This window comes from Cydia pomonella, chromosome 27 (genome assembly GCF_033807575.1).
Source record: "Cydia pomonella isolate Wapato2018A chromosome 27, ilCydPomo1, whole genome shotgun sequence".
NCBI lineage: Eukaryota > Metazoa > Arthropoda > Insecta > Lepidoptera > Tortricidae > Cydia > Cydia pomonella.
Genome location: NC_084729.1, coordinates 5,987,647 through 6,260,199, shown reverse-complemented (window position 1 = coordinate 6,260,199; position 272,553 = coordinate 5,987,647). Strand labels below are relative to the sequence as shown.

The window sequence follows — 272,553 nt, the reverse complement described above, 5'->3', positions numbered from 1 at the left end:
TTCATATCCATATCAGTAACTGATGGCGAATTATAATTTCCTGGTCATCACTCGGGTAAATATCATTGTGGTAAATAGTCTAACCGCTTATTATGAACTTAATACCGCAGCCTATCATAAAGAGGAGATGAAATTTCCTAGTTGAATTGATAATGTTTTATTATTGATCTCAGACTCAGCGGAAGAATCGGCAGCGCGTGCTTTGCATTGGGACGAGTAACTAGTCTGGTGTCGGATGAGGTCGCGCGCTCGTGTTATTTTGCCACGGTGCACTCACTGATCCAGTACGGTGCGGAGCTATGGGGACGCTGTGCCGAGTGGGAAAGGATATTCCGTCTCCAGAAGCGCGCGGTTAGGATAATCGCGCGGGTCCCGAACAACACCCCTGCACGATCCTATTTAAAAAAACTGAGGATACTGACTTTACCAGCAACAGTCATCTTGCAGGTGGCTGTGTATGTGAGGTCAAACCTAACAGCTTATATAATGCATAGCATGGTACATAAGTACAACACACGTAACGCCCACAAGCTCGTCGGCGTGGACTGTAAAATGGCCAAGTCCGCCAAGTTCACCGACATCATGGGGCCCGCCGTGTACAACAACCTGCCCGACAGCATCACCAGCGCCCAGAGCTTGGGCAGTTTTAAATGCCGCCTCAAACGCTGGCTTGTTGAGCACCCGTTTTATGATTATGATGAATACCTAAATGTTCACAAAAAGGATGTCAAGTAATTCTTATTTTTATATTATTAGAAAGAATGTGATATTATATGTATCTTTTTGTTTATTTGTTAACGGCATATTTAAATATGTTCCATTTTTTATAACGTGTAAATTAACTTTATGAATAAATGACTTATGACTTATTGTACGTTTACTGATAGTGATAATATGGTCTTTTACCAGAAATATTTTTTTTATGCGAAATACACGTAAATAACAACCGCGATATAAGCTATTCACAAAATAACTTATCTACTTATTAAAAATCCGTGATTTAAATTTTACGTGTATCGATTTTTCGACGAAATGAATTGTCGATGATTAAAAATATTTAAAACGTTGTCTTTGAAATAATATTCGATTAAATGTCTGTCGTCAATTCAAGGATAAACCCGAAAAATGGTTGTTGGAGACCCTTATGAGTTTTAAACGACCTATCCAACGATACCCATACTATTGGGTTACAGCGAAAATTGGGTTAAATAAAAAAAACATTTGGTATGGGAGTTACCCTAAACCATTTTTTTCTTTTAGTCTGTATTTTACCGTTCTGTCGCCATGCATGATTTATGTATCCATGCCACATTGCAGCTTTCTAGCACTAACGATCACGGAACAAAGCCGCGGACGGACAGACTGACAGACAGCGAAACTATAAGGAACAAAACGCCTATGCGTGCATTAACTGTAGGGGGCAGCACAGATGCCCCCTGATTATTGTCGCGAAGTGTAAATGTCAAGTTTAAGCTTCCAATGTAGCCCACAAGATGGCAGAACCTACAAAGTACAAGAAAACGTACGGAAACTGAAGGGCAGCACTTGCTTTGACGTGAATGTCAGTGTACAGTTTGTTTCCGATTAGGCTACAAGATGGCAGACCCTCCAACGCGTACGGCCCGGCCCCTATAGGATATTATGGATGCTTATCAATTTCAAGTAAATAACAACTTAATATTGCCCAACGCTGCCATGGGTACGGTACGGGAACTTACACATCGATGCATAAACAGACACAATCAATCAAACAAACAGTTATTCAGCAAATAGGCCACAGAGGCACCTTCACAAGTCTAATTTTTACATGCAATAAAAATAACTAAATACAATTACAAATATGGATTCAATGAAATATTAGATACTTTATTAGAGAAGTATACAGTCTCTAAATGTACACAAATAAACTATGATAAATAAAATACAACCAACGAATAAAATTCTTTGGAATGTTTAAGTTTCTAAGGGTCAGAGATAAAATACATATGATTAAAAAATACGATTATTAAATTATCCTTCGATGTTGTTGCGAATGCAACTTATTATTGTATAAAAATCAATGCAGTAGCTAAACGCAGCCGTCAGGCTCGGCTAGTATTCGGAGGCTTTTTAAAAGCACCAATAGGAGCGCTCCACATATTCTGTATCGCGGCCAATTAGAAGCATCTAAATATAAACTACTTTTTTGTACTGATCATATATTGCAAATCACTCTTTCATCATCCTCCATACTATCAACACCCACTTTTCTACATTGAACCGTTTTGGCAAGAACCCTTCTAAACCAGTACCTTTTGGAAGATTATACTTCACTTTATTATCAATCGAAGTTTTATTTGAGTCGTCGACATCCTGACCTGCACGGCGGCTACAGATGTAAAGGGTCTTCAAGACATGAATTCTTATATAGATAACACATTGTGTAAATTTATATAACAAACGATTTTTTATGGCATGTCCGCCGTGACTCTAGTCTAGACCAAAAACCCAGCTTGATTAATGTATTGTTTTCGAGTTTTTGCGAAAACAAAGTTTTCATTGGGCATTCAAAACAAGATGGAGTCGCGCGGGCGTATGACGCAGGTCCGGCATGCATATTGTATCCAGGACGATGCATGATTCAGGCGTTCGGATGCTTACGCACGGAATCCATTAATATAATCTAGTATCTCCTGGTATCCTCCTACGATGGCCCAGCGCTGGACGAGCGAGATATTAGCCATGCGATGGTTATAGCTCCTCTACACGATGGCTTAGCGCTGGCGAGATGGCCATGTGATGGTTGAGAGCACGCACTATGGAATGAGCCACGTGGCCGTGGCCATCTCATCGCCATCTCGCCGCGCCATAAGCCATCCGACACCACACGCTGGCCCATCTTAATGGGCCAGTATAATGGCCCATCGTGTAGAGGAGCCATAGGGGTTTTACCTCCAAACACCGAACTGCGCTCCAGGGCTATAACGGCGGGCATTTTTCTCTGTCACTCTAATTACGTTTTAGGGAGAGTAAATGAGAAAGATCCCCGCAATTTCGGTTTTTGCGGTAGGGCCCCTGGTATCGTATATGTGGGTTGGATGTGGGTCCGCTAAGCTCAACTGGGATTGGGCGGGACACGTCTGCTGTATGCACCCAGATTGCTGGGCAAATTCGCTACCGACTAGACACCGCAGGATAACCGCAGGGTAAAAAAGAGATGGCGGGATGACCTCGACACATTTTGCAGCGACTGGCGGGAGATGCACGAAACCATGAAAGGAAACATTCATTTTAGAATGGCAAATTTCGGTTCCTATGTAAGAATATGAGAAATTACCAAAATCTTACCATGTTCAGTCAAGGTATTACATATCGATACGGACAAAGTCCCAAAAATATGTATACACGACCTTATTGCCTATATGCTAAGGTAGTGTGTAGATATTTTTGTCACTTTGTCCGTATCGATATTTAATACCTTGACTGTACTGTACAATCTTGAAAGGCTTCCGATGGCACGTCAGTATGAACTGTAGCGGCGTTATTAAAGCGCCGTAATAGATCGTGTCATTCACGAAGACGCGTGTCTTAACCCGTAATGTCATGTTATTAAATGTTAGATTTGACAGATCTGCGCGTCATCGTGGAAGACACGAACTATTAATTTTGGCAGTTTCCGACCGTACCTGTGGTTGGTTACCAAATGGTGCACCTAGCGATGTGCCGTTCCCGAGAATAGAGAAATCTCTCGGAAACGTTCTCGGAAATTTCTTGGAAACGTTCTCTGAGAGTTTTACCCTTTCGTCGCAAAAGCCATGGGCGCCGGCAGCGGGGTGCAAGGGGGTACACTTGCATCTGCACCATTAATAGAGTTGGACCAATAGAAGTCTGCAATGATTTTGATAGCATAATTCGGAACTATATAACACCAAAAAAAACTGACTGCATCGATTCTTCTATTCCATTTATTATGCACCTCCCTGAAAGTAATCCTGGCGGCGCCCATGGCAAAAGCGATGAATTCTTTTGTTTAATCGCTTAGTGTAGGAGGTAACACAAATACCATGGAAGTTTAAAAGCAAATACTTGGCACCATTCATAGCAATATAAAAAAATAATACTTATTGATAAAAGACCTGAAAAACAACACACAATTTCCCATACCACTTATTTGAGACAAAATGTATAAACTTAAAAAAGTATACGTCTTTCAATAAAAAAAAATTAAGATTGTTCATAATCATAACTTATTTATAAATGCTAATAAAAGAACGTTCTCGAGAAAGTTGGAGATTTTCCAGAAACTTTCGGAAAGAAATTCTCAGAAACAAGAACGTTCATCAATTATTTTTTCAGAAGCAGAAACGTGTGCGAACGACGCTATTACGCTTAGAATAAATTTAAAATTGGAAAAGTGGCCTCTGGATCAATATTCCAGCTTTCTAAGAACTCATCCACTGGTTATGGTAGGGACCAAGGTCAAGGTGAACTTGTGCCGGTGGAAGTTTGGTTGCCAACCGCTGTCATATATGTGTAGTGGTCAAACGTCGTGGGTTCAAACCTCTGCTGGTGCTGTATAGACCAGAAAATATCGTTCTCAAGAAAAATGCAAATATGTTTTCAACAATAACAACAATAATTCATTATTGGTACAAGCTTTTATCGCTGACTGTACTTTTCTTTCCACAGGCTACTAATACTCATCGATCGCGTGTGATCATATATTACTGGTCAGTCAAGGTTTTCACAAGTCAGTTCAAAAATATATCATGTGGTATGTATAGTATCCGAACGCGGAAAATTCGAATAAATCCGTTATAATTTGAAAACAGTGTCAAAAGTTGTTTGTGTGGTTAGTTATGCATGGAAAAGACAGTTAGACTGACATGAATTATTGAACTCGAACACTTCCAGTACGGGTGTGTTCCAAATTGGATCATTTTTTGATTTCATACTTATGTTAGGATTTTGTATGGGTATGATAAGAATCATTCCGAATTTGTAGAATTTAATTTTGATTTTTTTAGTACGATTTTTTTGCTCTATTACTGCACAACCAAGGTTTGGATCCCACGTTTTTTATCCACTACACATGAAAGATTAAAAAAATCGGCCAAGTGAGAGTCGGACCCGCACAGGAAGGGTTCCGTACCATTATCTAAAAAAACGGTCACCCATCCAAGTACTGACCCCGCCCGACGTTGCTTAACTTGGGTGATTGGATGAGAACCTCGAGATTGGAAAGAAATATTTATTTAATTCTGTTTTTAGTATTTGTTGTTATAGCGGCAACAGAAATACATAATCTGTAGAAATTTCAACTGGCTAACTATCACAGTTCATGAGATACAGCCATGAAATACAGTTCATGAGGTACGGAACCCTAAAAATAATTGTCAAAGACACATTGGTACCATCGCCCACACTGTTAACTGTCCATCAGTGGACCTTATTACAAAAGGCATAAGGTCCACCGATGGACAGTTAAGAGTGTTGCTGTTTTAAGGCCTGAGTGGACGCTCGAAGCGGAGCGTTCGGCGGGGCGTGCAGCGTGGCGTCGGGCTCACAAGTGATGTGAGCAGCGTGCACTAAGGCCGCTCCTATACGTTTGCATTTGTTTAACATGCACCCTGCACGCCCCGCCCCGCTGTACGCCCAACTCGAGCGTCCACTCAGGCCTTACACTAAGTAATTTATTTTTTTATTATTCAAATTATTTAATTTTTTTTAAATTAATTATTGTTTTAAATTTGTTGTTTACCTCTTCTTTATGTGTTGTATTATTTGTACTGTTTCTGTATTGAGGTGTAAGGCAATAATAGTACATTACGATACAAGTGCGAAAAATAGGAAATTCGAAACGAGTGGCGATAAATTAAAACACGACCGAAGGGAGTGTTTTAAATCGACACGAGTTGCGAATTACCTATTCGCACATGTATCGTACAACGTTTTACAGTACATATGGCCCTTTAAATGTTCGACACAGTAACGTAATATGCTACTTCTCGCACTAGTGCTATAAAGTAGCCCCATATGTACTGTAAAGAGTATTTGTATTGTATTAGTTACATAGCATTACAGTATTACTACCAAGGCACTCCGAGCTACAAAACAAATAAAAATACAAAGATACGAGAAAACCAATAATAACAAAATACAATTAAACATTGGATTTGGGCGACGACGTAACAGCCTGTCTCCTCAGCGTCTGATTCGGCGTCTGATTCGGCAGGTTGCCCCGAAACCGCCGAAACACCACACTCTTTGGCCAGTGCAAGTGTTATTTTAAACGTCAAACTTTTATAAAATTATGACGTATAAATAACACTTGAACTGCGTGTACTATCAATCGTTGCAGACTTTTTTTTATACTACGTCAGTGGCAAACAAGCATACGGCCCGCCTGATGGTAAGCCGTCTCCGTAGCCTATGTACGCCTGCAACTCCAGAGGAGTTACATGCGCGTTGCCGACCCTAAACCCGCCCCCCTCGATGAGCTCTAGCAACCTTACTCACCGGCAGGAACATAACACTATGAGTAGGGTCTAGTGTTATTTGGCTGCTGTTTTCTGTAAGGTGGAGGTACTTCCCCAGTTGGGCTCTGCTCTAGATCCGGAATGACATCCACTGGCTGTGCCCTACCACACAAAGCCAGATGACATTCACAATGCCCATACCTCTCTAGACTCTAGACTTGTCTTGGTCTGACCTTATGTTCTTCGTCGGGCCTTAACCTATACCTATACACCATACCACATCTAAATCGGTTCAGAGAGAGGTAAAAAGGTTTTACTGTAATTTATCTATCTTTAATATGCCGTAGTTTTACGATTTCTATGTGGAGGACGTGACGTCCCGAAACTAGTAAATATATATTCATAAAAAAAGTTGTTTACTTTAAAATTTGCACATATTTATTATCCTATTCACACCCCTACGTCCCCTTACTTACCATCCGGGAATTTTAATAAATTATGAATCTCCAGACGAAGCACCAAAAAACTTCATTCGCATCCTGAAAGGTCAATTTTTAGGGATCTGTAGCGAACTGCTAAACATTTGTAGGGTAAAACGTGGATACAAGCCATACTTTTTGAAAAAAGCCTCATAACTTTTAACCTTTTGACCGCCAGAGACGTCATATGACGCGCGCCGCGACAGCCCAATATCAACCTTCATGCATACCGACAAGGTTCACGATTACACGCCGCGTACGATAGGCGTGGCGTTCAAAAGGTTAATCTTACGTGAATATTTTCAATTAAATTAGATAGTCTATTTTTTGTCTTACTCTGAGACTGTCTCTCCTGTTCTAATAACTAAACTTAATGCAAAATTTTCAATTTTCCAGAAGATGTTTTTGAGTTTAGGTGCCGTACACGTGTGGATAGATGCCTCGTCATGAAATTGGTGGTTGGTTGGATTTTTTTAAAGTGAGGCAACTATCCAACTAGGTATCTGGGTTTTACCCTACTCACTACGCAAAGAGAATGAAGAAGACCAAGTGCTCACTCTATACAACGGTTTTGTTACCAAAAATACTATTTTTTTTCGTAGTCTATATCTAGCGTCAAGTATTGGAACTCTCAGTAATGCTACTCGACAATAGATGTCGCGGCAACAAAAAATCTAATGCTCAACGATGTTCAATTAATATTATAACCAGAGTAAGCGTATGAGTTGAAAATTGAGTTCCGATTACTCTAGTTATAATAATAGCGGAAAATCGTTGAGCATTTTGTTTAACCGCGACATCTATTGTCGAGTAGCAGTACTGAGAGTTCCGCTACTTGACGCTAGATGTAGACTACGAAAAAAATGGTATTTTTGGTAACAAAACCGTTGTATGGAGTGAGCACTCTTGGTATTCTTTATTCTCTTTGGTATGGGCAATAAGGTCGTGTACACATATTTTTGGCCCTTTGTCCGTGTCGATAATTAATACCTTGACTGTACATAATATACCTACGGATTTTAGTACAGTCAGCATCAAAAGTAGTGGATCAAATAACGTTTCATAACTATCTACCATTCTGTAACAGCTTAACAAAAAGTGATGTCTTTAATATAGAACAACTAAGACTGTAAAAGATATACTTTTGAGTGCGAATTTTAAAAAATTATCTATATTTGGAAAAGTTATCTGGAATATCAGATAATTTTGACGCCTTATTTCATCCACTACTTTTGATGCTGACTGTACACGCGTCATCATATATATCGATGCTTTTTTCATATATTTGTAAACGCCTTGATCGCAACTCTATTTTCAACTCCTACGCTTACTCTGGTAATAATATTAGCGGAAAATTGTTGAGCATTAGACTTTTTGTTTGCCGCGATATCTATTGTCGAGTAGCAGTACTGAGAGTTCCGCTACTCGATGCTAGATGTCGACTGCGAAAATAATAAGCATTTTGGTACCAAAACTGATAAATAAATAAATAATAACTGATGTATAGTCACATTCTATGTTTTTTATTTATTAATATTATAATATTTTGTTATATTACAGAACCTTCAGTTCGTTAAAAAATAAGATTCGCAATTTATTTCATCCGTCTGCGGCAGAAGGTCGAGATTTAGCATGTATCCTTCCAAAAAAACCTATAAACTCTTGTCAATCCAGCCAAAACACGTCTTTATTCAAAGGAGCATATCATTGGAAATCGCGTGTGTTTTTGAGTAATATAAAGTATTTTTGGTGTTATTATGTATGGGTGGTGTTTCCGCGTGATATTTGGGAATAAATTGGGTCAGAGCAGGTCACTACGCAACAGAATTTGGCTTCCGGAGATTTCGTTGAATGAAATTTGGAACTAGAGGGCCCGTTTTTGTTACGTTTGGATACTATTTGCGTAATTAAAACAAGTAATATTACTTTGCTAATCCGCGAGAAAATAACGTGTTAGTCAATCAGTGCTAACCCGTTATACTTACTTGCGTATTTTTACATGCAATTAATGTTCCCACCCTCCCACCGCAAAAATAAATACGCAAATAAATATAACAACCCACCACCAAAAGTACAAAACTCGACACGTGTTTCGCCTCTCTACGAGGCATCCTCACGTTATTTTCTCGCGGATTAGCAAAGTAATATTACTTGTTTTAATTAGCATGGTTTTCCGCAAAGTAACGCCTGATTCTATTAACTATTTGCGTGTTTTGATGAGTTCCACATTCTGGGCGGAGTTAACGTCCCACTTCGTCGCTTGCCATAAGAACACTTTGACAGATTATTCATTTAAAGATACAAGCAAATCTTGTATTTATGCCAAGTGACAAAGTGGGACGTTTGCCGGACGCGGTCGCATATACAAAATTAAAACTTGCCCCGAAAAAAATGTACCTATGTAATTTTCCGTTGAAATCTTCAGATACGAAAATACCATACGTTTTTGTAATTCAGGGGAAGGTTTTTTTAGTAGAAACGGTGAAATTCAGCTTATACTTATTGTACAGAATAGCTAGGTAAGCTAGGGTATTCGAGCACAGAATAAGTAAAAGTACTACTACCGTTCAGAAAATAAACTTTTCCTTTATATTTATTAGTTAGAGCAAACATGTCATAATTTTATGACATGTCATAATTTTATGGTAGTGTAAATTAAGCGAAGTGTCAATATACTATGTAACCATTATATCAAGAATAACATTATATATGTAGTTGATTAGGTAATATAGAAGTATAACCATTTATGACATTTCAAATAACGGTATATCATAAATAATATACGAAAAGTAATTATAAAAAATTTTGTGCACCCATCGAGATATTAAATGTCATTTTAGTTTCATAGTTTGCTCATTTTAGCGTAGGTTTAATGTGTAAATTAACATTTAGGATATGTTATTGACAATTATTTTGGATAAAATTTTACTTACAAAGTAGATAAAAAAATAGGACTTACCACTTACTTATGACTGTAACCACTTGTTTCCATCACTACATTCCGAGACTAAGCACAAACTGATAAGTTTCCTACTTCCCAGTATACTAATATCCAATATTATTATTATACATAAGTAGTATTTTTCATGGTTTTTACTGCGTGTACCTAATGTACCAATTGACATTAATTATGTACCTAACTTTCCTCTTTGTGGTGAACATTGACGTAATGAACTTGTCAAATAATAAAATAACGCAGGGCAGCTGTGGCTAGCTGTTGGGGTGTAGCGACCTGACGTACCCGAGTACCTACTTACTCTTGGGGGATTTATGTCGGTAGGTGAGACAGGACCATCTGCCTCTAGCTTGCCTTAGCTAGCTGTCCAAAGAGGAGTAGCGAGAGCTGCGTTCTCGCGGGAAGATGTTGGCTATATGTCCAAGGTGGTTCGTCACGGTCAGCTAGGCACTAATACGCGTTGTTATTATTATTATTATTATTAAATCCTTTATTTCAGGCAAAAAACCCATAAAAGTGTTAGTATTACACAACATAACTTACAAGACTATTGTTAGTACATACAGAGATCACAAACACAGACATAACCGGATGAGCATAAAATAATAAAATGTCAATAACTTATCTCTACAATAATTTAAATTGTCCATTAAACAATATAACATAACAATTACAATTAAGATATTACAATTAAACGCATTAAATTAAATTTTGAAAATTATAAAATGTAGAGAATTAAAATTAAATTTCGTCAAATAATAATAATAATTAAAACATGTCACCAATCAAAATTTACAAAAGTAGTGTGAAGGCTGATCCATCTTTTTAACATGGGTGAGTCCCACCTGTCGGCAAACACCTTCAGAAGACTACTAGGGCTCCCCCGCATCCTTTCCCACAGTGCGGCGCAGCGCTTCCTCATGATCGCATGAAAACCATCAACCCCCGCCTCCGTAAACATGCCCGAAGCGCTGCACCTCCGATGAAGCCCCAGCAATGTTCTAAACGCGTTATTATATTGCACACGAAGTGCGCTGTACGTCCTCTGCGCATAATTGACCCAGAGATTGCAGGTGTAAAAGCACTGGCAGTATGCCCGAAAGAGCGTTAGCTTTACTTCTCTAGTACACTTTGCAAATCTCCGAGCCAACATATTGCAGCGGACGGACAGCGCCCTTCTCTCCCTATCTATATCCATGTTATCAGAGAGGTCTTCAGTGACCCAGTGGCCCAGATACTTAAAATGCTTAACTCGGCTTAAATGAGTGCCACATAGAGCAATTGGTGGCACAACCTCGTACGTCTTAGTACCGGCCTTGAAGATTAGGAATTCACTCTTCTTAGCATTATATCTGAGCCCATGGTCCACTGCATACCTCTCACAAACACCGAGCAAGTTTTGCAATGCGCCGAGAGATGGCGTGAGCAGCACCATGTCGTCTGCATAGCTGATATTGTTAATATAAACTCCATCCACCGAACACCCGACTTTGGTGCCGCTCAACTTCTCTATCAAACCGTTGATGTACAGGTTGAAAAGCCGGGGAGACGTAAGCCCCCCCTGTCTCACCCCGCACTCCAACCCGTACTCCTCCGAGAGAACACCCGCCCATCTCACACAGTTTCTCTGGCTATGGTACCAGTATTTCAGGAGAGAGATTACCTCTGACGGTAGCCCTGCTATTTCCTCAACTTTTTGCCATAGGATTTTATATGAAACGAGGTCGAAGGCCTTAGATAAGTCCAGGAAACATGCAAAGACTGGCGTTTTTCTAGATGTATAATATTGGACGGTACGCTTGAGACAGAGGATAGCACTCTCAGTTGAGAGGCCAGGCCTGAAGCCGAATTGAGCATCATGTAGACTTAGGTGCTTTTCCAGCTGTTGATCAAGCAGAGCGTCCAGTATTTTAGCAATAATGTTAGCCAGAGAGATGGGTCTGTAATTATTGATGTCTGATGGATCTCCAGTTTTGTTTTTGACTATCGGAACTACTACTGTGTATATTAGCTCATCCGGTAGGTAACTATGGCTAATGCATAGATTATAAAACACAGCCAACACCCTCGCGAGATGACTCCCCGCGTGCTTAAGGTGCTCTACACTTAAACCGTCAGCACCAGGGGACTTGCCTCTTACCATGTTTCTAATCACAGAGGACACATCTTCGGCAGAGAATTTAACGGAAATCCCCTCATTTGGACTCCTCTCCAGGAACACGGGCGTGGTCGGCCCAAGAGGCGACTCCACTTTAAAATTATGTTTGAAGGCATTGGCGATGTCATACGGGTCATGTAGGCCGTGGACACTCACAGGTTGGCCGGATTTAGGATTTAATTTATTTGTTGCCTTCCAAAATTTACCAAAATCTTTTTTTGTATGATGATCCGCAATTATGTCTAATTTAATTTGTTGTGCATTCTCTTGACAAAATTTTAATTTGGATTTAAAGAGTCTGCGAGATGAACACATACTGTTATAAATAGGTCCCCCACTAGGTTTCCCACAGGCGATCCAGTACAAAAAACAATCCCTAGCCTTCCTGTGAGCCTCCCCCACATGCCTATTCCAACCCGTTACATAATTGCGTTTCCTACGTTTAGGTTCTACATAACTAATCCTGGCACCTGTGCTCAGCACACTCACAATATCTTTATACATGTTTTTCAAAAGTAACTTATGATGTTCACAATTACAAAAGGAATGGGTGCAAGTATTTAACTCTAGCGGAAAAACAATTTTCTTAAGTTCTATATTACAGTATTCATAATATTTCTCGACTTGTACATAATCTCTTTCCCCCCATTTTATCTTATTTAATCCAATGTTACTTGGCACCGGCAACGATGGCTCAATGCGCCCAAGGTCACACTCGATTACCAGCGGGAAATGGTCCGACCAGTAAGTATTTCGTAACACGGCCACCCTGGCGACCGTATAATTATACGTATACGTACGTAAGTTATAATTTGACGTATTTAATTAATTTATGTATGATAATGTAAATATTCTTAAAAAGTAATATGTTTCACGGTAATAGTATGCTATTTCTTACGTGTTCAACTCAGTTTGAGGTGAGGTTTAGTATATAAAACAAGTTTATTTGTATAATTTAAAACGCAGCAGTGACAGCGAAGTATTCACATACACACTCAAAACGTTTTACCTATGACCAAAATAAAATTCGTGAAACGGAACGCAAACTTGTCATGATTGACAGATGTCAAAGTGAAATGCCCATGAAATGCCGGAATAAAGTTTCAACAAAATATGTTGTATATGTGCGAAATATTTAGTGCAGTGACACATCTCTACCAAAGAAGCCAAAGAGTATTTGAATTTGGCGGCATCTTTTCTAGCGATGATACCTTTGGCCTATACTCTAGTAGATGGCGCCACTTTTAGATATTGAACACATATCAGTGAAAGAATAAGGATCAAAGTCAAATAGCGTTCTAAAAGTTTCAATCATGTGTGTTAATTTACCGTGGCTATAAAACCAATTTTGACAATCTACCTCTATTTCAAATTCTCTTTGCCTCAGCCCTCACACCGGTGTTGCCCATGAGCCAGCCTAGATGTCGCTTTGTGTGGGGTCTATCTTGTGGGGGAGTCGCCGATTGCCAAAAATAAATGTGGATACCATTTAAAATCAATAGCCCAGTATTAAGCCCATGAAGGGCTCCGTACCATTTATGACGTATTAAAAAAAACTACTTATTCCACTTTGGAAGTGTCTCTCGCGCAAACTATTCAGTTTAGAAAAAAATGATATTAGAAACCTAAATATCATTTTTGAGGACCTATCCATAGATATCCCACACGTATGGGTTTGAAGAAAAATTTTTTTTTGAGTTTCAGTTCTTAGTAGGATGGGGAACCCCCAAAATTTATGGTTTTTTTTTTCTATTTTTGTGTAAAAATCTTAATGCGGTTCATAGTATTCTATCTATCATCTAATTACCAAGTTTGAACAGTATAGTTCTTATAGTTTCGGAAAAAAGTGGCTGTGACATAATCGGACAGACAGACGGACATGACGAATCTATAAGGGTTCCGTTTTTTTGCCATTCGGCTACGGAACCCTAAAAAGGTACGTAGCGAACGCTCCGTATCCAACGAAACGAACTGGCTCTGTCGCACTAATACGGAAGAGTGACAGAAAAAGACCACAGCTTAGTCAATTTAATGACCCCAATACAATAAATAATCATTTTCTTAATACTCCAAATACAAATGTCACAATTTCAGACCTAACATTTTATGAATACAACCGTTTTAACTCTTATAGTCTAAAGCTCGTGAATGAAAACATAGTGTCAAAAATTATTCTCAAAATTTCTTTTAACTCCCAGGGATCCGACGGCATCACGCGTGACATAATTCTATTGACGCTTCCACGAACCCATCAGATATTTTTTTCAGTCACCACACCGACAATCTTACACAAATAGGGTTGTTTCCAATTTTTGAAAAACGCTTGTATTGCGTTCTATATTAACTAAAAGTTGCCCTAAAATTCAACTTTTATACTAAAAACGGCTTTAAATATGTTAAATTAACAAAATATATTTTGACAGACGCTTTTGCGCCCAAAACGCTCTTTGAAAATTGTGTGACGTCACAGTTTACGGTTTGACACATGTAGAAGATACGAACTGTCAACTGACATTTGTCATTTGTTGTTTATCGCCTAACTGTCAACAGTGTCAATCCGAGAATTGTGATGTCATCAGAATCTTCAAAGACGTTTCGAGTTTGGTCACGTGACGTGTGCCAAAAGATATTTTAAATTCAATATTTACAAAAATATGGTCATTACAGGTCCCCTAAAAGTAATTTAACATGTTTTTATAATCCAAAAGAATTTATTGAGATACAATTCTGCCCTAAGATTTGTAGATGGAAACAACCCTATTGACCTAGCCCCAATGTAAACCCAAGAAGGCTTGTGTTGTAAGTATTAAACGATATATTTATATATTAGATACCTAGATACAGATCAATGCTCAAAAAGAAATCATCCGGCAAATATTATGTGATATACACACATACAATAGGGTTGTTTCCATCTAGAAATCTTAGGGCAGAATTGTATCCCAATAAATTCTTCTGGATTATAAGAACATGTTAAACTACTTTTAGGGGACCTTTAATGACCATATTTTTGTAAATATTGAATTTAAAATATCTTTTGGCACACGTCACGTGACGAAACTCGAAACGTCTTTGAAGATTGTGATGACAGTGCTGTCAACTCTCGGATTGACACTGTTGACAGTTAGGCGATAAACAACAAATGACAAATGTCAGTTGACAGTACGTATCTTCTACGTGTGTACGTAGTTATGTGTCAAACCGTAAACTGTGACGTCTCACAATTTTCAAAGAGCGTTTTGGGCGCGATAGCATATGTCAAAATATATTTTGTTAATTTAACATATTTAAAGCCGTTTTTAGTATAAAAGTTGAATTTTAGGGCAACTTTTAGTTAATATAGAGCGTAATACAAGCGTTTCAAAAAAATGGAAACAACCCTATTATGCCGTTACCAGGATTCCAACCCTCATTTCCCATAGGCCATAATTTTCACTCAACAGACTACTTATTTAGTACTTTATACTTACATAGATTCCATAAACTGTAAATAGTTCTTACACCCTGACGGGTGCTTTCTCTGCATGCGTCCCACGACACGGGCAAGCAGTGTTAGCTAAACGTTAATTAGATTTGACCTTTACCATTACAAATTGAACCGTAAACTCCAACCGTCTGTTACAGTTTACGGTTCAATTTGTAATGGTTATTGTTTCAATCTTATTAACGCTCGGCCAACACTGCGGGCTCTAAGAGCAACGCTCCACAAAAACAACATCAAATAATTCAAGTTTAATAGATGCTTGGAGGTAGTGTAAAGGAAAAGAGGTGTCATTGGGCTTTAAATATGTAGCCAAGTCGCTTGTTAAAAACCCTTCAAAATTCAAAAATTGATTCTGCAAGTAGGCCTAAAAGGCTCTTTTACAAGTCAATACAACATTTATACTAACATCATATAGTGACATGAAAAATACATAACAACATTTATAAATACAACAGCCAATACCTGGGTAAACATTACATTATAATAATCTTAAAATAAATAATTACTACAATACAATAGAGATGTATAGTCTCTATGGTTAAAAACACATTAAATCTGGAGATGTAAAAGGTCCCCAATGTCAGAGTACTAATACTAATAAAATTTGGAGGTGTAAAGTCTCTCCAAGTGTCAAAATAAAATTTATACTAAATCAATAAACCGCGTCTGGACTGTTAAACTAGCAGTCTCATATACTAATGCTACAGAATACATAACTACCTTCATACCTACTGAAGTCCATAGTGGATCCCATATACATATAATTGTATATGTTAATCATTGACATATATATCTAAGAAAGGGCCTTACGGGCACTAAGAATGGTCCTAGTTCAATGGTGTCACTCACGAATTCGACCCAATCGTGCAGCTTAACGCAACTAGTTGCGACCAATTGCGCACGTGATGCGAACTCATCAACCAACCGCGTTGTGGCGTTAGACTGCACGATTGACTCGAATTAGAGTGCGTGACACCGCTGCACTGACCCCATTCTAATTGCCCGTAAGGGGTCCTTAGATATATGTACCTACATTTGATCCTCTCAAAAAACCGGACTGGACCAACTAAAATTAGTCTTCATGCGAAAGTCTTTTACCTTTAAACAAAACAGTACTTTCACCATAACGAACATCAATAAGGATCTTCGGAGAAAATATTAAACGTATTTAGAACTAATTATTACTGTGAAAACATTCGCGTGCTATCAAAAATGCATAATAATGATTAAGTACATTTTATAATTTAAACTAATCAAACGAATTTTAGCTTTCAGGTGTGGTATTTAAGTTCAAAATCAAACAACTGACTGCTATCACTTAAATCTATTTAATATACGCTGATGTTTGTAAGAATGGCTTGTTATTCCATCAAATATGAGTCATAATGACCTGTTTTTAAAGTCCAAAGTCGAATGATAGCGTTGCACGTAGTAATTCATTTGATGTTGTTTTTGTTTTTCATTATTATGAAGAAATGCATATTTAACATAAGTCAGGTGGCGCCAAGGCAATCTTATTAAAACAATATCATGTCATAAATAGACCAGTATAAGATTGACCCTCTAAATACGCATAATTGTTAAGAACTGGAGGTCAAGATGGAGTGGTGATTTAGTTAGGTTAGGTTAGACCTGTAAAAACAGACGACTTTTTCATGAGAAGTTATGATAATTCTAATGTGGTGAATGAGATAAAAAAATGTGGTAATTATTTAGTCACTTGCAATTATTTATGGGCTGAATATATAGGTCATATTGAGCCACTTTTACTATGGGACCAATCCCAAAATCGCAAAAAATTTTTACTCTCCCATAGAAAATGTCACACAATTTTTTTTTACGATTTCTAGGTTGGTCCCATAGTAAAAGTTACTCAGTATGACCTATATATTCACCCCGTAAATTATTGCAGGGTTTTGCAGATGACTAAATAAACACCCTGTATGTTTTGGTCCTTAGGCTGCTGTGACCGCATTCCATTGGACATTAAACTTTTACAGCATAAAGCGGTAGAAGTTTTACAGATTTTCTTTTAAATGTCCCATGATTGGTGCCGTTAACATAGTTGAGCCTAAACCTCTTTTTACTCGGTCGACTGTCCTTGTTTTTTTTTTTAATCACAAACGAATACAACGGGACAAATTGTAAATAGGACAGACCAAAACCAAACCACTTCATTTCCTCTGTTATAGATTTTTTTTCCTGTTTTCATTTCCTGTTCCAGAAAGTATTTTTGGTTAAACCCATTTGCAATCGTATTTCACAGTCGGCATCAATAACAACGGACCGTGTCAACATGCCAATCGTTAACGCTCTGTAGCGAACGAAATACAACTGTCACTGTCGCACTAATATGGAAGAGTGATAGAGAGATGACTACGCTACGCTTCGGAGCGTTAACGATTGACATGTTGGCTACTCGGGCAGATGCGCTTCAAAAGTATCTACCATTCTCTAACAGCGTAAACCCAGGCTCGTACCAATGAGTTTTTCGGGACTTATGTACGAAATGTCATAGCTAGGTATATTATACTAAAATTATACAGCTATGGCACAGATCGGGTATAAATAAAATTAAATGAAAATTGGACATGTGTTCGTGATTTGCTTCAAGCCAATTTTCAATGAGCTCAACAAGGGGGGGCGGGTTTAGGGTCGGCAACGCGCATGTAACTCTTCTGGAGTTGCAGGCGTACATAGGCTACGGAGACTGCTTACCATCAGGCGGGCCGTATGCCTGTTTGCCACCGACGTAGTATTAAAAAAAAATTAACATTTTTAAGGTTTTTGTTGGAGTCTGCCCTTGTAAATATACCTAAGTTAGTCTAGTTTCGTGTGTGTTTTTTATGACAGTTGCCCATGATTAATACGTGTTAAAATTCAATACAAAACTACAATTTTGAGTTTGCCCCATATAAAGCTGTTTACTTGTTTTACGGTCGACATCCGGTGTTGCACATGTCTTTGTTTTTCTCACATACAAAATAGACTAACGTATGCGGCCTCGGCGAAAGTAGACCGGCATTATACGTGCCTTATGGGACCATACATTTTTATAGTATGTTGCACAAGTTTTGTTTCGGAAAACCTTTACAAAACACATCGCATTAAAGTAACAGTTTATCCTTTGATGACTCACGCTAGAACGGGTCGGATCCAGGCCCAATCAACATCAACATCATCTACATCAAACACTTATTCAGCCAGGCCACAGGGGCACTTTTGCATATCAAATGTTTACAAGCGATAAAACCAAAAATTACGAAATATAATTACAAAGTACCTGGGCGACCGAGCTTTGCTCGGTTATAACTATTTATTGTAATATGGTGGTGTATAGGTCATAATCTTAACTACATTTTTTTACTAAATTAAACTAGTCTAAAAACAATAAAATTTAAAAAAATTATATATAAACTTGAACATATAAAAAAAAACACGGGCGAGATTCGAACCCGTAACACTCGTTTCTCGCCGTCCGCATCTTAACCCGCTGGACCAGACGGATAGTGGCCGTCAAGACGAAATTAGCGACCATATTCTACAACTGCATGAAAACTAGAAAACACGCGTTTTCCCAAACATAAGACTAATCTAGATCGATTGTATACCCCCAAAAACCCCCATATACCAAATTTCAGCGAAATCGTTAGAGCCGTTTCCGAGATCACAGAAATATATATATATATATATATATATATATATATATACAAGAATTGCTCGTTTAAAGGTATAAGATATGGAATCAATGAAATATTAGATGCTTTATTAGAGATGTATACAGTCTCTAAATGTCGAATCCATACACAAAAAAACTATGATAAAATATCCAGAGGCTGAAAGGGGCCGCGACCCTCGCTCTAGTTCTTTCCTGATCCAACAGATATCACTGGCCATTCAGCGAGGCAATGCCGCCAGTATTTTTGCACTTTTGGTCCGGGCGAAAAACAGAGTGGTGGGTAGGTCTCTATTTGTTTATTGTTTTTTATTTTATAGATACTAGGTAGGCCGTTGACGAAACGTATTGTGGATATATATTTTGTAGGATAGGTGCATAATAAGATGACGAAGCGTGTTGTGGATGTTTTTTGCTTGTTTACCTAATATATTGACGAAGCCTGCGTCGTGGATCTTGCCTCTACCTTGACATAATTAATTGTGTTTTTAATAAATACAAACAAGTTTTTAAAAAATATAAAAAAATACAAACAACAAATATTTCAATTATTCAGATATGTAAAAGTAAAAAAAAGTCTAAGTGTCAGAGATAAAATGTAATTAAAACAAAACGATCATTAAATTATTCTTAGAGATGTAAAGGGTCTCCAAGATAAAGATTAGAGGTTAGAGATTCTTATATAAATAATAAGCAGCTGACGCTTCAGTTGCCTATAGAATCACGTGGTCGCCCGTCATAGAAAACGAAGTCTCGGATGCCTCGGCCCTGACCCGGACTGTTCTAGCATGAGTCATCTTTAATGCTACGGCAGTCGCCATCCGAATGTTACCTTTACTGTTTTTTTGCGAATGCACCTTTACTTTTGCAACGTTTGAGGTTTAAAATTGCCGCATAATTGTACAGTACCTGGGCGACCGAGCTTTGCTCGGTTATAACTATTTATTGTAATATGGTGGTCTATAGGTGATAATCTTAACTAAATTTTTTTACTAAATTAAACTTGTCCAAAACAATAAAAATTAAAAAATTATATATAAACTTGAACATATAAAAAAAAAACAAAAGTTAGTCACCGGGCGAGATTCGAACCCGTAACACTCGTTTAGCAGTCCGCGTCTTAACTAGGGCTCCTGATATCCGTGATACACGCCGATCCGTAGCTACGGGTTCTTAAGCCCGGCGGTACTAAGATCACGAATTTCACGAACACGGCAAGGTACGTACCTCGTACCTACGTTCGCGTCCGGATTCACGTGACACGCCGTGACCGTGACACGCCATGATACGTAGCCCGTACCTGCGTTCGTGTGCGGAGCTTCGGGCTCGGTTCTGTTGGATAGGTAGCGACCTGCTCGTTGCATTGCACTAATATAATAATAATAAATAAATATTATAGGACATTATTACACAAATTGACTAAGTCCCACAGTAAGCACAATAAGGCTTGTGTTGAGGGTACTTATACAACGATATATATAATATATAAATATTTATAAATACTTAAATACATAGAAAACACCCATGACTCAGAAACAAATATCCATGCTCATCACACAAATACATGCCCTTACCAGGATTTGAACCCGGGACCATCAGCTTCGTAGTAAGTATCATTATAATTATGAACTTAAGCAACGCTGTGCTACTGGTTGTCATTATTAAATCAAAAGAAGACATTTTATTCTGTTAAGTATTAATGAAATGAATGAAACATACTTGTAAAAGCTTGCTACTATCAAAGAATATAACGTAGCCTAAATATAAACAAGGCAATCCTAATTCAAAGAAACAAAAGGGTAAGTTTCTGCAAATCTTCGGTAGATATGATAAAGGTAATACAGGTAAACAAATTCAACAAAAACACATGTACGGGGCCACGGAAAAAAAAAGTACGCAGCTGCAGTTCTTATCAGTTTCGGACTTTCGGCACATTAGAGTACTGTTTATTTCTAGATTGAAGGTAATAATGACATATTATTGTTAGAGTGTTTTATTGTATGACTAACAAGCTAAGCCAACATACCGGGTTTTTTTTGTAGATAAGAAGTGCAGTTGCACGTGCAGACAAAATGAAACAAACAATATACATAAGTAGCTGTGGGCTTTACCTTTTGTTCGTGAAGTTGAAAGAAGTAACCGCGATGTTTTGTTTTACAATTCGTGGTATTTTTTATTTAATCCCGAGGGGGCAGTTTAGAATTTTGAACTCACATTCATTGTCATTAGTTACTCCTGACATCACAGTTGGTCTCCTGACACACAGTGTTGTGGTATTATTTTAGCAACCCGCTTATTAAAGTAGCTAGTACCTGGGCGAACTATTTATTGTAATATGGTGGTGTACAGGTGATAATCTTAACTACATTTTTTTACTTAATTAAACTTGTCTAGAACAATAAAAATTAAAAAATTATATATAAACTTGAACATATAAAAAAAAAACAAAAGTTAGTCACCGAGCGAGATTCGAACCCGTAACACTCGTTTAGCAGTCCGCGTCTTAACCCGCTGGACCAGACGGACAGTGGCCGGCAACACGAAATTAGCGACCATATTCTGCGTCGAAAGAAAAACGCATGAAAACTCGAAAACACGCGTTTTCCCAAACATAAAACTAATCTAGATAGATTGTGTACCCCCAAAAACCCCCATATACCAAATTTCAGCGAAATCGTTAGAGCCGTTTCCGAGATCACAGAAATATATACAAGAATTGCTCGTTTAAAGGTCTTATACCTTTAAACGAGCAATTCATTGTAATTAATGTTTTGTTCTATTCATTTATTACTCATTAATATTTAAAAGGACTTACTATTGGAAATACATTTTAATTCAAAAGTAATGAAACGGAATTAGAGCTATGAATAAAAAAATCACGATACATTTTTATTCGTAGCTCTTAGAGACCGCATCGTATCTTGACTCAACGTCGCGGGCGGACCGAACCGGCGTGTTCTTAAGATACGTGAAGCCGTGATCACGCCTACACGGATCTACACGGATTCACGTACCCTAATTTCACGTAGCCGAATTTCACGTGTGGAACGGACCAGAAAACCGTTGCCGTGAAACACGAAACCGGGCGCACGGCTACGGGTTCACGAATCACGGACACGACCGCGAGCCCTAGTCTTAACCCGCTGGAACAGACGGACAGTGGTCGGCAATACGAAATTAGCGACCATATTCTGCGTCGACAGGAAAACGCATGAAAACTCGAAAACACGCGTTTTCCCAAACATAAGACTAATCTAGATCGATTGTATACCCCCAAAAACCCCCATATACCAAATTTCAGCGAAATCGTTAGAGCCGTTTCCGAGATCACAGAAATATATATACATATATATATACAAGAATTGCTCGTTTAGAGGTATAAGATACTGTAAATTAATTACTGAATTGACCGCTAGATGTCGCTTTTTAAAATGCAAACTAGCTAACGAGGTGTATTCCTGAAACAATGGGTTGGTATTGTTTCCAAGCAGTCAGTAATCAAAAAATCAAGTAAAAGTGATACAGTGAAGTGTAGTGAAGTAAACTTTAATAAAGTGCAGTGAAGTGTTTAAGTGCGGAACAATGAGTTTTAGAACAGGCAGGTGCGAACAGTTTGCTGAGGCATTGACTCGGGCCATTTCACTGTCAAATTTCTTTGATTAATTGCGTTCGTGTCGTTGCCACTGATACACAATGATATTCCTTAAAGAAAATAGGAGTGTGCAAAAATGAAGCCATCACGTCTATATGAACATTTCATGAGGGCGAAAGAGGCAGACTTCAAATGAGCAAACGTGACCACTTCTGAGGCTCATAGCGGCCACTAGAATATACCAAAACGTAAGCAGACTGGAAAATACGACAGGGGATGATTAATTCATCTTGAAATATAAATAAATATTGTTACATAAGACGAGTTAATTGTTTTACAAGGAGACAAAGTTGTTGTTTAACCCCTCGTACTGATATTGGTACCCGAGCAAGCGAATGATTCCAAAATTGAACCATGAGCGTAGCGAGTGGTTCGAGAAATGGAAACTTGAGCGTTGCGAGCGAACAAACTTTGCCTCCGAGTGAACCACAATTTTTTTCACTGCACCAACGCGAGGAAACTATTAACTATAAAATACCAAAATATTCAAATTAAATCAAATCCAAATGTATGTAATAAAAAAATTTTCATTTAAAGTCAATTCTACTAGCTAACATAAGGAAACAACTCAAAATTTGTATCTGGTTACTTTTCCCACGTGTGGATAAAATGCAACTTTCTCATTAGATTTTTTAACAATCAAGAGGGCCTTTATCAGTTGGTGTGGTGAAAAATCATTTTCGCAATCACATATTATATATGAATTCAATACTTCCTATGACACCTGACACACGGCTCCGATTTTGGTCGCAGTTTTAATATTTGCGTATGCAATTATGCAGTAGCGTCATAGGCGCCAACCTGTCACTGTGCCTGGGGAAAAATAGGCCAAGTTCTATTTATAGACCATTCACAAATGTAGATCTGAATCCTTATTTCCATAGCTTGGACTTTGCTCTAGTTTCTCTTTTAGGATCCGTTATGACAGTTGAGAAAAAAATGAAATATACGAGTATTTATCTATAAAATGCATTATGACAAGATGAATTACACAGACTAGGTATCCTGCCCCCCCCCCCCCCCCCTTGTGGACGCATGGTTACTGTACAATTTTTTCGATGTCTAGATAAACCGCCAAAAAAAATACTCTGCCATAGAAAATGTCTAAATGTATGAAACAGCCAATTTTTTTTCGCAATTTCGGGTTTTTTATACTACGTCGGTGTGGCAAACAAGCATACGGCCCGCCTGATGGTAAGCAGTCTCCGTAGCCTATGTATGCCTGCAACTGCAGAGGAGTTACATGCGCGTTGCCGACCTTAAACCCGCCCCCCCTCGTTGAGCGCCTCGTTGGGTTGGTCCCATAGTACAAGTTACTCAATATGACGTATATATTCCCCCCGTAAATTATTGCCGATAACTAAATAAACAACCTGTATATGTATATCATATACATATCCAGCATGTTGTGTCAATCGAATCGTTTTTATGACATTGAGGTAGGTACAGGTTGATTCACAAGAGCTGGCACGAATGGAACGAAAGAGTGAATGAAAAAATCTATGTGTGTATGACATTAACCAATAAAATGGCGGCTCTGACTGTATACCGATACAGAAGTCACTCATCAATGAAAGTTTCGTTCAACCCATTCGTGCTAACTTCTGTGAATTCATTTAACAACCGACATTAAAGAGGAGGAGATAAATAAATAAATATTATCGGACATTATTACACAAATTGACTAAGTCCCACAGTAAGCTCAATAAGGCTTGTGTTGAGGGTACTTAGACAACGATATATATAATATATAAATATTTATAAATACTTAAATACATAGAAAACACCCATGACTCAGGAACAAATATCCATGCTCATCACACAAATAAATGCCCTTACCAGGATTTGAACCCGGGACCATCAGCTTCGTAGGCAGGGTCACTACCCACTAGGCCAAACCGGTCGTCGAGATATTTTACAAAATCAACCGTGGTGGGGTTAAAGATTTTATGTACTCGTAGGTAATGGTTGAATTAAGATGTCGTACACCAAACTGTAATTGCATAGGTACTATTAAATAATTGTTAAAAAATTTTTTTACTACGTCGGTGGCAAACAAGCATACGGCCCGCCTGATGGTAAGCAGTCTCCGTAGCCTATGTACGCCTGCAACTCCAGAGGAGTTACATGCGCGTTGCCGACCCTAAACCCACCCCTCCTCGTTGAGCTCTGGCAACCTTACTCACCGGCAGGAACACAACACTATGAGTAGGGTCTAGTTATTTGGCTGCTGTTTTCTGTAAGGTACTTCCCCAGTTGGGCTAAAAGCATTTGTTAGTATATATATATGTGTATATGCATCTATGTGTGTATATCACGTTTTTATTACTTATAGTGTAGTTAAATCGAGGTGGAGTGTTAATTAGTTACCTGCTTGATGAGTAAAAGTAACTTTTTATGTTGTATTTGCACAGTAATCAATACGTAATAGCTATAAAACCATGTTAAGAGCGCACCGCCAACAAACTGTTATGCAGTTTGGCGAAATTTTGATTGTTGTTCATGTATGTTTTTTTTTATAAACAATGAAAAAGAAATACTTTTCATGTACTTATGGGCTCCCAACTCAACTATAGTATTCGTTACGATACGCTGTAGTCAACTATAAAAAAATGTCAATGTCCAGAGAGGAAAATGAGACTACGTTTATATGAAAAGGCGGTTTCGGGGCGGCCGTGGCCCATCCTCCTAAGGCCAGAATCTGGTAATAGTAGCATCATTCTAGCACATGAATGAGCATGTATTAGTCATCAATTCTAGAAATGTGAAAAAATGCTGATGAAAACTTGACAATATTACGTAATAGATACATGAAATTAAGCGCTGTAACCTAAGAATGGGTCATACCAGACAATCCTAATTATGTAAATTTAAAAAAATACTTAAATTTTAAAACAATAAGTTGTCACTCTTTTTATTTGTATTTGTATTTATTGTACTTCTTTGATCAATAGCACAGAATAAGTAATAGTACCTACCAGGGATCGGAAACCGGTATTTTTTGTATGGGAACGAAAACGGTATTTTTACGTTCTTTGTTAATTACTTCTTTTCTAATTAGGCAATCTAATAATACGAAGTCGTTATCTGAAAACACAACTGAGTCCTACATTTAGAGTATAAAATAAACCGAAATATATGGTTATTTCGATGTTTTTGCAAAAAAACGGTTCCGATCCCTGGTACCTACTACCGTACAGAAAAGAAACTACAGCGATTCAGGGACAAGTCATGCTGTCTTACGTATGGTACTATCCCTTTCGGCTATTTAGGGTTGTCAAAATTCAAGTTATTGTCTTATAAGTTATTGTGCCAACCCTAATTGCTCGGAGCAATGCTGAGCCGAACGGAATCGAGAATGCCCGAAAGGAACAGTTTCGCCCCCCTGTCAATAGTAACAGCTTGGGAGCTATTAAGTAATTATTTAATAAAACAGATTAATCATTTTTATCAGACAGAGGTCCCTTTCAGTGGTCTACAATCACATCAAGCCGCAGCCTGGCCTGCTTTGCCTTCAGGACTTGTATAAGGTGCTCAGTTGCCTCAAAATACGCGATCCGGTAGGAATCCAGTAGGTACTAGATATGAATGAAAACGCGCGGACAAGAGTATCAGCAGCAACTGAACCAGCGCGTTATTTTTTCGAAGGTCTAAATCCTCGCCGACCGCCGAATGGAAGCCTTTCGAACTATTTGAAGTAAAGTCGGTTCCCGTTTGCAGAACTAGGTACGTCCTATTGTCAATAGGCTATTGATTAGGACTGTATCTAAATGTTTCTAAAGAGTTTTCTGTAGGTACTTTATATCACAAATATTCTGTTTAAATCTCACTCATAGCAACTCGTTGAATTAACAATATTGTAAATAACATTTATGTTATACGGTTTGCCTGTGCGCGCGTCATAGCGGGATTGAATTGCAAATGGCAGACAAAAACGGCTGCCATCTTGGCGCACGTGCTCGAGATGTTTATGCGAGTGCTTGAATATTTGCCTGTGGGCATGGTAATTGTTCTGAAGTCTGGTTGGCTAAATTTTTTCTGTAGGTACGTCAAGGAATTTACCCTGCCTATTTCCTTGAAATGTTAGACATTCGCAATGCATTAAGGTCAAAAATTGCGACATGTCAAAGCAACGTCTTGTTCTAGCTAGTTCTTATGGGTGGACCATTGGTGGGTTAGAAATGTAATTCTTTGGCTATACCTTAAGAAGTAGGTACATACCTATATATAGTAAGAGTAGACTATTGTACTAAAGTGAATGTGGAGAAGACCGGCTAAGATTATTGTACTACATACTACATTGAATGTGGAGAAGACCGCCGCAGGGCTTGCGCTTCATAAAGACAAAAAAGACACTGCCTACCCTACTATAATTCCTATACTTGATCGTACTGTCAGTAAGTACTTCATAAAAATAAACAAAAAATTCTAAAATCTAAAAACCGCTCGATCTATCGGTTAATGGTTGTAGTTATCTGTACAATATCGATCACGTTCGCACTTTGGCATCACGAGACACTAGCGCCACTGTGTAGCTAATACAGCAAAGACGGAAAACATTTCAGTCTAAGCTTTTCTATGTGTGCGCGTCTAGCGCGTCACAGCGTATTCAGTGTAATAAGCCGTCCTATAAATACGTGCACACAATGATACAAGTATACGCACACAAACAGAGGGAAAGACAGTGCCTATAGCGCGTCATAAATCCGAACCTGTCAAAGACGGCCGTAGGTTTCCAACTGGTTCTAACGCAACAAAAATTAGCTATATTTAAGGTAATAAGTGCAAAATCGAAACTATTTTTTTTTTTTGTTATCATTTTCTGTATTTGGGCAAATTTATTTACATTTTGTATTCATCCGCCATTGTTTATTTATTATGGTGTAATAACGATTGCCGGCATGTACGAAAAGGTTATAATTAGGGCTAATTCAGACGGCACGCGAACTCGTATGCGATTTTAGTTACATTGTTGCGGACTATTGAGGTTACAACCAATTCGGCCAACCAATCCAATACCGCAATGTAATGGACCTCGCATGCGAGTTCTAGCATCGTGTAATGAGCCCTTAGTGAAAAATAGATTTTGTAAGCTGTGAAAGTCATACGGTGGGTGTATGTGTGTACTACTGAAAGATGATTTTGATCAAAGCTTTCTTTTAGTAAACACACATCGGTATCATCTCATTATTAACCAACTTGAAAACGAAATAATCGAAATATGTAAGATCTTACAGCAATATTTTTGGTAAGTTAATAGCTTTCATTTATAATTTATTTTATCTACCCAGTCCCAAAACTCTGTGCACGCTATGACGCCACTGAAGACCGGCTAAGATTATTGTACTAAAGTGAATGTGGAATATTCATTTCTTGATTAAGGAGGTCGCCATAGGGCGAGATCTCGTGTATTTGAATTTGTATACGTACTTCGCTCAGACACAATCAGAAAAGAAGAGCTTCGCTCCTTCTTTACCAACCTGTAAGTCGAGTCTGTGTACAAAGTTACAAACGCAATAGTTAGAAGCGACGAAAGAGCTTGTAGACGGTCTTACCTGATAGACAGTCTTTTCCATATTTACATTAAACCGTGAAATAAAGTACATTTTTGCCGACGGATGGAAAGAAAGGCAAGCTCCGAGTCAGAAAATGCCTGTGTGCAGAAAATGTTTTTCTCAAATATGTGCGGATATACAATAAACACAGTATACAGGCTGTTTATTTAGTCACCTGCAATAATTTCCCTGTTGCTAGTGTGGATGAGGAGGAGTTCACACTGGTATCAAGAAAGAAGAAGGCGCGCACGGCGCCTCGTAAGACTCAGTGTGGTACTGTGGTACCGCCGAACCGGCTAATTCTGGCTTGCGGATTGCTACACCGAGTAAGGCGCTGTACGTATCGCGCTTGCATTACACCGCCACGGCTGCTGAAGTGGTGGAGTATGTACACCAGAAGACCGGCTACACGCTGAGGGTGTTCCAGCTTCGATCGCGCCACTACGTGCATTTCAACTCTTTTGTTGTGCGCGTGCCGCGACCGCTGCAGGGGACCATCGAATGCGCCGACTTCTGGCCGAAGGGTGTCGTGTCTCGGAGGTTCCGGGGCAAACTGCCGAATCCGACACAAGAGCAGCCCATTCAACGGAGCCACGCCGTTTTGTCGCCTAAATAGTGTTTAGTGTAATTTTACTAATTTTATAAAATGTATATGTATGTTAGTCTGTAAGGTATTTGTAATACGGGCCTTGTTGCCTGAATCAAATTTTAAATAAATGAATAAATAATTTACGGGATGAATATATAGGTCATACTGAGCAACTTTTACTTTGGGACCAACACCAAAATGCGCAAAAAAAATTTACTTACCCGTAGAAAATGACAAGGTCAGACAGCGAAAATGTATGAAACAGCCACTTTTTTTCGCGATTTCGGGGTTGGTACCGTCCAAAAGTTGCTGCGTGACCAAGTTGCGTGACCCAGGTGACTAAATAAACACCCTGTATGTTTACCGAATTTCGCATACGTTATATTCGACGTTCCTTTCGGACCCAGCTGCAGCAGCAATGTGCAAATTGCATGTTTACTCAAAATTTCCAAATTTTCTGGAAACATTCATGAGCAACTTCTCATGCAAGTTTCCACCTAGGAAATTTTTACTCAATTTTTTAACTGTTGATGACTGATTCATTTAACATTTACGTCTCTTTGGCGTCTATTTCAAGTATCATCGAAATCGAAACCGATTCGAAGAATGATTAAGACACGTTTAAGATCTTGGAAAGATCTTTAAAAGATCGATAACTAAACGACATGTCAATATTGACGTTTATTTCGATCCCAATAATATGTACGATATTTCTAACGTAAAAGTGTAATCGAGCTGCTCGACAAACGATATGTAAAACTTATCGTTATCGCATCTCATTCTTCTAATCGGGCCGTAACTGTATGAAGGCTTGGCAATAAACGAGCAGAAAAAATACCGAGAACATTTCATGAGAACTTTGCAATTTTTGATAATTATCTTTGGCACATGTGTAATTGCGCCGCGGAGCGCTCGGATGCCAGCGGCGCCAGCAGCGGATAATAAAACCGGCCAAGAGCATGTCGGGCCACGCTCAGTGTAGGGTTCCGTAGTTACTCTTCCGTCACAATAAGCTAAACTGGAGCTTAAAGTATAGTAAATTGTTACCAAGGGATGAAACGGTACCTTTCACCCGAGTTAAACAAATAGGCAAATTTACATAATCAGTACCTAATTAAAGTAAGTCTTTTTACTATGAAGGGAAAACTTTTTGCGACAACTCAAAAACAGCTAAACTGATCATGTCCGCTATAGTTTTTATTTAATGTCTTTCTTAAGCTCTACTTCCACGATTTTTTTCATACTTTTTGGACCTATGCTTCAAAAGTTAGAGGGCGGGGGACACATTTTTTTTTCTTTCGGAGCGATTATCTCCGAATATATACACTTTATCAAAAAATATTTGTTGAAGACCCCTATTAGTTTTGAAAGACCTTTCCAACGATACCCCACACTTTAGGGTTGAAGCGAAAAAAAAAATTCACCCCCACTTTACGTGTAGGGGAGGTACCCTAAAAAAAATTAAATTTTTAGATTTTATTGTACGACTTTGTCGGCTTTATTGATTTATATAACAATGCCAAATTTCAGCTTTCTAGCACTAACGACCACGGAGCAAAGCCTCGGACAGACAGACAGACAGACAGACAGACAGACAGATAGACGGACATGGCGAAACTATAAGGGTTCCTACGGAACCCTAAAAAAGGAATTTGTATGGGTTATTATATTTCTATGATTTTTCGTCCGTGACATGCCCGCGGTGGCGTGTGTTATCGATGGTGGGATAAAGATTGGGTACATTGCGTCTTCGATTCACTAACAAATTGCAGCCATTTCTGGCTCAGTCGGTAGTGATCCTGCCTATGAAGCCGATGGTCCTGGGTTTGAATCCGGGTAAGGACAATTATTTGTGTGATGAGCACAGTGTTTGTGTTTTTTTAGGTAAGTATTTTTTATGTTACCAGCACCAATCATGGAACATTTAAGAGAAAAAATGGAGTATTTTTGATATTTCACTGACATCTGTACAATTCCTACCGCTTTATGGTTTAAAAGTAAAATTTTCAATTCGTCCTCTATTTCTATTTGTTTATTTATTTAAGTTTTAACTTTTTGAACGCTTTAATGTCATAAACACAAACATCACTCAAACGCCAAGCTCCCGGGCGCAAGCGAGCTAATGTAAACCTTACTCCAAAGTGTGAAGGTTACTTTGACAGCGTCCGCCATAACACCTATAGTTGTCCTTGGCGCTGTGGGCATGACTAGCGTTGAAAATACCAGGAATGATACGGCAAAATTACTGAACGACTCGTTTTTTTTAAGTTTCTTTCGAAAAAAACAATGCACATTTCAGTTACAATACTTCCGATAAAAAAGAATAAATCCGAAAAAAACAAGTTGTTTAAACTTCTGTATTTTCCATATGAATTTAATTGGGAATTTAAACAGGAAGGTTAAGGTTGCACGTCTAATGTGCTAGTTTCTGGTATTTTATATATTTTGACACTGTCATCACTCAGTGGCATTGTGTATGGCGTATTTATTTTTTCTGAATAAAACAGGAATAAACAGGAATAAAACCTACCGGTAAGAGCGTGCGACTTGCAATCCGGAGGTCGCGGGTTCAAACCCCGGCTCGTACCAATGAGTTATTCGGAACTTATGTACGAAATATCATTTGATATTTACCAGTCGCTTTTCGGTGAAGGAAAACATCGTGAGGAAACCGGACTAATCCCAACAAGGCCTAGTTTATCCTCTGGGTTGGAAGGTCAGATGGCAGTCGCTTTCGTAAAAACTAGTGCCTACGCCAAATCTTGGGATTAGTTGTCAAGCGGACCCTAGGCTCCCATGAGCCGTGGCAAAATGCCGGGACAACGCGAGGAAGAAGAAACAGGAATAAAACCGAAAAAACGAAATTTGGTAAAATTCACGAAAAAAAACCATTTGATTTTCTCCGATAATTTCATCCCTAGGCATGACTAGTAACGACGACTTTTGGTGTTCTTGGCGTTCAAAAAGTTATTTAAGCAGTATATTTAGGCAGCATAAAGCATTCCCTAGTAGCAAATCGAGGAACTATCTACTCAATGGTGTCTTATTTGTTCGGGCTGTTGATATTGTTAATTTGTTATCTTTTAAGAAAACAAACGTCCCACTTAAAATATTTCATTCAATTGGCGGCCAAGAATTACTGGCTTTTGCTGTAAAAAAGAGTTTATGGAAATATAAATATAAATTATTGATTGTAAACAAATAAAATTATACACTTAAGTAACTTATAAAACTTAAAATCTAAATCTAAAAATAAATAAAACTTGTCTTAAAATAAATAATTAAAAACTATCCCCCTGCGGCATGGTGCCGTAGATGCAGGCAGCATTTCCTAGTTGTATTACAATACTTATTATTTGTGCGAGGAAGCTGTCTGCGCTACGATCACCGGTGGCGTCTGCTATTTTTTTAGCTAATTCCTTAAATAGGGTAGTCGCCTTCGAACCCCACGGGCCAAGGGTCTCGGCGCCAAAAGGTACGAAATACTTCTTTAATATATAAACAAGGTAGTGGTAAAATCATGAACCTAGAATACTAAGGACGTAGTTTCGCTAAAACACAAATAGGATTCCATCATCCACCAATTTACGCGTGACACACTCACATTGACAGTTATCTATATGGCCTCATCCACCAATCTGCCGTCAGTCGAATTGGAACGTCAGTGCATTAATTGATCGAAGAAAAAAAAAATTATACGCCGATTAAATATATATTTATATGCCTGGTCGAATGTTGCAAAAATTATACCGATCGAAAGAAAAAAAGAGGCATGATAAATTTTCATACATAAGTTAATCAATTAACACATTTTCTTTCGTAAAATACGATATTAATCTATGAAGTTGTACCTAAAGTGCAGGGCGCTCTCACTTTTTTTGGCATACTAAATTGAACCTTATCCCCGAGCTAGAAAGGTGTTCGTACCAAACTAGAGAAAATGTAATCAATCCGCCTAGGTATACATTCGTGACACGCACAAATTTGAATCCTTCAGCCATTGCAGTGTCACAGCTGGTCGTCAGTTGCGCGGCCTCTGTCAAATTGTTCCTCTATGGGTAAAATCTTGTATTTATGAAAAAGAGGCTTACAGGAGTCTTTTCGAGATGCACTACAGAGTGCTTACACATCGTTCGTGCTCACACAGCAAAAGCCAAGCCCCTTAACTGGCTTTACTAACAATACATCTTGCTTTCAAAACTATGGCTTGGCATTTCGGTTGGCATGTGGCATGTCCTCTTATATTTCAGGGCCCTCTCAAATTTCGCTCGCGGCCCACCAATGGGTCGCGAACCACAGTTTGGGAAATTCTGGGATAGAGTGTTCGTTATAAGTGTACACACTGTATCAAGTCTTTATAAAAGTGAATTTTGATCTAGTAATTTAATTGCCTTGAAGTTATTATATACGCGTGCTATTTCTATGACAAGGACAGCAAATTTTTGTTATTTAAAAACGAGGATTTTACATCCGTTTTAATAAGTCAGCATCATTGATGAGTTTATAGTACGATTGACCTGGATATTCTATTTATATATGAAAAATAGATACCGGTGCAAGAAACTCGGTTAGGTTATCACGTTTTAATAGTACATTGATATTTCTGATCATTGATGAATGATTCTGACACAGAGACCTTACATCTGTAAGTAAATTTAAGCTAGTAATGTTGTGTATTATGTGTACTGTCTTTTATATAACATACAAGCACAAAATGTTGTGTCTCACAGCTACATGTTATTACTATTTAAATATTAATATATATATAGCTTGAACATGTTATGCTCACTTAAGTCGTTGCTTACGGTGGCGTCGTTGATCGGGTCGCCACTTTCCCGAATGAAGGTTGAGGGAGGCGATGGCTGAGATACGGGCCATTCAGCAAATAGGCCACAAGGGCACTTTTACACGTCAACATGGAATTTACATACAAACAAAAACAAGCACATCAACAATTATAAAATACAATTCATTGAAAATATTAATGCAAACTAAAGTATTATTGCTTAAATAAAAAGTAAGTAAAATATTATTATTACTTAGAGATGTATAAAGTCTCTAAATGTCGAATTACAAAAAAAAAAAAAACAAAAATAGTAATTAAAAAACACAAAGTTATAAAAAAAATCTAAAATTATTTTAAGGTGGTAATCTCTAAATATCAGAACTAAATGGTTTTTATCAAATTATCCTTAGAGATGTATAGAGTCTCTAAGAGTCGCAATTCCTTTCTCTTACCGCTAAGTTACCAGCGCTTTTCATACAGGGTATTTATTTAGTCACCTGCAATAATTTACGGGCAGAATATATAGGCCATACTGAGCAACTTTTACTATGTGACCAACAACGAAAACGCGAATTTTTTTTTTCTGTTTCATACATTTTGGCTGTCTGACCTTGACATTGCAGGTGACTAAATAAACATCCTGTATAATTAATGAGTTTTCATTTTTTTTTTTATGCATTATGCCCAAAAAAAAATGTATACCAAAAATACTCCGACCATTTTGGAAAAGAGCAGATACTCTTCTCACCGTTGGGTCAACCATCATGGCAAAAAAAACCGTAAATCTGTCTGAGAGCTACAATGATCAACGAGGGTGCGGAGTGTTAGGGTTGGCAACGCGCATGTAACTCTTCTGGAGTTGCCGGCGTACAATCGCCTGCGCTCGCGGTGCTCCAGTTAAGAAAAAAATCCCTTAAAACCTGCCTACTGCCTACCTGCAAGGCGGTCAAGCGAATATCGCCCTAAGGGAAGAACACTGCGAGTGTAGACGATTGTACATAGGATACGGAGACTGCTTACCATCAGGAGGGCCGTATTCTTGTTTGCCACCGACGTAGTATAAAAAAGAATAGTTTACGAAGAAATAGACCGAGTAGAAGTTTTACATGACTGGTCCTGGCTTTATTTTCTTGGATTTATTTCAGATTTCGTTTAAAAATGGGAGCGTTATCTCGATTGTACGGAACGGTTTTTGAAAGCCAAAGGCCCTACCGCAAAAAACAAAAATCTAAATATCTTTATCTGTCTGTCTATCGCTCATGCATATTTGAGTGATAGGCAGATAACGAATTTTAGATTTTCACAGTAGACCCCCAAGTCGTCTTTTTAAAAATTCGACATAAACTTATTTAGGTACGTCGTTTTACAGTGTTTATATCAGGCTTTGTAGGTACATATTGATGAAGATTTTTGTTGTTTATTTGGAGAGGCACTGTATGTCAAGTTTAATTAAATTAAATATATTTTTACGGTTGCAAGTACGTCAAATAAACAACAAATTAATCTACCTATTGCTGTTTTCTATACAGATATGTATCAACAAAGATATTACGGAGCCAACGCTGAAATAATATTTTGGTTTGTGTTTGTCTGGCATTTTTTAAGAAATAAAACTATGTAAACGAATAATATGGCGTATAATGAATTTAAATGACATCCCAACTTTTATTGTTTTCGACGATATAAATCGGTTTACATAATTTTATTTCATGAGTAGGTAATATCGCGGTAACCGCGGACAATAAAAAATCCGGTTAGACACTTTAGATCAAAATTGCAGTACCTTTTTGAACCAGTATAGTTAGGTTTTGGCACGAAAGGTCGGTGCGAGGCAGCCGGCCATACCCTAAGGACCTACCTTTTACTCGATGATTGTGAAAATGTAGTCAAAATCGACGTTAAAACTGCTTTTAATTCGGTTAATAGGGACACTTTGCTGACATAAGTTAAGGACAAAATTCCGAAACCGTACAATAACCTTTTCTTTTGCTATTCAGCCTCATCTAAATTAATGTACAAGTCACATGAATTATCTTTTGAGGTTGGCTATCAGCAGGGTGACCCTCTCGGGCCAGCTATTTCTAGTTTGGCTATAAATCCAATTAATAAAAATTAAAAATCAAAATTCAACGTCTGGTACTTAGATGACGGAACCCTGGGAGGCGACGTGAATACTGTGATTTGTCTGATTTGTCTTTTATTCAGAGCAGTTTCGAAAATATTGGTTTAGAACTGAATTTCAGCAAATGCGAACTCTTTATTCAAAAATCTTCTTGTACAGTCAGCATCAAAAGTAGCGGATCAAATAACGTTTCATAAGTATCTACCATTCTGTAACAGCTTAACAAAAAGTGATGTCTTTAATATAGAACAACTAAGACTGTAAAAGATATACTTTTGAGCGCGAATTTTAGAAATTTATCTATATTTGGAAAAATTATCCGGAATATCAGATACTTTTGGCGCGTTGTTTCATCCGCTACTTTTGATGCTGACTATACTTTGACCGACATAAAATTCAAATTTGACGATCTGGCTCCCAATATAAAATTAGTAGACAAGGATTCTTTTTGCCTCCTGGGTTTTCCTTTATTGATGAATCTTTTCCCGGTTTTGTTTCTAACTCTATATCTAAATTGAAAAGTCACACGAATAGTTTACTCGAAATTAGCCCTCATTATGCTCCTGTGATTCTGAAATTCTGTCTTTTTGTCCCTAAATTTACATATGTGCTCCGCTGCTGTCCTTTTTGGAAACATCAAAATTTATTATCGCCTATAGACGATTTGATCAAAATTAGTTTAGAGACGAAACATTCAACTGAGTGAGCCTTCTTGGTCTCAAGCGTCCCTCCCTATTCGGTTCAGAGGTTTAGGAATTCTAAAAATTTCCAGTGTGGCTTCCCCAGCCTTTTTGGCATCCACTCACAGCACGTCTGGTCTCATAGGAAATATCTTAAGGGCTTTGCCCACAAATAGGGTTGTTTCCAATTTTTTGAAAAGCTTGTATTATGTATTACTAAAAGTTGCCCTAAAATTCAACTTTTATACTAAAAACGGCTTTAAATATGTTAAATTAACAAAATATATTTTGACAGATGCTTTCGCGCCCAAAACGCTCTTTGAAAATTGTGTGACGTCACAGTTTACGGTTTGACACATAACTACATATACACACGTAGAAGATACGAACTGTCAACTGACATTTGTCATTTGTTGTTTATCGCCTAACTGTCAACAGTGTCAATCCGAGAGTTGTGACGTTATCAGAATCTTCAATAACGTTTCGAGTTTGATCACGTGACGTGTGCCAAAAGATATTTTAAATTCAATATTTACAAAAATATGGTCATTACAGGGCCCCTAAAAGTAGTTTAACATGTTCTTATAATCCAAAAGAATTTATTGGGATACAATTCTGCCCTAAGATTTGTAGATGGAAACAACTCTATTGTGGAATTGCGGACTTTGAGGATGCTAAAAATGCTTTTAAAATTGCTTGCCCGGGCAAACAATTTCCAGACAACCCAAAATCACAAAGGAGCTGGGATAATATTTACTGTGATTTAACAATACTCTCCTAAACAACTATATAAGTCCAGATCACGCGAGGCTTTTGGCGGTCGGAGCCCGGGAAGCCTGCTACTGATGGCTACTTGCCCATCGTTCACCTAATACTGCTACTTTCTTGGATCCGACCTCCCTAAGACTGGCGACTGGTTTGCGACTTGGGGTTTCGGTATGTACGTCACATATATGCTCTTGTGGCGGACGTGGACCGACTGGGATACCATGGATTATCTTGTCAAAGAAGTACAGGTCGTTTTTCAAGACATGCGTCGCTTAATGACATAATCCGTCGATCTCTTGCCACCAATCAATGTGCCTGCTCTTCTTGAGCCGACTGGCATTATCAGGGATGATGGCAAGATGCCTGATGGGGTGTCCTTAGTTCCTTGGAGCTTGGGACGAATGCTAGTGTGGAATGCTACCTGCGTAGATACACTGGCACCGTCCCACCTCCAACGAACTAATGTAAAAGGGGGCGCAGCGGTGGAAAGCGCCGAAATTTTGAAACGTAATAAATATAAGAGCCTCGGTAAAGAGTACCATTCTGTACCATTTGGCGTTGAAGCTCTAGGTCCATGGGGTCCCAGTGCGTACAAGTTTGGAGAAATCGCAAAACGTCTGGTTGACGTCTGGTGATCGAAGAGCTAGCGGCTTCCTCGCACAACGTATCTGTATTGCGATGCAACGAGGAAATGCCGCCAGCAACCTTGGTACAATGCTTCAAGGGCCTATTTTAGATATAAGCGAATCATCTGTATATATCCATTATGTATATTGTTATTGTAAATAAAGAATATTTTCCTTTACAATATTATATTTTTTAAGAAATTAAAATGTAAAAAGCGCTTATCATTATAAAAAATAATATTTATTAATATTTTACACGCCTTATAAATCCATTTTTGCGAAAAAAAAAGTATGGAACCACCGGTACAGCATTTCTAGAGCTAGGCCAAACTATGTTGGCAGCGATTTTGATAGGCCAGATGGTGTAAATGTTATTTAAACTTCATAATCTCATAGAAGTTTTATATTTAAAATAACACTTGCACCGTCTGGACTATCAAAATCATTGCCAACTTAGCTTGGTCTAGCTGCAATCACTCTTGGCCGCCATTTAGTAGGTACCTTTATGAATAGGTACTTACTTTTTTGCAAACTCGTTAATTCTCATTACACTCATCAAATATGCGATATATAACCCTATTACGCATTGCTCCAATTTTTAAATGTTTTGATTACGTTTATATAGACAATCTTACAGTAGCTTCCACCCAGTCCACTACGCAACAGTACCAAAATCAAAAATTATTTAAAATAAAATTGTAATTCAAAGATTCTGGTTACTGGATCAAACAGAGAGCTTGATAAAATATAGTTCGGATTTTGTTACAACGTGATAAGTACTATTCTGCCTTGGAGCGGCGGACGCGAAAAAAAAAAGAAGACAATCGTTCGGAATAATTTGAGCCAAGTGTATAAAATGGCCGCTCGCCGCTGACACGGCGCAGTGGCTAGCGCGTTCCCGCCAAAACAACTGTCAAACCGGTGTGGTCACTCTAAAAATTTTCTATAAAAGAAAAAAATGAGTGCCCTACTCCTAATCGCCGTCGCTGTTCTCATTTTATACAAAGTTTATTCCCGTAAAACAGTCAGTATTAAACGGGAAAACAAATATGGGGAAGCTAAAGAGGTGGTTTTGAGCGAAGCACCGGGACCGGTACCTTTCCCGGTCGTTGGTAGTTTACATCTTTTGGGGAAACACGAATCTCCTTTCCAAGCGTTCACGGAGCTAGCCAAAGAGTACGGGGATATTTTTAGCATACAATTGGGCGGGTCAAAGTGTTTAGTAGTTAATAATCTGGAGCTGATCAGGGAAGTTTTGAACCAGAACGGGAAGTTCTTCGGCGGTCGACCGGACTTCGAGAGGTTTCATCGGCTGTTCGCTGGCGATAGAAACAACTGTAAGTAGCTTTTTTGCACTCTCTTTTTTTTAAATTTATTGTTCTTTATGACATATACACTATCTGTTTGTGCCGTGAGTAAAAGTTTGAAATATAGACTATATAAGGCCCGGCGTAGAGCTCTTATGTATGCTTAATGCAAAATTATGTAGCCGCCTCTACATTAAAAGGAAATTAATAGCTTTAAAAAGCTCGAATAGCTTTTCTTTTAACTTCGTTAATATTGAATTATCGTATTTTTTCTACGACCTGTTTAAATGTAAGTACAAGTATAGGACGGAAAAATTACGACATTCAACTTGTACATAAGATAGCATTTTAAATATTAACTTTACTAACTGGATTTTATATAACAAAATTGACTTCACAATATAATTTTCAACGGTCTATTCAACACCCAACAACACTATGTTAGAAATAGTCGAGAAAAAATCCTCAGTGTAAGCAGTATAGTCTGAAAATACAGCTTTTTAGTAATAAAAATATACTTAATTATTGTAGGCAATATTTTCCATAGCGGCAATACGGCCAAAATAGTTTCCGTTATGTACATTTTATCTGCTAATATTATTCTTTAACGTCTTTTAAAATAATACTGAAAATTTAAATTATATTGAACAGAGCCATCGGCGCGGTTTCCCTCGAATTTAATTTTGTTCGTCAAAGAGATAGGGCCTTCTAACATTTATTCGTAAAATACGTAATTTCCATAATCTCTCTAAGAGTCGGGTATCATGGGTTGGGTGTAAAATGCTATATAAAAAACTTTAGTAACTAATGGACTTAGGAAAATTTAAGGCATTTAAGTTAGGCACGCCTATAAGATTTTTAAATGCTTATTAGACGCACGTGTTTCATGTCCCTTTTATTTCACATATTTTATGATTTTCACGTGTTTATATTTGTAGAAAAAAAATTTACTGCTACCACTTACCCGTGATGTAAATTTACCGTCACATTATTTTAAAGAACGTAAAGTCTCTGCCCGCGGGGTGGCACTGATCATAAAATCAACCTTCTACCGGCGCGTACGCATGCGTGCGTTAAGCCAGCAAGGCTCTACGGTAGCCCGACTATATCTGCCATTTGATGCAAGTCGTAAGGGCGTGTACAGTCCACGTGAAAGATACGTGCACATTTTTAACGTATAAGCTGTATGGATTGTGGATTACAGCGCTACCTTAGCTATGGAACACATTAGATATTTGACAATTGACTTAAGTATGTCAAATTGTAGTCTTAATGATTTCTAGATATTCACTGCTAGCTTTTATTAATTAGTCGAAAAAATACAAACTATCATTATATTCAGTCATATTGATAGTAGTGCATATTTGGAAATTTGTTAAAACCGTGGTATCGCACTAAGGGCTCTATACTATTACGCAAAAAACGCCAAAAAATCACTTTTGTTTTGTTTTTTGTTTTGAGCCTCGCTCAAATATTTATTTTATTCTGTTCTCGCTCAAATATTTATTTAGTTTATTTAGTATTTGTTGTTATAGTGGCAACAGAAATACATCATGTGAAAATTTCAACTGTCTAGCTATCACGGTTCATGAGATACAGCCTGGTGACAGACAAACGAACAGACGGACAGTGGAGTCCTAGTAATAGAGGGTCCCGTTTTTACCCTATAGGTACGGAACCCTAAAAACTACGGTTACCATACACTTTATCGCGAACAAGGGCGAACAGCGAACATATCATATCATATCATATCATTTATTCCATTGAATCATGTTCATTACTACTCCAGTATTCTTTTGTACTCCAGTCAACCATCAATACTTGTAAAAAAACAAATGTTTTATATCGTTAATAAAGTTAAATTTGTAGTTCCGCTACAGTAACGCATATAACGCATGTTTGTCTGTAATATAATATATGTATTTGGCCAGCACATATTTTTAATATGCGTCGAATATATTTACCACTATTTTTATGATCCGACGTAATGAGACTTACAATACTTATTCTCCTCGGTGGCAAACAACATAGAACTCGCCTATTGGTAAATGGTTAACATACCTCATCTATTTTTTTTATATGAAAGAAAAAATGGACAAATTTACCACCTCCGCCAAGGCTCGGACTTGCGACCTCTTGGAACACCGGTCCAATCGCTGCTACCAACTGAGCAACGGAGACTTACCAGAAGTGTGCGAATCTCTCCATTCTTTCCCGTAATCGAAAACCAAGCAAGCAAAGAAGCAAGAATTTCGAGTCTTGCTGGAAGTGATGAAACTTTAATTTTCCCCCGTACTATAAAAAAGTTGTATCCCTCGCACGTCTCCTTGATAAAAATAAACATAACTTATCAGACGCTATATTAAATTCAAGCTAAACCTGTTAAAGTGTTTTCGGAAAGAAATTGCGCGAACACCACTCAGCGTGACCATTTGTATTCCAGTGTATAGTTAACACCCCTGCAATGGACATGGCACCAATAGTAAGACGTAGACCAGAAATTCTGTAAAATAATTATTTAATATCAGTGTTTAAACACTGGCAAAAATATTACCATAAAACATAGACATGGAGCTGCTTGAGTTTGAGCATTCAACATTTTACAGGTATCAGATAATTATCAAAAATACTTCATATTTTCTCTTAAATGTCTCATGATGGGTGCTGTTACAATATGGGGGATGAATGTTGGAAATATGTGTTGGTATTCTATAATAATAGTAACTTTACCTACAGATGCAACATATATTAAGTAATATTAACACATTCACTGCCAGTGACCCGCGAGGCGGGTTCTCTGTTCGTAGCCGGTTTCGCTATTAGGCAACGTGTTATTGGCTACGTTCACACGTTGGTCACATGAATACACTGTGTTTATTTGTTGTCGAGGGATATGCATTTTGTAGGTGCCTAAATCTGTAATAACATTGAATTTTCAACACCTGTCGTTGACGAGCATATGACCCTTCTGACCGAAGTGTCAAGCGCCTATAGGCTACGTTGTCCGCTTAGCAATAGACTGACAAGTCAAATGCTCGTTTGTCACCACTCATAAGCGAATTTAGTTATATAGGTTGCACTTGTATTATTTTTGAAGGAAACATTTCAATCTGAACTACTTATTGCGTATATACCTATGTATATTTTATGATTTTTACGAAAAATAAAGCTGAAATATGTTACATTTTGAAGAATCTCATCATATTCTGCATAATAATCGGTACAGACGTAGGCAATATTTCCCATTTTGGCAATATTTCCGTTACCTAACGCAGCGCACCTAATTATAAAATTGTAAGAGAAATGAGAGTCCAAAATTAGAGTCCCAGTGACCTCCATTAAAATTGTTATTTACCAAAGATTTGCACTAGATAGTACGTACCTTCACTATACTATTGTATGGTTTAGATTACAAGAAGTTTCAAGTTCGGTTAGTAGAAATGTGCATTCTTTGGAATTTTACTCTGGAGGGAAACTCAAGGTACATATTTGTAAGAACAAAATACACTTGTTTATATATACGCGAATGTACCTACCCTATATTATATAAAAACATAATTAGAGCTAAATTTACTATTGATACATTTGAATATTATAGTTATAGAGTCAGACCAAGATAAGTTGGCAGCGATTTTGATAGCCCAGATGGTGTAAGAGTCAAGTAAACGTCATAATTTCATAGACGTTTGAAATAAACCTGTGCACCGTCTGGGCTACAAAATCACATCCAATTTATCTTGTTTTGACTCTATTAAATTTAGCAATCTCATCTTTTTAAGTAACCTATAGCAACGTCGGCAATATTTCCCATTTTAGCAATATTTCCTATAAACCTAATATATGATAGAATTGCATAAGAAATGTGACCACCCAGTGACCTATTAATGCAAGGGACGAGTCCCAGTGACCTCCATAAAACTTAATTGTTTGTTACCAGAGATCTAGTGCGTGCCTATGTTATTGTAGCATGGTATATGTTACGAGCAGTCCAAAGTTCGTTTGTAACAACGTGCGTTATTTGCAATATCACCCCGGCGGGGAAAACACTCTTGTTTACTAGTAAAATACCCTGAATTTTAAATGCATACATTTACATTTATGAGAAACAAGTTCTGCCTGCGACTCCGTCCGCGTGGAATGGTAATGATAATGATGATTGATAAAAACTTTGCTATATCCTTCCCTGGGCCTCAAACTGTCTCCTAATAATTAAGTGGCTAAGCGGTTTATTTGTAAAACTGTAACTCAAAATGTTACTTGTCACTTTTTGACATCTATCAATAAGGATATTTATACGGAAGGTAGAGGCAAGGAACAGAATCTCAATATACCAAAAATATACAAAAAACCATAAATAGGTGCCGCTACAATACCTAGAATACTCGAGAAAAAAAATCTTATCATAGACAGCGCACTTCACTCCGTAAATAAATAAATAGGTTCTTAGCTATTCTAGCGCTACTCTGGAGATATTTGGAACTATTATTTATAGCTGACAGCTGGACACTTTTGCAACAGTTCTGCCTAAGGAGATACTGTTCCTTGCCTATACCTTCCATAGATATTTGGACTAGGTCCCATAGTGGCAACATTGCCATCAAAAAGGCGTTTTGCTCTGAGTAACAATAAAATGTTTTTTTTTGTAAGTGACTTTAACTTTGAAATTAGGCGAATTCCAAAAACGTTTATACTTAGGACATTTTAGTCTTTAAATATGATCAGGAACATACTGTTAAAATCTCTGGCATTGCTCACGGGCACCGTGTTAATAGATGATGATGTCCTCCCAGACGTATCCGTCGACGGCGACATCCTGACAAATAAAAGGGTCTTAACTATTACGTGCATGGGCGCGGACGTGACTTGCGAATCCAAATTTTGTTTTAAAAGTCCGGCAACACGAATCACAGTAGAGCTGCCCAGATGCGTTGTATGTGTAATGGTAGGAGGGCTTGGGCTGAGTTTTTCGGAGCTGGCGTTTGGCGTCAAGATCTTCAAGTCGGGTGTGCTCGAAGTTACTAAGACCTGTGTTGACAGCAGTTCGCCAGTCCGATCTCCGAGATGCAAGCTCCTCCCACGACTCGCATGATACGCCGGTGGCCGGAAGGTGGCGTTTTAAGACATCCTTGTAGCGTAGGTACTGCCCACCAGCCTTGCGTTTACCTGCAGCTAGCTCAGAGTAAAACACTACTTTAGGCAGTCTAGATGGTGCCATACGTACAAGGTACAAAATACTTGAAAACATTTTCCCATCTTTACTCAATTTTTGCACGCATATCGCTTGTAACTTACCCACATTTGAAACTTTAAACTTCAAAGTACGAACAATGACAGATTGAAATGCACATTATTAGTACTCACAACGTTCATAAGGACTACAAATGATTAGTTAGTGTCATCCACGACGCACAGATTTGACAAATCTCACCTTTAATAAGACGTTAATACGAGTCAAGACACACGTCTTCGTGAATGACACGATAGCAAACTGTGTTACTCTGTTACCAACGGCAATATCGCTAACTCACCATTGATGTACCTTATGTACTGGTAATAAGGCTTAAAAAGCTTCAATAGTGTACACCAGCGGGCTAAGCACGGTCGCATTTTTATCGCCCGTCACCATGCCTGTCACGTTCTAACAGGTATGTAAGTGCGAAAGTGACAGGCATAGTGACAAATGATAAAAATGTAACGATGCTGCCACCGCTGATTGTATGAACTTAATTACGTGGCGCCATTTAAACTTGACACTTCTGAATTGATGCCACGGGCGATGACGCCACCTGATATTAGGTTTTCATTTCTCACGCTCTGAAAGTGGGTAGTTGTTGTTCTAAAAAGTGTGCAGAAAATTATACGTTTCTACTCTAGAGCACTGTAACTTCTAAACACGTCCTTTCTCTTTTTAACACGCTTTTATTAGGTCGACCTGTATGTAACTGTCTAACTGTGTAATGGAATCTAAGGTAACTAATTTAACCATCTTCCAAGGATCGTAGCGTCATGAAAATTGGCAGCTGTATGTAGTTCTGATGACAACACAATAATATGGTACTGTCAAACTGATCTGATGATGGAGCCGGAAGATATGAACTAGACTTCATGATGGAACATATCGTTCGTATCGTGTATCAAGCTGTGTTTGGATTTGTTAGAAAAGTCTTGTAATGAACTTTGACCACGATTAGGTTTCAAGGTCTGATGATGAAGCCGGAAGATAGGCACTGGCCGAGAAGCTGGGACATTTTACCACTTTGCAAGTGTTTCTCGCGCAAACTATTCAGTTTAGAAATAAATGATATTAGAAACCTCAATATCATTTTTGAAGACCTATCCATAGATACCCCACACGTATATAAGTAGTAAATATGGAGAGCCCCCAAAATGTATTGTTTTTTTTTTTAAACTACTTACTAGATCTCGTTCAAACCAATTTTCGGTGGAAGTTTGATCATATTTTTTTTTTAGTTTTATCATTATCTTATTTTAGAATTTACAGGCGGGGGGGGGGGGGGGGGGCACACATTTTTACCACTTTGGAAGTGTCTCTCGCGCAAACTATTCAGTTTAGAAAAAAAATATATTAGAAATCTCAATATCATTTCTGAAGACCTATCCATAGATACCCCACACGTATGGGTTTGAGTTTCAGTTCTAAGTATGGGGAACCCCCAAAACTTATTGTTTTTAGGGTTCCGTACCCTAAGGGTTAAACGGGACCGTATAACTGAGACTCCGCTGTCCGTCCGTCTGTCACCAGGCTGTATCTCATGAACCGTGATAGTCAGCCAGTTGAAATTTCTACAGATTATGCATTTCTGTTGCCGCTATAACAACAAATACTAAAAACAGAATAAAATAAATATTTATTTCCAATCTCGAGGTTCTCATCCAATCACCGAAGTTAAGCAACGTCGGGCGGGGTCAGTACTTGGATGGGTTACCGTTTTTATAGATAATGGTACGGAACCCTTCCTGTGCGAGTCCGACTCGCACTTGGCCGGTTTTTTTTCTATTTTTGTGTGAAAATCTTAATGCGGTTCACAGAATACATCTACTTACTAAGTTTCAACAGTATAGTTCTTATAGTTTCGGAAAAAAGTGGCTGTGACATACGGACGGACAGACAGACAGACATGACGAATCCATAAGGGTTCCGTTTTTTGCCATTTGTCTACGGAACCCTAAATATGGCCTTTTCCTACAAAAGTTTATAGTGGAAATACAATACTTGTGACCGCGGCCGGCAAAACGTCCCACTGTGTCTCTTGCAATTAGGACGATATTTGCTTGCATCGTTAGACGAATAACCTGACAGGGCGTCCTATGGCAAGCGACAAAGTGGAACGTTTTGCCGGCCGCGGTCACAATTAGTCCTATTTTTATACCACGACGGTGGTAAGCAAGCATACGGCCCGTCTGATGGTAAGCAGTCACCGTAGCCTAAGGACACTTGCAACACAGAGGTGTTACATGCACATTGCCGACGCGTTAAAAATCTCGACACTCTCTGTAACCTCATACTGTAGACCCTCGAGAAAATCTCGGCAGGTAGCTCATTCCATAGCCGGAGCATCCGTGGGAGGAAGTTCCTCATAAACCGCACAGTGCGCGACCATTTATTTTCTAGGGTGTGGGATGAACACGGCGAGCGGAGCGATGATAGAAAGTCCTATATTTGTAAATTAATATATGTCATGGGAATATATACGTATGTGTTAAATGAAACCATATTTCATCTATCACTTAAAAACCTTCAACGTTAGTTGTTTACTTGAAATTGATATAGGCTCGATTGCCGACGAAACATTTCTGATTAAATGTGTTAATAGGCAAATTCATAAAAATAAAATACTTAAAACATATGTTGTACTACTGGTTTCTCTTTTTAGTTAGGTTTGAGAATTTTTATGCCAAGCGGATTACCTATTTACAGTTTATTGAAATGCATTTTTTTTATGTTAGGAACAGAATAAAGAAAGAATGAAAATGAGCTCGAAAAATAAGAAGGGGTTTAAAAACAGTACCTTGTTAGGGATAAAATTACTTTTTCTGCCCTCCGGGCGAAAAGCGGCAACTTAGCGTCACCTTTTCTCCCGCTGCGCTAAACGAAGTTGCCGCTTTCCGCCTCCGTCGAGCAGAAAAATAGTATGCGCACCACGGGAGGAAACGTAGGACATTCCATCCCGCATTTTCTCGGGTGACAATTTTACACGCGGCACGCATTGTTCTACTTTTCCTCCCTTGGGACACAAATAACTAATACGATTCCCTCGCTGATTTCCTATAATCTTCTAGTCTTCTTTTTCACAAATTAAGTCAGTCACAACAAAACAGAATGCAGAAGGAAGTCGGCACAACTTCCAAAGGAACTGGATACTTATTATGATCGAAATTCATAAGGATATATCGTTAATCAAAATTTGTATGAACTCCTGTTTTTCACTATTCATTTTTACAATTATCAAAAAATCTAAAAAAGTAAAACGTAGGAGCATAGCAATGATTAATACATATTCAAATTTTAAAAAAATATTTTCCTTAATATCAATATTCAGAGAGAAAAATGGTCGTAGTCCACGTTGGTATGGAAAAAACCGACGCCCCCTTTCCTTTTAAGGACAGACACACGTAAAATAATATTAGTATATGTTAGTATGTTAGAAACTAGTATTTTCTGCTTATACAATATAGTATTATATGACATAAGAGACGCTGACACCTCACTTCATATAGGAAATAGGCTTATGTTACATTTTTAAATATTTGGAAAACACGATACTTAAGGTCGTTCAATAATTACTTTAATTAGGTCACGGTTATATATACTTGTTTCTTTCATTCATACTATGAAATATAAGTAGGTAAAAATTGCTTCTTTAGTTTACATACATAATTTTTAGGGTTCCGTAGCCAAATGGCAAAAAACGGACCCCTTAAGGATTCATCATGTCTGTCTGTCTGTCCGTCCGTATGTCACAGCCACTTTTTTCCGAAACTATTTATAAGAACTATACTGTTGAAACTTGGTAAGTACATGTATTATGTAGGATGTAAGATTTTCACACAAAAATAGAAAAAAAAAAACAATAAGTTTTGGGGGTTCCCCATACTTAGAACTGAAACTCAAAAATATTTTTTTTCATCAAACCCATACGTGTAGGGTATCTATGGATAGGTCTTCAAAAATGATATTGAAGTTTCTAATATCATTCAAACAAGCATTTCGGCAATCCGTGGCGCTGGTTTTCAGTGGAGACCTGACTTAAAACTATGATAGTGCCGGCACATACGTCAACGAAACAGAAAACAGAAAAAAAAAACAGACATAAAAAGGAACACATAAAAAATTATACATACTAAAAAACATACTACCGAAAACATTATTCAGACTATCGTTTTATAGCGCGTGTAAGCTCGTATAGACTACCCCCTTATTCATAAACGTCTACTAAAGTTACGATGCCGCTAATAATCGTTTGTCCCTTTCCGACGTATTGGTATGACGGAAAGGGACAAACAATTATTAGCGGCATCGTAACTTTAGTAGACGTATATGAATAAGGGGGTAAATATAGGAAATGTAAGCTTATAAAAACCAAATGTAGGGAATTGTAACGCGCATGTAAGTTCGTACCGCAAAAATGAACGCAATGCCCGTGAAGTTGACCACCCCAAATCGTTTGCCCGCAAATGGCATTTCTATATCGTTTTTTCATCGTTAGTTCATGTTTATTCAGTAGGTCGTAAGGACCCGATTCTAACATGCATTTTTTTTTAACAAAATAGGTGGCTGTCTTCACGCTAGCCACCCTAAACCACTTTTTATATGTTTGTTTGTGATTTTTCAGGTATTAAAACGTAAGGACCCAATTCCTTAATTTTTTTTCAAGTGGGGTGGCTGTCTTCACGCTCTAGCCACCACAGAAAAATACGCTAGCAAACATTTTAAAAATTTCACAAGTAAAGATAATTTCATAATATGAATTAAGGAATTAGGAAATAACTTATTCCTACCGAACATTTTCGTTTAGTGTGTCTCGGTAGAATGCTACGCGATTGGTTGATGAGTTCGCATCACCCGCGCGATTGGTCGCAACTAGTTGCGTTGGACTGCACGCTAGGCTCGCGCTGGCACCATCCTTGGTGCCCGTAAGGACCGTCTTTACGAAGTAATATACAGGGTGTTTATCAGTGGCGGATCGTTCAAAGAACTCGATTCCCACCGGCTGTTGTCTAATTTCAGACCGTTGAGTACTTTCACGGTCGGATCATGGAGAAAAGGAAAGTAAAATTAGCTCCGGGTTCCCTACGAATATTTGTGACGCGCCGCCGCTGGTGTTTATAGTCACCTGCAGTAATTTACGGGGTGAATATATAGGTCATACTGAGCATCTTTTACATTGGGACGAACCCCAATTCGCGAAAAAAAAAATTACTCTCCCATAGAGAATGTTAAGGTTAGGCCAAAATGTATGAAACAACCAATTTTTTTCGAGATTTCGGGGTTGGTCACATAGTAAAAGTTGCTCAGTATGACCTATATATTCACCTCGTAAATTATTGCACGTGACTAAATAAACAGCCTGTATAAGTCAATGTACGCTAGTCTAAAACCGAGTTGAAGTGTGGACACGTCCACACTGTTTCACTGCAGTCTGTGCAGAGTTAACTAAGTCAGCTCTTAGTTGAAACTTTTTGTGTTGTTTTGATTGCCTCAACGCTCCAGTTCAAAGATTTTTTACTACAATAAATCAGAAACTCATTAAAATTAATGTTACACTTGCGTGTTGTTAGTTTCTCTATCCAAAAGAAAGTGACAGCGAATGTTATATAGGCTTGTTAATATTAAAGCTTTGTTTCTAAGAAAAAAGCTCAATTTCTAGGTCATTAAAATCATCAGACCATGGATAGATTTATAGGACAGAAGAATATTAGATGCGCATAACTTGCATAAAGATATGTGTAAACTTAACACCATAGTAGGGTACGGTGTTAGATTTCCGTAAGTCCTAAGTATTTTTATAGCAAGATGTATTTTTTCCACAAGGATGTCTAGAACTTTTTTGTGTAGAATTTAATAAGCTTTAATGTTGCCTTACACCATATTTTCATAAGGAACGTAGATTTTAGTAAAACGCTAATTTCTCCTGAATGGTACACATTTTCCAAGATGGCTGCGATTCCTCGAGGTCCCCAAATGTCAAATGTGGGCATGACAAAGGGGCCTTTAATTTATATACCTACATACCAAATTTCATGACTTTTTTATACTACGTCGGTGGCAAACAAGCACACGACCCGCCTGATGGTAAGCAGTCTCTGTAGCCTATGTACGCCTGCAACTACAGAGGAGTTACATGCGTGTAGCCGACCCCAACCCCCCCCCCCCTCGTTGAGTTCTGGCAACCTTACTCATCGACAGGAACACAACACTATGAGTAGGGTCTAGTGTTATTTGGCTGCTGTTTCTGTAAGGTGGAACTTCCCCAGTTGGGCTCTGCTCTAGATCTGGAATGACATCCACTGGCTGTGCCCTACCACACAAAGCGAGATGAAATTCACAATGCCCATACCTCTCTTTTGGACGTAGTTTAAGGACGTACCCGGGTCTAAACTGACTGTTCAAGAGATTTCGAGGTTAGTCCTAATCCGACTGTGCTAGAAATTCCATGGACGGTTAGCCGATAGGGGCTAAGCGAAAAGTGTATGTCACGGCCCTCTTTTGTTATTCTTAAATTCTTTTTCGAGAAAAAGTACCCGTATTTCACCGGCTTGCGTATATTCTATAGTGGCGCAGTTGGCAAACATCCTCTTGGGAACAGGCGGTAACAGCGATGATCCGGGCTCGATCCCCGGACTTGTAAGCAGTTATTACTTTTTGTATTTTTTTCCGAGTCCAAGTCCAAGGCCAAGACCAAGTCTCATTTTGGGTCGCTGAGCCAATGGAGTAAGTAAGTATTTTTTTGCACTTGAATTTCATAATTTTGTTTGACTAAACGAGTGTGAAGCTCGAGCTAACCGTGTCAGTTTCTGCTTGTACAAATATGTTTTCTTATGTTTAGTTATTCTCCCTGACTGTAAGTCGCATTTTTATTATGTCTTGTGAGCAGTTTCGATAATTACTACTACTATGTTTATCAATAATAATAATAACACTTTGTTCCAACTATTTTTTTATTTAAATTTTGTTACCATCTTTCATACATCTTTCATACATGTATGACAGGTACGGAACGGAAACAACTAAAATTGTAAGGATTTATTTATATTAAGGTCGGATGAACTCTTGATTCTGAGTAAAAATAATATGAGAGTATAGAAATAGGTACCATGGACATTCGCAAAAAAAGAAGTGTAGTGTACACGTAGGTACTTACAACTTTGAATTAAATGGCCTTCGTCTGTAACATTCGTTCGTGACAGGTCGAATTGTGCAGAACCTCTCTTTTAACTGTTTAAGATGCTTAACCTATTTCTGTGCGCATCCACATTGTAATGCGCATAGCATTATGTTCAGCTTTAATAGGTTAGGTAGGCACCTACTCTATAAATACATATATAAAAGAAAAAGTGATTTCTATATGTAGGGGGAGTCCGGGAGACTTGAACCTCTTTTTACTCAGAAGCCACTAGAGATTTATCCGTAAGTGTTAGCAACTCGATATTTCGTGTATAGATGACATATCTAAATAGGTATCTTTAGAGCATAGCAAAGTGCTGATAAAGTACAAAATGTAAGTTCTGCAAAAATATTTTTCTTAAACGGGGTATTGGCTCAAGTCTCCCCAACCTATGGGAGAGTTGACCAGGGGGTGTGGGAGATATGACTATACATATGTTAGGTAGGAAAAACAGTGAAAAAACTGCTGTTTAATCCAATATATTTATTAAAAAAGGAAAGTAGTTGTAACAAAGTATTTTTACCCATAAAACAAAATGTAAAATTTAATAAACTTTATAAAATTTAAAATCGGCAACCTTAACATGAAATTCAAGAGATCAATTATCTTTAAATTATTATTATTATGAATTATTTCTATCAGATCAATTCAGTCAACAAATTATCAAAGGCACATGCAAGGTCCTTTTCATTTTACATAACATAATTCTTCATGTCAAATAAAGTTGTCCACATTGTCAGTTAACCCATCGCAAACTTCGTGAATATACCTATCCTTTGCAGGAACCACACAGTCGAACATTTTTTATGCAACTTACGTCGGTGGCAAACAAGCATACGGCCCGTCTGATAGTAAGCAGTGACCGTTGCCTATGGACGCCTGCAACTCTAGAGGTGTTTTATACGCGTTGCCGACCCTAACACTCCGCACTCCGTACCCTCGTTGAGCTCTGGCAACCTTACTCACCGGTAGGAACACAACGCTTGTTTTTTATTTTATTTTTGGATTTTTTTCTCTTGTCGCTATCTTGCAACACCTTCCTCTTACCTCCTTTGACGTTTGGCCTGCATAAAACTAAAGCAAACCCTTATTTAAGCACAGTGTGGGAGAATTGAACCACTGATCATGTCTCCCTACCACCATGCGGCTCAACTCTCCCGCACCCCCCTTTACTTTATATAGATTATGTTTTCTTTATACTCTTACAATAAACATTCCAAATGATCACTGTTAGTAAAACTACATTAACCAACAAGTACAATAAGATAAAATAATACTACTCACCTGTTTAATTGTCAAAATAGTGTAAAAATATAAAATTGTAATTTTTTTCACTTCGCGACAGCGAAACCACGTTTACTCAAGTCATTTCCAAACCAGACTAATTGCGGCCAATATGGCGTCGCCAAAAGTTGCGCCTTCTGTTAAAGTACGACATGAGCTGTCAACGGCGACGGTGGCGCGAAATTTGAATTGAAATATTTGTCGTGGTTCAAGTCTCCCACCTGGTCATATCTCCCGGACTCCCCCTAGTATTTTTATATGTTTACACTCTACTTTTCCATATTTTTTATGGCTATTTCCTAAACAAATTTTCGATAATTAATAAAACGTCTGATTCTCTTTTTGCGTTTTCCGCGCCCCGTAGTCGAATATGTTGAGTATAACCGTACATTTTTACCTCTCTGGGTTTATTTAGTCAGGTAATAAATTTCCCTGTATAATAGTGTAGGTACTCGTATATCCCACTCAGTTCTTGTATCAATATTTAGGGTTAAAAGTTGCGATATGCCTAACTGATTCCCATCTCATAGCGTGTTACATGCTTAACAGATCAGTCACGCTCTGATACTTTATTGGCAGCGTTTTTACTTTTACAGTACCATCTAGTTCTAAGACTAACATATGCACATTATATCGTTATCGTGTTGTCTTGGTTGATATTATCTAATGTGTTTATATTTTGTTAGGTTTATTTAAATAAATGTACTTTACATTGAATTTAGATCTAAGATAAGTACCTCACCAAATATTGTACGCCTTTGTAAGGCAGGATATGGAGAACATGACTCATTTACCTAAGACCTTTGTAGAACCCATAACCATACAATAAAATATTTTTGATTTTTGATATAGCCACAGGGCAAACACTATGAGGAATTACCATCCAAGTTTCGGGTTCGGTTTCGGCAGGTTACGGCACAAAAATCATGTTTCGGCCGAAGACTCTGCTTTGGGCGAAACTAGAGCGAAGCCGAACCTTCTTTCGGTTTCGTTAAAAAATCGGTTAGGTACACACTCTGCATTTTGAACGTTCAGTCATCGAGTAAGCTGCCGACACGGGGTGAGGTAATTTCAAATCAAATTATAAGTAGGTATGTATTAACACTTTCGCGCGAGCACCCCACTTCACCAATAGTACTTGGAGTGCACAGTATTTTCCCATACAAAATAAACCAACGTTAATATACGTACTGCTTTTAACTTGTGAAACGATCTTTTGAAACGTGACACAAACGTTCAATGACGTCTACGGCTACAAACGTTCAGCCATATGTCACCAATTTCTGCTTATAAACAAGGAAACAACGTCTGATCACGTCAACGTCTATTAACGTTCCGCCTTATGCCATCGATGTATGTTCATATATAAGTACTCAACGTTGTATGACGTTAACGTTTATAAACGTTGCGTCGTATAAGAGCATGTCTACGTTTATATTTGTGTGACCAACGTGTAACGTCGTTAACGTTTAAAAACGTTCCGTCACATATTACTAACGTATTTGTTTGCACAGGGTTACAACGTCTTGTGACTTAGACGTTTATGTACATTCCTACCCATCATATTCATGATTCAAAAGTACATTCAACAACAACGTTATTATACGGTAATTATAACGAAGACATTTGACGACTGTAGCCCTCTGCAAACATCTAAATATTCGTAGGAAAAAAAAAGGAAATAATCAACATTATACTCTTGTGTTATTTTTAATATTTATTGTAGTAAATCAAAATCCGATAACATTTTTTGCCACATACAAACGTCAGTCGCATGACAATTTTTTCAGTCTTTTTCCCTTTTTCTACTTCTTCATCACTTCCTGTATACATGAAAATATTACGTATGAAACCATCAGAAGTAGTCAACTCGTAGAATTTTATCCCATAACGCGCATTCTTAGACTTGATATACTGCCAAAATGATAAACGCCTGTGAAACAAAAGTAACGATTCATCCAAAAAGAGTTATTTAGTAGGCTTGTAGTAATCACGGAATTTCTTAGCAATAGCATCTCTGAACCTTACGATTTTTTCTTTTCTTGGTGCGTTTAACTCAGATACACACAGGCATCGCAATATTTGTTCCAATCTGCGCCCAGACGTGATGGTAATTGATATACCCAAAAATCAAATGATAATAACGGAGAACACTGTAGGTGAAAAGTTTTCGTTTTTGAGGGTTTTTGTCCCATACAAAGACATAAACCCAAAAATTTCTGTATTTCTTTGCAGTCGGTATCTTTATCTATAACGACGCGAGTTTCTAGTAGAAGGCCTGTTTGTAGCGCAGAGAGCAAGACCGTTTTCATTTATTTTTGCTACTACAATGAAGAAGGACTGAAGTCAACAATGTGCTTAGGAAATAATTTATCAAAAACGTCTTGAAGCGTTTGGTCCTAAATCAGATTGAACACCTGCAGAAATAGTGTCTAAATCAAAAGTAGGTACTTAATTCGGCACTTGTATTTTCCCAAACATCGTCTCTAGGAGGAGTCCTTCACCTTGGACCTCGTCTACTTGTTGAGTACGGTTGCGAGAGACATGTGTTGATAACGGAGGAGTAGAAGGTTCATCAGGTCATGGATCACTCCTTACTCCCCTGGAATTAGGAAGCGTTGACGTGCCTGGTGAGTTGCCCTCATTGCCCATGACATTAGGAAGCGGTGTTGGGTTTTCTCCACGCGCTCAGGAGTTGGCGGTCCGTAAGATGAAATATAACCATTTATTCCTTCAAGATTAAGAGGAAGCGATGCGATAGTGGACGGGTTAATCTCTATCTCCGAGGGACTGGAAGGTGGTGAGAGGGTCGGTGATAGACGCCTCTCTATTTCCTAGGGATCGCGAGCTGGTAAGGCGTTCGGCGGCAAATTGCCCTCTATATGCTCGAGCACTTGAGGGAGTGCGGCGTTTGGGTGACCGGAGAGGGCGGAGCATGCATCTCAATAAATCAAGAGGTTGTAATTCGTGCGGTGATGAGTCTCTCTCCAACTTCACGGGGTCTGGAGGTGGCATCGCTGGTGGACATTAGCGTTTATCGCTATAGGAGGCGGCGAAGCGTGCGGTGGTAAGTTGTCCTCCATTTCCAGAGGATTAGGAGACAGCGTCGCGTGCTGGACGGCGTTAGCCTCTATTTCAGGACCGGGTTGCGGCGAGGCTTGAGGATTGTCCTCCATAGCCACGGGGTCGGGAAGTGGCGATGTCTCAAGTGTGTCCAATATGTAATTATGGATCGAAACTATTGAGATCGTATCAGCAATATCCATATCTACGCTTGAATTGTGTCTCAGTGGTTGTATTGTTTCAGCAAAAACACTTACGGAACTATCGCTACTGTTATGTTGCTCATCGACTGGATCGTAGTCCTTATCAGACCAAAACTCTCCATCATCCTCATATGGGTCTGCTGATGACTCCCGTGACGAAGATCATTCAAACATCTGCATAAATTTCTTGTGGTTTCTCTTATCCATCTACGTATAAGACGATTAAATTACTTTGATATACGTAGAAGATAACACTTACTGCCCATAACATATTGACCCGGGTGATCTGAGCTGGGTGAACAGAGTCAACTACAGGACTTTTGATTACAAACTTACACTCAAAATCGATAAAAAATGTACTTACATTGACACAGAACGGCCGTTGCGAATATAAAATCTCGGCCGCTACATAACCGCATGCGCGTTACCCTTTTCGCGTGCGCAGGCGAACCGAATGTACCGCGCATATAGGAACGGACGACGTCCATTGACGTTGTATGTGTGTGTGGGAACACTCGCATATGTGTGAGTAAGCCCTACAGAAAATAAATAAAATATCGACTTTGCGTGGCGCTAGGGATTTAAAATTGAGCCGTGTTGTGACGCAATGACGTAGCTATAGGAGTAAAGTAAGGGCAGCCGACGTTTACAAACGTTGTACCCTTAAAATGTATTGTTGTAAAGACGTGTTTAGACGTTGTGTCTCGATACATTGGTCAATTTTTGACGTCAAATGACGGTCCTCGCGCGAAAGTGTTAACATAAAATTTATGTAAAAAAGGGCCGTGTTGCTTTTTTAACATACGCCATGGAAAACCTGATGGAAAACGGTTCTAATTCCTGATAATTAAAGTAACTGGTAAACCCTATTTGAGAACTTTTAACGGGTTATTATGCTGACGTCATTTCTAATGTTAGGTATGGGATGCTTTTTTGGGGAAACTCTAGCACCCAATAAAGAGGTTTTTGGACTATATCCAACCTTTTTTTTTATATTAGAACGAATAGTATAAATTGCTAATCGTATTAAGCTGATTTTTTGCAACAACTAGCAAGTTATATCCATAATTATGTTGTTTGTCTGAACAGGAAATGTTAGGATCTAAAATATTCAAATTGGATTTAACGTAGCCGCAAATAGGTACTTATAATATTGGTACTTATTAGCAATGGGGAAATTAGCAAACAAAAACTTAATTTTATGTTTTAATTACTGTCAAATAAATATACTACATTTTGTTCCGGTTATCATTTTGCCTACATGATGTTATAGGTTATATAGAGATTAACTCGTTACCTTATAACCGGGGGCCTAGCCAAGTGACAATTGTTAAACGAAAACTCCAATTGAAACTTAAATAATTGAAATGATCCCTTCACTTTTCATTGCATTTGTCATCCAAATCCCGATACATTTCGATTGGCGTTAGTCGATAAACTATTGTGATGTTGGCTACACCCTCTGATGCGCCTACTTGCTATATATTTTAGAGCCCTACCCACTTTTGATCTTCTCTATAAGGAAAAGTCCGGTTACCCCATTGAAGCTTCAATTAACATTACTCAATAGTGATCTTTTTTATTTCCAGCCCTGGCGCTCTGCGACTGGTCGAACCTGCAACTGCGTAGACGCAACCTGGCGCGCCGGCACTGCGGGCCCAAGCAGCACACAGACAACTTCGCCCGCATCGGCAGCGTTGCCACCTTCGAGGCCATCGAGCTCGTCCAGACCCTGAAACATGTCACCAGGACCACCGAATCTGCCATCAACCTCAAGCCCCTTCTCATGTCCACAGCCATGAACATGTTCAGCCACTACATGTGCAATGTCAGATTTGATGAAGATGATGTTGAATTCCGCAAAATCGTTGACCATTTCGATGAGATCTTCTGGGAAATCAATCAAGGATACGCTGTTGATTTCCTCCCTTGGCTTTCACCGTTTTACAAGAAACATATGGATAAGTTATCCAACTGGTCCAAGGAGATCCGCAGCTTTATTCTATCCAGAATTGTGGAGCAGAGAGAAATGAATTTGGAAACTGATGGGCCGGAAAAGGATTTCCTTGACGGGCTCCTAAGGGTTTTACATGATGATCCGACCGTTGACCGAGATACGATTATTTTCATGCTTGAAGACTTCTTGGGCGGTCATTCGTCTGTTGGAAACCTAGTTATGCTTTGCTTAGCTGCTGTGGCGCGCGATCCTGAAGTAGGGAAGAAGATTCGTTCAGAAATCGAAGGTCTGACCAAAGGAAAACGCGCTATCAGCCTAGTCGATAGAAGCAACCTGCCGTATACTGAAGCGACTATCTTGGAAGTTTTGAGATACGCGTCTTCTCCGATAGTTCCTCATGTAGCTACAGAGAACGCTGAAGTAGCTGGATTTGGAGTTGAGAAAGGAACCACGATCTTTATAAACAACTACGAGTTGAACAAATCGGAGAAATACTGGAATGAGCCGGAAAAATTCGATCCCTCTCGATTCCTAGAGCGCAGTAAAGTGCGCGTCAGGAGGAACTCCCAATGTGATTCAGGTATGGAATCTGACAGCGAACGAACAGGGCCCTTAGATAAAACTACAGAGATGGAGAAAGAAGTAGTATCAGTTAAAAAGAACATCCCCCACTTCTTGCCGTTCAGCATCGGTAAAAGAACATGCATAGGACAGACGCTAGTGACGACAATGAGCTTCGTCATGTTTGCCAACATCATGCAAGAGTTTGACATCGGTGCTGAGCATCTAGAGGATTTAAGACAGAAACCGGCGTGCGTAGCTCTTCCTAAAGACACATTTAATCTGTACGTAGTACCCAGAAAGCACTGAATAATTTATTATTGTAGATAATCAATCTCCTCAGCCAATATTAAGGTTTTTTATAAATTAAATTACAGAAGCAGATTAGAGTTCATTAGAGTAGATATTTACTTAGTACATGAATAGTTACTGTAGTTTTTTTTTATAGAGAAGTATCTCAAATAGTCACCATAAAGGATTGTGTTAGTGCTGGTTGTAAAATTTTGGGGAAGTTTTTACTTCTCTTTAGATCTTTTAGTATTGCCAGTTTCAAGTAAAGCAAAAACTTACGACACTTTATTTTATTTTAAATCTTTATATTAATATTGAAAGTGGCAATACTGTAGTTTTTTAGATAAATTGTAACCAAATATGGCTGTGGAGAATCGCTCAAAACATTATTTATTTCTCGAAATAATATTTTAGGTTACATTTGGCTTTTCTGTCATAAACTGTATCTACTCGTCCCAAATTTAGAAAATGTGTGAATGAATGAGTGCGCTAGGATTTTTAAAGTAGTTAGCTTACTGGTCTAGATCTAGTATTTCTAGTAAGCACTAGGTCTTCACCAAGCTTAGTTCTTGAAATATTAACCCGACGACTTTCTTCTGTTTCGTGGATTTGATACTGTTTGTTATTTTAGCATTTTTTTTTGTAGTTTTGTAGCGCGGCAATATATTTTTTATTGAAATTTAGACGCATTTATTATTTAGAAGTAGTTTTAGGTAGTTTACCTATATCAGTCATTGAGCGTTCTGTGAATTTCTCTTGTAGTAGATTTTAGGACCGATTAAACTTAGTGTAGTGATCAGGCCTTAGTACACAAAAAATGGAACCCTGAGCCACTGTAGACACATGACTCACTGTTTAACAGTTAAAATAATTACAAAATATAATTTTAAAAAATAGCATATTAGCTGACATAGTGCCTCAGGATTCCAATAGACCGTATATGGAGCATTCCACTAAAATGTCGCTTAAATAACACTTTTCCTTAAGGCCCGTCCAGACGGGAAAAATTTGGCACAGTCTGATTAAATTGTCTAATCAAATCAGGTCGTGTGGACGCAAAAATATATTGACGCAAATTTCATCATCCTATTGGTCAATTTGATCCTCCTATCTGGACGGGTATACTTTGACAACTCCTAACCCTTTGACTGCCAACACATACACGCATGGTTACAATGTAATCTAGACCTAATTGCATTCTCATAAGGTTTACGATGATGCGTTATATGTGACACTCCATATCAAAAGGGACCTTATGACGGTCGCCGCTTATGTCGCGTAGTATTGGCGCGCCGCTAATAATGGCGTAAACGACGACCGCCATAAGGTCCCATTTGATTTTGATTGTCTCATATACAGGGTGACCTTATCCATTGGACAAACCCTGAAATCCCACGTAGGTTTACTACTCAGGAATGCTCTGACGTTAATATTTTTTTAATTAGAACAAAAGATAAAAAATTACATTTTTCGAACAAAAGTTATTTGCAATAATCGACAACAAAAAGAAACACTGTGTTAATTTTTGGCAGTGTTTTAGACAATTTTTTCGAAATATTTGATAATGATGACATTTTTCAAAAGTCAGAAGCTTATTAGTGTCATAAATAAAAATGATAATCAAAAAGGTCGAAGAAGTTTCCATACTATTCTTTGAGGATATTACCTTAGGAGCTACTAACACATACAGGCTGCTCCAAAGTAAAAAATGGTAATTTGTTAATTTCTTCGAAACCGCTACACCGGTTGTTATGATACTTTGTACATTGGTTCTAAATACCCTAATGCATATGTACATTTCGGCTTTGTCCAATGCCTAGGGACACACTGTATATTGGCGTTCAAAGGTTATGTATGTAGTGGTAGACGAGACAGTCCTTTTTTAAGGTAATTCCTTAAATATCATAAGTTCATAACCACCTTCTTAGCATTTAATCATTGGAAGGATACTATGTAATGCTCTATACTTAGTAATGTATCCGAGTAGACTTTGATCCCAACTGTAGTGTTTTTTATACTTTTTGTACGTAGTTTTATGTAGTTAACAGCAACATATTAGTTTTCTGTTTGTATTAGTCAGAAATGCTGTATTACGAGTAGATGTTTTGTAGTTTGATCCTCCAAGAAAAATTGTTTAGTGAAGAATATTTAAATTTTATTTTTTTATTAAAAAAATCTTCAGATAGTTACGTAAGGTGCATTGGGATAATTTAGACAGCGGGGTATTTTCGAAAATCGCTAATATCTACTAAACTAAATAACTAAATAGATGTTATTTTATTAGTTGCTGTTTTCTGAAATATTTTTCTCGCTGCACCCACGTTCGCGAATTTCTGTTTTGCCCTATGGTTGACTGGTAGAAAATGCCTTAAGATATTAAGTCCACCATTTGTACAGTCAGATCAGGATAAGTAAACAGCGATTTTGACAGCCCAGATAGTGCAAGTGTTATTTTAAATGTCTAACTTCTATGAAATAATGACATTTACTTAACACTTGCACAGGCTGGGCTATCAAAATCGTTGCCAACTTAGCTTGGTCTGAATCTACTTAATTTTACTGAGCAATAAAGTTTAAAATAAATAAATAAAGAAGCACTTTATAATTGACTGCTACTGCGACGGTTATAAAGGCATCATGCCTACTGATACAACAGAAAAAAATGCTTCTTGTTTAACGTCAAAATTAAGCCGCGTTCGATCTTAACCCAAAGCACCCTAACTGTAATCCCATTAACACATTAGTTGTAAAAGTAGCGCAGAATATGAACTCAATAGAAAACTTTGTATTCTTTTACACATATGTAATTATTTACCTATACAAATAAAAACTATAGTATGACAAATTAGCAGTATGAGTTGCCTTTGTAAAACGAATCTTAGTGCTTTGTAGTATGGTCCAAATTCACTTCAATACGAACGATTAGTGTATGATAGAAAAATTGTGATTTTGTAGAGTTTATGGTAGAATTTGAAATTATAGTACTTGCAAATTTACGTTTGTGTTTTAATTAATCCATCTGACATGCTATCTTATGGAATCAAATTGAAAACCAAAGAGTTGAGGAAGTATATATTGAAAACTAATTAGATATCTAGAAGGGTGTGCTAATTTACCTAATCTAATCACTATAACTAAATTATTATTATTTGAGAATGACGATCGAAAAGGCTTCATAATCCGAGCAACAGAAATTGGGACTTTCTTCATTTTCGATCTAATTACGACGAACCGAAAGGGCATTAAATAAAAATCCGTAGGTAATCTTAATTATGAAAAGTGGCCGTCGTCTCTAATTTCTTCATTTTTAGAATGAACGTGTTTAAAATTGATATTATGTCTTATGGGCCCAAAAGTCAATTAACAGATCAGTGGTGAGCGGTGGTGCCTTTGACTTAATACTTTTTGGTCTGACAAACCACCATGTTGAAAATTGAAATCTGAGTACCTAGTTATCCGAACTTCCCCTAATTATGGAATCATGGACAATATTATTAAAAAATGCAAGTAAAGTGAATACACAAGGTAAAATAGCACCCACTTTCAGACCACTGAATATATTTGAAGTAGAAATGACAATTGGCATGAGGCGAGTTTTTCACACATTCCTATGTTTTTCATGGCGGTGGCGAACCAATGTACGGCGTGTCTGATGGTAAGCAGAGACCGTAGATATTGGATACTACTTCAGAGGTGCCCCATGTACATTGTCAATCCGAAACCAATGAGAAATATATTCAAACTTTTCACTAAACAATAAACATCACATTTACGCCTTGCGCCAAAAATCTGACGGCTCCTGTGCTGCCTCCCTTATGCACGCTCCCTATCGTATTGTATTGTATATATATGTAACATCCGGACATACAAATGCAGTTTGCCTTCGCTAACGCTTTGGTCAACTATGGTAGACAACGCGGTCTTATTGCTAAAGAGCTATCTACTCCTACCACTTATCTACTTACTACTAATTATGTATTGATTTTCTTTTCCGCACCAATTGTAAGTTTCTGTTTGGCCCAATGGTTGACTGGTAGAGAATGCCTTAAGGCATTAAGTCCGCCATTTGTACTTTTTTTTGTATTGTGCAATAAAGGTTAAATAATAATAATAATATGTACAGTCAGCTTCAAATACTTTGTAGCAGTCAAAGTGGCCAAATAGTTCGGTACACCATACTAAATATATGGTGTACCGAACTATTTGGCCACTTTGGTTGCTACAAAGTATTTGACGCTGACTGTACCTTACAAAATATGTTTAGAAAACGCTGAAATCGGATTTTTAGTTCGCCTACAGCAATTCGGTCGGTAAGTGTTGTGCATAACTGCTCAGAAAAAACAATAGGCGCCTATATTAAAGACAAAATAAGGAAGTGATATTATAATCTCCATATTTTTATTAAATTAAATATTAAATAAGGCATGGCCACACTTAGAGTTATCTAGGTCCGGTTAACCGGTTAAACCTGGAGTTACTATGGTTACCAGTACATTTTGACACTGGGTTAACGGTTTAACTGGTTAACCCTAGATTAATGGTGCAAGTGGCACTAAGTATTTTTCTGTTACTCGTAGGTTACAGACTGTATTTATGGCGTTATTCGTACAACCTAAACTTTCAAGCTTCTTCTTTTAAAATATGGCCTCCATCAAATCTATGATGTTTTTGCCATTGTCAAGTTTCGTTATTCAGTGGTAACTTTTAAGTGTGTTCGACATTAATGAGCAAAACAAAAAAAAATCATTTTTTTTTTTTGTATTTTGCCCATTAATGTGGTTTAAAGTGTAATATTGATAGCTTATTATGCAGTGAACTATCGTGAAAGTGTGCAGCTAATGAAAAACTAATCTTGAAACGCGTTTAAGCATGTTTTAACCAACACCCGGCAATCCGTCGTGGCTTTTAGTAAAGTCCAGCTATCTCTTTACTAAAAGCAACTACTGAACAACGTCATGCTCTACGAGCACATTTAAAAGTTACTACTGAACAACGACTTGATTGACGATTTGATTATGGAGTGTGGAATTAAAAGGAGTGAAATCTCTTATGGTAGAATTGTTGCAAAAGTGTCCAGCTGTCAGCTATAAATAATAGTTCCAAATCTCACCAGATTAGCGCTAGAGTAGCTAAGTTTCTAGACGTTGTTGACTGAGTGAAGTGCGCTGTCTATGATTTGTTTTTTATTTAAGGTTTTTTGATGACACTTTTTGGTACATGGAGATTCCATTCCTTACCTCCACCTTCCATAGAATTGATGGAGGCCATATTTTAGAGCTCTCAAAGAAAATTTGATTTGCTCGCCTTTTTCTACTGACAAAGTGGGTTTGCCAGATAGATAATAGGTCATACTAAATAGGTTAGTAATTAAGTAAACACTTCTTATCGTTGCATAATGTTGTTATGTAGATATAGAGGACCTACTGACATTGATTGTAAATAAATAATATGTAGATAGGTACTTGCATATTACAGTACAGTCGCCATCAAATACATCGGAGCGGCCGAGGTGCTCACAAATATCTGAACACGCCTCTATTGTCATAATCCCGAGATGAAAATGGGGACTAGGTTTGTATCAAGGAGAAGCGATCATTCACGAATTTCACGATCCTCTTTAAAATCCGGCATTATTGCATTACTAAGAACGTTCGCGGTAAGCATACAAAAAGTATGTTATGTTTACAATATGAGGGTCAGACAAATCAGTTGAGAATGACCCCTGCTGGAGAGCGTACGTGTTTGAACGATTAAGATGTGATTACGTTGTATATATTGTTATAAAAATAAACACTATTTATACTAATAAACCTATTAAAATATCATTATAAAATCATCATCGAAAGTGACTTGTGAATTAAGTGAGTTTATATCGGAAAACGTAAGTATATTCATAAATCAAGGCTCATATCCCGGTCGATTTAAGTCTAGTATATTCATTTGTTTTCTTTTAGTTTAAGATTAGTTATTTAGTGAGCGGGTAAGTACAGTCGGCAACAGCCTGGTTCGTTTGATATTAAGCCTGTGAATGATTTTATTTTTGATTTTTGTATATTTGAGGATCTGTTTCAAATTGGTAAAAATAATAACGACTTTATGACAAAGATTTCTACTGGCCTCGGGGATTGATTTGGTTTTTAACTGAGAGTATCTTTGGTAAAAATGTAAATGTAATATCAAAAATAAATATAGTTAAAGGGATATTTCTAATGCTTTCACGTTTATCTAAATATAGAAAACATTTCCTTGAATAAATATATATCTACCCTCAAACTGAAAGAAAAGTAATACCTTCCCTTAGAAAAGAGCGTAAAAGTATGGACGATCCCATACAAAAAGAGAAAACGTTTTTCCACTTCAAAACATTTTCCATTCTCCATGATTTCTTGTATGTTATTGACACAATGAAAAAGTAGGGTTATGGGTTTTCCTTTTTTTCAAAATTTGGAAACAATTTTTTTTTTTATAAAGCGAACCGTAAAACTACACAACTATAGTCCAATACTGCAACTATGGTCCACAAGTTCGAAAGGCAATTTAGTATCTATACCAATGTTCCTTTTGGTTTACTCCTAGTTTTACCTTCCATTTATAAACATCCTTGCCTTAGAACTACAAAAATATAGTAAAATACACACCTGAACGAGAAAAATTGAGTTTATTTGTGGACCATAGTTGGGAGCTTTGGACTATAGTTGGGTGGTTTTACGGAACCTATAAACCTAAAATATATTATGCTGAAGCGATCGACATCAAAATCAAAGTGATTTGTTAGGATTTAGTCAGTGGAAACCGTTTTCGCACGAAATGGAATTTCACAGGAAAAGTACCATTATTTCGTTAGGATCGCAAAGCTATTCTTCCCTCTTAAAGGCTGGCAACGCACTTACAACCCCTCTGGTGTTGCAGGTGTCCATGGGCGGCAGTAACCGCTTACCATCAGGTGATCCGTCTGCTCGTTTGCCTACTATATCATAAACAAGCTATTATGTAACCTGTGTACCTACCATAGATGCAATAAATATATTGAATAGAATCGAAAGAACTAGAGGTGGCTCAGGACCGCTTCGTTCAATTCTTTTAACAAATCGTCCACAATGCCATGTCTTCAGCATTTTCTTCCACTGACTCCGGTCCTGGGCAGCTTGGGTAAACTCCTCCCACCCCATCCCCAATACACCCAACTCTTGCTCCGGAACGGCACCAAGTAGATTTAGGTCGATCATGTTTACGTTTTCCGGGCATCTTCCAGGTCTGGGCTACTTTGGATAGGTGGATGTCAGGCTTCCTGAGGATATGCCCAATCCAATGCCATTTGCGCGTTTGGATCTCCTTATGTAACGGTGCTTGTCCAGTTATTCTCCATAAGTGAGCGTTTCGCCAGCATACTATTCCTAAATCGTGATCCTTATTAGGTACTATTTTGACTACAGTCCTAGATCGTAATCGTATACATTCCTATTATGACCACAGTGCCAGCTGGTCAACATAATTGTGCTATCCATTATCCTGACTAAATAAGACAACATCGGCACTTTTAATTTACCTACCTACTATTGCATTTACCTCCATCAATGCACCATGGACCAAATAGGAATATGGAATGTTGAGAAATCAGAACAGTGAACCATATGACAATAATGTCAAGTTAAGAAGGCGACGAAATAGGATTGTTGAGCGGTCCAGCCCGCATGCCAATTGTTAACGCTCCGTAGCGAACGAAACGCAACAGTCACTGTCGCACATATATGGAAGAGTTATAGAGAGAGATGACTACGCTACGCCAAATAGAATTAAGAAGACCAAGAGTGCTCACTCCATACAACGGTTTTGTTACCATAAATACCTACTATTAATTTCGTAGTCTACATCTAGCGTCAAGGTGCGGAACTAGCTCTCAGTACTGCTACTCGTCAATAGATGTCGCGGCAAACAAAAAGACTAATAACGATTACGATACTTAACGATTTTCCGCTAATATTATAACTAGAGTAACCGGAACTCTATAAACTCCTACGCTTACTCTGGTTATAATATTAAATGAAAATCTTTGAGCATTAGACTTTTTGTTTGCCGCGACATCGGTTGCGTTGACGATTGGCATGTTGGCTACGCGGGCAGGACCCCTAGTGATTCTGAGTAGCAACTAAAAAAAAGTGTACAACTATTAAGTAATATAGCCTACGTGTTTTACATACTTGATAAGCTGCCTTAACATGTTGTGTGTAGGTATTGCACGCGGTCGTAATATTTAATCATGTTTATTTTAAGAATGCATCCTATTGGATATACACGGTGTTTTTATTGAATTACGTTAACGTCGGCGTAAGGCTAAGTACATTTAAAGAAAGTATAGACATAGTTTATTATTGTAAATGTGTATTTTTTTATAGTTTTTAAAGAAAATAGTGAGTGCTGCTTATAGCGTTATTGTAATACAGTCATTATATTTTAGTCAACCAAACAATTAAAAACCATGACAAGTATATCATTACCAAACTATATGATATACTAATTTAGTAGCAAATTTATGAACTTGTATTAAACATTAAATAGGGTCTTATCAGATAAAATTAAATTATTAGTTAACTTCAAAATGTAGTTAATTAGAATACTGGTGTCTTTAAGAACTCTACTTAATTGAAGCCCAGGAATATATCATAGAAATTAACGGAATTCAAAAGAACACCTGCAACACGGTAAGGTAGGTATATGTCCTAGAGTATGTCAAGTCAATTCCAATAGTTGACAGCCCTATTCGTCACCTCTATTGCTTGGGAATTGCTTTATTTTACAAGCTTTTATTAATCTTGCTATAGGTAGTATGTTTGGGTCTTGCAAGCTAAATTATACCTAGCTAAAACTTCACATATATATGTATGTAAGTTTGTTGACAATGCAATATTATATCATCGAGCTGATCTGATGATGGAGACAGGAGGTGGCCATAGGAACTCTGTGATAAAACAATGCAACCTAATTGTTATTAGGATTGTTAGAATCGTCTCGATTAGTGTTATTTGCCTGTTGAGAGAAAAATACAGTCGGCAATAAAAGCTTGTATCAAAAATGAACTTTTTGTGTCAAAAAACTTATTAAACAACAAATAAATAAATTTGTGTCTGGTACCTACTAGTTTCCACTGAAATTAATTTTGAGGTATTTAGTGAAAACTTTTTTTCACCCAAGCATTTTGCGAAAACTAGTTTTATTCCACTATTTTGTAACACAATTATGTATAATGAAATGAGGCCTTTAAATATACAATTACAATAATTAAAATTATACAAATAAAATACAATTAACTAAACTAAAACTACAATAAAACTAAAAATTTAAATCTAAAACAAGGGGCCCACGTGGCATGGTGCCGAGAATGCTGGCAGCATTTCCTCGCTGGATCGCTATTTATTATCGCGTTTTATTTAAAACATATGACTAGTGGAAATCAGTCAATGCATGAATGGAAATAAGCACTAAATAATTAAAATACATATAAACAATTTTTGATTTTTGACAGGCACTTTTGTAAATTTACAAAAGTGCCTGCCTGTCTTACTATTATTCCGTGTACTGGAAAAATGTGTAAAAAATCTTTCTATTTCAGATTCAGCCATAAAACATGCATAGGGCAATACTGCTTGCGTGCGCGGCACTCGCGGCACACGGTGCGCTCGCGCAGCAGGTGGAACGCCGGATTGGCAACTTCAGAGAAGTGTTCGCATGGAAGCAGATGACTTTCAACATCAACGGACAGACACGTGAGTCTTCATATATAACTACAATATTGTTTGCGTGCGCGGCGCACGGCGCGCACGCGCAGCAGGTCGAACGCCAGTTTGGTAATTTCAGAGAAGTGTTCGCTTGGAAGCAGATGACTTTCAACATCAACGACCAGACACGTGAGTCTTCATATATAACTACAATATTGTTTGCGTGCGCGGCGCACGGCGCGCACGCGCAGCAGGTCGAACGCCAGTTTGGTAATTTCAGAGAAGTGTTCGCTTGGAAGCAGATGACTTTCAACATCAACGGACAGACACGTGAGTCTTCATATATAACTACAATATTGCTTGGGTGCGCGGCGATCGCGGCGCACGGAATACACAAGGTATTTTTTAATTTATTTATAAAAGCGAAGTTACATCGGCTATGATCACTTATCTGCCAAACTGCATAGCAGTTTGTTGGCAGAAAACTTATTCTACCCTCCAACATTGTTAAGTAAGTTATTGCTTACTTGATTTATAGCTATATTTATAGTGCGAGTGCGATTTCTTACAAACAATTGTACTTAATAGCTTTAGATAGGCAGACTAGAAACATTAAGCGAACATAAACATTAGTAGCAATAACAGACTATCCAACTAGGTTTGTTTACCTATTTAGTCAGTCTGTTACTGCATTGTCATGGGAACAGTAGGTATAGGTGCTCGATTTCATTTCAACCAGATACTGGGAAACAACAAACACACGGAGTGAAGCTAAACACTCGCCGTATGAAATGAAATGGTATGAAATGGTAAGTCAGTTATCTATAAAATAACATAAACAGTGAAAACAAATATTCAATGATACGTCTAAAAACTAAAAATATCATGATTATAACTAACTAGTTTTTGTATACGACTTCGTCTACCTAGAATTAAAAGGGACTGCAGTAGGTACTTTCATAATAAATTCCACCCCCCTTTCCACCCTCATTTGGGATGATTTCCATAATAAAAACTTTCTTATGTCCTTCTCCAGGATTCAAACTATGTTCATACCAAATTTCATCTAAATCGGTTCAGTGGTATAGATGAAATTAAGTAAGGATATAGTTTGAGAGTTTGGAAGGTCAGATGGCAGTCGCTTTGCCTTTGCAAAACGCTAGCGGTTTTAAATGCATTGACCATTTAACAAACGGTAAAACCAGACGTGTCCTTTAAATGTATTACTGGGATCGGGGCATTGACCTTTTGCCAAACTTGCTTATTTGAAGATTGCCTGTGAACTCGTGTTTTACTGTTTTACATACCAACAAATTGGTGAATCAATTATTTCCTGTTGTTATTCGGCCGTAAATAGTAGCTTAGCACATCAGTTTGTTAGATGAAATTGTATAATAGCATATAATAATAATTAAGGATAAGGTTCTAACTCAATACATCAGGTTTCTGACCAAAACGCGAGTTATTTCGCAGTCGCCATCTAGCGTCAAATAGTGGATTTATCAGTACCACAACTTAACACCAGATGTCAGGAAGTGTCGCGACTGACAAAAATGTATTGCTAAAACAATTTGCAACTAATATTACAGTCAAGGTATTAAATATCGACACGGACAAAGTGCCAAAAATATGTACACACGACCTTATTGACTATACATTAAAGTAGTGTATACATATTTTTGGCATTTTGTCCGTGTCGATATTTAATACCTTGACTGTACAAGCAGGTCTTGAAAATAGAGTTCCGGTAAATCCAGTTATAATGGATATTAGCTGAAAATTGTTGAGCATTAGACTTTTCGTTCGCCAAGAAAAAAACTTGTCTGCCAATTCCTGTATGACTGACAGTTCTCGGCAGACTGTTTCAAAGGTAACCCCATTTACGTCGTTTGATACAAAGATAACCAGGATAGAAAATTACATTAGTCGCAAATGTTAGGTATTAATCCTATATTGAATGATGTACTGCCAAAGGTCGTCAGATGACGTTAGCGGATCTTGCGGTTGCCGCTCGCACTAATACAGCCTTCTACGAATACGCTTCGTAGAAACACTTTAAAGGAAAGGATACACTCCACAAGGTATCAAGACCCTTCTTCTCAGGAACGCGTGGAGGTATCAAGCTGGAATTTATATCAAATACTCAGGTCTACTGTCCCTTGGAGCTGTGAAAAAATTTAACTTCTAAGCCAACGCAATCAAAAGATACAGCCGTTTATATCGGCTAACTTTCGACACTCGCAAGGGAATCATCAAACCTAAAGGGTACTTCCCGTGAACTCAGAATCTTGGTACGAAGCAACGTCTTATAGCACTGATAAAGGAAAAATTGCAAAAACCGTAAATTTTTAGTTACATCATATAATAATATATACCTACAGTTTTGTACGGAATCCGCGGTGCGCGAATCCGACTCATGCACATGTATTTTACTTTCCTCGTATTCGAAATGAAAAGTAGAGTGCTTAAACAATTTTTACAGTTTTTTCAATTAGGTATTTATACAATTTTTCTGTTCGACGGAGCCGGCAAGCGGGAACTTCGTTTGGCGCAACGTGCTGAAAGTTGACGCCTTCCACACGGACAACAGAAAAATACAATTTGCTTATTCACCACATAAGTTGTTCGAGACATAAATGCACATCGTTTTTCGTATAGTACTTATGGGTAGTTCATTAGCGGTTTTGTACAAATAGGTTTATGGTCAACATACAATTATCACTAAGGTCACGGTCAATCACGACTCACGACTAGTGCATCTCAGAAATGTTTACGATCTTTTAACGTTTTCCTCATCGTAGACAGACATGTACATCGCTAGCAAGATGTGTGTAAAAAGAGCATTTGTGTCGTTTAAGACGAAAGTATTAGCGGTCCCGTGCGGAATCGCTTTTTCATACAAACGTAGTCCTCATTATAAAATATTTTAATAGATTTTCATTCAAAATTCATTCGTTTTAATTACGTCATTACACACTATTACTGGGTAGTGACCCTGTCTATGAGTATGAAGCCGATGGTCCTGGATTCGAATCCTGGTAAGAGCATTTATTTGTGTGATGAGCACAGATATTTGTTCTTTCATCTTGCGGCCTAAATCGGAAACATAAACATGTACATTGTACACAAACTTCACGCCAAAGCAAGTGGTGCCATCTACCATTCTCGTACATTTTCTTGTGCATAGTAGGGTTTGCCATCTTGTGGGCTACATTGGAAGCATAAACTTTACATTTACACCTCGCGCCAAAAATCTGACGTCTCCTGTTCTGCCCCCTACAGTTTATGCACGCTCCCTATTGGCGCTATCAAACTAGGGAGCGTGATTTTTTCTTAGATTGTACACATAAGGCCCATAAGGGGTGGTGGCCGAGTGGGTATGACGTCCGACTTGGAATCCGAAGGTCGCAGGTTCAAATCCTGACTCGTACCAATGAGTTTTTCGGAACTCATGTCCGAAATATCATTAGATATTTACCACTAGCTTTTCGGTGAAGAAAAACATCGTGAGCAAACCTGCTTACATCTGCGAAGTAATTCAAAGGTGTATGTGTAGTCCCTAATCCTCATTGGGCTAGCGTGGGGACTATAGCCCGAGCCCTCTCGCGCATGGGAGGAGGCCTGTGCCCAGCAGTGGGACGTATATAGGCTAAATTATTATTATTTATTATTTTACACATATCTTTCATAATCAATAAAAGCTTGGTATATAAGTACAATAACTTTAAGTGCATACTGTGCAAGATTATTAGCAACATTGCGCAATACATAAACAAATAATTCATGTTACCATCACAAAGTAACACATTTATGCTAATAATGTATTTAAATGAACTAATGTTTGAGTAAATTATCAGATTATATAATTCCAAGTAATCGATAGGTATCTGACGTCATTGTTTCGGGTTTTTTCCTTTTTTTAGACTTATCAGACCATAGAGTAATAAGTAAAGATAGTGCTAACTCCATACATCAGTTTTCTTACGCGGGTTATTTTCGTAGTCGACATCCAAGTAGTGGATATTATCAGTACCGCTACTTGACACCAGATGTCACGAGTGACGCGACTGACGAAAATTTTTATGTATGTACCAACATGAAATTCTTGAGTTAAGTATTAGGTATACACAAATAATACAATAACCGCCTATTTTCTTTACTTATTTTAAAACTATTGATAGTCTTTAGTCAGAGGCTCGAATCATTTTGATTCGGGTTTAGCTTAATAATAAGACCGGTCTGGCCTAGTGGGTAGTGACCCTGCCTATGAAGCCGATGGTCCTGGATTCGAATGCCGGTAAGGACATGCATTTGTATGATGATCACAGGTATTTATTCCTGAGTCATGGATATTTTCTATGTATTTAAATATGTATATATTATATATATCGTTGTCTAAGTACCCTCAACTCAAGCCTTTTTGGTTTATCGTGGGACTTAGTCAATTTGTGTAAGAATGTCGCAATAATACTTATTTATTTTTGGCATATAATGATAATGTTTAAAGCATTTGACTTTTCATTGCAGTTCTCCGCGACCGTTTCGACAGCGACGGGCTAGAAGAGGATAGCAGACTGAAGAGACAGGCCGATGAGGTGTTCTTTAACAACCACGAGGTAGAACCCGAGAGGAACTGGAACCAGAGTAAGTATAAGTGTAGGTCAGGAAAACCAATTTTGTCAGTATACTCTGTATCTTTAGGTATTTAGATAAAAGTAAACAAAATCTACCCTCAAATGGCTTCTGAAGTCAGTTGAGGGTAGATGAAAAGATTACATGATCAAATAATGTCGGTTAAAGTCAGGTCGTTCAGTCACAGATCCAGGCGATTGGTTGGTTGACCAATAAATGTTATAACTACCCGAAAATGTACAAATTGTTTGTTTACTTTTATTTAAGTACTTAAAGATACAGAGGTAGAATAAAGACAAGTTACTAATAAAAAACTTTTATTGTTAACGTAGAGGGAGAGCAGGAGGAGTGCACACCCCATACATCAGTTTTGGTACCAAAACGTTTGTTATTTTCGTAGTCGATTTCTAGCATCGAGTAGCGGAATTATTACTACCGCTACTTGGGGCTTATGCACAAATCACGCGAGGTTCGATAGGGGGGGGCCCAGGGGGGTCAAGAAAAAATCACGACAGATCACGTAGGGGGAGGTCACGTGTATTTTTCTGTAGTGAACGAAACTGAGAAAAAATATCTACTAAGTACATACTTTTTCTCGGTTTCGTTAAACATAAATCTTCACTTGGCACTTCAAAATAGCGAGTATAAACAAGATTTACTCTATACAATACTATTTATCTTAAAATTAGGTCGAATGAAAAAATAAAATAAAAATTCACGTGAGGTTATGTGGGGGAGGGGGGGCTACCCAAGAACCTCACCAAATATCACCAAGGGGAAGGGGGGGGGGCGACTGACGAAAATTGTATTGGTCAACTATTTACAACTAATATTGCAAGCAGAAGGAGTTGAAAATAGAGTTCTGGTTGGTTATAATATTAGCTGAAAATTATTGAGCATGAATCATTTCGTTCGTCGCAACGTCTATTCCGCTACTCGACATTAGATGTCGACTACAAAACTAATAAGCGTTTTGGTAACATACTTCTTGAAACGTGTTTGTACTCGTACTTTATACTTAGATAGTAGTTAAAGAAAAGTTAATAAGGTTAAAAATAATACAAAATGAGTTTCTCTGCTCCACTGACAAGCGTTGCTTGTCATCTATATTTTCGTACGCATAAAGCCGTAAGTATGTTCCTGATAATAAAAGGAAAGGTACGATTAAGGAAAGAGATTTAAGAAAACCAAGGGTTCTCACTCCTTACAACGGTTTTGTTACCAAAAATACTATAATTTTCGTAGTTTACATCTAGCGTCAAGTAGCGGAACTCCCAGTACTGCTACTCGACAATAGATGTCGCGGCAATCAAAAAGTCTAATGTTCGACAATTTTCCGTTAATATTGTAACTAGAGTAACCGGAACTCAATTTTCAACTCCTACGCTTGCTCTGGTTATAATATTAGCTGCAAATCTTTGAGCATTAGACTTTTTGTTTGGCACGACATCTATGGTCAAGTAGCAGTACTGAGAGTTCCGCTACTTGATGCTAGATGTATCTAGACTACGACAATAATAGTATTTTTGGTAACAAAACCGTTGTATGGAGTGAGCACTCCAGTCTTGGTCTTCTTAATTCTCTTTGGGTCAAGGTAGTAAATATCGAGAAGGACAACGTGCCAAAAGTATGTACAAACTTTTTAAAGTATGGCCTAATTATGACTAACTTATTAAAACTATCATATACACCTAATTCTTACTCTTTAATCTACTTTCAGTGGTTTGTTGTCAATTTGCTTTCTACTTAATTTAAAAACTGCATTTTAAAACTATCTTTTGTAACTAACTTAATACAAAGTATCAAATGCTTTATCTTATCTTTATTTTATTTCCTTACCTTACATTTAACCCTTTATTATATTCTTTGTTTTCTTTATTCGTGTTCTTCTTTTGTTTCATCTTCTCTAGATTCAGGTTCGTCTTGGAATCGGCCTCAAAGACCAAACAACTTAAACCCATTTACTTCAAGTAAGTAATGCTTAGTTAACACATGTACACCAGTTACGGACATTTATTTAAGTGGTCTGCACATATACCTATTTGTTTGAGTCATGCGACTTTGAGTCATGGATGTTGTCTTGTCTATCTATTTGTTTCATTAAATAAGTATTTTCTAGTTTAACCATACTTCGAGTGGAGATTCTGATTATTTGGTCATACTGATACTTTAAGATTTAAATGGAATACTCGTACATATTATTATTTTCACAAGTATTTCTTACTGTTTGGCTTTAAAAATGTACCTAAGTATAATCATAGAGAAATAAGTAAGGATTGAGTTATGGAAGGTAGAGGCAAGGAACAGAAACTCCTTAGGCAGAATTGTTGCAAAAGTGTCCAGCTGTCAGCTATAAATATTAGTTCCAAATCTCTCCAGAGTAGCGCTAGAGTAGCTAAGAACCTAGGCGTTATTGACGGAGTGAAGTGCGCTGTCTATGATTAGATTTTTTTCTCAAGTATTGTAGGTATCACATCCTAGAACCTAAATGGTCGCGTACTGTGCGGTTTAAGAGGAATTTCCTCCCGCGAACGCTTCGGCTGTGGAATGAGCTTCCTGCCGAGGTTTTCCTGAGGGGCTACAGTATGGGGTTCTTCAAAAAAGGAGTGTACAGGTTTTTAAAGGGTCGGCAACGCGCATGTAATGCCTCTGGTGTTGCAGGCGTCCATAGGCTGCGGTGACTGCTTACCATCAGGCGGGCCGTATGCTTGTTTGCCACCGTCGTGGTATAGCTCCACCTATTTATGGTTTTTGTCGGACACTTTTTGGTATATGGAGATTCTGTTCCTTGCCTCTACCTTCCATAGATTGAGTGCTAACTCCATACGTCAGTTTTCTTACCAAACCGCGGGTTATTTCGTAGTCGACATCTAGGGCCAAGCAGTGGATTTACCAGTACCGCTACTTGACACCAGATGTCACGAGTGTCGCGACTGACGAAAATTGTATTACTAAAACAATTTACAACTAATATCATAAGCAGAAAGAGTTGAAAATGGAGCTCCGGTTAATTGCTGAAAATTGTTAAGTATTAGACTTTTCGATCGTCGCGAGTGTCGCGACATCTATTGTCAAGTAGCAGTTCTGATAAATCCGTTACTTGACGCTAGATACCGACTACGAAAAATAACCCGCGTTCTGGTAAGAAACTGACATGACGTATGAAGTTAGCACTCTACTCTCCTTATTTCGTTATGGTATTGCTCTTAGAAACACTTCATTCATTTTCAGATCCACTTGTCTATTTCTCTAAGTTCTCGCTTCCACATTATTCATTTTCCGTTCTACAACTTCCACTATGTATTTTTATACAATTCCTGTTCTATTCAGCATTTACTTTTGAAATGGCTTATTCAAGTAATTGTTTCACTTCTTTTAATTTATATTACTTTTATGGTGACTTGTACTTAAAATACTTAGAACTAATACAGACGACTTAGCAGTGCGCACTAGAAATCGCAAAAAATGCAGATTATGTAGATGTATATGCGTTTATCAGGTTTATTATCTGAATGGTCTATTTATTTTTTAAGTAATTAATATTTGTTATGTGCTCATACGGACAGATATACAAATACAAATTAGATACACAAATTATTTTTGCTAATTGTTTTCACCGCCAATAATAAGTGTTGAACTGAATAAAAAGGTACTTATCTTGAACAATTAGCACTTAGGCTCAGGTGGGATAAAGATAAGACTAAGTTTTTAACACTCAACAACTAAAACTATATTTTTTTTCTATTCCATTTAAAAAGAAGCTTCTTACTAACTTAAAACTTAGTTTTATTTATACCCGTGCCTTATATTTACCCCACCTGACCCTACATTAACGCAAATTAAAGTTCCTATTGTATTGTATCTAGTGTTGTGAATTTAAGCTTCGAGGCGTAAACTACAAGACTCGCCTAGAAACCTTGAACATTAAAGCCTCACATTCATAAGTTCGCGTTGCTACTTACGACCACAGAAACCTCGAGTCTTTAGTTCTCAAGCTTTCAAGCCTTATAAGCTTTAAAGGTTTAAGTCTATAAGGTTTGGAGCATTTAAGTTTTAAAAGCTTCTAACAAATTAAATCAATTTATGCCATATTTGATAGTTATACAGGGTGCCCATGTGAAACCTGAGATATTATAACAGCGTAATCCTGAGGTCATTAGAATTAAAAAATATTATATATATTTTTGTGAAATAGAGGAAAAATAATAAATTAATTCGTACTTTAACTTTATCGCATTTTTGTATGTAAAATATCAATTAGAGTGGATAAACAATCTAAACGTAAAGTTTAAGATATTTTTTCGACTGTAGATCAATTTTATGAGTGACATCAGTCTTTTTGCGATCTGCTAAATACTACACCCAGACATGACTACAAAGTGGCAACGTAGTTAGGTTCATAATATTCTTTAAAAAAAAACACACAATAATACTTTCTGCCTAGAACGCTCATTGTTCGAGCTCTCAACGCTCGACTCAGGCCTTCGAGGTTCGAGGGGCTTGAGCTTTCAATAGACCCGAGTGTTTAAAGCTCTTTATAAAGCCCGAGTCTTAAAAACTTACTCCTAAGAGCATGATATTTATGAAAATAACTTGAGTCGTTAAGGTTCCGTACCGTTTTTGAGCTCAAACCTTCAAGGTTTGCGATTCTTTAAGGTTTCAAAGTCTTCAAGACTAGTCTAACAACACTAGTTGTAACTACATATTTCCAAATACCTATTTTATTTTTTCAGGACCGAACACTAGACCAACATCTACATCAACCACTACCACCAGCAGACCGCCTTCACCAAATGGTACGTTTATTACACTGGACATTATTCGAAAATCAGAAACTATAAGAGATTGTTCATTGAAGAGAAATTTGTTCTTAGATATAAGCTAGTTATAGTAATCATCTGTATATATACATTATGTATATTGTTATTGTCAATAAAGGACACAAAATTTAATTTTAGATTGTTCCTTCTAGCATAGAGTGCTCACTCCATACAGTTTTGTTACCAAAACGCTTATAAATTTTGTAGTCGACATCTAGCGTCAAGTAGCGGATTTATCAGTACCGCTACTTGACACTAGATGTTACGGGTGTCGCGACTGACTAAAAGTGTATTGCTCAACAATTTACATCTAATATTACAAGCAGAAGAAGTTGAAAATAGAGTTCCGGTTATAATATTAGCTTAAAATTGTTGAGCATTTACTTTTCGTTCGTCGCGACGTCTATAGATAGTATATTGTATCTGCGTTTGTTTGATACCTCACACGTTGATTTGTGAAATACATAGTTTGGGTACAATAGGTATGCAGTAACCGCGACGAGGCGGGAGTCATTTTGAGGACGTTGTTCCGCTGATGTTGATCGCCTGCGCCACTCTCCCGGCGGTTTTGGAGACCCAATACCATGCCCAACAACAAACTAAGAGTTATTTTTTTCATGCATTATAAATTTTGGGACCAGTCCCCACGAAGTTTACATGCGGCTGGTTGCTAGATCCGTAAGGTTTGTGTCTTTTTTCCAACTTGAGTGCAATATGTGACGCCGAGACGATGTTGTTATTATTATGAGAAGGTAGTGTTTTCCAGATCTGAACAATGTTATGTACGTAGCTAAGGGAGAGTACTACTTACTATCGAAAATAACTGGGGCAACCGAAAGATTCGGTAGATTTTTAGCTAAAACCAACCTTCGGCGGAGACATGTTTGCCGAAACCGAAACTTCGGTCGGACACTTATTATTTTTACAGCAAATATGTCGAATGTACACTCGTACGGTCGCCATTAGATATATCGGAGCGGCCAAGGTGCTCACAAATATCTGAACACGCCTCTATCGTCAAGGCATTAGAGTGTGTGTTCAGATATTTTTAAGCATCTCGGCCGCTGTGCTGTATCTGATGGCGACTGTACATTCGGCTCGCCTATTTACAAATTAGGGTCTTCAGAAAATTTTCACCTGTATAAAGTATCTTCGCGAACTTCGAATCAACAATTGGCGAAAAGTCGGAGGCCAAGTCTCATTTTGGGTCGCTGAGCCAACGGAGTAGTAGTATTAGTATAAAGTACCTTTTTTTTTTTTCAGATGAAGCCGGTCGGTTCTTTATTCAGTACAACAACGTTCCTATGGGGGTGGAAAAAGTCGGAAATAGACTCTTCATTGCCTTGCCTAGACGGAGACACGGTAAGTACCTAAAGGCCAGTCCAGCGACTGTAGCACGGTCGCATTTTTATTTTTTATCGCCTGTCACCCTGCCTGTCACGTTCTAACAAGTAAATGCGAAAGTGACAGGCATAGTGACAAGTGATAAAAATGCAACGAATTCAGTTTGCAACTTAATCAACTTTACGTGTGTCTATTACACCTGAAGTTTCTATGAGATTACATTAAATACACGTTTTATCAATGAAAAGATCAATTTTTGAAATCGGTTCACATGATAGAGAATTATCCTCGAAAAACTAACATACGTGCATTACATCGCGCATATTAGTTAGACAATTTGCCGATAGATGGCATTGTTTTTTTACTGGCCTTACCTAATTAATGATTTCCCACTTTTCCAGGTATCCCAACGACACTGAACTACATAAACCTGGAACAGGAAGCGAATACGCGCTCCCCCGCTCTGACCCCCTACCCTGACCTCAGGCAAGGTCGGCGCCTGACCTCTGTCTATCGGACGCGGGCCGACCAGTGCGGCAGGCTGTGGATGGTGGACACCGGGCTAATGGAGATACCTAGTTAGTATAAAACGTGTCTCTACTCTCTCAAAGAGAATTAAGAAGACCAAGAGTGCTCACTCCATGCAACGGTTTTTTTACCAAAAATACTATTCGTTCGTACCGGTGTGAAGTTAGCGGCCAAAGTTATCGGCCAACGATAACCCGACCAAATTAAGAAGTTAACACTTTTAATACGTGTATTTCCATAAAAAAGAGCTTAAGTGGGATATTAATAGGTCAATGGTGAAGCAAAACGTGGGGCTTTATACAATTAATAGCGTATCACGATAAATTTTACCAACTAGGTATCAAAAATGACTTGAACAGCCACCAACATTACGTACTACACAAGTTAACTATAAACGCATTTAAAGACATAAAGACGCTTCAAATCTATTATTCACAGAAGATGTTGATTAAATCCTCACATTTACTGTTTACAAAATACACTTACCATGATTATTAGAATTTTTGTTAAAAAAATGTACGGCCATAAGATTCTAAGCATACAAAACTAAATTAAAACCTTTTCTAGACAGAAAGACATTTTCTAATTGATACCAACAATAAAGAGTTAATTTTTTAAAATAAAAATGCATTCAGAGCCGACTTTCCTTGCTATATATAGATATTGCAACTGAATAATAGTAAGCGGCGCAACGATTCTGAAAATATTTTTTTATAACTTGACACAATTCTAGATTATGAAAAGTTATTATTACAACAATGAAAACCGTTAATCAAGAGCTTTTGTCGAAATATTTAAAATCCAAAAAAAACGCTTTTCAAAGTCGATTCCCGAAAAATATCAATTGGCCGAGTCAGCGGCCGAAATCTTCCTGACACAAATCACTACTTTTGACGAACTTCTAGACATTAAGACGCTTTCAAACTTACACCAACGTAGGCAGCTATCGTAGGCTTTCATAAAAAGCTTTCCAAACCGACTTTCCTCGCTAACTATAGATATTACAGCTGAAAAATAGTTAGCGGCGGAACAATTCTGAAAATATTTTTTTAAATGTTGATATATTTCTAGATTTTGCAAAGTAATTATTACATTAATGATAACCGTAAATCGAGAGCTTTTGTCAAAGCTTTCGAAACCCAATCATATCACTTTTACAATTTAATTCCCAAAAAATATCCATTGGCCACGTTAGCGGCCGAAAGCTTCTTGACACAAATCACTACTTTTGACGAACTTGTAGACATTAAGACGCTTTCAAACTTACACCAACGTAGGCAGCTATCATAGGTTTTCAGAAAAAGCTTGCAAAACCGACTTTCCTCGCTAACTTTACATATTACAACACAATAATAGTTAGCGGCGGAACGATTCTGAAACAATTTTTTAAAATATTGATACAATTCCAGATTATGGAAAGTAATTATTACATCAAAGAAAACCGTAAATCCAGAGCTTTCGTCAAAGCTTTCGAAACCCAATCGTATCACTTTTCAAAGTTGTTTTCCGAAAAATATCCATTGGCCGAGTCAGCGGCTTCTTTTCTAAAGTTTCTTGACAGAAATCAGTGATTTTGATAAGCTTCCAGAGATTAAGACGCTTAGAAACTTATACCAACGAGAGCCGCTATGATGGGCTTTCAGAAAAAACTTTCAGAAACGACTTTCTTCGCTAACTATAGATTATGCACCTGAAAAATAGTTAGCGGCGGAACAATTCAGAATTTTTTTTTTAAATGTTGTTATATTTCTCAATTATGGAAAGTAATAATTACGTCAATGAAAACCGTAAATCCAGAGCTTTTGTCAAGGCTTTCGAAACCCAATCATATTACTTTTAAAACAAATTTCCCGACAAATATCAATTGGCCGGGTCAGCGGCCGAAATCTTCCTGACACAAATCACTACTTTAGACAAACTTCTAAAAATTAAGACGCTTACAAACTTACACTAACGTAGGCCGCTATCATGGGCTTACAGAAAAAGCTTTCAGAAACGACTTTCTTCGTTAACTATAGATATTGCAACTGAAAAATAGTTAGCGGCGGAACAATTCTGAAAATATTTTTTTAAACGTTGATATATTTCTAGGTTATGGAAAGTAATAATTACATTAATGAAAACCGTAAATCGAGAGCTTTTGTCAAAGCTTTCGAAACCCAATCATATCACTTTTAAAATTTGTTTCCCGAAAAATATCCATTGGCCACGTCAGCGGCCGAAAGCTTCTTGACACAAATCACAACCTTTGACGAACTTCTAGACATTAAGACGCTTTCAAACTTACACCAACGTAGGCAGCTATCATAGGCTTTCAGAAAAAGCTTTCAAAACTGACTTTCCTCGCTAACTATATATATTACAACTGAAAAATAGTTAGCGGCGGAACAATTCTGAAAATATTTTTTTAAATGTTGATATATTTCTAGATTTTGCAAAGTAATAATTACACTAATGAAAACCGTAAATCAAGAGCTTTTATTAAAGCTTTCGAAACCCAATCATATCACTTTTACAATTTATTTCCCGAAAAATATCCATTGGCCACGTTAGCGGCCGAAAGCTTCTTGACACAAATCACTACTTTTGACGAACTTGTAGACATTAAGACGCTTTCAAACTTACACCAACGTAGGCAGCTATCATAGGCTTTCAGAAAAAGCTTTCCAAACCGACTTTCCTCGCTAACTATAGATATTACAGCTGAAAAATAGTTAGCGGCGGAACAATTCTGAAAATATTTTTTTAAATGTTGATATATTTCTAGATTTTGCAAAGTAATAATTACACCAATGAAAACCGTAAATCAAGAGCTTTTGTTAAAGCTTTCGAAACCCGATCATATGACTTTTACAATTTATTTCCCGAAAAATATCCATTGGCCACGTTAGCGGCCGAAAGCTTCTTGACACAAATCACTACTTTTGACGAACTTGTAGACATTAAGACGCTTTCAAACTTACACCAACGTAGGCAGCTTTCATGGGCTTTCATAAAAAGCTTTCAAAACCGACTTTCCTCGCTGTCTATAGATATTGCAACATAATAATAGTTAGCGGCGGAACGATTCTGAAAATATTTTACTAAATATTGATACAATTCCAGATTATGGAAAGTAATTATTACATCAAAGGAAACCGTAAATCCAGAGCTTTCGTCAAAGCTTTCAAAAACCAATCGTATCACTTTTCAAAGTTGTTTTCCGAAAAATATCCATTGGCCGAGTCAGCGGCTGAAAGTTTCTTGACATAAATCAGTGATTTGGATAATCTTCCAGACATTAAGACGCTTTCAAACTTACACCAACGTAGGCAGCTATCATAGGCTTTCAGAAAAAGCTTTCAAAACCAACTTTCCTCGCTAACTATAGATATTACAACTGAAAAATTGTTAGCGGCGGAACAATTCTGAAAATACTTTTTTAAATGTTGATATATTTCTAGATTTTGCAAAGTAATAATTACATTAATGAAAACCGTAAATCGAGAGCTTTTGTCAAAGCTTTCGAAACTTAATAATATCACTTTTAAAATTTGTGTCCCGAAAAATATCTATTGGCCGAGTCAGCGGCAGAAAGTTTCTTCAGAGAAATCAGTGATTTTGTTAAGCTTCCAGACATTAAGACGCTTAGAAACTTACACCAACATAAGCCGCTATCATGGGCTTTTTTAAAAAGCTTTCAGAAACGACTTTCTTCGCTAACTATAGATTATGCACCTGAAAAATAGATAGCGGCGGAACAATTCAGAATTTTTTTTTTTAAATGTTGTTATATTTCTCGATTATGGAAAGTAATAATTACGTCAATGAAAACCGTAAATCCAGAGCTTTTGTCAAGGCTTTCGAAACCCAATCATATCACTTTTAAAACAAATTTCCCGACAAATATCAATTGGCCGGGGTCAGCGGCCGAAATCTTCCTGACACAAATCACTACTTTAGACAAACTTCTAAAAATTAAGACGCTTACAAACTTACACTAACGTAGGCCGCTATCATGGGCTTACAGAAAAAGCTTTCAGAAACGACTTTCTTCGTTAACTATAGATATTGCAACTGAAAAATAGTTAGCGGCGGAACAATTCTGAAAATATTTTTTTAAACGTTAGGTATATAATATTTCTAGGTTATGGAAAGTAATAATTACATTAATGAAAACCGTAAATCGAGAGCTTTTGTCAAAGCTTTCGAAACCCAATCATATCACTTTTAAAATTTGTTTCCCGAAAAATATCCATTGGCCACGTCAGCGGCCGAAAGCTTCTTGACACAAATCACAACCTTTGACGAACTTCTAGACATTAAGACGCTTTCAAACTTACACCAACGTAGGCAGCTATCATAGGCTTTCAGAAAAAGCTTTCAAAACCGACTTTCCTCGCTAACTATATATATTACAACTGAAAAATAATTAGCGGCGGAACAATTCTGAAAATATTTTTTTAAATGTTGATATATTTCTAGATTTTGCAAAGTAATAATTACACTAATGAAAACCGTAAATCAAGAGCTTTTGTTAAAGCTTTCGAAACCCAATCATATCACTTTTACAATTTATTTCCCGAAAAATATCCATTGGCCACGTTAGCGGCCGAAAGCTTCTTGACACAAATCACTACTTTTGACAAACTTGTAGACATTAAGACGCTTTCAAACTTACACCAACGTAGGCAGCTATCATAGGCTTTCAGAAAAAGCTTTCAAAACCGACTTTCCTCGCTAACTATAGATATTACAACTGAAAAATAGTTAGCGGCGGAACAATTCTGAAAATATTTTTTTAAATGTTGGTATATTTCTAGATTTTGCAAAGTAATAATTACACCAATGAAAACCGTAAATCAAGAGCTTTTGTTAAAGCTTTCGAAACCCGATCAAATGACTTTTACAATTTATTTCCCGAAAAATATCCATTGGCCACGTTAGCGGCCGAAAGCTTCTTGACACAAATCACTACTTTTGACGAACTTGTAGACATTAAGACGCTTTCAAACTTACACCAACGTAGGCAGCTTTCATGGGCTTTCATAAAAAGCTTTCAAAACCGACTTTCCTCGCTGTCTATAGATATTGCAACATAATAATAGTTAGCGGCGGAACGATTCTGAAAATATTTTACTAAATATTGATACAATTCCAGATTATGGAAAGTAATTATTACATCAAAGGAAACCGTGAATCCAGAGCTTTCATCAAAGCTTTCGAAAACCAATCGTATCACTTTTCAAAGTTGTTTTCCGAAAAATATCCAATGGCCGAGTCAGCGGCTGAAAGTTTCTTGACATAAATCAGTGATTTTGATAATCTTCCAGACATTAAGACGCTTAGAAACTTACACTAACGTAAGCCGCTATCATGGGCTTTCAGAAGAAGCTTTCAGAAACTACTTTCTTCGCTAACTATAGATTATGCAACTGAAAAATAGTTAGCGGCGGAACAATTATGAATATATTTTTTTAAATGTTGATATATTTCTAGATTATGGAAAGTAATATTTACGTCAATGAAAACCGTAAATCCAGAGCTTTTGTCAAAGCGTTCGAAACCCAATCATATCACTTTAAAAAAAATCCCGAAAAATATCCATTGGCCGAGTCAGCGGCCGAAAACTTCCTGACACAAATCACTACTTTGGACAAACTTCTAGACATTAAGACGCATTCAAACTTACTCCAACGTAGGCAGCTATCATGAGCTTTCTGAAAAATCTTTCAAAATCGACTTCCCTCGCTGCCTATAGATATTGCAATTGAGAAATAGTTAGAGGCGGAACGATTGTAAAAATATTTTTTTAAACGTTGATATATTTCTAGGTTATGGAAAGTAATAATTACATTAATGAAAACCGTAAATCGAGAGCTTTTGTCAAAGCTTTCGAAACCCAATCATATCAATTTTAAAATTTGTTTCCCGAAAAATATCCACTAGCCACGTCAGCGGCCGAAAGCTTCTTGACACAAATCACAACCTTTGACGAACTTCTAGACATTAAGACGCTTTCAAACTTACACCAACGTAGGCAGCTATCATAGGCTTTCAGAAAAAGCTTTCAAAACCGACTTTCCTCGCTAACTATATATATTACAACTGAAAAATAGTTAGCGGCAGAACAATTCTGAAAATATTTTTTTAAATGTTGATATATTTCTAGATTTTGCAAAGTAATAATTACACTAATGAAAACCGTAAATCAAGAGCTTTTGTTAAAGCTTTCGAAACCCAATCATATCACTTTTACAATTTGTTTCCCGAAAAATATCCATTGGCCACGTTAGCGGCCGAAAGCTTCTTGACACAAATCACTACTTTTGACGAACTTGTAGACATTAAGAGGCTTTCAAACTTACACCAACGTAGGCAGCTATCATAGGCTTTCAGAAAAAGCTTTCAAAACCGACTTTCCTCGCTAACTATATAGATTACAACTGAAAAATAGTTAGCGGCGGAACAATCCTGAAAATATTTTTTTAAATGTTGATATATTTCTAGATTTTGCAAAGTAATAATTACACCAATGAAAACCGTAAATCAAGAGCTTTTGTTAAAGCTTTCGAAACCCAATCATATGACTTTTACAATTTATTTCCCGAAAAATATCCATTGGCCACGTTAGCGGCCGAAAGCTTCTTGACACAAATCACTACTTTTGACGAACTTGTAGACATTAAGATGCTTTCAAACTTACACCAACGTAGGCAGCTTTCATGGGCTTTCATAAAAAGCTTTCAAAACCGACTTTCCTCGCTGTCTATAGATATTGCAACACAATAATAGTTAGCGGCGGAACGATTCTGAAAATATTTTACTAAATATTGATACAATTCCAGATTATGGAAAGTAATTATTACATCAAAGGTAACCGTAAATCCAGAGCTTTCGTCAAAGCTTTCGAAAACCAATCGTATCACTTTTCAAAGTTGTTTTCCGAAAAATATCCAATGGCCGAGTCAGCGGCTGAAAGTTTCTTGACATAAATCAGTGATTTTGATAATCTTCCAGACATTAAGACGCTTAGAAACTTACACTAACGTAAGCCGCTATCATGGGCTTTCAGAAGAAGCTTTCAGAAACTACTTTCTTCGCTAACTATAGATTATGCAACTGAAAAATAGTTAGCGGCGGAACAATTATGAATATATTTTTTTAAATGTTGATATATTTCTAGATTATGGAAAGTAATATTTACGTCAATGAAAACCGTAAATCCAGAGCTTTTGTCAAAGCGTTCGAAACCCAATCATATCACTTTAAAAAAAATCCCGAAAAATATCCATTGGCCGAGTCAGCGGCCGAAAACTTCCTGACACAAATCACTACTTTGGACAAACTTCTAGACATTAAGACGCATTCAAACTTACTCCAACGTAGGCAGCTATCATGAGCTTTCTGAAAAATCTTTCAAAATCGACTTCCCTCGCTGCCTATAGATATTGCAATTGAGAAATAGTTAGAGGCGGAACGATTCTAAAAATATTTTTTTAAACGTTGATATATTTCTAGGTTATGGAAAGTAATATATACATTAATGAAAACCGTAAATCGAGAGCTTTTGTCAAAGCTTTCGAAACCCAATCATATCAATTTTAAAATTTGTTTCCCGAAAAATATCCACTAGCCACGTCAGCGGCCGAAAGCTTCTTGACACAAATCACAACCTTTGACGAACTTCTAGACATTAAGACGCTTTCAAACTTACACCAACGTAGGCAGTTATCATAGGCTTTCAGAAAAAGCTTTCAAAACCGACTTTCCTCGCTAACTATATATATTACAACTGAAAAATAGTTAGCGGCAGAACAATTCTGAAAATATTTTTTTAAATGTTGATATATTTCTAGATTTTGCAAAGTAATAATTACACTAATGAAAACCGTAAATCAAGAGCTTTTGTTAAAGCTTTCGAAACCCAATCATATCACTTTTACAATTTGTTTCCCGAAAAATATCCATTGGCCACGTTAGCGGCCGAAAGCTTCTTGACACAAATCACTACTTTTGACGAACTTGTAGACATTAAGAGGCTTTCAAACTTACACCAACGTAGGCAGCTATCATAGGCTTTCAGAAAAAGCTTTCAAAACCGACTTTCCTCGCTAATTATATAGATTACAACTGAAAAATAGTTAGCGGCGGAACAATCCTGAAAATATTTTTTTAAATGTTGATATATTTCTAGATTTTGCAAAGTAATAATTACACCAATGAAAACCGTAAATCAAGAGCTTTTGTTAAAGCTTTCGAAACCCAATCATATGACTTTTACAATTTATTTCCCGAAAAATATCCATTGGCCACGTTAGCGGCCGAAAGCTTCTTGACACAAATCACTACTTTTGACGAACTTGTAGACATTAAGATGCTTTCAAACTTACACCAACGTAGGCAGCTTTCATGGGCTTTCATAAAAAGCTTTCAAAACCGACTTTCCTCGCTGTCTATAGATATTGCAACACAATAATAGTTAGCGGCGGAACGATTCTGAAAATATTTATTAAATATTGATACAATTCCAGATTATGGAAAGTAATTATTACATCAAAGGAAACCGTAAATCCAGAGCTTTCGTCAAAGCTTTCAAAAACCAATCGTATCACTTTTCAAAGTTGTTTTCCGAAAAATATCCATTGGCCGAGTCAGCGGCTGAAAGTTTCTTGACATAAATCAGTGATTTGGATAATCTTCCAGACATTAAGACGCTTTCAAACTTACACCAACGTAGGCAGCTATCATAGGCTTTCAGAAAAAGCTTTCAAAACCAACTTTCCTCGCTAACTATAGATATTACAACTGAAAAATTGTTAGCGGCGGAACAATTCTGAAAATACTTTTTTAAATGTTGATATATTTCTAGATTTTGCAAAGTAATAATTACATTAATGAAAACCGTAAATCGAGAGCTTTTGTCAAAGCTTTCGAAACTTAATAATATCACTTTTAAAATTTGTGTCCCGAAAAATATCTATTGGCCGAGTCAGCGGCAGAAAGTTTCTTCAGAGAAATCAGTGATTTTGTTAAGCTTCCAGACATTAAGACGCTTAGAAACTTACACCAACATAAGCCGCTATCATGGGCTTTTTTAAAAAGCTTTCAGAAACGACTTTCTTCGCTAACTATAGATTATGCACCTGAAAAATAGATAGCGGCGGAACAATTCAGAATTTTTTTTTTTAAATGTTGTTATATTTCTCGATTATGGAAAGTAATAATTACGTCAATGAAAACCGTAAATCCAGAGCTTTTGTCAAGGCTTTCGAAACCCAATCATATCACTTTTAAAACAAATTTCCCGACAAATATCAATTGGCCGGGGTCAGCGGCCGAAATCTTCCTGACACAAATCACTACTTTAGACAAACTTCTAAAAATTAAGACGCTTACAAACTTACACTAACGTAGGCCGCTATCATGGGCTTACAGAAAAAGCTTTCAGAAACGACTCTCTTCGTTAACTATAGATATTGCAACTGAAAAATAGTTAGCGGCGGAACAATTCTGAAAATATTTTTTTAAACGTTGATATATTTCTAGGTTATGGAAAGTAATAATTACATTAATGAAAACCGTAAATCGAGAGCTTTTGTCAAAGCTTTCGAAACCCAATCATATCACTTTTAAAATTTGTTTCCCGAAAAATATCCATTGGCCACGTCAGCGGCCGAAAGCTTCTTGACACAAATCACAACCTTTGACGAACTTCTAGACATTAAGACGCTTTCAAACTTACACCAACGTAGGCAGCTATCATAGGCTTTCAGAAAAAGCTTTCAAAACCGACTTTCCTCGCTAACTATATATATTACAACTGAAAAATAGTTAGCGGCGGAACAATTCTGAAAATATTTTTTTAAATGTTGATATATTTCTAGATTTTGCAAAGTAATAATTACACTAATGAAAACCGTAAATCAAGAGCTTTTGTTAAAGCTTTCGAAACCCAATCATATCACTTTTACAATTTATTTCCCGAAAAATATCCATTGGCCACGTTAGCGGCCGAAAGCTTCTTGACACAAATCACTACTTTTGACGAACTTGTAGACATTAAGACGCTTTCAAACTTACACCAACGTAGGCAGCTATCATAGGCTTTCAGAAAAAGCTTTCAAAACCGACTTTCCTCGCTAACTATAGATATTACAACTGAAAAATAGTTAGCGGCGGAACAATTCTGAAAATATTTTTTTAAATGTTGGTATATTTCTAGATTTTGCAAAGTAATAATTACACCAATGAAAACCGTAAATCAAGAGCTTTTGTTAAAGCTTTCGAAACCCGATCAAATGACTTTTACAATTTATTTCCCGAAAAATATCCATTGGCCACGTTAGCGGCCGAAAGCTTCTTGACACAAATCACTACTTTTGACGAACTTGTAGACATTAAGACGCTTTCAAACTTACACCAACGTAGGCAGCTTTCATGGGCTTTCATAAAAAGCTTTCAAAACCGACTTTCCTCGCTGTCTATAGATATTGCAACATAATAATAGTTAGCGGCGGAACGATTCTGAAAATATTTTAGTAAATATTGATACAATTCCAGATTATGGAAAGTAATTATTACATCAAAGGAAACCGTGAATCCAGAGCTTTCATCAAAGCTTTCGAAAACCAATCGTATCACTTTTCAAAGTTGTTTTCCGAAAAATAATCATTGGCCGAGTCAGCGGCTGAAAGTTTCTTGACATAAATCAGTGATTTTGATAATCTTCCAGATATTAAGACGCTTAGAAACTTACACTAACGTAGGCCGCTATCATGGGCTTTCAGAAGAAGCTTTCAGAAACTACTTTCTTCGCTAACTATAGATTATGCAACTGAAAAATAGTTAGCGGCGGAACAATTATGAATATATTTTTTTAAATGTTGATATATTTCTAGATTATGGAAAGTAATATTTACGTCAATGAAAACCGTAAATCCAGAGCTTTTGTCAAAGCGTTCGAAACCCAATCATATCACTTTAAAAAAAATCCCGAAAAATATCCATTGGCCGAGTCAGCGGCCGAAAACTTCCTGACACAAATCACTACTTTGGACAAACTTCTAGACATTAAGACGCATTCAAACTTACTCCAACGTAGGCAGCTATCATGAGCTTTCTGAAAAATCTTTCAAAATCGACTTCCCTCGCTGCCTATAGATATTGCAATTGAGAAATAGTTAGAGGCGGAACGATTCTAAAAATATTTTTTTAAACGTTGATATATTTCTAGGTTATGGAAAGTAATAATTACATTAATGAAAACCGTAAATCGAGAGCTTTTGTCAAAGCTTTCGAAACCCAATCATATCAATTTTAAAATTTGTTTCCCGAAAAATATCCACTAGCCACGTCAGCGGCCGAAAGCTTCTTGACACAAATCACAACCTTTGACGAACTTCTAGACATTAAGACGCTTTCAAACTTACACCAACGTAGGCAGCTATCATAGGCTTTCAGAAAAAGCTTTCAAAACCGACTTTCCTCGCTAACTATATATATTACAACTGAAAAATAGTTAGCGGCAGAACAATTCTGAAAATATTTTTTTAAATGTTGATATATTTCTAGATTTTGCAAAGTAATAATTACACTAATGAAAACCGTAAATCAAGAGCTTTTGTTAAAGCTTTCGAAACCCAATCATATCACTTTTACAATTTGTTTCCCGAAAAATATCCATTGGCCACGTTAGCGGCCGAAAGCTTCTTGACACAAATCACTACTTTTGACGAACTTGTAGACATTAAGAGGCTTTCAAACTTACACCAACGTAGGCAGCTATCATAGGCTTTCAGAAAAAGCTTTCAAAACCGACTTTCCTCGCTAACTATATAGATTACAACTGAAAAATAGTTAGCGGCGGAACAATCCTGAAAATATTTTTTTAAATGTTGATATATTTCTAGATTTTGCAAAGTAATAATTACACCAATGAAAACCGTAAATCAAGAGCTTTTGTTAAAGCTTTCGAAACCCAATCATATGACTTTTACAATTTATTTCCCGAAAAATATCCATTGGCCACGTTAGCGGCCGAAAGCTTCTTGACACAAATCACTACTTTTGACGAACTTGTAGACATTAAGATGCTTTCAAACTTACACCAACGTAGGCAGCTTTCATGGGCTTTCATAAAAAGCTTTCAAAACCGACTTTCCTCGCTGTCTATAGATATTGCAACACAATAATAGTTAGCGGCGGAACGATTCTGAAAATATTTTACTAAATATTGATACAATTCCAGATTATGGAAAGTAATTATTACATCAAAGGTAACCGTAAATCCAGAGCTTTCGTCAAAGCTTTCGAAAACCAATCGTATCACTTTTCAAAGTTGTTTTCCGAAAAATATCCAATGGCCGAGTCAGCGGCTGAAAGTTTCTTGACATAAATCAGTGATTTTGATAATCTTCCAGACATTAAGACGCTTAGAAACTTACACTAACGTAAGCCGCTATCATGGGCTTTCAGAAGAAGCTTTCAGAAACTACTTTCTTCGCTAACTATAGATTATGCAACTGAAAAATAGTTAGCGGCGGAACAATTATGAATATATTTTTTTAAATGTTGATATATTTCTAGATTATGGAAAGTAATATTTACGTCAATGAAAACCGTAAATCCAGAGCTTTTGTCAAAGCGTTCGAAACCCAATCATATCACTTTAAAAAAAATCCCGAAAAATATCCATTGGCCGAGTCAGCGGCCGAAAACTTCCTGACACAAATCACTACTTTGGACAAACTTCTAGACATTAAGACGCATTCAAACTTACTCCAACGTAGGCAGCTATCATGAGCTTTCTGAAAAATCTTTCAAAATCGACTTCCCTCGCTGCCTATAGATATTGCAATTGAGAAATAGTTAGAGGCGGAACGATTCTAAAAATATTTTTTTAAACGTTGATATATTTCTAGGTTATGGAAAGTAATATATACATTAATGAAAACCGTAAATCGAGAGCTTTTGTCAAAGCTTTCGAAACCCAATCATATCAATTTTAAAATTTGTTTCCCGAAAAATATCCACTAGCCACGTCAGCGGCCGAAAGCTTCTTGACACAAATCACAACCTTTGACGAACTTCTAGACATTAAGACGCTTTCAAACTTACACCAACGTAGGCAGTTATCATAGGCTTTCAGAAAAAGCTTTCAAAACCGACTTTCCTCGCTAACTATATATATTACAACTGAAAAATAGTTAGCGGCAGAACAATTCTGAAAATATTTTTTTAAATGTTGATATATTTCTAGATTTTGCAAAGTAATAATTACACTAATGAAAACCGTAAATCAAGAGCTTTTGTTAAAGCTTTCGAAACCCAATCATATCACTTTTACAATTTGTTTCCCGAAAAATATCCATTGGCCACGTTAGCGGCCGAAAGCTTCTTGACACAAATCACTACTTTTGACGAACTTGTAGACATTAAGAGGCTTTCAAACTTACACCAACGTAGGCAGCTATCATAGGCTTTCAGAAAAAGCTTTCAAAACCGACTTTCCTCGCTAACTATATAGATTACAACTGAAAAATAGTTAGCGGCGGAACAATCCTGAAAATATTTTTTTAAATGTTGATATATTTCTAGATTTTGCAAAGTAATAATTACACCAATGAAAACCGTAAATCAAGAGCTTTTGTTAAAGCTTTCGAAACCCAATCATATGACTTTTACAATATATTTCCCGAAAAATATCCATTGGCCACGTTAGCGGCCGAAAGCTTCTTGACACAAATCACTACTTTTGACGAACTTGTAGACATTAAGATGCTTTCAAACTTACACCAACGTAGGCAGCTTTCATGGGCTTTCATAAAAAGCTTTCAAAACCGACTTTCCTCGCTGTCTATAGATATTGCAACACAATAATAGTTAGCGGCGGAACGATTCTGAAAATATTTTACTAAATATTGATACAATTCCAGATTATGGAAAGTAATTATTACATCAAAGGAAACCGTAAATCCAGAGCTTTCGTCAAAGCTTTCAAAAACCAATCGTATCACTTTTCAAAGTTGTTTTCCGAAAAATATCCATTGGCCGAGTCAGCGGCTGAAAGTTTCTTGACATAAATCAGTGATTTGGATAATCTTCCAGACATTAAGACGCTTTCAAACTTACACCAACGTAGGCAGCTATCATAGGCTTTCAGAAGAAGCTTTCAGAAACTACTTTCTTCGCTAACTATAGATTATGCAACTGAAAAATAGTTAGCGGCGGAACAATTATGTATATATTTTTTTAAATGTTGATATATTTCTAGATTATGGAAAGTAATATTTACGTCAATGAAAACCGTAAATCCAGAGCTTTTGTCAAAGCTTTCGAAACCCAATCATATCACTTTAAAAAAAAAAACCCGAAAAATATCCATTGGCCGAGTCAGCGGCCGAAAACTTCCTGACACAAATCACTACTTTGGACAAACTTCTAGACATTAAGACGCATTCAAACTTACTCCAACTTAGGCAGCTATCATGAGCTTTCTGAAAAATCTTTCAAAACCGACTTTCCTCGCTGTCTATAGATATTGCAATTGAGAAATACTTAGCGGCGGAACGATTCTAAAAATATATTTTTAATGTCGATACAATACTATCTAGTAATTACGGAAATTAATTACTGCAACAATGAAAACCGTTAATCAAAAGCTTATGTCGAAACTTTTGAAAACCATAAAAATCGCTTTGCAAATTCGTTTCCCGAAAAATATCCATTGGCCGAGTCAGCGGCAGAAATCTTCCTAACACAAATCACTACTTTTAACGAACTTCTAGTCATTTAGACGCTTACAAACTTACAGTAACTTAGGCCGTTATCATGGGCTTTCAGAAAAAGCTTTCAGAAACGACTTTCTTCGTTAACTATAGATATTGCAACTGAAAAATAGTTAGCGGCGGAACAATTCTGAAAATATTTTTTTAAACGTTTATATATTTCTAGGTTATGGAAAGTAATAATTACATTAATGAAAACCGTAAATCGAGAGCTTTTGTCAAAGCTTTCGAAACCCAATCATATCACTTTTACAATTTGTTTCCCGAAAAATATCCATTGGCCACGTCAGCGGCCGAAAGCTTCATGACACAAATCACTATCTTTGACGATCTTCTAGACATTAAGACGCTTTCAAACTTACACCAACGTAGGCAGCTATCATAGGCTTTCAGAAAAAGCTTTCAAAACCAACTTTCCTCGCTAACTATAGATATTACAACTGAAAAATAGTTAGCGGCGGAACAATTCTGAAAATACTTTTTTAAATGTTGATATATTTCTAGATTTTGCAAAGTAATAATTACATTAATGAAAACCGTAAATCGAGAGCTTTCGTCAAAGCTTTCGAAACCCAATCGTATCACTTTTCAAAGTTGTTTTCCTAAAAATATCCATTGGCCGAGTCAGCGGCAGAAAGTTTCTTGACAGAAATCAGTGATTTTGATAAGCTTCCAGACATTAAGACGCTTAGAAACTTACACCAACATAAGCCGCTATCATGGGCTTTCTTAAAAAGCTTTCAGAAACGACTTTCTTCGCTAACTATAGATTATGCAACTGAAAAATAGTTAGCGGCGGAACAATTCTGAAATTATTTTTTTAAATGTTGATATATTTCTCGATTATGGAAAGTAATAATTACGTCAATGAAAACAGTAAATCCAGAGCTTTTGTCAAAGCTTTCGAAACCCAATCATATAACTTTTAAAACAAATTTCCCGACAAATATCCATTGGCCGAGTCAGCGGCCGAAAACTTCCTGACACAAATCACTACTTTGGACAAACTTCTAGACATTAAGACGCTTACAAACTTACACTAACGTAGGCCGCTTTCATGGGCTTTCAGAAACGACTTTCTTCGTTAAATATAGATATTGCAACTGAAAAATAGTTAGCGGCGGAACGATTCTGAAAATATTTTACTAAATATTGATACAATTCCAGATTATGGAAAGTAATTATTACATCAAAGGAAACCGTAAATCCAGAGCTTTCGTCAAAGCTTTCGAAAACCAATCGTATCACTTTTCAAAGTTGTTTTCCGAAAAATATCCATTGGCCGAGTCAGCGGCTGAAAGTTTCTTGACATAAATCAGTGATTTGAATAATCTTCCAGACATTAAGACGCTTTCAAACTTACAACAACGTAGGCAGCTATCATAGGCTTTCAGAAAAAGCTTTCAAAACCAACTTTCCTCGCTAACTATAGATATTACAACTGAAAAATAGTTAGCGGCGGAACAATTCTGAAAATACTTTTTTAAATGTTGATATATTTCTAGATTTTGCAAAGTAATAATTACACTAATGAAAACCGTAAATCAAGAGCTTTTGTTAAAGCTTTCGAAACCCAATCATATGACTTTTACAATTTATTTCCCGAAAAATATCCATTGGCCACGTTAGCGGCCGAAAGCTTCTTGACACAAATCACTACTTTTGACGAACTTGTAGACATTAAGACGCTTTCAAACTTACACCAACGTAGGCAGCTTTCATGGGCTTTCATAAAAAGCTTTCAAAACCGACTTTCCTCGCTGTCTATAGATATTGCAACACAATAATATTTAGCGGTGGAACGATTCTGAAAATATTTTACTAAATATTGATACAATTCCAGATTATGGAAAGTAATTATTACATCAAAGGAAACCGTAAATCCAGAGCTTTCGTCAAAGCTTTCGAAAACCAATCGTATCACTTTTCAAAGTTGTTTTCCGAAAAATATCCATTGGCCGAGTCAGCGGCTGAAAGTTTCTTGACATAAATCAGTGATTTTGATAATCTTCCTGACATTAAGACGCTTAGAAACTTACACTAACGTAAGCCGCTATCATGGGCTTTCAGAAGAAGCTTTCAGAAACTACTTTCTTCGCTAACTATAGATTATGCAACTGAAAAATAGTTAGCGCCGGAACAATTACGAATATTTTTTTTTAAATGTTGATATATTTCTAGATTATGGAAAGTAATATTTACGTCAATGAAAACCGTAAATCCAGAGCTTTTGTCAAAGCTTTCGAAACCCAATCATATAACTTTTAAAACAAATTTCCCGACAAATATCCATTGGCCGAGTCAGCGGCCGAAATCTTCCTGACACAAATCACTACTTTGGACAAACTTCTAGACATTAAGACGCTTACAAACTTACTCCAACGTAGGCAGCTATCATGAGCTTTCTGAAAAATCTTTCAAAACCGACTTTCCTCGCTGTCTATAGATATTGCAATTGAGAAATAGTTAGCGGCGGAACGATTCTAAAAATATATTTTTAATGTCGATACAATACTATCTAGTAATTACGGAAATTAATTACTGCAACAATGAAAACCGTAAATCCAGAGCTTTTGTCAAAGCTTTCGAAACCCAATCATATCACTTTTAAAACAAATTTCCCGACAAATATCCATTGGCCGAGTCAGCGGCCGAAAACTTCCTGACACAAATCACTATTTTGGACAAACTTCTAGACATTAAGACGCTTACAAACTTACACTAACGTAGGCCGCTATCATGGGCTTTCAGAAAAAGCTTTCAGAAACGACTTTCTTCGTTAACTATAGATATTGCAACTGAAAAATAGTTAGCGGCGGAACAATTCTGAAATTTTTTTTAAACGTTGAAATATTTCTAGGTTATGGAAAGTAATAATTACATTAATGAAAACCGTAAATCGAGAGCTTTTGTCAAAGCTTTCGAAACCCAATCATATCACTTTTACAATTTGTTTCCCAAAAAATATCCATTGGCCACGTCAGCGGCCAAAAGCTTCTTGACACAAATCACTATCTTTGACGATCTTCTAGACATTAAGACGCTTTCAAACTTACACCAATATAGGCAGCTATCATAGGCTTTCCGAAGAAGCTTTCAAAACCATCTTTACTCGCTAACTATAGATATTACAACTGAAAAATAGTTAGCGGCGGAACAATTCTGAAAATACGTTTTTAAATGTTGATATATTTCTAGATTTTGCAAAGTAATAATAACATTAATGAATACCGTAAATCGAGAGCTTTTGTCAAAGCTTTCGAAACCCAATCATATAACTTTTAAAATTTGTATCCCGAAAAATATCCATTGGCCAAGTCAGCGGCCGAAAGCTTCTTGACACAAATCACTATCTTTGACGATCTTCTAGATATTAAGACGCTTTCAAACTTACACTAATGTAGGCAGCTATCATTGGCTTTCAGAAAAAGCTTTCAAAACCAACTTTCCTCGCTAACTATAGATATTACAACTGAAAAGTAGTTAGCGGCGGAACAATTCTGAAAATATTTTTTTAAATGTTGATATATTTCTAGATTTTGCAAAGTAATAATTACATTAATGAAAATCGTAAATCGAGAGCTTTTATCAAAGCTTTAGAAACCCAATTATATCACTTTTAAAATTTGCTTCCCGAAAAATATCGATTGGCCACGTCAGCGGCCGAAAGCTTTTTGACACAAATCACTACTTTTAACGAACTTCTAGACATTAAGACGCTTTCAAACTTACACCAACGTAGGCAGCTATCATAGGCTTTCAGAAATAGCTTTAAAAATCGACTTTCCTTGCTGTCTATAGATATTGCAACTCAATAATAGTTAGCGGCGGAACGATTCTGAAAATATTTTATTAAATATTGATACAATTCCAGATTACGGAAAGTAATTATTACAACAATGAAAACCGTTAATGAAGAGCTTTTGTCGAAACTTTCGAAAACCATAAAAATCGCTTTTCAAATTAGTTTCCCGAAAAATATCCATTGGCCGCGTCAGCGGCCGAAAGCTTCTTGACACAAATCACTACTTTTGACAAACTTCTAGACATTAAGACGCTTTCAAACTTACACCAACGTATGCAGCTATCACAGGCTTTCAGAAAAAGCTTTCAAAACCGACTTTCCTCGCTAACTATAGATATTACAACTGAAAAATAGTTAGCGGCGGAATAATTCTGAAAATACTTTTTTAAATGTTGATATATTTCTAGATTATGGAAAGTAATAATTACGTCAATGAAAACCGTAAATCCAGAGCTTTTGTCAAAGCTTTCGAAACCCAATCATATCACTTTTAAAACAAATTTCCCGACAAATATCCATTGGCCGAGTCAGCGGCCGAAAACTTCCTGACACAAATCACTACTTTGGACAAACTTCTAGACATTAAGACGCTTACAAACTTACACTAACGTAGGCCGCTTTCATGGGCTTTCAGAAAAAGCTTTCAGAAACGACTTTCTTCGTTAACTATAGATATTGCAACTGAAAAATAGCGGCGGAACAATTCTGAAAATATTTTTTTAAATGTTGATATATTTCTAGATTTTGCAAAGTAATAATTACATTAATGAAAACCGTAAATCAAGAGCTTTTGTTAAAGCTTTCGAAACCCAATCATATCACTTTTACAATTTATTTCCCGAAAAATATCCATTGGCCACATTAGCGGCCGAAAGCTTCTTGACACAAATCACTACTTTTGACGAACTTGTAGACATTAAGACGCTTTCAAACTTACACCAACGTAGGCTGCTTTCATGGGCTTTCATAAAAAGCTTACAAAACCGACTTTCCTCGCTGTCTATAGATATTGCAACACAATAATAGTTAGCGGCGGAACGATTCTGAAAATATTTTACTAAATATTGATACAATTCCAGATTATGGAAAGTAATTATTACATCAAAGGAAACCGTAAATCCAGAGCTTTCGTCAAAGCTGAGTGCCTCTCCTTGTGGTCTGGCGAAGCTAATAAATACATGTGAGAAATATGCACTCAGTCATGGTTTGACGTATAATGTCAAGAAGAGTGAATGCATGGTCTTTCAAGTTAGAGGTAAAGAACTACCACCAGTACCACCTATTAAGCTAAACGGAACTCCACTGAATAGGGTGAACCAATTCAAATACCTTGGGCATGTAGTAACCTCTGACTTGAAAGACGATGCTGACATTGAAAGGGAACGGAGAGCGTTGTGTGTTAGAGCGAATATGGTGGCCCGCAGATTTGTTAGTTGCTCAATTGAGGTGAAAAAGACTCTTTTTAGAGCATTCTGTACAACCTTTTACACTTCTAGTCTGTGGGCGTGCTATACGCAAAAACAGTACAACGCTCTTCGTATACAGTATAACAACGCTTTCAGGGTGCTGATGGGACTACCTCGGTTTTGTAGTGCGTCGGGGATGTTCGCGGAGGCCAGAGTAGACTGTTTCTACACTACAATGAGGAAACGCTGCACATCCCTGGTGCGCAGGGTGCGGGCTAGTTCCAACGGCATCTTGAGAGCGTTTGCGGAGAGATTTGACTGCCAGTGCCTGAATCACTGTCATATGATTCACGTACTGGTGTCCAAGCCTCTCCAGAATAGGTTAAAATATGATAAGTTAAATGTAATATAATAAGTTAAATGTAATATGATCCTAAGTTGGTCGAAATAAATGAATTTATTATTATTATTATTATTAAAGCTTTCGAAAACCAATCGTATCACTTTTCAAAGTTGTTTTCCGAAAAATATCCATTGGCCGAGTCAGCGGCTGAAAGTTTCTTGACATAAATCAGTGATTTTGATAATCTTCCAGACATTAAGACGCTTAGAAACTTACACCAACGTAAGCCGCTATCATGGGCTTTCAGAAGAAGCTTTCAGAAACTACTTTCTTCGCTAACTATAGATTATGCAACTGAAAAATAGTTAGCGGCGGAACAATTATGAATATATATTTTTAAATGTTGATATATTTCTAGATTATGGAAAGTAATATTTACGTCAATGAAAACCGTAAATCCAGAGCTTTTGTCAAAGCTTTCGAAACCCAATCATATCACTTTTAAAAAAAAATCCCGAAAAATATCCATTGGCCGAGTCATCGGCCGAAAACTTCCTGACACAAATCACTACTTTGGACAAACTTCTAGACATTAAGACGCATTCAAACTTACTCCAACTTAGGCAGCTATCATGAGCTTTCTGATAAATCTTTCAAAACCGACTTTCCTCGCTGTCTATAGATATTGCAATTGTGAAATAGTTAGCGGCGGAACGATTCTAAAAATATATTTTTAATGTTGATACAATACTAGATTATGGAAAGTAATTACTACAACAATGAAAACCGTTAATCAAGAGCTTATGTCGAAACTTTTGAAAACCATAAAAATCGCTTTGCAAATTCGTTTCCCGAAAAATATCCATTGGCCGAGTCAGCGGCAGAAATCTTCCTAACACAAATCACTACTTTTGACGATCTTCTAGACATTAAGACGCTTTCAAACTTACACCAATGTAGGCAGCTATCATTGGCTTTCAGAAAAAGCTTTCAAAACCAACTTTCCTCGCTAACTATAGATATTACAACTGAAAAGTAGTTAGCGGCGGGACAATTCTGAAAATATTTTTTTAAAATGTTGATATATTTCTAGATTTTGCAAAGTAATAATTACATTAATGAAAACCGTAAATCGAGAGCTTTCGTCAAAGCTTTCGAAACCCAATCGTATCACTTTTCAAAATTGTTTTCCGAAAAATATCCATTGGCCGAGTCAGCGGCAGAAAGTTTCTTGACAGAAATCAGTGATTTTGATAAGCTTCCAGACTTTAAGACGCTTAGAAACTTACACCAACATAAGCCGCTATCATGGGCTTTCTTGAAAAGCTTTCAGAAACGACTTTCTTCGCTAACTATAGATTATGCAACTGAAAAATAGTTAGCGGCGGAACAATTCTGAAATTATTTTTTTAAATGTTGATATATTTCTCGATTATGGAAAGTAATAATTACGTCATTGAAAACCGTAAATCCAGAGCAATTGTCAAAGCTTTCGAAACCCAATCATATAACTTTTAAAACAAATTTCCCGACAAATATCCATTGGCCGAGTCAGCGGCCGAAAACTTCTTGACACAAATCACTACTTTGGACAAACTTCTAGACATTAAGACGCTTACAAACTTACACTAACGTAGGCCGCTTTCATGGGCTTTCAGAAACGACTTTCTTCGTTAACTATAGATATTGCAACTGAAAAATAGTTAGCGGCGGAACGATTCTGAAAATATTTTACTAAATATTGATACAATTCCAGATTATGGAAAGTAATTATTACATGAAAGGAAACCGTAAATCCAGAGCTTTCGTCAAAGCTTTCGAAAACCAATCGTATCACTTTTCAAAGTTGTTTTCCGAAAAATATCCATTGGCCGAGTCAGCGGCTGAAAGTTTCTTGACATAAATCAGTGATTTGGATAATCTTCCAGACATTAAGACGCTTTCAAACTTACACCAACGTAGGCAGCTATCATAGGCTTTCAGAAAAAGCTTTCAAAACCAACTTTCCTCGCTAACTATAGATATTACAACTGAAAAATAGTTAGCGGCGGAACAATTCTGAAAATACTTTTTTAAATGTTGATATATTTCTAGATTTTGCAAAGTAATAATTACATTAATGAAAACCGTAAATCGAGAGCTTTTGTCAAAGCTTTCGAAACTTAATAATATCACTTTTAAAATTTGTGTCCCGAAAAATATCTATTGGCCGAGTCAGCGGCAGAAAGTTTCTTCAGAGAAATCAGTGATTTTGTTAAGCTTCCAGACATTAAGACGCTTAGAAACTTACACCAACATAAGCCGCTATCATGGGCTTTTTTAAAAAGCTTTCAGAAATGACTTTCTTCGCTAACTATAGATTATGCAACTGAAAAATAGTTAGCGGCGGAACAATTCTGAAATTATTTTTTTAATGTTGATATATTTCTCGATTATGGAAAGTAATAATTACGTCAATGAAAACCGTAAATCCAGAGCTTTTGTCAAAGCTTTCGAAACCCAATCATATCACTTTTAAAACAAATTTCCCGACAAATATCCATTGGCCGAGTCAGCGGCCGAAAACTTCCTGACACAAATCACTATTTTGGACAAACTTCTAGACATTAAGACGCTTACAAACTTACACTAACGTAGGCCGCTATCATGGGCTTTCAGAAAAAGCTTTCAGAAACGACTTTCTTCGTAAACTATAGATATTGCAACTGAAAAATAGTTAGCGGCGGAACAATTCAGATTTTTTTTTTAAACGTTGAAATATTTCTAGGTTATGGAAAGTAATAATTACATTAATGAAAACCGTAAATCGAGAGCTTTTGTCAAAGCTTTCGAAACCCAATCATATCACTTTTACAATTTGTTTTCCAAAAAATATCCATTGGCCACGTCAGCGGCCAAAAGCTTCTTGACACAAATCACTATCTTTGACGATCTTCTAGACATTAAGACGCTTTCAAACTTACACCAATATAGGCAGCTATCATAGGCTTTCCGAAGAAGCTTTCAAAACCAACTTTCCTCGCTAACTATAGATATTACAACTGAAAAATAGTTAGCGGCGGAACAATTCTGAAAATACTTTTTTAAATGTTGATATATTTCTAGATTTTGCAAAGTAATAATAACATTAATGAATACCGTAAATCGAGAGCTTTTGTCAAAGCTTTCGAAACCCAATCATATAACTTTTAAAATTTGTGTCCCGAAAAATATCCATTGGCCAAGTCAGCGGCCGAAAGCTTCTTGACACAAATCACTATCTTTGACGATCTTCTAGACATTAAGACGCTTTCAAACTTACACCAATGTAGGCAGCTATCATTGGCTTTCAGAAAAAGCTTTCAAAACCAACTTTCCTCGCTAACTATAGATATTACAACTGAAAAGTAGTTAGCGGCGGAACAATTCTGAAAATTTTTTTTTAAAATGTTGATATATATCTAGATTTTGCAAAGTAATAATTACATTAATGAAAATCGTAAATCGAGAGCTTTTATCAAAGCTTTAGAAACCCAATTATATCACTTTTAAAATTTGCTTCCCGAAAAATATCGATTGGCCACGTCAGCGGCCGAAAGCTTTTTGACACAAATCACTACTTTTAACGAACTTCTAGACATTAAGACGCTTTCAAACTTACACCAACGTAGGCAGCTATCATAGGCTTTCAGAAATAGCTTTACAAATCGACTTTCCTCGCTGTCTATAGATATTGCAACTCAATAATAGTTAGCGGCGGAACGATTCTGAAAATATTTTATTAAATATTGATACAATTCCAGATTACGGAAAGTAATTATTACAACAATGAAAACCGTTAATCAAGAGCTTTTGTCGAAACTTTCGAAAACCATAAAAATCGCTTTTCAAATTAGTTTCCCGAAAAATATCCATTGGCCGCGTCAGCGGCCGAAAGCTTCTTGACACAAATCACTACTTTTGACAAACTTCTAGACATTAAGACGCTTTCAAACTTACACCAACGTATGCAGCTATCATAGGCTTTCAGAAAAAGCTTTCAAAACCGACTTTCCTCGCTAACTATAGATATTACAACTGAAAAATTGTTAGCGGCGGAATAATTCTGAAAATACTTTTTTAAATGTTGATATATTTCTAGATTATGGAAAGTAATAATTACGTCAATGAAAACCGTAAATCCAGAGCTTTTGTCAAAGCTTTCGAAACCCAATCATATCACTTTTAAAACAAATTTCCCGACAAATATCCATTGGCCGAGTCAGCGGCCGAAAACTTCCTGACACAAATCACTACTTTGGACAAACTTCTAGACATTAAGACGCTTACAAACTTACACTAACGTAGGCCGCTTTCATGGGCTTTCAGAAAAAGCTTTCAGAAACGACTTTCTTCGTTAACTATAGATATTGCAACTGAAAAATAGTTAGCGGCGGAACAATTCTGAAAATATTTTTTTAAATGTTGATATATTTCTAGATTTTGCAAAGTAATCATTACATTAATGAAAACCGTAAATCAAGAGCTTTTGTTAAAGCTTTCGAAACCCAATCATATCACTTTTACAATTTATTTCCCGAAAAATATCCATTGGCCACGTTAGCGGCCGAAAGCTTCTTGACACAAATCACTACTTTGGACAAACTTCTAGACATTAAGACGCTTACAAACTTACACTAACGTAGGCCGCTTTCATGGGCTTTCAGAAACGACTTTCTTCGTTAACTATAGATATTGCAACTGAAAAATAGTTAGCGGCGGAACGATTCTGAAAATATTTTACTAAATATTGATACAATTCCAGATTATGGAAAGTAATTATTACATCAAAGGAAACCGTAAATCCAGAGCTTTCGTCAAAGCTTTCGAAAACCAATCGTATCACTTTTCAAAGTTGTTTTCCGAAAAATATCCATTGGCCGAGTCAGCGGCTGAAAGTTTCTTGACATAAATCAGTGATTTTGATAATCTTCCAGACATTAAGACGCTTAGAAACTTACACCAACGTAAGCCGTTATCATGGGCTTTCAGAAGAAGCTTTCAGAAACTACTTTCTTCGCTAACTATAGATTATGCAACTGAAAAATAGTTAGCGGCGGAACAATTATGAATATATTTTTTTAAATGTTGATATATTTCTAGATTATGGAAAGTAATATTTACGTCAATGAAAACCGTAAATCCAGAGCTTTTGTCAAAGCTTTCGAAACCCAATCATATCACTTTAAAAAAAAAACCCCAAAAATATCCATTGGCCGAGTCAGCGGCCGAAAACTTCCTGACACAAATCACTACTTTGGACAAACTTCTAGACATTAAGACGCATTCAAACTTACTCCAACTTAGGCAGCTATCATGAGCTTTCTGAAAAATCTTTCAAAACCGACTTTCCTCGCTGTCTATAGATATTGCAATTGAGCAATAGTTAGCGGCGGAACGATACTAAAAATATATTTTTAATGTTGATACAATACTAGATTATGGAAAGTAATTACTACAACAATGAAAACCGTTAATCAAGAGCTTATGTCGAAACTTTTGAAAACCATAAAAATCGCTTTGCAAATTCGTTTCCCGAAAAATATCCATTGGCCGAGTCAGCGGCAGAAATCTTCCTAACACAAATCACTACTTTTGACGATCTTCTAGACATTAAGACGCTTTCAAACTTACACCAATGTAGGCAGCTATCATTGGCTTTCAGAAAAAGCTTTCAAAACCAACTTTCCTCGCTAACTATAGATATTACAACTGAAAAGTAGTTAGCGGCGGGACAATTCTGAAAATATTTTTTTAAAATGTTGATATATTTCTAGATTTTGCAAAGTAATAATTACATTAATGAAAATCGTAAATCGAGAGCTTTTATCAAAGCTTTAGAAACCCAATTATATCACTTTTAAAATTTGCTTCCCGAAAAATATCGATTGGCCACGTCAGCGGCCGAAAGCTTTTTGACACAAATCACTACTTTTAACGAACTTCTAGACATTAAGACGCTTTCAAACTTACACCAACGTAGGCAGCTATCATAGGCTTTCAGAAATAGCTCTAAAAATCGACTTTCCTCGCTGTCTATAGATATTGCAACTCAATAATAGTTAGCGGCGGAACGATTCTGAAAATATTTTATTAAATATTGATACAATTCCAGATTACGGAAAGTAATTTTTACAACAATGAAAACCGTTTATCAAGAGCTTTTGTCGAAACTTTCGAAAACCATAAAAATCGCTTTTCAAATTAGTTTCCCGAAAAATATCGATTGGCCGCGTCAGCGGCCGAAAGCTTCTTGACACCAATCACTACATTTGACGAACTTGTAGACATTAAGACGCTTTCAAACTTACATCAACGTAGGCAGCTATCATAGGCTTTCAGAAAAAACTTTCAAAACCGACTTTCTTCGCTAACTATAGATATTACAAATGAAAAATAGTTAGCGGCGGAACAATTCTGAAAATATTTTTTTAAATGTTGATATATTTCTAGATTTTGCAAAGTAATAATTACATTAATGAAAACCGTAAATCAAGAGCTTTTGTTAAAGCTTTCGAAACCCAATCATATCACTATTACAATTTATTTCCCGAAAAATATCCATTGGCCACGTTAGCGGTCGAAAGCTTCTTGACACAAATCACTACTTTTGACGAACTTGTAGACATTAAGACGCTTTCAAACTTACACCAACGTAGGCAGCTATTACAGGCTTTGAGAAAAAGCTTTCAAAACCGACTTTCCTCTCTGTCTATAGATATTGCAACTTAATAATAGTTAGCGGCGGAACGATTCTGAAAATATTTTATTAAATATTGATACAATTCCAGATTATGGAAAGTAATTATTACATCAAAGTTATGGAAAGTAATTATTACATATTACTTTCGTCAAAGCTTTCGAAACCCAATTATATCACTTTTAAAACTTGTTTCGCAAAAAAATATCTATTGGCCGAGTCAGCGGCAGAAATCTTCCTAACACAAATCAGTACTTTTGACGAACTTCTAGACATTTGTCAGACTCATATGGCATGGAATGTGGTGTGAGGCAGGGGGGACTGACGTCTCCTCTACTTTTTAACCTATATGTCAACGACCTCATAGGCAAGCTCAGCAACACACATACAGGCTGTCATATAGACAATACGTGCGTTAAGAACATTAGCTATTCTGATGATATGGTGTTGCTGGGGCCGTCGGTGAGGTCAATCAGAGATCTCGTCGCGATTTGTGAAGCCTATGCGACGGAACACGGGCTCAAATATAACTCGGACAAGAGTGAACTGCTTGTTTTTAAGAGCGGTAAAGTGAAGCCAGTGAATGTTCCGCCCATTAAGCTGAACGGCTGCGCACTTCAGGTGGTGACCCAATTTAAGTATTTAGGTCATGTAGTCACCGAAGACATGAAAGATGACAGTGATCTTGAAAGGGAGCGTAGAACGCTGGCAGTCAGGGGTAACATGATTGCTCGCAGATTTGCTCGATGCTCTAAACGGGTTAAAGTGGCACTTTTCAAGGCATATTGCCAATCTTTTTACGCGAGCACTCTGTGGGTGACATACACTCGTAAGGCTGCCAGTGTTCTGCGCGTCCAATATAACAACATTTTCAGGATGCTGATGCAGCTGCCCCGATTCTGTAGCGCGTCAAGTATGTTCGCGGAGGCGCACAAAGATGGGTTCCACGCAATTATCCGCAAGAAAGTGGCCTCCCTACTCAGTCCCGTTCGAAGCAGCAGCAACAGCATGCTGGGCCTGTTTGCTTATAGGTTTGACTGCCCCATTTATGACAAATGGAGGCAAATAATGCTCGGCCTTGTGTAAAAATTATGTATTATATTTTGAATTATTACTTTGATTATTTTAATTATTTGATTGTTTAATTTATAATTGTGGAATACTATAATTATTATTGTTGTTATGTATTATCTATTCTAAATTTTAATTATTAAGAATTTTAATAGGCCCCGTATAATAATAATATAATTTTTGGGCCCCGGCCTGAAATAAACGGATATTTAATTGAATTTAATTTGATTAAGACGCTTACAAACTTACATTAATTTAGGCCGTTATCATGGGCTTTCAGAAAAAGCTTTCAGAAACGACTTTCTTCGCTAACTATAGATATTGCAACTGAAAAATAGTTAGCGGCGGAAAAATTCTTAAAATATTTTTTAAATGTTGATATATTTCTAGATAATGCAAAGTAATAATTACGTCAAAGAAGAAAAGAAAGTCGTTTCTGAAAGCTTTTTCTGAAAGCCCATGATAGCGGCTTACGTTGGTGTAAGTTTCTAAGCGTCTTAATGTCTAAAAGTTCGTCAAAAGTAGTGATTTGTGTCAAGAAGATTTCGGCCGCTGACTAAGCCAATGGATATTTTTTTGCGAAACAAGTTTTAAAAGTGATATAATTGGGTTTCGAAAGCTTTGACAAAAGCTCTGGATTTACGGTTTTCTTTGATGTAATAATTACTCTCCATAATCTGGAATTGTATCAATATTTAATAAAATATTTTCAGAATCGTTCCGCCGCTAACTATTATTAAGTTGCAATATCTATAGACAGCGAGGAAAGTCGGTTTTGAAAGCTTTTTCTCAAAGCCTATGATAGCTGCCTACGTTGGTGTAAGTTTGAAAGCGTCTTAATGTCTATAAGTTCGTTAAAATTGTGACTTGTGTCAAAAAGCTTTCGGCCGCTGACTCGGCCAATCGATAATTTTCGGGAAGCAAATTTTAAAAGTGATATAATTGGGTTTTGAAAGCTTTGACAAAAGCTCTCGATTTACGGTTTTCATAAATGTAATTATTACTTTCCATAACCTAGAAATATATCAACGTTTAAAAAAATATTTTCAGAATTGTTCCGCCGCTAACTATTTTTCAGTTGCAATATCTATAGTTAACGAAGAAAGTCGTTTCTGAAAGCTTTTTCTGAAAGCCCATGATAACGGCCTAAGTTAGTGTAAGTTTGTAAGCGTCTTAATGTCTAGAAGTTTGTCCAAAGTAGTGATTTGTGTCACGAAGTTTTCGGCCGCTGACTCGGCCAATGGATATTTGTCGGGAAATTTGTTTTAAAAGTGATATGATTGGGTTTCGAAAGCTTTGACAAAAGCTCTCGATTAACGGTTTTCAATAATGTAATTATTACTTTGCAAAATCTAGAAATATATCAACATTTAAAAAAGTATTTTCAGAATTGTTCCGCCGCTAACTATTTTTCAGTTGTAATATCTATAGTTAGCGAGGAAAGTCGGTTTTGCAAGCTTTTTCTGAAAGCCTATGATAGCTGCCTACGTTGGTGTAAGTTTGAAAGCGTCTTAATGTCTACAAGTTCGTCAAAAGTTGTGATTTGTGTCAAGATACTTTCGGCCGCTAACGTGGCCAATGGATATTTTTCGGGAAATAAATTGTAAAAGTGATATGATTAAGATTGGAAAGCTTTGACAAAAGCTCTCGATTTACGGTTTTCATTAATGTAATTATTACTTTGCAAAATCTAGAAATATACCAACATTTAAAAAAATATTATCAGAATTGATCCGCCGCTAACTATTTTTCAGTTTTAATATCTATAGTTAGCGAGGAAAGTCGGTTTTGAAAGCTTTTTCTGAAAGCCTATGATAGCTGCCTACGTTTGTGTAAGTTTGAAAGCGTCTTAATGTCTACAAGTTCGTCAAAAGTAGTGATTTGTGTCAAGAAGCTTTCGCCCGCTGACGTGGCCAATGGATATTTTTCGGGAAACAAATTTTAAAAGTGATATGATTGGGTTTCGAAAGCTTTGACAAAAGCTCTCGATTTACGGTTTCCTTTAATGTAATTATTACTTGCCATAAACCTAGAAATATATCAACGTTTAAAAAAATATTTTCAGAATTGTTCCGCCGCTAACAATTTTTCAGTTGCAATATCTATAGTTAACGAAGAAAGTCGTTTCTGAAAGCTTTTTCTGAAAGCCCATGATAGCGGCCTACGTTAGTGTAAGTTTGTAAGCGTCTTAATGTCTAGAAGTTTGTCCAAAGTAGTGATTTGTGTCAGGAAGTTTTCGGCCGCTGACTCGGCGAATGGATATTTGTCGGGAAATTTGTTTTTTTTATTTTTTATTTTTTTATTTTAGTATATGGAAAACCAACAGCGCTATATATATCTAGAACTTCCAATAGAATTACAGAGCCAATTACAGGTTCTCACTTATAAAAATACAATAAATTATAAAAAGTTTTTGCCCATCTTAATTTACACATACAAGTTCCTACAGCATAAGAACAGATCTATATATATATATATGATTATTTTTAAAAAAAATAAATTTAAAAAAGAAAAAGTAGTTAAATCCTGTGAGTACATATTCAACAATGCACCGAGCCTTGTCCTGCGCCAGAATTATTGTCACCCATGAAGTGTCTAATTAATTTATTTTTTATTACTGCTATGCTATCATTATATATGTCGATATCACAATTTATAGAAACTTTATTTAAACTCATGCCTGCCCTGCATATGAAACTGTTTTTCCTATACCTAGTAGTAGCTTGGTAATTACTAATGGGACGAAAATGCCTTAGCCTCCTTGACGGAATATTAAAAGAGATCTTATTAAGCAAATTTGGACAATCTACATTACCTTTAATAATATTGACTAAGTACACTATATCTGCAATTTCACGGCGCTTAACAAGTGGGATCAAATGATGTTTCTTACACAGCTTGAGATAGTCGATAGAACTATAGTTGACTCGCATTTTATAACAAAGAAATTTTATAAATTTTGACTGTAATCTCTCAACCCTATCAACATAAATTTGATACTGAGGATTCCATATTTGAGATGCGTATTCTAGTTTGCTTCTCACGTAAGCGCAATACAAGATTTTCAGAGTTTTAGGATGGGTAAAACAAACTGAACTACGCATTATAAAACCAAGTGACCTGGAAGCTTTACCTATTATATTATCAATGTGTTCACTAAAAATAAGTTTTAAAAGTAATATGATTAGGTTTCGAAAGCTTTGACAAAAGCTCTGGATTTACGGTTTTCATTGACGTAATTATTACTTTCCATAATCGAGAAATATATCAACATTTAAAAAAATATTTTCAGAATTGTTCCACCACTAACAATTTTTTTGTTGCATAATCTATAGTTAGCGAAGAAAGTCATTTCTGAAAGCTTTTTCTAAGAGCCCATGATAGCGGCTTACGTTGGTGTAAGTTTCTAAGCGTCCTAATGCCTGGAAGATTATCAAAATCACTGATTTCGGTCAAGAAACTTTCAGCCGCTGACTCGGCCAATGGATATTTTTCGGAAAACAACTTTGAAAAGTGATACGATTGGGTTTCGAAAGCTTTGACAAAAGCTCTCGATTTAAGGTTTTCATTAATGTACTACTTTGCAAAATCTAGAAATATATCAACATTAAAAAAAAAAATTTTCAGAATTGTTCCGCCGCTAACTATATTTCAGTTGTAATATGTAAAGTTAGCGAAGAAAGTCGGTTTTGCAAGCTTTTTCTGAAAGCCTATGATAGCTGCCTACGTTGGTGTAAGTTTGAAAGCGTCTTAATGTCTACAAGTTCGTCAAAAGTAGTGATTTGTGTCAAGAAGCTTTCGGCCGCTAACGTGGCCAATGGATATTTTTTGGGAAATAAATTGTAAAAGTGATATGATTGGGTTTCGAAAGCTTTGACAAAAGCTCTCGATTTACGGTTATCATTAATGTAATAATTACTTTGCAAAATCTAGAAATATATCAACATTTAAAAAAGTATTTTCAGAATTGTTCCGCCGCTAACTATTTTTCAGTTGTAATATCTATAGTTAGCGAGGAAAGTCGGTTTTGCAAACTTTTTCTGAAAGCCTATGATAGCTGCCTACGTTGGTGTAAGTTTGAAAGCGTCTTAATGTCTACAAGTTCGTCAAAAGTAGTGATTAAAAAGTAGTGAAAAAATATTTTCAGAATTGTTCCGCAGCTAACTATTTTTCAGTTGCAATATCTATAGTTAACGAAGAAAGTCAATTCTGAAATCTTTTTCTGAAAGCCAATGATAGCGGCCTACGTCAGTGTAAGTTTGTAAGCGTCTTAATGTCTAGAAGTTTGTCCAAAATAGTGATTTGTGTCAGGAAGTTTTCGGCCGCTGACTCGGCCAATGGATATTTGTCGGGAAATTTGTTTTAAAAGTGATATGATTGGGTTTTGAAAGCTTTGACAAAAGCTCTGGATTTACGGTTTTCATTGACGTAATTATTACTTTCCATAATCGAGAAATATATCAACATTTAAAAAAAACATTTTCAGAATTGTTCCGCCGCTAACTATTTTTCAGTTGCATAATCTATAGTTAGCGAAGAAAGTCGTTTCTGAAAGCTTTTTCTGAAAGCTCATGATAGCGGCTTACGTTGGTGTAAGTTTCTAAGCGTCTTTAAGTCTGGAAGCTTATCAAAATCACTGATTTCTGTCAAGAAACTTTCAGCCGCTTACTCGGCCAATAGATATTTTTCGGGACACAAATTTTAAAAGTGATATGATTGGGTTTCGAAAGCTTTGACAAAAGCTCTTGATTAACGGTTTTCATTAATGTAATTATTACTTTGCAAAATCTAGAAATATATCAACATTTAAAAAAGTATTTTCAGAATTGTTCCGCCGCTAACTATTTTTCAGTTGTAATATCTATAGTTAGCGAGGAAAGTCGGTTTTGCAAGCTTTTTCTGAAAGCATATGATAGCTGCCTACGTTGGTGTAAGTTTGAAAGCGTCTTAATGTCTACAAGTTCGTCAAAAGTTGTGATTTGTGTCAAGATATTTTCGGCCGCTAACGTGGCCAATGGATATTTTTCAGGAAATAAATTGTAAAAGTGATATGATTATATCTTTAAGTGGATGCCAATATGTCAATAATAATATAATATATATATATATATAGACACAATACGAATAATGGATATACCCAATTCCAACATTATTGAAACATTCCACGACTCTTGGACAGACTTTATGTTTAGTTTAGCAGACGCTCAAAATAATTTAATATTATTACATGTCAACATACGGTCAACAATAAAAAACCACTCCCAATTGGAATACATCGTCACCAGCAGCCCACGAATAATACACCTAATAATAATCACAGAAGCTAACATCACAGAAAAAATAGCGAGTATGTTCGATATACAGGATTATGTTATGCACACAGAGCTACGAACCCAAAGGAAAGGAGGCGGTATTATTGTCTACGCACACAAAAGTATATCATTCATTAAAATCCCAGTGAATACAGTGAATTTCGAGTGTATGTGTGGTGAAGTGGAAACCTTTAAGGGCGGTAAAATAAATGTATGTTCAATCTACAGGCCACCGAACTTAAATAAGACTAATTTTATTAGTGAGTTATCGCAGTTACTATCAAAATATTCCATCCAATCGGATTGTATAATAGTAGGTGATGTTAACATTGACATTTCGTGCACAAATCCTATTGTAAGATCGTACCTAAATAGTCTAAACGAACTAGGTTTTGAATGTTGTATCTCACACTTTACCAGAGTTGAGTCGAATAAAAATGGAATATCCAAATTTTGTTCAGATCACGTATTCGTTCGTGACGTCTGCAAGCCAGGTGCGCCCGAACACTCCGTACGATCTGCTGTCGTGCGAGATGCGCTGGCCGATCATTACATAACCGGACTCGCTCTTATCAGCGCTGCGAGCGTAAGTACCTTTAAGTTAGTAAACAAGTTGAATAACGACCAAGCCAAACTAGAATTAAGCCAAATAGACTGGAGCCCGGCTCTGCGATGCGGCGACCCGAACGAATTAGTCGATCTCATAATTAACAAATACCAATCAATCTATATTAAATGTACGTACAAATCCAAATTATTTGTAAACAAAAAACAGGATAACACTTGGATAACCGACAATTTAATAAATATGTGTAACAAAAAGAAAGAACTTTTAAAAATATTTTTAGAGGATCCAAGTAACAAACAAAATTAGCTTATTTACAAAAAATATAGAAATAGAACGAATAGGAAAATTTGTCACGCTCGAAATAATTTTACTAAGAAGGAAATATGCCAAAACTATAGAAACCCCAAAAAAATGTGGGAAATTATAAATAAATTGACAGGGAGAATCGTAAAAGCAATTGATGATGTATTAATTAAGTCATTTAGGTTAAAAGCTAAACAATTATCCAATAAATTTGCAATTGAGTTTAATGATAATGTCAAAAGTGTAAAAAATAATTGTAATGTGCCATTACTTGATGAGACACATTATATTAATACACCTAACCTAACATTTCGTCTAAAAAAAATTAACGAACAAACAGTACATAAAATAATATCCCAAATAGACGACAAAAAAAGCCCAGGATACGATAAAATAAGGGCAAAAGATATAAAATACATCTCCGAACAAATGACCCCTGTCTTAACACACCTTATTAACTTATGTATATCGCGTTCCATTTATCCGGATAAACTTAAGGTAGGGCTGGTAAGACCCATACATAAAAAAGGTAGTCATGCAGATACAAACAACTATAGACCGATAACTATCTTATCATGTATAGATAAAATCATAGAAAAATATATTGGAAACTCATTAAACTCATTCTTATCAAGTAATGGCATAATTCACGAAAGACAGTTTGGTTTTCAAAAAAATAAAAATACATCACAACTCTTATCATTGTTTACTGACGAAATCAACGAACATCTGGAAAAAAAAACACCATGTACTTGCTGTAATGATTGATTTTAGCAAAGCTTTTGACACTTTGGACCACATTACACTTTATAAAAAATTAGAACAAAATGGTATACAGGGACCCATGCTAGATCTTATAAAGAATTACCATATTAATAGATACAGCGCCGTGAGCATAGCGGGCGAGCAGAGTGACCTAATTCCGACCTTATGCGGCACGGCGCAAGGCTCAATTTTAGCTCCAACGGAATATCTGCTATATGTAAATGACATGTGTAAAATTTTCCAGCATGCTTCTGTATACCAGTTTGCAGACGACACATGTATAATCACAGCCCACGAGAACCTGAAAACTGCCCAGAGCATGATGCAGCATGACTTTGATATTCTGTGCAAATGGGCCCACGACTTAGGTCTGTCACTAAACTACACTAAAACCAAACTGATGCACATTCACTCACCGTATAAAAAAATCAACTTCACACCAAAGATCGTGGCCCACGAGCACAAGTGTCTACACATGCCTAGCACAACTTGTAAATGTAATCAACTCGATATTGTAAAAGAACATACTTACCTCGGGCTAATTATAGACCATAACTTTAACTGGGGTCCACATATCCACCGGGTATGTAATAAACTTAGATCTATATTATCAAAGCTATGTATACTAAAACATAAATTCCCTTTTAATACATTAAGACTCCTTTACATGTCTATGGCGGATTCTGTTACAAACTATGGCCTAGAAAGTTATGGAAGATCATTCAAAACCTACCTAAATGATATCTATAACCTCTAGTTACGTATGCTTAAGACTATTGTACCTATGAAAATTAAATATAAATATAAAAGCCATTATGAAAATCTATTCAATTACTGCGGAGTATTAACTGTATTTGATAAAATAAACTTATCCATTGTAACCCAATACTACAATAGCATAAAATACTTAAACAAAAAAACGCGACCCTTACGGTTACGTAACCTAGATAACATTCCAACGTTTGAGGTCCGAAAAACAAATAATGAATATGGTCGAAGAGTATGGAAATGCATTGTACCGCGTATATTGAATAGATTTCCATATGAATTAGTAAGCTCATTAGAAGGTCGAACATGTGGGCAAGTTAGATCTATGATAAAGAAACACATGCTTAAAATGCGAAAATAATGAAAATTTATACAAAGATGAAGTGTACTGTATAATTAATTCTACACGCCTAGACTCCTTAACTCAAAAAATCTTTTTAATTTAAGATTAGTAGTTAAGTTAGAAAAATGCATGTTTTTTTTGATATGAAATAAACAGATTAAATTTTAATTTTTTTTTTTTATTAAGTTTGGAAAGCTTTGACAAAAGCTCTCGATTTACGGGTTTCATTAATGTAAATATTACTTTGCAAAATCTAGAAATATACCAACATTTAAAAAAGAAATTTTCAGAATTGTTCCGCCGCTAACTATTTTTCAGTTGTAATATCTATAGTTAGCGAGGAAAGTCGGTTTTGAAAGCTTTTTCTGAAAGCCTATGATAGCTGCCTACGTTTGTGTAAGTTTGAAAGCGTCTTAATGTCTACAAGTTCGTCAAAAGTAGTGATTTGTGTCAAGAAGCTTTCGGCCGCTGACGTGGCCAATGGATATTTTTCGGGAAACAAATTTTAAAAGTGATATGATTGGGTTTCGAGAGCTTTGACAAAAGCTCTCGATTTACGGTTTTCATTAATGTAATTATTACTTGCCATAAACCTAGAAATATATCAACGTTTGAAAAAATATTTTCAGAATTGTTCCGCCGCTAACTATTTTTCAGTTGCAATATCTATAGTTAACGAAGAAAGTCAATTCTGAAAGCTTTTTCTGAAAGCCCATGATAGCGGCCTACGTTAGTGTAAGTTTGTAAGCGTCTTAATGTCTAGAAGTTTGTCCAAAATAGTGATTTGTGTCAGGAAGTTTTCGGCCGCTGACTCGGCCAATGGATATTTGTCGGGAAATTTGTTTTAAAAGTGATATGATTGGGTTTTGAAAGCTTTGACAAAAGCTCTAGATTTACGGTTTTCATTGACGTAATTATTACTTTCCATAATCGAGAAATATATCAACATTTAAAAAAAACATTTTCAGAATTGTTCCGCCGCTAACTATTTTACAGTTGCATAATCTATAGTTAGCGAAGAAAGTCGTTTCTGAAAGCTTTTTCTGAAAGCTCATGATAGCGGCTTACGTTGGTGTAAGTTTCTAAGCGTCTTTAAGTCTGGAAGCTTATCAAAATCACTGATTTCTGTCAAGAAACTTTCAGCCGCTTACTCGGCCAATAGATATTTTTCGGGACACAAATTTTAAAAGTGATAATATGATTGGGTTTCGAAAGCTTTGACAAAAGCTCTCGATTAACGGTTTTCATTAATGTAATTATTACTTTGCAAAATCTAGAAATATATCAACATTTAAAAAAGTATTTTCAGAATTGTTCCGCCGCTAACTATTTTTCAGTTGTAATATCTATAGTTAGCGAGGAAAGTCGGTTTTGCAAGCTTTTTCTGAAAGCCTATGATAGCTGCCTACGTTGGTGTAAGTTTGAAAGCGTCTTAATATCTACAAGTTCGTCAAAAGTTGTGATTTGTGTCAAGATATTTTCGGCCGCTAACGTGGCCAATGGATATTTTTCGGGAAATAAATTGTAAAAGTGATATGATTAAGTTTGGAAAGCTTTGACAAAAGCTCTCGATTTACGGTTTTCATTAATGTAAATATTACTTTGCAAAATCTAGAAATATACCAACATTTAAAAAAATATTTTCAGAATTGTTCCGCCGCTAACTATTTTTCAGTTGTAATATCTATAGTTAGCGAGGAAAGTCGGTTTTGAAAGCTTTTTCTGAAAGCCTATGATAGCTGCCTACGTTGGTGTAAGTTTGAAGGCGTGTTTATGTCTACAAGTTCGTCAAAAGTAGTGATTTGTGTCAAGATACTTTCGGCCGCTAACGTGGCCAATGGATATTTTTCGGGAAATAAATTGTAAAAGTGATATGATTAAGTTTCGAAAGCTTTGACAAAAGCTCTCGATTTACGGTTTTCATTAATGTAATTATTACTTTGCAAAATCTAGAAATATATCAACATTTAAAAAAATATTTTCAGAATTGTTCCGCCGCTAACTATTTTTCAGTTGTAATATCTATAGTTAGCGAGGAAAGTCGGTTTTGAAAGCTTTTTCTGGAAGCCTATGATAGCTGCCTACGTTGGTGTAAGTTTGAAAGCGTCTTAATGTCTACAAGTTCGTCAAAAGTAGTGATTTGTGTCAAGATACTTTCGGCCGCTGACGTGGCCAATGGATATTTTTCGGGAAACAAATTTTAAAAGTGATATGATTGGGTTTCGAAAGCTTTGACAAAAGCTCTCGATTTACGGTTTTCATTAATGTAATTATTACTTTCCATAACCTAGAAATATTTCAACGTTTAAAAAAAATCTTCAGAATTGTTCTGCCGCTAATTATTTTTCAGTTGCAATATCTATAGTTAACGAAGAAAGTCGTTTCTGACAGCTTTTTCTGAAAGCCCATGATAGCGGCCTACGTTAGTGTAAGTTTGTAAGCGTCTTAATGTCTAGAAGTTTGTCCAAAGTAGTGATTTGTGTCACGAAGTTTTCGGCCGCTGACTCGGCTAATGGATATTTGTCGGGAAATTTGTTTTAAAAGTGATATGATTGGGTTTCGAAAGCTTTGACAAAAGCTCTCGATTAACGGTTTTCATTAATGTAATTATTACTTTGCAAAATCTAGAAATATATCAACTAACTATTTTTCAAATGTAATATCTATAGTTAGCGAGGAAAGTCGGTTTTGCAAGCTTTTTCTGAAAGCCTATGATAGCTGCCTACGTTGGTGTAAGTTTGAAAGCGTCTTAGTGCCAGTTGCACCATCTGCACTTGACTGACTGATCAACGTCACCGGGCGTGCCGCGGCAGTTTACTATGAAACTTTCCATACAATAAAATTTAGCGAACGCTTTAACGGTGACAGACAGTTTGGTACAACTGGCCCTAAATGTCTACAAGTTCGTCAAAAGTAGTGATTTGTGTCAAGAAGCTTTCGGCCGCTGACGTGGCCAATGGATATTTTTCGGGAAACAAATTTTAAAAGTGATATGATTGGGTTTCGAAAGCTTTGAATAAAGCTCTCGATTTACGGTTTTCATTAATGTAATTATTACTTTCCATAATAGAGAAATATATCAACATGTAAAAAATATATTTTCAGAATTGTTCCGCCGCTAACTATTTTTCAGTTGTAAGTTGTAATATCTATAGTTAGCGAAGAAAGTCATTTCTGAAAGCTTTTTCTGAAAGCCCATGATAGCGACTTACGTTGTTGTTAGTTTCTAAACGTCTTTAAGTCTGGAAGCTTATCAAAATCACTGATTTCTGTCAAGAAACTTTCAGCCGCTTACTCGGCCAATAGATATTTTTCGGGACACAAATTTTAAAAGTGATATGATTGGGTTTCGAAAGCCTTGACAAAAGCTCTCGATTAACGGTTTTCATTAATGTAATTATTACTTTGCAAAATCTAGAAATATATCAACATTTAAAAAAGTATTTTCAGAATTGTTCCGCCGCTAACTATTTTTCAGTTGTAATATCTATAGTTAGCGAGGAAAGTCGGTTTTGCAAGCTTTTTCTGAAAACCTATGATAGCTGCCTACGTTGGTGTAAGTTTGAAAGCGTCTATATGTCTGCAAGTTCGTCAAAAGTAGTGATTTGTGTCAAGATACTTTCGGCCGCTAACGTGGCCAATGGATATTTTTCGGGAAATAAATTGTAAAAGTGATATGATTCAGTTTGGAAAGCTTTGACAAAAGCTCTCGATTTACGGTTTTCATTAATGTAATTATTACTTTGCAAAATCTAGAAATATACCAACATTTAAAAAAATATTTTCAGAATTGTTCCACCGCTAACTATTTTTCAGTTGTAATATCTATAGTTAGCGAGAAAAGTCGGTTTTGAAAGCTTTTACTGAAAGCCTATGATAGCTGCCTACGTTGGTGTAAGTTTGAAAGCGTCTTAATGTCTACAAGTTCGTCAAAAGTAGTGATTTGTGTCGAGATACTTTCGGCCGCTGACGTGGCCAATTGATATTTTTCGGGAAACAAATTTTAAAACTGATATGATTGGGTTTCGAAAGCTTTGACAAAAGCTCTCGATTAACGGTTTTCATTAATGTAATTATTACTTTGCAAAATCTAGAAATATATCAACATTTAAAAAGTATTTTCAGAATTGTTCCGCCGCTAACTATTTTTCAAATGTAATATCTATAGTTAGCGAGGAAAGTCGGTTTTGCAAGCTTTTTCTGAAAGTCTATGATAGCTGCCTACGTTGGTGTAAGTTTGAAAGCGTCTTAGTGCCAGTTGCACCATCTGCACTTGACTGACTGATCAACGTCACCGGGCGTGCCGCGGCAGTTTACTATGAAACTTTCCATACAATAAAATTTAGCGAACGCTTTAACGGTGACAGACAGTTTGGTGCAACTGGTCCTAAATGTCTACAACTTCGTCAAAAGTAGTGATTTGTGTCAAAAAGCATTCGGCCGCTGACGTAGCCAATGGATATTTTTCGGGAAACAAATTTTAAAAGTGATATGATTGGGTTTCGAAAGCTTTGAATAAAGCTCTCGATTTACGGTTTTCATTAATGTAATTATTACTTTCCATAATCGAGAAATATATCAACATTTAAAAATTTTTTTTTCAGAATTGTTCCGCCGCTAACTATTTTTCAGTTGCATAATCTATAGTTAGCGAAGAAAGTCGTTTCTGAAAGCTTTTTGTGAAAGCCCAGGATAGCGGCTTACGTTGGTGTAAGTTTCTAAGCGTCTTTAAGTCTGGAAGCTTATCAAAATCACTGATTTCTGTCAAGAAACTTTCAGCCGCTTACTCGGCCAATAGATATTTTTCGGGACACAAATTTTAAAAGTGATATTTTCAGAATTGTTCCGCCGCTAACTATTTTTCAGTTGTAATATCTATAGTTAGCGAGGAAAGTCGGTTTTGCAAGCTTTTTCTGAAAACCTATGATAGCTGCCTACGTTGGTGTAAGTTTGAAAGCGTCTATATGTCTGCAAGTTCGTCAAAAGTAGTGATTTGTGTCAAGATACTTTCGGCCGCTAACGTGGCCAATGGATATTTTTCGGGAAATAAATTGTAAAAGTGATATGATTCAGTTTGGAAAGCTTTGACAAAAGCTCTCGATTTACGGTTTTCATTAATGTAATTATTACTTTGCAAAATCTAGAAATATACCAACATTTAAAAAAATATTTTCAGAATTGTTCCACCGCTAACTATTTTTCAGTTGTAATATCTATAGTTAGCGAGAAAAGTCGGTTTTGAAAGCTTTTACTGAAAGCCTATGATAGCTGCCTACGTTGGTGTAAGTTTGAAAGCGTCTTAATGTCTACAAGTTCGTCAAAAGTAGTGATTTGTGTCGAGATACTTTCGGCCGCTGACGTGGCCAATTGATATTTTTCGGGAAACAAATTTTAAAACTGATATGATTGGGTTTCGAAAGCTTTGACAAAAGCTCTCGATTAACGGTTTTCATTAATGTAATTATTACTTTGCAAAATCTAGAAATATATCAACATTTAAAAAGTATTTTCAGAATTGTTCCGCCGCTAACTATTTTTCAAATGTAATATCTATAGTTAGCGAGGAAAGTCGGTTTTGCAAGCTTTTTCTGAAAGCCTATGATAGCTGCCTACGTTGGTGTAAGTTTGAAAGCGTCTTAGTGCCAGTTGCACCATCTGCACTTGACTGACTGATCAACGTCACCGGGCGTGCCGCGGCAGTTTACTATGAAACTTTCCATACAATAAAATTTAGCGAACGCTTTAACGGTGACAGACAGTTTGGTGCAACTGGTCCTAAATGTCTACAACTTCGTCAAAAGTAGTGATTTGTGTCAAAAAGCATTCGGCCGCTGACGTGGCCAATGAATATTTTTCGGGAAACAAATTTTAAAAGTGATATGATTGGGTTTCGAAAGCTTTGAATAAAGCTCTCGATTTACGGTTTTCATTAATGTAATTATTACTTTCCATAATCGAGAAATATATCAACATTTAAAAAAAATTTTTTCAGAATTGTTCCGCCGCTAACTATTTTTCAGTTGCATAATCTATAGTTAGCGAAGAAAGTCGTTTCTGAAAGCTTTTTGTGAAAGCCCAGGATAGCGGCTTACGTTGGTGTAAGTTTCTAAGCGTCTTTAAGTCTGGAAGCTTATCAAACTCACTGATTTCTGTCAAGAAACTTTCAGCCGCTTACTCGGCCAATAGATATTTTTCGGGACACAAATTTTAAAAGTGATATGATTGGGTTTCGAAAGCTTTGACAAAAGCTCTTGATTAACGGTTTTCATTAATGTAATTATTACTTTGCAAAATCTAGAAATATATCAACATTTAAAAAAGTATTTTCAGAATTGTTCCGCCGCTAACTATTTTTAGTTGTAATATCTATAGTTAGCGAGGAAAGTCGGTTTTGCAAGCTTTTTCTGAAAGCCTATGATAGCTGCCTACGTTGGTGTAAGTTTGAAAGCGTCTTAATGTCTACAAGTTCGTCAAAAGTTGTGATTTGTGTCAAGATACTTTCGGCCGCTAACGTGGCCAATGGATATTTTTCGGGAAATAAATTGTAAAAGTGATATGATTAAGTTTGGAAAGCTTTGACAAAAGCTCTCGATTTACGGTTTTCATTAATGTAATTATTACTTTGCAAAATCTAGAAATATACCAACATTTAAAAAAATATTTTCAGAATTGTTCCGCCGCTAACTATTTTTCAGTTGTAATATCTATAGTTAGCGAGGAAAGTCGGTTTTGAAAGCTTTTTCTGAAAGCCTATGATAGCTGCCTACGTTGGTATAAGTTTGAAAGCGTGTTAATGTCTACAAGTTCGTCAAAAGTAGTGATTTGTGTCAAGAAGCTTTCGCCCGCTGACGTGGCCAATGGATATTTTTCGGGAAACAAATTTTAAAAGTAATATGATTGGGTTTCGAAAGCTTTGACAAAAGCTCTCGATTTACGGTTTTCATTAATGTAATATTACTTTGCAAAATCTAGAAACATACCAACATTTAAAAAAATATTTTCAGAATTGTTCCGCCGCTAACTATTTTTCAGGTGTAATATCTATAGTTAGCGAGGAAAGTCGGTTTTGAAAGCTTTTTCTGAAAGCCTATGATAGCTGCCTACGTTTGTGTAAGTTTGAAAGCGTCTTAATGTCTACAAGTTCGTCAAAAGTAGTGATTTGTGTCAAGAAGCTTTCGGCCGCTGACGTGGCCAATGGATATTTTTCGGGAAACAAATTTTAAAAGTGATATGATTGGGTTTCGAAAGCTTTGACAAAAGCTCTCGATTTACGGTTTTCATTAATGTAATTATTACTTGCCATAAACCTAGAAATATATCAACGTTTAAAAAAATATTTTCAGAATTGTTCCGCCGCTAACTATTTTTCAGTTGCAATATCTATAGTTAACGAAGAAAGTCAATTCTGAAAGCTTTTTCTGAAAGCCCATGATAGCGGCTTACGTTAGTGTAAGTTTGTAAGCGTCTTAATGTCTAGAAGTTTGTCCAAAATAGTGATTTGTGTCAGGAAGTTTTCGGCCGCTGACTCGGCCAATGGATATTTGTCGGGAAATTTGTTTTAAAAGTGATATGATTGGGTTTTGAAAGCTTTGACAAAAGCTCTGGATTTACGGTTTTCATTGACGTAATTATTACTTTCCATAATCGAGAAATATATCAACATTTAAAAAAAACATTTTCAGAATTGTTCCGCCGCTAACTATTTTTCAGTTGCATAATCTATAGTTAGCGAAGAAAGTCATTTCTGAAAGCTTTTTCTGAGAGCCCATGATAGCGGCTTACGTTGGTGTAAGTTTCTAAGCGTCCTAATGCCTGGAAGATTATCAAAATCACTGATTTCTGTCAAGAAACTTTCAGCCGCTGACTCGGCCAATGGATATTTTTCGGAAAACAACTTTGAAAAGTGATACGATTGGGTTTCGAAAGCTTTAACAAAAGCTCTCGATTTAAGGTTTTCATTAATGTACTACTTTGCAAAATCTAGAAATATATCAACATTTAAAAAAAAAAAACAGAATTGTTCCGCCGCTAACTATTTTTCAGTTGTGATATGTAAAGTTAGCGAGGAAAGTCGGTTTTGCAAGCTTTTTATGAAAGCCTACGATAGCTGCCTACGTTGGTGTAAGTTTGAAAGCGTCTTAATGTCTACAAGTTTGTCAAAAGTAGTGATTTGTGTCAAGAAGCTTTCGGCCGCTAACGTGGCCAATGGATATTTTTTGGGAAATAAATTGTAAAAGTGATATGATTGGGTTTCGAAAGCTTTGACAAAAGCTCTCGATTTACGGTTATCATTATTGTAATAATTACTTTGCAAAATCTAGAAATATATCAACATTTAAAAAAAAATTTTTAGAATTGTTCCGCCGCTAACTATTTTTAGTTGTAATATCTATAGTTAGCGAGGAAAGTCGGTTTTGCAAGCTTTTTCTGAAAGCCTATGATAGCTGCCTACGTTGGTGTAAGTTTGAAAGCGTATTAATGTCTACAAGTTCGTCAAAAGTTGTGATTTGTGTCAAGATACTTTCGGCCGCTAACGTGGCCGATGTATATTTTTCGGGAAATAAATTGTAAAAGTGATATGATTAAGTTTGGAAAGCTTTGACAAAAGCTCTCGATTTACGGTTATCATTAATGTAATTATTACTTTGCAAAATCTAGAAATATATCAACATTTAAAAAAATATTTTCAGAATTGTTCCGCCGCTAACTATTTTTCAGTTGTAATATCTATAGTTAGCGAGGAAAGTCGGTTTTGCAAGCTTTTTCTGAAAGCCTATGATAGCTGCCTACGTTGGTGTAAGTTTGAAGGCGTCTTAATGTCTACAAGTTCGTCAAAAGTTGTGATTTGTGTCAAGATACTTTCGGCCGCTAACGTGGCCAATGTATATTTTTCGGGAAATAAATTGTTAAAGTGATATGATTAAGTTTGGAAAGCTTTGACAACAGCTCTCGATTTACGGTTTTCATTAATGTAATTATTACTTTGCAAAATCTAGAAATATACCAACATTTAAAAAAATATTTTCAGAATTGTTCCGCCGCTAACAATTTTTCAGTTGTAATATCTATAGTTAGCGAGGAAAGTCGGTTTTGAAAGCTTTTTCTGAAAGCCTATGATAGCTGCCTACGTTGGTATAAGTTTGAAAGCGTGTTAATGTCTACAAGTTCGTCAAAAGTAGTGATTTGTGTCAAGAAGCTTTCGCCCGCTGACGTGGCCAATGGATATTTTTCGGGAAACAAATTTTAAAAGTGATATGATTGGGTTTCGAAAGCTTTGACAAAAGCTCTCGATTTACGGTTTTCTGTAATGTTATTATTACTTGCCATAAACCTAGAAATATATCAACGTTTAAAAAAATATTTTCAGAATTGTTCCGCCGCTAACAATTTTTCAGTTGCAATATCTATAGTTAACGAAGAAAGTCGTTTCTGAAAGCTTTTTCTGAAAGCCCATGATAGCGGCCTACGTTATTGTAAGTTTGTAAGCGTCTTAATGTCTAGAAGTTTGTCCAAAGTAGTGATTTGTGTCAGGAAGTTTTCGGCCGCTGACTCGGCGAATGGATATTTGTCGGGAAATAAATTGTAAAAGTGATATGATTGGGTTTCGAAAGCTTTGACAAAAGCTCTCGATTTACGGTTATCATTAATGTAATAATTACTTTGCAAAATCTAGAAATATATCAACATTTAAAAAAATATTTTCAGAATTGTTCCGCCGCTAACTATTTTTCAGCTGTAATATCTATAGTTAGCGAGGAAAGTCGGTTTTGAAAGCTTTTTCTGAAAGCCTATAATAGCTGCCTACGTTTGTGTAAGTTTGAAAGCGTCTTAATGTCTACAAGTTCGTCAAAAGTAGTGATTTGTGTCAAGAAGCTTTCGGCCGCTGACGTGGCCAATGGATATTTTTCGGGAAACAAATTTTAAAAGTGATATGATTGGGTTTCGAAAGCTTTGACAAAAGCTCTGGATTTACGGTTTTCATTGACGTAATTATTACTTTCCATAATCGAGAAATATATCAACATTTAAAAAAATATTTTCAGAATTGTTCCACCACTAACTATTTTTAGTTGCATAATCTATAGTTAGCGAAGAAAGTCATTTCTGAAAGCTTTTTCTGAGAGCCCATGATAGCGGCTTACGTTGGTGTAAGTTTCTAAGCGTCCTAATGCCTGGAAGATTATCAAAATCACTGATTTCTGTCAAGAAACTTTCAGCCGCTGACTCGGCCAATGGATATTTTTCGGAAAACAACTTTGAAAAGTGATATGATTGGGTTTCGAAAGCTTTGACAAAAGCTCTCGATTTAAGGTTTTCATTAATGTGCTACTTTGCAAAATCTAGAAATATATCAACATTTAAAAAAAAAAAACAGATTTGTTCCGCCGCTAACTATTTTTCAGTTGTAATATGTAAAGTTAGCGAGGAAAGTCGGTTTTGCAAGCTTTTTCTGAAAGCCTATAATAGCTGCCTACGTTGGTGTAAGTTTGAAAGCGTCTTAATGTCTACAAGTTCGTCAAAAGTAGTGATTTGTGTCAAGAAGCTTTCGGCCGCTAACGTGGCCAATGGATATTTTTTGGGAAATAAATTGTAAAAGTGATATGATTGGGTTTCGAAAGCTTTGACAAAAGCTCTCGATTTACGGTTATCATTAATGTAATAATTACTTTGCAAAATCTAGAAATATATCAACATTTAAAAAAATATTTTCAGAATTGTTCCGCCACTAACTATTTTTCAGCTGTAATATCTATAGTTAGCGAGGAAAGTCGGTTTTGAAAGCTTTTTCTGAAAGCCTATGATAGCTACCTACGTTTGTGTAAGTTTGAAAGCGTCTTAATGTCTACAAGTTTGTCAAAAGTAGTGATTTGTGTCAAGAAGCTTTCGGCCGCTGACGTGGCCAATGGATATTTTTCGGGAAACAAATTTTAAAAGTGATATGATTGGGTTTCGAAAGCTTTGACAAAAGCTCTCGATTTACGGTTTTCATTAATGTAATTATTACTTGCCATAAACCTAGAAATATATCAACGTTTAAAAAAATATTTTCAGAATTGTTCCGCCGCTAACTATTTTTCAGTTGCAATATCTATAGTTAACGAAGAAAGTCAATTCTGAAAGCCCATGATAGCGGCCTACGTTAGTGTAAGTTTGTAAGCGTCTTAATGTCTAGAAGTTTGTCCAAAATAGTGATTTGTGTCAGGAAGTTTTCGGCCGCTGACTCGGCCAATGAATACTTGTCGGGAAATTTGTTTTAAAAGTGATATGATTGGGTTTTGAAAGCTTTGACAAAAGCTCTGGACTTACGGTTTTCATTGACGTAATTATTACTTTCCATAATCGAGAAATATATCAACATTAAAAAAAAACATTTTCAGAATTGTTCCGCCGCTAACTATTTTTCAGTTGCATAATCTATAGTTAGCGGAGAAAGTCGTTTCTGAAAGCTTTTTCTGAAAGCTCATGATAGCGGCTTACGTTGGTGTAAGTTTCTAAGCGTCTTTAAGTCTGGAAGCTTATCAAAATCACTGATTTCTGTCAAGAAACTTTCAGCCGCTTACTCGGCCAATAGATATTTTTCGGGACACAAATTTTAAAAGTGATATGATTGGGTTTCGAAAGCTTTGACAAAAGCTCTCGATTAACGGTTTTCATTAATGTAATTATTACTTTGCAAAATCTAGAAATATATCAACATTTAAAAAAGTATTTTCAGAATTGTTCCGCCGCTAACTATTTTTCAGTTGTAATATCTACAGTTAGCGAGGAAAGTCGGTTTAGCAAGCTTTTTCTGAAAGCCTATGATAGCTGCCTACGTTGGTGTAAGTTTGAAAGCGTCTTAATGTCTACAAGTTCGTCAAAAGTAGTGATTTGTGTCAAGATATTTTCGGCCGCTAACGTGGCCAATGGATATTTTTCGGGAAATAAATTGTAAAAGTGATATGATTAAGTTTGGAAAGCTTTGACAAAAGCTCTCGATTTACGGTTTTCATTAATGTAATTATTACTTTGCAAAATCTAGAAATATACCAACATTTAAAAAAATATTTTCAGAATTGTTCCGCCGCTAACTTGTTTTCAGTTGTAATATCTATAGTTAGCGAGGAAAGTCGGTTTTGAAAGCTTTTTCTGAAAGCCTATGATAGCTGCCTATGTTGGTGTAAGTTTGAAAGCGTGTTAATGTCTACAAGTTCGTCAAAAGTAGTGATTTGTGTCAAGAAGCTTTCGGCCGCTGACGTGGCCAATGGATATTTTTCGGGAAACAAATTTTAAAAGTGATATGATTGGGTTTCGAAAGCTTTGACTAAAGCTCTCGATTTACGGTTTTCTTTAATGTAATTATTACTTGCCATAAACCTAGAAATATATCAACGTTTAAAAAAAATATTTTCAGAATTGTTCCGCCGCTAACAATTTTTCAGTTGCAATATCTATAGTTTAACGAAGAAAGTCGTTTCTGAAAGCTTTTTCTGAAAGCCCATGATAGCGGCCTACGTTAGTGTAAGTTTGTAAGCGTCTTAATGTCTAGAAGTTTGTCCAAAGTAGTGATTTGTGTCAGGAAGTTTTCGGCCGCTGACTTGGCGAATGGATATTTGTCGGGAAATTTGTTTTAAAAGTGATATGATTGGGTTTCGATAGCTTTGACAAAAGCTCTGGATTTACGGTTTTCATTGACGTAATTATTACTTTCCATAATCGAGAAATATATCAATATTTAAAAAAATATTTTCAGAATTGTTCCACCACTAACTTTTTTTCAGTTGCATAATCTATAGTTAGCGAAGAAAGTCATTTCTGAAAGCTTTTTCTGAGAGCCCATGATAGCGGCTTACGTTGGTGTAAGTTTCTAAGCGTCCTAATGCCTGGAAGATTATCAAAATCACTGATTTCTGTCAAGAAACTTTCAGCCGCTGACTCGGCCAATGGATATTTTTCGGAAAACAACTTTGAAAAGTGATACGATTGGGTTTCGAAAGCTTTAACAAAAGCTCTCGATTTAAGGTTTTCATTAATGTACTACTTTGCGAAATCTAGAAATATATCAACATTTAAAAAAAAAAATCAGAATTGTTCCGCCGCTAACTATTTTTCAGTTGTAATATGTAAAGTTAGCGAGGAAAGTCGGTTTTGCAAGCTTTTTCTGAAAGCCTATGATAGCTGCCTACGTTGGTGTAAGTTTGAAAGCGTCTTAATGTCTACAAGTTCGTCAAAAGTAGTGATTTGTGTCAAGAAGCTTTCGGCCGCTAACGTGGCCAATGGATATTTTTGGGAAATAAATTGTAAAAGTGATATGATTGGGTTTCGAAAGCTTTGACAAAAGCTCTCGATTTACGGTTATCATTAATGTAATAATTACTTTGCAAAATCTAGAAATATATCAACATTTAAAAAAATATTTTCAGAATTGTTCCGCCGCTAACTATTTTTCAGCTGTAATATCTATAGTTAGCGAGGAAAGTCGGTTTTGAAAGCTTTTTCTGAAAGCCTATAATAGCTGCCTACGTTTGTGTAAGTTTGAAAGCGTCTTAATGTCTACAAGTTCGTGAAAAGTAGTGATTTGTGTCAAGAAGCTTTCGGCCGCTGACGTGGCCAATGGATATTTTTCGGGAAACAAATTTTAAAAGTGATATGATTGGGTTTCTAAAGCTTTGACAAAAGCTCTGGATTTACGGTTTTCATTGACGTAAATATTACTTTCCATAATCTAGAAATATATCAACATTTAAAAAAATATATTCATAATTGTTCCGCCGCTAACTATTTTTCAGTTGCATAATCTATAGTTAGCGAAGAAAGTCGTTTCTGAAAGCTTTTTCTGAAAGCCCATGATAGCGGCTTACGTTGGTGTAAGTATCTAAGCGTCTTAATGTCTGGAAGATTATCAAAATCACTGATTTATGTCAAGAAACTTTCAGCCGCTGACTCGGCCAATGGATATTTTTCGGAAAACAACTTTGAAAAGTGATACGATTGGGTTTCGAAAGCTTTGACGAAAGCTCTGGATTTACGGTTTTCTTTGATGTAATAATTACTTTCCATAATCTGGAATTGTATCAATATTTTAAAAAAATTGTTTCAGAATCGTTCCGCCGCTAACTATTATTGTGTTGTAATATGTAAAGTTAGCGAGGAAAGTCGGTTTTGCAAGCTTTTTCTGAAAGCCTTTGATAGCTGCCTACGTTGGTGTAAGTTTGAAAGCGTCTTAATGTCTACAAGTTCGTCAAAAGTAATGATTTGTGTCAAGAAGCTTTCGGCCGCTAACGTGGCCAATGGATATTTTTTGGGAAATAAATTGTAAAAGTGATATGATTGGGTTTCGAAAGCTTTGACAAAAGCTCTCGATTTACGGTTATCATTAATGTAATAATTACTTTGCAAAATCTAGAAATATATCAACATTTAAAAAAATATTTTCAGAATTGTTCCGCCGCTAACTATTTTTCAGCTGTAATATCTATAGTTAGCGAGGAAAGTCAGTTTGGAAAGCTTTTTATGAAAGCCTACGATAGCTGCCTACGTTGGTGTAAGTTTGAAAGCGTCTTAATGTCTAGAAGTTCGTCAAAAGTAGTGATTTGTGTCAGGAAGATTTCGGCCGCTGACTCGGCCAATTGATATTTTTCGGGAATCGACTTTGAAAAGCGTTTTTTTGGATTTTAAATATTTCGACAAAAGCTCTTTATTAACGGTTTTCATTGTTGTAATAATAACTTTTCATGATCTAGAATTGTGTCAACTTATAAAAAAATATTTTCAGAATCTTTGCGCCGCTTACTATTATTCAGTTGCAATATCTATATATAGCAAGGAAAGTCGGCTCTGAATGCATTTTTATTTTAAAAAATTAACTCTTTATTGTTGGTATCAATTAGAAAATGTCTTTCTGTCTAGAAAAGGTTTTAATTTAGTTTTGTATGCTTAGAATCTTATGGCCGTACATTTTTTTAACAAAAATTCTAATAATCATGGTAAGTGTATTTTGTAAACAGTAAATGTGAGGATTTAATCAACATCTTCTGTGAATAATAGATTTGAAGCGTCTTTATGTCTTTAAATGCGTTTATAGTTAACTTGTGTAGTACGTAATGTTGGTGGCTGTTCAAGTCATTTTTGATACCTAGTTGGTAAAATTTATCGTGATACGCTATTAATTGTATAAAGCCCCACGTTTTGCTTCACCATTGACCTATTAATATCCCACTTAAACTCTTTTTTATGGAAATACACGTATTAATAGTGTTAACTTCTTAATTTGGTCGGGTTATCGTTGGCCGATAACTTTGGCCGCTAACTTCACACCGGTTTCGTTCGTAACATCTAGCGTCAAGTAGCGGAACTCTCAGTACTGCTACTCGACCATAGATGTCGCAGCAAACAAAAAGTCTAATGCTCAAAGATTTTCAGCTAATATTATAACCAGATTAATCGTGAATCTGGTTATAATATTCGGAGTTAAAAATTAGTTCCGCTATTTGACGCTAGATGTAGACTACGAAAATAATAGTATTTTTGGTAACAAGACCGTTGTATAGAGTGAGCGCTATTGGCCCACTTAATTCTCTTTGACTCTCTGGACATTGACCGAAAACCCGAGTAGAGTTCCTTCTCAGGAATGTTCTAATATGGTAAATTATTTGATTAGCTAAACGTTATAAATTTTTTTTTTAATTCAAATAGGTACATCATCAATAAATAGCAGCATGCATTAGTCATTCACAATGACGATAAGATTAAAATGATACTAGTGACATGACATACTCTTTAATTCCCGTGTATCTACTTTCAGTCTGTTCCGATGTATTAAATCGTAAATCATTAATTTCTCCGTTAATAGTAGCATTAGTTAATATAATGTACTGGTACTAATTAATTTAACCGCAAGATTACTGCATGTTCACTGGTAGAAGACACTTATATAAGATGTGGTTACCTATAATTAGATAAGCATCGGTCCTGATTGTCATATAGATTTAAGAGCATGTAATCCTAAATAAATAAAATAAATAAATAAATACTGTGGCGTTTGGAATGAGACTTTGTACATAGGTTAGAAATACCCTTATCGCCACGTCCTATTCATCTATGTCCAGAGGGGAGAGACACGTTGTATCCTCCTGAGTTAAAAGTTCTAGTGTGTGACAAATGCAACATTTATTAAGTTCTTAGAAATACAAGGCCCTCAGCCCACGGAGCGTAAGTGTAAGCGTCGCGTAAGCGTATCGTAAAAACGTTACGACCACGTTACGACTATGAGACGCGCAGAATTCTGTGCACCAATCGTTGCCTAAGTGTCGCGTGAAATCTTATTAGTTGAAATCATGGCGTCGCTGGCGTCAGACGTCTTCGGCGGATGTATCGACGATTTTACTTTCTCGTCAAGTGAAGAAGATTTTTTATTGTTTGATTTTGTCACAAGTTTTGTTTATTACGCCTGCATTACGTTACGCTTATCGTAATGACGACAGTAATCTCATACGCTACGACGACGCTTCGTGTGCGGACTTGTTTGAATCTATTACGCTTACGCGCCGTATGCTGAGGGCCTTAATCTTTATTGTATGTAGGTAGATAGTAAAGAGTTGACTTTAAGTATCCACACCCACAGGTACCCGTTGCGGCCATACGATATTTTATGAATACTACATAAAATAATAAGTTTTAGGCAAAAAATATATTTTTGGAACAATTTTTGTCGCTAACTGTACTTTTCTTTCCACAGGCAACTAATATTCATCGAGACAATTCTAAAACCCCAACACAATTAGGTTGCGTTGTTTATCACAGAGTTCCTATGGCTACCGACCGTCTACATCATCAGATCAGCTCGATGGTACCATAATATTTGCATTGTCACCCGACTTCCATAAATATTCAAATTATCAGGTCAATTGTAAATCGGGAACTGGGTCAAATTTTGCTTCCAAGATTTGGCCTACACATATGTACATACTAACAGGGCAACTTAAAAAAAAAGCTTTCAATAAATAACGAGTTTTGATGCTAGGCACTTTTTCCTCCAGACGCAGTAAATTTACCATTTAAAGAATGATCCGTACCTACTTATATTCCCGTAGTCAGTGTTGGACGAAACGTTAACGCAATTAACCATTACAATTGAACCGTAAACTGAAACAGTCCGTAACGGTTTACGGTTCAATTGTAATGGTCAACTGCATTTGACGTTTGCCAACACTGCCCTTAGTAATTATTTCCCCTCTTATTTTCAGATAACCCTCAGCAGGCTCAGCCCCCAGCGATAGTCGTATTCGATCTGGCGACAGACACCCAGATCCTCAGATACCCGTTCAAGAGTTCAGATGTGCCAGCTGCGAACACACCTACTGGTAAGAATTTAGGAACTTTTAAAATATAGTAAGTTAATCTTTTCGTTCGTTAAAGGTACAGTACGAGTACATATGCAGGTAGGTTTACAGTACATATGGTGCTACTTTACCCCACTAGTGCGAAAATTAGCATATTACGTTACTGTGTCGAACATTTAAAGGGCCATATGTACTGTAAAACGTTGTACGATACATGCATAATGTACTATTACAGTACAGTATATGGTGCTAATTTACCGCACTAGTGCGAAAATTAGCATATTACGTTTAGTAGTGTAGATAGTGGTACGGTGTGGCGACACGGTTATAAATAAATAAATAAATAAATAAATATTATAGGACATTATTACACAAATTGACCAAGTTATTATTTTGATTAAGCTTATTACAATAAACATGACATTTCATTTCTTAATTACTAACCAAAGAAATTTACTGGCTGAAAAGTAGAAATCAGTGGGCTTGAAATTGAACCCAAATTCATACGTGTATAGATATCAAAAAACATATACTTACCATTCTATAAATAAATAAATATTACAGGACATTGACTAAGTCCAACAGGCCCACAGTAAGCTCAATAAGGCTTGTGTTGAGGGTACTTAGACAACGATATATATAATATATAAATATATTTATAAATACCTAAATACTTAGAAAACACCCATGACTCAGGAACAAATATCCGTGCTCATCACACGAATAAATGCCCTTACTAGGATTTGAACCCAGAACCATCGGCTTCATAGGCAGGGTCACTACCCACTAGGCCAGATCGGTCGTAAATAGACTATAAATAAACTTAAAATTAATGATAAAGGTAAATTTTAAATAAGGGTCTTATAAATAGAAAACGTCCTCAAGCTCGCTACCGATGGGAAGTGTGCCCAGAAGGCTGGCCGCATTGTCACGTTGAATGGCAATGCTAATGAATATGGATTATACGAGTAAATAGTGTATAAGGAGAAGATCTTTCAACTGAGTGTTTATCATTTCCAGGACTAGCCTCAATCACAGTGGACGTCATAAATGGCGACTGCTCCAACACATACGCTTATGCACCAGATCTGACCACGTTTGGCCTCATTGTGTTCTCCCTGCGAGAGCGGGACAGCTGGAGGCTGCAGCACAACTACTTCAGCTTCAATCCTACTGCTGGGAATTTAAATATTGCAGGTAATTATGAAGCGAGACAATGATACTCTTTGTTTCACTCACGAGTATTTGTAACACGTTTCATAACATATTGAGTATTCTTTCTCCACTTGTCTTGGAACCTTTTGCCGATGCTCTATTGAGCGGAAATTTAGTTTATATCTACTTAGGTAACTTCCATGACAGAATAGTTAGTAGGCGAGAAATATATAGCCGCGCGTTTATGTCTTTTTTACTACATTTTTGTCTACTGAGATACTTACCAATTTTCATTCATTATGTAGGTTTTATAGTAAAAAAGTATTTTATTGTATTACTAACTTGTGCGTTTGCTCTCGGAAAGCACCGTTTTTGTGAAGTGGTACTGCAAATGAAGACCATAAAATGTTGGCAAATCCGGTTGGTTTGTGAAGCCAGTTCTTTTTTATTATCGATTATTTTTATGCAGGTCACCGTTTCCAATGGAGCGATGGCATCTTCAGCATCACGCTGAATGACCCCGACCCCAGCGGCTGCAGGACAGCATATTTCCACCCCCTCATCAGTACTGAGGTAATATTGCTACTCTTACCTACCTACATACCTACTAAAGCTATATAATAAGTCTGACTATTTTGATAACTTTACCATAATATTTAGAATTTCTGCCTTAGGGTGGTCATCTATTAGTGAGAGAGGTAGCCGAGCTGGGTGAAGTTGTGTTTTTTTATGAGTGGGGGGTATTTCTAACAGGATCTCGATTGAAGAATTTCTAGTTCTCACACCGCACCGTTACCTTTGTTAATAATTAGTGGACCTCGTCAGTAAAAAAAAAGCGGCAAATTTAAATAATGTAGACGCGAAGACTTCCATAGAAAATTTGAATTTCGCAACCTTTTCTACTGACAAGTCTGATGTGTTTCTGGTTTCAGTATATGTCACAGATTAGTTTATATCTATTTAGAGTTGAGGCTGTCCCTTGTTTGTCGTTTCTATGATGTAGGTAACGGAACTGTTTATATGAAGTAAAATATTTTCGTGACTTACAGGAGTTTTCAGTAAACACTTGTGTACTGAGGAACAGAACAGCCAGCAGCGCCAGCGACTATTACCAGAGGTACTCGGTGAGTAACTAGTAATTTATACAGAAAATATTTATTTTTCTTTTGATATGTGTTATTTATGCTTCATCATATTTGAGACTTATTATGTGAGAAATGAAAATTTTGAATAATAAATCTGTACTCGATTTTTTGTACATATTTCATGTCCCTTCCGTTTTGTCATTTTAATTATTTCCTTGGCATTTTTTTCATTCCCTTGGCATTTTTTTCTGTCCCTTGTCGATTTAATTTCCGTGGAACGTTTTTTTAATTCAGTTATAAGTAATACGTTTCCCTTTCCCTGGTAGCGACATTCAAATTTTTATATACCGCGTTATTTATTTACAATCAAATTAAAATGTATATTGTGTTTCAATTTTTATCGCTCGAGTATCGAGATACATGATCTAAATTTAAAGAATTGTAGAAAACACGAGGCTTTCTCCTTTACAGTGAGGTGTGTGTGAGGCTGGATTGATTTGTGTAAAAAACCGTTATGTAATCATATTGTAAATTTTTTCTATTAGTTGGTAGGAAACCGCGGCGAGGACTCCCAATGCACCATGCATGGCTACCACTCCGCCTCCAACGTCATCTTCTTCGCCGACATTGGCCGTAATGCTGTCTCCTGCTGGAAGACCTCCAACATCCTCAATCCTGGGAACGTGGCTGTGCTGGCTCAAGACAGCACTAGAATGAGCTATCCTTCCGGTAAAATTTAATCTTCCTAAATTTTATTGAAAAATTTCCAGATCTTAAAATAGAGTAAAGTCAAAGTCGGACAAATCCCAGAATGCCATTTATTTACACACACATAACATAAAATGTCGGAACTTTAAATCGAGGTGGTGTCATAATACCAAAATCTCAAATTACCTACCTAAATACCTGTGTACCTACATCTATCAGAAAGCTATCAAATATTACCGTTATTAAATAGGGCAAAGGTTATAAAATTGCGCTTAAAACTTATACTTAATATATTTAAAAAAGAAAAACTTGGCATTTGATGAAACATACTTTTTAACATTTGGGATTTTTTAACATGAATGACATGTATATGACATTCGGCTATTTTAAGAAGAAAACTAGGGACAAATAAAGACAATGACATTATGATATTAGCTAATTTATTGGTATTATATTTGTTTACTGTTCGCTACGATACCTCGTTGATGGGTCATTCTACAGCAATCTCATTCCCCTGGCTTTACCTATTCACAAATTCCCAGGAGATTCCGCTCAGCAGCCGCTTATAGTTGTAGATGAAACATGACACGGGCTACACAGTCAACAAAAATGAGATGTTAATAAAGCGACAACTCTTGGGAATTTGCGAATAGGTATGCCAGGGGAATGAGATTTTTGTAGAATGACCCTGATTTCGTGTGCTTTCAGATCTTCACGTGACAGATGACGAAGTGTGGGTGATGGCGAATACTCTGCCCCGCTTCGGCTACTCGCGCCTCGACACTAACCAATACAACTTCTACGTGTACAGGTTTGTAGGAGTTTAGAGATATTAGTCAAAACCCCTTCCCCACAAGCCTGAAACACAAAACACGATACGACCTTCAAGAAGAGAGCGTTCTCCCATATTAAGGGACGGCGACCCTGCAGCTCACTTCCCCCTGTGGTGTTGCAGGTGTCCCTGGGCATTGGTAATTGCTTACCATCAAGCAATTTGTCTGCTCGTTTGCCTCCTGTATCATAAAAAAACTAGCAAATACGCTGCAAGCCATATTCTGCTAAGTTAACATTTGTCAGTAAAATCAACTTTCCCGGTTCCCAAGATAAAGAAAAGAGAAGAGAGAGTTTGCGTCTAGTTAGTTAGTTAGTTAGTTAACTAAATAGTTAGCTTATTGTAAAATCTCTTGTATGTCCATTTTAATGTAACTTCCGATTTGTCAACATATTTTGATGAATAAATTATTTGTTTTCATTTTTATTTGAAACACGCACGCAAGTTTTGCTGTAGATTGCGCTCCTAGTTAACGCAGCTCATGCAAGACATAAAATGCGCAATCTACACTGAACTAGCATGCGCACACGCAGAGCATTAGCTAGATAAACTTTGAAAATAGTAAAAAAATCTTTATTCCGTACTGAGTTTCCCCAAAAAGGCATGCCATATCTAAAATTAGAAATGACGTCAGCATGATAACCCGTGAAAAGTACTCAAATAGGGTTGATTACATTAATTATATATCTGGAATCGGATCCAGTTTCGACGGACTGATACTGATACTATCTGCTCATATAGTAATGTGGAATGAGAATTTACAAAAATTGCAAAGTTTCCATGAATTCTCGGTATTTTTTTCTACAGGTTTATTGCCAGATCTTAAGTGTAAATTTGTATTAGATTTTGTCATACAATTTCCTGAAATTTTCGGAATCTAGATCTGGACACACTTTAATAACCCCTTTTTTATTGCTTCATTACAAGGCTTTGGGCCGATTTTTATTCTGTTACATTAGGATAAAGGAGCCTTCCACGGGCTGTCTCGTACGGACGCATTTTATTTCCTGTGTTGCGACTTTTTTCGGCGTTTAAAGCAAGCGATTATCTTTCTGGACACACTTTTGACCATTAGTCACAGAAAAGGAAACTCTTGTACCTGCAAATCTTCAGAAATTGTCGCGTTTGTACGGGACATCGGTAGACAATTTCAAGGAATGCTCCATAAGACAATATTTTGATTAATATTCATGTTTCAGGGGTAATGTTAATGACCTGATAACGGGAACAGTGTGTGATGGACGCACTTCCTACGCCGGCTGAAGATAAGATTAAGAGAGTTTATGATTTTTATTGAAATACAAACAATTTTGATTCAACAATTGTTTAATTTTAATTAAAATATATTTGTGACGTCCCACGGCTAAAGGTACCTAATGGCGGTCGGGAACTTACGCAGTTACTTGCAGTTACTACGAGACAGGCTTCGCCTAGTGTAGGAGCCAGTGAAACCTACTGAAAATTCTTAAATGTACATATACTGCTTCTTAGTTTTAAGACTGAATAATTTCAATTTCTGTGTAAGTTATCTTGTGTACAATAAATAATTTTTACTTTTTTTACTTTTACTTATTAACGACGCTCTAATACTAATGCGGTGCTAGGAGACGTGAGCACCAACCGTTATACACTTATCTGTGGAACGTCACATTTACACAACATATTCAACATAAAATGTTAACAAACAGAGACGCCTGCGAACGATGCTATTAAGAGGGAAAAATAGCTTTTCGAATCCAACGAAGTAACGGTAATTTTTCTATGAAATTCCGTTTCGAGAGAAAACGGTTTTCACGAACTAGATCTTAACAAATCACTTTGATTTTGATGTCGATCGCTTCAGCATAATCTATTCTAGGTTTATAGGTTACGCTGTTATGGAAAAAAAAAATTTTTGTTAAGCAAATTTTGAAAGCCTAGTATCACTGATCCGACAAGAAGTACAAAAAACACTGAAACCATAATCGACAATATTTTTACCGACAATCAGGAATACATAAAGGCCTCAGTTGAGCCATGTTCTTTTTCCGATCATGATGCACAGATAATATATTTTAAAAATAGCATGACTGAAAAAAGTGTTCAATACAAGGTAGTGACAAAGAGATTCTATAATAAACTAGCAAATACTCACTTTAGAAGTGCTTTAGAGCAAATAGACTGGTGGCAGCTATTAACTAACGTACACTATAGTATACAACTAAATACATTCTATGACATCCTGCATGACCTAATAAATAAATATTACCCAGTTAAAACACGCAAAATTAAAGTTAACAAAAAGCAATGGATAACTAAAGGAATTAAAATATGTTGTAGAAATAAAAGAAAAATGTATATAGAACTAAAACGTAAATATGATTATAAACTCGAGTCTCACTTTAAGATATACCAACGGGTCCTTAAAAAAGTACTGATCACTGCAAAACGTAATTATATTACAAAAACATTAACAAAAGCAAAAAATAAATCGAAAGCTGTTTGGAAATTAATTAAGGAGAATACAGGCAAAGCGACTACAACCAAAGGAGGTCATTGGAAAATAGAGCACAGCAATATAATTATAAATGATCCTAAATCCATAAGCAACTTATTTAATGAGTACTTTCTTAGTGTAGGTGAAAACTTGCACACTCCCAATCAAAATCGTGATTTTAAAATTCTACTCGAAAGGAAATCTGTAGATAATACTAAATCTATGTTTTTAAAACCTATTATGGAACACGAGATCATTAAGGTTGCTAAAAACTTAAAAAATAGCAATGCATGTGGACCAGACCATATACACACTTCTATAATTAAACATAATATTGACATCCTTTGCATACCAATCTGCCATATATTCAACGAGCATATAAAAATAGGAACATTTCCTAGCCAACTCAAAAATGCTAAAGTAGTCCCTGTACATAAGAAAGGTAGCACAAAACAAATTAAGAATTACAGACCCATCTCCCTGCTCTCAATAATCTCGAAAATATTCGAAAAATGTCTTGCAGACCGGATAGAAAAATATATGAATGACAATTACTATATATCAACAAAACAATTCGGATTTCTGAAAGGCAAAGACACAATCACAGCTATTACTAAACTAACATCTGAGATAATGAATCACCTTAATCGTGACATTAAATGTGCAGGAATATTCTGTGACCTAAGCAAAGCATTTGATTGTGTTGATCATAAGATTTTACTTTATAAATTAGAATACTATGGCATACGGGGTACTGTACTCAATCTCATATCTTCCTACCTAACTGGGCGTAGACAATTTGTTGAAATTAAGTGTTCAAGTCAAGCCGAAAGCAACAAAATCTATAAATCTGATGAAGGCATTATAAGACGTGGCGTTCCACAAGGATCAGTCCTTGGACCTCTATTGTTCATAATATTTATTAATGATCTTCCAGAAAATATCTTAAATGGAACTCCTTACCTATATGCCGACGACACCAGTCTGATTCTGGGTGCAAAGACTCACAAAGAATTGCAGAATATAACCACCAGTGCCTGGGAAAATCTCACAGAATGGTTCTCCGCAAATGGTCTATCGCTCAATAATGACAAGTGTTATTACATGATTTTTAAACGTGCATTCAACTCAATGGACTGTTCTCTAAATCTCCCTTTTGCTAAATCGGACTCAATTCGTTTTCTAGGTATCGAACTAGACCCATACTTAAGGTGGCATGACCACATAAACTATGTTGTGAAACGTCTAGGAAGTGCATGTTATTCTCTAAAATCGATGGCTAAACTTAGCGATAAGCAAACCCTGAGAACTATCTACTATTCATATGTCGAGAGTATAATCCGGTATGGCATTGAAGTATGGGGCAATAGTCCAAGTGTAAATAAAATTCTACTGATGCAAAAAAAATGCATACGCTTCATTGAAGGTTACTTCCCTGAAACGCATAGGAACCTATTTATAGAAAACAATATCCTTACAGTAACTGCATTGTATATATACCAAATCTGTTTATTTGTTCATAAAAATTTAAGCGCATACAAATCCAAAAAAGAATGTGAGAGATACCCGCTTCGCCGCAATTTAGATCTACTGCTACCTGAATCACACTTTGCATACTATAAGAAAAGCATCAATCATATCGCAATCAAAATATATAACAGTCTTGAAATAAAAATTAAGGATTCCAGTAACGTTAAGGAGTTCAGTACAAATCTAAAGACGTATTTAATAAGTAGACCATTCTATAACCTGGACGAATACTTTTGTAAGATATTGGATTAATTTAGACGGATAATCAGACTCATTTTATTTTAATTTTTATTGTTTTGGACTGTTATTATTATTATTTGTTGAATTTACTGATATGTTGTATTAATTTATTGTAACTATTCATTATTATTTTAATCGGAATGACCTCATCCATTTCAATTTTGTGTTATTTATTAATTTTATTATCAATATTATTGTTTACATTTGGTTTACATTTGATATGATTTTATACTGTGTATCTGCATGGATTTTTTTCCTTATGAGCAATAAAGAAATTGAATTGAATTGAAAGAAAAAAGGAAACCCATAAACCTACTTTTTCTTTGTGTCTATAATATAATAAAAAATCATGGAAAATGGAAAATATTTCAAAGTGGAAAAACGTTTTTTTTCTTTTTCGTGGACTATCACGTACTATACATTCCTCTTAAGTTTAGAATGTCGCTAAGTATATATCGCTAGGGTCCCCTAGACCCATATGGTGGAAATTTTTGCTGGCCGTAGATGAGGTCTTGCTGATAGCTCAGATGGCAGAGCGCTGGAGTATCGATCCAGAGGCCGTGAGTTCAAGTCAACCAAATAAAAAAATCCCATAAAGAATGGTTCATGTTAGAACGGCCCGGGCCGGGGTATTTAGCATTCGTTTTCTATAGAAAGCATCATATGATCAACGGTTATCTGTCTCAGAAAATGAAGTGTCGGTTGCCTCGACCCGGGTCGTTCTAGCGTGAGTCACCCTTGATGCGCGAAATTATATACCAAATAGCCTAAAAGGTTACATAAACAATGGTACGGAATAAATACTTATTTATGTAGGTATATATAGTTTATAAATACAAGTAGGTAAGTATTGTTTGCTTTTTTTATTTATCTAATATACTTTTCTTTATGCACCAATTGTATGTAGGTATATTACGTATTATTAATAAATAAAGATTTTTATTTACAATAACAATATATATAAGAGGATTATAGCTAGCTTAAATCTAAAATAGGCCCTTGAGACATTGTACCAAGGATGCTGACGGCATTTCCTCCTGTATTGCAATCCTGATGCGTTGTGCGAGGAAACCGCCAGCTCTTCGGTCACCAGTTACGTCAACCAGACGCTTCGCGATTTCCGAATAAAGATATGTTAGCACACAGGCTCCGTGGCGTATGTCAGAGCTCGAGCATAGATTAAAATCACAACACCCAATACCTACTAAATTATATACAACTCCTAACCAACTTTTCAGACTTCGGTCCCCAGGCACAACAACCGTCTGGAGAGAATACTCTTGCCCTCTCTCTACATTCCACAGACAAAACCAGTATTACCAGGCGTACGATTATTATCGTATATGTACGATAATTGGGACTCCGCTCCGATGTACGTTCCAAAAAGCAATCAAAAGTACGATAATTTTAGCCCTTGGCATTGTGCCACCCAAAAAGTCTAGTATTTGAAGCAAAATCACACACTTTCCTCAGAAACAGGCTAAAATTATCACCTTTTTGGTAATCGGTTACTTGGTGTATGTCAAACTTGTCGAAATTTTCTTCGGATGTGCCACAAAAATACACAAATATAAAACTTATTTAGACGAATGTAGTGTTTTTCTTTATTATTTATTGGAAATTTAAGCTTAATTTGTGAGCAATATTTGGAGTACTTTCTTTTTGATAGATGTTCGATAATTTTTTCAGCGGTACGATAAATACGATAATTCTCTTCCGCGCACATGACAACACTGCATTAAACTATGATCTCCACTAAGGATTCCTGACACAACATACAGCTGGATTTAAATATAACATAATATCCTCTACACCATAAACCTTCCTAGCATTACTATTATAATTTAAGGCCTCACAAATTCTACACAAAGCCAACGACCTCGTACCAAGGAAACCATGCTCTTCCACAATCTCAAAATTAACTCGCCACGCGTGATAAGACAATAATTTGGTTATATTATCACTTATAGTATATATTTCTCTAGCCAAATGCTTTATAGAGGCAAAATTATCCATATGTATGAAAGAATTAGGCGGCAAAAGCTTTTTACAGTCTTCTAAAGGTGTTCCCATGATGATGGGTATGGCGCCTTTTGAGTATGCGTGGTGGAAAATCTTTTCTGATATATACTGGCGACATTTGGAGTTTTCTATCACTACATAGAATAAGTATTCGGCTATTACTGGACAGTCTTCTTTGAAGTGACCGGGGCACCTGTAGAGAATATAAAGAATTATTAAGACATATAATGAAGATACTTGCTGGCTTTTTCTCCCAAGGTCAGCTATTTAATTAACTAAAAAATTTCCACTAATTGGTTTCGAGAGCATACTTTTGGGCGGTGTCATGGAAGGAAACAGTTTCTCCGATTCCCTTATGAATCCTTTCATCACTCCTTTCAATTCATATCATAAATCATTTATTCGTGGTAAAACTTAAATTACATACAGAAGTATATATATAACAAAAAAATAAGACTAAAACACATTGAAATTGTTTACCACGAAATGGGCTCGCCTCAGCATAATGCTGACGAAGGTCAGCGCTGATCTTCCGGCGAGACCATTTGTGGGCAACGATTGCAACTGTACGGCACTATACATATACCGGGTGTTTCCTGTAACACGAGCAAATAATTAAGCCATATATTGTACTCGTAAAACGATATAACTTTTGATTAACAACTTTTTAAAATTATGAAATCTTAAGATTTTATCTTTTTCATACAAATAAAATATTATTTTCAATGTACGCTGACATCAGTGTTTTTGACGTTGCTTGTCACGCTTTAAACGTAACAAAATTCGCAATACATTGCGTCTTAGAATTAACTTGAATGTTTAATAAAAATTATAACATAAGTTATTTTTAAAAGTTGGTGAACAAATGTTGGTGAGTACAGCCTACAGTTTAATTTATTGCTCGTGTTACAGGAAACACCCGGTATAAGATATATATGAAAAAATAAATTAATAATGATAATAATGATGATTTCCATGTAATTCATAAAATAATTCTGTTAATAATTAATTGTGTTTTAATATACATATACTTATGTATTTTGTTTTGTAAATCCTACTGTAGTCTATAGCTAGTTTGTAAGCGTTTGGTGCAGGTTAAACTTATAAATGTCTAATAAATAAATAAACAAATAAATGACACTTTATAACTACATTAACGTGGCGGTGAAAAGGTTGAAAAGGGTTACTGATCACTCACTTATTCGTATGATTCTTAACAGGCGCGCATTTCCCAAACATATCCACGCTTAAAAACCTCTGTAGCCGCATCACAAATCTCGTCCGAAACTCGACACAGTGCGACATGATAATTGCCGCCAAAACGTCCGTCTGTTTACGTTCCCAATTTGGGACGAGTTCTTTCAACTCTTCGTCAGTTACGTCGTTTAGTTTCGGGTAAAGAAGAGGTAGTGTTCGGCCGTATGGGACTGGGACGTCGGAGTCTGATCTGAGGGTATGTAAATAAAATGAAAAATAAACGTACTAATATTCATATATATCTAAGGACGGGCTTACGGGCAATTGGGAGCGTGCACGACTGTCACGCAACCTAGTGTCCGCAATTCTAGGGGAAAACGTCAATTCACTACATCTTATAAAACTACTCCAAAACTAAAAACTACTGAACGGATTTTCATACGACTTTCATCTTTCAATAGAGTGATTCTTGAGGAAGGCTTAAGTATATAACTTGTTAAGGTTTTGTGTAAATTGTTTGAAATATAACGATGTTGTCGGAAAAAATCACGCTGGCTAGGAGCTTTAATCGAAAACGCTGCCTAATCCGTTTGAGCTATAACAACACAATGTATGGTGGGGTTGTTTCTCATTCATAGGTCTACAAAAAAGTCCGCGATGTGAAATGTCTATCTTTTAAGGATAACTTACTATATCCATTCTTAACTTCTAGAAAAAGATCACGTAATATGTGGCATTTGCAAAGCTATTCACATGGATACATTATTAACAATTATCAAAATAAATACGTTAGTTATATTAAGCATTTCATACAGATTACAATGGTCCCTTACACAATACAATTTAAATGAATATTTCAGGAGTAATCGTAAATCAAAGTTCATTTCGAGCCATATAATTGTACGAAATGTTAAAGACGCTATCCGCAGTTAGTTCAAATTTTTACCACCTTATGCGCTGGGATCGCTTTACTTACCCCCACCACGCACTTCGCACGGTCCCAATACGAATGGGGCTAGTACAGCGGTGTCACGCACACGAATTCTAGCAAATCGTGCAGTCGCTTTGTGTGGTAGGGCACAGCACAGCGGATGTCGTTCCAGATCTAGAGAAGAGCCCAACTGGGGAAGGACCTCCACCTTACAGAAAACCGCAGCCAAATAACACTAGACCCTACTCATAGTGTTGTGTTCCTGCCGGTGAATAAGGTTGCCAGAGCTCAACCAGGGTGCGGAGTGTTAGGATCAGCAACGCACATGTAACTCCTCTGGAGTTGCAGGCGTACATAGGCTACGGAGATTGCTTAACATGTATGCGGTATGTTTGTTTGCCACCCACGTAGTATAAAAAAAGTCTAACGCCACAGCGCGATTGGTTGATGAGTTCGCATCACGCGCGCGATTGGTCGCAACTAGTTGCGTTAGATTGCACGATTGGCTCGAATTCGTGAGTGAAATGGCATTATAGTCGACGAGTAGAAAAAAAAAATTATGTCAAAAATCAAATAAAGTAATGGCGTTATTAAGTCAAATCTAGCAAACCGTCGATCCGTCATATTGACATGTCTGTTAGAACGATTCCTTTAATAAATGTTTATAGAGTCTCACGAAAATGAGTTGGCAGCGATTTTAAAAGCCCAGACGGTGCAAGTTCATAGAAGTTTCACGTTTATAATAACCCGTGCACCGTCTGGGCTATCAAAATCGCCGCCAATTTATCTTGGTTTCACTCGAAGTGTTTGCTAAGTTTTATGAATGGGGGTAGGTTTAGTCGGTACATTGTGCAACGCAGGGGTAACTGTGTAAGTGAAATTTTGGATACTATACTTGGTTTGTATGAATAAATGACATAATTAAAAAAAAGGGTATATCTCCCTAATGAGTTATAATTTTTTTTTTCACAATCCTACATTCCCGCGGGAACAATATAGGCCTTTGTCCTTCAGTACACCTGCATGAAATAAGACCTGCAAGTGTGATGAAAAATAAATAGCAGTGATATACTAAAACACACACAAGTCAGTAGAAAAATACGATTTGCGCGCCAATCAAATTTTCTATGGGAAGTTAACGCTTCGTGCCTACATTTACTTACTTGGACTCTATTGCCTAGGTAATAAGGGTGATAACATTTTGAATCAATTACAAATATCTCAGTTCTGCAATGGAATTCCGCTTGGTGCCCATAGAATGAAATAAAGGACATAGAAATACCTATCTAATGACCTAACTCGCATTTCTGTTGGTTTTTGGTCCAGGCTCCATACAAAGTTGCCCAATGTCCTTTGATGTTGGCATCTAACATCACTGACCAGAGTCCCAGAGTATATGTAACAGTTGCCGCCCATATTTTATTTAATATAGGTTATTAACCTTGCCTTGTATTTATATATTACAGGCTGCACTTTTTGTTCGGGTACTTTCATATTTATTCACATTAAAACAAGACAAGGAAAACACGAGAAAACAGTATAGAAATAAATTACTATTACCAAAGACTAACCTAGAGATGTTTAAAAATAGTCCCCAATATAAATGTATTTTAATAACAAATACAATTCCCAATAATATTAAGCTAGAAACTCGAAACACAGTGTTTAAAAATAAATAAGAAAAAATATTCATTGATAAATGTTATTATTCGGTTAAGGATTTTCCTAATGACGATAGTTTATAACATTTTTATTTATTTATTTTATTTTATTGGTATTCAGGACAACAACAGCCGTAGATATACAATTTACATAGGTATCTTTACATAGTATTAGGCCAATAACAGTTATCCGTTGGTTGCAAAATAATATACAAATATATTATTAGTAAAACAAAGTAAGTAATATTTAAAGTGAAACTGTGCAAGCCCACAGTAACAGTAACAGTACGTGATAATCAATATGAAAATTGAAGTTGGAGGTAGGAGGTACACATGCTTGCATAAAGTTAATAGGTGTGCATTAACGTTAATAGTTGTTTTAATTTATTTATATTGCACTTGTAAATAATTATAAGCGATCACGCTTTTACCCAAAGATCACTATTTAGCGCTCCTGTAAAGTAACTGTTTTACTTACTACATTTTATGTAATGTGCATGGTTAGGGACCATCCCTTGCATAAGATACCTTTTCTTTCTTCCTAGCGTTGTCCCGGCATATTGCCACGGCTCAAGGGAGCCTGGGGTCCGCTTTGACAACTAATCCCAAGATTTGGCGTATGCACTAGTTTTTACGAAAGCGACTGCCATCTGACCTTCCAACCCAGAGGGTACTAGGCCTTGTTGGGATTAGTCCGGTTTCCTCACGATGTTTTCCTTCACCGAAAAGCGACTGGTAAATATCAAATAACATTTCGTACATAAGTTCCGAAAAACTCATTGGTACGAGCCGCGGTTTGAACCCGCGACCTCCGGATTGCAAGTCGCACGCTCTTACCGCTAGGTCACCAGCGCTTCATAAGATACCAAAATATGTTTTAAGCCAAGACGCCAATGATGAGTACTCCTACCGTATAATATAGGATTAACATTTAGGTACAACAGTATTTGGTAAATCTTTAGAACCTATTAAAACACTAAATAATTATTATATTCATCTTTTTTTGTTAAGTATGTTTTTTTTTTTTTTTTTTTAATGAGAAGACTAGTTTTGTTTAATTTTTAGTTAATGTCGTGTGCCCTTACAGGGTGTCATGGTACAACATCTTGATTTACTATGTACATGACTTTACAACAAATAAATTATATGAATGAATGTATTTACCTGTATGACATTGACCAATTAAACATATTAGCCAATCGCGAATAACTGGGTTTATTCCGTAGTGGGACGCCAGCGTATATGTTAACCGGAGATTCGTCCGTCCAAAATATCCAGCGTTGGTACGGCCTGCGTTTCGTGGAATCCGGTAATTCGCCTGCAAAAATAATATTGATAAGAGAAAGATAGTTTATTACTCAAGTAGGCATGTTACAATGCGCTTATGAACGTCAAATAAAGCTACACCGGCTCTAATCGGAGAAGATTTAAATCCCCCTTTAATTGCAGGAGGGTATCCCAGTATGGACCGGCAAGAATATCGGCGGGACACATCTTTTCAAAACATTACATCTTATAATTAACATGCATTAAATAAGAAAAATAAAATACAATTTAGATTACTATAGAAATCATGCAATTACATACGGAGCTACTTTTCTTCATAGAAATTTGATTAAAAATATATACATATTTTTAATCAACATGTACATTATTGAATGAATGGAAAACCTTTAATTCGAGTAACTGGAACCATACGACTTGTTATAGGCACTTCGTTTTTTAGCAAAAAGAAATATCATGAACCGTGAAAATTATTGTCTAGTTCCTTTAATCGACGGAGCACCGCTACGCGCTCCTATTTCTAGTATTTGCCCTTCGGGCATCTGTACCCCTAGTGTAAATTTATTCGATATCGAAACGTAACGTCCGCGTTTGCATTGTCTCATTTTCTATGGAATTTTGAGTTTCCAAAACGTCCCGCTTGACGCGCTGTTTCTAAATCCTATACAAAATGAGACTAAACGCAAACGCGTACGTCACGTTTCGATATTGAATAAATTTACACTAGGGGTTCTGATGCAACCTAACGAACCTATCTTTTCTATTAGTTTAATGTGTCTACCGTCAAAACATTACACAGGAAGTTTACGATCGGCCTGATTTTTTAAGATCTGCCACCGACACACATAAACACAACACAACACATTGAGCACACAACAAAAAAGCGGCCAAGTGCAAGTCGGACTCGCGCATGAAGGGTTCCGTACCATTTGAGACGTATTAAAAAAAATCTACTTGCTAGATCTTGTTCAACATTTTACCACTTTGGAAGTGTCTCTCGCGCAAACTATTCAGTTTAGAAAAAAATGATATTAGGAACCTAAATATCATTTTTGAAGACCCATCCATAGATACCACACACGTATGGGTTTGATGAAAAAAGATTTTTTGAGTTTCAGTTCTAAGTATGGGGAACCCCCAAAATTTATTGTTTTTTTTCTATTTTTATGTGTACATCTTAATGCGGTTCATAGAATACATCCACTTACTAAGTTTGAACAGTATAGCTCTTATAGTTTCGGAAAAAAGTGGCTGTGACAGAATCGGACAGACAGACGGACATGACGAATCTATAAGGGTTCCGTTTTTTGCCATTTGGCTACGGAACCCTAAAAACAGCTAAGCTAACACATTGAGTGCCGGGCACCCGCTCGGCGGGCGCTCTGTTCGTAGTCGCTTTCCTCTAGAAAGCGGGAAAACGCTAGAATCGGCTACGCGTGTAGCGCTACGAAAACGTTGGCAGTGAATGCGTTAAGCTTGGCAACGTCTTGGTAAGGTACACCATAATTTTTACCAAAATTTCACATTATGTAGTTCGAAAGTCGGTGATAAATAACTTAGGTACCTACTATTAAGGGGCCCATTGATTAAGATCCGATTACCTACATTTACACTCGTTTTCGCCCGATGTCAGTCCCGAGATAGTTACTACTCATATTTATAGTGTTCTTGCTGGTGAGTAAAGTTGCCAGAGCTCAACGAGGGAGTTAGCGTCGGCAGCGCGCATGTAATACCTATGGAGTTTGAGACGTCCATAGACTACGGTGACTGCTCACCATCAGGCACCGATGCAGCATAAAAATTGCTATTTAAACTTTGCCTCCGAATGAAACACAAAACCACCACACCAACCACCACCAACGTGAGGAAAATATGGGAAAATACTAACAATGAAATACCAGAAAAATCAAACCAAATCAAATCCATATGAATGCAATAAAAAAAAGCGGCCAAGTGCGAGTCGGACTCACCCATGAAGGTGTCCGTACCATTTATGACGTATAAAAAAAAACTACTTACTAGATCTCGTTCAAACCAATTTTCGGTGGAAGTTTGCATGGTAATGTATATCATATATTTTTTTAGATATTTCATTCTGTTATTTTAGAAGTTACAGGGGGGGGGGGAGACACATTTTACCACTTTGGAAGTGTCTCTCGCGTAAACTATTCAGTTTTGAAAAAAATGATATTAGAAACCTCAATATCATTTTTAAAGACCTATCCATAGATATCCCACACGTATGGGTTTGATGAAAAAAGATTTTTGAGTTTCAGTTCTAAGTATGGGGAACCCCCAAAATTTAATGTTTTTTTTTTCTATTTTTGTGTAAAAAATCTGAATGCGGTTCATAGAATACATCTACTTACCAAGTTTGAACAGTTTCGGAAAAAAGTGGTTGTGACATAAACGGACAGACAGACGGACATGACGAATCTATAAGGGTTCCGTTTTTTGCCATTTGGCTACGGTACCCTAAAAATGAATCATTTAAAATCATCATTTAAAAGTCAATTTCACCAGCTAACATAAGGAAATAACTCAAAATATGCATCTGATTACTTTGCCCACATGTGGATAAAATGCAACTTTCTCATTAGTTATTTAACAATCAAGAGGGCATTTACCAGTTGGTGAGGTGAAAAATAGGGTTGTTTCCAATTTTTTGAAACGCTTGTATTACGTTCTATATTAACTAAAAGTTGCCCTAAAATTCAACTTTTATACTAAAAACCGCTTTAAAATATTAAATTAACAAGATATATTTTGACGGATGCTTTCGCGCCCAAAACGCTCTTTGAAAATTGTGTGACGTCACAGTTTACGGTTTGACACATAACTACATACACACGTAGAAGGTACGAGCTGTCAACTGACATTTGTCATTTCTTGTTTATCGCCTAACTGTCAACAGTGTCAATCCGAGAGTTGTGACGTCATCAGAATCTTCAAAGACGTTTCGAGTTTGGTCACGTGACGTGTGCCAAAAGATATTTTAAATTCAATATTTACAAAAATATGGTCATTACAGGTCCCCTACAAGTAGTTTAACATGTTCTTATAATCCAAAAGAATTTATTGGGATACAATTCTGCCCTAAGATTTGTAGATGGAAACAACCCTATTACATATTCTACAGACCTTTATGTAGATGCACAACAACGGCGTCCGTGGAAGAAAGCAAAGTGTCATCGTCTTCGAAAAACTTGCAATTTGTGACGCTGCAGCCGAACAGCGGGTGGACGCTGGAATGAAACCAAAGAAGATGGAGTTTAAATTGCTAAATAATTATAAACTGAGACAGGTGACATATAGGTATTCTCGTTTTTGGTGGGATTTCACTTCTTTTTGTAAGTTGCTTACACAACTACATTTTTTAGTTTGTTCAGTTTGTCTTTCTTTTTTGGGGTGTAGGTATTTGCACAACAGAGGTGCCTTTTTCATAGCCCGCACTCTCTATCTTTGCATCTCAGTATCTATTATTTTATCTAGCATGACATTAAGTTTGTATCTATAGGTTTGTATCCGTATTTGAATACAGATGGAAGTTTGAACTTCCATCCCCTAATTTAAATAACGAGGGATGATTTACTGAAAATCCTGAAAATGTATTTTATTATATAACAAGGAGACCCTGTACCAATTTTCAGACCTCTAGCATCAAAATTTGCGGTAGTCTCATACAAACTTTCATCCCCTAGTATGTATGTATGTATATACTTTATTTTACATAGAAATAAAAACACGAAAAACACAGTTACAGAGTAAATTAAATACAACAAAGGCGGACTTATCCCTGTATGGGATCTCTTCCAGTTAACCTTTGAGGAAATGAGTAAAACAGAAGTAACGGTGAATGAATGACAAACACAAAGAAAAGTGTACAATCACTGAAATTAATGAAATGCACGTTTTGAATACACATTGATACAAATATACATAGATAGAAAAATAACCATAAAATAATGCATACATAGATATATAAATAAAAATAAATAAATATTCAATATATAATATAAATAGATATGAATTCGAACCAGAAAAGTAAAGGAAACTAAAAAAGTAGAAATACTCAATAGAACTAGGAAGTCGTTACCAAAGTATCGGAAAGCCACAATTTTTTAAGCTTCTCCTTGAGTGATGCTACAGATTGGGGTCCTAGTTTAAGGGGTTGGGGGGTAAAAGTTTCATGTTGTAGATTTTTTTTTTTTGTTGTTTGTGTAATACTAGCTTACATACCAAATATCAGCTTTCTAGGACTTCAGGAAGTACTCTAAGAGTTTTGATGATCATCAGTGAGTGAGTGAGTGAATCAGTAACGAAATTGGAGGTTTTTAGATATCAATAAAACCTAAAGTATAAGAGCTGTGCAACTGAAACTTTTTATATTTAATAAGTCCACTATTGACATTATATCCCGAGAATTTTGTTTATCTGGTATAATCCAAACCCAAGTTATGAGGAAGGGTTTAAAAAAACGACGAAGCGCTTCGAGAAAAGGTGAGTATTGCCTTTCGCTTGGCTTTGCTCGTCTTGGCGGAGGCACTACCCCCAGATATACCTTTAACTACTGTAAAGTGCCAATTACATCCACACTTTATCAGGCCAGATATCAGACTTGATATTGAGCCCGAGAAAGAATATTTTTCCGTTTCACTAAATATCAGCACATCGTTTACAATATTTGAAATGTATTACAGTCGAATTCATAAATATGTAAACATTTCTTCACCTTAAGCCATTGCAATAAAGTGATAAAATGTATACATATTTATGAACTCGACTGTAAAAAAAATGTTTCATACGCAAAAATATCAAACACTGAACATTTTTGGCAATTAGAGACAAAGTATTTTACATTTCAAATATTGTTAATGATTGGCTGATATTCCGCAAAACGACAACGATTATCAGGCCCGAAATCAGTCCCGACAAATCGGGAAGTGTGGATGTAATTGGCGCTTAACTTACCTGTGTTTACCAAAACCCCCCACATGTCGTTCCTTGAGTGACGGCCATTGTTTCCAGATCAAAACGGTAAAATATCCGCGTTCCGGGTGGTTTACGACTTCATAAGATGGCGGATGTGCGTTCGAATATTTAAACATGTATGCTCCTAGATTAGATGTCATCCAGTCCTGTAGGTATAAAGAACATTAATATTTACCAAACAGGATCATAAGGACTCTTTATTCTTCAAATTCACAAGAGCTGGCAAAGTAATTAGACCTGAGTAATTAGATGAAAATTTTGAGTTGATTCTTAGGCGAAATTGGGCACCAAAGGTTTGGCCTAGTGGGTAGCCGAGATGGAGGAGGATGGCCGAGAACCCTAACCTGCCTCCTGAATACTGCCAGCCGTAAGGCGAAAATGTCGAGAAATTTATTCTATAAAAGATCTTACATTGAAATAAACAGAAGGAGTTCTTTGTACCTATATATATATTCGACGACCGATCTGGCCTCGTGGATAGTGACCCTGCCTACGAAGCCGATGGTCCCGGGTTCAAATCCTGGTAAGGGCATTTATTCGTGTGATGACTTGATGAGCATGGATATTTGTTCCTGAGTCATGGGTGTTTTCTATGTATTTAAGTATTTATAAATATTTATATATTAAATATATCGTTGTCTAAGTACCCTCAACACAAGCCTTATTGAGCTTACTGTGGGACTTACTCAATTTGTGTAATAATGTCCTATAAAAAAAAGGCAAATTTAGGATGGGCACCGGTAGACAGTTTTGGCAACCGATTTTCAATGAATTGCAAATCTAATAACCACGCTTAGTAACTAATATAGACTTACCTTTCGACTCTCGTAGTACTTTTCAACACTTTTCTGGTGTTGCCTCATACTTTCAGGGGTTATTAGCATCCCTACATCCACAAACAATCGATTCAAATACGAAAGAGCAGAGCATAACATAAAAATTGAAAAATACTTAATAATACTTGAAAAACACTTGCGAACCTTCATTTTAAAATTAAAATTAGGACCAAGAATTGATTTTAAGAGCTTATATTTTATATTCCATAAATTACCACCCTATAATATAATTCTATTGTAATTTTTCTTTATGCACATTTTTTAGAACTTGAAAGAGTCGAGGCGAATCGTTTTTTTTATCTGGTCCGTCTGGTAAATGTCAAATAAATTAAAAAGTCTTATGTAAATTTATGATTTGAACGATTTTTCTAGTTATGTGCTATTGCAGCAATTTCTAGCTTGAATTTGAGTATAGGAAGCAATGTCCAAACTATAAAACACGAAATCCTAGTGCTCTATAAAGATGAACGTACAGTGGAAGGATTTGTCGATTGCATCTAGCTGTACTGTCATTTTTTTTTCCTCAGGTTCCACTCACGCTTGGACAGTTTTTACAATTTGTTACTATGAGGTTTCTTTTTAACTATTCCAAGATTGATGTTTGTAATTTTGTGTACTAGGTAGGTATACAAAAAATATATTTGAAGTGGAAACTTCTTCAGGCGCGTTAGAATTTTTTTGAGATGTGAAAAAACCATTGAATTCGCTTATTATAGTAAAATGAAAAAACTTCCAAAAATACAACTGTCAAATAATCTATACTTTTAGTTTTAGGTTTCACTCAATGATGGAAAAAATACGGATGATTCTCATGAAGAACGAAAAAGAAAAAGACATTAATGACTCATCTGATGATGGCAAAGTAGAAGAAGAAAGAAATCGAAAAAACAGAGAAAAATGTAAGCGATACAGAGAAAAGAAAAAGAATGAGGTCGCCGCTCTGATGGGCAGTGGCTTTTCTGATTTGTTTCCACTTCTGTCGGCACTCCCGGAGTGCCACTGATTTTTTAGGTGATAGCGAATGAGCAGCGAGCCGCCTGATGGAAAGCGGTCACCGTCGCCTATGGACATAAGCAGGGCTCGGAACCGGTTTATTTTTAAATCCCGAAATAGCCCAATATTTTTTATTATTTTATACTCTTTACGTAGCACTGGATGATGTATTTAGGTAACAACTTCGCATTATTAGATAGTCTCAGTAAAAATGAAAAAATTAACCAAAGAACGAAAAAGAACGTAATAATACCGGTATTTTTTGTATGAAGAAAAAACCGGTTCCGAGCCTTGGACATAAGCAACATCGGAGGAGCCACTTAAGCGTTGCCGACACTTGACATCCCTAAAATACCCGCTTAAACCTCATGTCGAATTGCAAAAAAATCATTTCAATTTCAATTTAATTTAGAATTTCCATAGCTTGGTTAGTATTTAGTGACAAATTTATAATCAAGGTCTATAACCTAGTGTTAGTATTTATAGATTTCTTGTATGGCTACCTCCCTTATATTAAAAAATATTTCCAATAAAACATCTTATCTCTTGGTACTCTAACTCTATTAATTAGGTAAGTATACTTTTAATTTAACGCTGAATCCCTCCCCGCCTCATTTTCGGGATGCGCGCGCGACGTGAAAAAGCGAGTACATGCCATTATACACCGTGTTTTTTTTTATTTCCGTTAATTTCAAGGGTGCATTCCTGAGCTTAAATTAAGTAACTTTCTCAAAGACACCGGTATTGTAAATAAATCGATGTTTGAAATGTCATTGATATGTCATAGTTTTCAATTGTTTGGTAGAGTTAAATGTCATGCCCGTGTTACAACAACGCTATCTGCAACATTTAATTACTTTTATAAAAAAAAATTAAAAAAAGAAAAAAACATTTTTTTTATTACTCATGCCATTTAGTTTCCTTAAACGTACTTACTCATGCGCCGAAGTTAACGGAATTCATAAAAACACGGTGTTTATTTTTAAGGTAATAAATGTTCATTTGAAAAAAAATGGTGTACTTATTTTAAATATGTTGGACCTAAGTCAGCATCAATAGTAGCGAATGAAACAACGCGCCAAAAGTATCTGATATCCCTGACAACTTTATCAAATATAGATAAATCCCTAAAATTCACGTTCAAAAGTACTTATATATTTTACAGTCTTAATTTTTCTACAAATAGAACCATCACGTTTTTAAGCTGTTACAAAATACTGCTTAAAGTTTTTGATCCGCTACTTTTAATGCTGACAAATACATTTACAAATATATGCAAATATTGTATTTTTCGTAATTATCGCAAATCTCCATTCAAGAACGAATGGATGCCTGTGGACGTTTAGCGTTAACCATGTGTTTTGAGAAAAAGAATCCACGTTTACATATTGCTGGTCTACTGACTCTCATTTCAGCCAATAAACTGTTTAGAAACTAAAAAGACGGTGTTTTAAATGATGTTAGGAAAACCGTAGGCGTTCGTTGTTTTTTATTATTATTAATTAAAAGGCCCACTAAACAGACAGCATTCAAATTTGTTCTTACAACCACCACTGGTAACTCACTTCGTTCGTTTCTTAAACCCACACTCGTGTATTTTAATGCCTTTTATTATGTAGCAGTCACATAAACTACTATTAACTTGACAAATTGCTTAATAAGTATTACTGTAAAGTATTATTGTGCAGCATTGTATTATGTCACTGTTGTCCAGTACCCCTAGTGTAAATATTTTCGACAGCGAAACGTTACGTACGCGTTTGCGTTAAGTGTCATTTTGTATGAGATTTTTGACTTTCCAAAACGTCCCGCTTGGCGCGCTGTTTCAAAGTTTCAAAGTTTTTTATTGTATGTAAGAATCAGGTTACATTGTAGGTCGAATATACAATTGAATATTTAGTCACACCGAAACTTTACCTTTTCAGGTGTACATACAAAATGAGACTTAACGCAAACGCGTACGTCACGTTTCGCTATCGACTAAATTTACACTAGGGGCACTGTATGATGACCGAGAACCCTAACAAACCTGCCTCCTGAATACTGCCAGCCGTGAGTCGAAAATGTCGAGAAATTTATTCTATAAAAGATCTTACATTGAAATAAACAGAAGGAGTTCTTTGTATATATATATTCGACGACCGATCTGGCCTCGTGGATAGTGACCCTGCCTATGAAGCCGATGGTCCCGGGTTCAAATCCTGGTAAGGGCATTTATTCGTGTGATGAGCATGGATATTTGTTCCTGAGTCATGGGTGTTTTCTATGTATTTAAGTATTTCTAAATATTTATATATTATAATATATCGTTCTCTAAGTAACCTCAACACAAGCCTTATTGAGCTTACTGTGGGACTTAGTCAATTTGTGTAATAATGTCATATATAATATTATATTTTTTTTTATTTTTTAAAAGATCTTAGATCGATTTAAACAGAAAAGTGCCGTGAAACCCTATCGGGTTTGTATTACTCTGTATCGCCACTCCATTCGTGGATACATTTTACCAGGGATCGGAACCGGTTTTTTGCAAAAACATCGAAATAACCATGTATTTCGGTTTATTTTATACTCTAAATGTAGGACTCAGTTGTGTTTTCAGATAACGATTTCGTATTATTAGATTGCCTAATTAGAAATGATGTAATTAACAAAGAACGAAAAAATACCGTTTTCGTTCCCATACAAAAAATACCGGTTTCCGATCCCTGCATTTTACATTACATATTGTTGTAATACATAGGATAAACTTGGAGGAAAAATTATACAAATTTACAAATGAGATTAATTAAGTACAACAAAGACATCGGCGGGTATAACTAAATAGCTCCCACTCAAGTAGGTACACAATCGGGCCGGGCATTCCTTATCGCTGAGCGGCTTGCGTCTCAAGAACGGGGGGCCTACCGCAAAAACCGAAATTCGCAAATTGCGGGGATCTTTCTCTTTTACTCTTAGTAAGACGTAATCAGAGTGACAGAGAAAAATGCCCGCAAATAATAAACCAAAGAACGAAAAGAACGTAATAATACCGGTATTTTTTGTATGAAGAATAAACCGGTTCCGAGCCTTGCTCAAGAAAGTCTTAAACGGCTAAGGTTTTCTTTAAAGCGTATAAATACCTTTGACGTCAGTTTTGTTCTACTTTCCTCTATTAAAAAGTCTCTTTGCTAGCCTACCACTCTAGCCTCCACCGATGGAGAGCTGCCAGATTCGTGAATCAATATCTTAGATCAAGCTAAGTTAGCGGCGATTTTGATACCACGGACTGGGCAAGTGTTATTTTAAACTCCATACTTCTATGCAGTTCTATTTACATTAATCACCTCAACACTTGCACAGTCTGTGCTGTCAAAAACGCTGCCAAGTTAGCTTGGTCTAACTCTATACGCCCTTTTTGCCTCAAACAGATCTTGGCTGTCATTAATGTCATTATACATATCTATGGAAAACATTAATCTGATTTTCAAATGACCCCACTTCAACATTTCATTCGATCGATATCGATTAAAAACTAAGATTGCCTTGGTCCACAGCCGAAGTAAATATTATTATTTCTTATTGTTTTTCGTTCCAATCCATCAAATGTTTAACGATATTTTTAATTGACTAGTTATGGCGCGAACTAATACGTTCTTTTTATTAAGTAAGTTATAATATTTCATAATATCACTAGTAAGTAAGTTTGGAAACATTAAGTTGTATAGAATAGTACATTTCGATGCTAGTGCGGAAAGTATGTTATTACTTGACTAAAGAATGACATTTTCGCACGTGTATCGAACGACGTTTTTTAATACAGTTGCGAAAAAATAAGAAAAACAACAAGTAGGTACTTTTTTTATGCATGTTCTATAAGACATAAAAAATTGTAAATATAAAATATTATACTATTATTACCCAAGTATCGTTGTTTACGATTATTTGTGTATCGTTTATTTAAATTGTATGAAAACAATATCGAATGTTGCTTTTGGAAACTTAAAACAATCTTGCAGTAAGAAAAACGCCTCTGCTTTGACAGGCGTTTCGGCAGCTATTCCGTTCCATTCAGACAACTTATTAAGAACGGTTTTTCAATATACAATACTAAAAAATAAACGTGTTATAATGATGAAGAGGTAAGTAATGAAATATGCTTACCTATATATATATATTTTTACAATAACAGTAGGTTTTTATGTTGATTACGGCTTTAAAGGAAACTAACATTAATACTCCTCAATAAGTAGTATGAATTGGAACAAGTGGAAAAGTAAAAAGCACTAGTTCGCGAAAACCAACTTTCCGCACGCTAAACAGCTACGTAAAGTAGCACTTTTTGAGCAAATGTATTAAAAACTTTATTTTTGAGTGGCATTAACGTGAGATTGAGATACTTCATTCGGTTCTTGTCTGTTTGTATTTTTTAATATTTTTGTCTTATAATTACCTACCTATATCGAGGTTTGGTAACAATGGTGACCCTTTATATCTATAAGGATAATTTGATAATCGTTTTATTTTAAATACTCGTATATTTTGGCTCGGACACTTAGAGACGTTTACATCTCTTTTATAGTACTTATTTGTCTGTTCATTGTATTTTCTTACTACAATTTTCTGTGTTTCGATATTTAGAGATTGTATACATCTTTAATAAATTATCTAATATTTAACTGATTTCATATTTGTAATTTTATATTGTTATTTTTGGCTATTACTATTACTTGTAAAAATATGACATGTAAAAGTGCCCAATGTTAGAGTTCTGAAAAGTTAAAGAATGATGTGTTATATGAAATATAGATCGTGTCATTTACGAAGACGCGTGCCTCGTAATGTTATGTTATTAAAGGTTATATTTGACAAATCTGCGCGTCATCTAGGCTGACACGGACTATAATAGGTGTTAAGTAAAACAAATGTATTTATTATTTATTGAAGTGAAACTTAGTATGCGACTTCCAACAAGGTTGCGTTAAACGTTTAACGCTATAATCGCTAACATAAAGTAGTAAGAGTTTGTGATGAGTAAATTCGTCGATTAGCTCAGCCGGTTCCATGGTGTAATGGTTAGCACTCTGGACTCTGAATCCAGCGATCCCTGACCCTGACTTTTTGTATTTTTTCTTTTTATATTTTCTATTATTTAGGAATTTTAGAATATATATATTTAAATATATGTATTATTAAATCTATTGTTCAAGTTGTTGTTCTACTTTAATTTATAATATTCATTACTAGATGACCCGGTGAACTTCGTATCACTTACCTCTTAAAATAAACCATATGTTTTTAGAGCATTATTTTCATCTCCACATTACGAAATTTTACTTCTTCCGCGCGGAGGGACTCCACGCACAATTTTTTTATTTAAAGTTTTCTTACCAAAACGCTTATTGTTTTCGTAGTCGACATCTAGCATCAAGTAGCGGATTTATCAGTACTGCTACATGACAATAGATGTCGCGACGAACGAAAAGTATAATCCTCAACAATTTTCAGCTAATATTATAACCGGATTAACCGGAACTCTATTATCAATACCTTCTGCTTGTAATATTTGTTGTAAATTATTGATTGTCTAGCGGATTTATCAGTACCACTATTTGACGCTAGATGTCGACTACGAAAATAGGCGTTTTGGTAGGAAAACTGATGTATGAAGTGAGTAATGCTTTTGTGGATTATCATTTACAGCTTGTGCACATTTAGGTAATAATGTGATAAAATTATTACTACTGGACTAGTAATAATTCCATCACATTTTTAATAGAAAAGGTGCCATTTTATCATAGAGAAATTAAAAAAAAAGTGGTAACTCCATAAATCAGTTTCCTTACCAAAACGCTGATAGTTACTTCGTAGTCGACATCTAGCGTCAAGTTGCGGAATTTTCGTCAGTCGCGACACTTGTGACATCTGGTGTCAAGTAGCGGTACTCATAAATCCGCTATTTGACGCTAGATGTCGACTACGAAAATAATAAACATTTTGATAGGAAAACTGATGTATGGAGTGGGCAATGCTTCTGTGGATTGTCATTTACAACTTATGTGCCTAGTCATTTAGGTAATAATAGTCAAGTAGTAATAAATTTATCACATTTTTAATAGAAAATGTGCCCTTTTATGCAGATAAAGCATTAATCCGAAAATTCACAAAATAGCAGAAGTATATACTCATGGGCATAGAAGTCAGACCAAGATAAGTTGACAGCGATTTAGACAGCCCAGTGAGTGCAAGTGTTATTTTAAACGTCAAACTTCGATGAAATTATGATGCTTACTTAACACTTGCACAGACTGGGCTATCATAATCGCTGCTAACTTAGCTTGGTCTGACTCTACACATGCACTCATAGTGTTGTGTTCCTGCCGGTGAGTAAGGTTGTCAGAGCTCAACGAGGGTGCGGACAGTTAGGGTCGGCAACGCGCATGTAACTCCTCTAGAGTAGCAGGCGTACATAGGATACGGAGACTGCTCGTATCAGGCGGGCCGTATGCTTGTTTGCCACCGACGTAGTATAAAAAAAGTATAAGTGCCCGTCGAAAGGATCCAGTCCACATCAAAGATATGTTTACTTTGCACCTTACTCCCTTGCAATAAGGCGAAAAATGTAATAATATCTTTGACGCGACTGTACTTGTATTAAGCCATTAACTTTTCACTGTTTTCAGTGATCGTCAGCTCAATATGTTTTTCTCTGGTTACCTCATTAAAGCAGAGACATAGAAACCCGAGGAAAACTAATCAAAATCCATACCACCCAGAAGATGAGAAACTTACGGAGCTCTTAGGTAAATCGTGTTTTTTACCGAGGTTGCCTGGGCTATAACCGCGAAAATCGAAGTTCGTCAACTGCGGGCATTTTTGACGAACTTCGATTTTCGCGGTTATAGCCCTGATTTAAGCGGCGCGCGAACTCATATGCGATTTTAATTACATTGAGAACTATTAGTTACATCCACGTTACATCCAATTCAGCCGACCAATCAAATCCCGCAATTTAATGAAACTCGCATGCGAGTTCTCGCACCGTCTAAATGAGCCTTAAATGTCTTGCCATGTGAAAGTCTCGTGACCAACTCAAAGAATAAATAATTTTGAACACTGTTATAGATTTCTCCTCAGAAGACAGTGACTACTTCGTCGACAGGTTCGGTCAACTCAGCGAGGAAGAGACGACAATAATCGACAAGAAACTAAAAATAAACGGACGGCATTTTAATTTGCAGAAGCATGACATTGTGGAACGTTTAAAACTAAAAAGGAGGAAACATCATTGAATAAGTTTTTTTATTAACCATTCCCTTTTCTTAAGGCTTCTACAGACATTGCAACAAATGGCCGGCAATTCCAAATAGTTACTGGCTAAGTAGGAACAATGATATTGCAATAGAGACTGTGCACGTTGGAGGGTCTGCTATCTTGTGGCCTGAATCAGAACCATAAACATGTACATTTACACGTCACGTGTTTTCTTGTGCATAGTAGGTGCTGCCATCTTGTGGGCTACATCGGAACAATAAACATCACATTTACACCTCGCGCCAAAAATCTGACGGCTCCTGTGCTGCCTTCTACAGTTCATGCACGCTCCCTATCAATTCAATTCAATTCAATTTGTTTATTCTTCAATTCAGGCATTAACATGATGCACCCATGAATGTCAACGCCCGCGCCTTTAAGTTATATATGGCCCTTATCCCATGCGATTCACGGTGACGTTTGGAGAGGCCATTACCAATGTTGTTGTTATCCCCGGGCCTACCGCTATTATTGTACCGCAAAAGTGCGTAGGTGTAATTTAGCCGTCATTTACCGTTCACCATTAAAACCGCATAATGGGTTTAAAAAAACGTTTTCGGGCAGTATGCCTTAATGACGTTAGCCTTTGCTTAAATAATGAATTGTAAAAAAATACTGTTGACGTTTGCATTGTCGAGATCTGTCAATGTCAAGTACAGGGCCTTTTGAAATATCCACAATTATATCCTGTAATCTATCAATTTGTTACTCATACTATAGGTAGTTTGTAAATATTGTAAATATCTCGTGTAACTATTAGATTCGTGTCTCATTTTTATGTGAATTAGTTATAAGTACTTCTGTTACTTTTGTATTTGATGCTTGAGCTGATGGCCTAGTTGCCAATGCTCGTAATAAAAAAAAAATCTGTCAATGTCAAACTCAGCTGTAAACTTGTTCATTGGGTACACATAGTATATATTCACAATACACAATTTTGATTCCTTTTTAATCCCAAATAAAACTGATTGTTGCTATAGTTAGTGGACCGTCACGATGGAAGAATACTTATCGACGACTGTTTCAAATCTGGTAAATATATAATCATTATTTTGCGAAAAATTATATGAATTGTAGACTTTCAAGTTTATACAATTAAATGCTGTTTGAAATTAGTTTCTTGTTAAAAAATTTATGCAAAATTCCATATTTAAGAGGTGAGTATATGTATCTTAGGTGCTTTGTTTTATATGGGCACAAATATTAGAATATATAATAAATTGCGTACTCTAAATGGAAGCTAACGATTTAGTTAAAAATGTGAGTGAAATTTATTCCAAGCTATTTTTTAATTCTATAAATTTAACCAAAATCTATACTAATATTTATTAATGTGAAAGTAAGTCTCTCTGTCTGTTACTGCACTTTACCGCTTCTTGAACCTCTGAACTGATTTCGATAAAATTTTGTGTATAGTATAGTTTCATCCAAAAAACTATGCTTTAATAGGTGAAAAGGGTGGTAGAATTTATTATGGAAGTAAAAAAAATATCTAAGATCGACCTAGCCCCAAACTAAGCGATATACATACATATATAGATAAATACATACTTATATACATAGAAAAGACCCATGACTCAGGAACAAATATCTGTGTAATTGGAACCCGGGACCATCAGCTTCATATGCAGGGTCACTACTCACAAGATCAGACCCGTCGTATGTATATATTGGGTCATTACCTATGAAATTGGCGTTTTTGTTCATAAGTATTAGTCATGTCATAGTTTATTTATTTTAATAGTAACTTCGAAGTATGTTTTAATTTCATTAGTGCGCTATGTAACAACGATTTTACATACAATTATTTGCTACTTTTATTTTTTTATGTATTCAGAATACCACCCTGAAAACAGCTCTTTTCATGTGCTGACGGCTTGAGTATTTAAAAGACTTATATTTTTCTGACGGGACAGATTTAAAAAAAAATATGAGATAGTAAATGTTAAGGTCCGACCGAGAACACTTTTTTTGTCTCGGCCGAGACCGAGACCGAGACCGAGATTCATTGGGATTCTCGGCCGAGACCGAGACCGAGACCGAGAATTTATAAATTAGAGAAAAAATACGAATTTTGCACTAAAAATTTTTTTATAATCGAAATTCGACGATTTATCAGAAAAAAGTTATCATAATCAATTCCTAGCGCTATTAAACATTATTTTTAGGGTTCTGTAGCCATAATGGCAAAAATCGAACCCTTGTAGTTACGTCATGTCCCATGTCTGTCGGTCTGTGCGTATGTCACAGCCATTTTACTCAAAAACTATACGGTATATTTTATAACCAAAGTTGGAACGTAGGTGTAGATGTATTATGTAAGTCGCTTCTTAGTTTCGAAAAAAATAATGTAAAATATATTTTCAAATATATACTCCGTATAAATGTAACAAAAAGTAAAAAAAAAAACATGTGGCTCATCATTAGATAGGTCTATAGTAGAAAAATACAGAAAGGTTGCTAAAACGTTTTTTTTTATTAAATAAATACTTTAGAAAACAATCGATTTAAAAAAAAAAAGTGTAATCCCCTCTAACTTTTGAACCGGGAGAGCAAAACCATTAAAAAAATTCTAAATAAGCAAATAATTTTTCAGGAAAATTATTTTGAATTTGGAAGAGTTATAAAAAAACTGATCTTCTTATTAAAACGACAAAAGTGCCACTTACATACGCTCTTTTGCTTGTACGGCTTTTTTGTATTATATGAAGGTACGGAACCTTCCATTATGCGTGGTCCGACACGCACTTGGCCGGTTTTTCAGTACGGATGTGCACAAAAAGAGGTAAAATAACAATAATCAAAATAAAGAGTTCTATATTGTAAGTATTGTAACCCAAAATATCCGCCACAGGTGTCGTTTTGTACTTACCTACTGCTTTGCTTTTTCCCTTTGACACAAATATATTTAGTATCAAAATATCCAGTGTCATCCTCCACTCACAACAAGTTAACCTAAGTTACATCCCGATAACAATATACACCCATTTATTCATCAATAACAACTACCACAAAACGAAAAAAACCAAATTGAACAAGTCATTACTTGCAACCGCGCCTATCCGATCCCAACACTTAGTATTTGATAAGTAATTGGCTTCAAATGTGGCTATGAAACCAATTTAAATCACAAAAAACGTCACACCAACCGGGCGATGCAACCAACGAGTGGCTTAGACCCCGGGGCTCGTGCGCGGAAAATTCAAATTCACCAATGATAACTCATTGCTTATTCTCGGTCTCGGCAAGAATCTCGGCCCATTTTGGCCGAGAGCCGAGACCGAGATCTCGGCCCGATTTTTGGCCGAGAATGCCGAGACCGAGACCGAGACCGAGATCTCGGTCGGACCTTAGTAAATGTGCCTTAAACGTGTCTCAGATTACTGGCAAAAATTTGTTTGGTTCGAAAATGCCATCACAAAATAATCCGCAAAATTCATTGTATGAAAAATCGAATTTCGTTAAAGTTCTCCATACAAAACGCCAATTTCCTAGGTAATGAGTGACCTAATACTAATTCTATGCAGATGAGGTCGCGGCCAGAATCTAGTAAACTTATAAAACACTTTTTATAATATTTTATGTGGTAGTTACACGCAGCGTTTGGAGCAGTCCATGCCATTGTCTACTGCTGTCCCGTACATACGCAATTTTTCTGAAGATTTGCAGGTACAAAAGTTTCCTTTTCTGTGACTAATGGTCACAAATATGCACAGAAAAATAATCGCCTGCTTTAAGTCGCAACACAGGAAATAAAATGCGTCCGTACGGGACAGCCCGTGGAATGCTACTTTTACACTTACCAATTAGCATGTAAGGTTGAACTGTAAGTATTAATTGTATATAAATAAATAAATGAAACTTTCAGAGATCTGCCTACTATTCCACTTTAAACCTAACCATAGGCAATGAAAGCTGCAACTTAGATTCGGCAGTATCTTCTATAGTCTATTCCAAGTTTTTGCACTGGCAACTAGGTCAATTGAAGTGTGGTATATGTAAGAGAGCTGATAAAATTGGACATAAGGAGCAGATTTTTGTACCAGTACTGAATGTGCATAGGGAAGATTTTGAATTGAAAACTGAAGTGGAATCCTGTTTAAATGAATGTGGAATTAGTAAAGATATGTTAATATTTCGGTGAGTGTGATACAAAATATTAGTGTACGCTACTTGGTCAATGTATAAAAAAAATCAAACAAAAGTTTCACAACCCCCTAATAGACCGCGGACCAGTAATAGATTTTCATGATCAATAGCGAAAGCTCGTAAAGTGGTTTAAAGCGATGTGTAATTAACCCTCGTGGACGTCAGCTGCCGCTCCGTTGGTGGGTTGAGGAATTACAGCCACCCAAACACGTAAAAAAATTAGCTGACTTTCAATTAAAAATTTCTCAGATGGTAGTTTAGATGTTATTGTGAATTAAAAAATCGGCAGTCCGATGTATCGCGATGGATAGACCGTCATTAAATTGGACATATAAAAAACCTCACCTTACCCCTTTTTGATACATAGTTCATTGAAATAGGCGTTTTTTTGTTATTTATCAAACTTGCTGGTTGCCAGTGCAAAAAACCACAGACTAAAGACACCAAGCTTCATTATCATTAATTTTTTTTAACAATTTTCAGAAATCAGAAAACTATGCCGCCCTAAGCCTAGTCATAGGCAACGAGAGTTGCGACCTAGACTCAGCGGTGTCCGCTCTAGTCTATGCCAGTTTTTTGAGCTGGCGACACAGCCAGATCAAATGTACCGTGTGTACACGACCTACTCCGGGGGCTAAAGACTTGTTGTGTGCGCCGGTCCTTAATGTGGATAGGGAAGATTTTGAGCTTAAAACTGAGGTGGAGTTTTGTTTGAGGGAGAGTGGGGTTAGTAAGGAAATGTTGGTATTTAGGTGAGTAGGCATCAAAATTACTTACAAAAGAATTATAGTGGTTTTAAATTAAATTGTGGCATTATCAACTTTCTATCATTGTCCTGGCTATTTCCAATGCCTTGGTTTGGTGATTAACCCCCTTATTCATAAAACTTTATGGGTCAGATTTAGTTAAATTATATTTCATCCCTTTCTTACATATACATAAGTCAAAATGGCAGATACAACGCGGCGCACTCAGGCGAGGAAAACGCCCGCGCCGCCTCGGCCGAGGCACGTCTACACTGGCCGTTTTATGCGTGAGGAAATTGCCTCGCGCGTATGCTCGCTCTGTGTAGACCCGCCGAAAGACAAACGATTCATAGCTAATTCAGGCCAGTAACGCGTTTATGAATAACGCCATTAATCTCTACTTGATTCCGAGAAACGTTAGTTCGAGTCGGGGTTCGAACCCACAAGTTTCAGAAATCCGCACACCTTACCTCTTAGGGTGGTATTCCATCTGTCAAATGTACATGGCCGGTCACTAAGGAGAGAGAGGGATGAAAGATACACATGACAGAGAGCCATATGACGCGCTATGCTCGGCGTCAAACTTCAAGACCGAGGAATGTCGAGATCCGCTGTCGCACCAAGGTGCAAGACGTCGGACACGTCATTACCAAATTAAAATGGAGCTGGGCGGGACATGTTGCCAGGCAGAGTGATGGCCGGTAGGCCAAAATGTTAACGGAATGGTGGCCGCTTTCAGACGAAAGGAGTGTCTGGCGTCCGTTGGCTCGTTGGGTGGACGACATTCGGAAGATTGCGGATCACTTCTGGATGAGATTAGCTCAGGACCGGGATAAGTGGCGTACTCGAAGAGAGGCCTATGCTCAGCAGGGGCGATAAAAGGCTGATCTGAAATGTGCATTACATCTCATTCTCTCATTAAGGAAAATGTGAGACGTAAATACGCATTGGACCAAGATGGACAAATGGAATACCACCTAGCTAAAGTAAGGATGCTAAGCACGTTGAATTTCTTATATTGACCCACCTGTTCCTGCCTTTATTGCACGCGCGTAATTATATTGTTGTCCCGCTCGCGCAGTGGCATTGACCGCCGGCATCATGGACACGGGCGATAGAGATAGAAACAGGCGGGTTAATGTACGACATTCTTCGTGTTTGGGGTCCCTACTTTACCATCACATCAAATCAAAAGATTTTTCACATATGCAAGTATTAAATCCAACACAAAATATTAAGTAATTTCAAATCCACTCTTTCCAGAAATGACTACGATCTCCAAGAATTAATTACGAAAACGAAGACCAATGTGGTGTTAGTAGATCATCATACTCTAGCAATCAAGGACAAGTTCCTGGCTCCTTATGTGACCGAGATCATAGACCATAGACCCATAGATAAAACGGAGTGGACCTACAGAGATGATACAAGGTATTTGTTAAATAGATATCATAATACTAAAGAAATTACCAAGTGTGCCCAAGGCCAGATTCATGGCCGACGCCAGCTGTCCCCCCTGCTCCAAGAGAACAATTTTTTTTTATGGTAGAGGAGGCAAACTAGCAGACGGATCACCTGATGGTAACCGACCACCGCCGCCCATGGACACCTGCAACACTAGAGGGGTTGTAAGTGCATTGCTGGATTTAAGATGGGAGTACGCTCTTTTCTTGAAGGTTTGAAGGAAGGAATTTCTAACTATATGTATTTTTTTCTAACTATAACTAGGTTTACGAATTTTCGCCCGGGAGGCAATTGGTCATGGAAATCTGTTCCTGGCTCGCGGTCTATTGTACCCCTTTTAAAATGTCCGTGTTTTGTGTCATGACCTCATGCCTCTGGTAGGTACGAGGTGCGATTGTACCCACTTATTTGCAGGTCTACTATAGAAACAGTGGGATCGTGCTGCACGTTGGTAGCTCAAAGAATCATAGACATGTCAGCGGTGATGGCAAAAAAGATCGAATTCTTCGAAACACATCCACTATGCACACAGCTGCTCCACTGTAAGTAGGTACTCTAAGATATTATGCGCACTGTAAAGGGATGTCAATAATATTAGCATTCATTAACACGAATATTCACATCATTTTAGACATTCGCATTCGTATTATTACAAATAAGATTATTGAAGACACTTGTACCTAAGCATATCAAAAAGAAATACGAAACAGAATATGCACAACTTTTCCAATACTGTAATGTACTTCCGGTTCAAAATAAGTGTAAACTAGCCATACTAACTGAAGAATATCACTATGTTACTAAACTAAAAGTAAAAAAAAGATGTACAAAACTAAGAAGTCTACAGAGACAAAACAAATATTGTAAACCCAAATATAATAACATATATGGCACTAGGCTGTATACATATATATTACCTAAAATATTAAACGATTTGCCAGAAGATGTTCGTGTAAAGTACTTAAATGGTAAACATATAAAAAATGTAATTAAAACGCACTTATTGACATCAAACGACACAAGCTACTTATACTAAGAATCCTACAATGTTTTCTTTTTTTTTAAATTAGACATAAGACATTAATATATGTATTGTTCTCTGAACTCCCCATCGGCACACAAACCTCCTCAAGGTTTTGCCTACGATGGGTCTTGTATTAAATTCTAGACTGTAAATTATTTGTTTATTCAATAAATTAAAAAAAAAAAAAAAAAAAGTATCACATGAAGCAAATGTTCTTCAAATGCGAATGTCTCGCCCGCGCCGGTCGCTCTCGTCAACCTGCGCTTGAGCAGTGCGCGCAAACTGTTTTCAAGTGCATTTTGAAAAATAGATTTTTACCTATCGGGTTGTTTGTGATTTCTGAAATTGATGATGGATGTCATTCGATACCTCCCTGGAAGGGAGGTATGAGAGGCCGCTTCCGCATTTCGGCTATGGCGACTGGGGCGGGTCGCTTCCCACCGATGTGGGGAGGTTAATCCGCGTCTTGTTGTGGACGATGTGTGCTTGATAATTCGACTTGTGCTTTTTATTGTTTTAGTTATAATCTGTAATTTAGTCTGTCAGACATATTCCCTAACATTTGTATTCGCATTCGCATCCTGAACATTCGGTTTCGCATTCGCGAATGTGAAGAATGCAAATTCATGACGTCCCTAATTGTAAATGCACTCTAATATGATAAAACTATGGGTAATTTTCAGACTTACCCGACAATCTGAAGTATTCGGAATTACTCTAATATACTTTACAAGCTAATATAATATAATCAATAAATATTATAGGACATTATTACACAAATTGACTAAGTCCCACAGTAAGCTCAATAAGGCTTGTGGTTTACAACGATATATATATAATAAGTATATAAACATTTATAAATACATAGAAAACACCCATGACTCAGGAACAAATATCCGTGCTCATCACACGAATGCCCTTACCAGGATTTGAACCCGGGACCATCGGCTTCATAGGCAGGGTCACTACCCACTAGGCCAGACATATCGTCACTTAATGAGCGGTACCTAGAGTTAGAAAACCAATAAATGTCAAATTCCTATAAATTTATGACGTCAATAGTGGCACTGCCACACTTTAAATCATACATTTATTACATAGAATATGGTATGTACAATATCATTCATATGTATGTCGGGTGGCAATGCAATATTATGGTACCATCGAGCTGATCGGATGATGGAGACAGGAGGTGGCCATAGGACCTCTGTGATAAAACAACGCAACCTAATTGTGTTTAGGGTGTTAGATTTTTCTCGCTGAGTGTTAGTTGCCTGTGGAAAGAAAAGTACAGTCAGCGATAAAAGCTTGTACCAAAAACAAAAATTCAATGCTGTGACCTTACCTTACCTTTGTCTTTCGGTTTCAGCCACCATCATCCTAGACACGGTGAACTTTTCCAAAGAAGTGAAGAAGGGAACGCCACATGACGTGGAAATAGTGACATTCCTGGAAGGGGTTTTGAAATTAGACAACCCAGAGTCTGTGAGGTAATAATATTTACAGAATAATAAAATACCAGATCTAGAGCAGAGCCCAACTGGGGAAGTACCTCCACCTTACAGAAAACCGCAGCCAAATAACACTAGACCCTACTCATAGTGTTGTGTTCCTGCCGGTGAGTAAGGTTGCCAGAGCTCAACGAGGGTGGGAGGGGGTTAGGGTCGGCAACATGCATGGCAGAATAGTTGTGTCTTTAACTCTTAAAAAATAATTAAATAGGGAAATTGTTTTTGATGTGAAGGTTCGATTTGAGTGCTGGTTCATGTTTAAATTATGAGAAAAGCACTATATATGCCTCGGCAGGAACAGCAATTCGTGGATTCGTCTTCTTTGTCGGAAGACGCGAAATACTATTAACAGTTAATAACCATGGCAATGAATCATAACTCAATACTGATAGAACATAAGCATAAAACAAGGGCAGTAACTGCGCGAAAATTTGAAGTTCCCGGGTTAGTAACTATTTTGCGACAGAACTCTTAGGAAAATACTTCCGTGTTTTCTGATTTGTCTACCCGAAAACATTCGGCATGAGCCAAACAAGAAAAAAATCAAAATCACATGTGCAAGTGCCACTTAATTGTTTAGATTTAATGATAATTTAAAATTCGTACAAAAAATATGTGTGTATGTACTCTTACCTGCAGACAAACTGAAAATACAATTTTGCAGGGACAAAAAAACACACATTGTGGCTGCGATGCATTTCGCAACCCAGTATCAGGGAGCCGGCCGCGAAACCACCGGAACTTGACACCCTTCGGTCAAAATTCCTCCTTGGTGATGGTCGCTAGACGTTCAGTCGGAGCGCTCACCACAAATTGAAATTTAAGATGTTTATTTTTGCAGAGAAAGCGAACTAGCACGTTTGCTAGAGGCCCGGACCAACGTCTCCCGTCTTACAGCAGCCCAGCTCCTCAAGAAAGACGTCAAGATTGTCAAAGAAGTGTACGTGCCTAGTTTCCCAATATTGGTAGAGGTAAGCATCATCCCGAACCAACGTCCCCCACTTACACAGCTCAGCTTGTCAATCAACACGACAAGATTGTTAAAGAGGTGTTCCTACCTAGTTTCCCAATATTGGTGAGGTGTGACTAGAATCGAGAAGACTGGAGGAGGCCTTTGCCAATAGGGTTGTTTCCAATTTTTTGAAATGCTTGTATTACGTTCTACATTAACTAAAAGTTGCCCTAAAATTCAACTTTTATACTAAAACGGCTTTAAATATGCTAAATTAACAAAATATATTTTGACAGAAGCTTTCGAGCCCAAAACGCTCTTTGAAAATTGTGTGACGTCACAGTTTACGGTTTGACACATAACTACACATACATAACTATACATACGTAGAAGATACGAACTGTCAACTGACATTTGACATTTGTTGTTTATCGCCTAACTGTCAACAGTGTCAATCGGAGAGTTGTGACGTCATCAGAATCTTCAATGACGTTTCGAGTTTGGTCACGTGACGTGTGCCAAAAGATATTTTAAATTCAATATTTACAAAAATATGGTCATTACAGGTCCCCTAAAAGTAGTTTAACATGTTCGTATAATCCAAAAGAATTTATTGGGATACAATTCTGCCCTAAGATTTGTAGATGGAAACAACACTATTGGCAACCAGATGAGCAACAGTGGAATAAGAACGAAGTTTACGAGTATTGAACGGCATCTGTCAAAAAGGCTTATAATATGATTATATTATATTGGTAGAGGTAAGCATCATCCCGAACCAACATCTTCCGCTTACACAGCTGAGCTTGTCAAGAAAGACGTCAAGATTGTCAAATGTACGTGCCTAATTTTTCAATAGGTGTTAGTAGAAGTAAGTATCATCCCGAACCAACTTATCCTGCTTACACAGCTCAGCTTGTCAAGAGAGACGTCAAGATAGTCAAAGATGTGTTCATGTCTGGTTTCCCAATATTAGTACAGCTTACCTCTACTAATATTGGGAAATTAGACACGACATTAAATAAATAAATAAATATTGTCGCGGAGATCGCGAAGTCTGTTATTGTGGTATGTATCATATCTGTCACTCTTAGCGTAATTTTCACTGGTAACACTGACGATCGAGGTCGGCTAGTGATATAGGAGACGGGAGAGAAAGATGGCGGGTACAAGTGGAGAAAGGCGATCTGAGTGCTGGGAGGTAACAGGTGGTCTGGCGCGTGCAATCGCGTACAGGAGACTCTTGGTAAGCGAAACATATCTATATTCTGATATTTATATATATATATATAATATATGGATATTGCAGTGACCTTGAGTTAACGACTACCCTGAGAAAGAGCTGAGTTGAAGAATTGATTGATATTCTTTGTGTGTAGCTCGAGTTTGAATGTAACAAGTGAGGTGGCTGGAGTTTATCGGTTTGAGTTACTGGAGGTTAATTATGGAGGCTGATGGATGAGCTGTAGGGGTTGTTGTGGAGGCTCGTCGGGGATCACATGGTCCCCACCTCAGTACTCATCGCATGAGGAGAGTATACAAGTCTGCGGGATGCACGATGAGTTCTCTTGTGGAGATTCAGTTGTGCCGTGCATCCACCGATAATAGCCACGGGACTTGGGGCCCTTCTAATTTTCCCCGAGAGTGTTGAGGTTACATTCATAACAAAGAGATACGAGATTGAGAGGAGATGGAATTGTGCGCCCATCGAGTGTTAATTCATGGTCGGTGCAGTAGCTATATTATGTTGTGCTTTGTATATGTGTAGATCCATGTAGCGAGGTTATTATTACATCCCCCTGAGAGTAAATCTCCGCTACATGTTTTGGTGGAGTTGCTTAAAAATCTGTCAGTTGCGGTTCACGTGTTTGGAATGATGAGAGTTGTACTCAATGTTGAAATACATTCCTTATGGTACTGGATTTTTTTTTGGTTTGGGTATGCCCATGGCGGTGCGTACACATGGGATAATTATGACCCATTGTGGTGCGTACACATAGACAGTAATATTACCAAGCCATGAAGAGAATGTGCATATCGCGAGTTTTTTTACACGGTGAACCGGCAGACAGAGGAATTCTTGTTTTTATTTCATATTAATCAGCATTTATTTGCGTAGGTTGTGTTATAATATACCGTATAATATATACCGTGTTTGAAAATAATTTATACGGGAGCGGTAATTACGCTTTTTACTCTAGCGACACTGAATTTAGTCTCTGACCACGTTCAGAAACACGCCAATGTTTACGTTTTCGGTCAAATTCATGTGCAAGTTTATTTAGTAAATTTGTCACTCAGCGCACGTTTTCTCATTAATTTTATTACTACAACATTATTTTTATTGTGTAACGAGGAAAATATATATATTGAAACATTTACTTGTATATTATTTTCCCCATGGACATTATTTATGTTACGGAATATTTATTGTGTTTGGTACGGAACGGTTAGATATTCGGTATGACAGACCGACGGATCGATTGGTCGTGTCGTGTAGAGAATATTTAAGATAGAGTGAAGTTTAGAAATTAGTCTATGGTTTGGTTATGGTTTATTAGTTTTGTAAGTTTACCCGTTTTTGTGTATTGTGATTTGTGATAAAAGTTTGATATAGAAGTAAAAACGAATAAAAGTGTGCAATTACTTAATTAAGGAGTGCCAAAGAGTGGAAGTGGACTGCTATATAAACCGTTGTAAGTAATAGATTTAAGGCGACTCCATTATGAAGTAATAAAGTAGTTACATTTTCATGTAAGAACTAACAAACTTTTATGCTACTTAAACTCGACTTCAAGTAAACGCATTTAATTGCAGATTAGCATCAAGCACAATGCAAGATTCACAGAAGATTTAAAAATAAAGTATATCGGTAGCACGCATTGCGTTCAAAATGGACTTTCTGCTTTCCACATTACAATTGCGCCTAGAAAGGCTAGCGGAAGCGTTAAAGGGAGCCGCCGAGGCCCTTAACAGCATTGAGACTGGTGTTGCAAAGGACAGGGTAATTGCCATAAGAATTAACGTTAAGAATAGATTGTCATCGCTCACATCAGATTTAGACAGATATTTGTCTGGGGCGACGGACATAAAAGAAGATTTCTGCAATGAATGCCGGGATATGCAAATAAAAGCCGAGGACACCCTGACCGAACTAGAAGTCGCGGTAAAATTATAGTGCCATGAAGTAGAAAATGGTCATAGAACGCGTCTACCTAAATTAGAGCTAGGGAAATATAATGGTGACATCCTAAAATGGAACACTTTTTGGGATAAATTCGCGGCTAATGTTGATAGTAAGGACATTGCCAACGTTGAAAAGCTTTCATACTTACTAGCCTCATTAGAGGGACCAGCCCTACAAGCAGTTGAGGGTCTGGAAACGACTAACATGAATTACCCGATTGCGGTAGACATTCTCAATAGCCGCTTTGGTAAACCTACAAAGGTCATTGATGCTCACAACGATGCTTTGCAAAATCTTGCTGTGGCGAAGGATTCACCCGAAGATTGTAGGCGCACTCTGAATATCATAGAGAAGCACCTGAGGGTATTAGAGGCTTTAGGGGAGAAAGTGGATGCTAGTTACCTTAGAGTTATCATACTTAATAAATTTCCATCAAGAGTGGTATACCAAGTGTGGCTTTCGTCAACCGATGATTCCTTTGCTGCAATCCGGAAGGCTTTGGATGCCGTAATAACAGCTATGGAGAGTTCAGCTGTTACAAACATGGAGAGTTCTGTGGTTCCAGTAAAGTCCAGTGACATAACGGAGATGAGTACACCGGCTTCTACAGCAACACTACAAATTGGAGCTGTAAAGAAAAGGAAATGGCAACAGAAAAGGGAAGCAATTTCAACTCAACCTAACCGGAAACGCCCTAAGAGAATGTGCATATTTTGCAATGAAGAACATTACAGCGAGGATTGTACCAAATTTAACACATATAAGGAGAGGATTGGGAAGCTTAAAGATAGGTGTTATGTGTGCTTCCAAATAGGACACCGTGCCTCCAAGTGTACCAGAAGGAGGAAATGTGTACATTGCTCTAGGATGCATAATAGAGCCCTTTGCCGGCAGAAGGTGCAGAGGGGTAAGGATAGTGATATGGTTCTTTCAAACATGACTTCAGTTAATGTACAGTTAAATAAGCCATCTAATTTCTTACAGACAGCAGTAACCCAAGTAAAGACAACGGAGGGGAGAAGTCTGAGCATTAGGCTTTTACTTGATTGTGGAAGTCAACGATCTTACATTACAAATAGAATAGCAAAATTATTACGAATCAAACCTGATGGAGAAGATTGTTTGATGATTTATACATTTGGATCAGAGAAGCCCAGAGAAATGTCATGCCCATATGCAACAGTAACTGTAGTGAGTAAACGTAATGTTGAAAGATTGATTAGAGTGAATATAGTCCCATACATCACTGCAGAGATACCTATGGCTAAGGTAGAGTCACCAATGATAGATATCTTGGCTGATGACGCTTCTACCGGTGAAGGCATTGATATGTTGATTGGAAATGATTTATACTTTTCATTTATCAGAAAGAGTGTTGATTTGGGAAATAATACCTTTCTTGTGGATTCTGATTTTGGTTGGTTCCTCGCAGGAAGTGCTACTAACAGCAGGGAAGGGGAGACTCTATCAGTGGCTACATATTGCCAGTGCCATGAAATCAATCAAGACTTTTTTACAGAACCAGATCTTCCTCTGCGTACCATAGATGTCAAATTTTTATGGTCACTTGAGAGCATCGGGATATGTGATTCTCCAAAAACTACATGTGAGGAAGAAGCCGTCCAGCACTTTAACAAGACTGTCAAATACAGTGAAGGAAGGTATCAGGTCAAGTGGCCGTGGATAGAGTATCCACCAAAATTGCCTACTAACTTTGGACTTGCCTTTGGAAGATTAAAGGGTGTAATACGAAGATCAAATAAAGAAGTCATGACAGAGTATGAGAAAATCTTAAACGAACAACTTGAAGCTAACATAATAGAAATTGTGGATCCTACCATTCCTGCTGACCATCCAGTTCACTATCTACCTTTTCATATGGTTCAACAGAAGGGAAAAAGGGGTCGGCTGGTCTACGATGCTTCAGCTAAGCTGAAAAACGAGAAAAGCTTGAATGAGTGCTTATACAGAGGTCCGAATATGCTGGAAGACCTTACAGGTTTAATACTGAAATTTAGAATTGGGAAAATTGCTATCACTGCTGATGTTGAAAAGGCTTTTCTTCAGGTTGGTTTACAAGAAGAGGACAGGGATGTGACCAGGTTTCTCTGGGTCAAAGATTTAGAAAAGGAACTATCTGAAGACAATATCATGCAATATAGGTTCTGCAGAGTGCCCTTTGGAGTAATATCGAGCCCTTTTCTCTTAGCGGCACCAATTCGATATCACATTTCAAAGACTAACAAAAGTCTTCTTCCTGTGATAGCAGATAAATGTTATGTAGACAATTTAGTGACGTCCGTTCAATCAAGAGAAGAGGCTCTCAATTTGTATGCTCAAACTACAAACTCATTTAAAGAATTAGGAATGAACATACGAGACTGGATGTCTAACGACAAAGATTTTGTAGACAAGATTCCCAAACTAAAGAGAGCAAAACAGGAAAGTGAAATGAAGATCCTCGGTTTGATATGGAATTTGGAAAATGACACTTTACGGCTCAAACTGAATAACGAAACTTTTGAGAGTGAGATCACAGACAGAGGTATTACAAAGAAAGGAGTCCTGAGAGTGCTAGCACGTCTGTATGATCCATGCGGGTTTGTATCACCACTCATGCTACCAGGAAAACTCTTGTTTCAGGAGATCTGCACTAGGAAGTTAAAATGGGACGAGATTCTGCCTGAAGACTTGTTGACATCATGGAGGAACATAATTGAGAATTTAAAAGTGGTTAAGAACGTAGAATTGCCAAGACATGTTGCAAGTGGATCAAAGTCGGAATGTACGAAGTATGAACTACATTGCTTCACTGACGCATCTATGGATGCATATGCAGCAGTCGTTTATCTGCGCGTCATAACTGGAAAGCAAGTATCAACTTCGTTTCTCATGTCCAAATCCAGAATAACTCCAGCAGAGGACAAGAGTGATCTCAAAATTCCTAGACTTGAATTGCTAGGGTATCTCATAGGAAGTAGACTTCTGAGATATGTTAAAAGCCACATAGACCTAAATATATGCAAGATATATTTGTGGACGGATAGTCAAGTTGTTATTGCTTGGATCAAATCAAGTAGGCTACTTCCACCATTTGTATTGAGAAGAGTCAATGAGATCAAGCAAATTAAGGACATCTTGGGTGCAGAGCTGCGCTATGTCAACTCAAAAGAAAACCCTGCAGACGTAGCTACCAGGCCAGAATTGTGGCATCATAGACAGGATCTATGGCTCCATGGTCCAGATTTTCTTCTACAAGACCAAAATGATTGGCCTAAGGAGCAGAGGTATGAAGAAATGTGCTTGGCTGGGAGGGCTCTGGACACGGTGGATGGTCCAGAGATGACAATGAAAGGCTATGAAGACCAAGATAATGATCCTAACTTTTCTGAAATGGAGGATAATCCTGCAGCCACTGCACTTCATGATTCTGTGCAAAACCCATCTGATGAAGAAAAGTGTGAAGAGACAGTGACTGAGATAAAGAAGTTACAAGGTAAATTCTTTTCAGAAGAAGTCTCAGGAAAGGTGACCAGTTTGTCACGAAACTTGGGTCTCTTTGTAGACGAAGATGGGATCTTAAGATGTAAAGGAAGGTTCGCGAATGCTAATTTATCATATGATAAGAGATATCCCATTCTGATTCCGAAGAAATCACCCTTCACAACCCAGATTATACTAAAAACGCATAGAGACAACTACCATGTTGGGGTCCCACACACGCTAAGTATATTACGCGAAAAGTATTGGATCCCTCACGGGCGAGCTCAAGTACAGAAAGCTTTGAAGAGATGTTTGCAGTGTGAGAAGTATTCTGGAGGTCCTTACAAACTGCCACCACCACCTGCACTCCCCAGTGAAAGGGTTAATTATAGTTCTCCATTTACCTTTACTGGATTAGACTACCTGGGTCCGGTATTAGTGGAAACAAATAAAGGCAGAGAAAAACGATGGATTTGTCTTATGACATGTCTAGCAGTTCGTGCTGTACATTTGGAGTTGGTCAAGGCTTTGACGGCTGAGGAGTGCTTGCTAGCGATACGGCGGTTCGTGGCGGCTAGAGGACCACCTAAAGTATTGATATCGGACAATGCACTACAGTTCAAGCTGACAAGTGAAGTACTAATCCATTCATACTGCCAGGAGAAACATATCAAGTGGAAATTCATCACGCAGCTTGCACCCTGGCAAGGCGGCTTTTACGAAAGATTAGTTGCACTGGTAAAGCACTGCTTGAAGCGCACACTTGACAAGCATTTATTAACAGACGGTCAAATGCATACAGTAGTGAAGGAGATTGAGGCCGTATTGAACACAAGACCTTTGACTGTAGTGGGTTCCGACCCAGAGGGAGTACTGCGTCCAGCTGATTTTCTATCTCTAGGTCAGTGTCTAGAAATAAACCCAGATTTTGGTGAGGGAACTTCACAGGGCACCAATACCAAAGTCGACTTGGTTGAAGGCTGGAAAAGGGGTCAGAGGATTCTTAACGAATATAAAGAGATGTTCACCAATCAATATCTACCAAGTCTGCGGGACAGATTCAGTCACTCTCATAAACAACCGCGAGTGATATCAAAGAAGTCTCCAGAAGTCGGTGACATTGTACAGATTAAAAATGATTCCAAAAATAGAATCAATTGGAAGGTTGGCAAAATCGTAAGTTTAATCCGAAGCCGTGATGGTGAATGCCGAGCAGCCAAAGTGGTAGTTGGGAATACAGAGTTTACGAGATCCATAGCCCATCTGTATCCGTTAGAGTCTGATATGTACGGCCCAACGGATTATGCACTACCACCATCACAAGACAACGAGATGGTAGAGACATCAACTGTACCTATGGAGATGGTTAAAACTATGGAACCTATAAGGGCATCAGAAACGATAGTGTCACCCAAGCCTGAGACAGAAATTGATGAGTCAACAATTCCTACTGAACCGGCAACCGAGAAAGAAATTTCTGTGTTAGATTCTGATGGTAGTCCTACGCATACTGAGCAAGCTCCCGCTGTTGATACATACGAGGCAGAAGTGAGAGAGCCAAGTGTTACGGAAGAACGGCCAGAGGAAGTGACAAGACTAAGACGGAACGCTGCCATTTGGGCTAGAGAACGAATAGCCGAATGGACGCGTCAGCTGATGACGCTACTTGTATAATCTTCTCGCGTTCGGGAGTGTCGCGGAGATCGCGAAGTCTGTTATTGTGGTATGTATCATATCTGTCACTCTTAGCGTAATTTTCACTGGTAACACTGACGATCGAGGTCGGCTAGTGATATAGGAGACGGGAGAGAAAGATGGCGGGTACAAGTGGAGAAAGGCGATCTGAGTGCTGGGAGGTAACAGGTGGTCTGGCGCGTGCAATCGCGTACAGGAGACTCTTGGTAAGCGAAACATATCTATATTCTGATATTTATATATATATATATAATATATGGATATTGCAGTGACCTTGAGTTAACGACTACCCTGAGAAAGAGCTGAGTTGAAGAATTGATTGATATTCTTTGTGTGTAGCTCGAGTTTGAATGTAACAAGTGAGGTGGCTGGAGTTTATCGGTTTGAGTTACTGGAGGTTAATTATGGAGGCTGATGGATGAGCTGTAGGGGTTGTTGTGGAGGCTCGTCGGGGATCACATGGTCCCCACCTCAGTACTCATCGCATGAGGAGAGTATACAAGTCTGCGGGATGCACGATGAGTTCTCTTGTGGAGATTCAGTTGTGCCGTGCATCCACCGATAATAGCCACGGGACTTGGGGCCCTTCTAATTTTCCCCGAGAGTGTTGAGGTTACATTCATAACAAAGAGATACGAGATTGAGAGGAGATGGAATTGTGCGCCCATCGAGTGTTAATTCATGGTCGGTGCAGTAGCTATATTATGTTGTGCTTTGTATATGTGTAGATCCATGTAGCGAGGTTATTATTACATCCCCCTGAGAGTAAATCTCCGCTACAAATATTATAGGACATTATTACACAAATTGACTAAGTCCCACAGTAAGCTCAATAAGGCTTGTGTTGAGGGTACTTAGACAACGATATATATAATATGTAAATATTTATAAATACTTAAATATGTGGTGAACTAGCCTAATGAGAGAAGTAAAACCAGCTAGTTTCCACACTAATTATGTATATTGTCAATAACGGCACACAAGAGTCACAAGCACAAAGAAAAGAAATAAGAGTACAAAGCACAGCACAGTATAGTTGAAGAGAAACTTAAAGTAAGCACAGGAGATAGAAAAAGCACATAATGATAGCGTACATAAAAAGAACTAAATTTATAAGCGCTATTCGGCGCGCAGCGCAAACCGAATATAATCCCAAATGTAAGCGAGTCGGTGCGTAAGCATTAACCGTTACTCGGGCGGCGCGAGCGCATGCGTCCAGCCTCGAGAGTGGATATCTGCCGACTAACTAGGATTTCCGAGCGCGCACGAATGCACGCTCGGGTCGCCGATCTACGGCGAAGCGAACCGAGCGATAAGGCAAGTTCTTGTTCACCGCGCTCGCGTCGCGCGGAACCGTAATGGCGTTTGAATATAATAACATTAATATTATTTATTAATATATTAACAATTAAAATATCTGTCGCCACAAATACATAGAAAATACGCATGACTCAGGAACAAATATCCATGCTCATCACACGAATAAATGCCCTTACCAGGATTTGAACCCGGGACCATCAGCTTCATAGGCAGGGTCACTACCCACTAGGCCAGACCGGTCGTCATTATTTCAAACTAATGTCTTTCGGCTTACAGTAGCCCAGCTCCTCAGTAAGACGTCATGATTGTCAAAGAGGTGTTCGTGCCTAGTTTCCCATTAGTATAATAGTAATAGTAAGTAATATTTTTCGTCTTATAGCAGCTCAGTTTGACAGAAAGACGTCAAGCTTGTCAATACTCCAAGACACAGACTAGAAGTCCATATCGCAAGAGCGAATTAACGTAGCCATTATAAGCGAGTAGCGCTGCTTGGGTCGAAACAGTTTGGATAATTCAACTAAGTACAAAAATAAAACTATTTACTTTGGATCGCACATTAGCAGCATGCTCCGTCCATACGCTGAACTTAACCTTTTGAACGCCAGACGGCGAAGGAACATGCCGTGCCCCGGACGCAGGCGATCACGATTATTTAAGCGAAATTGAACTTTACGAAGTCCCGCGTTAGTCCCTATTGCATTGGCGAAACTGTCGGCTGTAGCCGTCGTTGGCGTCCTTGGCAAGTCTTTCAGATGTCGGCCATAGCCGACCGTGGCGGTCAAAAGGTTAACGGAAATCAATAAAAACACCTAGATACGATAAGAAAATATACCTAAGGTCGTTCAATGTCATCTACATATTCACCGTACGGTATATGGCTAAACATTAACCTATTCAGCGCTACTCACGACACGTTGTCGTTTTGCCTCTACGAAGCATTTCCGCTACATACCGGAAAACCCACGTTATCGGCTATGACCGTAGCTCAACGGTGAATGTGTTAACTGTGTTAAATGTGTTAACACTTTAGTATAATACGATATTTTAACTTACCTTGTCTTTCAATTCAAAGGAATTCTTGTCCAAACCCGGAGCCCTACAGGCCGTCTCCGAAGCCCTTAAATCAAGTGGGTGCTCCCTGGCGCTCTTACTTGGGATGAGTCTACAGAATGGATTGAAACGAGACACCGCTATATGTGGAAATGAGCCTGCAAAGGTAAGTTATGGTTGGTAATATGAAACGATGGTTCACAATGTTTTTACGAAAGCCATTGCTATGTGACCTTCCAACCCAGAGGGTAAATTAGGCCTTATTGGGATTAGTCCGGTTTCCTCACGATGTTTTCCTTCACCGAAAAGCGACTGCTAAATATTAAATGATATTTCGTAATGAAAATTTACTATAATATTTATAATATTAATTTTAAATTCAAATGGACTAATTTCAGTTCGTATATCATAGATAATGTATAACTATCATACGATATAACATCGTATGTTATAACCGCTAAAATGGAACTTTGTCAATTGCGGGTATTTTTTCTGTCACTCTAATTACGTCTTAGTGAGAGTAAAAGAGAGAAATGAATAATTTGACTAAAAACATTTTTGTTTCAGCTTGCCCAATTTCTTCAAGATTGGAGCGCACCATCTCTACAACTCACTCCAACAGACCTTCAGTACCCGAACACATATTACTTCAAACAAATGTACCTAGGTGCATCTAGAAAACAGTATATTCCTGCTGTAAACGCGTTCTTACAAAATTAATTTAAATTTTAGTAACCGAATTGTCCGCTAGATGTCTCTGAATCGAGCTATTAAGATTTTTCGGTGTATTCCCATTTGTCACCGTCGGGAACAGACGGGAATAGGCGCTGCATATAAATCATTCAAATGTGTCCCCTCATACCTCATGTATGGCAGTGGTCAAGTGGAGCGGGTACAAATGGGAATACACCGATTTTTCTCTTAATAAGATTTTAAACATACACTGAAATAAGAAGATTTTGTACTGGTGTTGCAAATAACTTGGTTTTTCTAGTTTTAGAAATAAACATTCAAATACATAAATATTCATTTATTAAATTCATAAAGCCAACGCGACGAGGAACGTATTTTTTTTTTGTACACTAAGTGCAACAGATCTTCAGTACCCTTATATTACTTCAATCAATATCATCAATATAGGTACCTAGCATACTAGGTGTATCTAGAAAACAGTATATACCTGCTGTAAACGCGTATCTACAAAACCCATGAAAATTAATTTTAATTTTAGTAACTGAATTGTCCGCTTCGGAAACACACATTATCATTATACAGGCAAATGGGACCGATTCAAGTCTCTTAATTTTTCATTTAGATTAGTCTAAATACACTTCAATTGTGTAGTTGTGATTTTTCGATATTGTTTTTCCTTTAAACGTTAAAACCCGTTTTGTCGCATACGACCTTATAGAATAAGCTAGCGCAAAAGCAAATAAACTTCGGACCCGGGTATGTCCTTAAACTACGTCCAAAAGAGAGGTATGGGCAATGTGAATGTCATCTCGCCTTGTGTGGTAGGGCACAGCACAGCGGATGTCATTCCAGATCTAGAGCAGAGCCCAACTGGGGAAGTACCTCCACCTTACAGAAAACCGCAGCCAAATAACACTTGACCCTACTCATAGTGTTGTGTTCCTGCCGGTGAGTAAGGTTGCCAGAGCTCAACGAGGGGGGTAGGGTTAGGCCGTATGCTTGTTTGCCACCGACGTAGTACAAAAAAAAAAAAACTAATTTTGTTTCGGGAAGCAAGCAAGCGCCGCATTTCTAGATTTTATTGTTTCGACGACCGATCTGGCCTAGCGAGTAGTGACCCTGCCTATGAAGCCGATGGTCCTGGGTTCGAATCCCGGTAAGGGCATTTATTTGTGTGATGAGCACAGATATTTGTTCCTGAGTCATTAATGTTTTCTATGTATTTAAGTATTTGTACGAGTATATTATATATATATATCGTTTTCTGAGTACCCACAACACAAGCCTTCTTGGCTTACCGTGGGACTTGGTCAATTTGTGTAAGAATGTCCCTATAATATTTGTTTGTATTTATTGTTTAACGATACCAGCTGTCGTCAATATTCCTACGAAATTAGGAAAGAAAAAATATTATTTCATAAAATATTTAATGAAAATATCTTAACAATATTGTTAAACTATATTCAGGAAAGCACCGTGTACATTCTATTGAGCGTTCGGCGCTGAAAGCACGGAAGAGCGAGACGCAACTATCTTATAGAAAGAGATAGTACCTACAGTATTGGTCCAATACAAATCATACATAGCCGCGTCTCGCTTTTTCAATTCTAGAGTTATTCCCACTAGTTAACACCAAGTTGTTACCAGTGGTAACTACTACAGTAGTTACCGCTGGGAAAAGGTGGGAAAAAATTCCCAGTAGTTACCACTGGTAACAACTTGGTGGTAACTAGTGGAAATGTCACCAATTCTAATGCAAGCTTGAGAATTATCTTGTTTATACACTCAGAGAAACGAAATTGAGATTTCTTAGCAAGTGACCCTTTTTTTCCTTTTGTGTGTATAAGGAGTTAGATATATATAATTTGGCCACATGTTCATTTGTGACCGCGGCTGGCAATACGTCCCACTTTATCGCTTGCCATAAGGACGTCTTGTCAGGGCTATAACCGCGAAAATTCAAGTTCGTCAATTGCGGGCATTTTTCTCTGTTACTCTAATTACATCTTAGTTAGAGTAAAAGAGAAAGATCCCCGCAATTTCGATTTTCGCGGTAGGCCACCAGGTTATTCATATAAAGATACAAGCAAATCTCGTCCTTATGACAAGCGACAAAGTGGGATTTTTGCCCGCCGCGGTCACATTTTGTTCCTTACGTTTGAGCATTACTTATAAATAGTTTATTTAATGCATTTGATCGCTTAAATTATGGAGATGATCACTTAACAAAATCATAAATCTACTTTTTCGAAATTTGATAGGCACTTTCTTAGACCTATCATTATGAAAGATAGAGGTAAGGAATGCAATCTCCATAGGCAGAACTGTTGCAAGTGTCCAGCTGTCAGCTATAAATAATAGTTCCAAATCCCTCCAGAGTAGCGCTAGCTAAGAACCCAGGCGTTATTGACGGAGTGAATTGCGCTGTCTATGATTTGTTTTTTTTTTAAAGAAAAAATTGTAGCGCCATCTATTTAAGGTTTTTTGACGGACACTTTGGTACATGGAGATTGCATTCCTTCCATACCTATCATATCATGTTAATCTGCTCATTCATATCTGCCTTTCAAACCAGTCATTCATTCATTCAATCAATTATACCTACTGCAATTTAAAAAAAGGATACTTAAATAAATATTCATTCATTATATAACATTCGAGTTTCATTAGGATACAGTAAAATAATTATTTGTGCAACAAGAGAGGAAAGTTGGTTTTTATTGCGAGTGTTGTCTTGGAGTCCCGAATAAGCGAAAGATTCTAAGTTAGAATCTTGAACGTAGCGAGGGACTCAAAAACACGAGATGTAAAATAACTTTGCTCTCTTGTGACACATACAACTTTTCACCTCAGTAGTGCGAAAATAAAGGTAAAAAAAATTCAACATCAAGTAAAGTTAACCACATCTATATACATCCATGAATGAAAGGCTTCATCATTATGACGAAAGCTTGTCTCACTCCCTGGAGTGAAGAAAGTAGGCTTGCTGAGGTGAAAATAGTGTTGTTTAAGACTCGAGTCCTCTGCTTTAAGACTCGACTCAGTTTTTCAGACTCCTATAGTTAAAACGAAACTCGAGTTCTTTTCGACTTATTAGAATCCCGAGTCGTATGCTGCTGCGTATTCGTCGTATACACATTTCCTCATAGGACGGGTAACCTAAGATGTTTAAGGAATAGGAACAGAGGTATACTCGAAACATCCAGATTCAGACTAACTAAATCTACCAAAACGACCTATGCTATGGGCCCAAAAATCTATAATGCCATTCCTGAACAAATTGCCACAATATCAAACGATAATTCATTTTATAATAAATTAAAAAAATGGCTAATTGACAACGCCTTTTATGACATAGATGAAATATTGCAAATGTAGAATATGATAAAATATTATAATTTTTAATAATTTGTTACTTTATTGAACGCATTATGTGAATATTTTTATATTATTATCTAGATGTTGGTATTAACTAAATTGTAATTTTGACATGTAATGTATGTGTACATTATTAATAATAAATATGAATATGATAGGTCTGTATAAACAAAGAAATACCTACAAAGACGAGTGAAGTAGTTGTTTGTAAATAGTAAATGATGCTCCTAGGCTGCGTGTGTCTCGGTACAGCCTACCCGTTATTGTTAGGTCCCCGTTTCGACTCGGGCAAACTGCTTTCATATGTTCTCTACAGGTCGCAATTCTCAACAGATTCTCGTAAAATTTGGTGAGCAGCTTCAGTAGTTAGATAGATTTTTTGTCGTTTCGTTTTTAGAAAAATGTACAAAATGGTAGAAATTGGCATAAAGGACTTAAGTGCCATTAGCGTCTATGGCGCTTAAGAACATTGTGAAAACGCTGCGCTAATGACTAAACGATTTTTTTTGACGCTTATGAATCTTATCGCGAGGTCTACAGCTCATAAAGCCACTAGTTTTTAATCCTCTTATTCATCAAACTGTATAAGCCTCCGTTTTAATTTATGTTTTATCCCTTTCTAACAAATACATGAGTCAAAATGGTAGATTAAGACAAACGATGAATAGCTAATTAGGGTTTGTAGTGGATTTATGAATAATGACAAATCAGTCAAGTATAGGGATCGTACGTGAACCTCTTATTTATCAGCGAAGTGCCAAGCTCAAGTGTAGTTTAAGATTTCCATTTAGGCCACAAGATGGCAGGCTTCAACGCGCACACCCCCTTACGATAGTACTGTATCTTTGGGTGAATCAACTTTTTTTGTTTTGTTATCCTGTCCCGTTGTCCAAGGGACAACAGTGGCACAGTTTGTTTGAAGAGACGTTGTATGCCGTTCTATTATCATGCTTAGTAGGGGGCCCATTATGAACATTGGTTATAACGACCACAAAAACGCAAGTTTGATACATTTAAGTACCATAAAATCAGTATTTTAATGAACTTTTGTCCCCTGGACAACTAATCGTAACCATGGCAACGAGTGACGCTAAAAAGTTGATTCTCCCCTTTACCAATTTATATGTGTGAATCGTTTTTTAACCAATGTATTATAACTTTGTATCTTTAGGTATTTAAATAAAAGTAAACAAATTTATACATTTTCGGGTAGTTACAACATTTATTGGCTAACCAACCAAATACAAAACCGCCTGGACTGTCACTGAACGACCTGACTTTAACCTACATTATTTGATCATGTAATGTGTTCATCTACCCTCAACTGGCTTAAGGAGCCATTTGAGGGTAGATTTTGTTTACTTTTATTTAAATACCTAAAAATACAGAGTATAAGTTTAACCTTTTGAACGCTTTGTCATAAACACAAACATCACTCGAACGCCAAGGCCCTGGACGCAAGCGAGCTAATGTAAACCCTACTTGAAAGTGTGAAGGTTACTTTGGCAGCGTCCGCCATGACACCTATAGTTGTCCTCGGCGCTGTGGGCACGACTAGTAACGACGACTTTAAGTGTTCTTGACGTTCAAAGGGTTAAAGTGTCAAGTTGTCCACATCATCGATCATAGTTGCTGCCTAAACATGGCCGTGACCTCCTCCACCGTCTTGTTCTTGGTCTCCGGGACCTTCATGCTGATGAAGATGATGAACAGCAGCTGGAACACCGCGAAGATCACGAACACGTACGCCTTTATCACCAGCTGGAAAAGAAAAGTATATTTTTATTGGAAGTAACAACTTACACATTGCTACATTGGCCTTGACATGTAATACCATGTTATTAAAGGTTAGATTTGACAAAAGTACAATACATCCAATAATATATACAAAAATACAATAATTTAGAAATACATCCCTATAGATAGCGTTCAGAAGTATGTGTTATAGTCTAAATCAGGGTTTCCCAACCAGTGAGGCGCGCCCCACTTGGGGCGCCTAGAGTGATTGATTACATTAGTTACTTACTTGAAGTGGAAGGAAGGTGAGTCCAACAAGGAAGTTAGCCGCCCAGTTGACCGTCACTGCCACCGACGCCGCCGCGGGCCGCGACGATTGGTTGAACAGCTCTGGAAATATTCATCATCATTATTTATCATACTGTCCCTGATCTTGGTGACTCAAATGTGACAACACATGTTAAAGAGGAAAAAACGTAACAAGGGGGAAGGGGTAATGGATGACGCCACACAGCTAACCATCATACATAAGGATTAAACTCACCAGTAACTAAGAACCAGGGGATGGATCCAGGACCCACAGCGAACATCACCACGAAGAGAATCACCAGAGCGATGCATGCGTACGGCATCCAAGCGATTGAGGTCTGAAATGAGTACATTATACAAATAAATGTACCAAAATGTTCATTTAGATTATATTGTCAGCAATATTTCCCGCGCCATTGGATAACTTTCCATGTGCAGCATTGCTGCTAGTAACACGATAGAGCTGCCGAATGTCCGCTAAATCCAATGTAAGGTTATTAAGTGACAATATTGTCATTTACGTTATATTGTCAGCAATATTTCCCGCGTTTGAATAACCACGTGCACCACTGCCGCTAGTAACAAGATCGTTACTAAACTTAGGTAAAGTGACAATATTGTCAGCAATATTTCTAACAAGACTTATCCCATGCAACATATTGGATATACAACAAGATGGATCGGTTAAACATGCCACTAAACCAGGAGCAACGTCTTTCGAAGTTTCGACCTGCTATTTCCACCAGCACCAGGCTTACTAAGGTCATCAGAAAATTCGGTAATATACATATTCATATATTTTATAATTGTATCATTGTTGATGTGCTTGTTATTGCTTGTATGTAAATTCCATGTTGAGATGTAAAAATGCCCTTGTGGCCTATTTATTTGCTGAATTAATGTTGAAGTTGAATTTATTTCATCCATGGTAGGTACACAGGTGTTACATAATAGTTTGTTTCACATGGGCCCTTAGGGCACGGCAATTATCTTATATCTAAAGATTGATTATTATTATATATATTCTATTGTCAACAATATTTCCCAGAAACCTTACTATTGTAACTTCGTCAGAACCAGTCAATCTTCACAAGTAACGAGCACATAAGAGTCATCTTTAGTTATATTGTCAGGCATTTATGTGATTGTACACTTTTGTTTTTGTTTGTCATTTATTCATCGTTACCTCTATTCTACTTAAAAATTCTCTTCTGTTCCTCAAAGGTCAACTGAAAGAGATCCCATATAGGGATAAGTTCGCCTTAGTTGTATTTAGTTTATTCTGTAACTGTGTTTCTTGTGTTTTTATTTCTATGTATAATAAAGTATATATATACATACATACATATTTCCAACAATACTTACCACGTGCAACATTGCCGCTAGTAACAAGATGGAGCTGATGAACATGCCACTAAAGCCGACCAAGAGCAACGTCTTCCGGCCGGCTATCTCCACCAGCACCAAGCTCACTAAGGTCATCAGAACGTTCATGGCTCCAGTGCCTGTGAAAAGAGAAGATTTATATCAACCGTCTTCAATTTATATTATTATTTGAAGGAATAATCCTAATCCCAATACGGCCTATTTCCCCCCCTGGGTTGGAAGCTCAGCTGGCTGTCGCTTTCGTAAAAACTAGTGGCTACGCCAATTCTTGGGATTACTTGCCAAGCGGACCCCAGGCTCCAATAACCCGTGACAAAAGGCCGGGACAAATGTGAGGATGATATTGATTTAAAGCAAAATGGAAAAAACGGTGACTCACGGCCTTGGGATACCGGTCCGCTCTACTAACCAAAGTTTACTCGGCTGCAGCGAAAGTGTTCATAATGGTTATTACACTAGTAAAATGTACCAAGATCATTAATAATGCGTTAATAGCCTACGCTATGCCAGCTTGTTTGTTAATAAGCGTTTTTGAAAGATTTGGAAGATTTACATGCTTTTATTATTTTACTCAATGTCCAAGAAGTTTATGTACGTTAAAAAGTGTAGTCAGTTTTATTAGTTGACGTGTTGCAAACAACAATTCAGAAAAGAAACCTACCTAAAGTAGCATACTGCGAATACGGGGGCTTAAGGCTGGCTTGCGAGAAGATATCAGTAGAGTAGAACATGACGGCGTTTATTCCAGACAACTGCTGGGCAACCATCACTGTCATGGCGATGAGCAGCGGTTGCCGGAGCTGGCGGTTGCCGAAGAGTTCGCGTAATGTCACCTTCTTGCTAACTTTGTTCTTTTCTGCCTCCTAGAAATGACAATAAACAGGTGAATGCGGGAAATATTGCCAACAATATTTATTCTCATTTTATGACTTGGTATTTTATGTGGAAATTTGCCTTATTATGTCATTAGAATTTGTAATTTTTTCCATTTATGTAAAGTAGAATAAACGCAAATATTTTTTATGGTAATGATGCAGTTGTACCTCCTCGAGATTAAATAAAATCTATCGTTAAATCCAAAAAACGAACCTGATGCATTTCTTCCATTTCACCATGGACGGCTACGTCACCCCTTAGCCAATTCAGAGCTGAAAATTGAAATAAACATATAGTGTTAGTCCTCAACAGATTCCCAGGATCAGGACATTCTTACACAGATTGACTAAGTCCCACGGTAAGCCCAAGAAGGCTTGTGTTGTAGGTGTAGGTAGGTAGGTTGTAGACAACGATATATATAATACACAAATACTTAAATACATAGAAAACACACATGACTCAGAAATAAATATGTCTGTGCTCATCACACAAATATATGCCCTTACCGGGATTCGAACCCAAGACCATTGGCTTAATAGGCAGGGTCACGACCCACTCGGCCAGACCAGTCGTCAAATAAAATAATATCATAGATTTTGTTAGGAAAATAAAAAATATCATCGAAAAATAGAATAACTCACGTCCAACCATATGCATGGCGTCGTTTCACTATGCCAGGCCTTGGAAGAGGAGGATGGAGATTATGATAATTAGCTGGTAGACTGTCTGTGTCTTATCAAGTGAAGAATTTCGTAATCCAACGCCGCACCAAGGTGAAAGACGTGAGTTACGTCATTACCAAACTAAAATGGAGTTCGGAGGGACATGTTGCTAGGCCTCTGATGGCAGGTGGACCAAAATGCGGAATGGCGCTTTCGGATGAAAGAAGAGTCTGACACCTATGCTCAGCAGTGGACGATACAAGGTTGATATGATGATGGCAGACGGTGATATAGAATATTACCTTCCTGCGCATGCAGCTCCCTCCCCTTATTCAGCAGCAAATATTTCGGCGACTCAGGACACAGCGGCAGCGTGACGCTCTGTATGACGGCCGGTATAGCGCAGACGGCCAGCAGCCAGGGCCAGCCTTCCTCCGTGCCCAGGACTGAGGGTAAGCCGAGCCCTTGCGAGAGGAGGATGGAGATCGTGATGACTAGCTGGTAGACTGTGCCGATCTGAAAAGTGAGAGTAAGATTTAAGTCTTGGAGTGATCAGAATACGAAGAATTAAGTGTTTCTTATTCCAAATATAACGGGCTCCTAAGATTCCTAGCCTAGTCGGTAGTGACGAGGCTTTCTACGAATCTGGAAGTCCATGGATCGAATCCCGGTAAAGACTTTTTTGTTGTTGTCTACGCCTGTCAATCGATTGCCATATTCAGCCAACGTCATATTCTTCACCCTTTCTCATGGGTGGCTTGCTACAAAACGCAGGTGTTAGTGTACTATCCTGAATATTAAAGTTAAACTCACCGATCCTCGAAGAGACACTGGTGATATCTCTGCCAAGTACATGGGAGCCAGACCAGCGTTCAGACCGCTGTTGATTCCGATGACCAGCCTGCAATCAAACAAGACTTCAATATAACTTATTTGTAAGTGAGAACCTGTAATTTTCTCTGTAATTTTATTGTAGTTTGTAGTTAAACTATTCGGGTAGTTCCGAAAATGGAGTCTTTTTACAACGGATATGTATGATTTATAAATGATTTTCGGCATTTTTAGATTTCCGAAAGAATTTTTAGATTTACCAAATAACCCTTACCAAAAACATAACTGACATCAAAACTCAGTATACCGTCATTTTATAGTTTTTATCAGTAGTTCCACATCACCAAATGTCCCTAAATATCCGAAAGAAATTGCATGAATTATTGATCATGATCGAACAAAAAATAATTTTCCAAATCGTTCTAGACGACTTCGAGAAATCGGAGAACATTCAGAAAAAACCTAATAAGGGCAAGTCGGACTCGCCCACCGAGGGTTTCGTACTTTTTAGTATTTGTTGTTATAGCGGCAACAGAAATACATCATCTGTGAATATTACAACTGTCTCTCTAGCTACGATTCATGAGATTCAGCCTGGTGAAATAGACGGAAAGACAGACAGACGGACAGACAGCGGAGTCTTAGTAATAGGGTCCCGTTTTACCTTTTGGTTACGGAACCCTAAAAAGCTCCCAACATATTGAGACATTGTCCTTAAAAATTACACTCATCAATCCGCAATATCCGTTTTTTTAACTTCATTTCTGTTTTTTATTTTATTTATATGTTTCGTTATTTATTTCAGCAAAAAAACAATATGTATGTGAATATTAGCTTACCGTCCAAGTATCAAAAGTTCCGCAGAATTAGCTTTCTTGGCCGTCCCCTGGAACGCGGCTGAGACGAACACAAGCGCGTTGTTGAGCAGCAGCCCGCCTTTTCGACCAAATCTGTAACCAATTTTTAATACGTTATTAAAGATTTTTCTCAAATTACGAGTCAAAAATATCTGTGAGCATATAAGACCAAAGGTTGAAAAACGCCCAGCAATGATTTAGATAAAATATTTTTTTGCAATGTACTGAAGTGTTGAATAGAAAATATTGCCACAAACTTGAGCAGAATTTAAGAGTCATCATGGAAATATTGCTCAACATTGCCTGTCAGCAATGACTCCAGGCAACATTGGTGGCATGTTACATGACATGTCATGCCCCCCACGCAATAGACAGACACAGCAACAGACCAGTTGGTGGCCACCTTCGGCCCTCCCGTGACTTCCATAGTTAAGTTCTTAGGGATTTGCCACACTGGTTGCGTTCTGCGGTCTGCGGTCAGGTCATTACATACATTTCAATTTGACCTCACCTGACCGCAGAACGCATCCAGTGTGGCAAATCCTTTAAAGTATTGAGCAGTATCAAACATAACCTGTCGGCAATGACACCAGTCAGCATGCCACCAATCATGCTCCCAGATACAGAGACAGCAACAAACCAGATGGTGACCACCTTCGGCTCTTCCGTCGTTTGTCGGGTTCTTATAGTATTGAGCAGTATATAACATGGAAATATTGCTCAACATTACCTATCAGCAATGACTCCAGTCAGCATGCCTCCAATCATACCCCCCACGCAATAGACAGAGACGGCAACAGACCAGATGGTGGCCACTTTCGGCTCTTCAGTGGCCTTCATGGTCAGATTGGTGCCCGATAACGCGTCGAATTGCAACCATCTTGACATCACCTATAAGAAAAAATGTTTGATTAAAAGTAGTCATATCATAGTTTCGTCAACCACGAGTACATACGAGTGAAATTGCCCCTCCGGATTGGCAAAGTCAATTCTTGCATTTTGCAAACGACAAGATGGTCGGTGTTTTATCATCTGTCATTATGCCTGTCACGTTCTAACAAGTATGTAAGAGCGAAAGTGACGCATGACATGACAAGGGAAATGCGACCATGATACCGCCGCTGGCGTTTGTATTTTTACCGGCAACAAAACTGGGCGCGTAGACAAGATGCTAATCGTTCACGCTCCGTAGCGTAGCGTAGCTACCTCTCTCTATCACTCTTCCATATTAGTGCGACAGAGACAGTTATGTACTCTAAAATCAATTTAGTTACTAAGTATTTTCTGATAAGGATTAACATTTTGACCGCCACAGTCGGCTGTGGCTCATCAAAAAGTCTTGCCAAGGACGCCAACGCCTACAGCCGACAGCTTCGCCAATGCAATAGGAACTTATACGGGACTCCGTAAAGTTCAATTTCGCTTAAATAATCGCGATCGCTTGGCATCCGGGGCGTTCAAAAAGTTACATATATAGTTGTTGGCTTTGTAGCTGGCCCGCAACGGCTTATCTCTTGTTAACTCAAAAAAAGGGTCGTATAATTCTAATTGGCACCTGAGCGCGGGCTAGTCCAACGCTCAAAAAACCAGTGTAGGTGCGCTCTCCGATAACGCGCCTCTGTTCCGCATATCGAGGACACATTTTGGACTGGCTCGGTAGCGTTCGACTCGCCGGCACTCAGTAACCGTATAGGGACCACACAAAATATCACAAATTATTTTTCCATTTGTTCATTTTGTTTTGAATCTTATTTCAGTTACCATAGGAGTTCTAATTAAATAACCGCTTGAAGTTACCCGGCCCTTTCTTTGCAAGTAAGTGGCACGCGCGGTTTTAGTTAACAATAGACAAAGGATAAGCCGTTGGGAGCCAGCTACAAAGCTAACAACTATACCACTAGATGGCGTAGTTGTAAGACTTGTAAGTTTATCGAAGGTTTTTATAATGTAATGCCTTTTTCCAACCCTTTGAATATTAAATTTTGGTTTCGCACAAACATTATAATACTTAAACCATTGAATATACTATACCTAAGGACGGGCCTTACGGGCATGGCACTAAGAATGTTGCTAGTTCAGCGGTATCACTCACGATTTCGAGCGCAGTCTAACGCAACTAGTTGCGACCAATCGCGCGCGTGATGCTAACACATCAACCAATCGCGTTGTGGCGTTAGATTGCACGATTGGCTCGACTTCGTACGCGTGACAACGCTGTACTGGACCCATTCGTATTGCCCGTAAGGGTTGTGTCAATGACTTAAACGATTACTCAACTTACCAGCTGTGGCGCGTTAAGAACACCAGTACTATAGCCGTGTTGGAAGGCCGACCAGCAGGCGGAGGACACCACGGCAAACGTCAGCCGTAGGTTCATTCCCTGTGGCAGACATACATACAATTTAGAGTAGGTTTTATACTTACATATATTCAGAGAGTAGTAAATTAGACAAGAGAGTTCACCCATACATCATTATATATTTTACAGTACATATGGGGCTACTTTATAGCACTAGTGCGAGAAGTAGCATATTACGTTACTGTGTCGAACTTTTAAAGGGCCATATGTACTGTAAAACGTTGTACGATACATGTGCGAATAGGTAATTCGCAACTCGTGTCTATTTAAAACACTCCCTTCGGTCGTGTTTTAATTTATCGCCACTCGTTTCGAATTTCCTATTTTTCGCACTTGTATCGTAATGTACTATTTGCCTTTTAAGTGGCGACACGGTGACAGCATTTATAAAATTAGGCCTAAAATGCTTTTATTATACTTTATTTGTACATATTTTTGCGCACATGACAGATATCAGGTAAGTCAAAGAGAAAAAAACATTGATGGCACGGGGGACCGTAGGGTTTGGCTCGCACCTCGCCCAACTCGGCATAGCGATCCGAAGAGGGAATGCAGCCAGCTTTATGGGATCGGACCTGGGTGATCTAGCTTAATATAAACATATTGGGTTAAGTCACCCATGTTATGTATTTTAGGTATTAATTTTAGTTTTGTAGGTATTTTTAATTTTAGGTTACATTTAATATGTATATGAGGTAAGTGACTCATCATATAATCAAACTGGATTACTTAGACGTGTGAGGTGGGGGGAAATGCCCGAACGGGATGGTCTTATGGAACGTTCAGTAGGAGTAGCAGAGAAAGCGTTATTATTGTTTGTCCTTGTCATGGTCTCACTTTTCTCTTCTACCTACTTCTAAAAAGTTTTTTGTTGCCCAGCGTTTTTATGGTGGGGAACAATGAACCCGACCAAATTACGTAGGTTGTTTTTAGTACCTATGTTTCCAAGAATGTTTACAACGTATTTTGAAAAGATATCTATACCTATTTTATTTTTTTGATTTCATATAAGTACTGTATTTACAATAACAATATACAAAATGGATATATACAGAGGATTACTATAACTAGCTTAAATCTAAAATAGACACTTGAGGCGTTTTACCAAGGATGCTGGCGGCATTTACTCGTTGTATCGCAATGCTGATACGTTGTGCGAGGAAGCCGCCAGCTCTTCGGTCATCAGTTACGTCAACCGCAACCAGTCGCTTCGCGATTTCTACAAAAAACTTGTGCGCGCTGGGACCCCACGAACCTAGAGTTTCAATGCGTGTTTTTAATTTCGTTGCATTGCGTATGTTCTGTCCCTCACGGGCGCACGCGTACAGCCCTATCTATCAAAGACAAATCTATGGTGGCAAACTATCAAATGACCGCCCAATAGGGCATTTGACTACCTAAAACAGTTTCTTATTTCGAACTATGGAAGGTGGAGGTAAGGAAAGAAATCTTCAATATACCAAAAAGTGTCATCAAAAAACCTTAAATAGGTGGCGCTACAATACCTAGAGTACTTGAACAAAAAATCAAATCATAGACAGCGCACTTCACTCCGTGAATAACGCCTAGGTTCTTAGCTACTCTGGAGATATTTGGAACTATTATTTATAGCTGACAGCTGGACACTTTTGCAACAGTTCTACCATAAAGATTGCACTCCTTTTATTCCACACTCCATATTTCGAACTGTTAAAAACGATTTGCCACCATGGAATTTACATGAAATACTATCAAATGACGTCACGGTCAACTTACCTCCTTGTATAGTTCTATACAATTTATAAAATAGAAATTGTGTCTAAAAATAACTTCTAAGTATCTACGTGTTTCTATTAATCTTCTGGTGCTTTTTCATGCATGGTATGAAATAATTTATTTTAAATACAGTCAAAAACCCTATATGGCGCTACCGACTGACGCACAGCCAAGACTTCTTTCCTATTTTGGTCAAGCACGTAAGTACGTAATTCTCAAGTTGTAATAGATGATAATAGCCCAGCCCACGCTAAATACCCATTCGAACTTTAAATGTCTGTAAATGATTCCTTATTGATACGTTTACAAAATCAACGAGCTACAGCTCGCAACACATCTCGCTCGCACTTGTATAAGTAGGTATGTACAAGCAAGGCTCGCAATCAGTTTATAAAATACCGGTGAATACCGGTTTATAGCAGTTGCCTCCGAAGTTTTATAAGAACGCGAACGTTTTAAGAAATTCATTGTAACCAAAAAAACCGGTCGGTTCGACGAGCGACGAAACGGCCGACCGGCCTGGTGGTGTGTCACATAAACATAAACACCTAACATAGGAAGAAACCGGTTTTCATTGCTCTAAACCGGTTAATTTTACAAGAACTGTTCTCATAAAATCCGGTTAAAAATAACGGTTTTGAAATTTAACCGGTTTTCGAGCCTCACCACGAATTTTACGCGGCCTTAAACGCTAGCGAATGCGTCAACTCAAACGCAGTGCATCTCGCTAGCACCAATGTCAGTACGAGGGAGATGAATAGTAAAGATATAGTTTATTAATCAAATAAAGCTACACCGGCTCTAACCCTACACCTCTGACCCGAGAAGATTTAAATCCCCTCTCAATTGGAGGAGAGTATCCCAATATGGACCGGCAAGAAACTCGGCGGGACACATCTTTTCAAAACATTACATCTTATAATTAACATGCATTAAATAAGAAAAAAAAAAATTTAGATTACTATAAAAATCATGAAATCACATACAGTATAGTAGCTACTTTTCTTTATAGAAATCTGATTTAAAAAAAAATGTCATATCAAAGCATACAAATACGTAGCTCTTTCAGAAAACATATCAAATTCTTACAAAAGGAAAAGAAAAATAAAATTAATAAAAAAATGAGAATATACATTATATAAATCTGACAGATTGCTATACCTACAAAAAATATTTGATGTGCTTTCTTACCTGAATGTGACTTAGGTAGTTGTGAGTAGAATGTTAGTGAATTAGTTTACGCAGTCGAATGTCAGTGTCTGACTCGTGGTAAGGATAGAGGTGTTGTTGATCTAGGATCAAACGAAGACCGATGAACCGAACGAAACGAACCGCACGAAGGCGTAGGCACCTACTGGCAAGTCCTGTGACGCGTACTGTACGTGCTGCGAGTGCGCCCTCCGCCCGGGCCATCGCACTAATAAATAATCTGCTGATGCAGGTCCCGGATGCCGACATCTTTGCTAACCAGTTAGGCAATTTCCTTAAAGCTGTCATGCCTGTTCTTGATTCTGTGTACAAATGTGTACAAAATCTCAGATTATCTAGAAGACCTTAACCCTTGGAGTTAATTAATATGTATATAGTGTAAATAGATAACTTAACGCAGGGGTTCCCAAAGTGTGCGCCGCGGCGCCCTGGTGCGCCGTAGAAAGTAAAGTGGGGCGCCGTGAGTTCTATCATTATCCGAAACCACAAATATTCGCGGGTACCTATTTGAGCGCTCGCATCGGTAAATACGAGTAATATAGCGTCGTGTCACTCTTTTTCGACCGTGATTTTAAATTTACAAGGGCGCCGTTGCAAAATACTACACTTGTAACTGCGCCGCAGGTTGAAAAAGATTGGGAACCCCTGACTTAACGTATTTTTTTAGTAAATGTTACTATTTGACGTCATAAAGTGATTGTAAAATCCTATTATGAAAATAAAATGATATGATATGATATGATATGATATGATATGTACTGTTGTTATTTACTTATTTTTTTGTTGACTTATTTTTTAAATAATTTTTCTAATGACTTATAGTGACATTCATTTTAATCTATGTAATAGGTACTCGTAATTTTTATATGTGATTTATTTACTTAACAATATTAATAATTTTGTTGACATTTTTCTCTCTTCAATTCTATATTAAATTTGTCTGTGTTATGCATGTTATGTACAACTGTTTAGTTTTAAGTTTTTTATTGTATACCATGTAAGCGTGTTGGTGAAATACTGTAAGCTTATATGTGGGAAATAAATGAAATGAAATACAAAATCGATGACTTCTCCGAAGCTAAACCTTCGAAGCCGCTCCCTCGGTCAATGTGTTTAAAAACAGATTGGTTAGACTGATGTTACTTAGTGATGTGATAGGGAGCGTGCATGAACTGTAGGAGGCAGCACAGGAGCTGTCAGATTTTTGGCGCGAAGCGTAAATGTGAGGTTTATTGTTCCGATGTAGCCCACAAGATGGCAGAACCTACTATGCACAAGAAAACACTTGACGTGTAAATGTGCATGTTTATGGTTCCGATTCAGACCACAAGATGGCAGACCCTCCAACGCGCACGGTCCCTATACGACTTTACAAACTTTGAACTGAATAATACAGGACACTGTGTGACATAGGTTCATAATACTAAACATATCAACTCGGTAGCTTTTAAGGTTTTATTTCCCATGGCTTTCGTTTGATCCATTCCATACTGAACGCGACATCCTGTATAACTACTTAAGTAAGTACCTACACTATACCTACAAGGAAGGTACGGGCACTGTGAATGTCACCTCGCTTTGTGTGGTAGGGCACAGCACAGCGGATGTCATTCCAGATCTAGAGCAGAGCCCAACTGGGGAAGTACCTCCACCTTACAGAAAACCGCAGCCAAATAACACTAGACCCTACTCATAGCGTTGTGTTCCTGCCGGTGAGTAAGGTAGTTCAACGAGGGTGCGGAGTGTTAGGGTCGGCAACGCGCATGTAACACGTCTGGAGTTACAAGCGTACATAAGCTACGGAGACTGCTTACCATCCGGCGATCCGTATGCTTGATTGCCACCAAAGTAGTATATTAAAAATGTACGAATGAGATAATCGTGTGAGTCAAGTCGAAAAGAGATCAAATGCACATTGATAATGAAGTACGAATCGGTCTCTACTACCGTAAGAAAATAGACAAAAACTAATCTCTGTATCTTTAGGTATTTAAATAAAAGTAATCAAACAATTTGTAAATTTTCGGGTAGTTATAACATTTAGCTATTGGTTAACCAACCAAATACAAAACCGCCTGGAACTGTCACTGAACGACCTGAATTTAACCTACATTATTTGATCATGTAACGTTTTCATCTATCCTCAACTTATTTTTTTTTTATACTACGTCGGTGGCAAACAAGCATACGGCCCGCCTGATGGTAAGCAGTCTCCGTAGCCTATGTACGCCTGCAACTACAGACGAGTTACATGCGCGTTGCCGACCCCCCCCCCCCCCCCTCGTTGAGCTCTGGCAACCTTACTCACCGGCAGGAACACAACACTATGAGAGGAACTGGCATAATTTTTATTTATTTATTTAAATACCTAAAGATACAGAGTGTCAGTAATGGCTTCTTTTGTAGTCTTGGTCACAGTATCTACACTTCTATTGTGGCTTGTGAGTCAGAAATGACTCACATCATATGTAAATAAAATTTAAAAATCGAATGTGCTATTAGGGTTCCTTAGTACATTATTTTGCCATGAATAAAATGAATATACGGTCTGATGGCATGTGTTTAACCGTAACCTGTATGCCTAGCACATGATTGGTGCGACAGTATCTCGCGGCGAGATAGACTACCCGTCTTTTTCTATGTTAATTAAAGAGGGATGGGTAGTCTATCTCGCTGCGAGATACCGTCGCGCCAATCTTGTACTAGCCCGGCTGGACGCCTGCAACTCCAGGGTGTTACGTGCGAGTAACAATCTGTAACATTATTACCTATTTATTTTTACATAGGCCTTGAGGAAAACCTATCTATATGCATGTACAGCTAACGGCATGCACCATTATTTCCGCTATTCTTATCACAGACCGCATAATTGACATTATTCACACTAACGTGAATACAATAATGTACCACATAGTCATTACAGGGAGGTGTGTAATGTACTTGAATACATTTTTACATAATGCATATTTTTAAAGTTGTTTTTCTTAGTCTGGCTCTGGAATTAATCTATTTCTATCGTAATAGAAAAGTCTCGAAACATCATGTGATTAACTTTTTATAGGGAGCGTGCATGAATTGTAGGGGGCAGCACAGAAATCCCCTATTCATTGGCACGAAGCATAATAATAATTATGGACCCGGGTACGTCCTTAAACTACGTCCAAAAGAGAGGTATAGGCATTGTGAATTTCATCTCGCTTTGTGTGGTAGGGCACAGCACAGCAGATGTCATACCAGATCTAGAGCAGAGCCCAACTGGGGAAGTACCTCCACCTTACAGAAAACCGCAGCCGAATAACACTAGACCCTCTCATAGTGTTGTGTTCCTGCCGGCGAGTAAGATTGCCAGAGCTAGGCGAGGGTGCGGATTGTTGGGGTCGGCCATGTGCACGTGCATGTAACTCCTCTGTAGTTGCAGGCGTCCATAGGCTACGGAGACTTCTTACCATCAGGCGGGCCGGATGCTTGCCCGCCACCGCCGTCGTAAAAAAATGGAAACTTGCATAAGAATTTTCTCATGAAAGTTCCCAGAAATTCTGGAAACTTGCACGTTGCTCTACCCTTATTGTTATACTAAAATCGCTTTATAAATAATGAGGACTCGCACTTGACCGCTTTTTGTCTAAACGTGGGTCCGGTGATGTAATCTTCGCATTCGCACGGAGACGGTTAAACTGGTTTACGTTCCTTATTTAAACTTTTTGCGCCGAAGGCAAAGGGCGTTGGCCTTTTACCGGCCAACGGTTATCTACTACAATACTATCTCTCGATAACTCGTGAAAATATTGCTATGGCAGATGTCCGGACCTCTTTGCAATAACCCAGTCTCATTGTCCACCCAAACTTCAATCTATAGACCGTTATACTGTTCACTTTTTCTAATAAAAAATCCCAATGCTTGCGACGCCTGCGACCGGTTCATGGGTCATTGTTGCGCCTGTGAACGGGTTCCAGCAGGCGTTCCACATGACATTAAAGCTCTCCAAGGGGCTTCTACGTGCTGGATCTATATCCTCACGCAAGCCTATCAACAGACCGGGATTAATAGGCCCGTGAAATCCAAGGAGATACAATAATAAATATTCTTTATTGCACACCACATATTGAAAGGAGAATACAAAGAGAACAAAAATTACAATTAGGCAACAGGCGGTCTTATCGCTAAAAAGCGATCTCTTCCAGACAACCTTTGGGTAGCAGGAAACAATAACTTACAACAATGAACGGGTAGTACTAATATAAGATTACGTGAATATTAGAAGCGTATCACATATTAAGCATTAAAAAACTTTTAAAAATGAATAAAATCTTCAAAAAAAATTAACAAATGATACATCATACTTTGTTAGGTATTTTTTATTTATTTATTTATCCAAAAAAAAGTTGTTACAATATATATTTACATAATATTTCGCCAAACATAACGTTTATCGGCGAATGTTGCACTCACTTACAGTTTTTGTGTACCCGATCTTATCTTATGAACTATTTATTTATCTAAGTATTTATGATTATGACTTATTCTAAGTATTATATTATATTTATTGTTATGACTTATTCTAAGTATTATATTTATAGTCTATGGGTAACGTATTTTAAAAAGATACGGTTTAAAATAAGTTAATTTCAATGCTAATTTTGTGTCACTCGCGCGACATGTTTCGGAGAGCCTGTCTCCATTGTGTTGAAAACTCTTATTTAAATAAGAATAAAAAAAATTAAAATAAAAATGAATGTAATGCTATTTTATCAATATTATCACAATACAGTTGCATAAATAACGTAATTAATTAAACTACACACAATCCCGTTTATGGTAAGACTTCATTCCTTTAAAAAAATACAAACCATTAACAAATATGGGCACGCATCCGATTCTGGAAGTAAAATCAACGTACAATAAGGTGCAATTTCGTTCAAACGCTTGCATCCGTTTTGTACCGTCGCATTTTGATCTCTAAATAAAGGATGATAAAGTATTATTTTACAAAACATTAATATTAGTTGTGACCTTTTGAGAGAGAAATATATGATCAAACCGATCCTTATATAGTAAGACAGCGTACGTAGGTAAATAAGTATGCGAGCACAGTGTACAGTACCCCTAGTGTAATTTTAGTCGATAGCGAAACGTGACGTACGCGTTTGCGTTAAGTCTCATTTTGTATGGGTTTTTGAACAGCGCGCCAAGCGGGACGTTTTGGAAAGTCAAAAATCTCATACAAAATGACACTTAACGCAAACGCGTACGTCACGTTTCGCTGTCGAAAATATTTACACTAGGGGTACAGATGTAGTGAATAATCCTTTCCCATCGTTCCGAACCGTACCGTTCCATCGGGTACCGTACCCAAAGGGTCAAACGGAACCCTACTTATTACTGAGACTCCGCTGTCCGTCCGTCCGTCCGTTAGTCCGTCTGTCACCAGGCTGTATCTCATGAACATGAACATGAAAATGAACGATTATGTATTTCTGTTGCCGCTATAACAACCAATACTAAAAACAGAATAAAATAAATATTTATTTCCAATTTCGAGGTTCTCATCCAATCACCGAAGGTAAGCAACGTCGGGCGGGGTCAGTACTTGGATGGGTGACCGTTTTTATAGATAATGGTACGGAACCCTCCGCACATGCCCGGTTTTTTACGGAAACGTACGAACGTGTTATGCTATTTCAGTCAGTCTCAGTACAAAATGTACTGAGGTTGACTGAAGTAGCATGACAAATACGAACGATCCCGAAAAAATACGATGGGAAAGGATTATTCACTACATCAGAGGGCCTACCGCGAACCACGTTCGACGTGTTGCCTCCCTGTCACACTTAGCTACGAAGTTACAAGTGCAATAGAGAGGCAACACGTCGAACGTGGTTCGCGGTAGGCCTCCTGTACTACCACCACACCAGTTTGACACTGACATATAGCTTCAGATACCATAGTTAAAAATACAACGAATTTAAGTTTTTCTTACAAAACTTGTTTTTGCTTTTTTGCATTTGTTTTATAATCTTTATTCTTTCTTTCTTTATTGCATCCATGGTTTGTACAGGGTTACATACTCGTAGTAGTTGTGAGTTTCACATGGACCCTGATAGGGTACAGCAATAGTCTTAAATCTATGTTATGTACTTAATCGAGGTTTTATAACAATGGTTAGTTGATTTTATACTATACTATTCTATACTAATTCCAATTTTAAATTTTATGTCGACAAATTCATTCACAACTAAGAGATAATATTATTGATAGTTAACATTTTATATGCAATAAAATTGTAGTGTATATAATATTAATTTTAATAGTAATGTCAAAAAATAAAAAAATAAAATCTCATATCATGTAAAATATTAACAATAATGCGATGCGAAATATAGCGATGAATAGATATCTAATAACATTCGTCATTATTTTTATCATCCAAGAAATCATTAAGTTTATAATAGCATTTGTTAAGTAAAAAGTTCTTCAACTGTTTATTAAATTGTTTTTCTGAGGCCTGCAGTTTTATTTCGTCACTGATTTTATTATATATTTTTATTGCCATCATTTTTGGACTTGTTTTGTGTAGCTGTAGTTCTGATCGTTCGGGTGGCGCCAGGTTATGCTTGAATCTACTTTCATATCTCCGAGGTTTGTCGACCGATTTTGGGAAAATATGAGGATATTTTCTGACAAATTTACAAATTTCTAATATATAAATGGATGTCAAGGTCAGGAGCTATATAAACTAATTACAGGCATAGATATACCTCATCTCATTATTGCAAAGGTTCATTATAATCCAACAAGTAGTTTTAAAAAGAGAACAAAACCCCGTTTGTATGGGAAGGTGAAATTCGGCCAAAACTGACTCAAAAATTCTCTACAATAGTTTCCCATATCACAGAATTAGAACGTCGTGGTTTTCTCTGGGATTATATCTTTCTAACTCTATAAAATTGTGAAATTCGAGGGTCCAAACTTGTTAGGTTGCCCGTTGCTGCCAGGAACTCGCCACTGTCGTACATATACCCTGAGGGCCTACCGCGAACCACGTTCGACGCGTTGCCTCTCTGTCGCACTTGTAAATTCGCACGTAAGTGTAACAGGGAGATAACACGTCGAACGTGGTTCGAAATCCGAAATTCGCAAATTGCGGGGATCTTTCTCTTTTACTCTTAGTAAGACGTCATTAGAGTGGCAGAAAAATGCCCGCAATTGACGAATTTCGATTTTCCCGGTAGCCGCCCTGTTCTAAAGGCCTACCGCGAACCACGTTCGACGTGTTGCCTCCCTGTCACACTTACGTACGAACTAACAAGTGCGACAGAGTGGCAACACGTCGAACGTGGTTCGCGGTAGGCCTTCTGTTTGCAAGTTATAAGCATAATTGTTGTGCCCGATACCGGGAAGTAAGCCGAGAGTCCGTCGGACATCGGAGCCGCTATGTCCATAAGGTACACATGATAATTAACAGAGCGAACACCGAGCTTCTTCCAAAACATCATTGTCTTTGTTACAATGTAAGGACATGCACGAAGAATTTGGTACATTGACCGGTATTTACACGCCATTACTCTATCGCCATTTTTTTTGACGAGTTTTTAGGCTTCCGTACCCATAGGGTAAAACGGGACCATGTGAAAATGGTCGCGGGTTCAAATCCTGGCTCGTACCAATGAGTTTTTCGGAACTTACGTACGAAATATCATTTGATATTTACCAGTCGCTTTTCGGTGAAGGAAAACATCGTGAGGAAACCGGACTAATCCCAACAAGATAGTTTACCCCTCTGGGTTGGAAGGTCAGATGGCAGTCGCTTTCGTAAAAACTAGTGCCTACGCCAAATCTTGGGATTAGTTGTCAAGCGGACCCCAGGCTCCCATGAGCCGTGGCAAAATGCCGGGACAACGCGAGGAAGAAGAGGGTAAAACGGGACCATATTACTAAGACTGCACTGTCCGTCCGTCTGTCCGTCTGTCACCAGGCTGTATTTCATAAACCGTGATAGCTAGACAGTTGAAATTTTCACAGATGATGTATTTCTGTTGCCGCTATAACAACAAACACTAAAAACAGGAGAAAATAAATATTTAAGTAGGGCTCCCATACAACAAACGTGGTTTTATTGTCATTTTTAGGGTTCCGTACCCAAAGGGTAAAACAGGACCATATTACTACTGTCCGTCCGTCTGTTTGTCTGTCTGTCCGTCTGTCACCAGGCTGTATCTCATAAACCGTGATAGCTAGCCAGTTTAAATTTTCACAGATGATGTAATTGATGTATTACTGTTGCCGCTATAACAACAAACACTAAAAACAGAATAAAATAAATATTTAAGTAGGGCTCCCAGCCTCCCACACAACAAACGTGTTTTTTTGTCATGTTTAGGTTTCGTACAGTCAGCGTCAAATACTTCGTAGCAGTCAAAGTAGCCAAATAGTTCGGTACACCATATATTTAGTATGGTGTACCGAACTATTTGGCCACTTTGACTGCTACGAAGTATTTGACGCTGACTGTACACAAAGGGTAAAACGACCATACAATTACTAAGAATCCGCTGTCCGTCCGTCTGTTTGTCTGTCTGTCACCAGGCTGTATCTCATTAACCGTGATAGTTAGACAGTTGAAATTTTCACAGATGATGTATTTCTGTTGCCGCTATACCAACAAATACTAAAAAGTACGGAACCCTCGGTAGGGGAGTCTGACTCGCACTTGGCTGGTTTTTTTTTCTAAGGGGCATGGACGACCTGTCGGCCTACCCTCCATATAAAGGCCGATAATTTATCGCAACAAAAAATGTTTTCTTCTACTTTTCCCTAGTCATGATACAGAATATTCCCCACTATTTTTCTTACACCTTGTATTGGGTCATTACCTATGAATTTGGCGTTTCTGTTCATAAGTATTAGTCATGTCATAGTTTATTTATTTTAATAGTAACTTCGAAGTATTTTTTAATTTCATTAGTGAGCTACATAACAACGATTTTACATACAATTATTAGCAAATAATATTGTTTTATGTATTCAGAATACCGCCCTGAAAACAGCTCTTTTCATGTGCTGCCGGCTTGAGTATTTAAATGACTTATATTTTTCTGACGGGACAGTTTTTCAAAAAAATATGAGTTAGAAAATGTGCCTTAAAAATGTCTCAGATTACTGGCAAAAATTTGTTTGGTTTGAAAATGCCATCACAAAATAATCCGCAAAATTCATTGTATGAAAAATCAAATTTCGTAAAAGTTCTCCATGCAAAACGCCACTTTCATAGTACTGCTCTTCTAAACTCTTTCTGACAATGAAGCCATCAGACATGAAAATGATACGTCTAAATTCAAATCAATTCAAATCAGTGTTAAGAAAATATACCATACATTGTAATAATTGATTATTTTTCTTTGTGTACTGCAGAATTATAGTTATGCACCTTGTTTTTTTTCCCGTAAATTTCAAGGGTGCATTCCTGAGCTTAAATTAAGTAACTTTCTCAAAGACACCGGTATTCTAATTAACTCCATTTCGAAGATAATCAATAATTTGTTTTTATCTTATAAGGCCCTTACGAGCGTATACTTGCCTTAGGGCCTGTTTACATATTGATTAGTGTTCAGTACGAGTGTATACATTTTCTACTAAACGTAAGTACTATCTCGGACGATCGATGTTCGAAATGACATTAATGTGTCACAGTTTTCAATTGTTAGGTTGAATTAAATGTAATGCCCTTGTTACAATAACGCTATATGCAATATTTAATTACTTACTTTTTTTAAATAAAAATAAAAACTTAAATGAACTATGCCATTTAGTAGGTAATTAGTTTCCTTAAACATACTTCCCCATACCCCGGAGTTAACGGAATTAAATAAAAACACGGTGTATAACTAGAAACTGATGCCCCCACAGTCAAACTTATTGTCGAGTGATGTGGGGCTACGATTTTATTTTAGATTAAACCTTATGTCTTAAATAATTAAATACTTAATAAATAGTGCGTAAGCATGTTTCTAGATATACATTTGTGACGTTATCTATGAAAAGGGACCTAATTGTCGATGGCGCTTAATGGCGAAATACAATGCCGCGCGATGCAGCGTAAGCGCCATCGACAATAAGGTCCCTTTTCATAGATAATGCATTACCTACATTTGTGTTACACACTTAAATATTTGTGGCATAACCCCCTTTGTACAAGACAAGAAAAACAATGATCCTTTCCCCAACACTGGACAAGAGAAATTTAGCCTAAAGTCAATATTTACAGCTACTAACACAGTAACAGTAACTCTAGCAGTATATTATGTACCTTTAGGTTAGGTTTAGGTAGGGTTGCCAATTGCCATACGTCCCGTATATACGGGACTGTTACCGTATTTGTACCTGCCCCGTTTTTGTCCCGTATATCTATACCGCTGTAGAATGCCTAGAGAAATGGTCACAATCATCTCTGTGTAACCAGTTTACCTATGTAACTAAAGAAACGGAGATAACAAAGCCAAGCTATTTATGTATATATTTGCACCCCCTTGTCCCGTATCAGTTCAAAACAATTATGGGAACCCTAGGTTTAGCTTTAGGTGGTTGATATTGCCTTAACTCCTCGTACCATTTGATACCAGATTGATACCAGATACCAGAACATGCGAAAGATTCCAAAATTGAACCACGAGTAGCAAGTGGTTCGAAAAGTAGAATCTTGAGCAGTGCGAATGTTTCATTTCAAGGCACGAACGATAAACAAATTTTGCTATCGAGTGAAAACAAAAAAAAACATCATCACAAAAATCAGTTCTACCAGAGGAAACAATTCGAAATTTGCATCATATTACTTTGCCACTCTTGTGGATAAAATGCACCTTTGTTATCAGTCTTAGAGGAATAAAGGGAGCATTTACGAGCTGCCGCGTAGCCAACATGACAATCATTAACGCTCCGTAGCGAACGAAATGCAACTATTGCCAGAGAATAAATACTTAATAGTACTATCGTACAGAAATGACACTTCCTACACAACCGAAGTTTGATTCAGGGACGAATTATGCTGTCCCTTTCTAATGTATAGCACTATCCCTTTCGGACATTTAGGGTAGTCAAAATTCAAGCCATTATCTTACCGGTGGTCGTGCACGTAGGTATATGGAATATGGACGTCAAGTTGTGCCAACCCTAATAATTGCTCGGAGCAATGCTGAGCCGAACGGAGCCGAGAAAAGCCGAACGGAGTAGTGTCTCATCACTGCTATCGCACTAATATGGGCTGGTGTGGTGTAAAAAAATTATACATTGCTAAAATACTGATCATAATATTATGCTATACGGGAGCTATCAGTAAGTAAACAGAGGAGATTAAAAAGTCACATTCAGGCCAGTGTTTACTGTTTACCCAATTTATATATAGCCCTAACAAAACAAACAGGTGATCTCGGCAGCTAATAATTATTGTACTTAAGAGGCTGTCAATACCTAAAGCGCGCACACTGTCTATTTGTATCGGAGTAAATGAGATAGCACTGTCGCATGTTACTGGCAAGGGAATAATAAGAAAAATATTTAAATAAAAAAAAGTGGATTATTAGTGTAATATTTAATTCGACCAAGGTTTAGATATAAATGTTTTGAAATTGTGATTTTAATTGCAGACCCATAAGTCAAAACAATAAAGACATAAAACCGTTTAATTGTGATTTTAATACCAATCTTTGCAATTATTTTCTATCGAGCCGATTTCGTTCAATCGTGTATCGAGTACGACCACGGTCTTTGAAATATAATTAATATGAACATATATTTTTCTTACTTGACTAAAACAAATAGTCTTTCTTAAAAAACTGTTTAAGTAACATCAATTTCAAGGACATTGGGTGTTGACAGCCTCTTAAGTGTTATTTCACACTTTATACAGAGGGTTTATTTAGTCACCTGCAATAATTTACGGGGTGAATATATAGATCCTACTGAGCAACTTTTACTATGGGACCAACCCCGAAATAGCGAAAAAATATTGGGCCTTATATAAAATGAGCCTTAACGCAAAACGCGTACGTCACGTCACGCTATCGAATAAATTTACACTAGGAGTTCTGATACTGTGTTTGTTTTGTTGACTGATTTATAAAATAATTTAAAAAAAGTTTATGACATTTTTTAATTTTCAATACAAGCTTTTATCGACAATTCGTTTACGTTGTTTTATCACAGTTCCTATGGCCACCTCCTGTCTCCATCATCAGATCAGCTCGATGGTACCGTAATATTGCATTGTCACCCAACTTACATATGTTTTCAGTTTCTTTGGAAACCGGAAAGTGGATCAAATTTAACTTGCCAGATTTGGGGGCCTACCGCGAAAACCGAAATTCGCAAATTGCGGGGCTCTTTCTCTTTTACTCTTATTAAGACGTAATTAGAGTGAGAGAGAAAAATGCCCGCAATTGACGAACTTCGATTTTCCCGGTAGGGGCCTTGATTACAGACAGGCAAACAACAGGACAGGTGAAATTAAAAAAATTAAAAACTTGTAAAAGGGCGGCAAATTAGCAAGCATGTGCACATAATAGTACAATGTTTTATATTTATAGAACATGCATAAAAAAATAACTTGTTGTTTTTCTTATTTTTTACGCAACTGTATTTAAAAACGTCGTTCGATACACGTGCGGAAATGTCATTCTTCACTCGTCCCGAGTCTTAACTCGGTGCTCGTGAAGTAATGACATACTTTCCGCTCTAGGATCGAAATGCACTTGAATTTACTGCAGTAATTATTTTTTTTACAATCCACCTCTATTTCAAATTCTCTTTGGTTATACTCATACATAAAGAGTACAAAAAATACTTCCATATTGAAATAAAAAAAAAAATTAAATCCATTTATTTCAGGCAAACATGCTCCATATTTTGTTAGTACATCTTAAGAATTAAAAAAACGATGACTAATATTTATATCTATACTTACGAATAACTCTATTATTTTTGATTAATTTTCGCATTCCATTCATTTTTGTTATATTCGTTGTTAAACATGAGCTTTCCTCTTTCAGAGAGCGGGAGCTCCTTAGCACGTGCACATCTCTCGCTTGCCAAGATGCGACTAAAGGGAACTTGTACAATTTGTCACAATGTAAGCGCTTCAATTTGAGAACCCCTACCTATCTTGAGTTAAGAAATAATTTCTGTAGGGTTGTTTCTCCGTACAAATTTGGAAGCTCGTGCCTTTATCACACATACAGAAACTGATGACAAACGAGAAAACGACACAAGGACAACAAATATAGCTATCTCGGCGCCAAATACGAGTTCGTAGCATTTGGCGTCGAGACACTCGGGCCGTGGGGCAAAGGTGCGCGTGGGCTCCACAAGGAGCTCGGGAAGCGATTAATGGCTCCACTACATGATGGCCCAGCGTAGGCCAGTCTAAGGGACGCAGCTATGCGGTGGAATGAGATAGCAATATCACTTACTCCTTCTAACGCATAAATGCGTCCCTTGGACTGGCCTGCGCTGGGCCATCGTGTAGAGGAGCCATAAGGGAGGCAACAGGAGACCCTCGCGCGGGCAGCTTTCTCGCGCAAAGACTCGCTATTGCGATACAGCGCGGGAATGCTGCCTGCGTGATGGGCACTCTGCTAAGAGGCCAATAGTTGAAGGGTAGATTTTAGTTAGGTTTAGTTATATTAGTTTATTTTATTAGTAGTTATAATTCTTGTAACTTAAATTTAGTTTGTATATACATTATTTTATAATAAATATTTTCCGATGACAAACTTGGTTTGTCAGACTATAAAAAGCATATACGAACGATGCCCGTTTTCCTCAATTTTATTATTATATCTCTGTAAGGTGAAAAAAAACGAAACCTGACTGGTTTCGATAGGTAGTCAAATTCTAAAATCTTGTAAATATATCAGGTAAAAAACTTAAGCTAAGTCCGGGAAAAACGTAAATCTGAAGTCACCGCGCCAAAGAAATCCAAAAATAACCGAATTTAACACCAATACGTCTGTACACAACAATTTGAATCGTATAGCCAGTAAATAAAGTTCATAATGGTCAATTCTTTAGTAGTTATGTATTCGCCCTACATTTGTAACGTTTCAGTTGATTTTCTTGGCATTCAAGCCCTTTGGCTTATTTCTGTTCATTATAATAAAATAGTTCCCGAATCTTGCCCGAAGCACAGAATAAATAGTACTACCGTACAGAAATGTTGGAGTCATACTTAAGTCACAGAACGCATTATACAGAAATTGTTGGGAAGGAAAACAAATCTTTAAACACCTACAAATCGAATAACTTAAATACCAAATAACTTTGGCGTGCCACAGGGCAGTGTCTTGGGCCCATTATTATTTTCATTTTACATAAATGATTTGCCTAAAGCCGTTGATTTTCCTACAATATTATTTGCAGACGATACTTCCGTAGTAATACCATGTACTGATATGCAAACATTTGAAAGTGACATTAATACAACTCTGAACGCTTTAGTCAATTGGCTGGAAAATAATAACCTATTAATAAATGTAAGTAAAACTAGGTATATGCAATTTAGAACAAGTAGGCGACCAAACCTGAAGCTAAATATATCTTGTTTAGGTGATTCTGTCAGCGAAGATAAGAGCTTTAAATTTCTTGGTATAGATTTGGATGAGCATTTAACCTTTAATGTGCATGTTGATAGTGTTTGTAGTAAAATAAATAAATTTATATTCCCGTTGAGGAATCTCAGACAAACAGTATCTCGAGAATCAGCATTACTGGCATATCATAGCTACATTATGTCTACACTGAGATATGGTATTATAGTATGGGGTAGCTCATTCAAAAGAGATGTATAAGAGCCATCGTCACACTGAAACAAATGGAATCCTGTAAGCCAGTAATGCAAAAGAAAATAATAGATTGTTATCCCTACCATCCTCGTAGATACTTGAAATGGCTCTCTTTGTTCGCCTTAATGAAACTTATTAAAAAAAAAACAGTGATATGATAAGTTACAATGACCGTATTTCTAGACAGCGCAATCTACTATTTTTTGCCAAAAACTTGTCTCAACAAACAGCTAGAAGTTCGTTTTATACGTGCATAAAAATATTTTACAGGTTGCCAGCTGACATAAAAGACCTTCCAATCAACAAGTTTAAAAAGAAATTATTTTTATGGCTTTATGACATGTGTTTTTATTCCATACATGAATACTTTGATTATGAAATTGAACAGTTATAGAAATTTGAAATTGTAATAAATCGTTGCATGATTTTTCTAATGTTAATAATTAATCTGACATGTTATTTTTAATATTTTCATCCTATTTTATGTTATAGTGCGACTATACCTACTTACTTCAAATTTGCATGCTACACTAAGCAGAGTATGGTTGAACTAAAATATATTATTGTACACCTTTGTAAACCCATATTCAGCAAATAAATAAATACAATACAATACAATGACACTTTCTATAAAACCGAAGTTTGACAGCGATTCAGGGACAAATCATGATGTCTCTTTCTAACGTCGACTATTTATGGTTGTCAAAATTCAAGTCATTATCTTATCTGTGGTCGTGCACGCAAAGGGAGGTCAAGTTGTGCCAACCCTAATAATTGCTTGGAGCAATGCTGAGCCGAACGGAGCCGAGAATGACCGAACGCTCTAGTGTCTCCCCGCTGCCCGAAGCGGTGTATTTATCCTTTAAGTTAAGGTGCCGTGCCGTAGGTTCAGAAAGCGCAGTTTTTAAAAAAACGTACCGATTTTTTAGATAACAATATGATTGCTAGAAAATTAATTAGCAATCTTGAGAATTTTCTTTAGGGACTTAAGCAATTCGAGTCCTGATTTTGAACGAACATAGGTCTAACCCGCACTTTAAAAGTTTGTAACCACTTATGCACAAAAGCTAAAAATATGACAAATCTTATACCTTTAAACGAGCAATTCTTGTATATATATATATTTCTGTGATCTCGGAAACGGCTCTAACGATTTCGCTGAAATTTGGTATATGGGGGTTTTTGGGGGTATAAAATCGATCTAAATTAGTCTTATGTTTGGGAAAACGCGTGTTTTTGTTTAACTTCGACCCTCGATTATTATTTTACTTGACATTGTGTAAATTTGATATTTTTAAATTATTTTCTATTTTTATATAAGTATATTGCCTGTTTTTTTAAAATATTTGCACGCCTGCATGCAGACTGAATGCACGGATTTTCTTTTATCTTGTAAGACCTTTATATTACTGTGTTCTATGCAAATAAATTCTTTGAAACTTTGAATCTTTGAGGGTTAAACAAATCTTGCTCCCGATTTTTGAATACACCAACCCGTAGAAAGTATTAGCATATTAGCTGTAACATATCACACAAAATCAGACCAAATCAAATCCAAATGAACGTCATTAAATATTTATCATTCAAAATCATCATGTCAATCCTGCCAGCTAATTTAAGGAAACAAATCAAATTGCATCAGATTACTTTGCCTCACATATGCGTAAAAACAACTTTCTCATCAGTTTTTGAACAATCAAGAGGGCCTTTATCAGCTGGTGTGGTAAAAATTAAATTACTTTACCTAGACAATGATTGATTGTGATGTACAGGCAAAGTCAAAAGTCATCAAGTGAAACATGTTATCGCATTATCAGTTGTAGTTTTCTCTGACAGTATCTTATTGTACTGTTAATAGGCCTAAAGTCTCACGTAACTCGAGAGCAATTATAATGGGTCTCTGTGTCTGGAAATTTCCATGAAAGTGATCCGTTTTTATTGTTGACCGGGCGAGCGCGAAGTGTATCCAATTCATCTTTGGCCAAACATGATTTCGTTTGATATTCGGCTGTTCTCGTCTCCTCTGCCTCTCCGACAACATTTCTCAACTGATTCTTGTGAAATTTTGTGTGGTTATGCAGGTCTGGTTAGATTTAATTGTAATTGTTAAGATTTATTATTTAATTGACACATTGTGTGATTGAATAGATTGACCGGTCTGGCCTAGTGGGTAGTGACCCTGCCTATGGAACCGATGGTCCTGGGTTCGAATCCGTAAGTGCATTTATTTGTGTGATGAACACAGATATTTGTTCCTGAGTTTTGGATGTTTTCTATGTATTTAAGTATTTGTATATTATGTATACTTATCATTGTCTGTGTTAGAGTACTTGCTAACTCTAACATTTACTTGATAGATATCTTGATAGTAATGTGAAACTTGTACAGTCTGAGTACCCACAATGCAAGCCTTCTTGGCTTACCGTGGGACTTAGTCGATTTGTGTAAAAACGCCCCTAATGGCGCTCACTAGTGCGAGAATTAGTACATATAACTATGTCGAATATTTAAAGAGCCATATGTACTGTAAAATGTTGTACGATACATGTGCGAACAGGCAATTCGCAACTCGTGTCGATTTAAAATACTCCCTTCGGTCTTGTTTTAATTTCCTATTTTTCGCACTTGTATCGTAATGTACTATTATATTTATTTAGTTAATTGACAATTTAAATTATTGACATATTATTATTTTTATGCCCATCCGGTTATGTCTGTGATTTGATTATTATTAACAATAGTCTTATAAGTTATGCTTTGTACTATTAACCCTTTTATGGGCTTTGCCTGAAATAAATGATTTCATATTATTATACAGTTTATTTTATTTTATTTATTATTAGGTACGAAACGGAACCCTAATAACGCTTAGTCACACACGGTCTTTTTTAGCTTGAAAATAGCGCGAATATGTGGCATTATCTATGAAAAGGGACCTTATTGTCGATGGCGCTTACGCCGCGCTGCGTCGCGCGGCATTGTATTTGTATCGGAGTACCGTTAATAATGGCGTACGTCACATATATTGCAAATCGCATCATCAAACAGCCTCGACATATGACTCGTATGATTAAATTAACATTATCATGCGATTTTACGTCATTTTGAATATCATTGTATGTATCACATTAGATCATCTACTGTCATAGCTCGGGACAGAGACCGGTAAACGGTAGATTGGCAATAGAAATACAATGTGCGCAACTTAAGGAAGAGCTACGTGCAGCATGCTTAGGAGGGAGGGGGGTAATGAGCGTGTTTTTCTTTGGGAGGGGCAAGCGTTTTCAATTAGATAGATAGATAGATAAAATCTTTATTCAACCACAACTCACATGCTTTGTGACACAAACAATCAAACAAATAACAAGAGAAAAAGAAAATTGTCAAGAGACAAAGAAAAAGTAACATACAATTTGACACTAATATCAATAACAATGTATTACGTGTCTTATTTTTAGATTAGTAGAGATAATGTAGAGGGTCACGTGTTGTGGTAAAGAATAGGCGCTGACTCAGCATAAATGCTGCGGAGACCACAGCGCTGATCTTCCGTCAGAACCTTAAAACCTACACTAGTAAACGACCAGTGCAGCGCTAGTCAATGTACTTACATGTATATATATATATATATATATATATATATATATATATATATATGCATATTACATATAATTGTACTGTAAGTATGTAGGTACTGTAAATATTTTCAAGAAAATATGACCCGTAGTTATTATACTTATTAATTTATAAGATGTGAGCGCAAGTCGATAGGTATTAGAAAATTAATTATATCCATAGACTCTGCTAAAGCGCTTCACACATCTTACTTAAGATGACGTAGATTCAGAGAGCGGAGTTTTTGAAAAATCGAACCGCTTTTTTTAGATAATAGTTACGGTTGACGAAAATTTTGTTTCCTCTGGGGAATTTATTTATTCGATTCCTGATTTTTTCTCTTTCGCTCGATTGGTAAAAAAAAACGATAGGTCTAAAATGCACTTCAAAAATTTAGGTAAGTACTATAAAGTTTTGCACAAAAAGTAAAAATTCCTAAGTATAGCAATTATTTAAAAAAAATAGCAATATAATACTTGAGGGAATAACTCATCGATTACTTTTTTTATTATGAAAACTCACACAAAATCAAAATTCAACAATCTGATATCCACGATCCCGGGCACGTACTGCCATCTTTTTCACAGCTTTATGAGAGTGCGATAAGAGCCCTGGACTTACGAGGCCTTAACTCTGGTTTAATATTCTACCCGTAAATTTTCTGAAATTTGGCTGGTTTGAAGAACATCTTGTTGTGGGCGGAAAAAATTGGAAATCACAAGTTGTCCCGAAAATGTAATGTCATTTTCCGTTGTGGTAAAATGTTTCTATTGTATAGAATAGGGAACTCTATCTGTCCACCTTTTATAGAAATGTGAAAAAAAAATCTACAACCAAATACAGCCAAAGAGTTTCAATAAACCATTAGAGTGCTAACTCCATACATCAGTTTTCTTACCAAAACGCGGGTAATTTTCATAGTTGACATCTAGCGTCAAGTAGCGAATTTATCAGTATAGTCGTTAGATTTGTAGCTGGCCCACAACGGCTTATCCTTTGTCTATTGTTAACTAAAACGGCGCGTGCCACTACCTGCAAAACAAAGGACCCGGTCACTTTTACCGGTTATTTAATTACAACTCCTATGGTAATTGAAATAAGATTCAAAATGAACAAATGGTAAAAACATTTGCGATTTCTTGTGTGGTCCCTATACGGTTACTGAGTGCCGGCGAGTCGAACGCTACCGAACCAGTCTAAAATGTGTCCTCGATATTCGGAACAGAGGCGCGTTATCGGAGAGCACACCTACACTGGTTTCTTGAGCGTTGGACTAGCCCGCGCTCAGGTGCCAATTAGAATTATAAGACCCTTTGTTTTGCAGGTAGTGGCACGCGCGGTTTTAGTTAACAATAGACAAAAGATTAGTCGGTTCGGGCCAGCTTCAAATCGAGCGACTATACTGCTAGCTATAATATATGTCGCGACGAACGAAAACTCAACAATTTTCAGCTAGAGTCAGACCAAGCAACGTTGGCAACGATTTTGATAGCCCAGCCCCCAGCCTGTGAACGTGTTAAGTACCTACACGGCATAATTTCAAATAATTTCATACATGTTTGATGTTTGAAATAACACTTGTACTGTCTCGGCTATCAAAATCGCCGCCAACTTATCTTGGCCTGACTCAAATATTATAACCGGAGTAACCGTAAAGTAATTGTAAATTGTTTTATCAATTCATTTTCGTCAGTCGCGTCACCCGTGACATCTGGTGCCAAGCAGCGGTACTGATAAATCTACTTGTCTGACGCGAACCCGTGTTTTGGTAAGAAAATTGATGTGTGGAGTTAGCACTATCCTTACTTATTTTTCTACAATAAACATATAGATAGGGTTGCCATAAGTACTCGAATTGTGACCATTTATATACGAGTACGTATTCTACAGTGGTATTGATTTACGGGACAAAAACGGGACGGGTAAAAATACGGGACGTGACACTTAAATACGGTGACAGTCCTGGATCTTCCTGGACTGTCACCGTATTTAATCCATCTTCCTGGATTCGAAACAAATAAATAATTGAATTGAATTGAATATAGGTCACTATTTGTCCTTATTAGTTGCTTGTCTCTGCTTGGCAACACGATGGCATGCTACCTCGCCATTCCACTTTGAAGGGGTCTAGACTTAGAGTACAATGCAAATAAAGGACTTACTAACCCCCTTATTCATAAACGTCTACTAAAGTTGACAAGCCGCTAATAATCGTTTGTCCCTTTCCGACGTATTGGTATGATGGAAAGGGACAAACGATTATTAGCGGCTTGTTAACTTTAGTAGACGTTTATGAATAAGGGGGTTAGTGTGTCGTTCCGAATAAAAAGGGACTTAAGAGGGAATTATACCACCTGATCGTCCATACAAAAAGAGAAAATGTTTTTCCACTTCTAAATATTTTCTCATTCTCCATGTTTTAGTATGTTATTGACACAATACACAATGAAAAACTGCGCAAATTAAATATGTAATAGAGTCAGACCACATTAAGTTGGCAACAATTTTGATAGCCAGCCTGTGCTTAACACTTAAGAGTAAGAGGGAAGAATAGCTTTTCGAATCTAACCAAATAAGGGCAATTTTCCTATGAATCCATTTCGGGGAAAAACGTTTTCCACTAACTAAATCTTAACAAATCACTTTGATTTTGATGTCGATCACTTCAGCATAATATATTCTAGTTCTAGATTTATAGGTATCGCATATTGAAAAAAAAAAATGTTTTGCAAATTTTGAAAAAAAAGGAAAAACTATAAATCTAGTATTTCATTGTTTTAATAACATACTACAAAATCATGGAGAATGCAAAATATTTAGATGTGGAAAAACGTTTTCTTTTTTTATGGACGGTTGTGTGCTCGCGTGCTTCCCTCTTAATACGTAAAGTCTCTTTTACCCGGCGCGCCACATTTTTCTTCACCGACGCCGGCGCACCGTTTCTCGGCAAACATGCGGAAAGTCCGTTACTATCTATTTTTAGTCCGTCGCGCGTCGGACCATGTGTTACGAGTATGACTCCTCTAGTTCCTCTGCACGATGGCCCAGCGTAGGCCAGTCCAAGGGACGCATTTATGCGTTAGAGGGAGTAAGTGATATTGCTATCTCATTCCACCGCATTGCTGCGTCCCTTATACTGGCCTACGCTGGGCCATCGTGTTAAGGAGCCCATGTGAACCAATACCGGCTTAAAGGTCTTCGCACACTATACCAATTCCACACCAACTCAACTCACTTTTGGTTCACCTTAGTGGACGACGAGTGGACGACGCGTAGACCACCCGACAGTTACCTAAATTTAAACATTGTACTATAGGACATACAAGATAAGGCTTTAATTTCAATATTTAATTTTGAGTCGAGTGGCTGTTGAGTTGTAACAATGTGCTAAGACCTTATGGAATACTGGGACTTTGACTATATGAGTAGGAATAAAGATACAAAGACAACAGTTATCTTCTGTTCCTGATATTTCTGAATACACATAAATCCTTTTGTCACTTATTCCTATTGCCTATATCTATCACTGTAGGCATTGTTTTTAGGGTTCCGTAGCCAAATGGCAAAAAACGGAACCCTTATAGATTCGTCATGTCCGTCTGTCTGTCCGATTATATCACAGCCACTTATTTCCGAAACTATAAGAGCTATACTGTTCAAACTTGGTAAGTAGATGTATTCTATGAACCGCATTAAGGTTTTTACACAAAAATAGAAAAAAAAAACAATAAATTTTGTGGGTTCCCCATACTTAGAACTGAAAATCAAAAAATCTTTTTTCATCAAACCCATACGTGTGGGGTATCTATGGATAGGTCTTTAAAAATGATATTGAGGTTTCTAATATCATTTTTTTCTAAACTGAATAGTTTGCGTGAGAGACACTTCCAAAGTGGTAAAATGTGTGCCCCCCCCCCCCCCGCCTCCCCCTCCCGTAACTTCTAAAATAACAAAATGAAAAATCTAATAAAAATATATGATATACATTGCCATGCAAACTTCCACCGAAAATTGGTTTGAACGAGATCTAGTAAGTAGTTTTTTTTAATACGTCATAAATGGTACGGAACCCTTCATGGGCGAGTCCGACTCGCACTTGGCCGCTTTTAATATCTGGGAGACCGAGCTTTGCTCAGAAAACATATAAAAACTCAAAAATGCGCGTTTTCCCAGAGATAAGCCCTAGCCATATTGATTTTTCGCCCTAGAAAACCCCCTTATAGCAAAATTCATCGAAATCGTTAGAGCCGTTTCTGAAATCCCCGAAATATGTAAATATATATATCTACAAGAATTGCTCGTTTAAAGGTATAAGATATCCCAGGTACCTATTAAACCATGAATAGTAAAATAAATAAGTATATACAAGGTTTTGTCACTGAGTGCACTTTTCTTTCAACAGGCTTTCAATACTCTTCGAGACAATTCTCACAATTCCTAACAGAATTTGGTATTGCCTTGTTTTATCACAGAGATCCTGTGTTCCTGTCTTCATCATCAAATCAGCTCCATGGTACCATAATATTGCATTGTCAGCCAACTTACATAATTATGTATAGTGTATAAGTAAGTATGTGAAGTTTTAGCTCCATGGAAATTGTTATTGTAAATAAAGAAAATAAACATAGTAAATAAATAAATAATAATAATGGGAAGGGGGTCTAATTTAGATTGCAAGATTTGACCCGAACCCGAACATACATACAGTGAAAGTTTAATAAAAGTTTGTACAAACAAAAGTTTCAGAATAGGAATAATTAGTCGCTTTATTTTCATTTTTTAAATTAAAATAATTTGTTTATTTCTTAGTTATTATTTGTTTAGTTTATTATAATCTATAGCTATAAATATAAATACATTCTAGACATTTTATGTATTTGATAGAAGACACCATAGAGGAACAATGTGACAGAGGCCGCGCAACTGACGACGAGCTGTGACACTTCAATGGCGGAAGGATTCAATGTGTGCGTGTCACTAATGTATACCTAGGCGGATTGAGTACATTTTCTCTAGTTTGGTACGAACACCTTTCTAGCTCGGGGATAAGGTTCAATTTAGTATGGCAAAAAAAGTGAGACCGCCCTCCACTTTAGGTACAACTTCATGGATTAATATCATATTTTACGAAAGATAATGTGATAATTGATTAACTTATGTATGAAAATTTATATATAATTGTTGCAACATTCGACCACGCATTAATTTTTTTTCTTCGAACAATTAATGCACTGACGTTTCAATTCGACTGACGGCAGATTGGTGGATGAGGCCATAGAGATAATAATAAGAGTCAATGTGAGTGTGTCACGCGTAAATACTAGAAAATTGGTGGATGATGGAATCCTATGTGTTTTAGCGAAACTACGTCCTTAGTATTCTAGGTCCATGGAAGACACAAATGCTTAGTTGACAATATATTTCTATTCCTATAATTATGAATGCAAGTAATTGTTTTAAAATTTATATGGATATTTATGGACAGGAAATCGTAAAAACGTTTGGAAGGTGGAAGTCGCTTGTACATTTTTAATTAGCTTTCTGATTTGCATCTGCTTTCACAGGATATGCATCCGTAAACATCTATACATATTAATCATCTATTAATAAATGTACAGTTACGAATATATTATTATTAATATTTGTCTTTCCGGTCCCTAAATTTAGTCTACTATTGTAGTTGGCTCGATGGGTGGATGACATTCGAAAAATAGCGGGAGACTTCTGGATGAGACTAGCCCAGGGCTATAACCGCGAAAATCGAAGTCCGTCAATTGCGGGCATTTTTCTGTCACTCTAATTTTTTTTTTTTTTTTTTTTTTTATATGGTTTGCAATCGTCGAGTGAAGACACAGGGCCCTCGCTAGGGATACGGGCGACCCTGTGCCCGCGGTGACATACGCGAAAAGGTTTCTATGTTTTATGCGATGCCGGGTCCGGCATCACCATCGATTAAAAACAATGGTGATGCTCAGTTTAGAGACCCGGCTTTATTTTTATGATTGAGCTTTGTTTTTGGACCCATGGTCCTCGCATTGAGTACCATGGGCCCAGGTTGAAATTTGTAAGTTTTAGTTGTGGTTTTATGATGGTAAGGTTGAGATTAGTTGTTGTTATTTTATTATTGATTTAGTTGGTAATTTTTGTTTTAGTTAGTGGTTTTTGATTTAGTTAGTAGTTTTGATTATTAGGTTATAATTGGTTTGATTGGAGGGACCGCAGTAGAGATTAATAAATGCACGCAACGGACGCTGCTGCCCGTCCGTCGGTAATTCCCTTAGTCGCCTTTTACGACACCCACAGGAGGAGATGGGGTGGTGCTATTCTAACGCCGGCACCACACGGCGGGTTAGAGATGATAGAGATGATGGGGGTTGATTTTTTAAGTGGGGGTTTGTATTGAAATTTTTGGGTTGATTGTACGATTTGGGACCGCAGTAGATGTTGATGACAATACTCGACGGACGCTGCTGCCCATACGTCGGTTTTCCCTTAGTCGTCTTTTACGACACCCACGGGACGAGATGGGGTGGTGCTATTCTGACGCCGGCACCACACGGCGTGTCACTCTAATTACGTCTTAGTGATAGTAAAAGAGAAAGATTTGCGAGAGCAATTTGCGAATTTCGGTTTACGCGGTAGGCCCCCATGACCGGGATAAGTGGCGTACACGAAGAGAGGCCTATGCTCGGCAGTAGGCCACTGGAGCCGAAAATGATGCTGATGATGATGATGACCGCTGTAGTGAGTGTTTAAGTCAGGGATCGGAACCGGTTTTTTGGAAAAACTTTGAAATAAACATATATTTCGGTTGTGTTTTTAGATAACGACTTCTTATTATTAGATTGCCCAATTAGAAAGGGAATAATTAACAAAGAACGAAAAAATACCGTTTTCGTTCCCATACAAAAAATACCGGTTTCCGATCCCTGGTTTAAGTTACTAAGGCTTAAGGCCTGTCCAGACGACGAAGTTGAGCAAAAATAGTTTAAAAAAACCTAATTTGGTTATTTATTCTCCAGGAACGGAAAAGATTAGGCGGTTATCAAAATGCCGCATCCGGAAACCATATCAGTGTTGTAAGTGTAGCCGCTTTAGGTTCTTTGAAATAAAGGCACAACTTTTCATTCTTCTTAAATATTAATGAAGTTACTTGTTATAGTTTACTATTTTGATTTTTATACAAAGGTTTGTATAATTATAGGTATTATAACAATGCCCGCGTGTTGTGCGTTACAAAACAGGTTTTATAATAGCCGTCCTTTAATAACTTTTCATTTTCTTTAAATACTACTTAAAGAAGTTTATTTATTCGTTAACATAATTATATTAAATATGTTCAATCAATTTAATCAATAAAAAATATTTATAAAAATTATATTATATTATATTACCAATTAAAAATAATTTAGGTTTTTAGGGTTCCGTAGCCAAATGGCAAAAAACGGAACCCTTATAGATTCGTCATGTCCGTCTGTCTGTCCGATTCTGTCACAGCCACTTTTTTGTCTTTTTTGCTTTATGCGTGAAAACGAGGAAATACGATTTTTCCTGATTCGCCTTCATTCGTTGTTATTAATACTGAATTTTATGCAAAAGTATAGACTGTATAGTATAGAATAGAATGTATAAACATAATAGGGTAACAGCACCAGTGGCCAGCCAGGGACCAGTAGTCAGCCTTTTAAGTCGTTTATTGGTCATAAATATCTGGTATATTCGATTAAACAAATCGCGTGTAGTCAAATAGGAGCTCTGTACCCCTAGTGTAAATATTTTCGACAGCGAAACGTGACGTACGCGTTTGCGTTAAGTGTCATTTTGTATGAGATTTTTGACTTTCCAAAACGTCCCGCTTGGCGCGCTGTTCAAAAACCCATACAAAATGAGAGTTAACGCAAACGCGTACGTCACGTTTCGCTATCGACAAAATTTACACTAGGGGTACTGATTCCTTATTCGTTAATACGTAACGCGGCAGGTGCGGTGAGGTATCGGGGAGAGGAAATATACTCGTTCATAAAGGTGATGTTTGTTGACGAGAGCTGGAGTGTCATGTCCGCCATATTTTTTACTGCACGTGGTGTTCTTTTAACGCGTGAGAAAAATATGTTTTAATATTAAAAGTTACTGTTTTTTGTCAATGATGGGTTTATTGGTTAGTTTATCTATTAAATTGCGTTATATTTAAATAGAAATATCAATATTTAACGTATAAATTGAGGAGGTTGACCACTGGATACCACTTTTTTACAAAAAATCCAGTGCCCAGCCTCCCGCGGCTGACTTTCGGGTTATTAGTTTTTTTTTTTTTTTCGATCCAATACGACCGTTAGGACAGTTACATTTACATTTTCAAATTTAGTTAGGCATGTCTCAGTCAATTTAAAGTAAAACCCAGTAGTCAGCCGCATTTGAAATAACGTTTTAATGCGGCTGACCACTGGGGTTCACGGATCCAGTACTCAGCCATTATCTTCCTTGGTACGTCGCTGCCAAATATTATGAACTTTAACTCATTTATATAAGGTTCAAAAGTGTATACATACTTTTGTTGAGAAATATTCCAATATCTAAAGGACCCCTGCACGAATTTCACCAGCATTTAAACCGATTTTAAAAATAATGAATTCTATTAAATAAACAGATTCATTAATAAAAAATAAGAAGATAAATACAGTGTTTATTAGTTTGCAAGAATAGGAAGCGCTGGTGGCCTAGCGGTAAGAGCGTGCGACTTGCAATCCGGAGGTCGCGGGTTCAAACCCCGGCTCGTACCAATGAGTTTTTCGGAACTCATGTACGAAATATCATTTGATATTTACCAGTCGCTTTTCGGTGAAGGAAAACATCGTGAGGAAACCGGACTAATCCCAACAAGGCCTAGTTTATCCTCTGGGTTGGAAGGTCAGATGGCAGTCGCTTTCGTAAAAACTAGTGCCTACGCCAAATCTTGGGATTAGTTGTCAAGCGGACCCCAGGCTCCTATGAGCCGTGGCAAAATGCCGGGACAACGCGAGGAAGAAGAAGATTAGTTTGCAAGAATAATTTTAAGCACCTATGGCCTACAAATTTCGTGGCATGAGAATTGTACTTATAAGAGTATAGGTACCTAATATACCTACCTATACTCTAGCTTCCTACCTAGGAATGATAAATATTATAATATCGTTAACTTTAATACAAATAATAGTGTTTTTTTTATTTCATTGTTATTATAAGTTTATAAAGGCTGAGTACTGGGTACACAAAGGCTGCTTACTGGATTTTAGAGGCTGACTACTGGAGAAAAGTGTCATTTTTTGTTTAATCTTAATTATAGATATTATAAAAAGGATTGTTATTTTTTGACATACTTTATTTTAAAACTATAATAAACACTTGATCTAACCATGTTAAGCGTTTATTTATCCGACTAATCCTGTAGAAACGTCGAGAGTACAAACTTTAAAAATGCGTTATAAGGCTGACTACTGGTGCCTTTACCCTATATCTCCTGTACCTATTATACTCCTACATATTGGAACACTACAAAATAGAAATAAACAAATATATAATAACATCAAATACTTTTTCGTACAAAACTTATTTTAGAAACAACACTATCATTCACAAATGACACAGTCATAAAAAAAGTTGAAACCCGAATCATCCATTCACCGCAAACATTGCCGGTAAAAACACAAATAACTTACCGCCATCCTGTTAAAAAATCCAAATAAACCACAACACTACACAATAACACAATCACTAAACTTTAACAGTTATTTTAACTTTAATTTCATATAAAATTTAGATTTTATTCACTGAATTGTATTAAAAAGTCGTTGTATTGTCATGCATACCGTCCGCGCGCTTCGGGAGTGGTTCGAAATTTAAAATTCAGTGACGCGCGCTCTGCGCGGCGGAGGCAGACGTCATAAAACAACCGGTTTGGCAGACCCGCGTTGTGAAAACTAGCGGGAACAGCGCTGTATTTTTTAGAGTCTGGCTACCGAAATATTACACAGATTTATGGCGGGAAATTAAAAAAAAACTTGGGCTGGTCACACTTTGTGTAATAGGAACTATAGTTTTGATAGGTACTAAAACATATTTTTGATTTTCTGTGCACACGTAAGGTACCTAAGGAAATCAGTTAAATTTGACGTGCACTTAAAGTCAGCTCACATAATTTCTACCACTATGTAAAATACAAATACATATATAGACATTTTTCGCCAAGATATTTTTATATATTTTATATTGTTAAATCAAATAACTGACCAGTCACTTCACTTCACAGATTTCTTCCAAATATTGGTTTTCAGTAACTCGTTATGTTCCAATGTTTGGATTTTATTGATATTTTCCAGAACTTCTAGTTTATCCGTTTCTTTACACACTTGTCCTGTTCATGAGATTCAGGTATTAATAAATTCACGTACCTAATTAAAGTTATAGGCAAATGTTAGAACTAGTACTTAAAGTATCAAAATAGTAATAGAGCACCAACCTACTAAATTGTTTACGACTTGTAAACATGGCAGTTTTTCGTTATACAACGCTCCACGTCAACTTCGCACATTGTCGTAATTATTTATGAGCTTAAATAATAGTTTGCGGGCCCCACTATTAATATAAACACATATTACACACATTTAAAATATATATTATATATTATATTTTTTTATTTGACATTATTAATATTGTTTAAAATGAACCCCTTAAAAACCGCGAACAATTTGAATGAACGACATAAATTGACAACAGCCTTTAGGTTTTTTTTAAATCATAGACTATTGGTGATACAACAAGGAAAAATCTGTCAACAATATTTGGCTAGCCACTCTTGAGTTGCGTTCTAGCGCGCGACTCCATACATGTAGCGCGATTTCAAGTATGAACTCGCGCACGAGAACTCAACTCATTCTAGCCGGGCAGCTCCCTTAATTCTTCAAAAACTGATAATAAAGTTGCATTTTACGGGTGTCGCGACTGACGAAAAGTGTATTGCTCAACAATTTACAACTAATATTTCAAGCAGGAGTTGAAAATAGAGTTCCGGTTAATACGGTTATAACATTAGCTGAAAAAATTGTTGAGCATTTGACTTTTCGTCCGTCGCGTCATATATTGTCAAGTAGCAGTACTGGGCGCTAGATGTCGACTACGAAAATAATAAGCGTTTTGGTAAGAAAACTGATGTATGGAGTGAGCACTCTATGTTAGTTATTTCTCTATGATTTTATCCACAAGTAATTCGATACAAATTTTGAGAATTTTTCCTCATGTTGGCTGGTACAATTGACTTTTAAGTGATGATATTGAAAGATAATAATTTACACTCTGGCAAGCCAACTTCTTTAATAGGAAAGGCTCGAAATTCTAAATTTGTATGGGAAATATATCGCGCCTATATTTTTAAAATTTGCCGCCTTTTCCTACTGGTAAAAATGGCTTGCCAGACTATAGTAACGTTAATTTGAATTTTTTTTTAAGGTTTACGGCTAGGTGTGTTTTACGTTGGTGTGATGAAATTTCTTGTGTTTCACTCGGTAGCAAAGTTTGTTTAACTTTCGTGTCTTGAAACCCTCGCTATGCTCAGTTTTGGAATATTTCGCTTGCTCGGATATCAATATTAGCATGAGGGGTAAAACTACAATTTTGCCCCTAAAACAAATAAGCGTAAGAATTGAGTAAGATGCGTAAAATCTAAGACAATTTCGTGCTTCGAATTTGACAGGTAATCGAGATAGCGCTGTACAGCTCCATACATTTTGAAGGAACTTCTGATTGTCAAAAATTGACGTTTGACAACTTAGTGACCGCAAAACATATGGCGCAGTACAGCGCCATCTGTTTTGTATGTCAAACTAAGATGCACTTTTTTTAGACTATCTCTCTATTACAGTCTATTATTTTTTGTAAATAAGTAACTATTGATTGTAATGTTTCGTAATTTCATACCACACAAATTATGATCACGCATTAGTTAATAAACACATAATTGCTCAAAATTTATATAAGTATGGAATGTTATTTAATTTTTTATTTACTTTTATAATGTTATTATTATTAGATTTTTATAAACAAAATACATATTATGATGAAATGTTTTAATAGGTAATAGATATTTAGTTAAATTTAATATTGTGTGCCCTAACAAATTAATTGAAACACCTTATTATGTAACTATGTTCATGACTGCAATAAATAAATGAAATAACAGTTTATGTGAGAAACTCTAGTGTAATGTATTTTTTTTTTATATGGTCCCTATCTAGTATAACCCCTTTCATTTTATCCAAATACTTATAATTACATTCTATCCAATTCCACTTAAAACCGCGGGCTAAAATTGTTAGTAAAACTAAAGCGCCCTAAAGCGCTTGAATCGCTGGACGATCAATTGTATCAAAGGGGCTCGTCTTCTACGTAGATGCGCATGCGACGCGCGTTAAATAATGGCGTAAGCGACGTGTAAAATGGGGGCGGTTGGGACATTTTGATATGAGTAGCCTTTTTGCTTCTTTTGAAACTGAAACTGTGTTACGTTTGTGGCGGCCGTGACTTCCAAAATGAACCTTTAGATTAGAGCGTTTTCACATTGTTAGATTAATATGTTGGATGATACTTGGAGAAAAGGAAGCTGCAAGATAGTGCCCTATGGCATCAAGTCTTTCTTTTTTGGTTAAATTATCTTTTAAATAATAATCATCATTTTAACCTAAATCATCGTTTATTGCACCATGGTAAAAATACAAAAGTAGTTACAAAAGTAACATTTCTAATTAAATAAAACGTCACATTAAAATTAAATATATAAGAAAAGACAATTAATTTATTCATATAAAAAGGCGCTTCTTAAATTCAAGACACTCGACGGACCGGACATTGTTTGCCGCTATAGAGAGTTTTCGTTATGTAGAGAGAAATTAATACTAAAGTAAACCAACTATAGCCAACAAATGACGACGTCTAGGGTGTGAATCATGTGAATCGTTCGAGTGACTTCTTCTACTTCTTTATGGTCGTATCTCGTATCCTACATCCGGGGCGGCTACCGGGAAAATCGAAATTCGTCAATTGCAGGCATTTTTTCTCTGTCACTCTAATTACGTCTTAGTGAGAGTAAAAGAGAAAGATCCCCGCAATTTGCGAATTTCGGTTTTCGCGGTAGGCCCCCTGATCCGAAAATGTGATAACGCTGTTAAGGGCCCTCCACACTCGTGCGCGAATCGAGGCGCGAAGCCGCGAACGCGAGTGTGGATGGCCCTCGCGTCGATTTCGCAGATTGTTCACGCCTTCGCGCCTTATTCCCCGTTTTTTGTCGGTATTTGGCCCGCGTCAAAGGAGACGCGAAGCGCGAACTTGCAAGACTCCACACTCGCAATCGCTTCGCGCCGCGATTCGCTCACGAGTTGGTTAATCTGTGAACTGTCATAATCTTCTATGGCGGCTACTTGATTATATTGGGTGCGAACCTGATCAACCAAAAATCAATTTGACAGTTCCCAGTTTGAATCAGTGCCTTGCCGCTAAATCGGATCAGCTGACGCTTCGGCGCCATCTTGCCGCGACCCAAACTGCGAAATCGCCGTGAAGTTGTGAGAGTGTGGACTCTACGTCAACATCGCGGTATGTTCGCTCCGCAAAGTCGCGCCGCGATTCACGCGCATAGTCTGAAGGGGGCTTTAGGTTGAATGTCCGACCAAGTGAGCAGCAAATACCTAGTTAGGTCAGTTGTGTCAGTCTGTGCCAAGAATTTTGGCTGTCAAATAAGCTGTCATTTAATTTCATAGTATTATTAGTAATTATGTTGCATGTATTTTTTTTTTAATTTATCGCATTTTTCGTGACACTTTCCTTGGGTAAATTACAGTAGTTAGCGTGCTTTTCTTTGGGAGGCCAGCCTCAATGGAACAATCAAAGTTAACGACTCTGGTACATACATAACCCGTTTTTATTAAGGTTCCGTAGCCAAATGGCATAAAACGGAACCCTTATAGTTTCGCCATGTCCGTCTGTCTGTCTGTCTGTCTGTCTGTCTGTCTGTCTGTCTGTCTGTCCGAGGCTTTGCTCCGTGGTCGTTAGTGCTAGAAAGCTGAAATTTGGCATGAATATATAAATCAATAAAGCCGACAAAGTCGTACAATAAAATCTAAAAAAATTTTTTTTTTTAGGGTACCTCCCCTACACGTAAAGTGGGGGTGAAATTTTTTTTATGCTTAAACCCTAGAGTGTGGGGTATCGTTGGAAAGGTCTTTCAAAACTAATAGGGGTTTTCAAGAAACATTTTTTGATAAAGTGAATATATTCGGAGATAATCGCTCCGAAAGAAAAAATAAATGTGTCGTCCCCCCCTCTAACTTTTGAACCATAGGTCCAAAAAATATGAAAAAAATCGTGGAAGTAGAACTTAAGAAAGACATTAAATGAAAACTATAGCGGACATGATCAGTTTAGCTGTTTTTGAGTTATCGCAAAAAGTTTTCCCTTCATAGTAAAAAGCCTTATTTTAATTAGGTACTGATTATGCAAATTTGCCTATTTGTTTAACTCGGGTGAAAGGTAGCGTTTCATCCCTTGGTTAACAATTTACTATACTTTAAGCTCCAGTTTAGCTTATTGTGACGGAAGAGTAACTACGGAACCCTACACTGAGCGTGGCCCGACATGCTCTTGACCGGTTATTATTTGAGTCTCAAGTACTAAAACATTTATCCCGCCTGTAAAGGTGCCGCGTAAAAATTATCTTTGGGTTCCCTTAACTTTGCGATGTCTACAGGAAAGACGCGAACATGTTTGCAAAAAAATGTGTATGACCCTAGCGTGGTTTGAGCCTACAATCAATCAATGAATCAAAACTTTATTGATAAAATATAGTTATTTTACATGTCAACTCATTATATCTATTTAATACCTACCTACCATCTCTTTTATTATTGTTACTAACTAACTTTTGCCCGCGACTCTGTCTCTATGGAATTAGTTATTCGGGTAGCGTGTTTTTTATCTATTATATGTTTTTTATTGATTCCCCTTACAACCTTCCTTATTTAAGAGAAAACCATAACCACTAGATAAAGTGTAATGATTAAACCATAAAATATTACTTTTCTGCCCTCCGGGCGGAAAATTAGTATGCGCACCACGCGAGGAAACGTAGGACATTCCATCCCGCGTGTTTGCCACCCTCGCCTTCGGCACGGGTAATAGTTTTACACGCGGCACGCAATTTCCTACTTTTCCTCCCTTGGGACACAAATAACTATTGCTTATCCGCGACACAGATCATATCTCTACATATAATATTAGCGGAAAATCGTTGAGCATTGGACTTTTTGTTTGCCGCGACATCTATTGTCGAGTAGCAGTACTGTGAGTTCCACTACTTGACGCTCGATGTAGACTACGAAAATAATAGTATTTTTGGTAACAAAACCGTTGTATAGAGTGAGCACTCTTGGTCTTCTTAATTCTCTTTGATGGTAGGGATGTAGCAGTGATGTGATAACAAACAACTAAATGTATATAATTTCATTTATTATAACATACACATTATTTACATTATCCACCAGCTCACAGAATAAATAATAAATCTTCCTACAAAAACGAGGTATGACAGCGATTCAGGGACGAATCACGTTGTCCTTTCTATGTGTGACACTATCCCTTTCAGCTATTTAGGGTGGTAAACATTCAAGTCATTATCTTCTCTGTGGTTTTGTACGCAAACGGACGTTAAGTTTTGCCAACCCTATACTCTGTATCTATAGGTATTTAAATAAAAGTAAACAAAATCTACCCTCAAATGGCTAATTAAGCCAGTTGAGGGTAGATGAAAATATAACATGATCAAATAATGTAGGTTAAAGTCAGTTCGTTCAGTCATAGATCCAGGCGGTTATGTATTTGGTTGGTTAACCAGTAAATATTATAACTACCCGAAAATTTACAAATTATTTGTTTACTTTTATTTAAATATCTAAAGATACAGAGTATAATAATTGCTCGGAGAAATGGTGAGCCGAACGGAGCCGACAACGCCCGAACGCTGCAGGTTCCCCCACTGCCGCGGATGGCTCTTTTCAAGTTAAGTAGCCTCTGGGTTAGACTGCCGGTTCGTGTACACTTCGGATGTGTTTCTTCAAACTTGCAGACGTCAGGAATGTCTGAAAATGAAGTCAAATTAGGCCGAAAAGATTTTTTTCTACTCCCGTACTTTTATTTGTCGTTTAAAACGTCGTGGACACATCTTTAAAACCCTACCTTATAGTTGTCAAGACAAGTCTTTAGTCTATTCCCCAAAAACGCATTTTTGCATGCACACAGTATCTTTTTGATACTTTTCGATACTTCGTGTAATGACCACTTAAAGAATATTGTATGAAATACAATGTTGCTAACCTTATTTTAAATGTCATCTGTGTCAAATAAGTGAACCATAGACAAGTTTTTTTAATTTCATTCATTCATTTTCCCGCCCGTACCCTACTCTATTCTTTGTTACTTCTTGAATGAGGTTATTGTGGTTGTCGAATATAAACTTAACTTTTGTGTTAAATAACAGTGTCTTTCAAGTTAAAATGGATGAAGACGAAAACTTAGTGTCTAAGAAACAAGAAGCCACTAAAAATTTTCTGCCTTCAAAATCGCGATAGATGAAATAAAAATATTTGTTAAATTTACAATTTTATTTCAAAGTAAGTGCTTGGTCGTAGAAAAAGTATTGTATGCAACGTTGTTTAACCGAGTCAAAAAATACTCGTGGCGTCTTTATCAATTTCGGCTTCGCCTCAAATTGTTACTCACGCCACTCGCCTTTTTTGACCTCTCTTAAACAACGGTTGCATAAAATGACCCGGACCCGGACCTTTTGGACCCGGGTACGTCCTTAAACTACGTCCACAAGAGAGGCATGGGAATTGTGAATGTCATCTCGCTCTGTGTGGTAGGGCACAGCACAGCGGATGTCATTCCAGATCTAGAGCAGAGCCCAACTGGGGAAGGACCTCGACCTTACAGAAAATCGCAGCCAAATAACACTAGACCCTCTCATAGTGTTGTGTTCCTGCTGGTGAGTAAGGTCGCCAGAGCTCAACGAGGGGTGGGAGGGGCCAGAGCTCAACGAGGGGTGGGAGGGGGTTAGGGTCGGCAACGCGCATGTAACTCCTCTGGAGTTGCAGGCGTACATAGGCTACGGATACTGCTTACCATCAGGCGGGCCGTATGCTTGTTTGCCACCGACATAGTATAAAAAAAAAAAAACTATAAAAAGCTATACACGTTGAAATTTTGACCACAGTTCATACTCTGCGTAGTGATTTTATAGGCGGACCAATGCCGAAATCGTGAAAAAAAATTGGCTGTCCCATAGAAGACAGTGGCATCCCTTCAGCCGAAATGTATGAAACAGCCAATTTTTTCTCACCTCAGCAGCTCGAACAAGTCTACTTTCGTCACTCCGGGGAGTGACAAAGATGTGTAAATGATGTGAAATGTGTAAGTCTAAAAATCGAAAATTGTACCATCTGGCAAAGAGTACAGGAGTCAGGTTCCCTCGTGTGCACGGAGCTGATGTGAGACGCCAGGAGTTTCTCTGAAGTGAAGCTTTTCAGGCAATGGTGGCATGAGTGACTGAAATATTTGATGGAATAACATTAATTACTTTATTATTAATCTGCTATTTGTAGACACTTTTAAAAGAGAACTATACATCATACAGAATTCAAAGATGAGCCTAATGATGTTGCTAATTATTTATTATCACCAATAATGATGATTATTTTTCAGATGACCAGTAGAAAAAAAAATATGCATACAATTTGGTCACCCTACTCAATGTGACGTCTTGTCGCTTTCCATACAGCGTATGTCAAAGTCATAAGGTGACCATGATTACTTAGTATAAGATTAATTTTACTTAAAAATAAGAAAATAATCACTAATTATATTTTAATCAAATACTACCATATGATAATGTGGATCATTTACGGTCAGAAAAAGCGGTTCTGGATCACGACCCAGAAATCACCCTGTATAATCAGGCTTTCGATAGGCTGAATGGTATTTCAGATGTTACATGAGTATGGTTTGAAACCATACTAATGCGATATGTGAAGTTCTGAAATACTAAGGCTATATTTTACTGATATTTATCATTCAGAAAGTTAACTGACCACCATTAAATTATAAGCCAGATGAGATCTACAGTTTATAGTTAGTAGAATAGAAAAAAATATTCAAAAACTTACGTTTTCTTTCCAACATGTGAAGCGCCTTCCAACAGATGCCGCCTTAGTCCTTTCCTTGTTTTATACGATTTGTCGCATTCGACGCAGTAATGTGGACGGGCTTGTGCGTGTGCAGCTAGATGATTCCGTAGGTTAGAGTTGGCAGCGAAAGAGCGTCCGCATAGCTCGCAGGTGTATGGTTTTAGGCCAGTATGCGTCCTGGAAGGGAGTAAAAAAATGTAATCTCTTAGTTTACAGTGTGTATTGATATAACCGGCATTGTATTTTGTAACATCATGGACATTTGTGACAGTTGTGACGTCGCACGGGTCATTAAATGTGACGTTTTGGGTTAAATCAAAGTATACATTGCTTGATGAATTATTTTATATGGAAAAATAAAAGTCATCATTTTTTTATAAAACCTATGAAAGTGTGTTCATTACAGCCTAAACTAACCCTTTGATTATATATTAGAAAGGGACAACATGATTCGTCCCTGAATCGCTGTCAAACGTCGGTTTTGTAGGAAGTGTCTTTTCTGTACGGTAGTTCTATTATTTATTTCTTACAAAATATGTATAACTTAAACTTACATCCCTCTAGTTAGGGCTCAAAAGTATGATTTCGAAGTTGGAAAGACCGTCGGCAATGAAAATGTGTATCTAATATTTAATTTTTGTCAAAAAGTTCCACTGCTTACTGTATTACCTGGTATGTATGGCGAGTCGCTGCTTGGTCTGAAACTTCTGATTGCAATACGAACACACAAACTTCTTTTCTTTTCTGTAGTGCACACCCCTTACATGGTTGTCCAACGAATTCTGATTTCTGTAATAAAGTTTAATATAACATTTACTTAAACTTCCAAGTAAACATGGACGTTACTTAAACTTCCAAGTAGGCATAAGCGTAGGAGTTGAAAATAGAGTTCTGGTTACTCTGGTTATAATATTAGCGAAAAATCGTTGAGCATTAGACTTTTTGTTTGCCGCGATATCTATTGTCGAGTAGCAGTACTGAGAGTTCCGCTACTCGATGCTAGATGTAGACTGCGAAAATAATAATCATTTTGGTACCAAAACTGATGTATGGAGTGAGCACTCTATTACTTCTTATTTCTCTATGATAAGGAGCACAAAAAATACTTCCACATTTATTTCTATATACCTACAAACAAATCTGTTATTTTTTTTTTGATTAATTTTCGCATTCCATTTATCTTTGTCACACTCGTTGTTAATCATAAGCTTGTCGCTTTCTCTTTCGGTGAGCGGGAGCTCGCAAGCACGTGCGCTTTTTAAGCCTGCCCAGGTGCGACTAAAGGCAACTTGTACAATTCGTCACAAGGTAAGCGCTTAAATTTAGGAACGTCTTTTTTTTATCGGTGTGGGAATGCTGTTACGCATCGTCCCCCTGCCCTGAGGTGGACCCATTTTGGGGGGTATGTGGGACTCACACCTCCCGTCTTTTTCCATTGGGAAAGAGGGGGAGGACCCTACGCACTAAACCCACACAGGCGTTTCCCACAGTATGCCGTTTGGGGAGGCGTCATGGGATCGCGAACATTCTACCACGATATTTTTTTGGAACGCCTATAACTTATCTTGAGTAATAATAAATCATTGCCAAGGAGTAGTATAATGTCTCACTTCGTGATTTATAAGTTTCTTTGGTTTGATAAGTAAAATTTTCTTTAGTATAGAACTAACATAGTTTTGTTACTTGCGTGTAGTAGGTACACAACTAAACCGGTAATTTATATTTCTATGTAATAGTTTTCTTAGTAACGTAGGAAGCTTTAGGCCTATTTTTAGTTCTTTTATTTAAGACATATTTGTAAAAGGTTGTTTTCTAAACAAATTAAAAAAAACTCACGTGAAAATCTTCCCGCAGAGCGAACAAACACCAGGAGACGCCTGGCCGCACTTACGCCGGTGGCTCTCGCAATCGCTATATCTGCAATTAAAGACAATCATTAACTAGAGGTCAAGGAAGCGTACTTGGGGCGACCAACCGGCCGTCGACCGATCGGGCGCCCCAGGTACCGCCGGTGTGATGTCGTGGAGGCGGAGCTGCGTCGGCTGAATGCCAATTCATGGCAGGAAACCGCGCTGGATCGGGACAGGTGGCGTTCTCTCGTTTCGGAGGCCAAGATTCTTTTTGGATCGCTGAGCCAAAGCAGTTAGTTAGTTATTAACTAGAGGTAGACCAAGATAAGTCGGCAGCGATTTACATAGCCCAGACTATGCAAGTATTCAAATAATTTAGAATAAAACTTGCACAGTCTGGGATAACTCTATGAAGAAAAGAAAGAAAGAAAATACATGTATTTAACGCCACAACACATACAGAGAAAATAAACATTGGACGCTAAAATAGGATCCACTCAGCATAATGCCGCGGCGATCCGTGGCGCTGTTTTTTTTTTCTCTTTATTTTGGCACAAACAGTCATTACAAAAAAGTTACAATTGTCTTATATTACATATAATATTGACAATACAGTGCCGAAAACGTATTAGATTATATTTATTAATTTTGTTGCAATGGACCTGAATTAACTTAACTATAAGAAGATGGAATTGAAAGAAGGAAAACGTTCAAGCGCTGACCACTGTCCCAGTAAATGGCACCATTAAACATAAGTTATTAAATAAGTGACAGTGACATGCCAAGCACTAGGACGTTCACCCTCGTAATTGTTTACTACCTACTTAATATCTAAGTATAAAGTGCAAAAAATACCCCACATAAATATAAGAGCTGTAACAAAACTAATAGACAGCACGCTCAAATACAAAAATGGCGATGGGCTGGACATGTAGCCAGGCTGTCTGACTCGCGCTGGACCTTGCAAGCTACCACCTGGAGGGGACCTGCAGGCAAACGACGCTCCGGCAAACCAAACAGTCGTTGGACTGATGACATTAATAAAATAGTTGGTAAAAACTGGAAATATATAGCTGCAAACAGAGATAGATGGAAGTCCTTGGAGGAGGCCTTCACCCGATGAGGGGTTCTTGTCCGCTACAAATAGTTAATCATTTGTTTATAAAAAATAATATGTTACTTAATATCTAAAAATTGACTGAACAAATAACAATCTAAATTAAAAGAAAAATGACATACCTACTTAAATTATGTAAACGCTGACTTAAAATTAATGTAATGTAATGTAATGTAATCCTGGACTCGAAGTAAAAGGCTTCTTTTTTTTTTATTTAATATCTAAGCGTGTTATCAGTGGGGACCTGACTTAAAACTATGATAGTGGAGGCACATACGTAGGGTTTCTGCTCGAGAATTCTCGAGGCGAGAAATCTCGAGAAATTTGACCTTCGTAGAGTCTTCTTCTTTCTTCTTTTAAAATATGGCTTCCATCAAATCTATGATGATTTTGCCAATGTCAAGTTTCGTTGTAAGTTTTAAGTGTGCTCGTAGAGCATGACGTTGTTCGGTAGTTGCTTTTAACACACACACACACACTTAGCCGTAAGTCATTACTAACATAATATGGATGTATTTGTCCGAAATAAATGCTTTCATTTCATTTTTAGTAAAGAGATAGCTGGACTTTACTAAAAGCCACGATGGATTGCCGGATGTTGATTAAAACATGGTTAAACGTGTTTCAAGATTAGTTTTTCATTAAGTGCACACTTCCACGATAGTTCACTGCATAATAAGCTATCAATACTACACTTTGAACAACATAAATGAGCAAAACACAAAAAAATATTCTCGAGACGTCTTGAATCTCAACGACAACCCCTTCGTCGAGTCGATGCTTAGGCACAACCAGTTTGGGGCAGCTTCTCAGTGACCTGATGCGTGAGTCCTTGACCCATTTTAGCTTTTCATATAGATAGTAGGGCCTCTGTAAATCTAAAATCTTCCTAACTGTATACGCTAGATGTTGCTGCCTTCGGTTTTCCATGTTTAACACTTTTTTTTTATATACTACGTCGGTGGCAAACAAGCATACGGCCCGCCTGATGGTAAGCAGTCTCCGTAGCCTATGTACGCCTGCAACTCCAGAGGAGTTACATGCGCGTTGCCGGCCCTAAACCCGCCCCCCCCCCCCCTCGTTGAGCACTGGCAACTTTACTCACCCGCAGGAACACAACACTATGAGTAGGATCTAGTGTTATTTGGCTGCTGTTTTCTGTAAGGTGGAGGTACTTCCCCAGTTGGGCTCTGCTCTAGATCTGGAATGACATCCACTGGCTGTGCCCTACCACACAAAGCGAGATGACATTCACAATGCCCATACCTCTCTTTTGGACGTAGTTTAAGGACGTACCCGGGTCCAAAAGGTCCGGGTCCGGGTCATTTTATGCAACCGTTGTTTAAGAGAGGTCAAAAAAGTTTTTTCGTTAAGAAATGGAGTAATGTGTTCTCTCTGTCTATGTTTGAAATGAGACAGTCCTGGGCAGTGTTGTCACATCTACCAACTTTTGGGTAGATCTACCTATTTTGCCTGCGTTCTACCTATCTACCTCCATCGGCCTGAAATCTACCTATTTTTCAAAATGGTACAATTGTTAGTAATTCTCAATACATGTGACGGAACTTTACTCAATTTCTACCGAATTTAGATTCGATGTAATGAAAACTTGCCAAAGAAACAGATTATACAAGCAGGTTCATTACCTACAAACAATGGAAATCCTCATTTTTGTTTCGATTTCTTTAATAAACACGTGTACTAACATCACAATATTAAAGACTAATAAATAAATTGAAAAAAATTATTAACATTTTTAATCATAAAAATGTACTTGCTATTGATTGGTACATCTACCTGTTTTTCATTTTAAAACCACCCATTTCTACCTATTTTTGCACCCTGTTCTACCACTTCGGCAAAATTGTATGTGACAACACTGGTCCTGGGTCAAACTAAATTTATTGTGTGTTTAAATAAAAAAATCGGTTTCTATCGGATACGCCTTTAGTTTTCGATCAAAATTGAGCCGTAACTTTTGTATAATACACAAATAATACGTAAATACTAAATTAAATACACGCATACCGTGTAACGACGGCGCCGCACAGACGACAAGTGAAGCGACGCGCATGTGCCAACACGTGCTGTGAGAGCACCAAAGCGGTGCTGAAGCGGAGGCGGCATAGCGGGCATTCATGAGGGCTGTGGGACTGAAAAAAAAAAAACAAAAACAAACTAAAAAAAAATGAAAGTTAGACATATTTTCGTTTTTTTTTTTCTATCAAGCCAACTCTACAGTTAGTGTCATCCACAATGATGCGCAGATTTGCCAAATTTAACCTTTAATAATATGACAATAAGAGTTAAGGCGCGCGTCTTCGTGAATGACATGATCTAATACCTTGGTATTTTTTGGTTGGAGGCTGCCTCTGTAAATAGAGTCTAGTTTCAATGTTAATTATTTCATGCCATTTGCCTTGATTAAAACGTGTAGGATTTTTATATAAAAACTGCATTTTTTGAGTACTACGTCGGTGGCAGACAAGCATACGGCCTGCCTGATGATATGCAGTCACTGTAGCCTATTGAAGCATGCAATTCCAGAGGAGTACCCGGGTCCAAATAAGGCTTATACCAACCTCCTGATGCCTCTGGTTGTGTTCTTCAAAAACATCTTTCGTCACAAAACTGATACCACAAAACTCACACTTGTACTTCCTGCTCAAATACTTCTCCGATTTCTTCTTCTCTTCCAATTCTGTTCTCTGCTCTTCTATGCTTAACACCTTCAGCGTAAAATTATACTGTTCACATTTAGCATATAATTTAGGATTAACTTTTCTTTTAGGTCTGTCTAAAATATCTGTATCGAGCGTTTCATCTGTGTCTTTTTCAAAATCATTAAATTCATCGTTTTCAATGTCATCATCAGCTCCATCAACATCTACTGCTTCTAATTTTATTTCTTCAATTTTATATTCACTTTCATATTCATTTACATTATTTTCAACTTGTACGTTTTCAGTTTCTTTTAAATGTTTTAGCTTGTTTTTAATTTTATGTTTTGTTTTGAGTTTAGTTTTTCTTGTGTCTTTTGTTGGTGAAGGAGGAATGTCTGTATGTTCGTTGTGGTGGAAAGAGAGAACAAAATGGCTTATTCTATGTTCTTCCTTATTCTGAAAACAAGGTATTTCTCTGAAATTAGATTATTTTAGTACATTATAATGAAAAATGTATTGATATAATCTCTTATCTGTTAAAATAGCTAGAAGAGAATTTTACTTAAATAGTAGGCAAAACAAAAAAATATCTATACACACTTTTTCACATTTCTCGTGCGAGAACAGTCCCCATAGTAAACGGAGAACGGCACATCTATAGTGCTGTATGAGTAGGTATGTTCGTCTTTTTGGGTATTACTTATACAGGGTGAAATTTTAACCACCAGCCATACTGAACAACTTTTATTATGGGACCAATGCCGTAATCGCGAAGAAAAATTCGGCTGTTTCATACATTCCGGCTGAGGCAGCCAAATTGTTTTTCAAAAATGTTGTCAATAGAAATATTTACATTAGATAAGTTAAAGTAAAACTTGTGGTTAATACTTGTAATTGTTGGTGCTCACCAGTTTGACCTGAGACAGGTAGGCGTGGGACTCCTCAGCAAGTTGCACCAGCCTCATAATCTTCTTTAACGTGGAACCGCACCACGCACAGAGCCAAGTTCTTATAGGATGTTCCTACAAAATAATATATGATAATGGTAGTTGGTGTAGGAATGTTAACACTAGCCAAAAATTTGTAAAACTGTGAAAATATCATTGACATATAGTTAAGCAGTGTCACTCACGAATAGGAGCCAATCGTGCAGTCTAACGCAACTAGGTGCATGCGTAATGCGAACTCATCGACCAATCACGTTGTGGCGTTAGACTGCACTATTGGCTCGAATTCGTGTGCGTGACACCACTGTACTGACCCCATTCTTATTGCCCATAAGGTCCTTGGATATAAATCAATGGAAAATAATTATAAACTATTTTAACATTTCTAAGGACATACAGAGCACCAAACCGAGTTAGTGGCAACTAGTGGGTTTTTTTTCCCAGTGGTAAAAGGTGGGAAAAAAATTCCCAGTAGTTACCACTGGTAACAACTTGGTGGTAACTAGTGGGAATTACCCAATTTGACAGGTTAACCAGTAAGTAAACACTTTATTGTACAAAGGCGAACTTATCCCTAAGAGGGATCTCTTCCAGTTAATCTATTCAATTCAATTCAATTTTATTTATTTCGGACCATGTCTGTGTAGTGTTAGTGTACATTCTCTTAATCCTATGTTAGTTAACTACTATACTAAATTATACACTAAGCCCTATACCTATGTTAACAAGATACATTTTGTGGTAACTCTGAGTGTCAAAAGTTACGTTTGTGTGCGAGAAAATTGGTCACTCTGTGTGGACCCGCCTATTGACTATAATGTGAATGTTGTAGGGTCAAAGCACTAGTTTTCGTCCACTAGACGACATTTGAATATAAACATACCTCACCACACAAGTTTTAACTTATTGCAATCCTTAATATCTAAACAATATAATAATATCTATGTACATAAAAATGATACATATTATTTGCATCTCCGACAAGTGGACGAAAACTAGTGCCTGGACGGAAACTAGCGCAATGACCCTAGTTCTATGGCGAAATATGTTAATAAATGAAAGAAAAATGTGAAAAGAACACAGGTATTTAAATTTAATTACGTGTACTCATGGATCATAGTTGTAGTACTGGACTAGTTAAATTAGTATCAACCAAAAAAGCTGCAAACAATGTTATTAAGCTTAGAAACAAATTAACAGTGGGAACATTCACTGTCTTGGGTGCAACTTGAAAATTAACTGTCTTGGTTTTTTCCACTTTTGATTTTGTTACTGGACTGTAACCCTTCGTGTGCTGAACTCCCGCAGCAGGAGGGAAATAAAATGGCCACATCTGCCAACCTCCATTTTGTATATTTTGCAGGGTCTTACGGGGGCTGGGCGGGCAAACACGCCATCTACCAATTAAACACAGTGTTCAATAGCGAGAGAGTGGACTGTAGTTCGAAAAAGGGGGGCGATAGGGAATGAAATTTAGGGGTCGGTTGAGCAAGAAAGTTGTGTTGCGATAAAATTAAATTACTGAGTTGAGCTTGAGTGTAAAAGAACAGTGTAGGGCGAAGTTACCTTCCAGTCCGGGAGTTGTGGAGTGAAATCGTCGGTCGCCGCTGAAGACCGCTGGTGGCGATTCCGGCTGTCCTTTGTCGCAAGCTAGAAGTAAGCTTAGAACCGTTACCTTGAGTCATCCAACTTAGACCTCGGATTTTCCAATTCACGGATGTGCACGGCGTCCTTCGGCTACACAACACTGATACTAAATATGTGCTAATAATGTTACTGGTAGTAGTGCTTTGGGTCAACGCGAAAATAATAACGAGAATAGCGGAACGATGTGATCTAGTGGTAGGTTCGTGACACACTGGCTCTGTCAACTGTATGACAGGGCAACAGTTTATTTTTTGAATATTTGAATGTCAACTGTGACATGGTGTTGCCACAGTGAATACAGAAAGTATATTATTAAGGCGTAACTGAACATTCCGCCCACCAAAATACACTAGTATTTTGACTAAGCGAAAAAGAACAATGTAAGTGGAACGAGTGCGATAATATTAAAACTAAACGAGGAATGGACAACACAAATGTAGCGCACTAAAGTGACTACGCAGGTAGTGGACACAGCTTGACCACAGGTCGTTTGTACAACCCTGTGGCAGTGCGCACAGTAACCACACGACAGATCCCGTCGGACCCGGGATGTGTATCGATAATGCGACCCAGTGGCCACTTCATTGGGCTCGTCTGCTCGTTCACAACGAGCACAAGTGCGCCAACTTCGACGTTAGGATGTCTGTCATGCCACTTCATCCGCTGCTGGAGAGTATGCATATACTCCTTCGACCATTTGTTCCAGAAGTCCTGGTGCATCTTCTGAAGCAACTTCCAGCGTTGGAGAGGGCTAACCCGAACGTCTGAGAAGTCTTCCTCAGGCACGACCGATAAGGGTTCCGTGGTGAGGAAATGACCCGGTGTCAAGGCCGACAGGTCGTTGGGATCAGTGCTGAGTGGAGTGAGTGGCCTTGAGTTGAGTAAAGCCTCGACTTGGGCTAAGATCGTCGAAAATTCCTCATATGTTAACCTTTGGTTCCCGACGACACGCGACAAGTGTGTTTTTACAGCCTTGATACCGGCTTCCGCGAGACCTGAAAAGTGAGGGCTGCCTGGCGGATTAAATTCGAATTTAATCTCGCTATGCGTAGCAGCATCTCCTACTAGACGTTGCAAAATGTTGCTCGCACCGACGAAATTCTTCCCCTGGTCGGACACCAATCTATTACACCGACCACGACGTGCGACGAAGCGTCGAAGCGCGGCGAGAAACGCGTCTGAGGACAGTTCAGTGACGAGCTCCGTGTGTATGGCCTTTGTCGAGGTGCAGACGAAGACGCAAATATAACCCTTGTAAGTTTTGTTTCCCCGTCCGCGACCCAGGGCTATGTCGAAAGGTCCTCCGAAGTCGACAGCAGCACTCAAGAACGCCTTGAGCTGAGCCACCCTATAAGATGGCAAATCACCCATGAAGGGCGCTGGAGCACCGAGTGGTCGGACACGGAAGCATTTCATGCATTTCGACGTGACTGCGTAGATAGCTCGCTTCGGGGACAGTATCCAGAAATGCTGCGATAGCAAATTCTGAAGCGTTTGGACGCCTGGATGCATGAAACGCTTATGATACTCGTCAATCAAAAGGGAGGTTAGCCGACTGTCGCGAGGTAGTAAAAGGGGATGTTTAACATCAAACTCGAGAGAGGTTCGCGACAGGCGTCCGCCCACCCTCAAGAGACCCGCGTCATCGAGGAATGGGGACAGTTTTTTGAATGACTTCGGGAGGGAGTTCGAAAGATTGTTCTTCACCTTCTCGATCTCCGAAGCAAAATGGCATTGTTGCACAAAACCCACGAGAAACATTAGAGCCTGTTTGATTTCCAGGGGTGTTAAAGGGCCTTCCAACAGGTTGTTAGACGTCTTTTTATTTCTCACGTTGTGCACGAAACGACGACAATATGCGAGGACACGTTGGAGTGTCCTCAGCGCCGAGAATTTGTTTATTAAGTTGTCAGTCCACGTCTCCTGCACTGAGACGGAGAGGACAATCACCTTGCGCTCTTCGTGTAGGACATCCACGTCGACTGACAACGTTGGTTTAGGCCAGTCAGACTTGTCCAGCACGAGCCAAGATGGACCCTTCCACCAGTTACTATGGTGGACCAGGTCGTCCGGCAAAAGCCCTCGCGACCCACAGTCGGCTGGATTGTCGCCAGTCCTAACGTGTCGCCAACAATCAGGAGGGATAATCTCCTGGATGTGACTTACCCGGTTAGCCACGAAGGTTTTCCACTTGGAGGGGCAAGACTTTATCCAAGTCAACGCAACGCTGGAATCAGACCATGCATAAACCTTATCGATTTTGTGGAGAGGCTCTAGAGCCTCTGCGACCGACGCTACTAAATCTGCAAGCAGAACTGCGGCCAGCAATTCCAAACGTGGTATGGACAACTTACGAAGAGGGGCCACTTTAGATTTACCACAAACCAGCTGGACGTACCGCGTTCCGTTCTCACCCGACGTTCGAATGTAGATCACCGCGCAAAATCCTCGCTCTGAGGCATCGCAGAACCCGTGGACTTCGAGCGAGACAAAATCCTTGACCATTCGGCGCGGGACTGACACGGATCTCAACGAGGGCAGCTGCGCTTTGAACTCTTGCCAGTCGGAGGCAAGGTTCTCTGGCGCGTCGTCATCCCACGAGACACCTGAGACCCAGAGCAACTGCATAAGATATTTCGCGAAGAATGTCACTGGTGATAAAAGGCCTAGAGGGTCAAAGATCCGAGCAATCTCCGAGAGAATGGTACGTTTAGTGCACCGACGATCTTCGACAGCCACCTGAAAGGTAAAGTCGTCCCCTTGAGGTAACCACGAGAGGCCAAGAATTTTTAGGGAAATGTCCCCAATGGAGTTAAACTCCCGAAAGTTCTCAGAATACAGGTCTGAGGTGGGGACACCATCGAAGAACTCCTGTTGGTTCGACGTCCACTTCCGTAAATGGAAACCACCAGAAGCTAATATTGTCGACAACTCTGACCGAAGCCTCCGGGCTTCTTCAACAGAATCAGCTCCAGACACCACATCATCGACATAGATGTCGCGGTCTAGAACTGTTGAACCGGAAGGGTATTCTGCTACCGATTCCTTGGCCAATTGAGCGATTGTTCGGAGAGCTTGGTAAGGAGCGGACGAAACGCCGTATGTAACGGTCAGCAGTCGATAGTCCCGGACAGGCTCATTGACAGACGGACGCCAAAGGACACGCTGATATTCAGCATCTTCCGGGGACACTAAAATCTGCCTATACATTTGCTTGACGTCGGCCGTGAAGACAACACTATGCCAACGAAAACGAAGGAGCAAGTGGAAGATGTTGTTTTGCAGCTTCTGCCCTGGCAGTAGCGCGTCATTTAGCGAGATGCCTCGGCTGTCCTTGGCACTGGCATCAAATACGACCCGAAGAGGAGTGCTGGTCGACGAGGGCCTCAACACTCCATGATGGGGAATGTAGAAGAACTTCCCCACATCCACCTTCGGGGGGTCACATTCCTCAAGGTGGCGACAGCTTTCGTAGTCCTTCATAAAGGCTACATAATTTTTGTAAAAATCGGAGTTACTCAATAACTTCCGCTCTAACGAGGAAAATCTCTTAAGAGCGATGGCCCGAGAGCCCGAGAAAGTGGGTTTGTTGGAAGTGTCAGTAAAAGGTAGAGGAACGACAAATCTACCTTCTTCTGTGCGACGAAAGTTAGCGAGAAAATATTCCTCGCACAACTGATCCTCCTTCGACAAAATGACAGTGTTCGGGGAGCTGACATCTTCCAACTCCCAGAACTTCTTAATAGAGTCGTCAATTGACAACTTGCCCACGACCAGTTGACAGCTGTTGCCACGGAACCGAGACCGACAAATCTCCGTAGCACCGTCACCCGCGTCACCCATCAAAATCCACCCGAAAATGGTGTTTAGGGCAGTCGCCTGGCCAGGGGCCCCACGGATTAAACCGGGGCGCAACGAGGAAGCGAAAATGTTGACATTCAGGAGCAAGTCAACAGGCCCTGGAATGTGCCAATAGGGGTCGGCTAATTCCAAGCCCCTAATATGTTGCCATGAGGAGACATCAATCTGTTCCGTTGGCATTTCTGGACAGATTTTTGGCAACAAATAAGCCTCCAATGACATAGAGATATCAGAACTTCCATGGCTTGGCGAAACGGTACATGACAATGTGCCACCGGGCCTAGCCTCCACTTCACCGATACCAGTCACAGAATGCTTCCCATATTCTGCCCGAAGACCAAGCTTTTGTGCACATGCTTCGCTTAAAAAGTTGCAACCACTGGCACAGTCAAGCAAAGCCCTTACCGCTACTAAGTCACCTTGGGCATTTCTCACCAAAACCTTGGCAGTTGAGAATAAAGAAGAAGCCGCAACATTACTTGCTACCATTGCCAGCGGACTTGATGTGTCTGATGGAGGTGGCGAGTTATTTACACCTACTGCCGGGGAAACAGGCACATTTGCCTTATTAAAATGTAACAGTGTATGATGGGAGAACCGACACTGCTCACACCGCTGTTTTGACTTGCAGGTCTTGACAGAATGAGACCCCGACAAACACAGAATACACAACTTGTTCTCTTTAACACACTTGAATCGAGCAGCGGGGTCATATTTAAGAAAAGTTGGACATGATGTAAGGCTATGAGCCTGCCCACAGATCACACATATTGGAGCGGAGACTACTAAGGCCATTTTTGGCTTACTCGAAGACTTACTACTACTAGGCTGAGGAGTACTAGCAACAAATCCCATTGACCCAGCAGCATCTAGCGCTCGGTGTCGTCTTTCAATAAAATCCTGCAACTTACTATATTCTGGGATATCATCAGAGTCATGCTCCAGCTCAAACTGCTCCTTCGTGTTCCTATCCAACTTCGACCACAGTAATTGTAAAAGTAAGAAATTTTTGTCCGGCAAATCAAAACCCTTCAAAATCGATAAGTTTTCAGTAAAAACCCTATGAACCCGTTGTAAGTCACTAGCCCGAGACGCTTTCACTGGCTCACAATGTATAAGTTTGTCATAGTATGTAGTTGCAATTAATCTAATTTTATTATATTGCTTGTACAGCGCTTCATATGCAACCTTATAATTATCATCGGTCACAGGATAATTCTTTATAAGGTCGTACGCCTCATTCTGCACACTCGATAGCAAATAGTGTAACTTTTCTACAGGGGCAATGTCTGTTCGCTTATCTACTAACGAGTTAAACAATTGTATAAAGGTTACCCAATTTTCAATTTTACCATCGAAAGCTTTAATTTGTAATTTTGGCAACTTTGGCAAGACTGGCTGTGGTGCCCCCGAACCTGCCGAAGCCCCAGCGAAAGATTGCTTTCCATTCTGCAACCGCGATCTCACTGCCCTAACTTTCGAGTCGAACATCGCGGTATGGGAGCAAATCTCGCGGTGCTCGCTTCGCGGAGCATTGCTTAGAAGCCTTATTTGTGCTTCATGAAAGTTCTTTGCAATTGTACACAATTCATTCTCGTCACATAAAGCTAATTCCGAATCCGATAGCATCTGTAAATACTCTATTCTCATCACTTGATAGTCACGAGCAATCATTACCGTGTCTACACCATCCTCTTTCTCGACAGATTTATCACCGTGCGACATGTTAATAAACACAAAACACTGCGATTATTACACAAAAAAAAAAAACTTCAAAACAAACTGCAATTCACTTAGCTTCATAGACATACAACATAACCTTAGCTTACACTTCAATGACTGACACTGACAGCTGACAGTTGATACTTGACAACTATCAAAAACGTTGCCAGCAATATTAACAAGTGACCGAATGATTTTATTAAAGGGATTCTGCTTCGGGCGTTTGAGTGGTGCACGTGCGCGGAATTGCTTGGGTTGCCTTTTTGAGAAAAAAGTTGTTGTTTCGGAGTGTAATACCTATTTGTGTGTGTTTTTGTCCCTCTGTGTTGTGTACTGTCCGTTTTGTGATTGTATTGTAAGTATTTACATTAAAAGGAGGAGGTGGCAACTACTCGCATGTGAGTCAGGTGCCCCCTTCTCCTAGGCTCTGCAAAATGGAGTCCGACCAATTTGATCCAGGGATCCCTGGATTCATTGAAAACCCACCTTCACCAGCTTACCACATGGAAATTGAGGAAACTCCGTCTGCGGTTTCCCTGGATCAAATTCTCGCTCCAAATGCCCCTACTAATTCAAACTTGTCATTAACTACCCCGAGCAATGCCCTCAAAATTAACAAAATTTCCAAAAAAAGAGAAATTGCTGCAGTTATTTCTGGAGGCTCTAATTTGAACAACCAGGACGATGTTTCTAAAATCCCCCGTACAGAGCATTATTTACTGGCTAATATGACACCTGCTCATGGCACCCCTCATCAGATAAATGCATCCTCCCAGCTGTCTAATCCAGCCCCCCCTGCTAATCAGTCATCAACCCCGACACATGGAGCTCAGAACACAGGTGTGGAGAATAATGAAAGTCCACCCTCTCAACCAAACTCCCAAGACATTGCCCTTACCCCCCCCTCCCAGTTTCAAACACGAAATGCGTATCTAGACTCTGATAAAGGTCCTTTTATTGTACATGTGGCCCGCGAAGCTACGGAGGCCGACTCCGGAGCTTACTTGCATCCGGTTAAATTTGGCCAGCTGCTTTACACAAATGGCGTGACTAATATGAAGGATGGTGGTATAAAAAAGATAGGTCGAAATAGGCTTAGTATTGAATTCAGGTCTGCTGCTGGTGCTAATCAATTTCTCTCCAGCTCTCTGGCCACCAAAAGCTGTAAAAAGTTTATTCCCTCCTACCACATAACGAAGACTGGTATTGCCAGAAATATCCCAACAGATTTTTCAAATGACGATCTCCCAAATTTGATAAGGACTCCATATGGCTGCGGTAAGGTTGTGAAGGCGAGACGATTAAATTTCAAGAAAAGGAACCAAGCTGACAACACTACCCAATGGGCCCCGTCAGAGACGGTGGTGTTGACGTTTGACGGCCAAATCCTTCCTGACAAGGTATTCCTTTTTAATTGCGCATTAGAGGTGGTCCCATATTATTACCCAACTGTCCAGTGCTACAAATGCTGCCGATTTGGCCACGTACGGGCCCAATGCCGTTCCCGCCCTCGCTGTTTTAAATGCGCTCAACCACACGAAGGTAACGAATGTTCTGCTACTCCTCCTACCTGTCTTAACTGTTCTGGTGAACACAAGGCCACAGACAAAGCCTGCACGGAATACACAAGGCAACAACATATCAAGAGGATTATGGGCGACGAAAGCATTTCATACCAGGAGGCCGAAAAAAAGGTACCTAGGGCCCGCAAGCCTTATAATGAAGCAGCTCAGACAGTCTCTTATAAAAAAACAACGTATACTCAAAGAAAAACCCCTGCCCCTTCTAATCCCCACGGGTATGACCAAAAAGCCCATAAGGCCCTAATCTCAGATTACAACGCCCCCCAACCTGCCAATGGCGTAATGTTTAGGAACACCGCAACCCGTCCCCCTAGTTCTCCCTCAGTCACTCCAGCGCACACTCAGATGATTTCTCTCCTTCATCTTTTGCCCATGATTAATTCGGTTATCTCATCCCTCGTATCAACTCTTCAGCAAAATGCTGTCAATCTACCGCCCAACGTTGCCAACAATCTAATGAATCTATCTCCCTTCCTTTCTGGTGGCCCTCTTCTTGGGCCTTATGAATATGGCTCTCAACTTCATTCAATGGAACATCAGGAGCATCAGTCGCAATAAGGCTGATCTCCTGTATGTCATTCAGAAATACAACCCTATCTGTTTAGCTATTTCTGAAACCTGGCTAAAACCTGATTCTATTTTCAATTGTCCTAACTATATCTGTCTAAGACAAGACAATCCAAAAGGTCACGATGGCTGCGCCCTTTTGATTAGAAAGGATATAGACTATTCTGTAATAAATTCTCCTTCTCACCCTTCGTTTTATATTGTAGCTTGTAAACTTTTAGACTATACAGTAATCTCTGCATATATTCCTCACCCCTCTTCCAGAATTATCAAGGACTTTTGGTCCGTTTTAGAGAATGTCCCCGGCCCTTATCTTATTCTAGGTGATTTCAATTGCCACCATACACTATGGGGTTCTCACCAAAACAATGCTTCAGGTCGTAAAATGCTTGAGATAATGGATTCTCTTAATTTGTGTGTGTTGAACGATGGTCGCCCCACCCGTCGTACTGCTCCATCACAGAATCCCTCAGCAGTTGACATTTCCATTTGCTCTCCTTCTTTGTCTTCTCTTCTTTCTTGGAGCACCCTGCCTTACAGTTTTGGCAGTGACCACTTGCCTATAATTCTTTCTTACTCTTCTGGCTTTAAACCCCGTTCGGCTCCCACTCCTCTCCAAAAGTTTAAGTTAACCAAAGCAGACTGGCCCCTTTTCTCTCTTACCACAGAAGATAAAATTAAATCTCTACCATCTGTCTCGCAGTCCAACTGCCTCCAATGTTACAATATATTTTGCCGGACTCTATTGGAATCAGCAGAACTGGCCATTCCCCTTAAAAACATTTCTGCTAACCGTCGACCTTCTCTACCCTGGTGGGATTCCGACTGTACCTCCCTCGTGAAGGACAGGAAAGCGGCCGAAAGGGCGTTTTCTTCTGTAATGACCATGGAGAACTACTTAAATTTGAAAAAGGTACAGGCTAAAACTAAAAAAACACTACTTTCTAAAAAACGGGATGGATGGACAAAATTCTGTGAGTCAATTTCCCCTTCAACTCATCCTTCTGTTGTATGGCGAAATATTAAAACTTTTCGAAATGCCTGCTCCTCGACGTCTCCGCCCTCATCTTCTTCTAATTCACCTTCTTGGATGGAGGAATTTTCGGACAGATTGGCTCCTCCTTATGTGCCTAATCTGTCCGAACTTCCGTCTTACCTTACTAATCACCCTGAAAATAACGACTTTCTTTCTTCTCCTTTCCTTATTTCCGAATTGCGTCTTGTCATGGACTCTCTTTCAGATTCTTCTCCCGGCCCGGATGGTATTGTTTATTCCTTTTTAACCAGATCCAGTCCGGCGGCTCTCTCCTATTACCTGGATCTTATTAACACTTTCTATAGCTCTGGTCTGGTTCCAGATTCTTGGAAGGAACAATTTGTGATCCCAATTCCAAAACCAGGCAAGGACTCCAACCTTGGAGCATCATACCGACCTATAGCCCTTTCGTCTACTCTCTGTAAAGTTATGGAACACCTGCTAAAAAATCGTTTGGATTGGTTTTTGGAAAGTCGAGGTATCCTTCCGCGTTTCCAATTTGGATTCCGGAAAGGGAAAAGCATTACTGACAGTCATAGCATCCTTTCCACCGACATACGCTTGGCATTCTCTAGGGGAGAGTCAATGGTTGCAGTTTTTCTGGACATTTCGGCCGCATATGATAACGTTCTCCTTTCAGTGCTCAGAGACAAAATGTCACAACTGAGTATCTCTCGTAAGGTAGTTAACTTCATCTCTAATTTGCTGATGTTCAGAACCATTCGCGTGAGATGGCAGGGCGAAGTGCAGGCCATCCGGCACACTTGGAGGGGGCTCCCTCAGGGATCAGTCCTGAGTCCAATACTTTTTAATATTTATTCTTTTGACTTGGATAAGTCTGTAAATTGGGCTTGCAGAACGCTACAATATGCGGACGATGTGGCAATCTACTGCACTGACAAAAGCCCACTCCGGGCTGCGGATATGGTCAACGGAGCCTTAACATCATTAGGGTCGTGGTTAAACGTTCATGGTCTCTCCCTATCTTCTGCTAAAAGCTCGGCCATTGTGTTTTCTAGAAGTCTTACTGCTCCACCATGCCGTATAGTTTTTAACGAGGAACCCATTCCCATTGTAGATTCCGTAAAATTTCTTGGGGTATTCTTTGATCGTCGATTCGTGGGATCCTCTCATCTCTTATACATCGCTAAAAAATGCGAAAGGAATTTAAATATCCTAAAGGCTCTCTCGGGCTCTTGGTGGGGAGCCCATCCATACTCCCAAAAACTCCTATACAACGCTTTTATTCGTAGCCTTTTAGACTTCGGCACTTTTATCTTTGAACCATGTAATAAGGCAGCGCTTACCGTATTAGAACGCATCCAAGTGAGGGCTCTTAGAATAGTCACCGGGGCCATGAGACCGTCCCCAAACAGAGCCGTTCAAGTAGAATGTGTGGACCCGCCACTAGATCTGAGACGGCAACTACTTGCTGATCGCTTTTTATTTGGAATCTCTGCCCTATCGTCCCACCCATTACTTCCAAAAATTCGACTTCTTCAATTATACTCGTCCAGTAAAGCTTACTGGCGCAATAAAGAAAAACCTAGATTAGTCAACAGCCTGGAGAGACTAGCCGCTCTCAGGCCCCCTATTATTAAATCTTCTTCTCTTCCTATTTATTCCGTTCCTTTCGAGGCCCTCACACATTCTTCCAAGGTAATAACTAATATTGGTATCGATAAGGGATCTCCGTTGGCTAACTCAATTTTCTCTAAATTTGTTATCAATCACTTCCCCTCTTACCGGCTCTTTTTTACTGATGCGTCCAAATTAACGGATCAAGGATGTGTGGGAGCGGCCTTTCTCCTTGCTAACTCACATATCATGGCTAAATTCAAACTTCCCCCCGAAGCGTCTGTATTTTCTGGTGAATGCTTGGCCCTCTTAAAAGCTCTAGAATATATTTATACCCATAAACTCTCCAAATCAGTTATTTTCTCAGACTGTCTCAGCGCACTTCAATCCATTTCTTTGCGCCCTTTTAAGAATTTTGCATGCAAATACCTTACCTGCCAACTAAAACACTTGTCGTACAAATGCCATTCGGCGGGGTTGGAGGTTGTTTTTGTTTGGATCCCTAGCCACTCTGGTATAGTAGGTAATGAGAGGGCGGACAAAGCAGCCAAAGAGGCTATTCTTGATGGCGATGACTCTTTTTATAAAATATTCCAACCAGATGCTCTGAGCCTTCCTTTTAATTTCATGAGGAAAAAATGGTCTCTCCGCTGGTCCCGAGCCAAGAAATGTTTCTATTCAGAAATTCAGTCAACCATTCCATCTCGTCCATGGTTTTTCAAAAATAGATCACTCTCTAAAAGGCACACCAGTATCATCATTAGACTGAGATTGGGCCGAGTCTGCTCATCTGAGCAATTATACATTTTTAAAAAGAAAGATTCTCCCATGTGCGATTGTGGAAACGAAGTAGGCAATATCGATCATATTTTCTTTAATTGTCCGATTAATAACAAACCCCCTGACCTATATTCATGTCTGCCAAGACTTAACGTACCGTTACCCGCTAATATGGCCTCACTTTTATATCTAACTGATAGCAAAAAAATTATGTGCGCCGTAAGCAAATTCATGACTAATAACAACATAAAACTATAAATACATACGCACACTTTATGTTTATTATTATTAATGCTCCATGTGCTTTAAATGTCTCATTTTTCGATCAAATGGTTCAAAATTGGTGGTGGTTTATGTTAAATTGTGTTCGTTGTAACTTGTTCCAGGTATTACACAAATTACCGATATCCTTATGTTGGACTTCTTATGATCTTCCCTCATGTCAGCCGTGTGAAGCTCGATACTCGTTTTTGGCAGAATTGTGCTTAACTGCGCGGTAGCCATAGACAAAAGAGTGAAAGTGAAAGTGAGTGATTTTATTAAAGCACCACTACACGACCAACTTTCTTGCTTACCCTCGAACTTTTTAATAAGTCTACCCTAAATTTTTAATGCAAAAGATGACAAAACAAATTTGAGTAAGCAACTATAAAACGAGAAACGACAAACCATAGGTACTTTATCAAACTATGCGGATCGAAGGCCAAAATGTTCAATAGCGAGAGAGTGGACTGTAGTTCGAAAAAGGGGGGCGATAGGGAATGAAATTTAGGGGTCGGTTGAGCAAGAAAGTTGTGTTGCGATAAAATTAAATTACTGAGTTGAGCTTGAGTGTAAAAGAACAGTGTAGGGCGAAGTTACCTTCCAGTCCGGGAGTTGTGGAGTGAAATCGTCGGTCGCCGCTGAAGACCGCTGGTGGCGATTCCGGCTGTCCTTTGTCGCAAGCTAGAAGTAAGCTTAGAACCGTTACCTTGAGTCATCCAACTTAGACCTCGGATTTTCCAATTCACGGATGTGCACGGCGTCCTTCGGCTACACAACACTGATACTAAATATGTGCTAATAATGTTACTGGTAGTAGTGCTTTGGGTCAACGCGAAAATAATAACGAGAATAGCGGAACGATGTGATCTAGTGGTAGGTTCGTGACACACTGGCTCTGTCAACTGTATGACAGGGCAACAGTTTATTTTTTGAATATTTGAATGTCAACTGTGACATGGTGTTGCCACAGTGAATACAGAAAGTATATTATTAAGGCGTAACTGAACACACAGAATTATGATGTTTCTATAAGCCTAAAAGTTAGTTGATGATACTGACCAGCTGTAGCCTATCCTTGTCTAATGATCTAGCATTAGTTTATGTCAGAGCATAACGAAAAAAACTTTTCATCAAGAAAAAGTACCTAAAATTGTCCCACAGCCAACACCGGCAGACAAGCCTATATTTCTTAACTAAATAGCGGGAGAATGGCAACGTACAGACCTGTACAAAATGGTGTCTGACACTCGAAGGGATTGGTAGTTTACGGAACTATTTGTACTATGACTATTGTTACTGAATTAATGGTATGGGTATCCAAATTTCCTAAATCAGACACACTTCAGAAATAGGCGAGTATGCTGACGTGCCTTGCGTCCACAATGCCTCGGGCGAAGCACGTCTCCAGAGACCGAGCTGCTTCGAGCGGCAATTTCCTCGCGGCTCGCTCCGCGTGGAACCGAATAATAAACAAAAGCTTGTAAATACGTACATGTATCCCCAAAACATGACTAAAAAACTTATTCAGAGGTGGGTTATTGAACAACCCAGTCTGTGTCTTGCTGTTCAAACAAATTTTACACAATTTCAACTCAGTTTCACTCATATTTAAAGCATTTATTAAATGTTTATAACTATTTTAGCAGCGTAGAATCTCATTTCATTTTGACAAGTTTTTTTTTTTTTCTATGTATGGTTTGACAAGTTTGATTGCTTCGTTCAACAACAATAAAGGCCAGTCCGGGAGGCCTGCCGCAAAAATCGAAGTTCGTCAATTTTTTCTCAGTCACTCTAATTACGTCTTAATGAGAGTAAAAGAGAAAGATCCCCGCAATTTGCGAATTTCGATTTTCCCGGTAGGCCCCCAGAGCTACAACCGCGAAAATCGAAATTCGTCAATTGCTGGCATTTCTCTCTGTCTCTCCAATTACGTCTTAGTGAGAGTAAAGAGAATGATCCTCGCAATTTGCGAAATTCGGTTTTCACGATAGGTTCCCAGACGCGACAATGAAATCTCAATAGCATAAGCCCCATCCGTGAACTTTTGTGGTTAGGGAGTCCGTCTTTATCAAGCCTGATATCCTGATTTCGGACCCGATATCGGGAAGTGTAGATGTAATTGGCGCTTGATTGGCGCTTCAGGCCTGATAAAGTGTGGATGTAATTGGCACTTTTGGTATTGACTTGTGGTGTGGAGTGGAGGTGTGGAGGCGAGGCGAGGTGTCATTGCTGTTATTGTTTTGATTACCGAATACCGAATAAATAACTTTGTGAATTTGTGCTAATACTATTATAGTATTAAGAACGTAAGTGGAATTGAATACTTTCTAAAACATCGTTTCAGGTATTGTAAAACACAAAATGTACTTAAAACAAATGCCTTTTCCTTATCGCATATTGATGACGAATCATTGCGAAATAGCTAATTATTCATTTTCGTTTGTTTACTATAACTATAACGGCTAGATTAAAAGAAAATTGCGATCTTAGTCCTAAAAATTCTGCTCTCCTTACCCGGGATCCAAACCCAGGACCATCAGCTTCATAGGCAAGGTCACTAGGCCAGACCGGTCGGTGGTGGAGTTGTATACTAATTTTATTATTATTATTTAATAAGCAGGCAGGCAGTTATGACAACTGATATGACCTGCATCTAGTATTCATAAAGATAGTTATCATGAACGAGTAGTAGATATAATATGCTTGTCTAATTTATTTTTAACTGGTTCACATTTTGTGTTAAAACCGCATCTTCTGGGAGTTTGTTCCAAGCCCTCACCACTCGATTGCTGAAAAAGTGTTTCTTTCTTTTTATATGGGGGCCAAATTAGGCCAGGGAGCTCCTTTGCCACTTGCCTTCTACGCTAATCATTATTATTAGGTAGATCTGTACCCAGCTAATATCCAGGACAAAATCAGGAAGATGATTGATATTTATTTCCAGAAAATCTGAGGATGTATTGTCAACTCTGTCACACAGAGATGTCGCCATCTCACGACAGTAGCTCAGGGCACCGGGCAGCGCGAGAGCTTGTTGCTGCTGCCTTGGACAGACTGAGAAATCATCTTTCTGCTGCGGACTCCACTGAAGGTACGTAATAAAAATAGTCTATTTTCAAGCAAATTAAGTATGTAAAATTATAACACATTTACTGCCAGACATAAAACGGCGCACTACCCCAGAAACCGGTGGTCTATTATAGCTGCATACAAAACAACCCGCCCAGCGGGTTGTCCGGCATCTGAACAAAGTTCATGAGTGCTCACCAGTTGGGTTCCTGGCAGTGAATGTGATAACTGCAGATAAATGGGTGCTTTCTAAAATAAATTAGAAAACCTGATTCTTAAAAATCTGGACTTTCTTGGGCTCATTCTACTCAGAATCATTAGTATTCTCCATCATAACATTTAAAAAAATGTCTGTTCCATTACGTCACGATTTAGTGTAAAAAAATCCACTCAAAGGTGCGTGACGTAGAACTACAATTTGCATACAAATTTTTGCGACTTTTGTTTATCATCATGATCGAATATGCTAGTGATTCTGAGTTGAAAGAACCCAAAAACAGGATCTGTGAAAGTCAGGTCTTCAATATTTTTTTGGGAAGAGCTCAAAGACATTCTTAGATATTTAGATAACATCCATGATTCAGGAACAAATATTTGTAATAAACATATAAATAGATGCCTTGACCAGAATTCAAATTTGGTACCTTTTGCTTTGTTGGCAGAGTCACTACCAATTAGGCTAGGAAGCTGTAAATTTTTAGGGTTCCGTACCTCGAAAGGAAAAAACGGAACCCTTATAGGATCACTTAATTGTCCGTCCGTCAGTCTGTTTGCCCCTTGGAGCTGTGAAAAAATCAAACTTCTAAGCCAACGCAATCAAAAGATAGGTACAGCCGTTTATGCAAATTTCTGCAAATTTTCGACACTCGCAAGGGAATCAAAACGTACAGGGTACTTCCCGTAAACTCAGAATCTTGAAATTTGGTACGAAGCAACATCTTATAGCACAGATAAAGGAAAAATTGCGAAAACCGTAAATATTTGTACGGAACCCTTGGTACGCGAGTCCGACTCGCACTTGGCCTGTTTTTTTTAATTATTGAAAGTAGGATAGATTCCTTTAAATGTATATATTTTTACAGTTTCTAAAGCATCGTCCGAGGCGGAGACAGACAAGACTGCAAAGACTCCGGAAGCTGTCAGTTTCTGTGACACTTGTAACATTGTGTATCCCATCAACGAACAGACGTCCCACTACAGACAGAAGAAACATGCCTTGGCAGTGCTCAATGAACAGGTAAATAAGCTAAAATGAATTTGTTTCCTTGGTATTGGCGATCTGTGTTAAGCTTTGCGCGTAGGGCTGCTATCCGTCCGGGTTTTCCCGGATCTGTCCTAGTTTGTCACTGTCATGTAAGGAAGTACATTAAAACTACATGTAAAATTAAAGGTCTTGTTTTTTAAAAATATTATTTTTGGACTCGTCCGGGTAAAAATGCGTTTTACGCCAAATGTCCGGGTTTTTTAGAATCTTTGTCCGGGTTTGGCGAAATTCGAGATGGCAGCCCTATTTGCGCGTATATAATATTTTTTCCAAAGATTTAGAGATACACAACAAGCTTATTACAAGCTTTTATTTAACTTGCAATGTAACTATGGGTCATATCTTGCAAGTTAAATTTGACCCACTTTCCGGTTTCCGATGAAGCTGAAAATTTGCATACATATGTAAGTCGGGTAACAATGCAATGTTATGGTACCATCAAGCTGATCTTATGATGGAGACAGGACGGGGCCATAGGAACACTGTGATACTGATAAAACAAAGCAACCTAATTGTGTTTGGGATTTTTAGAATAGAGTCGAAGAGTATTAGTTGCCCAGGGAAAGAATAGTACAGTCAGTGATAAAAGCTTGTACTAAAAATGAAATTTTTGCCAAAAACTTATTTTCTGTATATCATGTTTTTATATCCCAAATACCTATTCATATCAGTACAAAATTGATACTATTGAGTTCATAAATATGTATACATTTTTTACGTAAGATGAAGAAATGTAAACATATTTATGAACTCGAATGTACACCAGCAGCACGATTAGGTAGTAAATTGGTTAATTTTATTGTCTTACTTTATTATCTTGGATAAACAGCGGAACTATCTCTTCTCTCTCTCATTTTTTCTCTGTCTCTCTCTCTCTATTTTCTCAGCATATTTGCATCCACTGCTGGACATATGGCTCTATCATGGATTTCCATGTTGTTCTGTATGCGGCGCTTCTATGCCAGGTCGACCCTGCCGTCTTTCTGATATCGTCCGACAATCTGGCTCGTGGTTTTCTTTCACCTCGGCTTCCCAGTCGAGGTCTCCAGGACAGTACTCGCTGGCCCCATCGGTCATCATCCCTACGACTGATATGGCCGGCCCATTCCCGATGTCGTTAACTTTTGTGCGTTGACGAATGTCCTCATTCCGAAACTATTTCTTATTCTTAGTTTCTCAAAAATACGTTAGGCTTTTGCTGCAAAATTAAGTTCTATAACATGTTATTCTTTTTAGGCGTTTGAAGAGCTTGTACAAGCATATATCGGCGAGGAACCAAAATTGGAGACACCGAGCGAAGCGAGCGACGATGTTGCATTTGTCGACGAGACAGAAGGTATTTGTCACCTCATTTATATACATAGTTTATTGCATCTATGGTATAAAATAAAATAAAAAGTTGATTTTTAATATACTGCCTAGGATCATAGAGATGGTAGTTAAAAGATAAACATTGAATAGCGTACTGAAGACGGGCCTTACGGACAATGAGAATGGGGCCAGTACAGCGGTGTCACGCACACGAATTCGAGCCAGTCGTGCAGTCTAACGCCGCAACGCCATTGATTGATGAGTTCGCATCACGCGCGCGATTGGTCGCAACTAGTTGCGTTAGACTGCACGATTGGCTCGAATTCGTGAGTGACGCCACTGAGCTTACTGAGCTAGCACCATTCTTAGTGCCCGTAAGGCCCGTCCTTAGATATATATGTCAATGATTGAACTTTATTTTCCTTTTTCTAGTGTGGCAAATGCTTAGACCACAAATTGTAGAGATTTTCTTGGTTATTTTTTCTTTACTCTCCCGATAGTTATGTTTATTACTACTAGTTGTACTGGCACAATCATTATCTGGGATATAACAACAGTAATAATCTATTTACTAAGATTAGGGTTGTCCAAGGGTGTCGGAAACCGGTTAAGTTTTCAAACCGTTATATATGTACTTGGCGCAAAACCTTATATTTTCAGTTTCATTCATAAAACCGTTATTTTTACATCGATTTTTGGGAGAACATTTCCATAAAGTTCTTGTTAGATTAACCGGTGTAGAACAATAAAAACCGGTTTTTTTATATACCGGTTTTATATATGCTTTATTTACGCAGCACACCACCAGGTCGGCTGGTCGCCTCGCCACGTCGCTTGTCGAATAAACCGGTTTATTTAGGTTACAATAAAGTTCCTAAAACGTTCGCGTTCTCATGAAAGTTCGGAGTAAAACCGAAATAAACCGGTGTATACCTCTATTTTTAAAACCGGTTCTGAACCTTAGTACTATCATCCCAGACAATATATTTTCTAGACGGAAAAATCACCCTCCGTTTACCTTTTTCAGCTGTCAACACATACACCTGTCACCTATGCGCGCTCGAAGTACCTCGCGTATTCCGCGCCGAGCACGAGCGTAGCTCGCGACACCGCGCGAGCCGAACATTCGCGGTCGCCGCCGCTCGCAGCGCTCGCGACACGCTCGCTCCGAACGTAGATAGATGTGATGGAAGTAAGAAGTTTAGTGGCAAAATGATGAGGAAGTTGCTGAAAGCGTATACTGGGGCTGAAGTTGAAAGTACTGAAAATATAGAAGGTAAGAAGTTTTTGTGTTTGTACCTCCTAAAAGTGTATTTTCTTTATTTTTTGTCCTATCATGTAAACAAACACTTCTCGAAGATATTATCACACTTTCTCTGGAATTACACAATAATCATCATTTAAAATGTTGTCGTATACTTAAAGCAACTCACAAAGTATTGAAATCAACCAAATAACCACTGGAAAATATAATTTGTAATAAGATTTTCATCATTAATCGCAGTAACGAACCTATCATCTGACATTACAATGTCTAGATTGTCTATGTAATGTATCGTATTGTTGGAACGTCACGTTTGTTTACATGATAAGATATTAAGGTTGAATACACTGTAGGATAAATATGCTATTAGTTAGTTAGTTAGTGCTTCTGGGCATTTTCCGCAAATCGACAACCATTGTGCCTATTTTGCGTGAAACGAGGTAGCGCTACTCTAACCACCCCAGCTCCTCCACGAAGCCTAGCAAAGTTTTCAGGTTGCTAATTGCCTCTCCTGGTGTGCACAGAGTCCCTAGGTATTTGTTTCTGTATACTTCTACCTGTTTGCAGTCTAGGAGAATATGTTTTGTTGTTTCTTCTTCTTCCATGCACGCTCTGCACATGGGGCTGTCTGTTTTACCCATATTGTGTAGGTGTTTTGTTAAGTGTGTTATGTCCTGTAATTAATCCTACTATTTTACGTAGTTGGTGTCGAGGTGTTTTCAGTAGGATAAATATGCTATTATTAAACTGTCAAATGTCAACTTTCGAAAAAAACCGGTTAATGTACGGAGCCGTACAACACCATCTAAATTAGCTGTCAAATTCGAAGCACGATTGTCTCTTTGGCTTTAGACCTTTTCCCACTGTTAATTATTTGGCACTACTTAGTGAACAATTTAGTGCCAATATAAATAAATAAAAACATTTAACGGTTGCATATTTTAACGGCCTCAGCCTAGTTGGTGTCTTACGAAGGGAGGTCCCGGGTTCGATCCCTGGTTGTGTGTGTGCCACGAATCAGGGGTCGTAAGTTACGACCAAAAATTTACAAATTTAAATATTTAAGAAACCTTAAATACTCTACACTTTTCTAGTTTTATTTTAAAAGCTTCAATCTATTAAGTTAATGATTTAACGAACAAAAAGTCACGGTTTACGGTTAACAGAAATCATTAACCGATTAATTGTAAGAAGGAAATACCGGTATCCGACACATGCCACAAATATTTGTCTGAGTTATGGATGTTGTATATGTATCCTAGGTCTAGGGACCCGTCCACACCTTCCCAGAAAAAAAGCATTTAAACGTTTCTCGAATAGCCCCAACAATTGGCTTACCCTTTGAATTGCTTACAACCCATTCATTTGACTTAGCTCTAAGAAGGGGTTTCCCTTTCAGAGATACCGCTACAATGAAAGGGTAGCCCCTTCCTAATTCAAAAAATTATGACACTTGTTCTGTCAACGCGCTAGGCACCCAGTCCTTCACTTCCAACATAAATAAGCAATATTTGATTCTATTTTTACGAAGAGAAAGTTGAAAATGGCATAAGCGTTATCAAAATGTACCACCTTTAACAATTTATGTAATGTGACATGCAATAAATATTCATTCATTCATTCATTCATTTATAATTGATACCCCTTCAAGAGGTTAGCGCTTAGGAACGGGTATCAGTTTACCCGTATTATGAAGTGCTTAAAAAGTCAAAGAAGTGGTTTTAGTTAGTAACAGCCTTACAAAATACCGCTTCAGAAACCCTCGAAGGGGATACCGGACCAGTCCTTGTGTATCTAAGTATGTTAATCGTTGCCTAGTACCCATAGTGCAAGCTTTATGATACTAAGTTGGAGCTAGTAGGTCACCCTGTCTAAGATTGTCCCCACATATTTATTTACATATTTATAAAAAAAAACTTTCAGAACCGGAGCCATCCAACTTAGAACCAGAGCCGTCCAACCCAAAACCAGCATTGAACCCAGAACCAGACTCAATGAAAACCGAACCAAAATTAACACCCAAACAATACTTCACAGACATCCTACCATCCCTGCCTTACATTGGCACCTTTTACACCTTATATGTCGACAATACTGAATTTGTCACTATTAAAATTGGCACAGAAACCCTAAATATACATGTGAACAATTTAAATGGGTTGTATAATATAGATGGGAAGGAGGAATATTATATGAATTGTAGACTTTGCGATGGGTTTTCGACGGTGCATTATCCATCGATGGGACAGCAAGATAAGTTGCATATTATGTCGCTGGGACATGTCAAGAATATGTTGTCGCCCGTTGACAATGTGCATCTAATAAGGAAGGTAAGTTACTCTATAATTATCAAATTAGTATGTTTTTCGTATGTGAGTAGCCTAATAAAGTCATGCAGTAGGTATACACCGTATTTTTATTGAATTCCGTTAACTTCGGAGTATCGGTATGTAAGTTTAAGGAAACTAAATGGCATAGAATTTTTTTCAAAAAATGGTTTTTTTATTATTATTTTTATAAAAAGTTATAAATTGTTGCATATAGCGTTGTTGTAACACGGGCATTACATTTAACCTTTGGTATGCTTAGGGGCAGATCTGCTCCATATATTCAACCAAATTTAACTTAAACATGAAGATGTCATGGTTACTATATAAATGGCAAATTTTTGACAGGCGCATACGAAAGGTTAGCTGCCAATGTCCAATCTGAAACGAAGACCTACGCTTCGCTTGGTCAAAAATGAAAATTCGGTCATCTCATGATGATAAGGAAATGTAATTTATGTAAAAAAAAAAACTTACAGGTCGACGACAGCCATTTCATATGCCACCTCTGCAATCTACACATATCTCCATTCGCAGTCGAAAACCACATATTAAAGGACATCAGACACACCGCAGCTCTAACTGAAGCTTTAGAACGAGGGAAACACTTCAAAGAAAGCAGCGATCACTTGAAAATCATGATCTACGTGCCACCAGCACCGAAACCAAGTATTTTCAAAAATAATCAGAGTAAATGGGCTTTTGGTATACCTCAACAACCCAAAAATACGCTTTTTGGCGCCCAAAATGCTTTTGGAACAACAGGTGCTCAAACTTTTGGATATGCACAGAACGTTAGTGCGCCAAATTCTGGTTATGGAACACCTGCTTGGAATTCTGTTGGTCAAAATACGGGTTTTGGCAGTGGTCAAACGTTATCTGGCAATTCTAGTGCCCAAAATACAGGTTTCGGAAGTGCTTTTGGGAGTGCTAGTGTTCAAATTGCTGGTTTTGCCAATTCTACTGCTCAAAATACCGGTTTTGGTAGTTCTACTGTTCAAAATGCAAGTTTTGGTAGCGCTCAATCAAGCAATTTTGGTACTAATGCGCAGAGCAAAAGTAGTCTTTTTGGCACTACTCAAAATACAGGTTCGTTTGGCAATGCTCAAAACTCTCCTAGCTTTGGCGCAGCACAAAATAAAACTACTGGTTTTGGCGCAGCGAATAGCGTGTTTGGCGTAGCACAAAACACCACAAATTATGGCACAGCACAGAATGCCAGTTTTGGCGTTGCGAATAACGCTACAGGTTTTGGCATAGTACAGAATAAAGGTACCGTTTTTGGCGCAGCGCAGAAAAGTATTTCAAATAACTCTACCGGTTTTGGCGTAGCTCAGAATAAAACTACCGGTTGTGGCGCATCGCCTAATAACGCTGCAAGTTTCGGCGCCCAAAATAGTGCCACTAATCTTACCGCAGTTCCGATAAAAGCTTTAAGCACTGGTACAACACCGACTAACGGTACTAGTTTTGGCGTAGCACAGAGTAAAGCTAGTTTTGGCGCACAAAAGAATACTAATCCTGGCGTAAACCAGAAAAGTACCGGTTTTGGCGCAACAGTCGCCTCTGATTTTGGCGCAGTTCAAAAAGCTATTGGTTCTATTTTTGACAACGCACAGCCTTCTACCCAAAAACAAAGTGAACCAGCCAAAGACGTTGACAAACAGTCAAAGAATTTCACTTTTAATACGTCACAAATTGTGACTACCGGCTTTAAGTTCATTCAAAGTCAATCTGATAAAAGTTCACAAGATAAACAAAATAAAAAGCAGACAAAAACAGATAGTTACGATAAAGTACAGAGATCTAAACGCTCTCCTCCGAGGAGATTAAATTATTCTTCTTCATCGTCAGACTCAGAATAAGATTGTAAATCGAATCTTCGAAAAATCAATCAAAATTATGAGAATGTTATTAATAATGCTATTACTGATATAATTAAATGGTTAAATGATAATAATTTACAAGTTAATGTTGATAAAACAAAGTACATCCAGTTTATTAATACTAGAGGTAAGAAGGAGAAATTGCATATAGCTTACAACGGACAGACTCTTGTAGAATGTGATACCACTACGTTCTTAGGGTTTTCCCTGGATGATCGATGTACTTGGAAAATGCATGTGGATAAAGTATGCTCAAAAATTAATAGATTTGTATATGTTTTATGGCGATTGACACGCATAACTGATATGAAAACCGCTATAATGGCGTATCATGCTTTTGTTGTATCCAATTTAAGGTACGGTATATTGATTTGGGGAAATTCATCTTATGTAAATCATGCCCTTATAGCACAAAAACAATGCATTAGAGCAATATGCAACATGCCTAGAAGAACATCTTGTGTAAGTTCTTTTATTAAACTGAAATTGTTAACGGTTCACTCGATTTATATATACGAAGTCTGTGTATTTGTCAAATTACACCCCGATATGTTCGTCATGAAAAGAGATATAACCAATTTCAATACTAGATATCCTGACAGGCTAGTACTCCCTAAAATGCATACAGTCATGAAAAACAAAAGTTGTTACGCAATGTGCGTTAAAATATTTAACAGACTGCCTGATGAGCTTAAACAACTACCACTCAATAAATTTAAAAACAAACTGTACTCTTTTCTTGCTGACAAGTGTTACTACAGTCTGAAGGAATTTTTCGATAATGGACTGTAAATTTTATAATTTGTTTGTATTAGTAACAGTCCACGTTTATGACTTAACGGCTTTATAACAAGTTTAATAATGCATGTTTTGATTAAAATAATTATGTCAATTAATCTTAAATTTTGTATAAAACAATTTGCATGGCTTTTTAAAGTCTAAATGTGTATGGCTCAAATAAAAATAATGTACCACCTTTTTGTACCACATTTAATGGCAAATAAATATTTCTAATTTCTAATTTCTAATTTCTAATCGAAAAAGCTCGCACGAATGAATGAACGAAACTTTCATTTTGTGAGTGTCACCAGAGGGCCTATCGGGAACACCGAAGAATTGAGGGCATCTATCCCTTACGCCTTAGTCGAAGTAAATGAGAAAGATGCCCGCAATTTGCGAACTACGGTGTTCCCGGTAGGCCCCTTTATCGGTATACAGTCAGAGCCGCCATCTTATTGGTTAATGTCATATACAATAGATATTTTCATTCACTCATTCGTTCCATTCGTGCCAGGGGGCCTACCGCGAAATTCGCAAATTGCGGGGATCTTTCTCTTTTACTCTCACTAAGACTTACTTATTACCCTGCCCTTATGAATCTAACTGTATGTATGATGTTATTCTGTAAAGCAGGTATAGTCAAGATATTAAAAATCGAATTAAAGTGCCGAGAATATGTACACACTACTTTAATCTATAGGCAATAAGGTCGTGTATACATATTTTTAGCATTTTCCCCGTGTCGCTATTTAATACCTTGACTGTACCTAGTTACGGAATTAAAAAAAAAATGCTATACTTATGAGGTGCATTCAGGTAATTCCGAATCACTTCCAACTGTCGGGTAATTCTGAAAACCACCCATAATAGGGCTGCAATGTTCTGCCGCCAGAGTGCAGCACTAGCACATATTGTAAACATAGAGGTACAATAATATAATAACATTTAGTTTCATAAGTACATTGTATTACTAACATAATATGGGCTTCAAGCCTGAAATAAAACATTGAATTGAATAATATAGAGATAATATTGGCAGCATAAGTCTACTCTAAACGCCATGTTTATGCGAGGAGCATTACTTAAGGCCCGTACCGAAAAGTTTTTTTACAGAGTCTGCATACCAGTAAAATACTGGCTGGTAAACGATTTTTTTTTAACTATATTCCTCAGTTTGTGTCTTCTTGATGTATCAATTGGCATAATAATTTTACGTTAAGTATTGTTTTAATTTAAAATGCAGGACGAAAAAATAAAACGGAGAGAAACTGTTTTGCGAACATACCTTGAATATCCTAATTCAACTTTTGCAGCGATTGGAAAGATGGTTAATGTAAGTCGTGCGACGGTGCGAAATATTGTTAATCGGTACGTAAAGGAATATAGAATCCAAGACAAAGCTCGAAGTGGACGCCCGACGGGTCCTTCAAATAAAAAATTAGAAAAGAAAATAGTGTCTACTTACAAGAAAAAATGTAGTTTATCAGTTCGGGATGTGGCAAAAAAATTGAAAACTAGTTCATCTATGGTCCAGAGAGCCAAAGTGCGTCAAAATTTAAAGACTTATAAAAAAGTAAAAGCACCCAAACAATCGGTAAAACAGTACAATAGTTCTGTTTCAAGGTCGCGAAAATTGTACAAGCTTCTCTGCAACTTGGACGGAATATGCGTGCTTATGGACGATGAGACGTATGTGAAAAAAGATTTTACAACTTTGCCAGGTCACCAATTCTTTACAACAGAAAATAGGGCGAATATAAGCGATCAGAATAAATATATTTTTATGGAAAAATTTGGCGAAAAATATTTAATCTGGCAAGCAATATGTTCCTGTGGAAAACGCACTGGGTCATTTATCACGCAAGGCACCATAAATGCAGATATATATGTCCAGAAATGTATAAAAGGTTTGATTTTACCATTTATAAGGCAGCATGAAGGGAATGTGTTGTTTTGGCCCGATTTGGCTACTGCACATTATGCCCAAGTCACACAAGAGTGTCTGGCTTCAAACAACGTGCAATGTGTGTCCAAAGATATGAACCCCCCAAATTGTCCGCAGCTACGACCCATCGAGCGGTATTGGGCATTAGTCAAAGCAGAGTTGCGTAAAAACTGTGCTCCAGCAACATCTGAGACAGATTTTAAAAAGAAGTGGAAAAAACACGCCAACAAAGTCACTGAAACCACTGTGCAAAACTTAATGGCAGGCTTGAAGAAAAAAATCCGCTTGTTCAGCCGCAAAAACTTCAAACCATAAAATGTATATACTTATTGTAAATAGACATTATGTATCATATAACTAAAATTAAATATCCTTGCTGTTCATTGTAGTTTGATTGATATCATAAATATACTCTGTAAAAAAACTTTTCGGTACAGGCTTTAACTTTTTTATTTATATATCAATAACATTAGTATACGACTCGCTAACCTAAACGCTTTTTTATTTGCCCTCCCGCTGCCGTTCGCTCCAGTCGCTAGCAGAAGTTTACACACTGATGGACATGTGAATGAGGGCTACCGCGTTTAATTTCGATGCTAGGGGCTCTAGTGTAGACGGAGGTCCTTCAAAATATCAAATGCATAGAATTTTTTGAGGTTGCTAGCGTTTTTTATCGCGAAAAATTCACTCCTTATTCATAATTGTGGTTAATCCTTTTTCATCTTTGATGAATCATGGGAAACTTTAGATATAAGTATTAGTTCAATAAATATTAGTGGTTTTAAAAGTAAATTTAGACGTTGAAATATATTAGTTGTCTTGATTTTTTAGAAATAAACATAGCTGCAGTGGCAGCATGGTTCTATTTTTATCGCTTGTCACTATGCCCGTCACTTTCGCACTTACATACTTGTTAGAACGTGACAGGTATGGTGACAAATGATAAACAGCCGACCATCTTAGCCCTACAGAATTTCGAGATCTGTTTTTCTGGACCTACATCTAAAGTGGCGCTAACTGGTGCGCCAAACGGTAGCCCTCAATGGTTATCCATCTATCAGAGCCTGCTGTTTGGTGTTTTTCCCAAGTGTACTTAACTCGTTTATTATAAGATTATATTTCCAGAATTTTAGTCTATGGAATATGTTAGATTATACAGGGTGGCCTGAAAATATGTCTACGTTTTTTTTTCTGCGGTATATTTGATGATAATTTTTAACAAATCTTTTTGTTTGTGTATCAAAGCCCATAGAGAAATAAGAAGCAAACATAGAGTAGTTGGTACCGAAACGCTTATTATTTTCGTAGTCGGCATCTAGCATCGAGTAGCGGATTTTTTTTTTGACCACGATCACACCTGATGGTAAGTGAATTATTAGTTACCGCTATGTCTCGGGTGAAAATTGTATTTCTCAACAATTTACAACTAATATTACAAGCAGAAGAAGTTGAAAATAGAGTTCCGGTTATAATATTAGCTGAAAATTGTTAACCATAGACTTTTCGTACGTCGCGACATCTATTAAGCGTTTTGGTACCAAAAAACCTGATGAATGGAGTGAGCACTCGATGCTTATTTCTTATTTATCTATGGTCAAAACTAAAGGAGAACATTTTGAAGATAATACATTTTGTTTTATTTAAACTGAATTGCGGATACTACTATTTGTCAACTATAGTAGAGATCGTTAAAAGTAGTTAAGTAGAATTATTTACTGCGTAAATTTGTATAAGTTCATTATTTTGATTGTATAATAAAATACGTTTTATTTAAATGATTGATTGTTTTTATGACATTGGAAAAGACGTGTAAGTAAAGGTGGTATAGTTCGTGCCATCCACGATGACGCGCAGATTTGTCAAATCTAACCTTTAATAACACGACAATACGTGTCATGGCACGCGTCTTCCTGAATGACACGATCTATATTCCACCTGTCCAATTTCGTGGTTCAATGTTTGTGCGTCTCATATTTTGCTTAATGGAAGAGTGAGACGCAATGCACATTTGACCAAGAAATTGGACAGGTGGAATACCACCGTAAGGGCCACTTGCACCATCCCACTAACCCGCGGTTAACCGGTTAAACCTGAAGTTACATGGTTGCCAGTACAATTATTATTATTAATTCATTTATTCATGTAAAACAAAACGATTACACAGCACACACAATAAATGCGCCAAACCAGCCAGCAAAGCAGCGCAGTTTGTTGGCGCGCCGCGCTCAAATCTCACTTAATATTAAGGTAAATGTTTACATTATGACTTATCTACGTATTCTATTGTTAGGAAAAAAAAAGGAAACCATGCATTTATGTTAGAATGATTTTATGATTTGTATATGTATGTATCTATTTATATTAACATTGCTATTTTATTACCTGTTTGATTCGGACTTATCGTTAACTAACCTTTTTTTAGGTATGTATGTTTCCAGCTTCTCAGTTTTTATTCATAATTCATAATTAATTTATTTCATAGAATATGATACATACAATTCTGGTGTCGTTGTTTTTTGGTATAGAACAGCATATTCTGACATCACTGGCGTAGAAATATATACAACAAGAAATTTATATAACTTAAAATTAAGAAACATTATTAAAATATACAAAATTCAATCGGTCATTTCAACAATAAAATTCAGAAAATAAAATAAAATATTATGTCAGGAAATTACAAGAAAAAAATAATACGAATATCACATTAAAATCAAAATAAATATATCTCAGTTTTCATTACAGTTTAAAAATTCATGTATATTATAGAAACATTCCTCCCATTCAGTTAGTTTTCTTTTGTATTTTGACAAGGGCATTTCCTTAAACCGAGTCGGTAATTTAATTTAATTTTCTTTTAAAAGCTACTTTTGTAATATTTTCATTTACAGACAGAAATTGTATGTTATTATACAATTATATAGTGTAGT

General features: G+C 37.5%; 9 protein-coding genes and 2 long non-coding RNA genes across 18 annotated transcripts; 8 read left to right on the top strand and 3 right to left on the bottom strand.

Moving 5' to 3' along the window:
• Positions 1-37,845: 37,845 nt before the first annotated feature.
• On the top strand, positions 37,846-62,058 carry LOC133532362 (cytochrome P450 307a1-like). The gene is made up of 2 exons (XM_061870972.1): positions 37,846-39,326; positions 57,843-62,058. The coding sequence occupies exons 1-2, from the start codon at positions 38,948-38,950 to the stop codon at positions 59,078-59,080; spliced, it is 1,617 nt and encodes a 538-aa protein (XP_061726956.1). The 5' UTR covers positions 37,846-38,947; the 3' UTR covers positions 59,081-62,058.
• A 2,707-nt stretch (positions 62,059-64,765) lies between these two features.
• Positions 64,766-138,692, top strand: LOC133532489 (L-dopachrome tautomerase yellow-f2-like). 4 transcript variants are annotated; one of them, XM_061871194.1, is made up of 14 exons: positions 64,766-64,943; positions 68,670-68,823; positions 73,303-73,419; positions 75,318-75,377; positions 78,141-78,203; positions 79,491-79,589; positions 79,973-80,149; positions 133,495-133,611; positions 134,611-134,787; positions 135,215-135,318; positions 135,795-135,869; positions 136,376-136,559; positions 137,247-137,349; positions 138,570-138,692. In XM_061871194.1, the coding sequence occupies exons 2-14, from the start codon at positions 68,685-68,687 to the stop codon at positions 138,631-138,633; spliced, it is 1,479 nt and encodes a 492-aa protein (XP_061727178.1). In that variant the 5' UTR covers positions 64,766-64,943; positions 68,670-68,684; the 3' UTR covers positions 138,634-138,692. The 4 variants fall into 4 exon arrangements, with proteins under 4 accessions (XP_061727178.1, XP_061727179.1, XP_061727180.1 ...); XM_061871195.1 differs by lacking the exon at positions 75,318-75,377; XM_061871196.1 differs by lacking the exons at positions 64,766-64,943; positions 68,670-68,823 and adding an exon at positions 68,978-69,105.
• A 3,420-nt stretch (positions 138,693-142,112) lies between these two features.
• On the bottom strand, positions 142,113-156,295 carry LOC133532492 (4-galactosyl-N-acetylglucosaminide 3-alpha-L-fucosyltransferase FUT6-like). 2 transcript variants are annotated; one of them, XM_061871200.1, is made up of 6 exons: positions 154,519-156,295; positions 153,683-153,849; positions 151,853-151,956; positions 148,592-148,745; positions 144,837-145,085; positions 142,113-143,831 (listed from the first exon to the last, which is right to left on the bottom strand). In XM_061871200.1, the coding sequence occupies exons 1-6, from the start codon at positions 154,687-154,689 to the stop codon at positions 143,372-143,374; spliced, it is 1,305 nt and encodes a 434-aa protein (XP_061727184.1). In that variant the 5' UTR covers positions 154,690-156,295; the 3' UTR covers positions 142,113-143,371. The 2 variants fall into 2 exon arrangements, with proteins under 2 accessions (XP_061727184.1, XP_061727185.1); XM_061871201.1 differs by lacking the exon at positions 144,837-145,085.
• On the top strand, positions 147,408-240,855 carry LOC133532515 (uncharacterized). The gene is made up of 2 exons (XR_009801713.1): positions 147,408-148,270; positions 240,559-240,855. It is a non-coding gene; the product is annotated as an uncharacterized LOC133532515 (long non-coding RNA).
• LOC133532781 (uncharacterized) lies at positions 158,533-162,807 on the top strand. Of its 2 annotated transcripts, none has more exons than XM_061871580.1 (3): positions 158,533-159,178; positions 162,195-162,314; positions 162,637-162,807. In XM_061871580.1, the coding sequence occupies exons 1-3, from the start codon at positions 159,148-159,150 to the stop codon at positions 162,801-162,803; spliced, it is 318 nt and encodes a 105-aa protein (XP_061727564.1). In that variant the 5' UTR covers positions 158,533-159,147; the 3' UTR covers positions 162,804-162,807. The 2 variants fall into 2 exon arrangements, 1 of the variants encoding a protein (XP_061727564.1); XR_009801754.1 differs by lacking the exon at positions 158,533-159,178 and adding an exon at positions 159,218-159,360.
• Positions 163,699-184,462, top strand: LOC133532779 (exopolyphosphatase PRUNE1). Its single transcript, XM_061871578.1, has 8 exons — positions 163,699-163,857; positions 167,458-167,726; positions 168,984-169,151; positions 169,599-169,726; positions 171,578-171,698; positions 172,561-172,690; positions 183,429-183,572; positions 183,974-184,462. Exons 1-8 carry the CDS (start codon positions 163,822-163,824, stop codon positions 184,124-184,126), a joined length of 1,149 nt encoding a protein of 382 aa, XP_061727562.1. The 5' UTR covers positions 163,699-163,821; the 3' UTR covers positions 184,127-184,462.
• LOC133532780 (uncharacterized) lies at positions 174,562-176,974 on the top strand. Its single transcript, XM_061871579.1, has 3 exons — positions 174,562-175,367; positions 175,489-176,765; positions 176,843-176,974. Exons 2-3 carry the CDS (start codon positions 176,063-176,065, stop codon positions 176,890-176,892), a joined length of 753 nt encoding a protein of 250 aa, XP_061727563.1. The 5' UTR covers positions 174,562-175,367; positions 175,489-176,062; the 3' UTR covers positions 176,893-176,974.
• On the bottom strand, positions 188,593-228,093 carry LOC133532490 (solute carrier family 2, facilitated glucose transporter member 1-like). Its single transcript, XM_061871198.1, has 12 exons — positions 227,598-228,093; positions 196,417-196,515; positions 194,866-195,026; positions 194,118-194,228; positions 193,261-193,348; positions 192,750-192,963; positions 191,999-192,057; positions 191,571-191,772; positions 190,889-191,028; positions 189,759-189,861; positions 189,504-189,604; positions 188,593-189,238 (listed from the first exon to the last, which is right to left on the bottom strand). The coding sequence occupies exons 1-12, from the start codon at positions 227,601-227,603 to the stop codon at positions 189,101-189,103; spliced, it is 1,422 nt and encodes a 473-aa protein (XP_061727182.1). The 5' UTR covers positions 227,604-228,093; the 3' UTR covers positions 188,593-189,100.
• Positions 233,474-257,512, bottom strand: LOC133532487 (gastrula zinc finger protein XlCGF26.1-like). 3 transcript variants are annotated; one of them, XM_061871189.1, is made up of 10 exons: positions 257,270-257,429; positions 243,953-244,136; positions 242,701-242,814; positions 241,712-242,248; positions 241,158-241,282; positions 237,999-238,079; positions 236,832-236,951; positions 236,142-236,339; positions 235,416-235,524; positions 233,474-234,059 (listed from the first exon to the last, which is right to left on the bottom strand). In XM_061871189.1, the coding sequence occupies exons 1-10, from the start codon at positions 257,284-257,286 to the stop codon at positions 233,997-233,999; spliced, it is 1,548 nt and encodes a 515-aa protein (XP_061727173.1). In that variant the 5' UTR covers positions 257,287-257,429; the 3' UTR covers positions 233,474-233,996. The 3 variants fall into 3 exon arrangements, with proteins under 3 accessions (XP_061727173.1, XP_061727174.1, XP_061727175.1); XM_061871190.1 differs by lacking the exon at positions 243,953-244,136 and having other exon boundaries at positions 257,270-257,512; XM_061871191.1 differs by lacking the exons at positions 243,953-244,136; positions 257,270-257,429 and adding an exon at positions 257,002-257,250.
• Positions 238,001-239,189, top strand: LOC133532516 (uncharacterized). Its single transcript, XR_009801714.1, has 2 exons — positions 238,001-238,108; positions 238,327-239,189. It is a non-coding gene; the product is annotated as an uncharacterized LOC133532516 (long non-coding RNA).
• Positions 257,513-257,939: 427 nt separating the features above from the next.
• On the top strand, positions 257,940-266,906 carry LOC133532478 (uncharacterized). The gene is made up of 7 exons (XM_061871171.1): positions 257,940-258,083; positions 258,722-258,868; positions 259,929-260,083; positions 261,347-261,446; positions 262,449-262,697; positions 264,609-265,015; positions 265,492-266,906. The coding sequence occupies exons 2-7, from the start codon at positions 258,733-258,735 to the stop codon at positions 266,875-266,877; spliced, it is 2,433 nt and encodes an 810-aa protein (XP_061727155.1). The 5' UTR covers positions 257,940-258,083; positions 258,722-258,732; the 3' UTR covers positions 266,878-266,906.
• The last annotated feature ends 5,647 nt before the right edge of the window (positions 266,907-272,553 follow it).

Bases quoted from the DNA above. Each gene is read 5' to 3' on its own strand.
- LOC133532362 (XM_061870972.1), top strand. From the start codon at position 38,948: ATGAGTGCCCTACTCCTAATCGCCGTCGCTGTTCTCATTTTATACAAA. The intron at 39,327-57,842 runs GTAAGTAGCTTT...TTTTATTTCCAG, and splicing joins CGCTGGCGATAGAAACAACT to CCCTGGCGCTCTGCGACTGG.
- LOC133532489 (XM_061871194.1), top strand. From the start codon at position 68,685: ATGCATAGGGCAATACTGCTTGCGTGCGCGGCACTCGCGGCACACGGT. The intron at 68,824-73,302 runs GTGAGTCTTCAT...TTTTCATTGCAG, and splicing joins CAACATCAACGGACAGACAC to TTCTCCGCGACCGTTTCGAC. The intron at 75,378-78,140 runs GTAAGTAATGCT...TTATTTTTTCAG, and splicing joins CTTAAACCCATTTACTTCAA to GACCGAACACTAGACCAACA.
- LOC133532492 (XM_061871200.1), bottom strand. From the start codon at position 154,689: ATGAAGGTTCGCAAGTGTTTTTCAAGTATTATTAAGTATTTTTCAATT. The intron at 151,957-153,682 runs GTAAGTTAAGCG...GTTTCATTCCAG, and splicing joins GGGGGTTTTGGTAAACACAG to CGTCCACCCGCTGTTCGGCT. The intron at 145,086-148,591 runs GTAAATACATTC...ACATACCCTCAG, and splicing joins AATTGGTCAATGTCATACAG to ATCAGACTCCGACGTCCCAG.
- LOC133532781 (XM_061871580.1), top strand. From the start codon at position 159,148: ATGGCGCGAACTAATACGTTCTTTTTATTAA. The intron at 159,179-162,194 runs GTAAGTTATAAT...CACTGTTTTCAG, and splicing joins TAATACGTTCTTTTTATTAA to TGATCGTCAGCTCAATATGT. The intron at 162,315-162,636 runs GTAAATCGTGTT...ACACTGTTATAG, and splicing joins GAAACTTACGGAGCTCTTAG to ATTTCTCCTCAGAAGACAGT.
- LOC133532779 (XM_061871578.1), top strand. From the start codon at position 163,822: ATGGAAGAATACTTATCGACGACTGTTTCAAATCTG. The intron at 169,152-169,598 runs GTATTTGTTAAA...ACTTATTTGCAG, and splicing joins ACCTACAGAGATGATACAAG to GTCTACTATAGAAACAGTGG. The intron at 169,727-171,577 runs GTAAGTAGGTAC...TTTCGGTTTCAG, and splicing joins ATGCACACAGCTGCTCCACT to CCACCATCATCCTAGACACG.
- LOC133532780 (XM_061871579.1), top strand. From the start codon at position 176,063: ATGAATTACCCGATTGCGGTAGACATTCTCAATAGCCGCTTTGGTAAA. The intron at 176,766-176,842 runs GTAAGGATAGTG...AATTTCTTACAG, and splicing joins CCGGCAGAAGGTGCAGAGGG to ACAGCAGTAACCCAAGTAAA.
- LOC133532490 (XM_061871198.1), bottom strand. The intron at 194,229-194,865 runs GTAATGTTGAGC...AATTGGTTACAG, and splicing joins ACTGGAGTCATTGCTGATAG to ATTTGGTCGAAAAGGCGGGC. The intron at 189,239-189,503 runs GTAAGTAACTAA...TTTCTTTTCCAG, and splicing joins TCACCTTCCTTCCACTTCAA to CTGGTGATAAAGGCGTACGT.
- LOC133532487 (XM_061871189.1), bottom strand. The intron at 242,815-243,952 runs GTGAATGTTCCC...ATTATTTTGTAG, and splicing joins TTCAAGTTGCACCCAAGACA to GAACATCCTATAAGAACTTG. The intron at 236,952-237,998 runs GTGAGTTTTTTT...ACTTTATTACAG, and splicing joins CTCTGCGGGAAGATTTTCAC to AAATCAGAATTCGTTGGACA.
- LOC133532478 (XM_061871171.1), top strand. From the start codon at position 258,733: ATGTATTGTCAACTCTGTCACACAGAGATGTCGCCATCTCACGACAGT. The intron at 260,084-261,346 runs GTAAATAAGCTA...TATTCTTTTTAG, and splicing joins TGGCAGTGCTCAATGAACAG to GCGTTTGAAGAGCTTGTACA. The intron at 262,698-264,608 runs GTAAGAAGTTTT...AAAAACTTTCAG, and splicing joins AAGTACTGAAAATATAGAAG to AACCGGAGCCATCCAACTTA.